General features: G+C 46.9%; 18 protein-coding genes across 38 annotated transcripts in view; 6 read left to right on the top strand and 12 right to left on the bottom strand.

Annotated features, from left to right (window-relative positions):
* Positions 1-12,809: 12,809 nt before the first annotated feature.
* On the top strand, positions 12,810-16,534 carry chp2 (calcineurin-like EF-hand protein 2). 2 transcript variants are annotated; one of them, XM_055028174.1, is made up of 7 exons: positions 12,810-12,938; positions 14,212-14,284; positions 14,377-14,451; positions 14,522-14,646; positions 14,721-14,782; positions 15,281-15,403; positions 16,140-16,534. In XM_055028174.1, the coding sequence occupies exons 1-7, from the start codon at positions 12,872-12,874 to the stop codon at positions 16,191-16,193; spliced, it is 579 nt and encodes a 192-aa protein (XP_054884149.1). In that variant the 5' UTR covers positions 12,810-12,871; the 3' UTR covers positions 16,194-16,534. The 2 variants fall into 2 exon arrangements, with proteins under 2 accessions (XP_054884149.1, XP_054884151.1); XM_055028176.1 differs by lacking the exon at positions 14,377-14,451.
* Positions 16,535-16,615: 81 nt separating this feature from the next.
* LOC129358910 (zinc finger protein OZF-like) lies at positions 16,616-21,049 on the bottom strand. Of its 2 annotated transcripts, XR_008605849.1 has the most exons (3): positions 20,759-21,049; positions 17,596-19,148; positions 16,616-17,543 (listed from the first exon to the last, which is right to left on the bottom strand). XR_008605849.1 is itself a non-coding variant. In XM_055028157.1 (2 exons), exons 1-2 carry the CDS (start codon positions 20,844-20,846, stop codon positions 17,668-17,670), a joined length of 1,569 nt encoding a protein of 522 aa, XP_054884132.1. In that variant the 5' UTR covers positions 20,847-21,049; the 3' UTR covers positions 16,616-17,667. The 2 variants fall into 2 exon arrangements, 1 of the variants encoding a protein (XP_054884132.1); XM_055028157.1 differs by having other exon boundaries at positions 16,616-19,148.
* A 9,685-nt stretch (positions 21,050-30,734) lies between these two features.
* LOC129358920 (cytochrome c oxidase subunit 7A2, mitochondrial) lies at positions 30,735-35,165 on the bottom strand. Of its 2 annotated transcripts, none has more exons than XM_055028178.1 (4): positions 35,030-35,165; positions 33,289-33,414; positions 32,336-32,420; positions 30,735-31,008 (listed from the first exon to the last, which is right to left on the bottom strand). In XM_055028178.1, exons 1-4 carry the CDS (start codon positions 35,042-35,044, stop codon positions 30,950-30,952), a joined length of 285 nt encoding a protein of 94 aa, XP_054884153.1. In that variant the 5' UTR covers positions 35,045-35,165; the 3' UTR covers positions 30,735-30,949. The 2 variants fall into 2 exon arrangements, with proteins under 2 accessions (XP_054884153.1, XP_054884154.1); XM_055028179.1 differs by having other exon boundaries at positions 33,289-33,375; positions 35,030-35,162.
* rnaset2l (ribonuclease T2, like) lies at positions 33,332-39,925 on the top strand. Its single transcript, XM_055028173.1, has 10 exons — positions 33,332-33,459; positions 36,058-36,195; positions 36,481-36,726; positions 37,052-37,119; positions 37,204-37,261; positions 37,349-37,416; positions 37,937-38,050; positions 38,200-38,248; positions 38,462-38,536; positions 39,351-39,925. Exons 3-10 carry the CDS (start codon positions 36,532-36,534, stop codon positions 39,534-39,536), a joined length of 813 nt encoding a protein of 270 aa, XP_054884148.1. The 5' UTR covers positions 33,332-33,459; positions 36,058-36,195; positions 36,481-36,531; the 3' UTR covers positions 39,537-39,925.
* Positions 39,926-40,852: 927 nt separating this feature from the next.
* On the bottom strand, positions 40,853-58,019 carry supt5h (SPT5 homolog, DSIF elongation factor subunit). Of its 2 annotated transcripts, none has more exons than XM_055028155.1 (29): positions 57,872-58,019; positions 57,590-57,746; positions 56,544-56,703; positions 56,385-56,450; positions 54,292-54,303; positions 54,142-54,211; positions 53,451-53,519; positions 52,640-52,705; positions 52,529-52,559; positions 52,318-52,386; positions 51,971-52,222; positions 49,666-49,755; positions 49,485-49,555; positions 49,312-49,417; positions 49,126-49,216; positions 48,734-48,870; positions 48,496-48,651; positions 47,978-48,271; positions 47,778-47,903; positions 47,372-47,456; positions 46,825-46,938; positions 46,643-46,745; positions 44,876-45,003; positions 44,154-44,259; positions 43,919-44,077; positions 43,686-43,854; positions 43,409-43,606; positions 41,442-41,537; positions 40,853-41,340 (listed from the first exon to the last, which is right to left on the bottom strand). In XM_055028155.1, exons 2-29 carry the CDS (start codon positions 57,674-57,676, stop codon positions 41,200-41,202), a joined length of 3,252 nt encoding a protein of 1,083 aa, XP_054884130.1. In that variant the 5' UTR covers positions 57,677-57,746; positions 57,872-58,019; the 3' UTR covers positions 40,853-41,199. The 2 variants fall into 2 exon arrangements, with proteins under 2 accessions (XP_054884130.1, XP_054884131.1); XM_055028156.1 differs by having other exon boundaries at positions 57,590-57,688.
* A 428-nt stretch (positions 58,020-58,447) lies between these two features.
* Positions 58,448-59,478, top strand: triap1 (TP53 regulated inhibitor of apoptosis 1). Its single transcript, XM_055028180.1, has one exon. The coding sequence runs from the start codon at positions 58,666-58,668 to the stop codon at positions 58,888-58,890; it is 225 nt and encodes a 74-aa protein (XP_054884155.1). The 5' UTR covers positions 58,448-58,665; the 3' UTR covers positions 58,891-59,478.
* A 4,822-nt stretch (positions 59,479-64,300) lies between these two features.
* il15l (interleukin 15, like) lies at positions 64,301-74,392 on the bottom strand. Its single transcript, XM_055028177.1, has 4 exons — positions 73,656-74,392; positions 70,784-70,825; positions 66,723-66,860; positions 64,301-64,829 (listed from the first exon to the last, which is right to left on the bottom strand). The coding sequence occupies exons 1-4, from the start codon at positions 73,794-73,796 to the stop codon at positions 64,722-64,724; spliced, it is 429 nt and encodes a 142-aa protein (XP_054884152.1). The 5' UTR covers positions 73,797-74,392; the 3' UTR covers positions 64,301-64,721.
* A 5,106-nt stretch (positions 74,393-79,498) lies between these two features.
* On the bottom strand, positions 79,499-91,964 carry LOC129358908 (proline-rich protein 36-like). 2 transcript variants are annotated; one of them, XM_055028153.1, is made up of 7 exons: positions 91,433-91,964; positions 91,212-91,337; positions 91,020-91,139; positions 89,438-90,950; positions 85,752-85,923; positions 85,284-85,670; positions 79,499-82,499 (listed from the first exon to the last, which is right to left on the bottom strand). In XM_055028153.1, exons 3-7 carry the CDS (start codon positions 91,038-91,040, stop codon positions 80,321-80,323), a joined length of 4,272 nt encoding a protein of 1,423 aa, XP_054884128.1. In that variant the 5' UTR covers positions 91,041-91,139; positions 91,212-91,337; positions 91,433-91,964; the 3' UTR covers positions 79,499-80,320. The 2 variants fall into 2 exon arrangements, with proteins under 2 accessions (XP_054884128.1, XP_054884129.1); XM_055028154.1 differs by having other exon boundaries at positions 91,212-91,334.
* Positions 91,364-130,278, bottom strand: plekhg2 (pleckstrin homology domain containing, family G (with RhoGef domain) member 2). Its single transcript, XM_055028133.1, has 16 exons — positions 129,976-130,278; positions 129,815-129,892; positions 116,579-117,078; positions 111,447-111,547; positions 102,006-102,072; positions 100,989-101,035; positions 98,138-98,288; positions 95,674-95,805; positions 94,994-95,176; positions 94,820-94,912; positions 94,665-94,751; positions 93,189-93,222; positions 92,954-93,046; positions 92,767-92,868; positions 92,356-92,394; positions 91,364-91,443 (listed from the first exon to the last, which is right to left on the bottom strand). The coding sequence occupies exons 1-16, from the start codon at positions 130,085-130,087 to the stop codon at positions 91,364-91,366; spliced, it is 1,899 nt and encodes a 632-aa protein (XP_054884108.1). The 5' UTR covers positions 130,088-130,278.
* A 37,421-nt stretch (positions 130,279-167,699) lies between these two features.
* gpr171 (G protein-coupled receptor 171) lies at positions 167,700-172,927 on the bottom strand. 8 transcript variants are annotated; one of them, XM_055028167.1, is made up of 6 exons: positions 172,742-172,927; positions 170,456-170,505; positions 170,206-170,373; positions 169,362-169,574; positions 169,165-169,293; positions 167,700-168,499 (listed from the first exon to the last, which is right to left on the bottom strand). In XM_055028167.1, exons 3-6 carry the CDS (start codon positions 170,371-170,373, stop codon positions 167,975-167,977), a joined length of 1,035 nt encoding a protein of 344 aa, XP_054884142.1. In that variant the 5' UTR covers positions 170,456-170,505; positions 172,742-172,927; the 3' UTR covers positions 167,700-167,974. The 8 variants fall into 8 exon arrangements, with proteins under 8 accessions (XP_054884142.1, XP_054884141.1, XP_054884143.1 ...); XM_055028166.1 differs by having other exon boundaries at positions 170,456-170,508; positions 172,817-172,927; XM_055028168.1 differs by having other exon boundaries at positions 172,817-172,927.
* Positions 172,928-176,036: 3,109 nt separating this feature from the next.
* Positions 176,037-194,008, bottom strand: LOC129358913 (P2Y purinoceptor 14-like). 5 transcript variants are annotated; one of them, XR_008605850.1, is made up of 5 exons: positions 193,533-193,947; positions 183,856-184,021; positions 183,528-183,784; positions 176,725-178,120; positions 176,037-176,351 (listed from the first exon to the last, which is right to left on the bottom strand). XR_008605850.1 is itself a non-coding variant. In XM_055028159.1 (5 exons), the coding sequence occupies exons 3-5, from the start codon at positions 183,940-183,942 to the stop codon at positions 177,406-177,408; spliced, it is 1,059 nt and encodes a 352-aa protein (XP_054884134.1). In that variant the 5' UTR covers positions 183,943-184,021; positions 193,533-193,683; positions 193,956-194,008; the 3' UTR covers positions 176,037-177,405. The 5 variants fall into 5 exon arrangements, 4 of the variants coding, with proteins under 4 accessions (XP_054884134.1, XP_054884135.1, XP_054884137.1 ...); XM_055028159.1 differs by adding an exon at positions 193,956-194,008 and having other exon boundaries at positions 176,037-178,120; positions 193,533-193,683; XM_055028160.1 differs by adding an exon at positions 193,956-194,000 and having other exon boundaries at positions 176,037-178,120; positions 193,533-193,655.
* A 1,932-nt stretch (positions 194,009-195,940) lies between these two features.
* Positions 195,941-201,351, bottom strand: LOC129358912 (P2Y purinoceptor 14-like). Its single transcript, XM_055028158.1, has 2 exons — positions 201,273-201,351; positions 195,941-198,347 (listed from the first exon to the last, which is right to left on the bottom strand). The coding sequence occupies exon 2, from the start codon at positions 198,343-198,345 to the stop codon at positions 197,227-197,229; it is 1,119 nt and encodes a 372-aa protein (XP_054884133.1). The 5' UTR covers positions 198,346-198,347; positions 201,273-201,351; the 3' UTR covers positions 195,941-197,226.
* Positions 201,352-203,982: 2,631 nt separating this feature from the next.
* LOC129358914 (P2Y purinoceptor 14-like) lies at positions 203,983-209,691 on the bottom strand. The gene is made up of 2 exons (XM_055028164.1): positions 209,647-209,691; positions 203,983-205,963 (listed from the first exon to the last, which is right to left on the bottom strand). Exon 2 carries the CDS (start codon positions 205,959-205,961, stop codon positions 204,903-204,905), a length of 1,059 nt encoding a protein of 352 aa, XP_054884139.1. The 5' UTR covers positions 205,962-205,963; positions 209,647-209,691; the 3' UTR covers positions 203,983-204,902.
* Positions 209,692-218,722: 9,031 nt separating this feature from the next.
* Positions 218,723-229,110, top strand: shkbp1 (SH3KBP1 binding protein 1). Its single transcript, XM_055028887.1, has 17 exons — positions 218,723-218,900; positions 219,902-219,955; positions 220,039-220,084; positions 220,156-220,288; positions 221,011-221,091; positions 222,249-222,419; positions 222,485-222,575; positions 222,655-222,845; positions 223,852-223,967; positions 224,052-224,139; positions 224,259-224,375; positions 225,237-225,407; positions 225,479-225,634; positions 225,724-225,820; positions 226,310-226,494; positions 226,580-226,682; positions 227,745-229,110. The coding sequence occupies exons 1-17, from the start codon at positions 218,845-218,847 to the stop codon at positions 228,430-228,432; spliced, it is 2,544 nt and encodes an 847-aa protein (XP_054884862.1). The 5' UTR covers positions 218,723-218,844; the 3' UTR covers positions 228,433-229,110.
* Positions 229,111-229,883: 773 nt separating this feature from the next.
* On the bottom strand, positions 229,884-234,169 carry LOC129359423 (estrogen-related receptor gamma-like). 2 transcript variants are annotated; one of them, XM_055029044.1, is made up of 8 exons: positions 234,060-234,169; positions 233,257-233,455; positions 232,988-233,126; positions 232,447-232,563; positions 231,788-231,895; positions 231,546-231,707; positions 231,166-231,438; positions 229,884-230,222 (listed from the first exon to the last, which is right to left on the bottom strand). In XM_055029044.1, exons 1-8 carry the CDS (start codon positions 234,098-234,100, stop codon positions 229,984-229,986), a joined length of 1,278 nt encoding a protein of 425 aa, XP_054885019.1. In that variant the 5' UTR covers positions 234,101-234,169; the 3' UTR covers positions 229,884-229,983. The 2 variants fall into 2 exon arrangements, with proteins under 2 accessions (XP_054885019.1, XP_054885020.1); XM_055029045.1 differs by having other exon boundaries at positions 232,988-233,123.
* A 4,126-nt stretch (positions 234,170-238,295) lies between these two features.
* Positions 238,296-272,159, bottom strand: LOC129358988 (latent-transforming growth factor beta-binding protein 4). The gene is given in 34 exon segments (XM_055028296.1): positions 238,296-240,121; positions 240,265-240,417; positions 240,513-240,802; positions 240,876-241,044; positions 241,274-241,369; positions 241,705-241,787; positions 241,789-241,855; positions 242,137-242,277; positions 242,351-242,479; positions 242,558-242,629; positions 242,708-242,901; positions 242,957-243,020; positions 243,209-243,409; positions 243,515-243,637; positions 243,996-244,121; positions 244,227-244,352; positions 245,300-245,419; positions 245,492-245,605; positions 245,686-245,805; positions 249,031-249,144; positions 249,954-250,085; positions 250,568-251,353; positions 251,632-251,796; positions 251,873-252,049; positions 253,158-253,280; positions 253,653-253,712; positions 253,816-253,918; positions 254,065-254,313; positions 254,911-254,981; positions 255,091-255,327; positions 267,250-267,446; positions 269,137-269,680; positions 269,931-270,001; positions 271,868-272,159. Coding segments are annotated over 34 exon segments (5,748 nt in total). The 5' UTR covers positions 272,056-272,159; the 3' UTR covers positions 238,296-239,978.
* A 759-nt stretch (positions 272,160-272,918) lies between these two features.
* ilkap (integrin-linked kinase-associated serine/threonine phosphatase) lies at positions 272,919-277,555 on the top strand. 2 transcript variants are annotated; one of them, XM_055027751.1, is made up of 10 exons: positions 272,919-273,215; positions 274,292-274,387; positions 274,510-274,627; positions 274,731-274,837; positions 274,905-274,998; positions 275,080-275,167; positions 275,257-275,390; positions 275,886-276,005; positions 277,154-277,235; positions 277,328-277,555. In XM_055027751.1, the coding sequence occupies exons 1-10, from the start codon at positions 273,173-273,175 to the stop codon at positions 277,466-277,468; spliced, it is 1,023 nt and encodes a 340-aa protein (XP_054883726.1). In that variant the 5' UTR covers positions 272,919-273,172; the 3' UTR covers positions 277,469-277,555. The 2 variants fall into 2 exon arrangements, with proteins under 2 accessions (XP_054883726.1, XP_054883727.1); XM_055027752.1 differs by having other exon boundaries at positions 273,191-273,215; positions 274,292-274,410.
* Positions 277,556-277,998: 443 nt separating this feature from the next.
* The window catches only part of zgc:162872 (BAR_ACAPs and ArfGap_ACAP domain-containing protein), an 8,712-nt gene continuing 6,707 nt past the window's right edge, over positions 277,999-280,003 (top strand). For 2 of the 3 annotated variants that reach the window (XR_008605820.1, XM_055027748.1), the window contains exons 1-9: positions 277,999-278,350; positions 278,483-278,540; positions 278,652-278,771; positions 279,047-279,100; positions 279,172-279,230; positions 279,371-279,554; positions 279,629-279,673; positions 279,750-279,845; positions 279,917-279,991. Coding sequence is in view for 2 of the 3 variants with exons in the window: in XM_055027748.1 (XP_054883723.1) it covers positions 278,298-278,350; positions 278,483-278,540; positions 278,652-278,771; positions 279,047-279,100; positions 279,172-279,230; positions 279,371-279,554; positions 279,629-279,673; positions 279,750-279,845; positions 279,917-279,991 (744 nt within the window). In the remaining variant the exon portion in view is untranslated. The remainder of the gene's footprint in view (positions 278,351-278,482; positions 278,541-278,651; positions 278,772-279,046; positions 279,101-279,171; positions 279,231-279,370; positions 279,555-279,628; positions 279,674-279,749; positions 279,846-279,916; positions 279,992-280,003) is intronic. The other variant, XM_055027749.1, reaches the window with a different exon arrangement.

Raw genomic sequence — 280,003 nt, 5'->3', positions numbered from 1 at the left:
ATTCGTCATGTACCACTTACATTTTTTGTAGTTCTGTCCGTTACCTGATCCAGTATTGGTGTTCAAGGCTGACCAGGGAATCATGAGGCCAACTGAAGAATCAGGGCACACACACCTGAAGGCCCCCTTTTGAAGCCTGCTTTTGTTCACACAATTGTATCTCACGGTTGGTAGAGCGTCTGCTCCTGTTGAGTTCTGCTGGGCCTTCTGGAACTGCATGCATGTGATCAGCATAGTATGGCATCCTTAATCCACGTCGGTGTTCTGTGACGCTGCCTCGGCCCATCCATGTTCTTAATGCTGCCTCAGCTAGGCGTGGTCCAACCTACTGAGTGAGCTGTGTTGGCAACTCTATTTTTTCAGAGGTGCTTGGTGGAGCCTCGTTCTCTGGGCTCTGGACTGGTCCCGCAGGATGTGACGATGGAACCCGCAGGATGTGAACTTCTTACAGTGGCTGGTGTGAACCCAGGTCGACCCCTCCGTGACCTTAAGAGTGGTGTGTGTCGTCAAAAGCACTTGAAACGGTTCCAGCCAGCTGTGGGAACGCCGGTTCTTCCTCCTGAAATTTTTAGTAAACAAAAAATCTCCAGGCTGGACATTATGTAATGGTTTGCTCGCTGGCCCAAGTCGTCCTCCTTGGGCCTGTCGTCTTTAATTGATCTGTTAGAGAAATTCAGTAGTTAATCGTGTTGTCATTACATGTTATTAAAATAAATCCAGGTTTCATCGGTGGTCCCATTCCGGTGTTTGAGAAATCCTGCAAACAAGATTATGTTTTTATCTTCTTCGCATGCGCATATTAGTTCAATGTTTATTAAACACAGAACATGTAGACAAACATTACATGTAAACAAACATTACATGTAAACAAACATTCACTCCAACATGAAACAGACACAAACAAACGTTGGACGCCATCAGAAGTCAGTCAGTCAGATTTGCATTACAGTCAAATACTTACAGTCAGTGCTCATTTTATATACATATTTTCTTAAATTGAAATGGCCAAATTTACATGAAGCTTCAAATAGAGAAAAGTACTTTTAACAACATATATCAATGTTTAAATTCAACTCTAATGTACAGGATCCTGTTTTAAAATTCAGCTTTGTGTACACATACAGAAGAGATCTCAATATAATTTAGAATTACAGCACATAATTTATCATGTTTCTGCTGAAGCACTTAATTAATTAAAAAAACAGTTTTGTTATAACTAATAGTCCCTGGACAACTAAAGGTATTTTAATCTGTCTAAGTTCAAATTTATCACAGCTGTATGTTATAGGAATTACCTCTGGTCAATTGAAGCGTACAAAATCAGATTAGAATACCACGATGTCTGGAGATGCCATAACAGCCCCTTCTGCACTTGCCACTGCGCGCAAACTTTGTAGCAATGCAGCTGCTACAGGATCTAATTTGGAAAATAGGTGACCAATTTCAATTTATCACCATGTTTATGGAGCAAAACAAAAACCCTCTTCTCATCTAACCATCTCTATAAAACATTCAGGAAAGATCGGGAAAAATCCCAGAGTTTGAGGTGTCTGCAGGTGTTTTTTCAGCGCTTTGAATGACGTCAAACCAACTTCAATTCACATTTTACTTCAATCCTATGTAAAATGTGTGAGCTCATTAATAATCCAAATCCCTTGTCATGACATACTTCTCTAAGAGGTTTCTCAATCTCAGCATAACCCGGTATGAAATGCCTACAATAGCCACAGAGTCCTAAAAAGGACATCAGTTGTTTCTTCGTTTGAGGGAGAGGTATGTTCACAATCGCTTCAATGCGGTTGCTGGAGATAGCTCTGCCTTCGGAGGAAATCACATGACCCAGAAAAGACACAGAAGGCTGCACAAACTGCAATTTGCTTCTTTTAACTTTATGACCATTTTCTGCTAGGAAATGAAGTAATTTCATGCTTTCAGAAACACACAGATTTTGATTGGGAGCCGCCAATAATAAATCATCAACATACTGCAAAAGAGCTGTCTGTGGTGCGAGTGTCAAATGTGAAAGATTGTCATTTAATGCTTGGTGAAAAATGGTTGGACTCTCACAGTAGCCCTGACAAAGTCTTGTAAATGTGTAAAGTTTATCATTAAACTGAAAAGTGAACCAGAACCGGCTTTCTGGGTGAATGAGAACACTGAAAAAAGCATTTGCTAAATCAATGACTGTGAAAAACATGCTGCCTGTTGGAATTTGTGATAAAATAGTGTATGGATTTGGAACAATAGCTGCTCTGGCAATGACAGACCTGTTAACTTCTCTAAGATCTTGAACAAACCTCCACTCAACAGGTTGATCAGGAGCACTGAGTTTCTTCACAGCTTCTGGTTTGAAAGGGTATTGTTTTTGATTGGGATAGTAACAATTTGATTTGGGCATTATGTGAATTGGTTTTTCATTTTTTATTATTATTTTTTTATTATTAAGCCCACATCATATTTGTAAGAAGCAAATCATGGTGATGGCAAAAAATAAATACTTTCTGAGTGACATATACAATCAGTTGTTTCATGTGTTGCTTTTGCTAGAGGGCCAAAAGTTTTCCACCCGTCTCCTGGATGTTTTGCCAAAGAGACATAAGGAAATAAATTTAAAAAAAAAATCAGTCAGTGTGAAGAAGCTCAGTTGCTCAGGTGACAATCAGCAAAAAAAAAAGCAGGTCTCAGCGGACCAGCATATTTGAGTTGCATGCAGCAAAGATGGGCGTGTCAGAAGGGAGGAGTCACTCAGCTCATCAGCTGGATCTATCTACATCACAGTGGAAGTGGGAGGGACTCTTTCACGAGCCATTTGCAAAATGGCCTCAGATTGTCGGTCTGTAATCAACCATTTAAAAATGTAGAGCAGACTTGGTGTTTTGAACAAATTAAATCAGTTGGAGTTTGTTATGGACACGTAGCCCCGTGTCTGAACATTTAATAGACAGAAATAGTGAGCATGGGGAGGACTTGGTGTATTTCAGTTGTATATTTTACATATGTGTTGTGTGTGTTGGTACTTGCGATTTGCTGAACCAGAGGTTGCTCCAACGGCACCAGGTCTAGTTAGCTGGAATACCCTCCACGATGTCCTGTAAATCCACCTCTTAAAGGAAAACTTGACCCATCTGGGGAAGCCTCTATGGTTGACATCAAATCTTCCTCCTCGGCCTCTGTGCAACCTCCTGGTTGTTTCTGAATTGTCTCTGGAAGCAGTCTCTGGCCCAATGTCCTTGTTGTCCATGGATTAAACAAACATCAGGCAGTGTGTTGCTTTGTGACTGCCCATACTGTCCTTGCTGTGGCTGTGGATGTTCAGGGCAGCCTGATGAAGCATGGTGAGTTGGCAGAATTGTGTAGTTGGGTCTCTTCAACCTCACGGTCCATACATGGGACACTGAAGATCAGTCGAAGCACCTGGTGAAGACTTAGGCTGGTGTTGTAGAGTTTCTCAGCAACTGGAGTAAAAACAGTCTTTTCTTCCTCCCCCTCCAGGGGAGGCATAATGTCTTCCTCCTCAGTCTTCGGGCCGTAGGGATAATGGTCATCAATGTCCAAAAAAAGGTCTTTCCTCAGTGAGGCTGATGGTTGGTAAGGAGGAAGAGCTGGATAGAGTCTAGCGATGCCAGGTGAACCCGTTGGTGCCGCTGGATGCAAGCTCATCGCAGCAGGTTGACATGTTGGGAAGAGAGAAAAACAATCATTAGCTTTCTCATTTTTCTGCTCTTGTTTGTTTTGTGATTCCTGTTTCCAAACTCTAAGTGTGTCCGTGTGTGCATACATTATTTGTAAATGGTCAAGTGAGATTTTTTTTTTGTTTCAGCAGCTGTTGTTTCTGTAGCACTAATTTTTCTTCCAATTCCATCAAATGCTCGGGTTCAAATGACCCATATTTAGGAAATCCAAATTTAAGATGCCATTGTGGCAAATACTGAACACATGATTCCCCATGTTTTCTAATCATCTCTTCTACAATCGGCCCAAGAGGAACATAATTACTAAATCCATCACTAGGCTCTTTAGAAGAGAAAAGTCCCATTCTCTAATTTTTCTTTTTTTCTTTGAACTTTATTAGAGAATAAAATCAACATTCAGACTCAGTTTAACCTCCTGATTCGCTGGCTGAGTCCAAACTGTAGAGGTCAAAGGGCGTCCAGACAGTGGACCGCCTCCACCAGGAGGGCACACAGAGAAGCAGCTCATTCAGAGAGTGCTGCACCAAGCAAGCTCACAGAAATTTAGTGGAAGGAAAAAGTCAGACAGGACATTATTCCAGTAGAGAGCAGTAGAGACAAAAAGAGAGGAAGATGAGGGATACCAGAACCAACGATGAAGATGAAGCAAACTGGACTTCCTGAATCTCAACAGAGCCTCAACAGAGAGAGAAACGTTTCATTTCTTGATCTGTAATATTCTGATGTTCTGTTGGGTTTTGATTCTCTGTGATCCAGAACCATCAGAACTTCCTGAAGTGAAGTTCTGAAATGTTCGCTCAGATGCTGGAGCATAAATATCATTTTGTTTGTGTTGCTCTGAAACAGGAAGCTGCTCTGGATGTTTTCATCTCGTCACTCTTCATGTTCTTGTTTGTCTCACTTCGTCCAGTTAAAGAGTTATGACACTTCCTGATCGGCTCTGTCCCAGCGCTGACCTCTGACCTCACGTCCTGTTGTGGGACAGGTTGTGAGTCCGAAAGCAAAAGGAAGATGTTTGAACAGCCTGAAACCTGAATGATGGATTATTAACTCCGCGCGGCGCTGAGCTCCTGATGCAGCCGATTTTATTCACGTCTGCATGTAATTTCCTCTTCAATGTTCTGCAGGAAGCAGAATGAAAGCAGGAAGCCATTTTAACTTTCAGTCAAAAATGAAAGAAAAATAAGGATTTATTTTTACTGTGATATTCAGTGGTAAATGTTACAGTTTCAAACTAAATATTTAGTTTGATTTATTAACCCTGGCTGTCACTACTTAGCTTCAAAATACATATTTAATTGGAAGATAAAATTTAGATAAACATCCCAGCTAAATATTCAGAATGTAGGCTAAATATTTAGCTGAAACTAGTTCTGGTTCAGCAGTTAGCGTAGCAGTTCAGCGGTTAGCATGGCAGTTCAGAGGTTAACGTGGCAGTTCAGCGGTTAGTGGTTAGCATGGCAGTTCAGCAGTTAGCAGTTAGTGGTTAGCGTGGCAGTTCAGCAGTTAGTGTGGCGGTTCAGTGGTTAGCAGTTAGCGTGGCAGTTCAGCGGTTAGCGTGGCGGTTCAGCGGTTAGCGTGGCAGTTCAGCAGTTAGTGGTTAGCGTGGCAGTTCAGCGGTTAGCGTGGTGGTTCAGTGGTTAGTGGTTAGCGTGGCAGTTCAGCGGTTAGCGTGGCGGTTCAGTGGTTAGTGGTTAGCGTGGCAGTTCAGCGGTTAGCGTGGCGGTTCAGCGGTTAGCGTGGCGGTTCAGCGGTTAGCGTGGCGGTTCAGCGGTTAGCGTGGCGGTTCAGCAGTTAGCGTGGCGGTTCAGCGGTTAGTGTGGCTACCTGGTAGCTAGAAGTATTGACTTGTCTCTCTTTAATTCAGGATCTTCCTTCCTGCTCAGCTGCACAGATGATTTCATAGAGAGACTTCAGCTGAAACTGATTGAAGGTGTGGTGAGTTTGCTGCAGAGCAGGAAGTGATGATTGGTTCTGGTCACAGCAGATTTCTCAGCAGGAAGTTAATGAGATCAGCTGCTGTGGTGGAACCAGAGCAGAGAAACAGATTCAGCCTGAATGTTCGATGCCTGCATCATCATCACCGGGAACCTGAGGAATGTTTGCTGGGCTCATGATCCTTTCTGCTGTTTCCATGAAGAGGAAAATCTCTGTTTGAGGAATGTGTTTGAGTTTTCCTCCTGCGTTCAGGTTGAGCTGCTGCCGTTCGCAGCTCTGCAGTGCAGCCTGCAGGAGAGTTCAGCTCCAACCAGCATGTCGCAGCACGCCTGAGCGGCTCTGAGCTATGCAGCCCTGCTGGTCTGAGCAGCAGCTGCACGGTACCGGTCCGTTGGTCCAGCACCGGGCCGCTGAGGTTCTGGAGAACGAAGCAGGTTCTCTCCTCTCTTCCAGGTTCAGGTTCGGATGCTTATTGATCAAACATCAGTTAGATGAAAAATCAAACTGATTCGGCTCTAATCTGTGCAGCAGCAAAGGATTCTGGGATCGATCCACTCAGATTTTCACCGCACAGGTGAGCGCCCACAGCTGACAGGAGGAGCGCTTTGGGGGCGGAGCCAGTGAAAGTGAGGCGCTGCGGCCTCGGGCGTCATGACTTCACGACTCTGGCAGCCAGCCGGGCAGGTGGGCGGAGGGGGCGGAGCCAACAGGTGGTTTGGCTCCAGGCTCTGAGCTGAAACTGATTAACAGAAACACTGTTTCACTGATGCTGCAACACTGACTGCAGCAGCTGCACCTGCAGTGATGGTTCTGCAGCAGCTGCACCGAGTTTGGCTGAAAAACGGAATAAAGAACAAAATGTAGTTTTTTGCTGCAGATGAAGCAGAATCAGCTTCAACCTGCAAATGTTGCATTTAGTCCACAGAATAATTTCAACTCCATCAAATATTTAGAACGACATCAAGATGCTGAACTGCAGAACCTCAGCAACCTGAAACCTGCAGCTGCTGCAGGAAACAGAGGAAAACTCCATGTTACCACCAGCTCCCAGGAACGCCGCCCCGGGAACGCCACCGCCCAGTGTACGCCGCCGCCCCGGGAACGCTGTCGGCCCGGTCCCGCTGGCCCGGTCCCGGTCCAACACTCAACCTGGCCGTTTGAGTCGAGACTTTCAGCGCCGACTTGAGAGTTTGACAAACATCCGGTTCTGCTGCTGCCTGTTGGACCCGGTCCAGTTAAAGTAAACTGCAGCAGGTCTGATCTTTGCGCGGCTCCAGGCGGTTTCGGTTTTTATTGTCTCACCTTGTTTACGTTGGATTATTGGGGATTATTGATCCTTCTGCTCTGAAATCAAACTTGATTTACTGACACATTTCACAACAAGCTGTTCATTAGAAACGTTTCAAAAATATTATTTTGAGAAGGGAATTCTGGGCCGGGTCGGTTCCATCCCGTCAGCCTGGAGGTCGGGTTCTGATGGCCCCAAAAGAACCACATACAGCAAGCGACCGGGCCTGAGGCGGACCGGGTCCATAAAACACACAGAGACCGGTGGGGTGAACTATTACTGACCCTGCAGAACCTTCAGAACCTGCTGAGTTGCTCCAGTTTCTACCTTGGGGTTTTATTTCAAATTTTCAAACTTTATTCTGGTGTCTGAATAAAACGGAATTTATTTCTGGAGCAATAATCAGCGAACCGATCCGTTTGATGGGTCCAATCCGTTTTCCAGAGTTAGCGGGTTCACTGCGGCGCTCCATCAGAAACTGGAAGCAGAAGAAGAAAAGAGCAGGAATTTCCCTGAGACTCAAACTTTGGTTTCCCAGAAACTATTTTTAAAAACTGAGATCGAAGCAGAAACAGTGAAACATCTGCAGCAAACAATGGAAAAGCTTCCCGGGGTCACCGGGGTCACCGGGGTCATCCTGAGCTCCTTCTGTCGTTATGCTGTTACTCTCCAATCAAGCAAAGATTTTCATTTGAGCCGCTTTCATAAAATGATCTCCAGAGGTCATCAGAGGTCAACCACCTGCTATTAACTTTTTACTTTTCATCAACATCAGAAACATTCCTGGTTCAGTTCTCCCTGTCAGATCCTGGTTCTGGTTCTAGTTCTGGTTCTGCTGGAGGGTTCTTCCCTCTGCCAGGAAGTCGCTGTTTGTTTTGGATTTCGTCATTAGATCTGATCTTCAAACTAAACGCTTCAGAGAAAATCAAACGTCAGGAAAACAAACAGCAACTTTCAGTTTGACGCATCTTCATCATCCTCCTCTTCATCATAACAGTCAGCATTTATGGCCTCCGGGTCCGAGCGACTCCGACCCAAACAGTTCACCGGGTTAGCGAGGTTAGCTGGGTTAGCGAGGTTAGCGGGGTTAGCACGATTCCCTGGGTTAGCGAGGTTAGCGGGGTTAGCACGGTTCCCTGGGTTAGCGAGGTTAGCCGGGTTAGCTGGGTACGCTGGGTTAGCGAGGTTAGCCGGGTTAGCTGGGTTAGCGGGGTTCGCTGGGTTAGCGGGGTTAGCCGGGTTAGCTGGGTACGCTGGGTTAGCGAGGTTAGCGCGGTTCGCTGGGTTAGCGAGGTTAGCCGGGTTAGCTGGGTTAGCGGGGTTCGCTGGGTTAGCTGGGTACGCTGGGTTAGCGAGGTTAGCCGGGTTAGCTGGGTTAGCGGGGTTCGCTGGGTTAGCTGGGTACGCTGGGTACGCTGGGTTAGCGAGGTTAGCCGGGTTAGATGGGTTAGCGAGGTTCGCTGGGTACGCTGGGTTAGAGAGGTTAGCGGGGTTAGCAAGGTTAGTGAGGTTAGATGAGCAGAAAGTTTTCCTGCTCGTCTTTTATTTTATTTAGCAGGATTATAACTACAACATTATCAGTTTGGTCAAACTGACCAGCTCACCTGAACAACTTTCTGTTCATAACCATAGGAACAGCCTCCTGCACAGCTGCTCTGGGATTTGGGGTCAAAGGTCAGGTGTTGGAGGACAGAACATGTTGCTTTATAGCAGCAAACAGACCAAGTCCATAACGGATTTACTGAACAGAACCGGGTCATAAAAGAAGTAAACCTGCAGGGGGAACTTGGTCGACAGGATCCAAATGGACCAGAACTGGGACTGGACTTTTACTAGGACCTTTCAGTCTGTTTGGGTCCTTTAGTTTGGACCTCGGTCAGTGGACCTTCCTGGACAACGAGTGGCTGATTCTCCATCCATGAGCAGGAAGAGGAGGAAGGACTGAAGGTCGGTCCGCTGAGCTCACGGTGAAACCGGGTCTGAGCAGAAAATCCCCGAGGCCAGGAAAACGGAAACTCCTGAACAGGAAGGGCAGAGCGTCATCGGGGCTTTCAGCAGCGCAGATTAGAGCTGATGTGGATCTGCAGCGGTTACACAAGCATTGCTTTAAATAGTTTCAGAGAAAACGCCGCATGCAGATTTCTGTGGAAGATCAGTGACTCCACCAGGAAACGCTCGGCTTTCTGCGCCGTAAACACTGATAACATGACAGAACAAACTCCAACACTTTCTCTTTTGCTTCTTTTGTCAGTGTTAGCAACTGTGTTCAGGTTTCACATCATTCTGCAGATTTAAAGGACACTGGAGTCCCACAGGGCCGAGTTCTGAGGTTCCTTCTCTTCCTAATAAACTGCAGACTTTCTGTTTATCTTAATGATTTAGTACAATGATGTAAATTTAACCGTCAGCCTCGCATCATAACTGCTAATGTGTCTCTGTGAGTTTAGCTTGTTCAAGGCAACTTCCTGCTGAGTCGTCCTGAGTGTCGACTTCCCGTCAGGAATCACACAGGAGTGAAGGACGCCTGAGGTTTCCTCATTTGTTACAAACCTAAAAGCTGCACGGATTTCAGATTCTACATGTTTGACTGCAAAGACGTAAACTTTAGATTCTGATCTTGTCAAAGAGAAAAATCTCCACAACTGCAGAGAGCAGCGGCTGCGTCACGTTGGAGGAGCTGCAGCGGCTGCGTCACGTTGGAGGAGCTGCAGCGGCTGCGTCACGTTGGAGGAGCTGCAGCGGCTGCATCACGTTGGAGGAGCTGCAGCGGCTGCGTCACGTTGGAGGAGCTGCAGCGGCTGCGTCACGTTGGAGGAGCTGCAGCGGCTGCGTCACGTTGGAGGAGCTGCAGCGGCTGCGTCTCGTTGGAGGAGCTGCAGCGGCTGCGTCTCGTTGGAGGAGCTGCAGCGGCTGCGTCACGTTGGAGGAGCTGCAGCAGCTTCCTCTGCGTTCTCATTTTCAGTGAGTTTTTCAACAGTTGCTAAATTGTCTTTGTGTTGTTTGGCCTCCGCCTGTCGCTGAGCAACCTTTAAATTTATCGTTGCGTTTAAAGTTTGATCCAAACTGACTGAAGATGTTGAGCTGTGAGTTAATCAGCTTTTACCTGCAGCTGTGATGTCACTGCTGAACACCTGCTGCTCCGACTGAACAGGAAGCAGAGGGGCGGGGCTTCGTCGTGGACAGGAAACCGTCTGTGGCGATGAGCCAGACGTTAAACTTCCTTCAGTCTCCTAGCATGCAGTGCAGCCGAGCCGCCTGCGCAGCCTGGAGGTGTTTGCAGCAGCTGAAATGCTAACAAGCTAGCACCCAGCTAACCAGGTGTAATACCTTGTGGTGCTTCTGTAGGGCAGACAGCGCCGCCCTAGAGGCAGATTCTCGTTCCCCCAGAAGAAACTTTTCTTCTTCTCTCATTTCCTGAAGGTTTTCCACCTTTCATCCAAAAAGCTCCTTCACTTTCCCTGATGCTGGTTTATTTTAGGCCAGTTGAACCTTGAACTGTTTCCTGTTTGCCATCTCAGCGAAGTGACTTCCTGTTGATAAACTGAGTTTCTGCTTCCTGCTCAATCATCCAGATTATCAGCAGAAAAAAGTTCTGCTCCTGGTTCCAACATGAATTTCCCTGCTGGAGTTTTGGGTCTCAGCCTGGAGTCAGTGGGATCTTCCTCCTCCTCTTCCTCCTCGCCTGACCTCCAGCTGTCGCCTGTAATCTGCAGGATTGATAATCTGATGAAGATCTGATGAAGATCTGATGAAGATCTTCCTCCTGCTGGAATCACCCCTCAGATCATTATCAATCGTTTCTGTTTCAGTGTGAATGAAAGCAGGTCGACCCGGTTCAGGTCGGGTCACAAGGCTGCTTCCTGCTGGAGCTCCGCCAAAACACACACACACACACACACACACACACACACACACACACACACACACACACACACACACACACACACACACACACACACACACACACACACACACACATCTTTATGCACTGTCACTGTGTCAGTTATTAATCCATCAGTCTCTCAGGGGGGGGCGGGGCTTTCTGTCTGCAGACCGACTCCTCCCTGACCTCTGACCTTCAGGTTGGACGCTCACTGCAACACAGGAAAATAAACCGTCCAATCAGCATCAGCCGTCATCTGACATAAAGATGACGGCTTTTACCTGCAGCTGTGATGTCACTGACCGATCAGGGTCAGCCATGATCGGCTGACCCTCAGTTTCCTCATTTAGTTTGATTTGTGACCTTTGACCTTCAGGTAGGTCTCTTAGAGGTCGTTTCTCTCTGATTTGTTCTGTTTGTGTATGAAATGAAACATTTTTCTGGAGCTTTCTGTCCGTTAGGGTGAGCAGGGTTCTGTGGTTTGGCTGGGTTTTCCTGATGGGGGTGCTGCAGGTCGGTGTGCTGCAGGTCAGTGTGCTGCAGGTCAGTGTGCTGCAGGTCGGTGTGCTGCAGGTCAGTGTGCTGCAGGTCAGTGTGCTGCAGGTCAGTGTGCTGCAGGTCAGTGTGCTGCAGGTCGGTGTGCTGCAGGTCGGTGTGCTGCAGGTCGGGGTGGTGCAGGTCGGTGTGCTGCAGGTCGGTGTGCTGCAGGTCAGTGTGCTGCAGGTCAGTGTGCTGCAGGTCAGTGTGCTGCAGGTCAGTGTGCTGCAGGGGGGGTGGTGCAGGTCGGTGTGCTGCAGGTCAGTGTGCTGCAGGTCGGTGTGCTGCAGGTCGGTGTGCTGCAGGTCAGTGTGCTGCAGGTCGGTGTGCTGCAGGTCGGTGTGCTGCAGGTCAGTGTGCTGCAGGTGGGGGCGGAGCCGTCGCTTCGCCACGCGTCGCGTTTCTTCCACCTGTCGGCTCTCGTCCCGCCCACGTGTCGCCTGCCGCCTCCACATTCCTGGCCTTTGTTCTCAGGCCTGGAAAGAACCGCAGAGCCTGAAAGTGACGAGGAAAAGGTTCCAGTAAATTAGAAACCCGATCAGCACGGCGACCGTTACATTGCACAACCCTCCGCCGCTGATCAGGTTCTGAATGAATCTCTGCAGTTTGGGGAAAGATTCATAATCCAGGCGAATAAACAAAGTTTTCCAAATAAACAGATGTTGTTAAATCTAAGATTTCCATTTGAGAATCAAGAGAGAAAATCCTCAAAGTTTCAATCTGGAGGAAGTTCTGCATGAAGAACCCGATCCAGCTGACAGAACCTGGACCCAGAGGACCGACTCACCCAGCCCAGAGGTGGTTCATGCTGCGGGCCGTTTCCTTCCAACCATCAGAAATATTTACATTTTTAAAATTCACAAAACAGAAATAAAATTGGAGTCCGCAGTCTGGGCCGGTTCTGGTTCGACAATAATTACTAATAAAAATTCAGAGTTTTCATTTGATTATATAAACGGTTCAGAACAACAATCGGACCGGCCGGTACTCCTGGTACCGGGAGGCTCTGATCTCTGGGGAAACGGCGCCACCTGGTGTCCAGCTGAGGCTCAGGCCGACTCTTCATGGGGATTCTGATCAGTTATTGATCCCAATAGCTGAACATATGGAGGGTCAGAACAAAAAATACCAGGTTCTGGTCCTGGTTCTGGTGTGGGTCCAGGTCCTACTGAGGATCTCTGGAGAACCAGAACTTCAGAGACGGATCTGGGTCGGTTCTGGTGGATGTTTGCCTACATTATGCTGCCAGGCTGGTTCTGCTGGTTCTGGCTTCGGGCCAGAACCAGCCCAGTGGTCATAAAATGAAATTTTCCTACGCAACATAAAGTCGTTTCTCTGATGAGGATTTTCCTTCAGTCCATGAAGTTCTGCTTCCTGTGCTTCATTGTGTCTGATGTTCACGTTTGAAGATCTGCAGCGTCAGCGTTCCTGATCAGCAAGAACAGCAGGCGGGTGGATTTATCTGCTGAGATGTGATTGGCTGAGCTGCTGGTCAGATCAGCAGTAGCACAGCAGGCAGCCGCAGGCAGCAAGATGGGCTCCAGTCGCTCCAGCCTGAGCCTCGTCCCGGACGGCCAGCAGCTCCTGCAGGAAACCGGATGTGAGCCTCGGCGTTCTGGACGGTTCTGGATGGTTCTGTTCGGTTCGGTTCTGGATGGTTCTGTTCGGTTCGGTTCTGGACGGTTCTGTTCGGTTCGGTTCTGGATGGTTCTGTTCGGTCTTTATCAGGCAGGATGTTTTCATTCAACATTTCTTCATGATAGAAAATGATCAGAATCTGAACTTTAAGGTCTGAACTGATTCTGTTTCACTGCAGAAACAATGAATCTTAAAATAGCATTTAAATAAGAAAAAACTCATTTCAGCTCATTTTCAGCGAGATAAAGTCGTTTGTTTTAATTTAGTTCTAAAATATGGATTTTAACATGTAGCAGATTAAACCTGACAAAATGTGAAATTATCTGCCAGAATGAAATTAGTTTTGTTTTCTTTAATGTACTGAGAATAACCGCTTGGTGTGTGTGTGTGTGTGTGTGTGTGTGTGTGTGTGTGTGTGTGTGTGTGTGTGTGTGTGTGTGTGTGTGTGTGTGTGTGTGTGTGTGTGTGTGTGTGTGTGTCTCATCGGGTCGTTTATCTGCGTCTCCTCCTCTGCTCTCCTCCCTGATAGAGAAGCTGGACAGGAAGATAAAACGTCTTCATGCTGCAGAACCTCAGAAAACAAATTATTTTAGATTATTTTAAAATATTTTAAATCATTTCAAATCATTTCAGGTTTAGAGTTTAAAGATTATTTTAGATTATTTCAGGTTTAGAGTTTAAAGATCGACATTTATGAGGAACATAACTGAATATTTCAGGAAGTTTGTAATAAACTGATGACATCTGGACCAGAAGCTGTATGGCAAGTCCATTTATCATATATTGGTACAATCAGAGCCATAATGGCAGCAGCTGAGTGAAGAGCGCCCCCAGGCGTCCATACAGTGTCATTACTATAATTTATTCATCAATATTCAGATTATTTATTGATTTATTGATTGTATTTTTATGTCAAACTGAAGCAAAGGAGAAACACAAACTGAACGGGTTCTCCTGAACTTGGGCCGGAACCAGAACAGTTCAGAACCGTCAGAGTCCAGCTGAACCCGAATGGGGCCCAAATTCAACTGGGACTAACTGAACCCAGAACCAGCAAAGGAAACTGGTTCCAGTCTATTATTTGTCAATAACTGATCAATTAATTCATCCAATTATTCATCTGGTGCAGACCAGAACCAGAACCTGGACTTCCTGCTCCAGTTGGCCTTCATTCATTTGGTTCTGGAGTTCCTGAGTTTCCAGAACCAGATTAAACCCGACTGTTTTCCCTCCAGTCTCTGCAGCCCACCTCCTGCGTCTCCATGAGCGGTTCCGCTTCCTGGACAAACACGGCAGGGGTCACCTCAGGTGGGTCTCAGGTCGGTTCTGTTTGGGTCTCAGGTCGGTTCTGTTTGGGTCGGTTCTGTTTGGGTCTCAGGTCGGTTCTGTTTGGGTCTCAGGTCCGAGGACTTGGAGGCGGAGCTGTCTTTGAATCCCATCGGAGACCGGATCGTCGGAGCGTTTTTCCAGCCGGGGTACAGAACCGGACCTTTGCTGAGCCTGAACAGGAAGTCAGCAGCATTCAGCCTTCCTTCCTCTCTGCAGACAGGAAGCGGTGGACTTCCCCTCGTTTGTCCGGGTTCTGGCTCACTTCCGTCCCATGGAGAAGAACCGGACCTGTGCCGCCGTGCAGCCGGAGCGGGCCAACAGCCGGAACCGGAAACTCAAATGTCAGTCTGGGTTTGTCATTTTCTCTGAAGCTTCCTGGAAATGCTGTCCTGATTCAGGAAATGTCCCTCCTCAGTTGCCTTCCAGCTGTACGACCGGGACCGAGACGGGAAGATCTCCAGAACCGAGCTGCTGCAGGTCCATTCAGAAACCTCGTCTTTCATTTTAAAATATTTATTAAATCCGTTCGTTATGTGATGATCGGGACAGATTGATCTCCCCTCTGGCCTGGTAAGGAGGAGGGGCTTAGTGCTGCCAATCACTCTCATGTACTTGCGGCTAAATTTCCTAATAGAGGAGAAAGAACTTACTGTTACAGGAAAACTGCTTATTGGTGCTCATGCTAACTAGCCTAGCATTCATGACAGACTGCTGTCTGAAAAGGTGATTGACAGCGCTAAGCCCCGCCTCCTGACTCTGATTGGTGGTTCTAGTTTGTTCTGGGAGAAGCCAGAGGAGCTCGATTTCTTTCAGATGATCTGCCTCATACCAAACGACAGTGAAAATATTTCTATAAAAGTGCAGAATTGAAAGAGAACGTTCTACCTTCACCAGCTGCTGGTCGTTTCCGGCTGCAGCGTCTCTGTCGTCGGGACAGAATGGTGGTTCCGGTTCTGACCCGGCTTCATCCAGCAGGTGCTGAGGGAGATGCTGGGGCTGCAGGTGACGGAGGAGCAGCTGCAGAGCATCGCGGAGCGCGGCATCCAGGAGGCCGACCTGGACCGGGACGACGCCATCTGCTTCGACGAGTTCAGGAAGGTGGGTCCGGCTCGGCTGCAGAACCCTGACGGTCCATCAGGAGGGATGTGACGGGTTCTCAGCTCGCATCAATTCAACCCAAACATACAGAACAAAATCTGATTTATGGAACAAAACCTCAACGGTCCTGATGAGGTGAGACATGCATCCCAATTCAGCACCAGAAAAGCCAGATTAGAGACACATTGATCAATTAATGACTTAAATTGATCTGATCGGTGTTCTTATGATGTATTGATAAGCAGCTGACCGATCATATAAACCTGATTGCAGATGCCAGATGGGCGACAGCTGGCAATGCACAAGAAACGGCAAAACAATCGGCGAACATGATATGAATGATGCAAACTGCAAAACACACAAACAAATGCGAAGCAAAATGCTGCAAATACAACAGGAGGGAAAAACTGCAAACTCACAAAGAGCAAGTCCTCCAGACCACCAGGGGGCGTCTGGACTCTGTCATGCTGCTGCTGCCTTTATGCAACATTGTAAGAGCTTCCATGTTTTCTTTCTTCCTCCCACTGTGTTCTGGCCTTACTGTGGCTTGGTTCCAGATCATCTGTTGGACGACGCCCCCTGGTGGCTTGGAGGATGTCTGTTCACTGGGGCCTGTTTGCAGATACTAAATAAAACGTATCAGAGTAAATACAAGTTTAAAAAAAGAGTATTTATTCTTCAGATCTTAAATAAGCTGATGACCCTTGACCTTTGGTTTTAAATGTTCTGTTTCCAGTCGCTGGAGAAAGTGAACATCGATCAGAAGATGAGCGTTCGCTTCCTGGAGTAAAGATTTCATTCACCTGGGACCAGGTGGGGCGACTCGTTCCCAACCTGTTGCTGTTCCATCCTGGACCCGTTTCCTCCAGAACGCCCCACACGACTTCCGGACAGAACCCAGTCAAATTTTACTCCTTGTTAATGATTGAAGCCAAGAGGATGAAGGTGTCAAAACATCTTGTAAAGCTGGTACCACCAGCAGCTGCAGCAGAACTTCCTGTTTGACTCTCAGACGTTTGATGGATTGACGGCCTCGACGAGTTCATGAAGCCCGTCCCTGAAACTGCTGAAGTCAACATGTCGATACCTGCTGTTTTGGCTTTTATTAAAAAATGAATGTTTGGCTTCCAACGGTTTGTGGTGAAGCTCTTCACTCGTTCATCACTCCCTCATCACTCGTTCATCACTCCCTCTTCACTCCCTCATCACTCGTTCATCACTCCCTCTTCACTCGTTCATCACTCCCTCATCACTCCCTCATCACTCGTTCATCACTCGTTCATCACTCGTTCATCACTCCCTCATCACTCGTTCATCACTCCCTCATCACTCGTTCATCACTCGCTCTTACCTGAGCAGGTGCAGCTCGTTACCAGGGCAATGCAGAAGCAGGGACTGAAAACAGACCAGTTTCTACCAGCAACAAAGACAATCAACCAGAGGTTAAAGGCCCCCGGGGGCCCCGAATATTTGGACCTGTAAATACTTGGAGGACTTGGTCTCTGGACCTTCCTGCTGCCATGATGGTTCTGCTGGTAATTATGGCTCCTTCTCAACTGGATCAAACTTTATTTGATCGTTTCCAAAGTCAAAACCCAGAACTCCTTTACAGAACAGATTTATTCACTCAGAATATTTCAGCTCCTTTACCATCGGACTCAGAAAACAGAATAATAATAATTAGTTTTCCTTTACATGGTTTCTCATATATTCTTTTAGTTTTCCTAAACTAAGACTTTGGCAAAACCGTTTCATGCACCAGAGATTCATTCAAGAGCAAAGATACAAACCTTCCAACACACATCATCACATTCATAGTTTGAGCTTTTAGTTCTGCAGAAAAACCTGACGGTTGAGACTCCAGAGGGTTTTAGAAATGAACATGTTGAAATAAAAGGACATGAAGTTCCCACAAACTCTGTGGGAACTTCTTCACGTTGGCTCAACAGCTGGACGGTAACATGAGAATATGAAATGTTCCTCTGCAGCTGGATGGTAAAGAATCGAGTTGTAGGACTGGAGTGAGGCTCTGCTGATGAACCATCACTTGATTCAGCTGTGAGAATCCAGGGAGGGAACAGGAACCCGCAGGAGGCCGGACCTGGAGGACGGACCTGGAGGACGGACCTGGAGGACGGACCTGGAGGCCGGACCTGGAGGACGGACCTGGAGGACGGACCTGGAGGACGGACCTGGAGGACGGACCGTTCCCTCGCCAGGAGAACCTCTGGCTGTCAGCCGGGTGATTCCCCACCAGCAGAGCTTTACTTCTGCCTGGTGTGGATCTTCATGTGAATATTTAAAGTCGACTTCTGTCGGAATCTCTGGCCACAGACGTCACAGAAGAAAGGTTTCTCTCCCGTGTGGATCCTCAGGTGGTCGTTTAAACTCGTCTTCAGGCTGAACCTTTGTTCACAGAACTCACAGCAGAAGGATTTCTCTCCTGTGTGGATCCTCATGTGTCGGTTCAGGTTTGACTTCCTGCCAAACCTTTGGCCACAGAAGCCGCAGCAGTACGGTTTCTGTCCGGTGTGGATCCTCTGGTGGATGTTCAGGTTGGACTTGCGGTCAAACCTCTGTCCGCAGACGTCGCAGCAGAACGCCTGCTGCCCTGCATGGACTCTCATGTGAATGTTTAGATGCGTCTTTCGCTCAAATTTCTGCTCACAGACCTCACAGGGATACGTTTCCTGTCCTGTGTGAATCGTCATGTGTCGGTTCAAAGTGGATTTCTGTCTGAACCTTTGTCCACAGAGGTCACAGCGAAAGGCTTTCTGTCCGGTGTGGATCTGGATGTGTCTGTTTAAAGTGGTCTTCAGGCTGAAGGTCTGCCCGCAGACGTCGCAGCTAAACGGTTTCTGCCCCGTGTGGATCCTCTGGTGGTCATTTAAAGTCTTCTTCAGGCTGAAGCTCTGCCCACAAACATCACAACTGAACGGTTTCTCCCCCGTGTGGATTCTCTGGTGATCGTTCAGCGTCCTCTTCAGGCTGAACCTCTGTCCGCAGACATCACAGCAGAACGGTTTCTCCCCAGAGTGGTTCCTCACGTGAACGTTCAGACATTTCTTCAGGCTGAACCTCTGTCCGCAGACGGGACAGCCGAACGGTCTCTCCCCCGTGTGGCTCCTGATGTGCTCGTTCAGGTAATGTTTCTTTTTAAAGGTTTTTCCACAGTCACCACAGATGAAACACTTCACTGTGACGGCGCTTCCACTCCGGGACTCTGGAGCGCCGCTCTCCTTCCACTCTTTGCTCATGTCTGTGGTTTCAGAAGCAACGTGTGACGGGAGGTTCGGCTGGGAGTCAGGATGCGCCACAGCGTCATCCTCTTCATCGCTGACCTCAGTCTCTGAAGAAATGGAGGAGTCGGCATGAATCCTGCCTTCATCAGCTGCTCCACCATCCTCTTCATCCGCCTCTGCCTTCATCTGCTCCGCTGAGCTGCTGCTGCTGGGAACGTCTCCGTGCTGCAGCTGGTGAAGCCGTGACGACAGAACATCGTCTTCCTCGTCCTCACTCTTAACGATGACTTTGATGACTGGAAACCTGGTGGCGTCATCCAGGTGGTCTTCCTCCGCACCGATCCGGCGCTCCTCCTCTTCCTCCTTTATGTGGACGGGCAGCGGGTCCGGGTCCGGTTCCTCCGGGTCCGGTTCCTCCGGGCCCGGTTCCTCCGGGCCCGGTTCCTCCGGGTCTGGACTCTGTTCTTCTTTAACCAGCAGCTTCTGAACGTCTTCAGGGAACACTGGAACACAGGAGACACGCCGTCAAACACCTGCTTGTCATCAGGCCGTTGCAGTTTGGATGCAGACTGAATGAATCGATGAATAAATGAATCGATGCATAAAGCAGGTCCGTTTACACCAGAACCAGAGCAGACGATACGTCATCAGAACCACCTCCACTCTGCACAGCTCACATTTTACTGAAATGTTATTATGATTAAGCCTGATTTCTTTTTGTGTCCTTGGCGCCACACAGAGCGGCATGTTTGTGGGCGGAGCTTCTGCGCTGCCTGTAATAATAACAAAGATCTATTGCAGCCTGGTTTCTGAACTCTGATGGTATTTAAAGGGTTTTAAATAGTTGAAACACAAAATGCATCGACATGTACAGTAGAAATCATCTCAGCACTACAGCAGCTAACATCTAGTCACCTTCACCTGCACTGCGGCTTCAGCCAATCAGGAGCAGGGATAATAAGTGGTGCTCTTGGATTGGCTGCTTTGTAAACACCTTGCTAATAGGTTTTTCAGAATACGCAGATTTTCCACTAATCATTTGGAGATGAGGCAGGAGGTCGACCTGAAGCTTTTTGTTCAATTGGATATAATTTCAGGCATTATGGAGTCAAAGTTATTCTGACAATTCAATCGTATGGCAGGCAGTTTCTACATAAACTCTCTGCTACCATAATTACATTCCAGATACCTAAAAATATGTTTTGACGAGACAAAGTCAAAACATCCTGAATGGTAATTTAAAATATATGAATTTATATTCTATATTAAGTCATCAGGCTGATTCTCTGAATTTGGTACATTTTTTGCTCTCAGTGATGAGTTTAACTCCATAACATAATTAAACTAATTCTTCCAGTTCCTTTGAGGTCACCTGTTCTTTGACTAAAATAACTGTAAATATATTTTATTTGATTCTGATAATTAGGCTGATAAATAGAAAATGACAACTTGATGTAAAGTGTTAAAAGGTTGAGCTGCAGATACAAATAATCAATTAGAGGTAAGAAACTTTCCCAACAATTAAACGTCTGCTGTGGGAGCAGGAAGAGCCTGCAGTGACGTCACTTCCAGGAAATTGGACTGAACCATAATTTATAAAACGGAGGGAGGATTTTGTGTTACTGCAGGAACATGGTTAAAAAATGCAGTTTTATAAAGAATTCTTGTGTTTTTCTGTCATATTTTTATTTCGGTTAAAGTAGATGTAAAAATGTTTATATTAGTAGAAATAACTTGCAGTTTCTGGCTATTTTCATTGGTTTTATATTCAGTGAGCAGTTAACAGCCAGACCTCTACGCTTCAACACAGAAAAGTTTTCAAAACATAATTTTTTAAATACATTTACATGTTACATTACCAAGACACGTGGATGTTTCAATTTCTGGATTTACTCAAAAAATGTGGTTTGCATGATATGGTTTGCAAAAATGCACCGAATTCCGAGAAGAAGCCATGAGATCATTTCATGTCTCTGGACTGGAAGCTGTTCAAACACCACTGCTTCTGCCACTCACAACATGGCGGCCGCGCTGACGTGCCAATCCATCAGAGCTGTTCTCTCGGTGCGTAAAGCTGCAGCTAAACACCCAGAGCTGACAGAAGCATACAGACCTAATCTGTGGAGCCGGTCCAGCGGATTATAATCCAAGTCCTGCTGCTCCGCTGCGTCCAGTCGCTGTTGGACCTGCTGTCTCCACATCTCTGCTAGCTTTTCTCTCTCCAAACTTTCCTTTAACAGTTACTGAGCGGTTCCAGCGGAGCCTCAAACCGTTTCTCTTCTTCCCAGAGTTCACCAACTGCTGTTTCCACCTTACAGCTTCATTAACTCTCCCGCTGCGGCTCCGCGGACAAAAACCCGACAAAACACGAAGGACGGCGCTCCTTCTTCTCCATCTTCTTCGTCTTCGGCAGCTTCTTTGTGTTTAATGGTGGAGCAGAACGCCGCCTCGAGGCGCACACCGCCACCTGCTGGAGCGGAGTGTAAAGGACAGGGTCCGCCTAAAATATTTAACCAACCAACTAAATAATTGGTCTTTGCTGCTTTGTGGCAGTTTGCGCTTCCATGAAAACTCTGCGCTTGACTATTTTAAGTTCTGTTTTCATTTTGTGAAGAGGTTTTATTCGTATTAAATGATGTTCCTTTATGTGTCATATAAATGTAATGTTTTTTGAATCACAGTCAAGGTGTTTTTCTGTGCAGCTGGAAACGGTGTACAAACTAATGAACCAAGATGTGTCTACTGAAGTAAGTTTCCAGGGTTGCTGAACTTCCCCAGACAGTTATTTGGGAACTGGCTGTTTTTCCCGTGGCCTTCCCTGCATGGAGACAGAGTGTTTAGTTTTCACCTCCCATAGACATTACAGTGAATGAGCATACAAGGTTTCGTATGTTTTCCTTTGTTTCTTTTGTTTGGTCTTAGAAGATTGAGTCTCCGCCTCGGTAGTAAAGAGAGATGAATAAAGTAACTATGCAGCTCTGGGTTCCTCAGAGCGGATTCTAATTTGTGCCTAATGCAGTATATTTCTTGCTCTCCATCTGCAGATGTATTAAAGATTGTTTTTGCTCCCTAACTTTTGTCTGGATCTCAGTCTCTGAATTGTGCACTTCACAATTTGGGTGCGTTGGCCGGGAACCTTCGCTGGTTCATCCAAGTCGGTGGACCTCAGGAGAGGGCTGATCACCAAACCTTCAAACTGCTTTTCCTCCAAACCGCTGGCAGGTCTGTCTGAGAAAAAGAGGACTCTTCTGGTGCTCCACCGGGTTGGATCAGCCACGACAGGATAAAAACAGAGCTGAGAGGGGCTGCAAAACATCTTAAGGTTTGTAGGTCTATTTATTTAGACCGAGTCCTGTAGGTCTGTCGATTCAGACTGAGTTCCCCTAGGTCTATTAATTTAGACTGAGTTGTAGGTCTATCAAATTAGACTGAGAATTGAAGTCAACGTTTCAAATAAACGTTTTAAATTGTAAGAGGTTTGTAAAATTAGAGAATGGGACTTTTCTCTTCTAAAGAGCCTAGTGATGGATTTAGTTATGTTCCTCTTGGGCCGATTGTAGAAGAGATGATTAGAAAACATGGGGAATCATGTGTTCAGTATTTGCCATGGCATCTTAAATTTGGATTTCCTAAATATGGGTCATTTGAACCCGAGCATTTGATGGAATTGGAAGAAAAATTAGTGCTACAGAAACAACAGCTGCTGAAACAAAAAAAAAATCTCACTTGACCATTTACAAATAATGTATGCACACACGGACACACTTAGAGTTTGGAAACAGGAATCACAAAACAAACAAGAGCAGAAAAATGAGAAAGCTAATGATTGTTTTTCTCTCTTCCCAACATGTCAACCTGCTGCGATGAGCTTGCTTCCAGCGGCACCAACAGGTCCACCTGGCATCGCTAGACGCTATCCAGCTCTTCCTCCTTACCAACCATCAGCCTCACTGAGGAAAGACTTTTTTTTGGACATTGATGACCATTATCCCTACGGCCCGAAGACTGAGGAGGAAGACACTATGCTCCCCTGGAGGGGAAGAAGAAAAGAGTTTTTACTGCAGTTGCTGAGAAACTCTACAACACCAGCCTAAGCTTTCACCAGGTGCTTCGACTGATCTTCAGTGTCCCATGTATGGACCGTGAGGTTGAAGAGACCCAACTACACAATTCTGCCAACTCACCATGCTTCATCAGGCTGCCCTGAACATCCACAGCCACAGCAAGGACAGTATGGACAGTCACAAAGCAACACACTGCCTGATGTTTGTTAATCCATGGACAACAAGGACATTGGGCCAGAGACTGCTTCCAGAGACAATTCAGAAACAACCAGGAGGTTGCACAGAGGCCGAGGAGGAAGATTTGATGTCAACCATAGAGGCTTCCCCAGATGGGTCAAGTTTTTCCTTTAAGAGGTGGATTTACAGGACATCGTGGAGGGTATTCCAGCTAACTAGACCTGGTGCCGTTGGAGCAACCTCTGGTTCAGCAAATCGCAAGTACCAACACACAACACATATGTAAAATATACAACTGAAATACACCAAGTCCTCCCCATGCTCACTATTTCTGTCTATTAAATGTTCAGACACGGGGCTACGTGTCCATAACAAACTCCAACTGATTTAATTTGTTCAAAACACCAAGTCTGCTACATTTTTAAATGGTTGATTACAGACCGACAATCTGAGGCCATTTTGCAAATGGCTCGTGAAAGAGTCCCTCCCACTTCCACTGTGATGTAGATAGATCCAGCTGATGAGCTGAGTGACTCCTCCCTTCTGACACGCCCATCTTTGCTGCATGCAACTCAAATATGCTGGTCCGCTGAGACCTGCTTTTTTTTTTGCTGATTGTCACCTGAGCAACTGAGCTTCTTCACACTGACTGATTTTTTTTAAAATTTATTTCCTTATGTCTCTTTGGCAAAACATCCAGGAGACGGATGGAAAACTTTTGGCCCTCTAGCAAAAGCAACACATGAAACAACTGATTGTATATGTCACTCAGAAAGTATTTATTTTTTGCCATCACCATGATTTGCTTCTTACAAATATGATGTGGGCTTAATAATAAAAAAATAATAATAAAAAATGAAAAACCAATTCACATAATGCCCAAATCAAATTACTATCCCAATCAAAAACAATACCCTTTCAAACCAGAAGCTGTGAAGAAACTCAGTGCTCCTGATCAACCTGTTGAGTGGAGGTTCAAGATCTTAGAGAGTTAACAGGTCTGTCATTGCCAGAGCAGCTATTCTTCCAAATCCATCCATACACTATTTTATCACAAATTCCAACAGGCAGCATGTTTTTCACAGTCATTGATTTAGCAAATGCTTTTTCAGTGTTCCAATTCACCCAGAAAGCCGGTTCTGGTTCACTTTTCAGTTTAATGATAAACTTTACACATTTACAAGACTTTGTCAGGGCTACTGTGAGAGTCCAACCATTTTTCACCAAGCATTAATGACAATCTTTCACATTTGACACTCGCACCACAGACAGCTCTTTTGCAGTATGTTGATGATTTATTATTGGCGGCTCCCAATCAAAATGTGTGTTTCTGAAAGCATGAAATTACTTCATTTCCTAGCAGAAAATGGTCATAAAGTTAAAAGAAGCAAATTGCAGTTTGTGCAGCCTTCTGTGTCTTTTTCTGGTTGTCCTCCGAAGGCAGAGCTATCTCCAGCAACCGCATTGAAGCGATTGTGAACATACCTCTCCCTCAAACGAAGAAACAACTGATGTCCTTTTTAGGACTCTGTGGCTATTGTAGGCATTTCATACCGGGTTATGCTGAGATTGAGAAACCTCTGAGAGAAGTATGTCATGACAAGGGATTTGGATTATTAATGAGCTCACACATTACATAGGATTGAAGTAAAATGTGAATTGAAGTTGGTTTGACGTCATTCAAAGCGCTGAAAAAACACCTGCAGACACTCAAACTCTGGGATTTTTCCCGATCTTTCCTGAATGTTTTATAGAGATGGTTAGATGAGAAGAGGGTTTTTTGTTTTGCTCCATAAACATGGTGATAAATTGAAATTGGTCACCTATTTTCCAAATTAGATCCTGTAGCAGCTGCATTGCTACAAAGTTTGCGCGCAGTGGCAAGTGCAGAAGGGGCTGTTATGGCATCTCCAGACATCGTGGTATTCTAATCTGATTTTGTACGCTTCAATTGACCAGAGGTAATTCCTATAACATACAGCTGTGATAAATTTGAACTTAGACAGATTAAAATACCTTTAGTTGTCCAGGGACTATTAGTTATAACAAAACTGTTTTTTTAATTAATGAAGTACTTCAGCAGAAACATGATAAATTATGTGCTGTAATTCTAAATTATATATTGATCTCTTCTGTATGTGTACACAAAGCTGAATTTTAAAACAGGATCCTGTACATTAGAGTTGAATTTAAACATTGATATATGTTGTTAAAAGTACTTTTCTCTATTTGAAGCTTCATGTAAATTTGGCCATTTCAATTTAAGAAAATATGTATATAAATGAGCACTGACTGTAAGTATTTGACTGTAATGCAAATCTGACTGACTGACTTCTGATGGCGTCCAACGTTGTTTGTGTCTGTTTCATGTTGGAGTGAATGTTTATTACATGTAATGTTTGTTTACATGTAATGTTGTTTACATGTAATGTTTGTTACATGTACTGTTTGTTTACATGTAATGTTGTTTACATGTACTGTTGTCTACATGTTCTGTGTTTAATAAACACTGAACTAATATGCGCATGCGAAGAAGATAAAAACATAATCTTGTTTGCAGGATTTCTCAAACCACCGGAATGGGACCGCCGATGAAACCTGGAATTATTTAATAACATGTAATGACAACATGATTAACTACTGAATTTCTCTAACAGATCAATTAAAGACGACAGGCCCAAGGAGGACGACTTGGGCCAGCGAGCAACCATTACATAATGTCCAGCCTGGAGATTTTTTGTTTACTAAAAATTTCAGGAGGAAGAACCGGCGTTCCCACAGGCTGGAACCGTTTCAAGTGCTTTTGACGACACACACCACTCTTAAGGTCACGGAGGGTCGACCTGGGTTCACACCAGCCACTGTAAGAAGTTCACATCCTGCGGGTTCCATCGTCACATCCTGCGGGACCAGTCCAGAGCCCAGAGAACGAGGCTCCACCAAGCCTCTGAAAAAATAGAGTTGCCAACACAGCTCACTCAGTAGGTTGGACCACGCCTAGCTGAGGCAGCATTAAGAACATGGGGCCGAGGCAGCGTCGCAGAACACCGACGTGGATTAAGGATGCCATACTATGCTGATCACATGCATGCAGTTCCAGAAGGCCCAGCAGAACTCAACAGGAGCAGACGCTACCAACCGTGAGATACAATTGTGTGAACAAAAGCAGGCTTCAAAAGGGGCCTTCAGGTGTGTGTGCCCTTTGATTCTTCAGTTGGCCTCATGATTCCCTGGTCAGCCTTGAACACCAATACTGGATCAGGTAACGGACAGAACTACAAAAAATGTAAGTGGTACATGACGAATGAGGTTAGGATCACGTCTGCACTCGTAGCAGATGAGAAACATCTGGACGCCGAAATGGGGAACAACTCCCTACGCCAGACAACATATGAAACTTTTTACGATGGGTAAAACGACGCAAAGACTACACATCACGGTAAACACAGCGAAAGGTTCAATCATACCACCCTCATCTTTGCCCATATTATCTAACTGTTGGAGGTTTTATCTATACTCATTCATCAGGAAAGGACCCACAATTTCTTTTGTTCTTTGTGAGGGGGGATGTTACTGTTGTCTCACCGTATTCTCCCACAGGTATTACTGTTTTACAAACTCACGGCTGATGACTGGTTCAGATGCCCGGTTGGATAATGATCCTGTGCAGTCGTCCGTTTCTGATTCTGTCTCAAATGCTTTGTTGACTACAACTGTGGCCCAGTTCCATGGGCCTCCTAACTCGCCTGATGTTGAGGTTGAATTTGTTTTCTCTAGCGACCAAGATTTTCTCATTATCCCAAGTACAAGTAAATTGACACTTTCTTTTGATTATCTTTAATGTGAAATTTTTGCTTCCAGGTTTTTGCTTTGCTTAATGTCACAAGAGGTCAAAATACTTGCTGAAACACTCCTATGATGTTCATATTTGCAACCATTACTTGATGGCGAAGGTGACCTGATGTTTTGTGTTTCTCAACCTGTTTTGTTGCATTACTCCATTATTATTACAATTTAAACTCATTTTATATTAAATTCATTTTATCATTTTATCAGTTGCTTCATTTTACCATTCAAGACATTTGATCATTTATGGATTTCATTCACTTGATTGTTTTTTGCTCCCAGAAAAAAAAAAAAAAAAAGGGTGAAATTGTGAAGAGGTTTTATTCGTATTAAATGATGTTCCTTTATGTGTCATATAAATGTAATGTTTTTTGAATCACAGTCAAGGTGTTTTTCTGTGCAGCTGGAAACGGTGTACAAACTAATGAACCAAGATGTGTCTACTGCAGTAAGTTTCCAGGGTTGCTGAACTTCCCCAGACAGTTATTTGGGAACTGGCTGTTTTTCCCGTGGCCTTCCTTGCATGGAGACAGAGTGTTTAGTTTTCACCTCCCGTAAACATTACAGTGAATGAGCATACAAGGTTTCGTATTGTTTCTTTTGTTTGGTCTTCGAAGATTGAGTCTCCGCCTCGGTAGTAAAGAGAGATGAATAAAGTAACTATGCAGCTCTGGGTTCCTCAGAGCGGATCCTAATTTGTGCCTAATGCAGTGGATTTCTTGCTCTCCGTCTGCAGACGTATTAAAGATTGTTTTTGCTCCCTAACTTTTGTCTGGATCTCAGTCTCTGAATTGTGCACTTCACAATTTCTTCTTCTATTCTCACCTTTTTTCATTCTACACTTTTTCTTACATTCAATTTTGTTTGCTGAACTTTACATGTGACGGTTTCCTTCTGTTTGGTTCCAACATGTGCAGATATCTTCCCTCAGTTCTGCTGAGCAGTGAGACGAAGTGGTAGGAAATGACCGAAAGCTGCTCTGGTCCAACATCTCCTGAAGCCCAGTGCGACAATGAACAACTGGAGAAACTGAAAGCTTTATTTTAGCGACTCTTCCCCAACACATCAGAATACAATCAAGTTATTCATTCAGATGAGAGGAAGGTCTTCTTCTCTTCAGCTCTCCAAGCTGCAGGAGTCACCAACTCCAGTCCTCCAGGGAAAACGTTTAGATGCAGCTCTGCTCCAACACGTCTGCATTCCCAGCATTCACTCAGCTCTGCAACAAGCTGGTAACCAGCAGACTACTTGATCCAGGCGTGTTGGAGACGAGATGCATCTAAAAGCTGCAGGATGCAGACATGATGAACCAGAGCTCAACTCACCACAAGGTGGCGCTCCATCAGTTCTGCCTCCAGACTAAGTGGGAATACAAGCAGAGAAATCGGCTCTGAAACACAAAGCCCAGCAGAAGCCTCTTGCTGAGGTCATGACCCCAAACTGAGGGATGTCATGACCTCTGGGCCCGTCCTCTGTGTTGGACCTGTTGGAGTGTCCTCAGTTTTAAAACATCTGAGCCAAAACGGGAGCAAAACCTCCTGATTCATTGACTCATTTATCTGCATCCAAACAAATTCAGGCGACATGACAATCTGGACTTTGCCTTTCAGCTAACAGGATCCTGCTGGACTCAGTTCTGCAGGGTTCTGAACAGGATCCTGGTCCAAAAAGCTCCATGATGTTTCCCATCAGAGGTGGACAGGATGAAGGAAAACTGCACTCATTTTGAGAAGAAGCCTGGTTGTTTCAGGACCAGAGGGGGGAAAGTGACTCCATGGCAGAAATCATTTCATGGACGTAACTTCCTGTGGACAGGTGTGGACACGTCTCCACCAAGTCTGGCCTGACGGGGACAGACGCCGTCTGGACCTTTCTTTATGTTTGGACAGTCACTCTGTAGTAGCTGCACGATGTTCAAATCATTAACAGCCAGTTGATGCTTTTTAATATCCAGTGGATTGAACGTCACTGCGGTTTACGCCGAGTCAGGAATATTGTGGTGGGGAGACGACGCAATCAAGCAAAGAATCTGAAATATATATATATAACAAGCTGGAAAAGTGTTATCTGAAGCTTGTAAGTGTAACAGTCATCATTGTGTTGACTTGTCTTTATCACTTTGGGGTCATGCATGAAGGGGGAAGCAGCTCCCCCTGCTGGTGGTTGTAAACGCACACACCTGGTGGCAGTTCATGTTCTGCTTGGTTTTACTGAAGCAGAATCAGTTCAGAGGAAGAAGCTTCAGTCATGCAGCCTGTGATTGAGTCACCACTAGGGGGAGCCCTTCAAACACTCAACGCAACTGTTCCGTCTGTATTTGGACTCAGTTCTGCAGACTTGTGAAAACAGGCCCAGAAGCAGGATTACATTAGTAACCCGGACCGGATCCTGATCCGGTTCCTTCAGACCGCAGTCTGGCTCAGCACCATCATGAAGATCCAGACTTCTGGCTTCACCTGGTCCGGAAGCTGATGGTCAATGCAGTCCGAGACGCTGAAACGTTACACCTCACCCTGACCCTGACCCTTGACACCAGGGGTCGCCAAAGTAGTCCTGGAGGGCCGGTTGCATCCTGCATGTTTCTGTTCTCTCCCTGGTGGTACCAACAACCTTTTCAGCAGGTCCATGTTCTTCTTAGGCCTCTAACGATCCATCATTGGATCCAGGTGCGTTAAACCAGGTAGAGACTAAAACATGCAGGATGGCGGCCCTCAGGGACCCACTGTGGCCCCTGGGTTCAAGGCATCACACAATTATTGTTCATGCTGCCTGTCGATCTGATCAACAACATTAAGATCATCAATCCTCTCTGACCTCATGTGGAGCAGGCAGCTGCTGCTCCAGAACCCGTCCCCTGGGAGTCCATCAGGACTCCAGAACCCGCCTCCTGGAGTCCATCAGGGTGGGCGGCGGCTGGTGCAGGAAACGCAGGGGGGCGTGGCCAGCAGCAGAGAACAGGAAGTGGGCAGAGTGATGAACAGCTGTCAGGGTGCGGCTCAGAGATGAGCTGGAGGAAATGATGCTGAAATTTGAGCCAATGAGGAGCTCAGACCCCTGCTCTCTGGCCGAGGAAACCCCGTCAGCAGGTTGAATTTCCCCTGGACTGCAGCTGCAAGTTGTTCTTTAAGCAAAAGAACTAGAACTGCATCTTTTTCAAAAATCCCCAGATTGTATCAAATTTCCTCTGATGTGAGACTCTGAGTTTTCTACAAAGTGTAAAATTTCAGGAACAAGAAAGTTTGAGGCCGGATGCTGCACTGGATTTTATAAACCGGCTCTGAGCAACAACTCACTTTTTATCCTTTTATTTTTGTTCTTATGATATTCTACTGTCTGTCATTAACCAACATTGACTCTGTTGTTTGACCAGAAACTGATTTAAAATGTAATGGAAAAGAAAATGAGCATTTAGGGAGAAAGATGATTTATGGTCAGGATGTAGAAATGAATAAAAAGTTGGAAAGTTTCATTCAGGGTGACTATCATCTAAAGATGTGACGCAAACCAAAATCTGCTACAAAGACCTTCAACAATAGATTCAGCTTCCAGCATGCTGTGTTCACACTGAGCTGCATCTGGTTGTGATTCTCCAAGTCAGTTCATTCAAACAGCAGCAAAGGAACTTCAGAAAGAAATCCTTTGAGTTTGTTATGAACAGATTCCATCTGTTAATGAATTATAGATCAAATAATTATACATATTAAACTTTCTACGGTTTGCAGTTTTTGACTTTCTGCATTCACTCCTCCTGACCAGCAGGGGGCAGCAGCTGTGTCTGCCACATGCAGACCCAGCATGCATGTGGCCACAGTGGAGAGCAAAAACTCGACACTAACAGGAAGAGTCCTTCCTTTTACAGGAAGTTTATAATCCTAACTGGACTTCCTGTCACATGACCCTTTTGGAACAAAGTCCATTTCTGATGCTTTAAAGGTCTCCAAACGTTTACAGCCTTAGCTTCTGGGCTAATGCTACAAAATATGTAAAGAAACAACTTTTACATCATTTCTCACTTTTATTAACGACTGACATATCTTTGATGTTAGTCGACCATGTTAAGGGTTTCTGAGGCTTTTAGAGCAAAGAACCTTAATAAATTTGTAGGAGTTTGAAATTTGAGTTTTTCCTCTGGTTGGTTAAATGTTTCAGCATCAGAGAGGAAGGCTGGCTTCAGTGTATCATTGCTGCGTTGCTGCGTTGCTGCGATGCTCATCATCTCATTCCTTCTTCCTTGGCATGGAGGCAACCAGCAGCCAGTAGAGGGCGTAGCAGGTTCCTGCAGAGACCAGACATGAGTAGAAGAAGAATCTGGCTGCTTCCTGATCCTCGGCGAGTTTAAAACCGACATAAATAAAATTAGAAACATGGAGAAAACAAGACTTTAAATATGAGTCTCCATCTTTCTTTCTCTTTAAATTATTGGAGATCTGCAGCAGGTGGTTGTCATAGCAGGACAGCGACCCCTGCTGGAGGACAGCGACCCCTGCTGGAGGACAGCGACCCCTGCTGGAGGACAGCGACCCCTGCTGGACAGCGACCCCTGCTGGACAGCGACCCCTGCTGGAGGACAGCGACCCCTGCTGGACAGCGACCCCTGCAGTACAGCGACCCCTGCAGTACAGCGACCCCTGCAGGACAGCGACCCTTGCTGCAGGACAGCGACCCCTGCTGGAGGACAGCGACCCCTGCAGGACAGCGACCCCTGCTGGACAGCGACCCTGCAGGACAGCGACCCCTGCTGGACAGCGACCCTTGCTGGACAGCGACCCCTGCTGAACAGCGACCCTGCTGGACAGCGACCCTGCTGGACAGCGACCCCTGCTGGACAGCGACCCTGCAGGACAGCGACCCCTGCAGGACAGCGACCCTGCAGGACAGCGACCCTGCTGGACAGCGACCCTGCAGGACAGCGACCCCTGCTGAACAGCGACCCTGCTGGACAGCGACCCCTGCTGGACAGCGACCCCTGCAGGACAGCGACCCTTGCTGGACAGCGACCCTGCAGGACAGCGACCCTGCAGGACAGCGACCCTGCAGGACAGCGACCCCTGCAGGACAGCGACCCTGCTGGACAGCGACTCTGCAGGACAGCGACCCCTGCTGGAGGACAGCGACTCTGCAGGACAGCGACCCCTGCTGGACAGCGACCCCTGCTGGACAGCGACCCTGCTGGAGGACAGCGACCCCTGCTGGACAGTGACCCCTGCTGGACAGCGACCCCTGCTGGACAGCGACCCCTGCTGGACAGCGACCCCTGCTGGAGGACAGCGACCCCTGCTGGACAGCGACCCCTGCTGGACAGCGACCCCTGCAGGACAGCGACCCTGCTGGACAGTGACCCCTGCTGGCCAGGAGGCCTGCAGCTTTCTGAGCCGCTCCGACCCGACCAGGTGGCCTTCAGCCTGGTTCTGGTCAAACCCGATAAGGTCCAGATGCGGCTCGTGTTCATGAACACATTCCATCTTCTGCTGCCAATGATTAGTTTAGGAATCGATTGATCAGAAAACCAAACCATCACCTCCAACTATTAACGTTTAACTTTTGGTGAATAGAATCTTATTTTCTAAATCTGTGCTGAGTCTGTTGAAGCGAGCGCCTCTTACCTGTGACAGTCAGCAACATGGTGGCCCGGTACAGCAGAACGTCGCTGGTTCCTCCCTTGATATGGACCGGCAGCCCGTTGTCTTCCTGTTACCATGGAAACCACAGGGCCATCAGGTGGCGCTTCGAGGAAGTTGCTTCATTTCTGACATGTTTTTAGCTGAGGGATTCAAACCTACGCCTCAGTTTGCTACAGAACAGAATCAGAGAGGACGTCCTGTCTGAGACGAGCTTCAGCCAATCAGAGAGGACGTCCTGTCTGAGACGAGCTTCAGCCAATCAGAGAGGACGTCCTGTCTGAGACGAGCTTCAGCCAATCAGAGAGGACTTCCTGTCTGAGACGAGCTTCAGCCAATCAGAGAGGACGTCCTGTCTGAGACGAGCTTCAGCCAATCAGAGAGGACGACAGACTGCGACACAATTGGTCAAAAGTTTAAAATTCAGAGTTTAGATTTCATTTAGTGCTATCAACGCATTAATGATAATAATATAGAGGAATCAAACTGCATGTCGACCCGACAGCGCCTCCTGGAGGTCACTGAGGTCACTGAGGTCACTGAGGTCACTGAGGTCACTGAGGTCACTGAGGTCACGGCGCCGGAAGGATCTGAGTGACTGATGTTGGACTCTCTGCTGATCGTTTCTCAATAAAACTGTTTTTGAACTTTGCAGAGTTACTCGTGGTGATTGATCCCAATAATCGACTGAACTTTTGTTGCTGCATCAGCAAAACCTTCATGTGACCTCCATGGCAACCACTACACCTGATCACCAGGGTAACTGGTAGTTTAGGAGCCTCTTCGGTAAAAAACTGGAGCTTATTAAAAACTCCAGGTGGAATATTCTGAACCGCTGCTGGTTTCTCTGGACCCGATCCGGTCAAACCGATCCAGATCAGGAAGTGCTGTTCTGAAGGTTCTGTTGCCGGGTCTTCGGGTCCGGCCCGGACTCTCACCTGGAAGAGTTTCTGCGCCTCAGGAACTTTGTTCTTCAGGTTCCTGCTGGAGCTGCTGAAGGCCCGGACGGCCGCCACCGGAACGTTCTGGACACAGAAACGGACCGGGCTTAATCTGCTGAGCTTCTGAAGACATGAAGGAAAACACCAGAAAAACTCCAGAAACTCCAGGTTCAGCCGCACTAATCAGCTTTTCCTAAGCATGCAAAGTGTTCTGCAGGTTCTGATAGCTGATCAATAATTATGATCTGTGACCTGCAGAGTGGAAAACCAGGACCAATCAGAGCCGATCAATACATGCTGATCAATTGGTTTCTGGTTTCTGTCTCTAGTTTTTAGAAAATTAAGATATTTTTCTTTTTGTTTTTTGTTAATTTTTCCTCCTTTGAATCGTTTGTTTTAATCCAGATGATTTAATCTGGAGTAATCCAAGTTCTGGTTCTGGTTCTGGTTCTGGTTCTATTGGATCATTTCTTCATGTCCTGTTTAAACATTATTTCCAGATCAGATCTAATCTGGATGAACTTTTCTAGAACTGAACATAATGGGTTAAATAAACAAACTAATGGTGCTGCAGTGGCCTAATCAAAGTCCTATCCTAGAGAGAGCCAGGCTTTGACTAGGCCAAGCTGGAGCAAAACCTATACTGTCTCTTTAAGAACCTGGACGTCTCTCTGTGCACAGGAAGGTCAGACTGGACAGCTGGGGGCGGGACTTCCTGCACCAGAGCCAATCCTGTCACAGTAATACGACGCCAGAACCAATCAGAGAGCAGAACTCGACCAAACAAACAAAACAGAACACAGTTCAACTGGAGGTCATCAGCTGACCAGAACCAGAGCCAGACCTACTGGGTCTGATGGGGTTAAAGGTCATTAAGGTGGAGAAATTCAGAAAAAGATCTTTAGAAATAAATTTACTTTTTTTTCTCCAAAAAATCTGAATCAAAGATTTCAGATTAAACTTTTTACTTCAAAGGATTTATGATGAACTTCAATCCAGAGACAAAATGTTAACCTGAAGGTTCTGGACCGGGTCAGAGCTGCAGAACCAGAACCGGGGCAGAAAAATCAGAAAACAAGTTTTCCAGAAAAATCTGAACAAAAATTCAGACATGAAAAAAAATCACTGAGGCTGCAGCGTCATGCTGCGGGCCGGGTCCGACTGGGTGGCGCCGCCCTGGAGGCGGAGCTTAAAGCAGGTCATGTCCAGCATGTGTGGGGTCTGCAGAGCTGCTGGTAAGCTTTTCCGTGACCTTTGACCTGCAGCAGGGTGCATGGTCATAAGTGATGGGTCCCTGAAGTCCGGACCGGTTCTGGTTCCGTCCACATCGTGACAAAGACGGAGGACGAATGAGGCAGGCTAATTCCTGGAGTCGTCCTGCTGCCGTTTAAATGTTTATGAATTTGAACAAATAAACATGAAATATTTTATCATCAGGCAGAAAATAAAAAACCCAGGAACCCAGAAAAAGGCAGCAGGGATGTTTCCCCGACCGACTGACTGTGTGTGTGTGTGTGTGTGTTGTGTGTGTGTGTGTGTGTGTGTGTGTGTCGCTGCCGTCATGGCGGACGTGCGGCGCTGCACTCGGCCCAGCAGGTGAGCAGCAGGTGTGTGTCTGAGGTCGAACCTGCAGCCGACACTCCGGGTCGGATCATATCTCTGACCTTCAGCGGGTCAAAGTTCACCTCAAACTGATCACAACACAGAAAAACAGAAGAAGAAGAAGAGCCGCGCTCACCAGAAGGCGATTCATGTCGAGCTGCTGCCTCCGTTTCCTTCAAGGACACACACTCACACACACACACACACTTCCTGGCTGGCAGTTTCTGAGCGACTGCCAAACTACGATCAGCTGCAGGAGGGAGAGAGAGACACACACACACACACACACACACACACACACACACACACACACACACACACACACACACACACACACACACACACACACACACTCTGTCCCTGCTGGACATATTTACTGCCCTGCCTGAAGCTCAGCTGACACCAACATGGCTGCCACAGAGAGAGAGAACTGGTTCTGGTTCTGTTCTGGTTCTGGTTCTGTTCTGGTTCTGTTCTGGTTCTGTTCTGGTTCTGTTTGACCCACCAGCTCTTTGCTTCCTTCACATTAAATCTCTGTTTAATGATTGAAGTCGTTACTTCAGGAAAGTTTCAATATTGATAAATTGATCAGACTGATCGGTTAGCGTTTGTCTGCTGCTGCTCTGATTGGTTGGTTTGATTACTGGTTGGAATGATCAGTGTGTGTTTCTATTGATCGGTTTGACCAGCTGCTGTTTGAATGAACTTTAGACAGAAAAGGAAATGATGCAAGAAACAATAAAATAATGACAAGATATTTAGAAAGTCAGTAAATATTGCTTTGCATCTGCAGCTCAGTGAAGTTTAGAGTCCAGTCAGCCCAACATCAGCCGGAGCCGATTCCGAGATTTAAAATCCATAAAACCATTAAAACCACCAGCAGCACCAGACAAGAGTCGCTGCTGCTAGTCTGCAGGGAAGGAAAACACAGCATGGACCTTCTGACAGCAGGTTCTGTTGGTTCTGATGGTTCTGATGGTTCTGATGGTTCTGATAGTTCTGCTGGTTCTGCAGGCCTGGCCCGGATCAGCCTGTTGGTTCTGTTGGTCCTGATGGTTCTGCAGGCCCGGCCCGGATCAGCCTGTTGGTTCTGCTGGTTCTGCAGGCCCGGCCCGGATCAGCCTGTGGGTTCTGATGGTTCTGTTGGTTCTGATGGTTCTGCAGGCCCGGCCCGGATCAGCCTGTGGGTTCTGGTTTCGGGGGAAGTGTGAATGGAAAGTGTGTTTATAGTCTGTGACTTCGGCCCCCTGCTGAGCCGAATCGTCTCACTTCTTCATTTCCAGCCGACGGATTCGCAGGTCGGTGAGTTCTTCAGATTCTTCACATTTTCTACCAGATCCAGTCGAGAAACTAGGAAACATGAAGTTTTTGTCTTCATTTATTCCAACAGATTTGGACTCAAAATGTTTTATTTAAGCCAGAAGTTTGTTTCTGCCGATTTTATGAAGCAGATTTTAATGAAACAAGATGATCTGCTTTGGATCAAACCGTTAAAAATGGAGAATCTTTTCACTTCCTGTCAGATAATCAACCGAATCTAAACTTGTTCTCCTGTTTCTGCTGCTGGCTCTCTGGCGCCCCCCACAGGATCCCTCCTGTTCAGACCCGGAACCTGAAGCTGCGGCTGAGTTTTTCCAGATGTCTCGCTCAGTGCTGCCCCTGCTGGTCAGTGTGAGTCCGGCGCTCTTCCTGCTGCTGCCTCGCGGCTCCGTGACGCAACAGGAACTGTGGGAGGACTACAAATATGGCCGCCGCGGCGCCGAACCGCTGCAGCCCAACTGCAGCTGGAGATGCATGCTGTTCACCCTGCAGTGGCCGGGGGGCTTCTGCCAGGTGCGTGACGTCATCATCATCACTGTAATCTGAGGTCATTTCGGTTCCCAAACACATAATCAGAAATAAAGAAGGAAAGCAGGAAGGACAAATCAAAGGAAGAAAAACAAACTGATCTGAGGATGAATTAGCGACTGAGTTCAGATTCTCGCTGAGAAAAGATGAAACATTCAGAATGTCAGAACGATTTCCCATTTATGTCACATTAATTCTACTGAGAAAAGCTTTCATCTGTGAGGTCAGACACTGATGTGGGACAAGAAGGTTGACTACAGGCAGTTTTAAATGAGGACATGAACATGAGATTTCTGTTTGTTTCCATCAGTCTTTGTACAAAGAGACTCAGTGCATGATTCCTGAGAACATCAGCAGCTGGACCATCCACGGCCTCTGGTACCAACCGATTCATTTCCTGTCTGTTGCTTTATGAATGAATGGGTTTAAAACGAAGCTGATGCTCCTTTTGCTCTGTTCCAGGCCTCTTCACGCCCAGTCCTGCTGCACCTGCTGGCCCATCTTCCACTCTGACCTCCAGGTGATTCCTAGATGGGACCCATTTCCTCCAAACAACGTCTTCCTGCAGAGGGCGATGTTTCTGTAAAACCTCTGATTTATGTTCCAGGAAGTGGAGGAGGAGCTGACGGAGTTCTGGCCTTCGCTCCTGAAAACCAAATCGTGCTTCCGTTTCTGGTACGCTGCACATTTCTGTAGTTCCACTTCCTGTCTGAAGGAGGCGGAGTTTCTGTAGTTCCTCTCTCTTCCTGTAGAGGGCGTGTCAGGAGCTTTACCCATTAATTATTCCTCTAAAATTTTTAATTGTTTATTGTTCAGATTTTGACTTTCTGATGTAAATACAGGAAATAAATGTATTTTATTTTAATTCAGTTTATTTTCGAAATGCTGATCCTGAAAAAAACAGATTTTCATTCATAACCGCAGCACAAACCAGATTTTATGTTTTGCCTCATTTTTTTGTTTTTACGCTTGAAATGAAGTTTTTCCTCTTTGTTTCATGAAATATTAGTGAATATTTCCTGTTATTTTCATCATTTGTATTGATCCAAGGTTTGATATTTGTATCTAATTCCTGTGAAGTCATGTAATAACGTCTCAGTTTTTCTCAGTATGTCACCATCAGTCCTGTTTTGCTGCGGAACGTTTTGTGTGAACGTCACGGGCATTAAAGGCTGTGATCTGATTTGTGTGGCAGGAAGGAGGAGTGGCTGAAACACGGCTCTTGCGCTGCGTGTGTTGAAGGATTCAACTCTCCTCTGAAATATTTCCAGATCTGCCTGAAGCTTCGCCATCAGTTTGACCTCTACAGGTGAGGGCTGCTGCAGCGCCCCTAGTGGCCACCGTGCAGATTTCACTCATTTCAGCAATAAAATATGATCGTTCATAAATGTTTCTGACATTTTCTCTGAAATGATGAAGTTAGAAATGAGACGGTAGACTCTGTGTTTGGTGCTGCAGGATGCTGGCGGCAGCAGGAATCACTCCGTCCTGTGATCGACTCTACAAGGTCCAACCATTTCAGAACATTTTAAAATCTAAATGTTTTTCTCCTTTGGGGCTGATTTTATGTTTTGCCTCCAAGATGAAAAACGTTTGACAGAAATGTTTTATTTTCTCTGTCTGGAATGAATCTGCTGTTTGTTTTGGTTTCTACTGTCTGCAGCTGTAGTTTTTCTGGGTTTGTGTTGGTTCTGGTTCTGACTGTCCCTCTCTGGTCCAGGTTGCAGAGCTGCAGCAGGTCCTGCTGCCGCAGGTCGGAGACAGAAGTGAGATCCAGTGCATCAGAGACCAGCAGGTGATTCAGTGTCAGAGGAAAACTGCTGAATCGTCACAAATATTCAAACACAATCAGAAGATTCTCATTCAGTCGGAAACAATTCAATAATTCACACAAAATCAGCAGAACCTCGGATTTTTTCATGCACATTTGTGCGTTTATTGTTGATTTTCCGCAGAAATGATCAAAAACTTGTTTTTTAGTGATGCTGTCTCAACCAGCAGGAGCAGCACTCCTCCCCTCCGCCGCTGAATCGCATTGATCATCGATCAATATGAAAAAACTGCGGCCCTCCAGGAGGTGGCGGCCCTCCAGGAGGTGGCGGCCCTCCAGGAGGCTGCGGCCCTCCAGGAGGCTGCGGCCCTCCAGGAGGCTGCGGCCCTCCAGGAGGCTGCGGCCCTCCAGGAGGTTGCGGCCCTCCAGGGGGTGGCGGCCCTCCAGGAGGTTGCGGCCCTCCAGGAGGTGGCGGCCCTCCAGGAGGCTGCGGCCCTCCAGGAGGTTGCGGCCCTCCAGGAGGCTGCGGCCCTCCAGGAGGCTGCGGCCCTCCAGGAGGCTGCGGCCCTCCAGGAGGCTGCGGCCCTCCAGGAGGTGGCGGCCCTCCAGGAGGCTGCGGCCCTCCACGAGGCTGCGGCCCTCCAGGAGGTGGCGGCCCTCCAGGGGGTGGCGGCCCTCCAGGAGGTTGCGGCCCTCCAGGAGGTGGCGGCCCTCCAGGAGGCTGCGGCCCTCCAGGAGGTGGCGGCCCTCCAGGAGGTGGCGGCCCTCCAGGACTGGAGTTTGACACCCTGGTTTAGTGTGGATGAACAGAATCTGAATGTCTCTTCTTGTCCTGCAGGACAGGCAGGTTCTGTTCCAGGTGAAGGTCCAGCTGACCCGGAACCTGACTGTTGGCTGTGGTCACCATGGCGACGGCGGGCCGGGCCCCGGACCCGGGCCCTCTCCGGGCCACCCCTGCCCTCCAGACGCTCCGCTCTACTACTTCCCCATCAACCACCAGGAGCCGTGGCGGCCTTGTGGCTGACCCGGCCCGACCCGACCCGAGATGTTCTGGAACTCTGCCGTCTCTCCAGTTCGGACTCGGAACCGCTCAGATCCATATTTGTTTTTCTGAGCAGCATCAACATGATCAAACTGTTAAATCCAATAAAAGGCTCCAACAGTCTGGTCCAGTTTGTTCTGGCAGAACCTCACAGAACACGCTTCGGTTCTGATCCGACGGCTCACATCCAAAACCTATAAACCCCAAATTCTGATGATTCTCCCTCCTGGTGAGAAAATGTGGAACAAACAGGCTCCCTGTAGGGGGCGCCAGCCTCAGCCACTTTGTGCTGTCCAGTCCGGTCCAGTCTGTCCGGTCCGGTCCAGTCTGTCCGGTCCTGTCCAGTCCGGTCCAGTCTGTCCGGTCTGGTTCAGTCTGTCCGGTCCGGTCCAGTCTGTCCGGTCCGGTCCATTCTGTCCGGTCTGGTCCAGTCTGTCCGGTCCGGTCCATTCTGTCCGGTCCGGTCCAGTCTGTCTGGTCTGTCCGGTCACTTCCTTCATGATCCTCCTAATGACTTTGTCACTTTCAGCTATGATGAAAATGCTGGACATAAAAACAGCAAAAATCAAATTTTAAATTGGCCTCCGTCTCTTTAAGAAGCACAGCGATGCTCCTCCATGATGCCATTTACAAACATTGTTTCCATCCAACGACACCGTTAATTTGACTTTAGCTCGTTAGTTTAAGTTTGAACCGTTTGCTAGTTTAGTCTCAGTTTTAGTCTTTAGTGAAAGACTGAAATAAAAATTATAGAATATTTGCAACAATTTTCCAGAATCAGAAAATTTAATTTATAGCCAAAGATCAAAAGAGCTTCATGTTTACTAACTTTGACAAGGTTGGTAAACATGAAGCTCTGAGATTTTCACAGAAAATGTAACGTTTGTTTTTAGTAATGATAATAATAATAATAATCATCTCTTTCCACTGACAGACTAAAACTATCCTAAGTTCTAGTTCAGTTTTAGCGCCATCTGCTGGTGAAACATCCTGTGTTTATTGCAGCTACACTTGGTTCTTTACTTCCAGGTTGAATTATTGGATGAAACCTGAAAAAAGGGGTGTGAATACTTTCCCCTGCTGTCCATCAGAACCGCCCGACCCGCTTCCTTCAGAACCACGTTTCCCTCCGGAACGTCGACTGCCTTCAACCCGTTAAACTAAACGCTCCGAGATCAAAGATCAGACGTCGACATAGTTATGGTGCGTTAACTTTATCTGGTTGATTTCAGAGTAAAACATTAAAACCTGAACAGTAAACGGTTCATTTCCAGAGATCCAATCAGAGACTTCAGACGTCGACATGTCAAGATTTATTAATAAACTGAATATCTGACCTGTGAACTTTTTCACATAAATGTAAATCCCTTCTGACCTGGGAACACCTGGACACTGACGGCAAGTTCCCCAGGTGGGAACTAGAGGAGCAGACCCGCTTCTGTGGTTCTCCGGCATGAAGCTGCGGATCTCATGGAAAACCTGGAAAACCTGGAGATCCTGGATCAGGAAGCAGAGGAAGCCGGGCCGGTTCACAGTTTATTGATGCGACACGTTTGGTAGGGAGCCAGAAATCAAAGACCGTACAGATCATGAAAGCACTAAAAGCTGAACAGAACGAGAGCGGAGCGTCCGCGGCCGGCGGCCATCAGTGCTCCAGGCGGCCCAGGAACCGCAGGTTGAGAATCTTCAGCTGGTCGTCCAGCTCCATGCGGACGATGCCGTCGTCTCCGTCGATGCTCAACAGGATCCCTGTGGCCTCGCGGTCCTCCCCCAGAATCACCTTCACCTGGAGAACAGGACGGAGTCAGCTCCACCGCCCGTAACCATGGCACCGGCAGAGGACGAGCGAGGCCCCGGTCCGGTCCGGTCCGGTCCAGGTGGACTCACCTTGTTGTTCTTGGTCGGAGTGACGGGTTCCAGATGGTCGCTGCTGACGCTCACCACCTTCTCAGAGTCCTGCATGAAGACGGAGCACATCCCGCCCTGCAGACACGAGGTTCAGTCAGCAACCGGGCCGACGGCGCCGGGCCGACGGCCCAATACTCCAAAGTAAACAGTCCCATTTTCCCTCCTCGTGTTTGAACTTTAATGAAAATTAAAGACTGGTGCATAAGTCTTCCTTCTTAAAGTGACAGCGTCCCGATGTGGATCAGACAGAACCTCATCAGCCCGCCATAAACGGACCAGAACTCGACATTCCAGTATGAAAACTCCTAAAACGTCATTTTCACAAGCAGAAACTTTCATTCAAGCATAAAATCATTTACTTTTCAAACCCTCATAACGCTGAAATGCAGCATTAACACAAAAACCAGAAGTCTTCCAGGACACTAGGGGGCGCCTGCAACAGGTACAATTATTACATATGCTGCTGTGCTACAAATAATGTGAAAGATGTGAAGAATAACAGACTTATTTCTTCCTCACAGTTTCCTCTGGACTTCCTGTCTGTATTGATCGATGCCCCCTGGTGGTCTGGAGGATTTCTGTGTGCAGCGTTTTATATTTAAAGCTGTTTGTCTTTTGCAGCAGTTTGTCTGTTTTCTTAAAGCGACGGCGGCCCGCGTCCTTAAAGCGACGGCGGCCCGCGTCCTTAAAGCGACGGCGGCCCGCGTCCTTAAAGCGACGGCGGCGCGCGTCCTTAAAGCGACGGCGGCGCGCGTCCTTAAAGCGACGGCGGCGCGCGTCCTTAAAGCGACGGCGGCGCGCGTCCTTAAAGCGACGGCGGCCCGCGTCCTTAAAGCGACGGCGGCGCGCGTCCTTAAAGCGACGCGTTCTTAAAGCGACGCGTTCTTAAAGCGACGGCGGCGCGCGTCCTTAAAGCGACGGCGGCGCGCGTCCTTAAAGCGACGGCGGCGCGCGTCCTTAAAGCGACGGCGGCGCGCGTCCTTAAAGCGACGGCGGCGGCGCGTGTCCTTAAAACGACGGCGGCGCGCGTCCTTAAAGCGACGGCGGCGCGCGTTCTTAAAGAAACGGCGGCCCGCGTCCTTAAAGCGACGGCGGTGCGCGTCCTTAAAGCGACGGCGGCGCGCGTCGCGCGCGTCCTTAAAGCGACGGCGGCGCGCGTTCTTAAAGAAACGGCGGCCCGCGTCCTTAAAGCGACGGCGGCGCGCGTCCTTAAAGCGACGGCGGCGCGCGTTCTTAAAGCGACGGCGGCCCGCGTCCTTAAAGCGACGGCGGCGCGCGTCCTTAAAGCGACGGCGGCGCGCGTCCTTAAAGCGACGGCGGCGCGCGTCCTTAAAGCGACGGCGGCGCGCGTCCTTAAAGCGACGGCGGCGCGCGTCCTTAAAGCGACGGCGGCGCGCGTTCTTAAAGCGACGGCGGCGCGCGTCCTTAAAGCGACGGCAGCGCGCGTTCTTAAAGCGACGCGTTCTTAAAGCGACGGCGGCGCGCGTCCTTAAAGCGACGGCGGCGCGCGTCCTTAAAGCGACGGCGGCCCGCGTCCTTAAAGCGACGGCGGCGCGCGTCCTTAAAGCGACGGCGGCGCGCGTCCTTAAAGCGACGGCGGCGCGCGTCCTTAAAGCGACGGCGGCGCGCGTCCTTAAAGCGACGGCGGCCCGCGTCCTTAAAGCGACGGCGGCGCGCGTCCTTAAAGCGACGGCGGCGCGCGTCCTTAAAGCGACGCGTTCTTAAAGCGACGCGTTCTTAAAGCGACGGCGGCGCGCGTCCTTAAAGCGACGGCGGCGCGCGTCCTTAAAGCACTGCCTCTGCTCTGACAGTGCTTCTGTTGCGCTTGCATCATTTATGCGTTGTCGGTGAGTTTTCACCATCGGCCATGATTATTGTTTTGTTGTCATTTAGTCTGTAACGAGATGTTTGGGCTCCTGGTCCCCGTCGGGTCCAGTCGGGCTCACCGTGACGCTCCGGATCACTCCGACTTGTCCCATCAGGTCCATGAAGGAGTCTTTGACCCGGACCAGGATGTCAGTGGTCACCCAGTCGCCGCTGCCTTGCTCGATGTTGGATCCGGGGGTGTGGGGGTTGTATCCTCCAGGAGAGGGCGCTCCGGGCGTCATGGGACTGTAGCCCACCGGGCTGGGGCTCGGGCTGGCCTGTAGGGGGCGATAAGAACACAAAGGGTCTTTGGCTGGGTTCTGGCGGACCCGAACCCCGCTGAGAGCGCGTTCCCACCTGGTAGGCCATGGGGGACGGGGTGGGGTGGTAGCTGGCCGGGGAGTGCGTGTTCTGGAAGCCGACAGGAGACGGCGCCACCTGGTGGTAGCTCTGGGGACTGGGGCTGGGCTGGTAGGAGCCCTGCGGTGACGGCGCCGCGTACGGCGAGTACTGCTCCGGGTTGTACCTGAACACAACGCGGACGTTACAGGACGCCCGGGCGCCACCTGCTGGCCGGGACGGGTACTCACATGGCCGGCGTTCCCGGGGTCTGGGGGTTGTACTGGGGGTTAACCTGAGGGGAGGGGACCTCTGGGTAGCCCGGCGTCTGGGGGTTGGGGGTCCCGCTGTAACCCTGCGGCGACGGCGACGGCTCGTCGTCGAAGCCGAAGTCGTACTCTTCGTCGTTCCTGCAGGTGAGAGAAAAACACGCAGGGCGGATGACGACGGAGCGGTTCTGGTTCTGCCGGTCCGGGTCGGGGTTACCTGGAAGGTGTGTTGGGGTTGCTGGGATCCCAGGCGCCGCTCTGACCAGGAGTCCTGCTCCCATCATGCAGCGGGGTCTGGGAGCCGTAGTGAGGCGTACGGCTTCCTGTAGGAAACAGAACCGGAGACGGGTCAGAGCTGGATCAGAACCGGGCTAAAATATTCTTGTCACCTTAATAAATTTTCCTGGACGAAGTTTTTGTGATAGTTGATAATGTTGTTTTGAGGCCATAATGGAAGGACAATTTCTCAAATATCACATTTAAATTCCCATGAACATTTAACATTTAAATAAAACAGAAACAAATAAAATTAATTATCTCCCAGCAGAAACCAAAACTGAAAACTGAAAAGATTCAAATGGAAATGAAGCGTAAATGCATCATGTGATTGAGTTATTGAGGTTCCCCTGCGCCGCCCTCACAGGGATCCGTCTCCTTTAAGAGCCGCAGTTTGTTCCCACAAACTGAGGTTGAAGGGTCAGGAAGACGTTCATTAACGGGTCAGGAAGACGTTCCTGAGCAAAGCTAATTTTAACATGCTGCTAATGTCCAAACAGCTAAATAAATGGCAACCGGCATGGTTACCCACTTCTGTAGTGTGCCGTGTTTACAATCAAATATTCCCTCTGTGACGCAGCTCCAGAACCAGAACCAAATGTTTCTGGAACAGCAGAATGAACTCTGACCCCAGCAGCCTGTGGGTTTCTGCCTCCGTCTCACCGTCGTGCATGGGCGTCTGGGAGCCATAGATGGGGGTCCTGGAGCCGGCGCCGTACATGGGGGTCTGGGAGCCGAACATGGGGGTGCGTCCGTGGGCCGAGGTCGACCCGGTGTGCCTCTTCGCTCCCCTGGATGGAGGGAAGACGGAGAAATGAGCTGCGGCTCCAACACAAACACAGGGAACGGCAACAAACCGCAACAAGCTGCCCTGGACCGCCGACAACTGAAACAGGAAGTAAAATCCTGGGAATATCAACGTAAGAGCAGCAGAAATAATCTAAGACAATCAGCAAAAACAGAAAAGAAACGAGGTTATTAATGTTTCCCTGCACAGATACACCAGATATTATCAACTCCAAAAATCACAGAAATTCATGCCTAAAACAGATCAGAGGCTTTTTTACATCATAAAGATCTGAGTTCAGTAAAGACTTTCTGCAAAAATGGTCAACATTTTCAATGTGCTGCCAACTCCCACCTGGAGGTGGCAGTATTTCCTCAATCCTGCATGTTTTTAAAGAACAAAAATGCATCTCCAATCAGTCTGCTACTTTTTCTTTTTTCTTCTGTATGTAGATTTTGGACGAGGTTTAAGGAGAAAGGATTGCAAATATTTCTGAAGCATCTCCACAAAAATCAATAGTTTGGATCCAAAAATATAATAAAAATAATCAATAAATCCTGGAGGAACTGAAAATAAATAAAGGCTGAATTTCACGGAGCTGGAACTATAATAAATATTTTAATAAGATAATCATGTTGGTTTGGATCAAATCCTGACTGTTCATCCATTTAGTTCATCAGAACCAGTAAAACCTTAAAGTTCAGAACCGAACAGAACCAAAGTTCTACAGCTTCAGGTTCACAGACAACCAAACCCAAATTATTACTGGAACCACACAGGTTCAGAACCGGGTCAGAACAGGAGATAAATGATGCTGAGCATGACCTCCAGAGGGAGTACAGAACCAGAACCAGGGGTTCAGCAGGGCTGCATGGTGGGACGGGTTCTAAATGACGGCCAGAACTTTTCAACCCGTTTCCACTGGATTCATTTTGATATGAATCCATGAAACTGATATTGCTTCAGAAACTGAAACATCACAATAAATGTTAAAGCAGAACTGAAATTTCCCAGTGAAACACAAAACAGCCCATTAAGCCTACAGAACTGGTTTTAGTGTTTGTGGTTTTGGGGGCGGAGTTACCGTCCCTGTGGCTCCGCCCACTGCGCAGAAAAACCCAGTTGCATTTCTCAGGTGAAAAATATTTAAAGATACAGAAACCTATGTATATATTATAGACCTACCTAGCACCAATAGCTAGCACATATGGCTAGCTACTGGTGCTAGCTAGCAGGTATTAGCTAACAGGTGGTAGCTAGCACATATAGCTAGGATTTAAAATATCTTTTGGTATTTCATTCAAATACCAAAATATTGGTACTGGAATAAATATCAATATTTATTCTTGGTATATGACATAGTTGTGATGTGTATCTGTTTCTTTATACAATATTCCAGAAGAGACGTGGACCTGATGCAGAGCCCTGTTGTGCTCCGTTGCATTTAAAAAGTTCAGATTCTAATTGTGCTGAAACATGAAACTCTAGTCGTATTTTCTACAACTGAATCTCTGAGTCGGGATGATGGAACCACCAGGTTCAGCTCATCGGGCCGCATGTGGAGCCACCAGCTCTAAAGCCACCGGACCTCTACCTGAACAGAACCGGGTCAGAACCCCTGCAGCCGATCCGTGCGTACGTACATGGTGGTCAGCCGCTGGCGGTCCACAGAGATGGTCTGGCAGGTGGAGTGCAGCTCCACGCGGGCCGTGGACTCCGTCGCGTCCTTCACCACGCCGATGTATCCTGAGAAACCGAGTCCAGACCCGTCAGAACCACAGAGACACAGAGCAGTCCCGACGGCGCACAAAGCCCTTTGTCTGACCTTTGTAAGGGCCCTGGGAGATCCGCACCGTCTGGCCAATCAGCTCGTTGTCTCTACGTCCCCGGCCACGCCCAAACCCTCCGCCGCCACCACCGCCGCCCCTCTGCTGAGCGCCTGGAGGACGGAGGACAGAGAGGACGGAGTTGAAGCCATGTTTCATGTTGACTGCAGGCTGATAATCAGAATAATCGCCTCAACAATAATTAATAAAACCATCAAAATATTCCCACGCAGAGAACATCTGTCTTGTTTACATTTACAGAAACATGCAGTCAGGTGAAACAAGTTTAAATGCCCCAATAAAAAGACAAGCAAGTTTTATTCCTCTCCGTTTAAAGTTAAATCAGAAGCAAACTTCCCCGGTTTCAGTGAAATTATTTAATTTTAACAAAATGCCTCAATAAGGAGAGAAAGAATCTGAATTCATTTATTCCTGTTTACGTCCAGAAGGGTTCTGGTCTGATTTCATACTAAACAAGAATCCTTGTTTGTACTGAGTGTATGTAAACTTGTGGTCTCCAAAGCGTTTCATTGCGGCTGCACCCACCTCCGCCGCCGTGGTGCATGGGGCTGCTGATCCGGGGGCTCATCGGGGCGAACCCCCCCACCGTGAAGTTGGTCACGTCTCTGGGCTGAACGCAGAAAAATTACATAAAAAAAACACAGAAGAAGAAGAGAAACGTTTCAGAGGCTGATTCAGAGCAGCTGCATGTAAACGAGCAGAGGAAGAAACGAAAAGCAGCTGGAGGCTTTCAAACATCGGCTGATCGCCGCACACTGGTTCCCAGTCCAATGAGAGACCCAGCTGCTGGTTCCCAGTCCAATGAGAGACCCAGCTGCTGGTTCCCAGTCCAATGAGAGACCCAGCTGCTGGTTCCCAGTCCAATGAGAGACCCAGCTGCTGGTTCCCAGTCCAATGAGAGACCCAGCTGCTGGTTCTGGACCCCGCCTACCTTGGAGCCTCCGGCCAGAACCAGGTGTCTAGTCTTACAGACGAACATCCCTCCGTTCTCCACCAGCTTCTTGCAGTGCAGGAAGGCGAAGCCGCGGAAAAGATGGCGGATCTCCCCTTCACGCCCCTGGAACCACCAACCAGAACCACAATCAGAATCACAATCAGAACCAGAACCAATCTTCCTAAAGGTTTCCTCACCGAGTGCGGCCCGTCGATGACCTTCACGATGTCCTTGACGTGGATGTTGTTCTGCTCGGAGTCCAGCGCCACGGCGAAGCGGTTGTCCTTCCTGCGGTTCACCGCCTGGTGGCGCACCGTCAGAACCTTCCCGTGCATGTTCAGAACCTGGAACGTCTCCCTCTCCAGCCGGACGATGACGCCCACCGTCTGCGGGTCCAGCTGCACCAGCTCGCCCCATTCATGCTGCCCTCCGACGTCCACGCCCGACGCAGTCTCCGAGCAAAGCTGCAGGTCTCTGGGCAGCACCTTCAGCTGCAGGGGGAGAGAGGAGTCAGGGTGGGCGGAGTCAGGGAGGACAGGGGGCGGAGTCAGGAAGGTCAGGGGGCGGAGTCAGGGAGGACAGGGGGCGGAGTCAGGAAGGCCAGGGGGCGGAGTCAGGGAGGACAGGGGCGGAGTCAGGGAGGACAGGGGGCGGAGTCAGGGAGGACAGGGGGCGGAGTCAGGGAGGACAGGTGGGCGGAGTCAGATGGTCTCACCTCGTGCATGGTGAGGTCCGAGAAGAGGATGACGAAGTTCTCCTCCACCCTGACAATGAGGCCGGTGTCGCCCTCATAGCGCCCGGCGATGACCTTCACGTGGTCGCCCATGCGGAAGTACTTCCTGAGCTCGTGGGCGGGGAACTCCAGCGGGTCCTGCTCGGGAGATGGAGACGGGGTGAGCGGAGGAAGAGGAGGCGGCGCCTCGGCTACCTGCAGGCCGGTCAGGAGGAAGCACCTTCAGGTCTTCGTGTTTGGGCATGATGGTGATCTTGTTGCCGTCGACGCTCAGGATCTTTCCCTGCAGGTTGATCAACTCTCCTTCACACACCTCCACGTTGTCCCCCGCCTGCAGGTTGTGTTCACGCTCCTTACCTGCACACCCCCCCCCCCCCCCCCCACACACCCACACACACACACACACACACACACACACCCCCACACACACACACACACACACACACACACACACACACACACCATTAACATGTCTACCGATGGAAGGTAGGAAGTAAGGAATTAAAGACAGAGACCCTGGTGGGCCACAGAGGTACTGCAGTTAGATTTCTGATTAGACGGTTGTGTCAACAGGGTGGCGGTTCGTCCAATGAGAGAGTGATGATGTCATACCCGACTCGGTGACCACTTCCAGGTCGATCCCCTCTGGCTGGTCTTCAAACTTCTCCAGCTCTGATAGCGTGGGCTTCACTCCGTCTGTGATCTGACACAAACACAGCAGAACCTGCTGTTGTACGAGCTGCTACCGGGACCCAACGCACTTCGGGTCGGTACCAGAACCAGACGGCGCAGACTCACCACGGCGGACATGGCGAAGCTTTTGAACAGGAAGCCTTTGCGGCTGTAGCGGTTCCCCTCAAAGATCATGAAGTCTCCATCATGGCTGACCTCCCCACCCAGAGACCTGCGGCAGAGTTCATCAGTCAGACCGGACCCGATCACCAGAACCACAACCAGAACCGGGAGCATACCTGATCTTCTCAGCATCAAACAGGCGCTGCGCAGGCCTCTTGAACTTCTTCCTCTTGGCAAACCAGTCCTTCTACAAACCACACAGTCAGAACGCAGCTCCGCATGAGGAGACCGACCAGAACCAGAACCAGAACCAGAACAAGAACCAGAACCAGAACCAGAACCAGAACCAGAACCCACCAGACTCATCTTGGCCTTGATCCGGTCCAGGTCGATGCGGGGAATCATCTTCAGGGAGATGGTGTTCTGACTGGGCTCCACGTAGTCCACCTGGACACACAGGTCACCATGACGACAACAACACCTGAAGCCCACCGCAGCTCCTCTACCTGCTCTAAAGGTCAAAGGTCCCCGACACTTTCACTGCCGCCTAAAGGTCAAAGGTCCCAGACACTTTCACTGCCGCCTAAAGGTCAAAGGTCCCCGACACTTTCACTGCTGCCTAAAGGTCAAAGGTCCCCGACACTTTCACTGCCGCCTAAAGGTCAAAGGTCCCCGACACTTTCACTGCCGCCTAAAGGTCAAAGGTCCCTGACTAGGCCTGTCATGAAAACAGATTTTGCTGGGCGATATATTGTCTCAAAAATTATTGCGATAAACGATAATATTGTTTGAAGACCTTTTTACATTGATTTAATGGAAATTATGTAACAATACATGCGATTTCCTGCCAAAGATAGAAACACTTTGCTTTCAAAAGACACTTAACACTGGGACTGGTACACAAAATAAATAAAACAACCAAAAACAAAAATAAAATTGATTCTTAGTCTAAATGTACTTGAATAAAAACTAAACAACATGAAGCCAAACTGGAAATAAACACTGCATTCAACCAAAAGAGTGCAGATTATGAAGTCTGTATAGTTTATTGCCCTTCAGTAATCATTAGATTTAAATAGAGAAGAATCCGACTGAATGATGCAAAAGTTCAAACTACAGGATTTTTTACCCCAAACGACAATCTTAGAACGTTCTTCGTTCTAAGATTGTCACTTGTGTGTTATGGTAGATCGTCGTGTGTTACGGTAGATCGTCGTGTGTTACGGTAGATCGTCGTGTGTTACGGTAGATCGTTGTGTGTTACGGTAGATCGTCGTGTGTTACGGTAGATCGTCGTGTGTTACGGTAGATCGTCGTGTGTTACGGTAGATCGTCGTGTGTTACGGTAGATCGTCGTGTGTTACGGTAGATCGTCGTGTGTTACGGTAGATCGTCGTGTGTTACGGTAGATCGTCGTGTGTTACGGTAGATCGTCGTGTGTTACGGTAGATCGTCGTGTGTTACGGTAGATCGTCGTGTGTTACGGTAGATCGTCGTGTGTTACGGTAGATCGTCGTGTGTTACGGTAGATCGTAGTGTGTTACGGTAGATCGTCGTGTGTTACGGTAGATCGTCGTGTGTTACGGTAGATCGTCGTGTGTTACGGTAGATCGTCGTGTGTTACGGTAGATCGTCGTGTGTTACGGTAGATCGTCGTGTGTTACGGTAGATCGTCGTGTGTTACTGTAGATCGTCGTGTGTTACGGTAGATCGTCGTGTGTTACGGTAGATCGTCGTGTGTTACGGTAGATCGTTGCTCCGATCTAAATCAAGGATTTATCCAGACTGGGAGAGTGACGCAGCCTGTTGAATGTGACCGGTAGCCAATCAGAAAGCGCGGATCCTCCTTCTGCTTTCTGAGGGAAACACGGAGGGAATCCCGAACAGGTGACACAATGCAACCCGAAGTCCAGCAGACATCGGAAACAACATGAATGTTTATTCAACAATTAGTGCAAAGAAAATGTAAATAACTAGGGGAGGAGTTGGAGCGAAATTTCTACCAGAAAACCCGGAAACTTTTCAGCTGTTCTTCGTTAACGTGACATAAATAGGTTATAATGATTTTCATTCAGTCAGACTGACACTAGCCACATGCATTGCAGGTAGATTGTAGTCAGGAATTGATTAATTCCTGGTTTCAAAATTAGTGAACTGGACTTATTATGTTGTGTCAATTGTTGGACACAACACGGTTCGATCGAACCGTTATAGCGAGGATTTCTGTCGGCTAATGTGTTTTGATAAAGGGCGACAATCCGCGGCATCAGATGGTGCAGCGCGCGCTGGGCATTACACTAAGGAAATAAGGAAGTAAGGGAGGGTCAGTGGAGTTGAGCCTCTTTTCATTCAGTGTCATCAACAGTAATAGAAAAAGGCAGGAAGAAACGACATAGCCGATAATTGAAATGAGGTCGATAGTTTTAATTTATCGTTCGATTAATTGACTTATCGTTTATCGCGACAGGCCTATCCCTGACACTTCCACTACCGCCTAAAGGTCAATGACCAACAGAACTTCCTGCAGATGTTCAGCTCCAAAGCTGGAGACTGAAAGGAAGAAAACATTTAGCTGCCAGACCTCCAGGTGGTTCTACCCATCGGCCGTTACCCGGGCGATGGGGTTACCTGGGCGATGGGGTTACCTGGGCGATGGGGTTACCTGGGCGATGTCGTCCTTGTACAGGCCTCTCTTGAGCCGGACCCAGCTCTTGGGCTTCAGGTTGGTGACCTCCTTGACGACCTTCAGGACGTCGGTCATCTCCTTGATCGGAACCATCTGCTGGTTCCACAGGCCCATGCGCAGGTTGCCGATGCCCTCAATGGCGGCCTTCACGTGCGTCTGCTTGTACGACTCCACGTAGATGTAACCTTTGACGTGGTCGGGCGCCACCACCGACTTGATCTGGAGAGGCTGCGGGCAAGGCGGCGCGAGGAGCAGTCAGCCGTTGGTCGGTTTGTACCCCCTCCACCAATCAGAGCTCAGCCTGAGGTCAGGCGGCTTCTTACCGTGTCAGTGAACTGGTAGGCGATGAACTTCCTCATCAGAGCAATGGCGGTCGCCCTCTCCTCGCCGATCTGCACACAGGAAGTTTGAACGATGAGAGAGAGACCGAGAGCGTGTGTGTGTGTGTGTGTGTGTGTGTGTGTGTGTGTGTGTGTGTGTGTGTGTGTGTGTGTGTGTGTGTGTGTGTGTGTGTGTGTGTGTGTGTTTCCGCACCTTACATTTCACGGTCCACAGGTTTGGGTCCCTGCAATATAAAACCAGATGAAAGGCTCATGATGTCATCGAGGGTCTTGACGCCGATTGGTCGAATGAGTGTTTACATACTTGACTCCAGGAAGCAGCTGCTGCTGGGTGATGTCATCAGAAAGCTCCTCTGGACCTCCAGCGTAACTAAACCACAGAAGAAGAAACTGCATGTTGTTCTCCTCCTGCATCATGGCTTCATTATCGCATCATTACGCCTTCGCTGCGCCAGTCTCTTTACGTTATCGTTGCTTCATCAGACTCGTATTGCAAAATCATTGATTGATTAGGACTTTCTCAAACTTCCCAACTTTAGTCTAGTAGTTTCGCATCATTACAACTTTACTATCGCATTATTACAAATTTATAGTTTTAGTCCCATCACTGCGTTATTGTCATGTCAGTCTGTTACTACAGAATTATTGTTGCATCTTTATGCCTGTGGCATTACTATGACTTTGTTCTTGTACAGTTTTGTATTCTGAAATACAAAACTGTACAATATGAGAAACATTTCATTTTCTCTTTGACAAGCTTCGAGGGGAACCTTTTAGTAAGTCTCTGATTTTCAGGTACGTTCCAGTAGCATCAGCTACTTCTGTGTATTCAGGGTTGTCTTCAAATTGAACAATGCCAGCTGCAAATTTGCTCCGATGAGGAACAGCTATTACGTCTCTATTGTCTCAGGATTGTGACTTTATTGTCGGCCCCATTCTGTCCCAGTTTTTTTCTTTTGAGGCAGTCAGAATATTTGTCAGTGTGGGAAGCTGCAGGCAGAGACCCCGAAGAACCTGCAGATGTTTTCAGACTCACACTGGGAATCCCTGAAGAGAAGCTGATTTGAACCAGAACTCGGTGAATGAAGAGCAGAAGGTTTCAGTCCAGTACTCACTGCTCTCCCACGGAGGACTTGGCGTATTTCCTCATGTAGTATTCCCCCAGCGCCTCCTCCCTGGAGTCCCTGAAACACAAACAGTGTGTCAGCCGCGGCTCTGAGGAAAGTTCACACACACTGCTGTTCACACACACTGCTGTTCACACACACTGCTGTTCACACACACTGCTGTTCACACACTGCTGTTCACACACACTGCTGTTCACACACACTGCTGTTCACACACTGCTGTTCACACACTGCTGTTCACACACATGCTGTTCACACACTGCTGTTCACACACACTGCTGTTCACACACACTGCTGTTCACACACACTGCTGTTCACACACACTGCTGTTCACACACACTGCTGTTCACACACTGCTGTTCACACACTGCTCTCCTGCAGCGAAACGAAACGTTGCACAAACAGAACAAGCCTTCTGGGAAAAGTATTCACTGCTAAACTCAACTGCCTTCCAGTCGTGGTTTTTCTGCTGATTTTGAATTTTTCTAGATTAATTTAATGCATTTTAAGCCAATCAGAACAATTTTCTTTAAATTATTAATTTTATCTGCATGTTCGGCTTTTAAATGTAGTTTAATGGCAGTTAATTCTTGACAGAGCTGATTACTTTCCCCTAATCAAATGAAATGATCCTTTTGTGTACTTATTGAAGATCATTTTATCTCTTCACAGGTTCTACCTCCAGAGGTTCTGCAGCCGCCTGGATCCGGAGTGGTCTTCATCCAGAACCACGTGGTCCAGGTTGGAAGCTGGTGGAAGAGGAGAACGTTTCATTTTTTATTAGAACCAAAACATGGAGTCAATAATGTCTGAGATGAGAGAAACTGACCTTCAGCCTCTTCTGCTCAGGATCCGCCAGCGAGGAAGAGGAGGAAGAACAGAGACGAGTCAGCAAACAGGAAGTGATCAGCAGAAACAGTGATGGAGGCAGGAAGCACGACACGAGAAGCACGATGAGAGGAAACCCCATTAATGATGAGTTTATGAAGCTGAGTCGCCCGGATCAGAACCTCAGGCTGCAGGACCAGGCCTGAAGAACCGGCATGGAGGTTCAGCCGACCAGAACCAGGCTTCTGCTGAACCGACCGTAAAGAAACCGACAGGCAGAGGAGCTGCAGGGGCTCCAGAGGACCCGGTTCCACCTGCTGCTCTGAACCGCAGCACGACGAGACGAGGAGCTGCAGAAGTTACAGCAGCGAGAAATCTGGAGATATCAGCTTCTCTCAGCCTCAGCATTAGGAACATCATGTTCATATTTTCTCTGTTGGATGTTCATGATGCAGCAGACATGTGTGCATGAAATAAAGAGATCATCGTGTTTATCAGAACCTGACTGATGGTCATAATGTTGTGGCTGATTGCTGTACGTTGCTCATTAAAGTCAAACAGCAGAAATGGTTAAAATGTCTTCAGGTCCGATGGACGAGTTAGTCTGAAAGAGAAGCAGCTGGTCCTCCAAGACTAAAAACCATAGAAGAAGAGCTGCTCTCACACAGGTGCAGCCTGATTTTTCCCTGAGTGTGTAATGACAGGCGCAGCTGTGCTGGGATGAGGTGATGGGGGGCGGAGGGTTAATAAAAGGATGACAGTAATGATCCATTCACTTCTAATGGGAGTCAGTGACAACAAGAGCAACAGCTTTACCGTTGGCTGGAGTCAGCAATGGCCGCCGCAGGACAGAGAGAGGTCAGTTAGAGGTCAGGAGACACTGAGCACACACACACACAGAGCCACACACACACAGAGCCACACACACACACAGAGCCACACACACACACACACACGCAGCCACACACACACAGAGCCACACACACACACACACACACACACACACACACACACACACACACACAGAGCCACACACACACAGAGCCACACACACACATTCCCACAGAGCAACATTGCTGTAGACATTTGACCCCCATGTTGCTCCAGTAAAGAAAACTTTCCTTATAAAATCCATTTTTTAGCCCTGGATCGTTTTGTTTTGCGCTCCGAGTCTCTAACAGAGCACAGACGTTTATGTTATTGTGGATTTCTTAATATTCTGTTTGGTTGTGTTTCTCTATCATGTATGGTTTCTCTATTCCCCGTTACGTTTTGGACTCTTTATCACAGTATGTACCATCTTAACTGGATCAGTTACAGCACTGGGTCGTCTGCAGCATCAAGACATTGTACATTTTATTTTGAAGAGTCATTTCCTGTTGTGTGTATAAACATCAGACAAGGCAAAGCGCTAAACTACATGCTAACAACACACTGTATTCCAGACGTGTATTTATTGTGTGTTGGTATGAAGTCCTGGCTGCTGTTGTGCTAGCAGTAGCATCGTGCTTCCTGCTAGTGTTAGCACTGTATGCTAGAGGTTAGCACCTGGAGAACCGTATTTTGAGTTGTTAGAGGAACAGTTTGGTCTTGAGGAATAAATGATCCACATGCATTCAGTGGTGTTACTGTTGCTAGCATTAGCTAACAAAGCGACGTTGAGGCTTTGTTTACACTGTGACGGCGCTCTGCAACATGTCAGACTGGACAGACGACTTTCAACCAATTTCTGCTCAACTAGACAATAAAATGTCTGCTATCAAACTACAGAAATGGCCTAAAGGTGCAGAGAGCAACACTGTGCGACCTACAGGGTCACGACCTGCAGGGGGAGGGGCTTAAAGAGACGGCACCAAAGTGAACGTTTCTCAGAAGCAGATCAGATCAGAAAAAGGGAATGATGCGCTGCGCTAAGCAGGAATCAGACCAAAACATTACAGTTCTACTTTATCCAAACCGCAGTTGGATTATTTCCATAAGAAACGGGTTTAAAACCAAGATGAGTTCACTTAACGCTGATTTCATCATCAGCTTGTCTGAGGGGCAGAGCAGCTTCTGCGTGGTTTCCAGCCTTCGCTGTGTTTTTTCTCTCACCTTTCTCCAGAATGTCCTCTCCTCCCTCAGACCACCGATCCTCATCCTCATCTTCATCGTCCACATCTGCACAAACACACGGAGGAACAGGTGTGTGTTAAAGCTCCGCCCACTCTCCAACAATACAACAGCGGAGGAAGAAGAGTCGCCTCCTCGCACCGGCTTCATCCAGGATGAACCCTCCGTGTTTTGGCTTCTTCCTCGGCCGGTCGTCGTCTTCCTCATCCTCCTCTTCATCATACTCCTCCTCATCGTCATCCAGGTCCTCCCCCTCCTCATCAGCCACTTTATCGCTGCCTACAGGGCTGGCTGGCTCCTCCTGCAGGAAACGAACCCGGCCTCAGTGAGCGCAACGTGAAGATCTCAGACAAAACAAACTTTAACACCATCAGAGGAACCGCCACAGGAAATAAACTATTTATTTACAGACTGCAGAAAAATTAAAAGAGAAAACGATAACAATAATAAAGCTGCCATATTTAAAATCTAAATATGCCATATTCTCTTTTCTATTACTTCATTCAACACTGAACTATTAATTATTTTTGAAAACTTCTGAAAATTATTTTTGGACTTTAAAACGTTGACTGCAGATAAAACTGAGATTGGTTCAAGTACAATAATAAGCAGGTAGTAATTTCTCACCTTTAAGTTTGTTTCTTTCTCAAAAGATGTTACTCCTACTTCTAGGAGCACCAAGCTTTTGACTTTTACTATTGAGCACTATTACTTTCTAAATAACTTTACTGAATAAAGAACCACGTTTACACAGCAGACAAAGGGAGTTTATGTTGAAGTGAGACCTCTTGTTAATACACCAGGTCTGTTGTCAAAAATAAACCATATAAATTGTGACCTGAAGCACTTTTCCACACAGACTCTTAACGTTTTATTTGAAAATTGGATTTGGAAAAATTTTTGCAATTATGGTATTAATTGTGATTTTAGTCGTTAAAACACCACAATTTGTACTTTTGTCTGACTAAATCTCTGTAGAGCAGTAAGCCTCATGTTATGATCAGTATAAACATGTGAAGTAATTATTGCTCCTACTGGACCCGTTCTGGTGAACCAGTGTCTGCATAGGAAGGTTTACAGCGACCTGCTATCTGGGGACGTGTTTAGAGTTGTGGACCTTTGAGACTGACGGGCTTTTGGGTGAATCTGTGAGTTTTCCACCCCTCTCTCCATCACAAGCAGCTCACCTCGTTCTCATCCACCTCCTCGGCCTCCCCATCGCTGCTCCGCTCGCTCTGGTTGTCAGAAAAGTCGCTGTCCTCGCTGTCGGACATCCTGTTGCACCTCTGGATCAGTTACAGGACAGAAAGCACCAATAAACATCCAAACCGGGCCGAACTCCCGCTGAAAAACACAAGACTCGAGCTGAAGCTAAGCTAACAAAGCATGCTAATGTAGTTAGCATGACAAAAACAAGCCCCGTATGAACAGCTAGCCTCCATTTTCTCCCCTTTATCTCTTCTTCTCACCTTTTTCTATCCTCTGCTTCCGAGTTTATTCCGCTAAAAGATGAATAATGGAAATTATCGAGAATTTTAATCTCTTGACGAGTGAGGTTTTACGTGAGAGCCGCGAGACTTCAGAAAGCTCTACAATTATCGCGAGTTTTGGATTGATGATAGTTAAACAAATACAGAGGTTTCACTCTGCTATTTTTTAATATGTACCAAAGAAACGATTATGAAAATGTTTAAACCAACAATTTATTTCAGAGGTCTTAAACTTGAGGCTACATGGTCACGGTGGTTCCTTTTCTAAATCCACTTAAGAATATTTTTATAGATATAAACGCACTAAAAATGTTAGCATTTCTTCCATGTTCCTGTTATAAATGCTTAATTTTGTTTCTGCAAGGATGAACGTCTCATTGTTATCTGACCTAAAAAAGAAATTAATATATGAGGAAAAAATAACAAACAGATGGGAACGCTTCATTCGTTAAAGTGAAATATCTGCCGCAATAACAACGAGAAAATTCAAAAAATGTATGAATTAAAAAAATAAAAGTTCTGTATCATAAATACCACAACAACGCTACTAGGAAACCTAAGAAAAGCATTTCTCGATCCGAGTGGTCTCTCTCCACACAAATCTCTGTTACGTCGCGACGTGCCCACGCTAGGTTACGTTTGTGTGAACGCAGCCAATCGTGATCCGCTTTCAGAGACAGTCGGTGTGGCTGTTGGAGGATCCTGGAGGAACAGTAAATCCCGGCCCCGGTTTAATCTCCTCTCTGCGGCGTTTTCTGCCCGGATTCCCGGACATGAACAGCGTCGGGGAGGCTTGTACGGAGCTGAAGCGGGAGTACGACCAGTGCTTCAACCGCTGGTTCGCGGAGCACTTCCTGAAGGGGGACCGGAGCGGGGACCCGTGCACCGAGACCTTCCGGAAGTACCAGCGCTGCGTGCAGAAGGCCATCAAGGAGAAGGACATCCCGATCGACGGGGTGGAGTTCATGGGGCCCAACAAGGACAAACCCGAGAGCTGATGGAGCGGAGGGACGGGTTCTGGTCCGGTTCTGCTCCGGAACCATGAGGCCCGCAGCTGCCTGGACCAGCGGGTCCACACACACACACACACACACACGCACGCACGCACACACACGCACACACACACACACACACACACACACACACACACACACACGGACTGGACTGAACTCTGACCTCAGCTGGTTGGACTGCAGTTGACTGAGTCCAGATCTATGACTGAGCTGGACCGGGTCACGTTCCGGTCACGTCTCAGACCTGACCTACTTCCGGTTGACTTTCTGCTTTCAAACTGATGTTTTTGTGCTTCTGCTCATCATTTCACCTCCAACTCCAACCGAAGCGCTGATCGGTTCAGATCCACGCGTGTTGCCGGTTCTGTGGCTGTTTGCAGGTGAATCGCTTCAGATGAATCTGTTCAGATGAATCACTTTTTACCTGAACGTGCAGCGGGATGACGCTGCGGTCTCCATGGCGACACGTTTCCATCCGAGCAACATTTTTGTCATATTCAGATCTTATTTGAAGATTTGTTTTTGTTGTTGCAAAATATATAGTCTATGAATAAAGTTCCTCTTTAACCTTTATGTTTTTGAAGTTTTTTTAACTTTAAAATATTCTGAAGTTTGCTTTAAGTTTCACTCAAAGTTAATTGATTTGGCTCAGAATAAACTCTGAGGCTCAAACAGAGAAACAATTTATTCTGTTTCTCCATTTTGAGTTCAGAGCTTCAGCTGTTTCTCTGCCTGGGAGTAAAATGTGAAAAATGTGAAAATCATCATTTCAAATGAATTTCATTCTAATCAGCCAGTGGATCTTGGTTAAGTTTTCCCTGAGCGCTGTCTTGCAGACCTGCAGCGCCCAGTGGGGTCTCATCTATAACACTGACTGGTCACATTGTTCTGTGTGTTTATTCTAAGTTCTTAGGTTCTTCTATGATCCCACATGTTCAAGCTGTCTGGGCTACATGTTCAAGGCTGGGAGTTGTTTCCCACAGCTGCATCAGAACCAGACCGTTTCTCATGCTTTGGATCCTTTATCTTTGTATAAAACTCATGCTTTACATCCAGACTGGCTGGATTATTGATCATCTTATCAGCTCTCTGCATGGTGCACAATTCATGAATAAACCTGATTGAGTGATTTTACCTGAACAGAGCTTGAAAAATGTTTTTTCCACGACACTATGAATATCTATTTAAATCATTCATAACACTATCAATCAATCAATCATTTGCTATTTAGTTCCATAGCGCTGTACATCATAAACACAGTCATGCATCATAGAATAAACAATACATTGTTAGATATTATGTTGCAAATAAAACTATGACCAAAACCTCAACACAGATGTTACATTTTATTCAACTGAAAGTTTACAAAACACTCAAGTAATTAGCGCTTTAGAATTTATCTCAGAAATCTTGAGCTAAGTGCACTAATGGTTTTCAAAGTTAGCATAAACTAAATGCTGAGCAAAAAAGGGTCATTTACCCATTAGCACATTAGCAGATTAACACATTAGCATATTAACACATTAGCAGATTAGCATAACTACAAAACTGCTAACCACAGGTTTGGAAAAAGAACCAGAATGAAGAAAATTAACCCAAATAAAACAAAGCTTTTCTCGGTTTCCTCAGATCGTCAGTGGAAATCCTGAAGGTTTCTGGTGTCTGAATTTACCAAATATGGATTCAAAAGAGCAGAACTTGAAGCTGCGATCAGCATCTGTTGACCATGTGGAGCAGGTGGAGCTGCTGCTTCTCAGTCAGTTTATGGTTGTTGTTATGTCACAGGGGTCCTCAAACTGTCTCCTGTGAGGGCCACATAACTCGTCCCTTCTCTGATGGGGGGCCGGGGTCAGTTTGTAACAGAAAAAGTGTGATGATTGTAAGAGTGCTAAACATAAAAATGTATTGTTTTTCAGAAAGCACAATCAAATAACCTTTTCTGGATTCTTCAGAGAACAAAAGTAAGGAAATAACACTATTTATGAAATAAATAATAACCAAATAACACTCTGGGTTCTCCACATAAAAAAGTCCATGGAACATAAACTTTCTGTTGTGCTGGTCACAATCTTAAAAGGTCCAAGTTCAGTTTAGTTGTGGCTCATATGAGCACTCTGATAGCACTCACTACACCTGGTCACAGGGAGGAGGAAGAAAACTACAGCGGTCTGGAGAAGGCTCTCGAAGTTCCTGTGTTCCTTCCTTATAACCTTTTTGTAGGTTCCAATAGCTTGTAGACATTGCTGTTTGCAGCTCATCAACTTCCCTGTGAAACGATTGTAATAAAAAAGAGCAGCTGTGCGGTGTCCTGCACGTCCGTGCTCTCATCCAGTGCTACCGAAAAAAAATCAAACTCTTTCGCCTTCTGCTGCAGCTGTGTGTACATTACCGCCGATTTCTTCAATGCGTCTGGTGATTGTACTGGCTGATAGACTCACGGCATTAAAGACGTCTTTCTTTTCGGGACACACTTCCTCCGCTACAGCTCTCATGCATTTCTTGACAAATTCTCCGTCAGTGAAAGGTTTACCGCTGCTTGCTATCAGTTGAGCAACCCGAAAGCTGGCCCGAACAGATGACTGGTTCAGCTGAACTTGGCGTACAAATGTATTCTGCTGAGCTAACAATCCACTTTTTAGCTTTGAGAGTTTGTCTGCTCGCATTTGGCCTTGCAAGCTGTCATACTTGTCTTTATGATGGGATTCATAGTGTCTCTGCAGATTGTATTCTTTGAATACCACCACCGCCTCTTGACAGATGAGACAGACAAGCTTTTCTTTGCATTGGACAAAAAATAATCGTTTGTCCATTGCAGGTTAAATGCCCTGCATTCTGAATCAGTTTTTTCTTACCTAATCTTTTCGCCATTATTCCGTTCGCTCTTTGAGAGAGGCGGGTTTAAGATTTTTTTGATGGGGGTTGCCATATAGGCAACATCCATCCACCCTTCTGGGGTCTGTTATATGTTACGCATATATGTCGTTATATGTATAACTGATATATGTCAATTATATGCATGTATAAAATAGTTACTAACCAATTGTTAATCATAAATAAAGTTCATAACTAAGGAACATTTTACTGCAAAAGTCCAACTTATCAAATAAAAATGTACATATATGAAAATACTCTGGTATTTTTCAGGGGGCCGGACCAAATGTAGAGGCGGGCCACATCCGGCCCGCGGGCCGTAGTTTGGGGACCACTGCTGTAGATGAAACAATGTTTCACAGAATAATCATCCCGGTGTAAATAAAGGATCTGAGCGCTGGATCGTAGAGAATGTTAATGTGTTTTATGAGCTAATAAAGTTTTAAACGGCTTCATGTTGCCAGGATGAAAACATGAAAAGTTTTCCTTCAACTGCAGAAACCAGAAGCTCATAAACTCTGAAGGTTGCTCCATAGATTTGTGATCCAACTAATTACTGGCTGTTAGTCATAGCCGTTAGTTCGGAATGAAAACAATAAAAACTGGATTTTGTTGCGAGGACAACGTTGTAACATAACCACTATGTTTGTTTTTCTCAGTGACTATATTAAATGTTAAAAATTCCAAGCTGTCTAGTGGAACAGTTGAGGAGTTCATTATTTAAAAGAAAAATGTCGAAGTTCCGCTGTTAAAAACCTGATGTTGGGTAAATCATGTTGGGGCCAGGTGTGTGGGAATTAGTGATAAAAAGGGGGCGTGTCCGCCGGAAGACGCGGCGCAATCAGTAAGAAAGACGCTCATGTGTCGATCTGTGCAGCGGGAGTTTTGGCCTTATTGTCTGTTTAAATCAAAGAAAAGTAACGAAAAAGATTTAAAAAAAAATCGATTAAGGTTCGTCCAGCGCCGCAGATCGCGCCCGAAAGCCTGGACCGGAGCCTGGACCGGAGCCTGGACCGGAGCCTGGACCGGAGCCTGGACCGGAGTTTGCACCGAGGAAACGCCGCCCGGTGCAGAAGGAGACGCCAGGAAGCCACCGGGGGGAAAAGGGACGCTCCCGGTGAGATCTGGACTTTATTATCTTTTGGGGGTTTTTGGGTGGTACCACTCTTCTTTTTCTCATCTTTTTTGGTTTTTTTTTTTTTTTTTTTTTGACGTTTTGGATTTTTTTCTTTCGGGATTGAAGACGGGGATTAATACGGAGCGACGCTTCCAGGACGTTGTTAGATTTGGAGTTATGGGACTCTTTTATGGACAAAAATGTAAAAAAGGAACAGGACTATTGGGACTTTCTATTTTGTAAGTGTGGTTGATGAATCAGCCCGAACAAGGCGAATCAGACCCTTCATTATTTTGGGTGGGTTTTGATGTTGATTTAGGTTTATTAACTATTCAAATTTTGGGTTTCTGAATAAATAATTTCTGGTAAAAACCTATTAATGTCGTACTGAGTGGTTGAACATTTGTTGTATTTCAAATTAACCTGGTAACACTTGTACTCTATTTACCTGGGACAAGATCCCCCTTGTGTTTTTTGTGAGTTCCGCTTTATTCAAGCCAAATGTTACAACGTGAGATACCAGAAACATTTAGAGTGGAGCCTTGATGGAGGATCCAGCCTGGATGAGCAGGGAAGAACAAATCCTGATTGTATATTTGGCTCTGTTGTCGGCAGAGTGATACTTTGGATTGTAATGATGTGACTACAGGGTTAGGGATCACCTACACAGGGATGATGGGATGCCTTCCAGAGTAGTTATTTGGTTCCTAGTTGGGTATTTCAGAGTTTCAGATTCTTTAGAGGTAATTATTTGTAGTAACAGGGAGTGAATAAAGTTTCAGTATTTTGGCCTGAGACCTGGTCACCGACCCAGAAAAGGGGCTCTGCCCTTTTCCGACTCAAGGTCATGAACTCAGATGTGCTGATTTTTATCCCAGACGCTCCAGACTTTCTCCGAGTCGCTCCAATGAAAGCTGGACTGATGGACACATCATCTGCAAAAGGCAGACAGTTCTGACCCTGAAGTCACTGAACAGATTCAGTGACTGCAGTCAACCATGAGCGAGTCTCACTGGAAACACGCAATGTGTTCTGGCACCGGCCCTGAGGTACTGGGTCAAGGGGCCCGGTCCCCCAGGGCCCACCAAGGGACATAAAACACATGCAGGCTGGTTAGTCTACATAGTCATGCTTTGTTTAACACGTGGAAAACCAGAGGAACCGGTGCAGTGGAGGCAGCTGGCAGGTTTTCTTGTAGGATATTAAATATTGACCCAGGGGTGCAGGGTACTGCTGGGGATGTAGGGTGTGTTACGGGTTACATCCAGGAGTATTTACCGGTCTGGGAACCTGGTACTGCTGGAAACCTGGACCTTCAGATCCAGAGACCTTTAGATGAGTCCCAGGTTCAACACACTTCAATCAAACATCTGAAAACGTCCTGATCACACAGAACAGCAGCAGACGTCTTGCCAAGCAATCTTTATTAGAAACAGCATTTCTACTCAAACAAAGGTTCTGTGTCCCGTTAACGTCCCAGCTGTGGAGGAAACAGGAAACTGTCGGCCTGTCCAACATTCCCACCCACCTCAGGAACCATGCAGCCCCCGGCAGAAGAGTCGGGTCGCTCCGGATCAACAACATGGTGGGGCGGAGCAACCAGAGCTTCTAGCATCCATCCAACCTCCATCCAACCTCCATCCAACCTCCACCTGTGATTCTGCTCCAGCTAAGAGTCAAAATCAGAGGACCTTCGCCTTTCTGTCTGGAGAGATGCTGAGCTTCTTCCAGCCAGAACATCCATGGCTCCAAGCTTCAGGTTCCCGCTCCGTCCAGAGCAAAACGGACCTCCAGGCTTCATTCTGCAGACGCTCCTGGTCGCATCTCCTCAGCAGTTTCCAAAATTAATCATTTCAAGAATGTTTAGAAGAACTGAGAGGAAATCTTCAGGGCTCTTCTCCGGGTGGAGTTCACACTGACGGCAATCCGACTCCGACTGGGGAAGGAAAACAGAGACGGGAACGTTTCACTGAACAGAGAAGCAAAAAGAAAAACAAGAAAGGAGCCAGAAAAACAATCCTAAACTTACATAACAGCAAAATATTCCAACCCGAATGATGGTGAAAATTGAAGTAAAATTGAAAAAAATGTGACTGAGTTACATATCAGCTATTCGTTCATCCTCCTGCTGTATCCGGAACCAGCCGGTTCAATAAACCCAGTGAATTTCCGACCAACCGAACTGTGATTATTTACGGTGCCTGACAGGCAAAACGGGCAGCAAATGCAACACAAAAATGCTGCAATCAGGAAGAAAATGGAGCAAACTGAAAACAGACGTCCTCCAGACGCTCAGTGTGCTTCATAGTTCGCATCGATCAGGTCTGCAGTCGCCTCTGAACATAAAGCAACAATCTGAGCGACTCGCCGTCCTGTCATTCCACACTCCGACCAGCAGGTGGAACCACTCAGCCAGCAGTAGTTCAGGATGTTTCCATAGTTACAGATGAGGGCAAGAGAGAGTATTCATCATCCTAAACAAATGGAACAGAAAACCTTCTTTTCTTAAATTAATTGATAATAATGAATTAATGAACAGATTTTAAAAACTTTCAGGTCTTATTTTTATGTTAGTTTGTTTCATGATGTTTAGGAGGGAATCTGTGAATATTTGCTGTTTTAATGAACATGTGGAAACATTTTGTCCTGGTGACCAAAGTTTGTTTTCCAGCATCAAGCTGTGAGAACACAGAGGCGGTCCAGCTGGGCCCGGTTCTGTCCAGGAATCTGAACCGGTTCCTCCTCTACCAGTGAAGTCTGGAGGACGTCCTGCTCTGAGTCTGCAGAGATCAGAGAGACAGGTGGACCGGACCGGATTGGACTGGACCGGATCAGACTGAACCAGCCCGCACTGAACCGGACCAGATCAGATTGGATTGGAACAAACCGGACCGAACTGGACCGAATCGGACTGGACCGAGCCAGACGCAAGGAGCCGCTTTCAGCAACGACAAATACAGAAAAGTCGCAACACTGGAACAAAATGCAGCAGGTGCAAAGAAGCTGCAGCATCACCTGCAGCATCACCTGCAGCATCACCACAGCCCTCTGCTCTGCTCTTTTTCCTGCTTCGTTGTGCCGCAGACGCCAGAGGCTGACTTCTTGAGCCCCTTTTTGGTGGAGCTGGATGATGAGATCCTGGCGCTGCTCTCGGTCTGAGACCCGACCTGAACCCAAACACAACGTCCTCCCAGACTGTCAGCAGAACCAGGGCCGCGGTTCCACCAGGAGCTGGTTGGGTCGCCGGTTCTGTTGGGAGCTTCGGGTCTCCGGGGCTTTCAGGCTCAGTTCTCAGGTTTCTTCTTTCTGCATCGATGATCCGAGTTTCTCCTGGAGGAGATCGTGAGTTGCGTCGCCCACTCGGGACTGGTGGGGTCATTCTTCACGTTGACCCAAAGCCTCCCTGGTGGTGCTAAACTAACCCAACCATCCGGATCGGACCGAACTGGACCGGATCATACTGGACCGAGCCAGACGCAGGAAGCGTCTGGCTGCAACCAGAGAGCAGAAACCTTCATGCTTTTACTAGACCGTCTCATCAACAGGGGAAACGACTGATCAAATGCTGAATCATCTGCTGCGTCTCATGCACAGTAGGACCCAAAGTGTCTCCCCCTGCAGGCCGAGCCAGGTCACTGTTGGTCTGTAAAGCTTCACAAGCCAAACATTCATGTGCAGAAAATCAAACGGAGGAATCTGGAGCGTCCAGAGAGTCTGGATGTCCGTGTGATGGACACGAGTCTCACTCATTGTTAGCAGTAATAGTAGCAATAGTAGTAGTACTCACAGTAATAGTAATAGTAGTATTGTTGTTGTTCCTGCTGCTCACCTCATTAAATTTCTTAGCCAGGTTCCAGATGGACTGGCTGAGGTTCTGCTGGGTGCGGTTGAGGCCGCTGGCCTTCATCTCCTCACAGAGGACACTCAGCTCATCGGTGAAGCAGCTCAAGGTGGCGCCGGGACATTTCTGCTGGGACAGAACAAGACTCAGCAAACACAGAAACCACAGGCCTCAGTCAGCTGCAGCAGGTTTCTATTGTATCTGCAGGTGGGATTTTAAATACGAGGTCGGATTTGAGCTGCATGCGCATCGCCAGTTTAAAAATTTGGAAGAAGAATGGAGACATTTTCAAAAGGCTGTTTTACTGGGAAGGAGGCAAGACGACGTCCTTCCTATTGGAGCGAATCTACTCTGAAGGAACCAACGTGAAGGTCGTCTGCCAGGCTGCAGGCCTGATGCTTCCTCACTGCAGCTGCATGAACACAAACACTGAACCTGTAAAGTCCTGACTGGACTAAAGTCTGACCCTTCAGCAGAACCTGGAACATGTGGACCCATGTTGGAACATGTGGACTCATGTTGGAACATGTGGACTCATGTTGGAACATGTGGACCCATGTTGGAACATGCGGACCCATGTTGGAACATGTGGACTCATGTTGGAACATGCGGACTCATGTTGGAACATGCGGACTCATGTTGGAACATGTGGACCCATGTTGGAACATGCGGACTCATGTTGGAACATGCGGACCCATGTTGGAACATGTGGACTCATGTTGGAACATGTGGACTCATGTTGGAACATGTGGACCCATGTTGGAACATGTGGACCCATGTTGGAACATGTGGACTCATGTTGGAACATGTGGACTCATGTTGGAACATGTGGACCCATGTTGGAACATGTGGACCCATGTTGGAACATGTGGACCCATGTTGGAACATGTGGACTCATGTTGGAACATGTGGACTCATGTTGGAACATGTGGACTCATGTTGGAACATGTGGACCCATGTTGGAACATGTGGACCCATGTTGGAACATGTGGACCCATGTTGGAACATGTGGACTCATGTTGGAACATGTGGACTCATGTTGGAACATGTGGACCCATGTTGGAACATGTGGACTCATGTTGGAACATGTGGACTCATGTTGGAACATGTGGACCCATGTTGGAACATGCGGACTCATGTTGGAACATGCGGACTCATGTTGGAACATGCGGACCCATGTTGGAACATGCGGACTCATGTTGGAACATGTGGACTCATGTTGGAACATGTGGACTCATGTTGGAACATGTGGACCCATGTTGGAACATGTGGACCCATGTTGGAACATGTGGACTCATGTTGGAACATGCGGACTCATGTTGGAACATGTGGACTCATGTTGGAACATGTGGACTCATGTTGGAACATGTGGACTCATGTTGGAACATGCGGACTCATGTTGGAACATGTGGACTCATGTTGGAACATGCGGACTCATGTTGGAACATGCGGACTCATGTTGGAACATGTGGACCCATGTTGGAACATGTGGACTCATGTTGGAACATGCGGACTCATGTTGGAACATGTGGACTCATGTTGGAACATGTGGACCCATGTTGGAACATGTGGACTCATGTTGGAACATGTGGACTCATGTTGGAACATGTGGACTCATGTTGGAACATGGGGACTCATGTTGGAACATGTGGACTCATGTTGGAACATGCGGACTCATGTTGGAACATGCGGACTCATGTTGGAACATGTGGACTCATGTTGGAACATGTGGACCCATGTTGGAACATGTGGACCCATGTTGGAACATGCGGACTCATGTTGGAACATGTGGACTCATGTTGGAACATGTGGACTCATGTTGGAACATGTGGACCCATGTTGGAACATGCGGACTCATGTTGGAACATGCGGACTCATGTTGGAACATGTGGACTCATGTTGGAACATGTGGACCCATGTTGGAACATGCGGACTCATGTTGGAACATGCGGACTCATGTTGGAACATGTGGACTCATGTTGGAACATGTGGACTCATGTTGGAACATGTGGACTCATGTTGGAACATGTGGACCCATGTTGGAACATGCGGACCCATGTTGGAACATGCGGACTCATGTTGGAACATGCGGACTTATGTTGGAACATGTGGACCCATGTTGGAACATGCGGACTCATGTTGGAACATGCGGACTCATGTTGGAACATGCGGACTCATGTTGGAACATGTGGACTCATGTTGGAACATGTGGACTCATGTTGGAACATGTGGACTCATGTTGGAACATGTGGACTCATGTTGGAACATGTGGACCCATGTTGGAACATGCGGACTCATGTTGGAACATGCGGACTCATGTTGGAACATGTGGACTCATGTTGGAACATGTGGACCCATGTTGGAACATGCGGACTCATGTTGGAACATGTGGACTCATGTTGGAACATGTGGACTCATGTTGGAACATGCGGACTCATGTTGGAACATGTGGACTCATGTTGGAACATGTGGACTCATGTTGGAACATGTGGACCCATGTTGGAACATGCGGACTCATGTTGGAACATGCGGACTCATGTTGGAACATGTGGACTCATGTTGGAACATGTGGACTCATGTTGGAACATGTGGACTCATGTTGGAACATGTGGACCCATGTTGGAACATGCGGACTCATGTTGGAACATGTGGACCCATGTTGGAACATGTGGACTCATGTTGGAACATGTGGACCCATGTTGGAACATGTGGACCCATGTTGGAACATGCGGACTCATGTTGGAACATGCGGACTCATGTTGGAACATGCGGACTCATGTTGGAACATGTGGACCCATGTTGGAACATGCGGACTCATGTTGGAACATGTGGACTCATGTTGGAACATGTGGACTCATGTTGGAACATGTGGACTCATGTTGGAACATGTGGACTCATGTTGGAACATGTGCATCTCCAGCTTCACATGGTTTTTGAACAGACTCCAGGTCCTCACCAACATTCACATGTCAGATGGTAAAAGTCAAAATCTCTGAAGACCAAACAAGTTGAACCAAAGATGGCCGACGAGGAAGAAGCGATGGCAGCAGCTTGTGCACAACTTCTAATGGAGGCAAAAACGAGTAGAGATTGGACCCTGGGTGTGACCTGGTGACCTTATGACCCCTGCTGGGTCAGCCGGGCACTGGATGGGTTTATCAGGATGGGAAGCAGAAGGTCTGTCTGATAAATCCTTCCTGTCTGGAGCAGCTTTGTGGTTCTGATCGGAGCTGAAGCAGAACCCTCCACTTCCCTGAACTCTGTCTGCAGCCTGAGATGAAACTGTTGCTGCATTAATCCTCCATTTAGAGGCAGCAGAGCGTAAAGCCTGAAGCTGTGATCAGTGGCTGATCCACATGTTGAGGAATGAAGACGTGGAGCCTGCAGCCAGTGAACCGCCCCGCCGTGTTCATTGTTCTGTGCCGATAAGCTTCGCCTCTTCTGCTGCCGCCAAAGTCAATCTCAGCTTCTGCACTTTCCAGAGTCAGGAGGTGAAACTTGTTTATGTTCAGAGCTCAGACGTTCTGGGAGACTTCCTGCTCTGAGTGGACCGGAGAGAGCCAGGCTGCTGCTTTCATTACACTGAGACACAAGTTTAGGAAACTGAAGGAGCAAATGGCCTGGATCATGAAACTGTTCATGCACATCATGAACCGTCAGCCATGTTGGATTCTCACAGTGATAGGATGAAGCTTCGCCCACTAAACGCTGCAGGTCTTTCTGGAAACTTCAATGATCTAAGCTGGAAAGTCTCTGAGATTAAAATCTGTTTCAACACCAACAATTAGAAACGACTACAAACAAGTAAAGTCATCGAAACCCAATGAAATCCAGATCAGAAATAAGAGAAGTAACAACACACAGAAACAGGAATAAATACAACTTAATGTTAAAGCATTTAGAAAAATGATTGAAAAGTGATGAAGAGTGGCTTTAGATAGACCGTCTCTTCAACTTGAGGTTTTCTGCAGCTGGTTCCAATTTAAGGGGGAAGAAGCAGAGATCTGCATCGTGACCCAGCAGGAGGTCCAGGCTGCAGAGCAACTCACCTTGTAGTCGTCAACTGAAGGCGTGTAAAGACTCAAGTCCATCTGTGGAGAAACCAAACATCTGCATTTTATATTTACAATTCAATAAATGCAAAATGAACTATTTGAAAAACCATAGAAACGTGATTTCTGTCTCAGAGATGCTCTGGTTCTGGAGTTGTTCCAGATTGTTCCTGACATAACCGGGTCAGAACCGATTCCTTGACCTGCTGAAAAGTGTCTGAGCCACAAAGAGCAACAGTTGGATGTGTTGATATTCACAGGAACCGGAGCAGCGCCGCATAAAATGGCCGATAAAAACCAAATCTGCTAGATTACAGAAACTCTGCGCTCTGATCAGACGCGTTGGGCTTTGAGATATTTAGGAACGTTTGGCTGCTCAGAGGAAAATATGAAGAAATGACTGAAATATTTTGGAGGACAAAGATAAACATGAGCAACAGATCATGTTTAGTTTCACAGAGCGAGGCTCAAAACATCGGACCAGCTTCACTTCACAAATCAGAAACACGTTGCTGTTCTGGAATAAATCTGGTTCCAGTGTTTCTGTTTGCTGGACTTTCCTTCTCCAGCTTCGGTCAAAGGTCCAGACCTGATCCTAGAGACCCGAGCTGCGGCCCGGGTCAGGAGGTCCCGAGCCGGGTCAGGAGGTCCCGAGCCGGGTCAGGAGGACCCGGGCCGGGTCAGGAGGACCCGAGCCGGGTCAGGAGGACCCGGGCCGGGTCAGGAGGACCCGAGCCGGGTCAGGAGGACCCGGGCCGGGTCAGGAGGACCCGAGCCGGGTCAGGAGGACCCGGCCCGCGGGCCAGCGTCAACAATCAGAAACATTTGGCCTGGAGATGAGCAATGATGAGCACTGCTAGCTAAAAACCAGCTGTGCTAAACCTGCAGCTCCAATCAGACGTTCCTTCTCCTCCACATCGACCAAGAATTCAATACTGAAGCATTTAATTCGTCCAGATTGTTCCTCAACATGCATCGAAGACCCAACATGTCCTCTTTCGCCCTCTACAGAGTCAAACCTGTTAGCATATACAAATTAGCAAGAAGTGATTCTTTGGAGACAACTTTTCAGTCTCATTGTTGAGTTTTGCTAACGGTTGCTAAATTAGCCTAACTGGCTGCAGTCAGAAAGCAGCAGGAGATTCAAACCCGAACAGATCCAAACTACAAAAATGAGCACTTTAGAATTCATTTGGAAAAATCACTTTCAGGGAAGCTGAGAGCGAAATGTTGTCAAAGTTAGAAGAAAATGGCTAATGCTAATTAGCAAATTAGCATTTGTTGATTGATCACTGGAGATGGAAATGTTTGATCACCTTGATTGGACCACATTGCTTAGGTCTCCTCTTAAGGTCACCTTTGCTGACCTTTGACCCCAGTCCACCAGTTTCTAGGTGTGCTGTCACAGCGCCTTCTTGTGGAGAATCTTCAGTCCTGCCAAACGTTTCACGTTGACTGAAGGCTGTGATCCAGGATCAGTTCATTCATAGAAAGTTTAAACTTCAACATGAGAGTCCGGATCGGTACCGGGTCAGGCAGCAGAACCCGAAGGATTTCTGACCCGCCAGAGGAGCGATGCCTCAGCATCAGAACGACTGATTGCTGCCATGTTCCCTCAGGCCGTCCTCTGTTTCTTAGATTGCAGTTGAAACTTGTCTCTGAATGCGACTCATCAACACCAACCAGCAGCTCAGATCCTGTTACAGATAAAACTGAACTGAAACAGGTCCAAACCCGTCCAGTCTGGGCGGGTTTGGTGATGATTATTCAAATTTGTGCCTGAAGTCTGTTTGCTCCGGTTCATCAAACAACATCAGAGCATGGAGACGCAGCAATACTTCACAATTACCACAAAACACTGAAAACGCTGCACAACACATCAAGTTTCATCAGTATGAGCACAAAGTGGGCACATGCATTCAGGGCTCTTCGCCCGGGGAGACATCATCTGACGGGCAGCACAATAGCTTGTAAAAATATGATGTCATTTGTGGACAAAAGACGTTTTGCATATTGAGTTGACAGCAGTGAGCCGCGTTCTGAGTTTTGCCTCCACTTGTTTCAGACGTAGCAAACAGACGGAGGAAACCTTCAGATGTCTTTACAAAATAAACATTCATGGCTTCATCTTGGGACTCGAACACGCAGCATGTTGGAGCAGATCTGCTCTTTGTTTCTTTGCTGAAAGTTTTTTCTCCTGGTTGCGGTTTTGTGTGTTTGGCAGCAGCTTCATGGATGAAGCTTCTCTTCCATCCATCAGGCTTATCCCCTACTCCAACGTCTCTCTGCTCAGCTTTCTGACCAACAGATTTGACCAGGTTTCCGTTGCTAATATCTCCAGACGCTGAAACAGGAAAGACGCAGCTGAACGTGGGAAAATGTCTGGCTAAAGGTGAGGTGATGCGACACGTCTCTGAAGACACGAGTTACAAATTGAACATGTGCTGCTGAGACCCAGTTCAGCTCAAACACATCGGACCGAACCCAGCTGCAGGGTTTCAAGCAGCCACTAGAGGGCAGACCAGGCGGACATTAGTTGAAGCGCCACGATGGTCTCGGCCCAAATGGGCCGTTCTTCTCGGTTCTGAACAAGTTTTTTCTGGATTTTGTTTCATTTTGCAGTTTTTTCTGAGTTCATGCTTTTCCTGAGCTGGGTGGATGTGGATAGATCCATTTGTTGAAGAATGACCCGGTTCGGTCCGGTTCGCTTCAGCAGCACAGAGACCAGATGGAGGTGATCTTTGCTCCGCTCTGCTGTCACTCATTTACCCGAGTGCAGCGTCTAAAGATGAGCAGCTGATAAATCACAGACCCAAGATAAACCATCCCATAAATCTGCAGAACTCTGCGGCCCGGTTCTGAGCCTCACCTGCGTTGGCAGCATGTTGTTGAGTGACTCAACCTTCTTGATCCGGTCCAGAGAGCAGAGGTCCCTCCTGCGGGTTCGGTTCGGTGCCGCCAGCAGACACACAGACCACAGAAACACCAGAACTGGACCGCCGCTCAGCATGGCAGAACCATCATCTGATGCTGCTGCAGCCTCAGCTCCGCATCCTGGGCCGGAGCCGGGCCCGGCCAGGACCAGAACCCCGCGGGACCAGAACCCCGTGGGACCGGGCTGAAACGCTCCCACTGGTTGCCCGGTTCAATCCCAGGACAGCTGGCAGGCGTCCAGTCAGGGGAACCTCAAACGGGTCGATCTCACTCACTCCAGAACCTTCAGCTCATCCCTCCAGGAAACCCAGGTTCTGTTCCAGGCTTCAACGGAACATCCAGAAAGTCTGCATGTCCAGATGTCTGTCCTCTGCAGGTCTCTGTCTGTCCTCTGCAGGTCTCTGTCTGTCCTCTGCAGGTCTCTGTCTGTCCTCTGCAGGTCTCTGTCTGTCCTCTGCAGGTCTCTGTCTGTCCTCTGCAGGTCTCTGTCTGTCCTCTGCAGGTCTCTGTCTGTCCTCTGCAGGTCTCTGTCTGTCCTCTGCAGGTCTCTGTCTGTCCTCTGCAGGTCTCTGTCTGTCCTCTGCAGGTCTCTGTCTTCCTGCGTTCCCAGTTTAAAAGGTGAATGTTTGGAGCTTCAGTCGTTTCTCTGCCACTTTTCTTCTCTCGCTTTGTAGCTTTTATTTTCTCACTCCTCCCACTCTTTCATTTCTCCTCCTCTTCCTCCTCCTCTTCCTCCTCCTCTTCCTCCTCCTCTTCTAACATTAATAGTCCCTTATATAATTTCCCATCAATTTTGTCCAACAGTTTCCTTTGAAAGGATGTTTTTTTCTCCACTCTGTGATCAACAGATTTTTTTTTTCAGTCTGACTGGAAACACATTCAAATAATTAGTTGTTTGTCATAAACTAAGCAAAGACCAAACAGTGATGATTGGCCCACATGGTTCTGTTTGGGTGACATGTGGGGCTGACCCTGTTGACCCTGTTGACCTGTTGACCCTGTTGACCTGTTGACCCGTTGACCCTGTTGACCCTGTTGACCTGTTGACCCTGTTGACCTGTTGACCAGTTGACCCATTGACCCTGTTGACCCATTGACCCATTGACCCTGTTGACCTGTTGACCCTGTTGACCTGTTGACCTGTTGACCTGTTGACCCTGTTGACCCGTTGACCCTGTTGACCCTGTTGACCCGTTGACCTGTTGACCCTGTTGACCCTGTTGACCTGTTGACCCTGTTGACCCGTTGACCCTGTTGACCCGTTGACCCTGTTGACCTGTTGACCCGTTGACCCTGTTGACCCTGTTGACCTGTTGACCCTGTTGACCCTGTTGACCTGTTGACCGTGTTGACCCGTTGACCCTGTTGACCCGTTGACCCTGTTGACCCGTTGACCCTGTTGACCCTGTTGACCTGTTGACCCTGTTGACCTGTTGACCCTGTTGACCCTGTTGACCCTGTTGACCTGTTGACCCTGTTGACCTGTTGACCCTGTTGACCCTGTTGACCTGTTGACCCTGTTGACCCTGTTGACCTGTTGACCCTGTTGACCTGTTGACCCTGTTGACCCTGTTGACCTGTTGACCCTGTTGACCCTGTTGACCCGTTGACCCTGTTGACCTGTTGACCCGTTGACCCTGTTGACCTGTTGACCCGTTGACCCTGTTGACCCTGTTGACCTGTTGACCCTGTTGACCCTGTTGACCCGTTGACCCTGTTGACCTGTTGACCCTGTTGACCTGTTGACCCTGTTGACCTGTTGACCCGTTGACCCTGTTGACCTGTTGACCTGTTGACCCTGTTGACCTGTTGACCCGTTGACCCTGTTGACCTGTTGACCCGTTGACCCTGTTGACCCTGTTGACCCTGTTGACCCGTTGACCCTGTTGACCTGTTGACCCTGTTGACCTGTTGACCCGTTGACCCTGTTGACCCTGTTGACCTGTTGACCTGTTGACCCTGTTGACCTGTTGACCCGTTGACCCTGTTGACCTGTTGACCCGTTGACCCTGTTGACCCTGTTGACCCTGTTGACCCTGTTGACCTGTTGACCCTGTTGACCTGTTGACCTGTTGACCCTGTTGACCTGTTGACCCGTTGACCCTGTTGACCTGTTGACCTGTTGACCCTGTTGACCCGTTGACCCTGTTGACCCTGTTGACCCTGTTGACCCTGTTGACCTGTTGACCCTGTTGACCTGTTGACCCGTTGACCCTGTTGACCCTGTTGACCTGTTGACCTGTTGACCTGTTGACCCGTTGACCCTGTTGACCCTGTTGACCTGTTGACCCTGTTGACCTGTTGACCCGTTGACCTGTTGACCCTTTGCCATAAAGGAGGTTGGACGTGAGGAGAACTGAACAGAGCTTGTTTGGCCAGTTTCTTCATGGTTTCTCCGGTTGGAGCTGAACCAGGTGAACGTAGGCTGTGGGTCATAGAGGAGCAGAACCGACCCGAACCTGTTGGGCTCATAGAGGAGGGATTTACAGAACCGACCCGAACCTCCTGACGAATTGATCAAATGATCGGATGCTGGCCAGTTTCCATGATGGTGCACCGTCTCCATAGTTACCAACGGTCACACACGTATCATCATGTCTCTCTAATCATTATAATAATCATGATTATAATAATAATCATGATTATAATAATAATCATGATTATTATAATAATCATGATTATAATAATAATCATGATTATTATTATAATCATGATTATAATAATAATCATGATTATTATAATAATCATGATTATTATTATAATCATTATTATTATAATGATTATATAATCATTATTATAATAATAATCATTATTATTATAATAATCATGATTATTATTATAATCATTATTATAATAATGATTATTATAATCATGATTATAATAATAATCATGATTATAATTATTATAAAGGAAATGAACGTTTATCTTCTTACCTTGACAGTCAATGTTGTTGCTATGATGTCATTATGGGACCCAACAGAACCAGGTGGCCCAGAGCAACAGGAACAACTGTTAGCAGATGAAGCTCGTTAGCGGCTAAATTAGCAACCATTAGCTTAGCGACAAAATAATACGAGGCCGTCATCAACATGCAGAGTTCAGTCTCTGGTCCAGTGATGATGATGATGATGATGGCTCCTGGTCTTTTTGACACGTTTTCATCATAATCACGTCCACAGGTTAAAGGTCACAGAACGGGGTCAAACTCAGTAACATGGACCTGCTGGAGATGCTTCTGTAACCAAGGAATAGAATTCACTCGGGTTCAGACGGCAGTTTACTATCAACCAGTTATTTATTACACATTACTGGACTGAAACACGTTCAGTCAGATTACATCAAACACATCAACAGAACAACATTCACTCCCAAACATGAGTGAAGAACCAACAGAGGAAAACCTTATAAATGTGAAACACAATAGGACACAATTTATATCTCAGGGAGAAAACCTTTATGGTATAAATGAAGCTGGCAAGCAAAACAAAAAAAGATGTTCATATAGAGCTCTATATTTGGGTGTGTGAAAGCAAGGATGGATGGCAGAGATGGTCTTGACTGGGATGGAGACCCAGAATGAAGATGGCAGTCGGCTTAGCATCTTCTCTCTCCTCCACTGGAGCACGAACACCATCCTGATGTTCCTCCCACCAATATCAGCCACAATACTAGCAGGAAAACAGATATGAGGCATAAAGAAGTCAGGAGATGTGCAGAGACTGGCAGAGACTGACAGAGACTGACAGAGACTGACAGAGACTGACAGAGACTGACAGAGACTGGCAGAGACTGGCAGGTACTGGCACAGACTGACAGAGACTGGCAGAGACTGGCAGGTACTGATAGAGACTTGAGTGTTAACCTCCAATGGTACTCAGAGCCCCACTGAACTTGTGTCGGTGTTTATTTTTGTAAGCGATTCAAGCAAGCCTGAGATTATTTGTGATATATTTCCTCACAGGGTTTCCTCTCGTGGAGCTGAGGAGAAGCACTTCCCGAGATCTTCTAGTCCAACTCAAGAACCGCTGAGACTGGCCGAAACCCGCTCTCTTCCTGCCCGCCCTCCTACGACTAATCCATCAGCCACCCACCATCGGATCCGGACCGGACCCCTCCTCCACTCAGTCACCCCCCTTCCCAGCTGAGACCTCTAACCCCACCAGTAAGCCCGTCCTGAACCCTGTTGGTGATCCGTATTCTTTCACTAACCACTTCTCTCCCTGTATTTAGTGCAGTGACGACCCAAGGACCCCCAGACACATCCCAGACTCTCATTTTTCCTTCCAATAAACTTTATTCATTTACCTTGTTTGTGCGCCTGCATGTGGGTCAGGCGTGTTGCTTCAACCATGACAATTTATGATGCTGATATTAATTTATGATGCTGATATTAATTTATGCTGCAAAAGCCACTCAGCAGTTAGCAGTGGACCACATCATTTTTAGATGCATATTTAAGTAAAATGTCAAGGTGATATTTTTTAACCATCTTCTCTGAGAAAGCAGAAATAAATTTATTGCTTTAAAAATAATTTGCAATTAAAAGTTTGTTTAAATGTAATTTCAGATGAACTTGTCTATGACTGTCATCTTAGCTAACAGCTGCTGCAATTTAGCTTCAGCTAGTTACTGAGACCTGACCAGAACCCGACCAGAACCCGACCCAGACCCATTCTGACTGTTGGTTCTTCATGTTGAGTTTGGGGTTCTGCCTGCTGTTGGCCTGGGCAGGGTTTCTGAGATTGGACCGGCAGAAGCTGCTTCTACTGGCTTGAGTTTAGCAATGTAGCATTAGCTTCCGCTATGCTATGTTAGTACAATATTAGCTTAAATGTAAAATTTACTTGTGCTCAGTCATCTGTTAGGTAAAATTTCAGTTTAATAAAGTGAAACATCTGTGTTGAAGTTTTGGTTTTCAACTATAAGGAATTCCTCAAATAGACATTTATATTCATGCTCTTATTTTGAAGTCTGTTTATGCAGCAGTTCCTTTACTCATGTTCTCCACCCAGATGCAGTGTAGCCAATGTTTTTCTGTACCCAGAATGCATCTGGGTACAGTGGATTTGGCAAAGTCAGCAACAGAGCTAGCAGTTAGCAAAACTCAGCAACTGCAGGTGAAGTTGACCCTGCTTAGGTGCCATGTTAGTGTGCAACACATTTGACACATGGTGGATGTCAGTATGGTTGGAGATAGCACTTTACCTCTAGCTTCCCTAAATACTGTGTTGGGATAGCCCTTTAGCATTAGCTTCTGCTAAATGTGGAAGCATGTGGTATTTAGCGGAGCATTAGCTTCCACTAGCTACCGTGTTGGTATAGCCCTTTAGAATCAGTGGAATTAATGTTTATGCCAATAGTTTTAGGGCTAGCGCAGCTAGTTTTTTAGCTAGCAGGGCCCAACACTTACAATGATGGCTCCTACTCACACACCCAGACCCGTTTATACAACAACGGGTCTGAGTATAACCACAATGACCAGATCACAGGAGCTTAAATCTGTGAAATGTATTAATGACCAGCAGCTGCAGGTCAAAGACTGCCAGACGTCCAGTAAAACTGAAACTGCTGCCTGTTATCAGAGCTCCATGGTTCAGTGTCCTCTTACAGGCACAACGCCTCTCAGGATTATCAGCTGGACACTTTAGATCTTTACGGCCAGCAGTTTGCATTCGCGTGTTGCAGGAAATGCAGGCTTTATGTGGAATTTATCTCATGCATCTGTTAAGACTTGCAGACAAAACATCACATTTCACTCAAACCTCTGGGACACCAAGATGGAGATACTAGTTTTTATTTCTTTCTGTCACAAAGATCCCAGTTGGTCTCCAGCAGCCTGGTGGACATCGAGCCTCCGGACCAGAACAAACCCAACATGCATTAGACCTGATGTAACCGATATGATGACAGTATTTGTTCACACAGCTGGAAGATGTATGAGAACATCTGAACGAGCTGCAGTGCTGAGAGCAACACGAAACCATAAACAGAAACAAGTTTGGTCTGAAGTCCTCTGAGAACCTGCAGACTCGTCATTTAAAAAGAACTCTGTGCAAAAATACCAAGAGGACTTTCAGGAGATTAAGTGCCAAAAGGAGGAGACTAACTTCATAAATAAAAACAGGAATAAAAGAAATTAAAAAAGTTACAGGTTGTTACAGAATAAAATAATGCAAAACTTCCAGGAGTCGTCCTTTCAGAGGTCCTCCTGCTCTCCAACATGAGCCAAAGAACATTAAAACTCTCGTTTTAGGGAGCCTTTCTTTCAGAAATTCAACTTTCAACCTGTCCATGACATCCCAGGTCTTCATGTCCAGCGTTAAATTGTGTGGATTTCTTTGGACCCCAAAAGCTTTGTGATCCATGTGCGAGTAAACCTCTTCAGATTCAAAATGGTCTTTTCAGTTCGCAACCAACTGAAACGCACTGATGTGGAAATCTGAACCACATGTCCTCCTGTTTAGGTCAGGTCCAGATTAGGACCAGATCCAGAGGGTCTTGACCAGCAACTAAAGATGTTGTCCTTACAGTTTTTCCCCAAGCCATCGTTCTCCATCCTGCTAGTTCTCAGAAACGGATCCATGGCCGACGTTCTTCCCGTCATGGCCTGTTGCACCCCTGAGGAACGGGGGAGAATCCGTTGACGCTCAACCTTCTCGCCATCTGGTCCTGGCTCCCCGGAGGACCGGCTCCGCCCTGCAGGGTTTGAGTCAGGCTAACCTGGGCGGTGCTGTACGAGGTTATTCGGCCGCTTCCAGCGATCTGGAGGTTCACTGTGGTGGCATAACTGGGCTTCTGGCTCCCCTGTTTGGGCAACGGGGACAGTATGCTGCGTGATGGGGAGAGCGTTGAGGATGGAGGGGGAGAGGCAGTGACCTGAGCTTGCCTCTGGACCGGGAGGCCGTGGAGCTGCTGTGACTCCGGTGGAGGGGAGGTCAACCCAGACGGGGAGAAGATCAGGCATGACGAGGAGGAAACGGTTTGCAGGTGAGAGGGCCGGGTGACGTAAGCACAAATCAGCCGAGTGCGACAGCTTCCCTCCTCCAGTTGTGGGTTGGCCCAGTCAGTCTGGCCGTCTGTTGGACACGGCGAAGGGATGAGATGTCCTGGAGACATGGACACAGTGGGACTCACACTTGTTTCTGGACTGTCTTCTCCGTTGTATTTGCTTGACAACTCTCGGACATCTGGCCAAGGGACGCTGGTGAAATGTTGCCCACTAATAGCACCCTTACCAGAGGTTAACCTGGTTGGGGAGACGGGGCACTGCAGACCGGCTCGAGGGCTCAGGCAGGTCGGGGAGCTGCTGTGGGAGGTCCACCCGCTGCTTGGACTAATCGGACAGGACTCCTGCTGTTCAAAGGATCCTCGGATGGATCCAGTGAAGCCGAGGGATCTTTGGCCGAAGTCCGCCCAGGAACGACGCTGTGCGCTCCGGGCTGGACTTGAAGGTCTGTCTGAAAGGGTGGAGGAAAGGGTCCTGCGGACGATTTGGGAAGGAAGAGGGGAGGAAGGACTCCTGTACGTTTGAGATCCTGAAGTGGACGAAAACAAGGAAGGCGAAGCTGAATGGCGAAGGTTCCTGGGTTGAGGTGCTGCTACATTATTTGTCCAAACTGGGACCCCAATAGGAGGAGGGGAGAGTATCCGGGGGCTCACGCACGCAGAGGAATCACCACAACTGGAGCCATCAGAGGAAGCCCTTGGTAGGTCCAAACGGAGGTCCAGGTGATTGTGGGAACCGCCGACCCGTGAACTCCGGGGGTTTGGGGGCTTGTTCGCCATGGGGGAGGAGTAGTTATGCTGTGGTGGGGAGTAGAGGCGAACAAATGATGCTGGAGTTGGGGAGGGAGTTGGAGATTGAACTCGTGAGCTGGGTTCAGACGCAGAAAATGGCCGCGCTACACGGTTGTGAGATCCGAACCACAGAGGATACTGACTCTGGAGGGGTTCGGTACGGCCATCAGCCCCGAAGCAGCCTCCATTACTGACAGCGTCCCCTACATACCCAGCAGAGTTGTTGTTGTTGCTGTTCTTCTTGCCAAGTTGTGGTGAAGCACTTTTGGAGTGAAGGAAGGAAGGCCGTGGTGAAGGGGAGGAGCAGCGAGGCTGACGAAGGCCTGCTGACGGAGAGGGAGGGCAGTGAGGAACCGAAGGTGGAGACAGACATGAGGACCGGACCGAGGACGGGGGACATCTGGGATGTTGGTACCCCTCCTTAGTGCACCCTAGGTGGGTATAAGCCGGCGCCGGGCCGAGCTGAGCTGCAGGAGGGTTCGGTGAAGGTGTGCGCCGTCGCAGATCCGGAGTGGAGGAAGGACTCGGATTCATCAGCTTTATGGTCGGCGCTTGTTGTCCTTTCTTAGACATACTCTGACTGATGGACTGGCTGATGTGTGAGGCAGCTAGAGATCTGGAAAACGCTGAGGAGGAACAAGTTGGAGAATGGAGGGGAGGCGTTGGAGAGGAAGCTGTTCCTCTTGATGATGAAGCGTTTCCACACACAGGAAGAGATGGAGTTGGGCTTCTGACAGAGGAAACGGCAGAGAGACTGGGGGACAAACAGGACAGAGCTGAGGAGAAGACTGCAGGAGATGCTGGAGTAGGGGAGGACCCTGGGATGTGCCTGAAGGGCGAGGAGCAGGGAGGGGCTCGGACTGCGGAGGCGCTGGCAGATCTTAGAGGAGAAGGGGAGCGATGGAGGACGCTGACGTTGAAGACTGAGGGGACGGTGCTTGTTGTCCTGAGGGGCGATTCAGACAGCGGCTCGTCTGGCTTCCTGAAAACAACAACAACGACATAAAGTTAAGAGGGAAACTGAGACCAGACACTGAGCAGAACACAGAACGTTCTGCAGTCTGTGAACTGCAGCTGAACCTCCCAGTTTGGGCTGTGATTACAGAATCACCTCCAGCCTGGATGAACCACTGATGAGTCACAACATAACTGACCCATAGCTGAACCCTTGGAACGCAGCGTGTGATATTCTGGTTCAGCTACATTCCAGCAGCAGAGGAGGAGATGAAACTGAACGGAGCAGTGAACAAACATTCACTTTCAGCCTCCAATCCTGGAATTTCTGCCCCCAGGAATCAACCAAGCTGTAGGTTGAAGGTTTGAGAGGTTTTGTCCTTGTTCTTTCTCAATGTTTCCATTAATTGTTCAGTAAACTAAAAACTTAATCTGTGCAGCTTGAGGCATTTCTCCTTCTCCTCGGTGGGAATGAAAAGTCAGAATTGGCAGGACTGAAGATATTATATGTTCCACATGTGGAGATAAATCACTTCAGCCTGTTCCTCTGCTTCCAGCCGACTTCAAGGAGAAAGGCCGCTGACTGCCGCGCTCCGGGACGAAGCCCTCACCAACATCAGTCACACATTTGATCTGAAGGAACCCAGGAAAACAAACTGACTGTAAAAGGCATTAATGAAGAAAAGGTTGAGTTAGTGCAGGGGTGGCCAACCAGACAAAGACCAAGAGCCACATTTTTTACCAAGTTAGTGCAAAGAGCCGCATCATATGCATGAGGACACATGAACATTAACCCATCCCTTCCTCATACTCTCATAGCCAGATTTATTATTTTCACACACTATTTTAACACTGCAAAGACCACAGGCCAGACATTTTCAACAATGAACACTGTGCACTTTCTCATGCAAACAAACTGTTTAACCAAACAATAATAGAACAATTTACAATTCATTTTTCCTTTTATTGTTACGGAGCCCCCTAGGGGACACAGGGTTTTTTTTCTTTTGCGTGACCTCGCATGGGGACACAAAAGAAAAAAATCCCCATGTCCCTTCAGGGGCTCCGTATATCATGTGCATTACATGTGTTATTTAATGAAGTGGCGCTGAAGGTTTGAAGCCTTCAAATGCAACAAGGACACCTGACATAGAAGGCAGAATGGCTTTCCACTACGTTCAACAAAAATGATCAATTCTCCCACTCTGTCAAAAACGTCCTGTGTTCATCTTCATGTTTTCGTTTTCCTGCCATTTTGAGTGCGAAAGGTTTACTCAAACGATTTTACTCTCACTGAAAAGCTGCTCACATGCGCATTTGACAGAAACACCGTATTGAACTCAAGCGAAGCGAAACTTGGATATTATAGCGACCCTACAGTATGTGCTAAATGTTACTGGATGTTACGCTGTTTAGAGATTTAAATTAGAGTGTATGATTTCTCATTGTCCGCGAATGCATCAGGATGGATGAGAGCGAGGGGAGAGAGCGTTCAGCAGAACGACTTTCTCTCAGTGAAGCTGCAAGAGAAACAAAGACTGTTTTTTGTTTGTGTTGTTTTGCCGTGGTTACGGCCAACAGTAATGGCGCGCTGCTGCTGTCAATAAATGACATTTGACTACTTCTGGTCATCACTGCACGTCTGGCAGAATGAGACTGTATGAACACAAGAGCCGCATGGAACCGGTCATGGAACCGGTCATGGAACCGCATGGAACCGCATGGAACCGGTCATGGAACCGGTCATGGAACCGCATGGAACCGGTCATGGAACCGCATGGAACCGGTCATGGAACCGCATGGAACCGGTCATGGAACCGGTCATGGAACCGGTCATGGAACCGGTCATGGAACCGGTCATGGAACCGGTCATGGAGCCGCATGGAGCCGGTCATGGAACCGGTCATGGAACCGGTCATGGAGCCGCATGCGGCTCGCGAGCCGCGGGTTGGCCATCCCTGAGTTAGTGTCTTGCTGTGAGGAGGCGCATGTTGGTGAGGTTCATATTATCGGGTTTCAAGCCAACCTTTGACCTCAACAGGGAACAGACCGATTGATCCAATCAGGAAGTCGTCTGGAGTGTCTGCTTCATCTCGCTCCAACTGGCAGAGAGGAGAAACGTCTGGAAGCAGATCTGATGTTTCTGACTCAAACAACGATGAGCCCCACGTCTGAGTCGCCTTCTGCTCAGCCGGGCCTGCGTTCGTCCATCACTGTCTGTTTGGGTCATCCTCAGAACCAGAACCAGCCCAGACTGCAGGGAACCATCAACAGGCTGGCTTCCCTCCATCCGGGTCTGGTACAGGTCAAGGGTCACAAAACGGGAAGCTATGGCCTCTGCAGACCCCACACATGCTGGACATGAACTGTTTGGTGTTTCCCCTCCAGGGCGGCGCTACAGAGGCAGTTTCTACCTGACAGGATGCCAAGGTGAGCAGCAGGCAGGCTGACTGTGTTCATGAAACCAAAAAGAACAAAAGTTCTTTTTCATATTTTTGTGTTTTGATTTTTGCGACAGAGCAGAACAGAACCAAAATCAAATTCCTTGTTATTATGCAGAAAGTTGGCGGCTGGTTCTGGTTAGTGGATCAGAACAGAGACTGGGCCCGATGTCTCCATGAGGAGAACAACTCTGGACCGCCTGGTTGCTCCACTGATTGATTTCTGATGTTCAGACCAGAATATCAGATGAAATGCATCAGATTAAATGTTTGAGCTTCTGCACCAACATTTTTCTCCTTCGTTTGGGTTTTATGTGTCCAACTCAAAGTGTTGGACGCTCAGTTTGATTTCCAGCTCTGACGTCACGTACCTGTGCTCCCACGGTACCGCTGAGGCCCGGTGGACCCCGGCCAAACACGGACTGGGCGGAGCTTCGTCTTTCTGAGGACCAGCGGCGATCTTAAGGTCCACCGGGTCGACCGGGTCCGGCCGCTCAGTGGATCCGGCCGGTCCTGACCCGTCCTCCCTCTGCGTCTCTTCTGGGGACGGTTCTTCACTCGGGCCCGGTTCCTCGGTGGTTCTGGACTCTCTTGGGATCGACTCAGAACGACCCGCCTCGTCGGCCTCGTGGCGTCCAGCCGCCGCGTCTCGGTCGGGTCCGCTTCCCCCGGCGACCGCCGGCGGAGCGCAGACGTCTGCAGACGTCTGCCGTCCTCCAGCTGCGTCCACACGGCGCCCTTCGTCCCGGTCCGGCCCGCTGGTGGAGGAACGGTAAACCTGAGCGGGTCCGACCTTGATCTGGAGAACTGGACCTTGAGGTCAGCTCTCAGGGACTCACCCGCCTGCTTCCTGCGGCTCCTCAGGCTGCGGCCCGGTTCTGGAGGACACGGCCTGGTTCTGATCACCTTCTCCTGGTGTCCTGGAGCAGGTGAAGCCTCTGGGTCCGAGCAGAAAGTTCTGCTGGTCCACGGTCCGGGTCACACTGGGCCACGCCTCTTCCTGCTGCAGCACTAGAGACAGAAACGGGTTGAGAAACATTAACCTGCTGAGCAGAACCGAAAACACCCGGTTCTAAAAGGTCCAGTTCTAAAAGGTCCAGTTCTTAAAGGTCCGGTTCTTAAAGGTTCTAAAAGGTCCGGTTCTAAAAGGTCCGGTTCTTAAAGGTCCGGTTCTTAAAGGTTCTAAAAGGTCCGGTTCTTAAAGGTCCGGTTCTTAAAGGTCCAGTTCTTAAAGGTCCTTAAAGGTCCGGTTCTTAAAGGTCCAGTTCTTAAAGGTTCTAAAAGGTCCGGTTCTTAAAGGTCCGGTTCTTAAAGGTCCGGTTCTTAAAGGTCCAGTTCTTAAAGGTTCTAAAAGGTCCGGTTCTTAAAGGTTCTTAAAGGTCCAGTTCTTAAAGGTCCGGTTCTTAAAGGTCCTTAAAGGTCCAGTTCTTAAAGGTCCGGTTCTTAAAGGTCCTTAAAGGTCCGGTTCTTAAAGGTCCAGTTCTTAAAGGTTCTAAAAGGTCCGGTTCTTAAAGGTCCAGTTCTAAAAGGTCCAGTTCTTAAAGGTCCGGTTCTTAAAGGTCCAGTTCTTAAAGGTCCGGTTCTTAAAGGTCCTTAAAGGTCCGGTTCTTAAAGGTCCAGTTCTTAAAGGTTCTAAAAGGTCCGGTTCTTAAAGGTCCAGTTCTAAAAGGTCCGGTTCTTAAAGGTCCAGTTCTTAAAGGTCCGGTTCTTAAAGGTCCGGTTCTTAAAGGTCCAGTTCTTAAAGGTTCTAAAAGGTCCGGTTCTTAAAGGTCCAGTTCTAAAAGGTCCAGTTCTTAAAGGTCCGGTTCTTAAAGGTCCTTAAAGGTCCGGTTCTTAAAGGTCCAGTTCTTAAAGGTTCTAAAAGGTCCGGTTCTTAAAGGTCCAGTTCTAAAAGGTCCGGTTCTTAAAGGTCCAGTTCTTAAAGGTCCGGTTCTTAAAGGTCCTTAAAGGTCCGGTTCTTAAAGGTCCAGTTCTTAAAGGTTCTAAAAGGTCCGGTTCTTAAAGGTCCAGTTCTAAAAGGTCCAGTTCTAAAAGGTCCAGTTCTAAAAGGTCCGGTTCTTAAAGGTCCAGTTCTTAAAGGTCCGGTTCTTAAAGTTCCTTAAAGGTCCGGTTCTTAAAGGTTCTAAAAGGTCCGGTTCTTAAAGGTCCAGTTCTTAAAGGTCCGGTTCTTAAAGGTCCAGTTCTAAAAGGTCCGGTTCTTAAAGGTCCAGTTCTAAAAGGTCCGGTTCTTAAAGGTCCAGTTCTAAAAGGTCCGGTTCTTAAAGGTCCAGTTCTAAAAGGTCCAGTTCTAAAAGGTCCAGTTCTAAAAGGTCCGGTTCTTAAAGGTCCGGTTCTTAAAGGTCCGGTTCTTAAAGGTTCTTAAAGGTCCAGTTCTTAAAGGTCCAGTTCTAAAAGGTCCGGTTCTTAAAGGTCCAGTTCTTAAAGGTCCGGTTCTTAAAGGTTCTTAAAGGTCCAGTTCTTAAAGGTCCAGTTCTAAAAGGTCCGGTTCTTAAAGGTCCAGTTCTAAAAGGTCCGGTTCTTAAAGGTCCAGTTCTTAAAGGTCCGGTTCTTAAAGGTCCGGTTCTTAAAGGTCCGGTTCTTAAAGGTTCTTAAAGGTCCAGTTCTTAAAGGTCCGGTTCTTAAAGGTTCGGTTCTTAAAGGTCCAGTTCTTAAAGGTCAGGTTCTTAAAGGTCCGGTTCTTAAAGGTTCTTAAAGGTCCAGTTCTTAAAGGTCCGGTTCTTAAAGGTCCAGTTCTTAAAGGTCCGGTTCTTAAAGGTCCGGTTCTTAAAGGTTCTTAAAGGTCCAGTTCTTAAAGGTCCAGTTCTTAAAGGTCCAGTTCTTAAAGGTCCGGTTCTTAAAGGTCCAGTTCTAAAAGGTCCAGTTCTAAAAGGTCCAGTTCTAAAAGGTCCTTAAAGGTCCAGTTCTAAAAGGTCCGGTTCTTAAAGGTCCAGTTCTTAAAGGTCCGGTTCTTAAAGGTCCAGTTCTAAAAGGTCCAGTTCTAAAAGGTCCAGTTCTAAAAGGTCCTTAAAGGTCCAGTTCTAAAAGGTCCGGTTCTTAAAGGTCCAGTTCTTAAAGGTCCGGTTCTTAAAGGTCCGGTTCTTAAAGGTTCTTAAAGGTCCAGTTCTTAAAGGTCCAGTTCTTAAAGGTCCAGTTCTTAAAGGTCCGGTTCTTAAAGGTCCAGTTCTAAAAGGTCCAGTTCTAAAAGGTCCAGTTCTAAAAGGTCCTTAAAGGTCCAGTTCTAAAAGGTCCGGTTCTTAAAGGTCCTTAAAGGTCCAGTTCTAAAAGGTCCAGTTCTAAAAGGTCCTTAAAGGTCCAGTTCTTAAAGGTTCTAAAAGGTCCGGTTCTTAAAGGTCCAGTTCTTAAAGGTTCTTAAAGGTCCAGTTCTTAAAGGTCCAGTTCTTAAAGGTCCGGTTCTTAAAGGTCCAGTTCTTAAAGGTCCAGTTCTTAAAGGTCCAGTTCTTAAAGGTCCAGTTCTTAAAGGTCCAGTTCTTAAAGGTCCAGTTCTTAAAGGTTCTTAAAGGTCCAGTTCTTAAAGGTCCGGTTCTTAAAGGTCCGGTTCTTAAAGGTTCTTAAAGGTCCAGTTCTTAAAGGTCCGGTTCTTAAAGGTCCAGTTCTTAAAGGTCCAGTTCTTAAAGGTCCAGTTCTTAAAGGTCCAGTTCTTAAAGGTCCGGTTCTTAAAGGTCCAGTTCTTAAAGGTCCGGTTCTTAAAGGTCCGGTTCTAAAAGGTCCGGTTCTTAAAGGTCCAGTTCTTAAAGGTCCAGTTCTTAAAGGTCCAGTTCTTAAAGGTCCAGTTCTTAAAGGTCCAGTTCTTAAAGGTCCAGTTCTTAAAGGTCCAGTTCTTAAAGGTCCAGTTCTTAAAGGTCCAGTTCTTAAAGGTCCAGTTCTTAAAGGTCCAGTTCTTAAAGGTCCAGTTCTTAAAGGTCCAGTTCTTAAAGGTCCGGTTCTTAAAGGTCCAGTTCTTAAAGGTCCGGTTCTTAAAGGTCCGGTTCTAAAAGGTCCGGTTCTTAAAGGTCCAGTTCTTAAAGGTCCAGTTCTTAAAGGTCCAGTTCTTAAAGGTCCAGTTCTTAAAGGTCCGGTTCTTAAAGGTCCAGTTCTTAAAGGTCCAGTTCTTAAAGGTCCAGTTCTTAAAGGTCCAGTTCTTAAAGGTCCGGTTCTTAAAGGTCCGGTTCTTAAAGGTCCGGTTCTTAAAGGTTCTAAAAGGTCCGGTTGTAGTGGATTCAAAACGGGACCAAGAAGAATCATCTCAGAACTTCCCTGTGATCCATTCAGAACTGGAACTGTTCAAATACTCAACAAACTGCAGGAAACTAGAGATCTGGATGACCTCTGACCTCTGACCCGAACCTGCAGAGCCACATAAAGCCGGTTCCAAAGTGGCATCGATTACTGCAGCAGGGTCGACCCAACCCTCCAGAACTCTCAGGTCCTGGTTCTGGTCTGCTAGCTAAAGAAGACCTGGATCCGGTTCTGGTTCTGGATCAGAAGTTACTGATGAATGATTCTTCCTGCTCTCGTGTTCACAGAACCCGACTGAAAATGGACCAACCGTCTGTCCTGGGTTCTGGCCTTCCCTCCTGGATCATAGCTTGGTTCTGGTTCTGGATGGGCCCGTTGCAGGCGTGGGTCTCTGTTTTGGTTTCAGAACCAGTCTGGGCTTCGGTCTCTTTTTCGTGCTGTGATGGACTTTTGTCCCGGTTCTGAGCAGAAAGTTCTGACAGCCTCGGTGAGACCCATGCTTGGGTTCTGATGATGCTGACCCGTTTGTGCAGCAGCGGTACCTTCATGGCGCTGGCTTTGGCGCTGTACATGCGGGCCAGGGTTTGGACCTTGCTGAGAATACGCTCAGAGTTCTCCATCAGAACCGGGTCCACCACCGGGTTCGTCTCAAACAGGCCGATACCGGTGACGTCGGACCCCATCCCCTCAAACAGGGCCCGGTTGGCGCTGACGATCTTGGAGTGGCGGGACCACCGACCCACTTTGCTCTGACTGGGGAACCGCTCCGGGCTCTCCGTCAGGTTTGGGTCCCTGGTTTTGGTTGTGGACCAGGTGGACTGGGTTCTGGCCTGTGTGGTTGTTTGGCCCGGTTCCTGGTGCGGCCCGTGTATGGAGGGTTCTGCCTGGCCCGGTTGGGGCTCGATGGTTCTTCCTTTGTCTTTTTTCTCAGGATGCTCAGGAAGAGCCAAGCTTTCTTCTTCTGTGGTCTCCACAGCCACATTCTTTCCCTCCTCCGGTTCCTCTGGAGAACCTCTGCAGACCTCCTGGGTCTCCGGTTCAGGACATGCTCCGGGCTCCGGGTTCTGACTTGGTCGGGACGGGCGGCCCGGACTCTCCGGTTCCCCCTCCGGAAACCTCAGCGGCTCCTCTACGTCGGCTGGAAGGGAGGAAGAACCGGATCTGGATTCCTCGGTTGCCTTCACGTTGTCTAGCGTGGGCTGCGCGCTCGCCGCCTCCACCTGGCGTCCGCTCTCGGTAAAACGCGACACAGAGTCTTTCACCAAGCCGGAGGGGATCTGGGAGAAACTGCTTCTTCTTCTTGTGGTGGCTCCCTCTGGCTGCTCCTCTTCGTCCTCAGCTTCCTCCTCCTCGGCCTCGGCGGCCTCGTAGTAGCTCCTGATCTTCTCGATGATCTTCTTGTCCTTGTTGGTGAGGGTGGAGCTTCTTTTGGGAGCCTGGTACCTCTGGATGGGACCAGGCTGGATGGGACCAGGCTGGATGGGACCTGGACTCTGCGGTTCCGTCTCCATGAGGCGGTCGGTGTTTTCTTCTATGGGGGGCTGCAGATCTGATGATGACGATTTCTCTGGGGTTTGGTCGTCTTCACCATCACTTCCTGGTCCTGTCTCAGCTGCTTCCTCCCCTTTGACCCCAGCCGCCTCACCAGAACCATCTGGACCTTTGTCAGCTGGATCTCGGTCGGTGATGCTGTTCTTCAGGTCTTCCTCTTCCTGGTCTGGCTCAACCAGGAGTCTCTGCTCTGGACTGGAGGCGACGGGAGGCAGCGGACCGGTCGGGTCAGCCGGAGACCGGACCTCACCGGGAGGATCCTGGTTCTGGTTCTGGAACATCAGGTAGACACGAGTGATTACCTCTGATGGGCCGAAGGAGAAACATGGAGCGGATCTAACCGTGGTGGAGAGTCCCTCCATGACTCGGCTCTGGTTGATGAACTCCAGGATCTCCTCGGTGATGGACAGCGTGGGCGGAGCTCTGAGGCCGGTAAGCTCCGCCTCCTCCTCATCTTCCTCCTGCAACAGAAAGACATTCAGTGAGTCCAAGCGTCCATCCATCCCTCTCTGTCTCCCGTTCTCCGTCCCTACCTCCTCCAGATCTCTCTGTTCTCTCCGTTCCGTCTCCACCTCTATAACGGATGAAGCCAGGGTGCTGCTGCTGTCTGCAGAGCCCAGACTGTCGGCGGGGCAGAGTTCTCCCTCGCTGCCCGCCTGCTGCAACACAACATCCACCTTTAACCTCATCGCTTCAGGAAACACAAGAACTTTGTTGAGCGACTGGACTGGATGCCTCCAAGCTCACATCTCACCTTCAGAGCTGCTGGGCGTCCAGAAGCATCAGGTTGAGCAGGAAGACACAGAAATGGAGACGTTAGCAACACGTTGCTGTTCAGCAACCACAGAAACACAGAGGCAACACCAAGCGCTAATCAGGAACGACCCAAACCTAAGCCTGGAGTGGCCTAGTCAAAGTCTGGATGGAAATACGGTTGAGATGCTGCAGGCTGACCTTCCTCTATGGCTGATCTATGGAGACTGAAGAGTTCCAAATTGATAACTTAAAAAATGTGGAATCTTTTATATTTGCCTCAGTTAAATGTCTTGATTTGGTTCAAAAACTAGATATAATTATTTTGTAATTAAATAAATCACTTCATGTTCCTGTGCTGACGTCATCATGAACAAATTGACCTTTGACTTCAGCCAAAGGCCAAGTGGGCTCGGTTACCGGACCGGACTGCAGCTCTTCTGCTGCTCAAACATTTTAAATTTAAACCCATCGAAGCTTACAGAAACCTTGTGTCAAACGATTAACATGAAATTGAGATAAGACTCTTATATAAATAGAGTCTGTCACTCTATTTCTATAAGTGACATGCTGCAGCTTTAAAGTGATCAGGAATCTGCAGCTCTTCTGCTGCAGTACAACGCGATTCAACATTTAGACAAACATCCACAGCTGGACCAAGGTCTGCTGCCAGCCGGCCGGCCTCAGAGGTAACATTCATAAACGCCGACTCGGCCGCCCACTCAGCGAAGGAAAACACTGAGAGCATCAGCAGACGGTTCAGAACCGGGTCACTACGGTCCATATGGTCCCATCTCCGGCCCCCCAGCTCAGTCACTCTTCTGACCGGACCTCCATCTGATTCAGGACCAGCAGGACCTCCAGAGGACAGAAGCTGCAGAGAAGAACCGGTGACCGGCTCTGGACGGATCGGGAAGGACTCACCACCAGGCCGGAACGCCGCCTCGATGTCTTTAGCAGGAGCTGGAAGAGAAACGAAGATCAGCGTCATCATCAGGTCACCAACAGGGTTTATAAACACACATTCGTGTTTTCATCACTTGTGGGGACTTTCATTTGTCTTCCATTAATTTCTGCAGTCTAACCCTAACCTTAACCTTAACCTTAACCCTAACCTTAACCCTAACCTTAGTCTTTACCCTGACCATCACAGACCGAACCACTAACCCAAAAACAACAATTTCCCTCCTGGGGACCAATAAAATGTCCCCACAAGGAGCCAGAAACCCACATTGTAGACAGAAATAGGTTCCCATAAGGACATGAAAACCTGACATGCACACAGACAGATGGGTGTGTGGGTTGTGTGGGCCTTGAGCTGCGTCTGCAGGCTACCTGACTGCCTCCGGGTGCGGCGGTACGGCAGCGTCCCCTCCAGCAGCAGAGGCAGACCCTTCCTGGATTTCTCTGGTGTGTACAGCAGCAGCTCTGGTGGTTCTGTAGAGAGAAACAAGAGCTGCAGTTCGGTCCGGTCTGTCAGAAACTCACCTGAACCTGAACCTCCAGAGCAGAGGATCCCTACCTGACTGACGCCGGCCTCGATGGAAACCGTGAAGGTCGTCCAGACGCGGCGAGGCGCACGACTTCTTCAGGCTCTCCTGATCAAACTGCGGAGCTGAAACAGAAAGTGATGTCATTACACACTCAAGCTCTCAAAGCAGCCAATCACAGAGGTCATTCAGAGGAAATGGAAGGGCCAGGTCAGAGGTCAGGATGAGGCTGTACTGCTGTAGAAACGTGTGTGTGAGAGAACTCACATTGGCAGAAGTTGTCTCCAAGGACCTGCCGGGCCTGCAGGGAGGGACCGCACAGAAAAACTTCAATAAAACCAGATACAACCAGCAGCATCATTCCTGTTTTCATCTGAATCCAAACATTTTCTTTAGTTGTTGGTGGGAACCAACAGCTCAGCTGAAACTCTCCAGATAAACGTTCCTGCAGCGCTTCAGTCACTCCACAGAAACATGAAGCCAAGAGGAAACAGATGAGACAAACCAGGAACCTGAAGCTAACTCTCTGAAAGTCTGTTTATCCTGTCAGGGACAAACAGATCAGCTGCAGCTGGACCATCCACAGCAACTGGAACCGGGAAGCAGCCAGTTATCCATCCACACTGAACTTCTTGTTACATTCTGGCGCCCTCCAGTGTCAGAGCTGTAAAATGCAGCTTCAGATTTCTTTAACGTTAAACGATGGAAGCTTGTTTCAGTTTCAAACTTCTCTTCCACTCAGTGCCGGCTGCTTTACTGGGACCTTCGTTATTTTTTGTGGTTGTAGAAACGTCGACTCATATTTACTTCATGTCAGTTTAATCTACATGAAAGTATTTTCATTCACATCATAACTTTCCATGCTCTAAAGCAGAACATGAAGCAGGGTTGGTAAAGTGACAGTCAAAAATTAGCAGCCACTACATTTAGCCTGTCGTATGAGAGAAAAGCGACATGTAGCCTGCTAAGCTTACAAAGCATTTCCTGCTAAATATTTAGCCAGAAAACTAAATATTTCATTGGTAAACAAAAATGTTTACATGATAAATAATTTTCCAAATAAGTAGCTTGGTAGCTAAATATTTAGTTAGCATGCTACATATTTGCTAATTGAAATGTTTGAATTTGTGACATTTACAAGTCTGTGTAAAAAAATAAAACCCATTAGCTTCTGTTGTAACAGGCTAAACATGTCAAAATCTTGATGTTAACTTTTTACAGTGTAACTTTACCAAAGGCTTTCAGGAAATCTAAATATCTTTTCACACCTGCAGTGTGTCTCACCAACCAGCAGGTGGCACCAAACATCAACTCTAAACAGAAGTTCAACCAGCTTCACTGTTTTACATGAAATGTTTGTTTGTGTTTATTTCCTGTCAAAACAAATCAGCGTAGATTCTTCATCTGAGATGTTTTAGAAGAAAGAAAAATTAAACATCTGTTGGATTATTTCAGCTGAAACTAAAAACTAAAAGAAACTGAACTAAAACTAAACTGAAACTAAAAGAAGAAAGTTAGGGCAAGCAGTTATCGCATATACTCAAACCAGTCAGTGATCAGCAGTTTAACTAAGAGATTAAAGCTCCTGAAAATAATACAGTTAATGTGGAGGTGGAGGTGAGGAGTTCCAGATAAAATCCAGATGTTGCAGAGTTAGCTGTAGCATCCAGCTGCTGGGCGGTCCCTCAGTGTCCCTGGGACAGGATGGATGTTCAGAGGACAGAGACGTTCCCCGTCGCTCACCTTCTGCGGCAGCGAAGCCGGGTGGTTCTCCACTATCAGCCTCTTCAGGTAGTGCACCCAAAGCCGCTTCTCCTCCTGGTTCTTGGTCTGCGGGAAGGCGAGCGAGAGTGAGACGGCGCCGGCGTTGAAGCTGGACGAGACGTCGAGGGTCTCACCTGGACCACGTGCTGCTGCTTGGGGATGGTCTGGTCCGACACCCGGAAGCTCAGCGGGTCCTTCAGAGTCTCCACCAGCTGCAGATTGCAGCACTGCAGGGGACGGAGGACAGTGAGGGGGACAGGCAGACGGGGGACAGACAGACAGACAGGCAGACAGGGTGTGTCCCTTACGAAGATGTGTGTGCTGTAGACGAACTGCTCCAGCCTCTTCTTGGCGATCAGCAGCATTTTGTCGAACAGGAAGAAGGCACGCTCCTTCTTCACCCTCTGGACCTTAAAGGAACCTTCCAGAACCAGATCTCCGAATCCGGTCAGGTCCGGTCCGCTCCAGTTCAGCAGCAGGGACTCGATTTCCTGACGGAGGTTAAAGGTTAACCAGCAGGTGTTTGGTCTCCAGGTGGGACATTTTGTTCATCCTTCTCTTTCTGCTTCCTGACGAGGATTTTGAACGAACGTAAAAACTTTTTGTGGAAATGATTTCATTTCCATCAACCGTTTCTAACGTGACTCTTCAAAATCCCGGCTGGAACTCGGCTGCAGTGAGACAGGACAGGAAGAGCATCGCATCATTTCCTGTGCAGAGGGAATGTGCTCCCACGCAGTGAGGCAACCAGCTGGTTTTGCTCCTCCTGCCTTATTTACTGCCAGCATTTATGAAAATTAGTGCTTTTATTGCAGCAATGCGTTAATTGCCATGAACTAATGCAGCATAATAACCTGTCCAGATTTATACTTTATTTCCTGAACGCTGCAGAATTTTCTGGTGAATATTTCTTCCACATTTCATCAGCAAGTTTTACAGTTTCTGTCCCAGACTGGGATTCAAACCCTCAACCTCCCCGGTGGCCCACCTGCAGCCGCACGGCGTGCTCCTGCTTCCTCTTCATGTCGTTGATGTACCATGCCACCGCCGTCATGGTGACGATGGCGTCCTCCACCACCTCGTAGCCCGCGTCGTTCTTGTCCACGTGTTTGGAGAGTTCCTGGAACGAGAAACATCGTTTCTGCAACGTTTTGTTGCTTCCAGGACCTGAAATGATTTGATTTTTCCTCAAACAGAAACTTTGAAGCTGATAATTAAACGTCTAACAGGAATAAATGCATAAAGATCAGAAGGATGTTAGTTTAACACCTGCAGCAACTCGGCCGATTCTGGATCAGCAAAGAATGAAAGAGAATCACTGCAGACGGAGCAACGGGGCAATGCAGCAGCAACAGGTTGCTAATTCAGAGCAATGTTTCTCTCCGTTTTGTGACCTGGCCGGCTCAGCGGTGGGTTTGGACTGGAACTGGTTTCCTGGGAACAGCAGCGTGTGTCTGCTGGAGTCATGAGGACGGACCTGAAATGTTTCTTTACAGCTCATCGTTGGACAGAGACACGGAAAACATCTTTCTGGTTTTATCTTGACACTTCAGACTAAACCGGAGGATTTTGTGGAAACAGCCCAGAATGCGGCGATGGTTGTTCAACGTTGAATTGCGGTCAGAAAGGTGGATTTTTGGATGAGGGCAACGTCTGATGGTGGATCAACCTTCAAACAATCATCCAATGAATGTTGAAGAGATTCATTGGTTCAATGTTGGTTTGTGGTTGAAACCTAAGGATTGAAATGCCGACGTCTGATCAACGTCTGATCAACGTCTGATCATGTTAGATCATTTTGAACGACATGATCATTTACAATAATCATCTACCAATAAAATTGTGTGCTTATCACCAGTGAAGAAACTTTTAATGCTATGTTATGATGCATGAATCCACATCGATTCCTTAACTTTTATTCAATATAAAATCAACAAAAATCTGCATGTAGATCCACATTCAGATGATGGTTGAATCAACATTGATATCATGTCAGTTATGGTTGAATCGTTGGTTCAACATGAGAGTCATCGACCACTTTCCATGTCGTTTCACTGCCAGGCTTCAACGAGGATTCAATGTTTCTGCCATGATGTCCTATCTGGGAACTTACTTCCTGTTTCCTTTCAAATATTTATTGTGCTGCTTCAAACTGAAATAAACAGTTTTAACTTCAGATATTTAAGCCAAAATAAGTTCCAGTTTCAGCCAATCTAAAATCAGACCCTGGTGGGACTCGAACCCACAACCTTTGACTGTCTTCACTGGTGTTGGACTAGGAGCTGATCTGAGAACCACAGAGTCTTCAGCCCACTGATAAACACACCTGATCCCACAAGTTGGTCAGGAATTTAACCGATAACCAGATTAGCCCTGGATTCTTAGCAGCTCCTCTTAAAGCTGTTAGCAAAGCAACAACAGTGGCTCATTTACTTTAACTGAGCCTGACATCAGCTACAGTAAACAAACCTGAATTTCTCCCATCTTTATTTAACTTTGGCTACATGCTTTTTACTTAGCTCAGATTAGCTACATTTTCACTAGCCTAGCATAATTTTTCCTAGTTTATAATGTTTTTATTTGGTTTCTATTAGCTTGTCTTGGTTCAGCTTAGCTTATCTTACCCAGTTTATCTTGATTTAAGTTAACGTAGCTGACCTTAGCTTGTATTGGTTTCCATTTATTTTAAATGTTTACCTTAGCTTAGCTTGTGTTAGCTTATACTATAACAATTAGATTATTTTCTTTAATTCAGTTTGATGAAGTTTCTCAGAGTTTATTTAGTTTAGCTGATTTCTGCTGACAGTGCAGCTGGTATTTATCGCAGGTTGGCCTCAGCATGGCTGACGGTGGTGGGAGTTTGTCCTGTAAACGGTGTGTTGCTGGTTCAAACCGACTTCATTTCAACTCTTTCACAGTTTCTAACAAAGTGGTGAAACATAGTTTTAGCTCCTGAATGCAGTAGCAGGTGTATTTAAGGTATAACCTGATTGTTGATTGAATCAAGCTTATTTTTTAAAACGGGACATTACATATCAAATAACATTTACATGTAAATATATGAGATTATAGGCAGATCCTGTCGGCAGCTCAAAAGTAATTTTTTGAAATTTGTTCAGGCTGTATGTCTTTGCTGCTCCTACCTGCCAGTTACTGAATACCACATTAAAAGTTGCTGTGTATATTTTGGATATTTCTTTAAGAAAAGCCAGGCAGCTAAGCTAACATAATGCTGGTAGTTTTGTTTAATTATAAATTGGCGGAATTTGATACAGCAAGGAAATTTATGAAAATGTTTTAAAGAATTTGCTAAAACCGTCTTCCTCTTGTCACTCATCATTTAAACAGAATCTCTAGACTGAATAGAAAAATCATTTCTGAATCAAATCACAGATCCAGGTCATTCTGAAAACGGTTCCCTGTAACCTCAGAGACTTTAGGGTGCGTCTGACCTGCAGCAACAGGTGGTACTTCAGGATCCTCTGCACGGGTTTGAGCAGGTACGTCTCCAAGGGCAGCGAGTGGTTCAGGGTCGCCTGCCGCTCCTGGAAGAACCGGACCAGACTGCCGTTCTTCATGCAGTCCCTGAGGACCGCCACCGAGCTGCGGGGACACAATGGACACGGTGAGAACGTTCGTCCATGCAGACAGAACGGCCTCCAGCTGGACCCACAGACTCAGAGGAAGTCTCTGGTGAAGGCTCCATTCAACATGGAGGAAAGCCGAGCAGATCCGGGTCGAGTCCAGATGATGAAGGCCCGTTCTGGAGCATCCAGCACAGCAGGAAGCCGAGGAATCCTCGACAGCAGAGAGGAAGAGGAGAGGAGGAGGTCAGGGCGCCGATGGGGAACCGGACACGATGCTTGTCCTCCACATGAACGTTAATCAGAGGAAGGAACTGAGGCGGTAATGTCTTCCACAGACGTTCAGCAAAACGATTCAGCAGACAAAGTTCAGCCGCAGCATCATCAAACCAACATGAAAAAACTAAAAATATTCAGAATGAGTTGAAAACTTTTGATGCTAATCAGCAAATGCTGCAAACATTTTAACATCTGTGATGTGGAAACATTTTGGTTTTGCAGGAATCATGATGCTTCTGGATTATTTCTACATAAACTATTAGCTAGTCAGCAGATTTAGAAGAACATCGATTCTTTGAAATGACTCCTGCCTGACCTGAAGCTCATAAAGAGATCCGGCAGAACCGGGCCATGCAGGTGGTGACATGGCTTAAACCTGCTGACATCCGCAGGAAGCGTCAAACCTCGGCTGTTTCTACTTCCTGGAAACTCTCCTTCTACTGCTCTAATTTATTCAGCGAGCTCTTAAATAAACAGCAACTTTTTGGTGGCTTGGTCAGTTTAGTCCTGCTTTCCTGCTGTTTTAGTTTGATGGTGCTTCAGTTTTAAAGCAGTACAGAGCGGTTCAGACCTGTACGACGCTAACGCTAACGTTTCTGGAAGCCAGTCAGAAGGTAAATGATGGCTCTGTGACTGGGGGAATGTTGTAAATGGTTTCCAGCAGAAGCCAGGCCTTAAACCCAGTAACCCTCTCCGTTCCTCCACGGCTCATCGGCGTCCAAGTGGAGCTCAGCAGGATGGATGGGTTCAGCATGTGCCGGCTCTCCTTCCCCTGAGGTCTGCTCCATGTTCCAGCTGAATTCCTCTCTGCTGTCAGGCCTGCAGATGCTCCTGGAGATGTTCTGCAGTTTGGATCAGCTCCATGTTGAAGAACAACCCAACGAATCCTAAAGAACAACCCAACGAATCCTTAAGAACAACCCAACGATTCCTAAAGAACAACCCAACGAATCCTTAAGAACAACCCAACGATTCCTAAAGAACAACCCAACGAATCCTTAAGAACAACCCAACGAATCCTTAAGAACAACCCAACGATTCCTAAAGAACAACCCAACGATTCCTAAAGAACAACCCAACAAATCCTAAAGAACAACCCAACGATTCCTAAAGAACAACCCAACGATTCCTAAAGAACAACCCAACGATTCCTAAAGAACAACCCAACGATTCCTAAAGAACAACCCAACGAATCCTTAAGAACAACCCAACGATTCCTAAAGAACAACCCAACGATTCCTAAAGAACAACCCAACGATTCCTTAAGAACAACCCAACGAATCCTTAAGAACAACCCAACGAATCCTTAAGAACAACCCAACGATTCCTAAAGAACAACCCAACGATTCCTAAAAAACAACCCAACGATTCCTAAAGAACAACCCAACGATTCCTAAAGAACAACCCAACGATTCCTAAAGAACAACCCAACGATTCCTAAAGAACAACCCAACGATTCCTAAAGAACAACCCAACAAATCCTAAAGAACAACCCAACGATTCCTAAAGAACAACCCAACGATTCCTAAAGAACAACCCAACGATTCCTAAAGAACAACCCAAAGATTCCTAAAGAACAACCCAACGAATCCTAAAGAACAACCCAACGAATCCTAAAGAACAACCCAACGATTCCTTAAGAACAACCCAACAAATCCTAAAGAACAACCCAACGATTCCTTAAGAACAACCCAACAAATCCTAAAGAACAACCCAACGATTCCTTAAGAACAACCCAACGATTCCTTAAGAACAACCCAACGATTCCTTAAGAACAACCCAACGATTCCTTAAGAACAACCCAACGGTTTTTAGATTTTTTTAGTTTACACCTGTTGTGTTTCTGCTACGTCTGTACATCTGAAGCACAGCCACATCCGCGAATAGCAGAGAAGGAAGCAGTTTCTCTCGTCCCATTGGTGATCATTTCTGCTTCTAAACCATCTGATTGGATGCTGGGAAAGACTATTGTCATCTTCAAGTTTGCTAAAAGGAGTTAGCCTATCAGAATCTATGCTAGCCTAAAATAACATCTCAATGCTAAAATGTATTAGCTAACGCTAAAGTGAGCGTCCACATTTGTAAAGAAGCTCCATGAATAATCAGATTTTGCTCCAACTTGATGAACCTGAAGATTAAAAACCATAAATATCTCTGATGTTCAACTCCTATGGTTACTTATTCAACAATTTTTCAGCCAAAAAGGATTTTTTTGAACTGAAAATGTTGCTTATTTTGTCAATATGTTTTTTTTGATTAGGAATTGATTAATTATTTCATTATTTCTGTTCATCCTCTGGAGAACAGAAGTTCCTTTAAAAACAAGGATAAAGAAATTATCATGTAAATCAACAAAAATTCACTGAGAAATAACAAAAGCAGAAGATTTTCCGAAAAAACATTAATATTAAAATTATGCTGAAATAAAAAGTGAACTCACTTTGGGTAGTTCATGCAGTACAGCGTGTAAATGTCAAAGGCTTCACTCTGAAAACCAGGAGAGAAGAAGAGGTCAGAGCGGGAGAACCACAGGGCTCCAGGCTCGGCCCACTCTCATTTTAACATCACTATAACATTTAAAAGCTTCAGTGTAACAAAATTATTTCAGAACAATTTTCAGTTTTAACAGCAAGTTCATGAAATTAATTTACATATTTCTATATGTAACCATGTTTGGCCTCTTATTTTTAGACGATAGCACCTTTATTTCCAACAGTATAATCAGTAACTTAAACAGGATCAAGTCACTGCAGGCAAATGAAATAAACCAAACATACAAATAAAAGAAAACAACAATGAGGCCAAGGAGTAACATCATCACATCTCTGACTGAGGAAGACGCCATCAGCTCTGGAGGGATGATGTCACATTCAGGAAGTTTATCTGAGCCGAGTTTTCAGTCCGATGTTCAGTCAGCAGACGCCTTAAAATAACCCAGACACTTCAGGTTTTAATCTAATGTCCTCAGCTGCAGACAGGAAATTCAGTTCAGCTTTAATCCAAGGAAACTGCCTGAAAATCTGAATTTAAGTTTTAAAATAATCACAACTCTAAAGTTTATGTTCCTCCTTTGACTTTAATCACAGAGCAGAGAATAAAATCCTCATCAATGAGCCCGTTTCACTCTAAATTATCTGAAATGTTGTCATATTTGAGCAGTGGGTCTTGAACCCACAACCTCCTGCCCCGGAGTGAGGTCGGATTTGACCTGGGATTAGGGTTAGTGTTGATGGATGATGTTTCTAACTGAACAAGTATTCATCTGGTGGGATTATTTTCTACCTGATCTACTTGAAGACAAATTATGTTTAATTCCATGTATTTAGTGACTTGTGTCCAGATTAGAGCTTTAATTTGACATGTCTCCATTCATGCAACATCTCAGCCCGCAGGCTGTCCAGAACCTTTCACTGCTTATTATCCGTTCTGAACCGGGTCGGGTCAGAACGGGACTCACCCGCTCTACGAAGCACTCTGCGATGGCCGCCGCGTCAGGACTGCGCTCCAAATCCTCCAGCAGGTCACTGAGGACGGACAGAGAGACAGACAGGCAGACAGAGACGGAGAGACAGGCAGAGAGACGGACAGAGAGACAGACAGGCAGACAGAGACGGAGAGACAGGCAGAGAGATGGACAGAGAGACAGACAGGCAGACAGAGACGGAGAGACAGGCAGAGAGATGGACAGACAGGCAGACAGAGACGGAGAGACAGGCAGAGAGATGGACAGAGAGACAGACAGGCAGACAGAGACGGAGAGACAGACAGAGAGACGGACAGTAAATTCTGTGTTTAATAGTCATGAAATATTTCAGTGAAAGTTGGAGACATTTTGTACATCAGTTTTCCGTTTTGCGCCCCGGAGTTTTTCCTGCCGCCATCTTCAGCTCCCTGTCGTCGAGTTCTTTACAACAATTCACATTTAAAAGAATGAAAACGCCTCAGTTTTCACATACATACAAGTTTCCAAGCTAGATGTATGTGTGCTCTGTGTGCTGTTCCTCTGTTATTGATCATTTCACACACAAACAGCTGTTAAGTCATACAATGCTGACTAGAAAAAAAATTCCCCACATCGTTTTAGCGCCTCCTATGGGTTGCATGCGGTGCATAGCCACTTTTTGCGCCACTGTACAACCTGTATAGCTTGGAATGATCATCACCTTTTATTTTCTTCCTTATTAAAATAAATATTGTGCAAGTCTGGCCCTTGTATTGGACCGTTTCTGTTCCAGGCCTCATATATTTAGTTTTGACACCCAGTTCTGACTTTTAACATGAAGCTATGCAGCTTTCAGACCCCAGGGATGGAAACAGCCCAAAGCAGTGAAGTAAAAGTAGGTCAGAGGTCAGTCTGGTTTATTTGGAGCCTCAGAAAACATCTGACAGTCAATATTATTCACTGTTGTGCATTTTGGTCCTGGAGAGAACAGGCTAACAGGGTTGCTGTGTTTCCTCTGGAGAGTTAACGTGACGCTGAACGGACCTGGAACAGCCGGCAGACCTTCAGCCTGAGATCTGTTCCCACAGTCCGTCCTCAGCGTCATCCCCGCAACCTGCCAAGTCCAAGCATATTCCCCTCCTCTATCTGGGAGCTCCGACTCTCCTGTTTCTTCTGTGGCCTTCATATATCTGCTACATTCTCTTTATGAAACACAGATGTGTGTAAGAGCCACTACTACAGCTGAAATTCTCTGTCATTAGTCCCAGAACCAGTCCGATGGAAACCAGCCAAGCAGCTCTTTCTGAGGCTGAACGTTTGGGTTTAAACCCTGCGCAGCAGCTGGTCTTGGTTTTAAACATCATCTTTAATGTTTAAAGAGCTTAAATATGACAATAATCATCCTTAATAGACTTTGCTTGGATTTGATATTTTGGATTTTACACAGTATTGCATCATATTTGTCCTTAGATGTCTGTTTTTAGTCAAACGGTTACCAGTTTATACATCACATTGCATTAGGAGTCAGAGGCAGCACATATGGGAGTAATCTTGTGGGAATGTTTGTTTGAGCATTAGGAGCAAAGTTCTTGGTGGCAAAAATTGAGTAAAAACCGAAAAATGTACATAACAAATGAGCCAAACCTCAAATTCTGCCAGTCTGGAAAGCCAGGGAGCGCCTCAAGGTAGTGTACTCAGATCAATCCTCTTTATCACAGGATCCCACTGCCTCAGATTATCTCCCATCATGGTCTCAAATTTCAACCATATGCTGATGATACTGTAGTGATCACAAAAACCCTAAATTCCTGCTTCAATGAAAAATATAGGATTTGTGGAATCCTATAGTTGTTGGTGAAACAATGGATCAGAAACCGAACGGGTTCTGAGGAAGTAAACAGCCTTACTTTGACTGTTCTGTTCTGCCTGGAGATTCAGATTATTCCAAACGTCGACCCAGTACGCTTCTGCTGAAGGTTTGACCTTTAAGCAGCTGAGAAAATACTCTGAACATTTTCTTCTTCTCTGAAAACTTAACTGACTGGTCTACAGAAATTTGAAGTTTACATTTAATTTGTTTCAATTTTTTTTTAACTCAATTAAACCTTTAGGAAGTGGCTTTATTATTAGCATAATAACTTATCCTGATTTTCTGGAAAGTCAAAAATTCTTTCTTTTCCTGAACTGGACTGATTATTTCACATTGCCACATCAATCCACTAATAACTAAATCATTCTGGATCTTGCTGGGTGTCGCCGCTGGTAGCTAACCAAAAAGTTAGCTAACCAAAAAGTTAGCTATGCTAACGCTACAGTACTAATCAAGAATGATAGTTCTGCTAACGATAAGTCAACACAGTACATAGCGGAAGCTAATGCTAAAGCGTTAAATTTAACCATGTTGCTACCCACTATGTGTCATGATAAAACAACAGTTTATCGCCCTCAGGAGGATCAAATTTGTCATTAAAGATCTATCTGGAAATTAGCATGTTACAGATTATCTGGAAAATTGATTTAGGGAAAACTAAGTGTGCTAAACATTTTCAAAGTTAGCAAAATCAGCAGATGAAAAATTAGCTCTATTGTTAGCGGTTTAGATAAATTGCTGCCTGGGCTTATTCTAGTTCTGGTCAGTTTCTGATTTGCAGTCCATCTTTCCTCCCAGATTCCTCTTGTTACTTAGAAATTATACTGCCTATAAATGGCACTAAAACCAAATCAAGCAACAGATTACAAAAAAAATCGTTGTTAGAAATTTGGACCATGAATCAAGCCTTATAAAAGCGGATGAGGTTCTTCTACCAGAGATATTCTATCCTCATCAGGCCCAGACTAGATGAACACCAACAGATGGAGCGCCACCCAGTTTGGCTCTAGACTGGAAAATGAACCCACAGTTCTACCAGTCTTGAGAAACCAGTCAGACCAGCCGGTCCATATGGATCAGAGGAAGTTTGGTATTAAAGCTGCAGAACTTGGAGTTCCATCTGTTCCCAAACTAATGATAGCCTCAGGTGGCTGAGCGATGCAGATGTGACTGCATGGTCACAATCTGCAGATCCAGGGAATGTTCTCATGGATTACAGCATTCCCATTTGTCCCTTTAAACATCCTTCACTGCTGATCCAGTTGATTAAATGCCTGTAAATGCAGTTCTGGTGTTTGACTTTTTAATTACCTATTATAAAGATTTTGTGGTTTATGTGCTAAATATGAGTCTTCACCCCTGCAAAGGAGCCTTCAGCAATCCAGGAGAAATTAAACTGAACGGCAAGTCAAAACATTCCAGAGAAACTGCTGGTTTCTCGCGTCCGCCTGGAGTTTTCCCTCTGAAGGTTTGAAGCGAGAACTCCTTCACTGGCTGCAGAACCTGACACGGTTAGACGACACATGTTTCTGAAACGAGGTCAGGCAGGAAAAAGCACTAGCAAAGCTTGGCATGCTCCGCCTGCATCAACTCCACATTAAGTGTTCATAAAATTTATGTGCAGCCATATACTTCATAATGTTGTAATTTTTCTGAAACCCTGAGAGACTTTGGATGGCAACCAGTCAGTGAAGAAAGCAAAGTGAGTTATGGTCAAACGTATTGTTGAGCTGCTCTGAACGCAGCCAGCGTTATTTTAAAGAGACAGGACGGTGAAAACCTCTCAGACTCCCAGAGGAATCAGCTTCCTTTTTATTCCTACACAGCTAATGATGGATCACTCACTCTCTGGGAAACTTTGGGAGATTTGGGCAGAAAGCAGTTATTTTTTAGGCTTAAAGGTTTATTTCACTGAGTTGTTGTCAAGATCAACAAACACAGGCTGGCCCTGTCGCCACTGCAAATTATACCGACCTCTACCAGATCATTAGAGTGGGGCATTACACAGATAAATTAAACCGAATGATGCCGTTCAGATCCATCTCTTTTTCTAGAAACACTTCAGTTCCTGTCAGATGATGTGTTAGTTTCATCCTCCAAAACCAACTAAACTGGATTTCAGCAGCATAAAGATATGAAGTGCTGACATCCTTCAGTACGTCACAGTAACCAAGAAATCGCTCAACACCAAATGTTTCCCTTAGTTTTCACTATTTGATGATGCAGCCGAGCTCACATGCTATTTGTTGAATTTAGGCTGAGGTAAAGCAAGATTAATTAAGTTATAAAAAAATACAAAAAACTGCCACATTTACCTATCGTATGCTTGGCTACCGTAAAACAAATGTTATTAAGCTATTAAGCAAGCCAAACTAATGTAATTTCAGCTGTTCTAAGCTAGGCTAGGTTAGCTAAGCGAAGGTAAGTACAACATTTATTGAGCAAAATAAAGCAGATAAAGCCACAGTGAAATAAACAGTTTGAAGTTAAACTAAAATCTTCAAACTGACATTGAAAATAAGCTAAAAGATAAACTGTCCTGAGAAAAACTAAAGAAGGTCTAACCCAAGGTATAAGAAAAGCTTCTCAGCAAAGATGATAAGCTAACAAGCTAGAGCTAAAGTTAGCACAGTAAAAACAAGATGCATTTAACAAATTTACACAGTTTGTAGCTATTAAAAGTAAAAACTATCATGAAGCGAACTCCTTATAACAAGGTATAGAAATTCATACTGAACAAAAACACTGCAGGAGACTCAGCTCAGCGTCAATAACGACACACAATCCAATCTGAGGGCGGCCATTATTATTAGAGCGAAGGAATCGAACCCGTTTAATGACTCTTCATCAATAATCTGAATGGACTGAAAGTGAAGCTTTGAGTCGGACCAGAACCGAACGGGTCACACGACGAACAGCAGAAGACAGAAAGATGAGGGAGGCTGGGCATTGTCAGGAGAAGACGCCTCCTCTTCCTCCTCCTCCCCCTCCCCCCCTCTTCCTCCTCCTCCTCCTCCCCCTCCTTTTCCTCCTCCTCCCCCTCCTCCTCCTCTTCCTCCTCCTCCTCCTCCCCCTCCTTTTCCTCCTCCTCCCCCTCCTCCTCTTCTCCTCCTCCTCCTCCCCCTCCTCCTTCTCTCTCCCTCCTCCTCCTCCTCCTCTTCCTCCTCCTCCTCCTCTCCCTCCTCCTCCTCCTCCTCCTCTCCTCCTCCTCCTCCTCCCCCCCAGGCGTCAGGCCTCGTCCTGCGGCCGATGGACCTCGTCTCATTACTGGCTTGCGGTGAGGCTGAGGGAAGTTCTGCTGTTTCCTTTTAATGCAGAGACCACAGAGGAAGAGGAGGAGGATGAAGAGCAGAGGGATGCAAATGAGCTGAGAGTGAAAACGAAGCAGCAGAGAGAGAAACTATGTATCTGATTCCACCGGGTCAGCGAGGTCCAAACCGTCCGAACCGGGACAGCGCTCAGATCGCTGTAAGGGAAGCCAGAAGGGCCCAATTCCTCTGGAACAAACGGATCTGTGAGCGCAGCCCGGTGGAACCATCAGAACCATCAGAACCAACGGAACCATCAGAACCAACGGAACCAATGGAACCATCAGAACCAACGGAACCATCAGAACCAATGGAACCATCAGAACCATCAGAACCAACGGAACCATCAGAACCAACGGAACCATCAGAACCAATGGAACCATCAGAACCATCAGAACCAATGGAACCATCAGAACCAACAGAACCAACGGAACCATCAGAACCAACAGAACCAAAGGAACCATCAGAACCAATGGAACCATCAGAACCATCAGAACCAATGGAACCATCAGAACCATCAGAACCAACGGAACCATCAGAACCAACGGAACCATCAGAACCAATGGAACCATCAGAACCAACGGAACCATCAGAACCAACGGAACCATCAGAACCAAAGGAACCATCAGAACCAACAGAACCATCAGAACCAACGGAACCATCAGAACCAAAGGAACCATCAGAACCATCAGAACCAAAGGAACCATCAGAACCAACGGAACCATCAGAACCAAAGGAACCATCAGAACCAACGGAACCATCAGAACCAACGGAACCATCAGAACCAACGGAACCATCAGAACCAAAGGAACCATCAGAACCATCAGAACCAACGGAACCATCAGAACCAACGGAACCATCAGAACCATCAGAACCAACGGAACCATCAGAACCAATGGAACCATCAGAACCAACGGAACCATCAGAACCAACAGAACCATCAGAACCAAAGAACCAACGGAACCATCAGAACCAACGGAACCATCAGAACCAAAGGAACCATCAGAACCAACGGAACCATCAGAACCAACGGAACCATCAGAACCAAAGGAACCATCAGAACCATCAGAACCAACGGAACCATCAGAACCAACGGAACCATCAGAACCATCAGAACCAAAGGAACCATCAGAACCAAAGGAACCATCAGAACCAACGGAACCATCAGAACCAAAGGAACCATCAGAACCAACGGAACCATCAGAACCAACGGAACCATCAGAACCAACGGAACCATCAGAACCAACGGAACCATCAGAACCAACAGAACCAACGGAACCATCAGAACCAACGGAACCATCAGAACCAACGGAACCATCAGAACCAAAGGAACCATCAGAACCAACGGAACCATCAGAACCAAAGGAACCATCAGAACCATCAGAACCAACAGAACCAAAGGAACCATCAGAACCAATGGAACCATCAGAACCAAAGGAACCATCAGAACCAATGGAACCATCAGAACCAAAGGAACCATCAGAACCAAAGGAACCAATGGAACCAACAGAACCAAAGGAACCATCAGAACCAAAGGAACCAACAGAACCAAAGGAACCAACAGAACCAACGGAACCATCAGAACCAACGGAACCATCAGAACCAACGGAACCATCAGAACCATCAGAACCAACGGAACCATCAGAACCAACGGAACCATCAGAACCAACAGAACCAACGGAACCATCAGAACCAACGGAACCATCAGAACCAAAGGAACCATCAGAACCAACGGAACCATCAGAACCAAAGGAACCATCAGAACCATCAGAACCAACAGAACCAAAGGAACCATCAGAACCAATGGAACCATCAGAACCAAAGGAACCATCAGAACCAATGGAACCATCAGAACCAAAGGAACCATCAGAACCAACGGAACCATCAGAACCAAAGGAACCAATGGAACCAACAGAACCAAAGGAACCAACAGAACCAACGGAACCATCAGAACCAACGGAACCAACAGAACCAACGGAACCATCAGAACCAACGGAACCATCAGAACCAAAGGAACCATCACAACCAACAGAACCCACAGAACCAACGGAACCATCAGAACCAACAGAACCATCAGAACCAAAGGAACCATCAGAACCAAAGGAACCAACAGAACCAAAGGAACCAACAGAACCAAAGGAACCAACAGAACCAACGGAACCATCAGAACCAACGGAACCAACAGAACCAAAGGAACCAACAGAACCAACGGAACCATCAGAACCAACGGAACCAACAGAACCAAAGGAACCATCAGAACCAAAGGAACCAATGGAACCATCAGAACCAAAGGAACCATCAGAACCAACGGAACCATCAGAACCAACGGAACCATCAGAACCAACAGAACCAACAGAACCAAAGGAACCATCAGAACCAACGGAACCACCAGAACCAAAGGAACCATCAGAACCAACGGAACCATCAGAACCAACGGAACCGAAGAAACCTGGTCCAAGTCCGGATCTGAACCTGGTTCTCCTTCCAAACATCAGAGCAGTGTGTTCTGGTCCGGTCTAATCATCTGTCCAGATGAGTCAGACAGGGGAACCGGTCCAATTAGAACCAGAGGTGTAGAAACTTTGACTACACCCCTAACCCGGCTGGACGCTTTCATCACCTTCCCGTTCCTCAGGACTGTTAGCCGCTATGTAAACAGAGCCACCTCTGTGACTGCTGACCTCTGACCCCTAACAACCCCCGGCCCATGGGAGTCAGTGAAACATGTTGCTGGCAGCATCATGCTGTGGGACAGTTGATTGGAAGATGGATAAAACCTGTAGAAAAGCTGAGACAGAAGTCAAGGTTCACTTTCCAGCCTGAACATTCAGCCGGCGATATTATGGGATGGCCCAGTCAAAGTCCATCCTGAGGTCACTGCAGATCCCAGGATCTCTGTCTGCTGGAGGAGAGGCTCTCACACAGCTAAACTCTCCAAACATTTTCCCGGTTTTCCCTCCAAGCGTCCAAACTCTTCCAGTGTCTCATCAGACCAGAGGACAAAACGGACAAACTGGTCTCTGGGCTCGATTATAATCTGTAATCTGGTGGTTTTTGGGTGCTGGCTTCTTCCTGGCTGAGCCTTTCTGCCCATATCTGAACAGGAAAAATGTCAGTGGATTTGTGCCAGATCTGTTTTCATGAGGTTTTGTTTGCAGGTGATTTTCACCTTTCGATACCATCAACATGAAATCACAGAATGAAAACAATGTTTATTAAAAATGACATTTAAACTTTATATTAATGAATTTATACACACGACTAAAACAAGTTTGGAAAAAAGAGCTTTTTACTTCCTGTTTGCTATTTTTACATTTTTACTGTTAGTGTCAGCAATATTAATACTGCTGACACTAATGCATAAAAATAAAATGTCGGCACTTCTGGCTTTCCGTACAGAGCCGAGTGCTGTCATGTTTGAGCTATGCTGGATGAGGTAGCCTTTCTGGCTCTGTTATGTCTGCCCATCTGGTACAGTGTGTGTGTGTGTGTGTTGTGATGGTTGTTATAAACATATTAACTTTATAACTGCTGCAGCTCAGAGTCAAATAAGGAGCCTTTCTCTGTTTCTCAGACAATATTTCCCATGAGAACCGGCGGCAGGAAGCAGAATGGAATGAAAACTGTGTGTGTGTGTGTGTGTGTGTGTGTGTGTCTGTTTGTATATGCCATTATTGCTGTGTGAGAGTGTGTGTTTGAGTTGACACAAAGAAAGTGTGAAAGCAGGGAAAGCAGGGAGGAGGAGGTGTGTGACATTTTTTACCAGCTTCCTTCTCAGGCTCTCTCTCTCGCACTCGTGCGCACGCACAAGCATACAAACACACACACACGCACACACATGCACACACACACACACACACACACGCACACACACACACGCACACACAGAGTGTGGCAAGTTCACAATGATATATCATACCAAATTATTTCATCATCATTACCAGCTTATTCCCACACTTATGCTCTCATAGTTTCAGTTTTCTTTAAAAATGAGCAGAGAAATATGGAAATCTCTCCAGAATCTAAAGAAGGGAAAGTTGCAATTCTTAAAGTTACAGTCAAAGATCAACAGCAATAATTTGAGTTAGTTAGTCTGTCATAAGATGAATGAGATTCATTTTTTCAGTCATATTTTCACCACCTTATCAAGTGTCAGATTAGAACTAAACAATTCATAGCTAAATATTCACTTTGCTAATATTTAGCTTCAAACTAAATTTCTCATTTTAGAGAGTTAGCTAGATAGTTGGCTTACTAACAGTGAGGAAGATGACCCACCTGTTGAACTCGTAGATATCCTCGATGTTGCAGAACAGAGAGCTGACCTGCTCTGGTTTCAGCGGCAGAGCGCCGCAGTCGATGATGCAGCCCAGGTAATCCTGCAGAGACACACAGTCACACCTTCATCATCTTCATCACATAATCACACCATCTTCCTCTCTGCTGGAGCAGAAGCAGCTCAGACAAAGCTCACGGTTCTTTTTCAGGTCGAGTTCCTCTGAGTCGCAGCAACAAGTCAGAGCAACAGGAAACCAGAGGAAGATTTACAGAAAAAGAATCAGACAGGAAAAAGAAATGGAGCAAAGATGGAGGACAGGATCAGACCCAAATCAGGAGGCGAGAAACCAGAGACCTAAAGAACCGAAGAACCAGACAAGTGGAGACCTGGAGAACCAGAGCACCAAAGGACTGAAGAACTTAAAACTAAATGATTAAAGAATCTATGCTCGGTTCATCGGTTCCCAAACCGGTTGGGAGTCCAAAGAACCAGACTCCCTGTGGAGGTTTTTATGCATCCGTCAGAAAACTTTAAGACTGGAAAGTAAAATATTTTCTGATGACATTTGTTTTTATTACAGGAATAAAACTTGAGATGATGTCACTTCCTGTTTGCAATGAATCAGTAGAGATTAGTAAAACTCAGCGTAGCTCTGACCAGCTTGTCTAACTGGGGTTACTAATGGAACTGGAAGGAAACCCCTCTGCTGTTCCTCAGAAGTAGAGCATAAAGAACGACTCGTACTAAAACACCATGAAAGCCTCCAGAGTCCTTCAAAGGTTGTCAGTTCAAATCCCAGAAGAAAAATAACAATAAACAGGAGATTTAAGCTAAAGCTGTTGGTTTTTGCTTCTGCAGGATTGTTGGAAAGAAATTTAGTTTGTTGGAAAACATGAAGCGTTTCCAAGATTCCTTCCTAAATTGGAAAACAAGAACAGAGGGTGTGTGTGTGTACTTGTATCTATTGCATAAAGGGAACCACTTTCACCACTCTCACCCACAAACTGAGGACATTGTGGGAAACGAGGACCTTTCCTGGTGCTCACTTTTTTGCAGTTCTGCTGGGCTCTACCAGTTCAGTTCAGGTTAGAAACAGACTAGTACTGGCTAAGGTTAGGGGAAATGTCTTGGTCATGGATAAGACATGAATTCAATTTCTAAACTGAATGGAAGTTTAGTTTGAAGGAAATGTAAGGATGTGTGTGGTGTGTGTGATTAGAACCTAAAAACAATGTAAATAGAGTAAGCAAATAATATAAAAGTTATATTTTATGTATTGATGTTTGTGTCACTTTAATCAGCAATCAGCTGGTAAGCCTGACCTGTAATTGATTGGTAGAGCCTCCATCTTATGTGACAGTAATTTGACAGGAAGGGGACAAGGGAACCGAGGTTGGGAATTGAACTCAGCCCCATTGAGGTCTCTATCATGTATTGGCTCTAAATACAGTGTTTTTAAAGTGAAATTCAGCCTAATTTCCCCAATTTGACTCTTCTCTCATCTTTTCACTGCATTTGTGACTTTGCGTTGCTGACCGCAGTACAAGACTGCATAACATTCTGCTAACCCTCTGCAGAGCTTTAGGTCAAAACAGGTAATTTGATTAATCTGAATTGTGTAATATTAAAAAGTTAATCTTTTCTGAATCAGGTTGACGCTGATAGCAATAGTTTTAATAAAACATTTCCATATAAACTCCAGAAGTGTTCCTCCTTTCGTTTCCTCACGGTTTTTCTGTTTTTACGGGTCGCTCTGGTTTTTATTTGCTCCCGCTCCTCGGATTAGGAGCACCTCTCCACGTCTTCCCTCCCTTCCCCCTTCCTCTGTCTGGCTGAATGACTCCCCCTCCGCTTCCTGTCCCATTTGGCTGCAGGTCAGCGAGCGATCCCCTCTGTGTCAGTCAACAGTTTGTCCGCTGAGGAGCTGAACCAGGTGGTGTGACCCGCTGGCAGCTGCGCTGCGCAGCAACCTGAACGTCTTCAAAAGAAAAACCAGTCTGTAGGGAAAGAGGAGCTGCTTTCACCCGGCCGTTCTTTCCTTGCTTTGCATTCTGCTTTGTTACTAAACACGCACACTCAGAAACACACAGGCCCATTATGGTTGTTGGTTCAGATTCCAAGTGGGCCTGACATCATGTAGCCTCAATCAAAACCAGACCTCAGACTGCAGAGAGCAGCAGGAGACACTGCCCCGTGCAGGACCAAAACGCAAACATGCACCTATCATCTAGCAGGAATCTTCCAGGAATCCTCCAGGAATCTCCAGGAATCTTCCAGGAATCCTCTAGCAATGCTGGAACTATAACTTGCTTTGCTGAAACCCAGCGGTGTTCACAGAGGAAAACCTTCTGCTCATAATCTAATTCTGCTCAGCCTTGACTTCATCTGCAGTTCTTAATCTGTGATGCAAGATTTAACTAAATCAAAACACAATTTTACACCTACGCAGTCGGTTACCATGGAGAAATGATGAATTATGTTCACTTTCCAGACAGAGGATAGAAAGCTCCTTAATAAATATGACAGTAAGCTGGTGAGTTTAACATGAAATTCTCCTCATGAAACAAAATATGGGATTCGTCTTCAGCCAGCGGTTGTTGAATGTGTTAAAAAAAAAAGGAAAATATTTTTTTACAGCCAGCAGTGACAGCACAGGTTTGACAATGAAGCCTTTTACATGCTCAGCTCCAAGCTGCATTTTGGTCTGACTTTAACAGTACGACAAATCTAAAGTAACCTACATTTGTACAAGCTAAGCTAGGGTAAGCTAACTCAAGCTATAATAAAAAAAAAGCAAGGCTAAGGAAAGCTACAGTAATGTGAGCTAAAATAGTTACGGCAAGCTCAGATAACATGCATCAAATAGACTAAAGTCAAATAAAAAAAAATCCAAGCTAAGCTAAGATGAGCTAAAATAAGTGCAGCTTGAGAGAGCCAGCTTTACTCACCAATTATGCTACAAAAAACTAAAATTAGCAAAGCTGGAACCAGTTTAAATGAATTGAAATAGGCTAAGCTAAAGCAAGGTGACCTAGGCTAAGGGAAGCTAAGCTAATATTAGTTAGCTTAGCTTCTAATGTAAGCTAACTTAAGTTAGCTTACCTTCCAAGGTAAGTTAGCTAAAATAAGGTTAAATACAATAAACTTATATGAATTCGGTTCAATTCAATTCCAAAAAAAAATGTCGTCGTCACTCCTGTTATCCAAGTATCTGATCTCCGTCAGTCAGCTGGGTACAGAGATGTTGGAATAGTGGATAATGATGGAAGGGACAGACTGAACTTCTTGTTTTTCTCTCTGCTCTGCATCCATGAAGCCTCCTTTCAACTCCTCTGGGGGCTTGGGGTCAAAGTTTAGGTATGTTTTGAGCTTTGGGGATGCCAAATAGCTTCTCCCAGCTGTACAAACAATACCTTGTTACCACGATTACACATCATAACAGCTGTCCGACAGTGAAAAAGTAAGAACAAGAATCTTTCCAGCTGCGCAGCGTCCAGAACCAGAACAGCAACAATTCAACCATGGAGGAAAAAGTCTGGCTGCTTGAAGGGAAAACAGAAGTTTGAACATGGCGCCTTAAATATCCTAACGATCAGTAAACACACAGACTCCACCGAAAACAGGAAGGTGTGAATGAAAGTGAGCTGGGATGAAAGCTGGAGAGATAAACAGCAGCAGCAGGAGAAGCTGACGACAGCCGTCATGGCTCAGGATGAAAGCTGCTGTAAATTCACTTCAAAAGCCTGGTTCACACACACACACACACACACACACACACACACACACACACACACACACACACACACACACACACACACACACACACACACATAGACACACACACACACACACATAGACACACACACACACAAGCTCACGCACGCACACACGCGCGCACACACAAACACACACACACACACACACGTACGCGCACAGCTGGTGCACCTGGACCAACGACGGATGAAATGTCTTCAATCATCCAAAAAATTCAACAAAACATTTGAAACACTCCTCAGGTAAAGTCAAAGTCTAAGTCATGCAGCAGAAACACAGTGAAGCCTGGAAAAGCGTCACAACGCGCTGAAATAGAAATATTAAAATCTAAGCGCAAACGGGGCCAACCCGCTAACGCTGAGCTAACAGACATGCTAACGAGGATTTAGTAACGAGCCTAATTAATGAAGGTAGAGGACTCACATTTTCCTGTCTGTTCCTGACGATTGTTTCCATAAAAAGAGAGAGGTTCAACAGCGCCATCTGTCGTGGAACACAGGAACAGCAGCCGTTTTCTCATCCAATTGCTCGTCGACAGCCGGAGGAGTCGAGCAAATTAACAACTGGCCTATTCTTCAATATGATCTGTTTTGGAATAACTTAGCTAATACATTTCTAAACATAGCAAGGACATTTGTTTCAAGGCTGGTAAGAAATGTGAAAGCTAAAGTGATGTCCTGACGCAGCACAACTCTGTGAATTCCCCACCCTTAATACCAGCAGTGAAGCACTATTCCACCCAGCAGAGCAGCATGAGCTGCAGACGGTCAGGAGAGTCACTGATCTTCTGTTTTATCTCCTCCTCTACATCCTGTAGGTGGAGCTAAACCAACCGCTAATACATTTCAGAGAACCAGCAAGCAGAAAGAGTAGAAGAAGAAAACCATGTTGACCATAAAGAGAAAGCTAAAGATGAATGCTGTGAACATGGAGGTGAAGTGATGAATGTCATCAGAGGCCAACGAAGCGAATACAGATAAAATGAACCCAAAACAATTTTCCTGCTGTATTACTTTTTATTTACACCTAATTTATACTATATGTTTTCACAATGATAATGAATCAATCATCTTTGAATTTTCTTTCAGGCTCATTTCAAATCTTTCACTCCAGATAGAAACTCGATTCTTTCAGCATTCCTTCGGAAATTATATTTTCCTTTTTAAAAAACTTTTTCTTTCTGTTTCACTAAAACTCTTGAGGACAAAAACATTTCTTCCATCCTGAAAACGTGATATATTCCCTACTGCTTCATCAGCAGGTAGAACAGAAGCCGCAGCAGATCCTTAAAATGAGACATTTTGTCCAACAGGAGACTCTTTTCCCCAGCATGGACAACGATTGGAGCGGCTCTCACCTCCACGATGCTCTTTAAATCTCTGACGTAGGTCTGCTCCGTCTCCACGATCTCCAGAATGACTCTGTCCAGCCTGGACAGCTGCCGGGGCGTGGCCCCCCCTGGCAGCGCCGCCGCCGGATTGGCTGCGTGGCCTGCCGCAGCCATCTTGGAGACCCCGCCTCCGACTGGCAGGGGCGCTCCAGTGGGCGGAGTTAGGAGCGGCGTGAGGTCCAAGCTGATGTCGGAGCCGTTCCGTTTGGCCGTGGAGGACGAGGCGTTGTAAGTCGGCACGGCGCCGTACGGCAGAGAGGAAGAGGAGGAGGAAGAGGAGCAGGAGGCATCCTGCAGCGAAACGGAGGAGGTGGAGGAGGACAGGGACAGGGAGACGGGGCGCTCGCCGTCCGAACACACGGTGTTGACGGAGGTGCAGGAGGACGAAGACGCTCCTCGCTCGCCGGCCGACATCATCCTACCCACAATCCCACTCAGGGACGAGACTGAGGAGGGACGCTTGGCGGCTGCAGAGACAAACGTCAGTCCGTCAGAACAGAAAACAGTTTTTACTGTCAAAAACGAAACGGAACTTTATTTCAGCAAGCAAATAAAACAATCCAGTGTTTCTGCTCCAGATTATGATTTCATAAGTTTTTAATCGAACTTAATTTTCCTGCAGGTGGAATAAACCACAGTATCGTCTGCATCAGGAGAAACCTGCACATGAAGCCAAATACTGAACCTTGGTGCACACCTTTGAAAATTCAGATGAAGTTCACATTATTAGCAGCTCATCGAAAAACAGGACTGTTAGTATCACAGCAGGACGTTTATGAGGAAACTAAACCCTGAGGACCACGATTTTAAATTGTAAGACATTATTGCTCAATCATAAAAGTTCACTTTATAATTAAATCATCTACAAAACGACTTCTTTAGTTTTTGGCTGAAGACCAGGAATAAAGATCTGCTGCTAGCGCTACTTAGCTTTGGTTATTTTTACCCAGAATGCCCTGCTCTGTACTCCACTTCCTGCTTTTGGAGCGCTCTCTGATCTGCTTGATGTTCACATTCAAACTGAATCAGACAGAGGTTTGGAGGACCTGAGGTCAGAGGTCAGACCTCACCAATCCAACCGAACTTTGACGAGACTGACGGACCGGAGTCGGGTTAAAGCGGACCGGAGTCGGGTTAAAGCGGACCGGAGTCGGGTTAAAGCGGACCGGAGTCGGGTTAAAGCGGACCGGAGTCGGGTTAAACTGGACCGGAGTCACGTTAAAGCGGACCGGAGTCACGTTAAATCGGACCGGAGTCACGTTAGAGCGGACCGGAGTCAGGTTAGAGCGGACCGGAGTCGGGTTAAAGCGGACCGGAGTCACGTTAAATCGGACCGGAGTCACGTTAAAGCGGACCGGAGTCGGGTTAGAGCGGACCGGAGTCGGGTTAAAGCGGACCGGAGTCGGGTTAAAGCGGACCGGAGTCACGTTAAATCGGACCGGAGTCAGGTTAGAGCGGACCGGAGTCGGGTTAAAGTGGACCGGAGTCACGTTAAAGCGGACCGGAGTCACGTTAAATCGGACCGGAGTCACGTTAAATCGGACCGGAGTCACGTTAAATCGGACCGGAGTCACGTTAAAGCGGACCGGAGTCACGTTAAAGCGGACCGGAGTCAGGTTAGAACGGACCGGAGTCACGTTAAATCGGACCGGAGTCACGTTAAAGCGGACCGGAGTCACGTTAAAGCGGACCGGAGTCACGTTAAATCGGACCGGAGTCAGGTTAGAGCGGACCGGAGTCGGGTTAAAGTGGACCGGAGTCACGTTAAAGCGGACCGGAGTCGCGTTAAATCGGACCGGAGTCACGTTAAATCGGACCGGAGTCACGTTAAATCGGACCGGAGTCACGTTAAATCGGACCGGAGTCACGTTAAATCGGACCGGAGTCACGTTAAATCGGACCGGAGTCACGTTAAATCGGACCGGAGTCACGTTAAATCGGACCGGAGTCACGTTAGAGCGGACCGGAGTCAGGTTAGAGCGGACCGGAGTCGGGTTAGAGCGGATCGGAGTCGGGTTAAAGCGGACCGGAGTCACGTTAAATCGGACCGGAGTCACGTTAAAGCGGACCGGAGTCACGTTAAATCGGACCGGAGTCGGGTTAGAGCGGACCGGAGTCGGGTTAAAGCAGACCGGAGTCACGTTAAATCGGACCGGAGTCACGTTAAAGCGGACCGGAGTCGGGTTAGAGCGGACCGGAGTCGGGTTAAAGCAGACCGGAGTCACGTTAAATCGGACCGGAGTCACGTTAAATCGGACCGGAGTCACGTTAGAGCGGACCGGAGTCGGGTTAGAGCGGACCGGAGTCGCGTTAAAGCGGACCGGAGTCACGTTAAAGCGGACCGGAGTCACGTTAAACCGGACCGGAGTCGGGTTAGAGCGGACCGGAGTCACGTTAAATCGGACCGGAGTCACGTTAAATCGGACCGGAGTCACGTTAGAGTGGACCGGAGTCACGTTAGAGCGGACCGGAGTCAGGTTAGAGCGGACCGGAGTCACGTTAAATCGGACCGGAGTCACGTTAAAGCGGACCGGAGTCACGTTAAATCGGACCGGAGTCACGTTAAATCGGACCGGAGTCACGTTAAATCGGACCGGAGTCACGTTAGAGCGGACCGGAGTCACGTTAGAGCGGACCGGAGTCAGGTTAGAGCGGACCGGAGTCACGTTAAATCGGACCGGAGTCACGTTAAAGCGGACCGGAGTCACGTTAAAGCGGACCGGAGTCACGTTAAATCGGACCGGAGTCAGGTTAGAGCGGACCGGAGTCGGGTTAAAGTGGACCGGAGTCACGTTAAAGCGGACCGGAGTCGCGTTAAATCGGACCGGAGTCACGTTAAATCGGACCGAAGTCACGTTAAATCGGACCGGAGTCACGTTAAATCGGACCGGAGTCACGTTAAATCGGACCGGAGTCACGTTAGAGCGGACCGGAGTCAGGTTAGAGCGGACCGGAGTCGGGTTAGAGCGGACCGGAGTCACGTTAAATCGGACCGGAGTCACGTTAAATCGGACCGGAGTCACGTTAGAGTGGACCGGAGTCACGTTAGAGCGGACCGGAGTCGGGTTAGAGCGGACCGGAGTCACGTTAAAGCGGACCGGAGTCAGGTTAGAGCGGACCGGAGTCGGGTTAAAGCGGACCGGAGTCGGGTTAAAGCGGACCGGAGTCGGGTTAAAGCGGACCGGAGTCGGGTTAAAGCGGACCGGAGTCGGGTTAAAGCGGACCGGAGTCACTTTAAAGCGGACCGGAGTCACGTTAAATCGGACAGGAGTCGGGTTAGAGCGGACCGGAGTCGGGTTAAAGTGGACCGGAGTCACGTTAAAGCGGACCGGAGTCACGTTAAATCGGACCGGAGTCACGTTAAATCGGACCGGAGTCACGTTAGAGCGGACCGGAGTCACGTTAGAGCGGACCGGAGTCAGGTTAGAGCGGACCGGAGTCACGTTAAAGCGGACCGGAGTCACGTTAAATCGGACCGGAGTCACGTTAAAGCGGACCGGAGTCAGGTTAGAGCGGACAGGTGTCGGGTTAAAGCGGACCGGAGTCGGGTTAAAGCGGACCGGAGTCGGGTTAAAGCGGACCGGAGTCGGGTTAAAGCGGACCGGAGTCACGTTAAAGCGGACCGGAGTCACGTTAAATCGGACCGGGGTCAGGTTAGAGCGGACCGGAGTCGGGTTAAAGTGGACCAGAGTCACGTTAAAGCGGACCGGAGTCGCGTTAAATCGGACCGGAGTCACGTTAAATCGGACCGGAGTCACGTTAAATCGGACCGAAGTCACGTTAGAGCGGACCGGAGTCGGGTTAGTGCGCACTGGAGTCGGGTTAAAGCGGACCGGAGTCGGGTTAAAGCGGACCGGAGTCACGTTAAAGCGGACCGGAGTCACGTTAAATCGGACCGGAGTCACGTTAAATCGGACCGGAGTCACGTTAAATCGGACCGGAGTCACATTAAAGCGGACCGGAGTCAGGTTAGAGCTGACCGGAGTCGGGTTAAAGTGGATCGGAGTCACGTTAAAGCGGACCGGAGTCACGTTAAATCGGACCGGAGTCGGGTTAAAGCGGACCGGAGTCGGGTTAAAGCGGACCGGAGTCACGTTAAAGCGGACCGGAGTCACGTTAAATCGGACCGGAGTCACGTTAAATCGGACCGGAGTCAGTTTAAATCGGACCGGAGTCGGGTTAAAGCGGACCGGAGTCGGGTTACATCGGACCGGAGTCACGTTAAATCGGACCGGAGTCAGTTTAAATCGGACCGGAGTCACATTAAATCGGACCGGAGTCAGGTTAAAGCGACCTGGAGTCGGGTTAAAGCGGACCGGAGTCACGTTAAATCGGACCGGAGGCGGGTTAAAGCGGACCGGAGTCGGGTTAAAGCGGACCGGAGTCACGTTAAATCGGACCGGAGTCAGGTTAAAGCGGACTGGAGTCAGGTTAAATCGGACCGGAGTCGGGTTAAAGTGGAATGGATCTGAACTTAACATCTGCTGTTTCCAAACAACAACCTGAAAACAACTGATGTCATTATAAAACTTCCTGCTTACCTGGCTGTAACCTAGGCAACCTGAGGAGAGACAGGAGGAAACAGGCAGCAACAACCTGCCATCTGTCAATGCAAACAGGAAGTGACCTGCCATCTGTCACTGCAAACAGGAAGTGACCTGCCATCTGTCACTGCAAACAGGAAGTCTAAGCAGCGGAGCGTCAGTTCCGGCTGATTCGGGTCTTCCTCTTTTCATTGTTTTTGTTGTTGCTGTCCCCCCTCCTCATGCTGACGCCACCCCAGATGACCTCTGACCCCCATCAGGTCGACCTCCAGGTGAAACTAAACGTCTGGGAGCCGAAGCGCTGAGTTTTCTGTTTCAGAACCAGTGGTTCTGTCGGCTGCCGGGTCAGACCAAACCTTTTCTGGACTTTTTCAGTCTAGAAAATCCCAACAGAGCTGGTCGGGATTTATTAAACTAAAACAAAACCAATAAAAATGAAATAATAATAATAATAATCTGAGTATCAGTTAAAATAATCAAATATCCACTTTATTAACCCGAAAGGGAAACGGCTGAGCAGGAAGGATCTCCTCTAGCAGTCTGTGTTACAGAGGTCTCTGAAAACGCCTCTCACTGAAGACATTCTTCATTTTGTGAAGAATCCCTCTGCTTCCGAGACAACAACACCAGAACCAGAACCAGAACCTGAACCTGATTCTCCTTCTGGTTACTACAAAATATTGCAATAAATTTTAAATCCATATCGGCACCGCTAGCTTCAGAATCAGAACCAGAACCAGAGGAAATATGACTGAAAAACATTTCCATCTGGAATAAAATCAAACATTTATTGATAGTAGTAGAAATATAATAATTTTGTTGGTTTTTTAACCCATTAAATAAAATTGATCAAGGCAATGAAACCAAATTCTTAAGATCAGAAAATGTTCATGATGAATGATGAACAGCAGCAGGTGCGCTGCGCCTGGCCGCCTCTCAGGAAGATGGCCGCCCGTCTGTCGCTCTGGTGAAATCTCTGATGAGCAGAACGCAGGAGGTTCTGACCCAAACCGTCGGATCGTGTCAGCCTGAATCAGGACTGACACAGAAACATTTTGGTTTTCACTGCTGCATGTTTCCTGTGCAGGAAGCAGAAACTCCTGCAGCAGCAGCAGAAACTCCTGCAGCAGCAGCAGCAGAAACTCCTGCAGCAGCAGCAGCAGCAGAAACTCCTGCAGCAGCAGCAGCAGCAGAAACTCCTGCAGCAGCAGCAGCAGCAGAAACTCCTGCAGCAGCAGCAGCAGAAACTCCTGCAGCAGCAGCAGCAGAAACTCCTGCAGCAGCAGCAGCAGAAACTCCTGCAGCAGCAGCAGCAGGTCTTCAGGCGCCGACAGCCTGCAGCTGCACAGACACAAGAACTGAAGAGTAAACGCAGCGGATGCGACGCAGCCAGAGGACGACTGGGTGTGTTAATCTGAGGTAAACGTGTCGGGTCGACCGCAGTGAGACGGTGCTTAAAGCAAACCTGCAGACCGACTCAGAGTTGCTGCCGATCTGCGGCTGTTAGCACCAAACGTTAAAACAAAGGAGGCATCACACCTCCTTCCACTTTCTGTCTCTTATCTGCTCAGGTTTGCAGACCACCATGACTTCACTTCCTGTGAGACGCAACGCTGACTGTACTGATCTCACCGCACCTGCAGAGCTGTAATGAGAAACATTATTACACGTTTTCAGTGTTTTCTTTATAAGTCTGACTCTAAACACAAACTGGTTCCATCGATGGCTCTGGATGCAGCACATCTCACACTTTCACTGCAACTTCTACATGTCTTCCTTACCCTACAAGCTGGAATGACCGAACTGCATGAAGTCCAGCAGTTTGTCTCTGCTGATGAGGAACAGGGACAATATCTACCGCTTTCAGGAGACCAAGTCTCTCCCCAACCACAAGAACCACAAGAAGAATGTCCAGCCGCACAGCAGGAACAACACACACCGATTTCATTCCCCAACATTCAAACGGGAAATCTCACAAAACCTTTGGAGAGCAAAGGCGAGTTCAGACTAAACAAACATGGCCGACTGGGATAAGAAGAAACCGTTTGCTCAGTTTGATGGTTTATCTGAGTCCAGCACAGAGAAGATCTCAGAGTCAGTCAGCTGCCGTCGGTTTCATAAAGCGTATCTGAAATATTTATCTTGGGAATCTGAAGCAGCTAGCCGATGGATGTTAGCTTCTGCAGAGGCGCTACGAAGGTTTCCACTGAGCGTGTCAGTGAAGAATAGGCTTTAATGTCTGCCCTGATAAAGCAGGTAAAAGCAGATTCATGTCACCGTTTGTTGGCCGTTCACTGCGGTGTCTGATCCCTGGGGAAACTTGGGGTCACCAACCATCACAGGGACCGACAGGACAGACGATCAGGAATCGGGAGCAAACCCCACCGAGGTTCAGAGCCACAGCCTGAAATCTGCCAGGAGCAACGACGGCACCGGCGGCAGACAAAACTGTCCAGTCACACTCAAGAACTTCAGCAAGCAAGTCGTTTGATGTGGAGGAACGTCCAGTTTGAGCTGGAAGGTTTTACTCACCGTCTGCAGGATGTGTGTGTTATCGTGTGTGTTTCAGTAGCTCCATCAGCTGACTCCGATCACCGTTAAAGACTCTGAAGTCTGTCAGTTCCTCTCAGCAACATCTGCTGCTCGGCACGTTTGACTTCCTGTTGTGGATTTGAAGGCGCTCGCCGCCTTGAAACGCTTTCTGCTGTTGGCCTCAGGGCAGGACGCTTGGTGGATTGAGCTGCACCCAGTTTCAGGGTGGAGGTGTCAGGAGACGCAGGATGTTCAGTTTTAAAGCCCAGGATGTGGTGAAACGTCTGTCTTGTTTTGTTTCCACCTTCTCAGAAACTGGCAAGGCTGCAGCAGGTCGTGATGCTCAGCTGCTCAGGTTTTCCACCTGGACGCTCGGCCAATCATAGCTGGGGATACCAACAACCCCCGCCCCAATAATCCGCAGGAAAGGATGGAGCCAGCAGGAACCAGGCGGCCGTCACAGGTTTGATTCCCGGTCTGGCGGTCTTTGCTGCACTTCTCATTAGCCACTTTCCTGTCAATTCACTATCAAATAAAGGCCACTACAGTTAACAAAACCTTAAAAAGAAACTCAACAAGATGCAGCTAATGAGACAGAGTTATATGCTAACTGGCTGGACTCAAACCCACAACCTCTGACTGATTCCTCCAGTTTCATCAGCAGTTTAGAACCAAACACCTGAAGAAAACTTCCAGCTAACAAACAGCGCCAGCTTCGTTTAAATCTATGAAGCTCAGCCTTTACATTAGCATTTTACTATATTTTGCCTTAGCTTAGCTTATATTTTCTTCACTGAACTTCTTACCACCATTTAGCCAAACTTATCTCAGACTTTATTTAGTAATTTGTTGATTTTTCATTATAATTGCCTTAAATCAGCTTAGCTAATATTAGGGTTGCTAGTGTTTTCTATGTTTAACTTATCTTGACTTAGCTTAGCTTATTCTTGATTTGGTTATTGTGTGAAGTAGCTTATTTTATATTAGCTTGTGTTCTCTGTGCTCATTAACTTATCCTGTCTCAACTTAGACAAACTTATTTTACCTTAGCCTTTCGATTACTAGCTAAACTTATTTGCCTTCCTTGCTTTAGCCTAGCCTAGCTTGCCTGATTTTATTGTAGCAGTCTATCAGCCTGACTGACAGCAGCAGCAGAATCCAAACGCCGTTTTAATCCTTTTAGTACTGTTTTAATCTGGCGTCGTACACTGCATCTAATCTGTGGTGCTTTTGGTTTTAAGCTAGCGAGTTTCCACATCTCTGAAGGGAAACAGCCGAACAGACGAGCTCTGAGCGGGAGAATCCCCGATAAGCAGACAACACAAACTGACTGCTAACATAAATCTGTGGGTGATGAAGAGTTCTCATCATCGGAAAGGATTTTCAATTTAAACAGCAGCAGAGACAAAAAGCACCAAACTAAAGACGAAGCTTCTTCATGTAACCAACTGTACGAACCGACAGTCTCTCGTGATAAAAATGAAACTTTTCAGCTCTGATTCGTGTTTTCCCAGAGATTTGACATCGGACATCATTTTCTGGATAACAAACATTTTGATGTGAACCACAGGAATCAGACTTCCTGTTAAAAAGACTTTCTGTCTCTATAGGCTTCAGTCAGAAATAAACTGGAAGGAAAGTTTGATTCCTGCAGCGGAAAATGATTAAAACCTCTGAAACAAGATGGCAGCCGTCCGTAATGTGAGCTGAAGTCGGAGTGACAGACCTGCAGGGAGTCTTCGAGTCCCAAAAACACAGAAGGGCCTGCGGGCAGCGAGCTGTGGATGCCGTATGAGGTGGAATTTCCCTTTAAATACACACTTTGAGGAGCAGAGATTCCTGTGAGTGATTACAGTAATCACAGAGCCGCTCCTGGCTGTCTGCAGCCGTTTGACTGAAACGTTTCAGAAGACGCGTCTGATGGAGAACGTTTCCCTCCAGCCTGACAGGCGTCGTCTTCACCAGTTAAAACTTTTATTTCTGCTTCTGAAAACCACAAACTCTGAATTACAGCGACAACAAACACCATCAACAGCCAATATATTGATTTATGCGTTTTACCTCCTCTGACGTTATAATAAACGTCATATTTCAGCTCTTCTGCCTGTTTGCTTAAAATGAAACTAAAGATTTATTTGTTGCATCCAAATACAGAAAATGGTGAATTTGCTGAACGTTACAATATGACAGGTGAGTTTGTGGACGAATCATGTTGGATGTTTAATGAAGAGATGAAGAATACAACTAACAGGGAGCCAGAGCAGAACAAAAATAGGAAAATACGACAGGATGAGACGGGAGGAACCAGCAGGAGAAGAGATTAAAAACGGAGACGTGAACAAAACAGCTGAGCTGATTGGCTACCGGGTCGCAGGTGGGAGGACAAAGAGAAAATGGCACAGGGGGCGAGAGAGAGCACACAGGAGACAAAGAAATGAAGAATAACGAGAAACATAATTAAACCAGAGTAACAAGGAACAAACAAACCGAGAGACACGAAGAAGAACTGCACTAAAATAAGACTGGCCTAAACAAAGTAAACACAGAATACTCAAACAAGAAATACTGAAAACAACCAAAGATGCTGACATCGACATTTTCTCTGACGGTAAACTAAAACCTGGTTCAGCTGGGCAGAACGCTGGAACTGAACCCGCAACCCGCTGAACCTCAGCCACTTCTTCACCATCAAACGGCGACTTACTGCCCCAAGTCGACCAGCAGGATTTCAACCAGCAACCTCTGCCGTCGCACAGCCACGCTGAAGCTTTCAGGTAAATGAACTTTGACCTCAGGCACTTTCAGACCGACTGAAGGTTTTCTATCTGATGAAGATAAAAACAAGACAACAAGAACTGCTGAACCAAACGCTGGAATGAACCGAGGCGAGCCAGGAAACACTAGAAAATACTAGAACGAAATATTAAAACAAAAATATTAAAACAAAAAACATAATCAATGTGTCTGCGTGTGTGTGTGCGTGTAGGTGTGTGTGTGTGTGTGTGTGCCTGGGTGTGTGTGTGTGTGTTCGTGTCTGCGTGTATGTGTGCGTGTGTGTGTGTAGGTGTGTGTGTGCGTGTAGGTGTGTGTGTGCGTGTAGGTGTGTGTGTGTGCCTAGGTGTGTGTGTGTGTGTGCCTGGGTGTGTGTGTGTTCGTGTCTGCGTGTATGTGTGCGTGTGTGGGTGTGTGTGTGTGTGCGTGTGTGTGTGTGTGTGTGTGTAGGTGTGTGTGTCTGCGTGTGTGTGTGTGCGTGTGTGTGCGCGCGCGTGTAGGTGTGTGTGTGCGTGTAGGTGTGTGTGTGCGTGCGTGTGTGCGTGTAGGTGTGTGTGTGTGTGTGTGCGTGGGTGTGTGTGTGTGTGTGTGTGTGTGTGTGTGTGTGTGCGCGTGTGTCTGTGTGTGTGTGCGTGCGTGGGTGTGTGTGTGTGTGTGCGTGCGTGTGTGCGTGGGTGTGTGTGCGTGTGTCTGTGTGTGTGCGTGCGTGTGTGCGTGGTGTGTGTGTGTGTGTGTGCGTGCGTGTGTGTCTGTGTGTGTGTGCGTGTGTGCGTGTAGGTGTGTGTGCGTGTGCGTGTGGGTGTGTGTGTGTGTGTGTGTGCGTGGGTGTGTGTGTGTGCGTGGGTGTGTGCGTGTGTGTGTGTGTGTGCGTGGGTGTGTGTGTGTGCGTGGGTGTGTGCGTGTGTGTGTGTGTGTGCGTGGGTGTGTGTGTGTGTGTGTGTGTGCGTGGGTGTGTGTGTGTGCGTGGGTGTGTGCGTGTGTGTGTGCGTGGGTGTGTGTGTGTGTGTGTGCGTGTAGGTGTGTGTGTGTGCGTGTAGGTGTGTGTGTGTGTGTGTGCGTGGGTGTGTGTGTGTGTGTGTGTGCGTGGGTGTGTGTGTGTGTGTGTGCGTTTCTCCAGATAAACTCTCCACACACACAAAGACAGGAAGTTGCTCCTCTCACATTATCATTTATGAGCCAAAGTGCTGAAGTCCAGGCAAACCCTCGTGACCTTTGACCCCACACAAGCACCAAGGTTCCTTCTGTTCACTTTCATTCCTGAAGCGATAAGCAAACTCCCCTCAAAGGCTTGTGAAGATGGATGACCTTTGAACTTTACATTCCTGGTTCTGATCTGTTCCCGGCGTCTCGACAGCAAAAACGTTGGTTCTGACCTTAAACCGCGTCGGCTGCATCAGCCGATGAACCGATCGGCGTATCGTCTCAGCTGATCCGCTGGACTCCAGCAGATCAACCCAACAGAACATCCCACTGCTGCAGCTGAGGTCAGAGGTCAACAGACAAGAAGAGGTCCAGACCAGAACCAGGATCGACCCAAAGCAAACCAAGAGTTTCTCCTCTGAAGGGGAACAATGATCCACAGAAACCTGCAGACTGGAGGGACTGGAATGGCCTCGTCAAAGTTTGAGCCCAGCAGAGATGATGTGAAATGAGGTCAGTGGGGTCGTTTTTACTCCAGTTTGATGATCTGATCATTCTGACCCATTACTCCGGTTCAGTTCTGTTCGCTTCTGTTCAGTTCTGCTCTATTTTCTGCTCTTTCTGTCTTTTGGTTATAATCAGAGTTCTGCTCATGGTGATCCGGTCTGAGCGTTTGTCACCGGAGAAACATTGTTCTGAACTTTATCACCACACACACACACACACACACACACACACACACACACACACACACACACACACACACACACACACACACACACAAGAAAACACACACACAGTTGTGTTTGTGAACGTTGCCCCCATGTTAATTGCAGACTAAGGTCAGAAATGTAGCTGCTTTCGAGATGTGTGAATGGTAACTATGGAAGTCAATATAACAGCATGGTGCTGTGTGTAATTACACCTCATTACTCTGTGTGTGTGTGTGTGTGTGTGTGTGTGTGTGTGTGTGTGTGTGTGTGCGTGTGTGTGTGTGTGTGTGCGTGTGTGTGTGTACGTGTGTGCGTGTGTGTGTGCGCGTGTGTGTGTGCGTGTGTGTGCGTGCGTGTGTGTGTGCTTGTGTGTGTGTGCGTGTGTGTGCGTGTGTGTGTGTACGTGTGTGTGTGTGTGTGTGCGCGTGTGTGTGTGCTTGTGTGTGTGTGTGTGTGTGTGTGCGTGTGTGTGTGTGTGTGTGTGCTTGTGTGTGTGTGCGTGTGTGTGTGTGTGTGTGTGTGTGCTTGTGTGTGTGTGTGTGCGTGTGTGTTGGTTCTGGTGACAGGAAGTCACAGCTAACACTGAAACAGATCCAGACTGAAATAAATCCACTGACAGCGAGTCGGGCAGCAGCAGCTTCATGGGAAAAACCACTCAGCCGTGTTTCAGTCCGATATGTGAAGCAGCATCAGGAACCATTTGGCAGCAACAGCGGCTGCGTCAGGAACGATGCTGTGACGGTTCGGGCCTCTGGCTGATCACCGATCTTTGAAAAGCCTGATAGGATCATTCTGACCTTGTGTCAGTTTGGCAGTGGGGTGAAAGTCTGAAAGCGCAGTGGCTGCTCTTCAGATACGACCAGACGATGAGGTCGGCTTCACATGTAGAAATAGGACAGCTAACGTTATCTCGCTAGCGTTGCTAACATCACCAGCTGACCTTTTTCTGTGCATCATTTCCAAGTGACAATAAAAGTTTGAAGTACAACCTGTACGCTTTCTAATGGATGTTGTTTTTCAGACATATTTTAGAATCATGATCAAGCATTTGGCAGACATCTTCTCCTGCTCCCAGACAACCAGAGCTAGCTGCTGTGGAGAATTGATGTGTGAGGCTGAAGAAGAGTCACGAATTCCACTTATTAATACCACAATACATCTGGTCCATAGTTCATGCTCTCCTCAAGGAGGCTGGCAGAACAAAATGGCTTCTTATTCTCTTTGTTAGCCTCCATCTAAGCTCACCCTTAAAGGGTGTTTCCTAACATGTCATTTCTTTAGCTTTAGCTTTGCAACTAGCTAAAAGAGGTAGAAGGCAAACCCAGAATGATTTATTCACTTCCTATTGGTTTGAATGAAGACGGAGTGAGGACATCCGACTTCCTAACAGAGCTCCCAGCTGACTGGACGAAACATCAAGACGATGTTTGGAGTCACACAGGAACATTGTAACTGGTAAGCATGGTGGGACTGGACTGGACCCAGTCCCAGTCCCAGTTTACCTGAGTTACTGGGCGATCTGTGACTGCCGCGCCGCGACCCCTCAGGCATGGTGTGAGGATTTGGAAGGAAGCAAAAACCTGGAGAGAAGCAGGACAGAAACGGCGTTAGAGCCAGTGGACAGCATCTTCATCATTCTTCATTGCAAACAGGAAGTAGAAACCCTGAAAACGCCGCTGGTTCCACCGCCGTGGATCCTGGCGCTCTTCCTCTGTGTGAAAAATGTGAGCACAGATGTAACGTTTGGCTGGAAGACAAGAATCCACTGTCTTCATATTACCAAGCGTGTGTGTGTGTGTGAGAGGGTGTGTGTGTGTGTGAGGGTCTGTGTGTGTGTGTGAGGGTCTGTGTGTGTGTGTGTGAGGGTCTGTGTGTGTGTGTGTGTGTGAGGGTCTGTGTGTGTGTGAGGGTCTGTGTGTGTGTGTGAGGGTCTGTGTGTGTGTGTGAGGGTCTGTGTGTGTGTGTGTGTGTGTGTGTGAGGGTCTGTGTGTGTGTGAGGGTCTGTGTGTGTGTGAGGTGTGTGTGTGTGTGTGTGTGTGTGTGAGGGTCTGTGTGTGTGAGGGTGTGTGTGTGAGTGTGTGTGAGGGTCTGTGTGTGTGTGTGAGAGAGTGTGTGTGTGTGTGTGAAGGTGTGTGTGTGTGTGTATGTGTGTGTGTGAGGGTCTGTGTGTGTGTGAGGGTCTGTGTGTGTGTGTGTGTGAGGGTGTGTGTGAGGGTGTGTGTGTGTGAGTGTGTGTGTGTGTGTATGTGTGTGTGTGAGGGTCTGTGTGTGTGTGAGGGTGTGTGTGTGTGTGTGTGTGTGTGTGTGTGTGTGTGTGTGTCTGATCCAGCTTTGAATCTTCTGTATCTTTTGAAGCAGAGTAAACTTTAACCGGTCTGATAAAGGAGGTGAGGCCACCCAGGAAAGGCCAAGACCAGATTGTAGGGGAAGAATTTAAAGCATTTGGCATTCAAAGTCCAGGCCGGGTTTCAGGGTTCGGACCGGACCCAGACTTTATGAAAGAGTTCAGTGAAGTTCCCACAGCCTGGTCTGTCTGAATCTGAACATTCAGATCCAGTTTGACTCTGGTTGTTAGTCATGGTCCCGGCTCTGGACCCAGATCTCTCTGTGGACAGTTGGGTCCCGCTAACGCTAATGCCGGCTAACCCTGCTAACGGCAGCTAACTGCCGGCTAACCCCCGCTAACGCTAATGCCGGCTAACCCTGCTAACGGCAGCTAACTGCCGGCTAACCCCCGCTAACGTTACTGCCGGCTAACACACTACCGCCGGTTAATCCCTGCTAACGCTACTGCCGGCTAACGCCGGCTTACCCCCGCTAACGTTACCATTGGCTAACCCCCGCTAACGCTAACGCTGGCTAACGCCGGCTTACCCCCGCTAACGTTACCACCGGTTAACCCCTGCTAACGCTAACGCCGGCTAACCCCTGCTAACGCTACTACCGGCTAACGCCGGCTTACCCCCGCTAACGTTACCACCGGTTAACCCCTGCTAACGCTAACGCCGGCTAACCCCTGCTAACGCTACTGCCGGCTAACGCCGGCTTACCCCCGCTAACGTTACCACCGGTTAACCCCTGCTAACGCTAACGCCGGCTAACCCCTGCTAACGCTACTGCCGGCTAACGCCGGCTTACCCCCGCTAACGTTACCACCAACCCAGTGGGAGGAGCCAACCGACACTTCCTGTTTCTGCGCTGCAGTTCTGAGGAGAGTTCTGATGCGGTCGGTCCCGCCTGCAGTTCTCTTTTCTCCCAGGTTTCTTCCAGCTTCCTTGGTTTTCCGACAATGACCCAGCAGGACCGGAACCAGGACCAGGACCAGAATCAGAACCAGAATCATGACCAGAACTAGGACCAGGACCAGAGCCAGGGCCAGGACCAGAACCAGAACCTCCTCTGTTCAATCTGGTGGTTTTTTTCATGGCAGCTGCTGGCAGTTTGTCATGTGACTTTCTTTGACCAATCAGCCGTGAAGCTGCAGAGGCCACGCCCAGCGTCTCCATGGCAACGGTTGCCTCCTCAAACTGGACTCAAACATGCAGGACGGAAACTGAGACTGATCTTAGCAACGCTGCTGATTATTATGGGATGGAGCGGGTTCTGTGAAGCGGGTCATCAGAACCAGAACACAGAGCTGGGGAACAAACAAATCCGAGTTTAACTGGCGAATTAAAATGAGTAAAAAAGCACAAAGAACCAGATGAAATGTTAAAATAATGGACAACAACCCCACTGTGACGGCAGATAATGGCTCATTGTTTATCAGCAGCAACAAAAAGCAGAGATGACGTCAGGAGAGGCCCAGTTGGCCCGGTTCTGGGAGAGCACAACGTGAGGAGGCATCTGTGACCCAGTAACACACTGAAGCATGCTGGGATATCCACCACCGCCATCCATGTTTGGTTCGAGAAAAGACAGGAGGTTTAACAACGCAGAACGAACATAAAGAAACAAAAAACACCAGAAATAAACACTAAACTTGAAGGAATTAGCCTGTATGGTAACAGCCACCGTTAGCACCGCTAGCTACGCTAAAGTGCTAAGCGTTTAGAAGTTAGAAAAAAAAGGACTAAACAAAAAGAAGGCTCTGCTATAGCATGATCACAGCTTACATTGATATTATTGCTTGTATTTTTACTTATAGCACAAGCAAAAAAGGAGCTGCTAACCAATAAACATCAGCTCTGCTAACGCTAAACCAACATTCTATTTAGCGGAAGCTAATGGTAAAGCACTAAATTGAAGTTGGGCAGTTTGTCGCCCTCATGAGGTTAAATCTGTCATTACCTGATTCAGGACCTGATTCTGGGTCTTCAGCTCTGTAGCAGCTGATCTTTGCTACTGAAGCATGAAGGACATCAGGAGATCTAAAACTGTGAATAACTGTCACTTACTGCAATGCATCATGGGTGGAGAACCTGAGGAGGAACTGCTGCGTAAACAGAATTCAAAATAAGAGCATGAAGAAAAGGTCTGAGGAACTCTTACAGTTGATAACCAAAACCTCAACACAGATGCTGAACTTCATTTTACTGAAATTTTACTAAACATTAAAACCAGAAAATTTGAGTTTTAGAATTTATCTGGAAAACTTAATTGAGAGCTAAATGTTTTTAAAGCTAGCAAAATGTTGGCTATCAGCAGGTTAGTGGAAGTGCTCACTGTTACACAGAAAATAAGAAAGTAAAGCAAAAGGAATGAACCCGTATGGCAACACATTGTTGTCAACAATACAGAACTCAGACATGATCCACACAGCAACATGTTGATTGGTCCCGTAAAGCTTCTTGGTGCTGATAGAATCGGACCTCAGGTTCCGGGTTATCCAGTTTATGTTCCTTCAGGGTTTTAAAGTAAGACATGCTGCACTGAGCTCGGTCCGGAATCCAATAAAACCCCTGATCCACATCACATCCTCCTGTTCCCCCGCCTGCTATCATCTGAATCTGATCAGAACCAGAACCAACACTGACTGGGTTTGGTCTCATGGTTCTAAAATTCTGTTCAGGTTCCTGAACTGAAAAACATCAAACATGAGATGCTAACATGTAGCTTCGTCCCGTCTCTGAATCAGAACCAATTGATGAAGTTGTGCATTTATTTCATCTGCCCTGAGGAGCGCGTGTGATGAATGGCCCAGAACCAGAACCACAGAGGCCCAGAACCAGAACCACAGAGGCCCAGAACCAGAACCACAGAGGCCAGAACCAGAACCACAGAGGCCCAGAACCAGAACCACAGAGACATGCTGCTCATGTCTTTGATCCAGAACCCAGCAGGACTTCCTGTTTGACCCATTTCAGAACCACTGAGGTGAAGAACTGAAGGGGAGAAGCTGCTCTTGTTTGGAGTCGCAGGTCGGTTCTGTGGTCTGGGTTCAGAACCGGGCCGAAAGAAAGTATTCCTCCAGCCTAAACACGAGGCTGGCGCTCCGACACCATCCTCCTGACAGACGTGGGCCGGCCGCTGTGTGTGGTCCAGAACCAGAACTGGGTTTCTGCTGGTGCTGAGCGTACTGATGCGACCCAGAACCTGGAACTTTCTGTGACGGATCGGACCTGAAATCTGAAGCCAGGTTCTGCAGGAGGCGTTTCAGGGGTTCAAACTCCAACCCTAACCCATCCGTCACTCTCTGACCCGAACAGGAAGAACCGTCACAAATACCAACATTCTCCACAGCAGAAGAATGAAAAATATAACACGCTATTTAGCTAAAGCTTATGCTAATGCTGAAGCGCTACACCAAAACACTATTTAGCTAAAGCTAATGCTGAAGTGCTAACCAGCATTTAGCGGAACTAAACTTGAAGGAATTAGCCTCTATAGTAACAGGCTATACAGGCTGTGAGTACCATGAGTACCATGCTAGCTTGAGCATGGTACTCAAGCTAGCTCTTATACATTTTACCTACATGCTATTTAGCAGAAGCTAATCATGGAGGATCTCTAACTTTCTCCACACAGGATGGGATTTGAACCAAAGACCTTGTTGCTGTGAAGCAACAATGCTAACTATATCAGAGCTTATAAACCCAACAGAACTACAAATCCCAGTGAGCTCCATGATGAATGCATTTATTATTCCATTGAGTAAAATGAACTAAAGGAGAGATTTTTTTAGAAACATCTTATCCACTTTCTCAATAAGAAACCCGGTTCTGCTGGGACCTCGATCAGAACCGGAACCGTTCCTTCTGAAACATGTCAGACAGAAAGATCTAGAAAACCAGCCGAGAAAATGAAGGGCATTTCCACAGAGAGGGTCAAAACAATAAGATACAAAAATAGATCAGCCTTCAGTCTGCTCTGTTTGCTTTAGCTCTATTGTCCTGTGATGAATTCTGGGAAACGGAGTCGTCTCAACGGACAGTCGGACATCAAGATGAGTCAGACACACACAGCTGTTTCCAGAACACACACATCACAGCGTCAGACTTTCTGCTTCACTCTCACAAGTTAAAGCCTGTTTTCTCCGTCATTCTGGCCATAAAGTCGCAGTTTGGTGATGATGTAACATTTCTGTCGCTGCAGGGACTGAAACATAAATCTGTGTCAGTCTGACTTCGCATTACCTTCACCAGGTTATGATCCAAGAGCTTCTTTTCATTTTTCCTGAAGAATTGACTCTTTCGGGACTCAAACCCACAACCTTTGACTGTCTGTTAGAGCTAGAAGTGCAACGCGCCGTCCGCTGCACCACAGAGAAATGTTTCCATGTGAAAACAGTTTGTTCCTTCAGATGATCATTCAGAGAACTGACTGTAAAAAAATGACACGTTATCATATTTATTTCTGACTCAAGCTTCACGTCCATTTTAGATTTTATTAAAGTGGCTTTGACCTGTTTGGGATTCAAACCATCAACCTCTACAGGTCAAGCTCTCCTATCGGAGTTTAAAGCAGACATTGGTCTAATTTTAAACCAGCTTTTGTCAGTTGCTGTGGAGCGAAGCAGCATGTTTGCAGCGTGTTTGCAGCGTGTTTGCAGCGTGTTTGCAGCATGTTTGTAGCGTGTTTGCAGCGTGTTTGTTTGCAGCGTGTTTGCAGCGTGTTTGCAGCATGTTTGCAGCGTGTTTGCAGCGTGTTTGCAGCGTGTTTGTTTGCAGCGTGTTTGCAGCATGTTTGCAGCGTGTTTGTTTGCAGCGTGTTTGTTTGCAGCGTGTTTGTTTGCAGCGTGTTTGCAGCGTGTTTGTTTGCAGCGTGTTTGTTTGCAGCGTGTTTGCAGCATGTTTGCAGCGTGTTTGTTTGCAGCGTGTTTGCAGCGTGTTTGCAGCGTGTTTGTTTGCAGCGTGTTTGTTTGCAGCATGTTTGCAGCGTGTTTGTTTGCAGCATGTTTGCAGCATGTTTGCAGCGTGTTTGCAGCGTGTTTGTTTGCAGCGTGTTTGCAGCGTGTTTGTTTGCAGCGTGTTTGCAGCGTGTTTGTTTGCAGCATGTTTGCAGCATGTTTGCAGCGTGTTTGCAGCGTGTTTGTTTGCAGCGTGTTTGCAGCGTGTTTGTTTGCAGCGTGTTTGCAGCGTGTTTGTTTGCAGCATGTTTGTTTGCAGCGTGTTTGCAGCGTGTTTGTTGCAGCGTGTTTGTTTGCAGCGTGTTTGCAGCGTGTTTGTTTGCAGCATGTTTGCAGCGTGTTTGTTTGCAGCGTGTTTGCAGCGTGTTTGTTTGCAGCATGTTTGCAGCATGTTTGCAGCGTGTTTGCAGCGTGTTTGCAGCGTGTTTGTTTGCAGCGTGTTTGCAGCATGTTTGCAGCATGTTTGCAGCGTGTTTGCAGCGTGTTTGTTTGCAGCATGTTTGCAGCGTGTTTCCAGCGTGTTTGTTTGCAGCGTGTCTGCAGCGTGTTTGTTTGCAGCATGTTTGCAGCGTGTTTCCAGCGTGTTTGTTTGCAGCGTGTCTGCAGCGTGTTTGCAGCGTGTTTGTTTGCAGCGTGTTTGTTTGCAGCGTGTTTGTTTGCAGCATGTTTGTTTGCAGCGTGTTTGTTTGCAGTGTGTTTGCAGCATGTTTCTCTGCGTTTTCTCTGCGTTTGTGCTGCCATGTTGTGTATGTTATTTATGTTGTTTACCGAGCCGCTCTCGGCCAGAATGGCTGTGGTATCCAGCTGTCGCCGGACTCACACACACTCACACACTGTGCGTCACAGCAGAGCCCGTGTCTAACCTCAGAAGATGCTAAATTGTTGGACTAATTATTATAAACGGCAAACAGTGGTAACCCAGGAAACTACCCTCCCACATCCCATAATTACAGGCTAAATATTAAAAGAGCTTCCAAATAGTTGAGATGGTTGGGGTGTGTTTGGTTCTGCTTGGCTCCTGGAGTCTGGGTCGGACCGGACCGCTCAGAACAACCGGAAACACTGCAGCAGCTTCAGCTGCAGATATCCAGATTTACTGGAACGCCCGAGGACAACTGGAGCTGGGATTCGAACATGCAACCTGGGAATTGCATCTTCAGGCCACAAGTCCAACAGGTTTCCACCGAGCTACAAAAAACTTGCAAATGTCAGAATTTGGGTTCTGAATTTCTGAAAATCAACAAGATGGCAGTGAAATAACAAGTATCCAAGTCAGAGGAGAATGAAACCGATGCTAATCAACCTGAAGTCCAGCTGCAGTCGCTCAACACGCTCAAACGGCTTCAAGTGCAGATAAAAGAGTCAGGTTTCACTGATGTCTAAATATGGAGCAGGAATAGAGCAGGAATCATCATGTCACCGTTTGCAGCTCCAACATCTGGCTGTGATTGAGTTTGGAGCGTAACGTCTGGATCTCTGCTCAGAGTCGCCCAACAGCAGGAGAAGCAGCTTCCTGTTTCTCATGAAGATTCTCCTCAGGCTCCTCATCCTTCCCCGTCGGAGCCTCTGGTCAGAGTTGCTCTCCTGATTCCTGGAGCGGCTGGTTGCTTCCAGTGAAGTCAGAGATCAGGAGGTGATAAGGAGGATTTGGCCTTTTAAGGAGAAGAGAACCAAACTCCTCGTTAGTTTCTGATGTGATCATTGATTTTCCACTTTGTGTTTGATGCAGGTGGAAGCGTCCAGCAGAGACAGAGATGGACAATCATCCAGGCTCCTCATTGGTTGGAGCTCAGGAAGCAGAATCAGAATAAAATCAGCTTCTATCGCCGGAGGCTGCAGGCCTTTGGTTAGGAGACGACGAAAACACCGATTCCCTCTGCACATGGAAACACCAGGAGGGGTCAGAGGTCACAGACACTCGGCATTCTGGGACCTGATGATGCATTTACTGACCTCATGGTTGAAACTCGGGACGTTTCTTCTGAGTAAATCCAGAAAGGGAAGGAGAACCTGAACACACCGACGCATCTGCATCCTGACACGATGCGTTCACTGACCTTCGGCACACAGAGTTCTGTGACTGCATGAAGGAACAGCAGCTGTTTTTATGATCAGTTCTCATGATTCACTAGCAGAACGATCTTTAGATTGTTTCTTACTGGGTCTTAGAAAACGTCTCAGGGTCGATTCCCAACAACAGCAAAAACACTCAAACATCAACAGAGTTAGAAATCTTTCCAAATGTGTTCAGGCAATAAAAGTTGCCTCCTGTTGCCCTCGAGCAGGACTGGGCAACTCCAGGCCTGGAAGGTTTCCTGCAACTTTTAGATGCGCCTCCACTTCAACACACCTGAGTGAAATAATGAGGCCGTTAGCAGGACCGGAGAACCGGGCCGGAGAACCGGGCCGGAGAACCGAACTGGAGAACCGAACTGGAGAACCGGGCCGGAGAACCGAACTGGAGAACCGGGCTGGAGAACCGAACTGGACTGAGGAGGTGATTCAGCTGTTTAGTTGGACCAGAGACGTCTAGGAGTTGCAGTAGACCTGGTTTGCCCAACCTGCCCTATAAGCTCTGTGACACGTTGGACTGACAGCAGCAGCAAGACATTCAAAGGTTGAGGGTTCGAGTCCCTCCAGAGTCGATGTTTATGGCTCCAGTCAAAAACTTCTTTAAAAATTATGTTCAAATTGAACAAAATTCCAAAAGTGACAAACTAAATTCATATCCTTCCCCCGTCAGAAGAAACACATGACAACATTTATGAAAGGACATGCAGATAAAAACATGTTTGTTTAAAGTAAAGACGAGGATCCAGAGTTGAATTATGGCTCAAGTCCTGAATGTTTGTTTTTGTCAAAAGGTCCAGAATCACAGAATCAGGCTCCATTAAAACATTAAAATGTACTTTATACAGCAGAAACAGACGCAACACTAAAAAGCTTTAGAAAGTAGACGCCGCTAGGTTACATTAGCCTAGCTGATTTTAGCCTAGGTAAGCTAAATTCACCATATATTAGCTTAACTTGGTTATGTTTATCTGACTGTAGTTTAGTTCACCTTAACTTTACTTAGCAAACTTTATTTCAATCTAAATTAATTTAGTTTAGCTAATGTTAGACTATTTTAGCTAAAAGTAGCTGATTTTAATTCATCTTAGTTTACGTTACAGTAGCCACCTTATTTTAGCTTCCTAGTTTAACTTACTTAGCTTATGTTAGCTTAGTTTAGCTTATGTTAGATTAGTTTAGCTTATGTTAGCTTAGTTTAGCTTATGTTAGATTAGTTTAGCTTATGTTAGCTTAATTTAGCGTAACTTCTCCTGTCGTGTTTTTGTTTCAATAAATCCCACTTCAGTCGTTTTCTGCATGCAGGAGCATTTTTATTATTTTGACCAAACGCAGGAAGAGGAAGACTTTGGCTCTTCGTCTCATCGTGTTTTCTGTCTCAGTCCGGCTGACATTCCTGGATTCTTCGTGTGTGGGAACTTTTGTTTTTAAAAGAAATGTTTGAAAGATGAGCCGGAGAGGCCAAACAGGACACACACACACACACACACGCGCAGTCACACACACACACACACACACACACACACACACACACACACACACACACACACACACACACACACGCGCAGTCACACACACACACACACACACACACACACACACACACACGCGCAGTCACACACACACACACACACACACACACACACACACACACACACACACACACACACACACACACACACACACACACACACACACACACACACACACAGAGGAGTGAAAACTTCCTGACAGAAACAGCCTTAATGTGGATTTGAGGCCCGACGGAGGAAAACGTCACAGATTCACCTGAAACTCTTCAGTTGGGCTTTAAACAGCAGAAGGCGCTCAGCGCGCCCCCTGCGGGCGTTGAGACGCATTACAAGCAAAGAACCGTATAAAATCTGAAATGATCAGTTTTTAACCTGCAAAAGTTTCTTTCAGGAGGATGACCGGAAGTCAGAATGCTTCATCATCATCATCATCATCATCATTCAGAACAAACTTCTCATTATTTCATGTCATATTTAAATCAGGGCCATATTTAATAAATAATACTCTGGACTCAGTGGGGAAAGTTCCCTGAGTGGGAAGCAGCGGATAAAACCAGGTTCGGATGGGACCTCACCTCGGAGCCGGACCGGACCGGACCGGAGACATGGACCGCCCTGCTGCTCGGTTCTCCCGGGTTCCTGCGGATCCACAGGTCGCTCCAGAAAAACGCGATCCCGAACCAGTCCCAGCACCAGACCGACCAGTCAACCGGGCCAGCTGTTACCCAGCAAAGGCAAACAAAGAATCCATCCGAAACCAGTCCAGCTCACGAAACCACAGACCGGCAGGAGTTCGGTGAACCGGCGGAGGAACGGAACCAGAACCAGCGAGCTGGAGATGAGGAGCTGCGAGCAGAGGGGGGGCGGGGAGGGGGGGGGGGGGGGGGAGTGTGGACCCGTCAGCTGCGGGGGGAGGTCCAAACTCTGGCTGGGAGAAACGAGAGACGGTTCTGACAAACTTCCAGCAAGAACTCCTCAAGAATCTGCAGCTTTTACAAGTTCACAAAAACTGGAGCAGAAAAAAGTGATGAAGGAGAAAAGAGAAGAAGCTGCATGGATCCACCGGATCCACCGGATCCACCGGATCCACCGGATCCATGGATCCACCGGTCTGGTCCGAACCTGCTGCTGTACAACCCCCCCCACACACACGCACACACACACGCAAAAACACACACACACACACACAACACACAACACGCACACACACACACACACACACACACACACACACACACACACACACACACACACCACACACACACACACACACACACACAACCCCCCCCCCACACACACACACATACTGACACACACACTCACACACACAACCCCCCCCACACACACACACACACCCCCCACACACACACGCACACACACACACACACACACACACACACACACACACACACGCACACACACACACACACACACACACACACACACACACACACACACACACACACACACACGGATGGAGAAAGTGTGAAACAGTGCGGGTCAACGGAGCGACTGGCACCATCCGCTCTGTGTTTTTCCAAACTCAGACATTCCTCAGCTCACTTTCCTCCCAACAATTACCCTCCAGACAGTCGCTGTGTTTGTGTTGCCTCTCCAGAGGTCAGAGGTCATCAAGAAACAAAAGGGAAACCATGGCAGCTTTACATTCTGGACACAAAGTCTTGCAGCGTCTATAAACCTCTGTGGATCGGCTGAGTGACACTCAGAGACGTTTGTCTTTCAGGTCCAAACCTCAGACTGAACACAGGAACCGGGTCCTTTGCCGTCATCTTTTATTAAACACACAGCTTCAATCAGTCTCCCAGCAACCAGCACAGCCAAACATAGGTGCAGTTTGGAGGTGTGTGCTCCCACCTGCAGTCCATTTCTGTTCCTTGAAGAACAAACCATTAACACTCACTGTCACACACTGACAGTGGCGAGCTGCCGGACTGTAGCCACAGCTGTCCTGGTCCAGGCCGACAGAGCAGAGGTTGCCATGAAGAGCGCCCCCTTGCCCTCAGACCAACTCCAGCAGGCATGACGAGTTAGTGCCTTGCTCAAGGACATAACTACAGAAACAGACAGGGACTGAAACCATCACCACAAAGTCCTGCTAATGCTTAACGCTAAACTAGCACAGCACTTAGTGGAAGCTAATGCTAAAGCGCTATAGTGCTAGTTCAGGTCAAAGTACATCTTGACAGACGACAGCATGTTCTATAACGAACGTAGATATTGAGTTTATATCTTATCTACTGTTTACTATGCAAGAACAGGAAATGGAACCTCTGCCCAAACAGCCTTCAGAATAAGAGCATCAATATAAAATTCTAACTACTTGAAAAATTTATAAAAGCCAAATAACCAAAACTTTTATGTTGACCAAACAGCAAAGTAAGCTAATGCTTCAGAGTTTATCAGAACATGAACAACGGAGAAGCTAACAGTGCTAAATGTTTTCAACATTAGCAAAAGAGCTAAATGAGTTCCTCTTTTAGCGCATTAGTGTGACCACAATAAGTGACTGACAAAGAACGTTTTCTGCTGAGTTTATTTGTTAGGATTAAATTTAGGCTTAACAAAAAGAAATAATGAAAGCAGATTTTCCCTGGATGGATCTTTCTGCTGTCATCTCTCACTGCTCAGCTGATAATTCACTGAGTTTATGGTCATTATTATTGTGGGAGAAGACTGGTCACGTTTGCTGCATCACGTCTGTTTTCTTCTCCTCCAGCCTGGACGGGCTGATCCAACTGGATCAGAACCTCAGTCAGAACCTCAGTCTGGACCAGCAGAGCAGCAGCTTCACCAGCAGGTTTCCCGGCTGATATTCCATCTCCGACGGCCGACCACATTTCCACTGCTAATGACACGGCGGCGGCCATGTTGGCTCAGCCAGCGTCTCATTACTGGATATCTGAGAAACGGCGGCGGCTCGGCGGACCGGAGCGTCTCCGACTCCGGTCCTGTGGGAAAACGTCAGCTGGTGTCTTCCCTGCAGACGGCTGCTAGAAATCAACATTCAGTGTTTAATGGAGACTCTGACAGCATCAAAGTTCACGTTTCAGATCCCAAAGCAGCAGAACCAGTCTGGGCTCCCAGCAGCAAACGGCTCCAGTTCTACACGAATGGTTGATAATGAGCAGCAGAGTCAAGTTCACCATGTCATCCGTTCATTTATGTCACAATTTCAACCTAAATATTTAATTTGGCTTCAAACTAAGTATCTTTTTGCTAATTAAATTTTTAGCTTTAGCATTAGCTTCTGCTAATTGCTGTATTTGGATGGTGCTTCATCATTAGCAGAGCTAAATTCATCATTAGCGTTTTAGCGCTAGCATCAAGTAGCTAGCAGCATTTTTCTTCTCAGCCTTTTATAGATTTTCAGCGCCACCTACAGCTTCTCTCCATGGTTACTGCATCATTCTTCATTATAACATTCAAGCTGCTTTATGTTGCTTCTTTCTGGAGGCCTGGGATGGAAGTGGAACCAGTTTCTGGTTTGGGTCGGGCCGCTTCATTCTCAGCGTTTCTGTGGTTTTCAGTTTTAATGAGTTTAAACGTTTAGATGGTGCAAACAGCTGATTGGTCGAACATCTGCAGCTCACCTGCATACACAGCTGAGGAGCCCGTCTTTACGGAGCGCTTGGCTCGGATCGGTCGGCATAAAGCTGCAGATTTTCTTCATTAAATCTGAATTCTGCGTGCGTCGTTTTACGGTCTTTAATTAGGCCGCCGAGCCGAGCTTCAGGCCCTGCTGCTTATTACAGACTGAGCTCCAGTCTGGCCTAATCTGTCCACATCTCTGCCAATAAGCACTTACAGCTGTGGTATGTGGTGTGTGTGTGTGTGTGTGTGTGTGTGTGTGTGTGTGTCTGTGTGTGTGTGTGAGTGTGTGTCTGTGTCTGTGTGTGTGTGTGTGTGTGTCTGTGTGTGTGTCTGTGTGTCTGTGTGTGTGTGTGTCTGTGTGTGTGTCTCCATCAGGACCTCCAGGGTGAGGACTCTCAGTCCAGTCCTTCTTCTGGGTTCGCAGCTCATCGGAGCTCCTTGCAGCCAGAGTTCAGGTCCGGTTCTGGTTCCTTGCAGGTCGGCTCTAGTGTGTGTGTGTGTGTGTGTGTGTGTGTGTGTGTGTGTGTGTGTGTGTTGGTTTTGTTATGGTTTCTGGACCTGAACCAGAGCAGCGAGCCTCAGAACCACAAACATCACGCCGGCCAGGAGAGAGAGGCTGGAGGAGGAGGACGGAGCAGGAAGACCCAGAAAACCAGAGAAACTGGAAAAAAGAGAAAAAACTGAAAACACAAAACAAAATGAGAAATTTGGAACCATAGTCACTGGACAATCAGAACCTTGGAGAACAGAACCAAAGCTCGTAATCATCAGTTTTTAAAGAGATTCTCTGAATAAATAAATGTTCAGAGCGACCGGCATCCTGGTTTTATCGTCTCCAGGAAGTGAGCCGCTTCACTTCCTGTCGTCTCTCCGTTCCTCCTCTCGTCCCAGAGGGCGTCATGTCGACGACCAGGAAGTCAGCAGGAAGTGACCCCGGCCTCCAGGTGACTGCCGCAGGAAGAAACCTCAACAAGAACATTTACAGAAAATGGACCAGAACAGGAACCAGAACCAGAACCGCTTCCGTCTGACACTGAATCATCTCTGGAGCATGGTGGTGGCAGCATCATGGTTCAGATCAAAGCCATATTTCTGAACCAACATTTTCTTTAACAATAGTTGAGAAATTCTGCCGCGGGGTTTTGTGGAGAGCCTGGAAGTGCTCAGTATCCGACCCGAGTTTGGACGACACAGAACAATCCTGAAATTTCATCCTGTTGATTCATTTACTGATTTACAGGACAGCAGCTCATCAGTGCATATTTCATCTATTTAATTCTGGATTAGTCATTATTAGTCCTCATATATTTAATAATTCAGAGACATCACACTTAATGCTCAAGATTTCAACAATCTATCAAATTGACACATTTGTCCTTTAAATTTCCCGACGGCTTAAAGCAAAGGAGACACAGCAGATTTACTAAAACGGGTCAAGAACCCGACATTTATGACAAAACGCTTCTGATTTTCTTTAGTCTTCTTCCATCATCCAGCAGCTGAAGCTCAATCAGGCTGGATGATGATGATGATGAAGATGAAGAGTACGATCACAGCAAACAAATGAACCAATGAGAGCTCGGCTGCAGGAGTCACATCCTGATCCTCTGGAGGATCCATCCACAGCAGCAACTGGGTTTGGTAAGTGAGGAGACGTCAGATCTGCTGATGATTTTGATGTTGGAAAGTTTCTGAACATTTAAACTGAGAGACATGAGAAAGTGAAACTTCCTGGTGTTTGATCAGCAGCAGATCAGCAGCAGATCCAGCAGATCCAGCAGATCAGCAGCAGATCAGCAGATCCAGCAGATCCAGCAGCAGATCCAGCAGATCCAGCAGATCAGCAGCAGATCCAGCAGATCCAGCAGCAGATCAGCAGCAGATCAGCAGCAGATCCAGCAGATCCAGCAGATCCAGCAGATCAGCAGCAGATCAGCAGCAGATCCAGCAGATCCAGCAGATCAGCAGCAGATCAGCAGCAGATCAGCAGATCCTGCAGATCCAGCAGCAGATCAGCAGATCAGCAGCAGATCCAGCAGATCAGCAGCAGATCAGCAGCAGATCAGCAGCAGATCCAGCAGATCCAGCAGATCCAGCAGATCAGCAGCAGATCAGCAGCAGATCCAGCAGATCCAGCAGATCAGCAGCAGATCAGCAGCAGATCAGCAGATCCTGCAGATCCAGCAGCAGATCAGCAGATCAGCAGCAGATCCAGCAGATCAGCAGATCAGCAGCAGATCGGTAGACTCTGAACGACGTGTTGAGTGTGAGGGTCGGCATTCCTTCCAGACATGTCAGCACAGTTCCTGCTTCCTGGCAGAGCTCTCATAGCGCAGGCATGCTAACTGCAGCAGGATGACTTCATGGATCCGGTTCTGTTGAGTCAGCCCAACCAGAGTAACGTCTGCATCCACAGAAACCTGAACCAGGAGAGCTGAGAGAGTCTTTATGATGCAAACGGGTCGGTTTGGGATCAGAGGGTCGGCCTCAGCTCCGTTCGGTTCAACAGGAAATGAAGAGGATAAATCAGCGTCTGGGCTGAAGGAAGGTCTCACTGTGTGGCGTTGAGGCCTGTCAGGCGTCTTCGTCGGTTCTCCCTGCTCACATCCTCACACTCCAGTACAGCCAGACTTTCCCCATCAGCACTAAACGCAACAGATTCAGAAAGTCAAACTTATTTATAAAGCAGCTTTCAAAGACTCATCAGCTGCATCACATTTCAGCTGCACATGTTTATGAAAGCGAACAAAAAACCACTGAAGCACCGCTAACATTAGCGACGCTAGCGCTAAGGATTTAATTATAAACATTTGTTCCCCTGAAGCCAAATCGCTAAACCAACACGGTAGTTAGCATAAGCTAATGCTAAAGTGCTAAAACCTCATCCATCTCTTCCTCTCTGCAGTATCTCTCTCTGAGTTGAGGATCATTACATCATCAACTGAACTGGGAGCTCCAGTCGTTTCTCCTCCCACTGATGAAAAGCCCGAGATCTGAAGGTGGAGGAGGAGTTGCCTCATCCCAGATTGCTAAAAATAACTTCATGATGTTATCATCACAAACCGTCAGAAATGTCTCACTATTCTAAAAACAGAATGTCCAGGAAACATCTGAGACTTTGGGTTAGAGGCAATGATGAGGAGTGAGACATTGGTGATAATGTGATGAGGAGTGAGACATTGGTGATAATGTGATGAGGAGTGAGACGCTGGTGTCGGGGTGATAATGTGATGAGGAGTGAGATGTTGGTGATAATGTGATGAGGAGTGAGATGTTGGTGATAATGTGATGAGGAGTGAGACATTGGTGATAATGTGATGAGGAGTGAGACATTGGTGATAATGTGATGAGGAGTGAGACATTGGTGATAATGTGATGAGGGGTGAGACGCTGGTGTCGGGGTGATAATGTGATAAGTGATAAAGTGAAGCAGCTCAGCAGTTCTGTTCTGTTGCTGCGTGTTTGTGATGTGATGCGACATCTGTTCCCACGGCACCAAATGACCTCGAGCCGCGACTCTCTGCCTATAAATGGCTCGTCTGGTGGCGTTTTGGTGACCCGTCAGGCCGTAAAAGGACAGGCAGGGAAACGGACTGAAGGAGGTGGAGAAAGGACAGAAATATCCAGGAAGTTGGAGTCGGTGCAGGAAAAGCCTTTGAAATGTATCAATAACTTTCATGGTGGTTTGTGTTGGACTTTATGGTTCTGGAGGAATTCTGGTTCCCTCTTTGTTCTGCTGCAGCTCCAGTTCACTGAGGTCAGCAAACATTTGTTTCTGCTCAGCTTTCTGAACACAGGATTTCAAGCAGGCGAAGGTTTTGACTAGGATGCTTTGTGTTTCTCAGCCATTCTGAGCAGAAACGCTGATCCAGATTCAGCTTCTATAGAAATACATGCAGTGATGACTGCAGACAATCAATGATGGGAGAGTAGTAGGAAAAAGTAGCACAGCTCACAACTTTACATGGACTAGTTTAGTCGACACTGACAATGTTTTTATGTTGACTTTACTTAGCTCAGCATTTCTAGGTTAACTTGACTTAAGCTAGCAAACATTAGCAATTGCAGCTGAGCTTAGCAGTGATGAGTCTGTTTTTTGCTAACCTTAGTGAACAATTGCATTCATCACTAACCTGTGATTGGTTGGTTGATGCGATTCTATTGATCAGCACTCGTCTTTATCAATAAATCCAACCCAATAATTCATACTTTTATCCTCCATCAGCTGTGAATACAGAACAGACCAGGAATCTTTGTTGTCATCATCAAACTGCAGTGAAATCTGCGGCAACTCCCATCTTCATTACCAACTCTGAAATAATAGAGTATTAAAACATTCTTGCAGAAATAAAACAACTTCAAAGAAAAAAAATAGGAAACTCAGAAAAATTGGAAGACAAGAATCAGGAGACGATCAGCAGGAGAAAATGGGAACTTGGTTCTGATTTATTCATCTCAGGAACAAAACACAGAAAACCTGAGGAGTTTTAGTTTGAATGTTGAACCCAGAGCTGCTTCCCGACCCGGACCGGCGACTCGGACCGGGCCGCAGTCTGTCAGGATGCATCCGTCTGCGTCCTCACATACCGCCGCGCCGCCGCCGCCACGCCGCCGCCACGCCTCACGCGCTGTCAGCCTCCAGGCCGACCCGGCAGAGAGTTTGGCATTCTGCAGCGGGGAGTCGGGCCAAACAGGCCAAACGGGCCAAACGGGTCAAACGGGTCAAATGGGTCAAACGGGCCAAACGGGTCAAACAGGTCAAACAGGTCAACAGCGGCGCTGGTTCACCTGCAGCTGTTGGGCCAAAACTCTGTTAGCCAGAGCCTGAAATGAATCAAAGGCAAAATGTCATCAGTCCTCCTATGATCATTCATTCATTCATTCATTCATTCATTTCATTCATTTATTCATTCATTCATTTATTCATGGATGGATTAAAAGTTGCTCTTTCTTTGTGTCATTTCAGGAAAATTCATAGAAAGATGAGATTTGTTCAGGCAGCATCTGCAGCCGAACATGGAAACGAGCCTTGAGGAGGAAATCACTTTTCATGAACAGGAAGCAGATTTTGGTTCCAGTGAAACAAAAAAGTTTGAATGTTTTCAATCTTCAGTGAAAAGCTCGTCATTAAACAAACGGTTCAGACCCAGAGGACTAAAACACAAATGACAAGCTTTAATAAATAACTCCACTTAATAAAATTCCTCATACATATTCATTTACCGTAGACTCTCAATACAAATTATGCATTATGTCAATTATAACTTCAGTTTCTTCATTTTAAAATGTTTTCTGGTTTTTCGTGTCCTGATCCTTCAACAGGCAGAAATTATGAATGAAGCATCATAACTTAAACTAAGTGCTCAAAGTGCCTGGGTTTTTATAGAAAAATATTCAGATTTTATTTTGTGACAGTAAAAACATACTTTCTTTGTTTTACCACCAGCTGCTCTGCTCTCGGCTCCCACACACTGAGCTGTCAGCCACTCGCAGCCTCTGCCCCTTTCCTCTGTTTCAGGTTCTTTCATTATGAGTTAGAGAGGTAAATATGATTCACATATTTTCTATGTTCAATTAACAAACTTAGGTCCATCAAAGCAATGCAGGCAGTTTGTCTCCATTCAGTCAAACTACAGTCGGATTTTTAATGAGTTTTTTCTTCTTTTTGAGCCGTGAAAGGAAATAAAAGGTTTTCATGTCTTTTACTTACTGGATTGTTCTTCCTTGTCCATCCGGATGTTATTCTTGGATAAATGCTGGATTTATTTGGTTCTTTGTTTCTTTTGCCCGTTCATATCCAAGGTTCCTTTATTGATTTTTAAATCTACGTTTTTCCAGGATTCTTGGTCTCCTGACTCCCAACGTCTCCAGGATTTCCGTCACATCTTGGTTCTGGACCGGTCCAGCTGTGATGTTTCATCTGGAGCTGTTTGCTTTAAAGTTCATGTGCGTTTCAAATGCATGTTGAAATCACAGCGCCCTCTCGTGGCCTGGCAGGGTAACTGCAGCGGGTTGAAGGAGTTCTGTTGATCTCATCTTCTGCAACATTCTGGTTTCCATCTAAAGCTCCAATAGATTAAATAAATAAACTCAGAGCAAAGGACAGTTTCCATCTTTTCTGTCGTTGCAGAGATTGAGGAGATTCTCAGAGGATCATCATCATCAGATCTTCCTCCAGCCGCCATCAACCAGTCAAAATCATTTCTAAAAATCATTTCTCTGGATTTAAAGCAACATTTCCAGCGGTTTGACCTTTGCTCTGGTTGTCTCCATGTTTCTGCTGTGGTTCTGCGGAGCGTTCTGGGTTTTCCACTGTAATCCAATTGACCAGTTTAATCAGATTTTCTTGTTTGGAGCGTATTGCAGCTCAGATGAGATTCTTGCAGACAGAATCTGAGTTTGGATCTCCAGTCATTTCCAGACTGGAGATCCAATCAGGCGTAAAGATGACCTGGAATCTGAACATGTTGACACATTTCAAACACAAACTATGATTTTATTCTGATTTCATTTATGTTTGGATGATGAGGAAGTGAAAGGACGAAGGTCTCTGGTTCTGGTTCTGACTGAGACGTCATCAGTTCATCCAGGTTGGATAGAAACATCTATGAATCTTCCACAGATTCTCAGTCACATTTAGGCCAGGACTTTGACTAGGCCATCCCACAGTAGGTTCAGGGTGGTTGTCCTGTTGGACGGTGAACCGGTCTCAGTGCTTCTGTCAGGATTGTTCTGGATTTAACGCCATCAACCATGACCTTTGACCTGCTTCTCTGTCCCCCAGCATGACACTTCCACCACTAAACTCATCAACTTCTGTCCTGTCAGCAGTGAACTGAGATTAACAGTGATGGTAAAGAACCAATATTGTCTATTAATCAGAACTAAAAGGATAAATGATACATGATGCTGCCCTCTGCTGCCCTCTGCTGCCCTCTACTGCCCTCTGCTGCCCTCTACTGCCCTCTGCTGCCCTCTACTGCCCTCTGCTGCCCTCTACTGCCCTCTGCTGCCCTCTGCTGCCCTCTACTGCCCTCTGCTGCCCTCTACTGCCCTCTGCTGCCCTCTGCTGCCCTCTACTGCCCTCTGCTGCCCTCTACTGCCCTCTGCTGCCCTCTGCTGCCCTCTACTGCCCTCTACTGCCCTCTGCTGCCCTCTACTGCCCTCTGCTGCCCTCTACTGCCCTCTACTGCCCTCTGCTGCCCACTGCTGCCCTCTACTGCCCTCTGCCCTCTACTGCCCTCTGCTGCCCTCTACTGCCCTCTGCTGCCCACTGCTGCCCTCTGCTGCCCTCTACTGCCCTCTGCTGCCCTCTACTGCCCTCTACTGCCCACTGCTGCCCTCTGCTGCCCTCTACTGCCCTCTACTGCCCTCTGCTGCCCTCTACTGCCCTCTACTGCCCTCTGCTGCCCTCTACTGCCCTCTACTGCCCTCTGCTGCCCTCTACTGCCCTCTACTGCCCCTACTGCCACTGCCCCTATGCTGCCCACTGCTGCACTCTACTGCCCTCTGCTGCCCTCTACTGCCCTCTACTGCCCTCTGCTGCCCTCTACTGCCCTCTGCTGCCCTCTACTGCCCTATACTGCCCTCTGCTGCCCACTGCTGCACTCTACTGCCCTCTGCTGCCCTCTACTGCCCTCTGCTGCCCTCTACTGCCCTATACTGCCCTCTACTGCCCTCTGCTGCCCTCTACTGCCCTATACTGCCCACTGCTGCCTCTGCTGCCCTCTACTGCCCTCTACTGCCCTCTGCTGCCCTCTACTGCCCTCTACTGCCCACTGCTGCCCTCTGCTGCCCTCTACTGCCCTCTACTGCCCTCTGCTGCCCTCTACTGCCCTCTACTGCCCTCTGCTGCCCTCTACTGCCCTCTGCTGCCCTCTACTGCCCACTGCTGCCCTCTGCTGCCCTCTACTGCCCTCTACTGCCCTCTGCTGCCCTCTACTGCCCTCTACTGCCCTCTGCTGCCCTCTACTGCCCACTGCTGCCCTCTGCTCCCCTCTGCTGCCCTCTACTGCCCTCTGCTGCCCTCTGCTGCCATCTACTGCCCACTGCTGCCCTCTGCTGCCCTCTGCTGCCCACTGCTGCCCTCTGCTCCCCTCTGCTGCCCTCTACTGCCCTCTGCTGCCCTCTGCTGCCCTCTGCTGCCCTCTACTGCCCTCTGCTGCCCACTGCTGCCCTCTACTGCCCTCTGCTGCCCACTGCTGCCCTCTACTGCCTCTACTGCCCTCTGCTGCCCTCTGCTGCCCTCTACTGCCCTCTGCTGCCCTCTACTGCCCTCTGCTGCCCACTGCTGCCCTCTACTGCCCTCTGCTGCCCACTGCTGCCCTCTGCTGCCCTCTACTGCCCTCTACTGCCCTCTGCTGCCCACTGCTGCCCTCTACTGCCCTCTGCTGCCCTCTACTGCCCTCTGCTGCCCTCTACTGCCCTCTGCTGCCCACTGCTGCCCTCTGCTCCCCTCTACTGCCCTCTGCTGCCCACTGCTGCCCTCTGCTGCCCTCTGCTGCCCACTACTGCCCTCTGCTGCCCTCTGCTGCCCTCTACTGCCCTCTGCTGCCCTCTACTGCCCTCTACTGCCCTCTGCTGCCCACTGCTGCCCTCTGCTGCCCTCTACTGCCCACTGCTGCCCTCTGCTGCCCTCTACTGCCCTCTGCTGCCCTCTACTGCCCACTGCTGCCCTCTGCTCCCCTCTGCTACCCTCTACTGCCCTCTGCTGCCCTCTGCTGCCCTCTACTGCCCTCTGCTCCCCTCTGCTGCCCTCTACTGCCCTCTGCTGCCCTCTGCTGCCCTCTACTGCCCACTGCTGCCCTCTGCTGCCCTCTACTGCCCTCTGCTGCCCTCTACTGCCCACTGCTGCCCTCTGCTCCCCTCTGCTGCCCTCTACTGCCCTCTGCTGCCCTCTGCTGCCCACTACTGCCCACTGCTGCCCTCTGCTGCCCTCTACTGCCCTCTGCTGCCCTCTGCTGCCCACTGCTGCCCTCTGCTGCCCTCTGCTGCCCTCTACTGCCCTCTGCTGCCCTCTGCTGCCCTCTGCTGCCCTCTACTGCCCTCTGCTGCCCTCTGCTGCCCTCTACTGCCCTCTGCTGCCCACTGCTGCCCTCTGCTGCCCTCTGCTGCCCTCTACTGCCCTCTGCTGCCCACTGCTGCCCTCTGCTGCCCTCTACTGCCCTCTGCTGCCCACTGCTGCCCTCTGCTGCCCTCTACTGCCCTCTGCTGCCCTCTACTGCCCACTGCTGCCCTCTGCTCCCCTCTGCTGCCCTCTACTGCCCTCTGCTGCCCTCTGCTGCCCTCTACTGCCCTCTGCTCCCCTCTGCTGCCCTCTACTGCCCTCTGCTGCCCTCTGCTGCCCTCTGCTGCCCTCTACTGCCCACTGCTGCCCTCTGCTGCCCTCTACTGCCCTCTGCTGCCCTCTACTGCCCACTGCTGCCCTCTGCTGCCCTCTGCTGCCCTCTACTGCCCTCTGCTGCCCTCTGCTGCCCACTACTGCCCACTGCTGCCCTCTGCTGCCCTCTACTGCCCTCTGCTGCCCTCTGCTGCCCACTGCTGCCCTCTGCTGCCCTCTGCTGCCCTCTACTGCCCTCTGCTGCCCTCTGCTGCCCTCTGCTGCCCTCTACTGCCCTCTGCTGCCCTCTGCTGCCCTCTACTGCCCTCTGCTGCCCACTGCTGCCCTCTGCTGCCCTCTGCTGCCCTCTACTGCCCTCTGCTGCCCACTGCTGCCCTCTGCTGCCCTCTACTGCCTCTGCTGCCCACTGCTGCCCTCTACTGCCCTCTGCTGCCCACTGCTGCCCTCTGCTGCCCTCTACTGCCCTCTACTGCCCTCTACTGCCCTCTACTGCCCTCTACTGCCCTCTGCTGCCCTCTACTGCCCTCTGCTGCCCTCTGCTGCCCACTGCTGCCCTCTACTGCCCTCTGCTGCCCTCTACTGCCCTCTGCTGCCCACTGCTGCCCTCTACTGCCCTCTACTGCCCACTGCTGCCCTCTGCTGCCCTCTACTGCCCTCTGCTGCCCACTGCTGCCCTCTGCTGCCCACTGCTGCCCTCTACTGCCCTCTGCTGCCCTCTACTGCCCTCTGCTGCCCTCTACTGCCCGCTGCTGCCCACTGCTGCCCTCTACTGCCCTCTGCTGCCCTCTACTGCCCTCTGCTGCCCACTGCTGCCCTCTACTGCCCTCTACTGCCCTCTGCTGCCCACTGCTGCCCTCTACTGCCCTCTGCTGCCCTCTACTGCCCTCTACTGCCCTCTGCTGCCCTCTGCTGCCCTCTACTGCCCTCTGCTGCCCTCTACTGCCCACTGCTGCCCTCTGCTCCCCTCTGCTACCCTCTACTGCCCTCTGCTGCCCTCTGCTGCCCACTACTGCCCTCTGCTCCCCTCTGCTGCCCTCTACTGCCCTCTGCTGCCCTCTGCTGCCCTCTGCTGCCCTCTACCCACTGCTGCCCTCTGCTGCCCTCTACTGCCCTCTGCTGCCCTCTACTGCCCTCTGCTGCCCTCTGCTCCCCTCTGCTGCCCTCTACTGCCCTCTGCTGCCCTCTGCTGCCCACTACTGCCCACTGCTGCCCTCTGCTGCCCTCTACTGCCCTCTGCTGCCCTCTGCTGCCCACTGCTGCCCTCTGCTGCCCTCTGCTGCCCTCTACTGCCCTCTGCTGCCCTCTGCTGCCCTCTGCTGCCCTCTACTGCCCTCTGCTGCCCTCTGCTGCCCTCTACTGCCCTCTGCTGCCCACTGCTGCCCTCTGCTGCCCTCTGCTGCCCTCTACTGCCCTCTGCTGCCCACTGCTGCCCTCTGCTGCCCTCTACTGCCCTCTGCTGCCCACTGCTGCCCTCTACTGCCCTCTGCTGCCCACTGCTGCCCTCTGCTGCCCTCTACTGCCCTCTACTGCCCTCTACTGCCCTCTATTGCCCTCTACTGCCCTCTGCTGCCCTCTACTGCCCTCTGCTGCCCTCTGCTGCCCACTGCTGCCCTCTACTGCCCTCTGCTGCCCTCTACTGCCCTCTGCTGCCCACTGCTGCCCTCTACTGCCCTCTACTGCCCACTGCTGCCCTCTGCTGCCCTCTACTGCCCTCTGCTGCCCACTGCTGCCCTCTGCTGCCCTCTGCTGCCCTCTACTGCCCTCTGCTGCCCTCTACTGCCCGCTGCTGCCCACTGCTGCCCTCTACTGCCCTCTGCTGCCCTCTACTGCCCTCTGCTGCCCACTGCTGCCCTCTACTGCCCTCTACTGCCCTCTGCTGCCCACTGCTGCCCTCTACTGCCCTCTGCTGCCTTCTACTGCCCTCTGCTGCCCACTGCTGCCCTCTACTGCCCTCTGCTGCCCTCTACTGCCCTCTACTGCCCTCTGCTGCCCACTGCTGCCCTCTACTGCCCTCTGCTGCCCTCTACTGCCCTCTGCTGCCCTCTACTGCCCTCTCCTGCCCTCTACTGCCACTGCTGCCCTCTGCTGCCCTCTACTGCCCTCTGCTGCCCACTGCTGCCCTCTACTGCCCTCTGCTGCCCTCTGCTGCCCTCTACTGCCCTCTGCTGCCCACTGCTGCCCTCTACTGCCCTCTGCTGCCCACTGCTGCCTTCTACTGCCCTCTGCTGCCTTCTACTGCCCTCTACTGCCCTCTGCTGCCCTCTGCTGCCCTGTGCTGCCCTCTACTGCCCTCTGCTGCCCTCTGCTGCCCTCTATTGCCCTCTACTGCCCTCTGCTGCCCTCTACTGCCCTCTGCTGCCCACTGCTGCCCTCTACTGCCCTCTGCTGCCCTCTGCTGCCCTCTACTGCCCTCTGCTGCCCTCTGCTGCCCTCTACTGCCCTCTGCTGCCCTCTACTGCCCTCTGCTGCCCTCTGCTGCCCTCTACTGCCCTCTGCTGCCCTCTGCTGCCCTCTACTGCCCTCTGCTGCCCTCTACTGCCCTCTGCTGCCCTCTGCTGCCCTCTGCTGCCCTCTACTGCCCTCTGCTGCCTTCGACTGCCCACTGCTGCCCTCTGCTGCCCTCTACTGCCCTCTGCTGCCCTCTGCTGCCTCTGCTGCCCTCTACTGCCCTCTGCTGCCCTCTGCTGCCCTCTACTGCCCTCTGCTGCCCTCTGCTGCCCTCTGCTGCCCTCTACTGCCCTCTGCTGCCCTCTGCTGCCTTCTACTGCCCTCTGCTGCCCTCTACTGCCCTCTGCTGCCCTCTGCTGCCTTCTACTGCCCTCTCCTGCCCTCTACTGCCCTCTGCTGCCCTCTACTGCCCTCTGCTGCCCTCTGCTGCCCTCTACTGCCCTCTGCTGCCCTCTGCTGCCTTCTACTGCCCTCTGCTGCCCTCTGCTGCCCTCTACTGCCCTCTGCTGCCCTCTGCTGCCCTCTACTGCCCTCTGCTGCCCTCTACTGCCCTCTGCTGCCCTCTGCTGCCCTCTACTGCCCTCTGCTGCCCTCTACTGCCCTCTGCTGCCCTCTGCTGCCTTCTACTGCCCTCTGCTGCCCTCTGCTGCCCACTGCTGCCCTCTGCTGCCCTCTGCTGCCCTCTACTGCCCTCTGCTGCCTTCTACTGCCCTCTGCTGCTCTCTACTGCCCTCTGCTGCCCTCTACTGCGCTCTACTGCTCTCTACTGCCCTCTACTGCCCACTGCTGCCCTCTGCTGCCCTCTACTGCCCTCTGCTGCCCTCTACTGCCCTCTGCTGCCCTCTACTGCCCTCTGCTGCCCTCTACTGCCCTCTACTGCCCTCTGCTGCCCTCTGCTGCCCTCTACTGCCCTCTGCTGCCCTCTGCTGCCCTCTACTGCCCTCTACTGCTCTCTACTGCCCTCTACTGCCCACTGCTGCCCTCTGCTGCCCTCTACTGCCCTCTGCTGCCCTCTACTGCCCTCTGCTGCCCTCTGCTGCCCTCTACTGCCCTCTACTGCCCTCTGCTGCCCTCTGCTGCCCTCTGCTGCCCTCTACTGCCCTCTGCTGCCCTCTGCTGCCTTCTACTGCCCTCTGCTGCCCTCTACTGCCCTCTGCTGCCCTCTGCTGCCTTCTACTGCCCTCTCCTGCCCTCTACTGCCCTCTGCTGCCCTCTACTGCCCTCTGCTGCCCTCTGCTGCCCTCTACTGCCCTCTGCTGCCCTCTGCTGCCTTCTACTGCCCTCTGCTGCCCTCTGCTGCCCTCTGCTGCCCTCTGCTGCCCTCTACTGCCCTCTGCTGCCCTCTACTGCCCTCTGCTGCCCTCTGCTGCCCTCTACTGCCCTCTGCTGCCCTCTGCTGCCCTCTACTGCCCTCTGCTGCCCTCTACTGCCCTCTGCTGCCCTCTGCTGCCTTCTACTGCCCTCTGCTGCCCTCTGCTGCCCACTGCTGCCCTCTGCTGCCCTCTGCTGCCCTCTACTGCCCTCTGCTGCCCTCTGCTGCCCTCTACTGCCCTCTGCTGCCTTCTACTGCCCTCTGCTGCTCTTTACTGCTCTCTGCCCTCTGCTGCCCTGCTGCCTCTACTGCCCTCTCTGCTGCCCTCTACTGCCCTCTGCTGCCCTCTGCTGCCCTACTGCTGCCTCTACTGCCTCTACTGCCCTCTGCCCTGCCCTCTACTGCCCTCTCTATGCCTCTCTGCTGCCTCTACTGCCCTCTGCCCTCTACTGCCCTCTATGCTCCCTCTACTGCCCTCTGCTGCCCTCTACTGCCCTCTGCTGCCCTCTACTGCTGCCCTCTACTGCCCTCTGCTGCCTCTGCTGCCCTCTGCCCTCTGCTGCCTTCTACTGCCCTCTGCTGCTCTCTACTGCCCTCTGCTGCCCTCTACTGCCCTCTGCTGCCTTCTACTGCCCACTGCTGCCCTCTGCTGCCCTCTACTGCCCTCTGCTGCCCTCTACTGCGCTCTGCTGCCCTCTACTGCCCTCTGCTGCCCTCTGCTGCCCTCTACTGCCCACTGCTGCCCTCTGCTGCCCTCTACTGCCCTCTGCTGCCCTCTACTGCCCTCTGCTGCCCTCTACTGCCCTCTGCTGCCCTCTGCTGCCCTCTACTGCCCACTGCTGCCCTCTGCTGCCCTCTACTGCCCTCTGCTGCCCTCTACTGCCCTCTGCTGCCCTCTACTGCTCTCTACTGCCCTCTACTGCCCACTGCTGCCCTCTGCTGCCCTCTACTGCCCTCTGCTGCCCTCTACTGCCCTCTGCTGCCCTCTGCTGCCCTCTACTGCCCTCTACTGCCCTCTGCTGCCCTCTGCTGCCCTCTGCTGCCCTCTACTGCCCTCTACTGCCCTCTGCTGCCCTCTGCTGCCCTCTGCTGCCCTCTACTGCCCTCTACTGCCCTCTGCTGCCCTCTGCTGCCCTCTACTGCCCTCTGCTGCCCTCTACTGCCCTCTGCTGCCCTCTGCTGCCTTCTACTGCCCTCTCCTGCCCTCTACTGCCCTCTGCTGCCCTCTACTGCCCTCTGCTGCCCTCTGCTGCCCTCTACTGCCCTCTGCTGCCCTCTGCTGCCTCTCTACTGCCCTCTGCTGCCCTCTGCTGCCCTCTGCTGCCCTCTACTGCCCTCTGCTGCCCTCTACTGCCCTCTGCTGCCCTCTGCTGCCCTCTACTGCCCTCTGCTGCCCTCTGCTGCCCTCTACTGCCCTCTGCTGCCCTCTACTGCCCTTGCTGCCCTCTGCTGCCTTCTACTGCCCTCTGCTGCCCTCTGCTGCCCACTGCTGCCCTCTACTGCCCTCTGCTGCCTCTACTGCCCTCTGCTGCCCTCTGCTGCCCTCTACTGCCCTCTGCTGCCTTCTACTGCCCTCTGCTGCTCTCTACTGCCCTCTGCTGCCCTCTACTGCCCTCTACTGCTCTCTACTGCCCTCTACTGCCCCACTGCTGCCCTCTGCTGCCCTCTACTGCCCTCTGCTGCCCTCTACTGCCCTCTGCTGCCCTCTGCTGCCCTCTGCTGCCCTCTACTGCTCTCTACTGCTCTCTACTGCCCTCTACTGCCCTCTGCTGCCCTCTGCTGCCCTCTACTGCCCTCTGCTGCCCTCTACTGCCCTCTGCTGCCCTCTACTGCCCTCTACTGCCCTCTGCTGCCCTCTGCTGCCCTCTACTGCCCTCTGCTGCCTTCGACTGCCCACTGCTGCCCTCTGCTGCCCTCTGCTGCCCTCTGCTGCCCTCTACTGCTCTCTACTGCTCTCTACTGCCCTCTACTGCCCTCTGCTGCCCTCTGCTGCTCTCTGCTGCTCTCTGCTGCTCTCTACTGCCCTCTGCTGCCCTCTACTGCTCTCTACTGCCCTCTGCTGCTCTCTGCTGCTCTCTACTGCCCTCTACTGCTCTCTACTGCCCTCTACTGCCCTCTGCTGCCCTCTGCTGCCCTCTGCTGCCCTCTACTGCCCTCTGCTGCCCTCTGCTGCCTTCTACTGCCCTCTCCTGCCCTCTACTGCCCTCTGCTGCCCTCTACTGCCCTCTGCTGCCCTCTGCTGCCCTCTACTGCCTCTGCTGCCCTCTGCTGCCTTCTACTGCCCTCTGCTGCCCTCTGCTGCCCTCTGCTGCCCTCTACTGCCCTCTGCTGCCCTCTACTGCCCTCTGCTGCCCTCTGCTGCCCTCTACTGCCCTCTGCTGCCCTCTGCTGCTCTCTACTGCCCTCTGCTGCCCTCTACTGCCCTCTACTGCTCTCTACTGCCCTCTACTGCCCTCTGCTGCCCTCTACTGCCCTCTGCTGCCCTCTACTGCCCTCTACTGCCCTCTGCTGCCCTCTGCTGCCCTCTACTGCCCTCTGCTGCCTTCGACTGCCCACTGCTCCCCTCTGCTGCCCTCTGCTGCCCTCTGCTGCCCTCTACTGCCCTCTGCTGCCTTCGACTGCCCACTGCTGCCCTCTGCTGCCCTCTACTGCCCTCTGCTGCCCTCTGCTGCCCTCTACTGCCCTCTACTGCCCTCTACTGCCCTCTACTGCCCACTGCTTCCCTCTGCTGCCCTCTACTGCCCTCTGCTGCCCTCTACTGCCCTCTGCTGCCCTCTGCTGCCCTCTACTGCCCTCTGCTGCCCTCTGCTGCCCTCTGCTGCCTCTACTGCCCTCTGCTGCCCTCTGATGCCCTCTACTGCCCTCTGCTGCCCTCTACTGCCCTCTGCTGCCTTCTACTGCCCTCTGCTGCCCTCTACTGCCCTCTGCTGCCCTCTACTGCCCTCTGCTGCCCTCTGCTTCCCTCTACTGCCCTCTGCTGCCTCTGCTGCCTTCTACTGCCCTCTACTGCCCTCTGCTGCCCTCTACTGCCCTCTACTGCCCTCTGCTGCCCTCTGCTGCCCTCTACTGCCCTCTGCTGCCCTCTGCTGCCCTCTGCTGCCCTCTGCTGCCCTCTACTGCCCTCTGCTGCCCTCTGCTGCCCTCTACTGCCCTCTGCTGCCCTCTGCTGCCCTCTACTGCCCCTGCTGCCCTCTGCTGCCCTCTACTGCCCTCTGCTGCCCTCTGCTGCCCTCTGCTGCCCTCTACTGCCCTCTGCTGCCTTCTACTGCCCTCTGCTGCTCTCTACTGCCCTCTGCTGCCTTCTACTGCCCTCTGCTGCTCTCTACTGCCCTCTGCTGCCCTCTACTGCCCTCTACTGCTCTCTACTGCCCTCTACTGCCCACTGCTGCCCTCTGCTGCCCTCTACTGCCCTCTGCCCTCTATTGCCCTCTGCTGCCCTCTGCTGCCCTCTGCTGCCCTCTACTGCTCTCTACTGCTCTCTACTGCCCTCTACTGCCCTCTGCTGCCCTCTGCTGCCCTCTACTGCCCTCTGCTGCCCTCTACTGCCCTCTGCTGCCCTCTACTGCCCTCTACTGCCCTCTGCTGCCCTCTACTGCCCTCTGCTGCCTTCGACTGCCCTCTGCTCCCCTCTGCTCCCCTCTGCTGCCCTCTGCTGCCCTCTACTGCCCTCTGCTGCCCTCTGTTGCCCTCTACTGCCCTCTACTGCCCTCTACTGCCCTCTACTGCCCACTGCTGCCCTCTGCTGCCCTCTACTGCCCTCTGCTGCCCTCTACTGCCCTCTGCTGCCCTCTGCTGCCCTCTACTGCCCTCTGCTGCCCTCTGCTGCCCTCTGCTGCCCTCTACTGCCCTCTGCTGCCCTCTGCTGCCCTCTACTGCCCTCTGCTGCCCTCTACTGCCCTCTGCTGCCTTCTACTGCCCTCTGCTGCCCTCTACTGCCCTCTGCTGCCCTCTACTGCCCTCTGCTGCCCTCTGCTGCCCTCTACTGCCCTCTGCTGCCCTCTGCTGCCTTCTACTGCCCTCTACTGCCCTCTGCTGCCCTCTACTGCCCTCTACTGCCCTCTGCTGCCCTCTGCTGCCCTCTACTGCCCTCTGCTGCCCTCTGCTGCCCTCTGCTGCCCTCTGCTGCCCTCTACTGCCCTCTGCTGCCCTCTGCTGCCCTCTACTGCCCTCTGCTGCCTTCTACTGCCCTCTGCTGCTCTCTACTGCCCTCTGCTGCCTTCTACTGCCCTCTGCTGCTCTCTACTGCCCTCTGCTGCCTTCTACTGCCCTCTGCTGCCCACTGCTGCCCTCTGCTGCCCTCTGCTGCCCTCTACTGCTCTCTACTGCTCTCTACTGCCCTCTGCTGCCCTCTACTGCCCTCTGCTGCTCTCTACCTCCCTCTGCTGCCCTCTGCTGCCCTCTACTGCCCTCTACTGCCTCTGCTGCCCTCTGCTGCCCTCTACTGCCCACTGCTGCCCACTGCTGCCCTCTGCTGCCCTCTGCTGCCCTCCGCTGCCCTCTGCTGCCCTCTACTGCCCTCTACTGCCCTCTGCTGCCCACTGCTGCCCTCTACTGCCCTCTACTGCCCTCTACTGCCCTCTGCTGCCCACTGCTGCCCTCTACTGCCCACTGCTGCCCACTGCTGCCCTCTGCTGCCCTCTGCTGCCCTCCGCTGCCCTCTGCTGCCCTCTACTGCCCTCTACTGCCCTCTGCTGCCCTCTGCTGCCCACTGCTGCCCTCTACTGCCCACTGCTGCCCACTGCTGCCCTCTGCTGCCCTCTGCTGCCCTCCGCTGCCCTCTGCTGCCCTCTACTGCCCTCTACTGCCCTCTGCTGCCCTCTACTGCCCTCTACTGCCCTCTGCTGCCCTCTACTGCCCTCTACTGCCCTCTGCTGCCCTCTGCTGCCCTCTACTGCCCTCTGCTTCCCTCTGCTGTCCTCTGCTGCCCACTGCTGCCCTCTACTGCCCTCTGCTTCCCTCTGCTGCCCTCTACTGCCCCCTGCTGCCCTCTACTGCCCTCTGCTGCCCTCTACTGCCCTCTTCTGCCCTCTGCTGCCCTCTACTGCCTTCTACTGCCCTCTGCAGCCCTCTACTGCCCTCTGCTGCCCTCTAGTGCCCTCTGCTGCCCTCTGCTGCCCTCTACTGCCCTCTACTGCCCTCTGCTGCCCTCTGCTGCCCTCTACTGCCCTCTGCTTCCCTCTTCTGCCCTCTACTGCCCCCTGCTGCCCTCTACTGCCCTCTGCTGCCCTCTACTGCCCTCTTCTGCCCTCTGCTGCCCTCTACTGCCTTCTACTGCCCTCTGCAGCCCTCTACTGCCCTCTGCTGCCCTCTAGTGCCCTCTACTGCCCTCTGCTGCCCTCTACTGCCCTCTGCTTCCCTCTGCTGCCCTCTACTGCCTTCTACTGCCCCCTGCTGCCCACTGCTGCCCTCTACTGCCCCTGCTGCCCACTGCTGCCCTCTACTGCCCTCTGCTGCCCTCTGCTGCCCTCTACTGCCCTCTTCTGCCCTCTGCTGCCCTCTACTGCCCTCTGCTGCCCTCTGCTGCCTTCTACTGCCCTCTCCTGCCCTCTACTGCCCTCTGCTGCCCTCTACTGCCCTCTGCTGCCCTCTGCTGCCCTCTACTGCCCTCTGCTGCCCTCTGCTGCCTTCTACTGCCCTCTGCTGCCCTCTGCTGCCCTCTGCTGCCCTCTACTGCCCTCTGCTGCCCTCTACTGCCCTCTGCTGCCCTCTGCTGCCCTCTACTGCCCTCTGCTGCCCTCTGCTGCCCTCTACTGCCCTCTGCTGCCCTCTACTGCCCTCTGCTGCCCTCTGCTGCCTTCTACTGCCCTCTGCTGCCCTCTGCTGCCCACTGCTGCCCTCTGCTGCCCTCTGCTGCCCTCTACTGCCCTCTGCTGCCCTCTGCTGCCCTCTACTGCCCTCTGCTGCCTTCTACTGCCCTCTGCTGCTCTCTACTGCCCTCTGCTGCCCTCTACTGCCCTCTACTGCTCTCTACTGCCCTCTACTGCCCACTGCTGCCCTCTGCTGCCCTCTACTGCCCTCTGCTGCCCTCTACTGCCCTCTGCTGCCCTCTGCTGCCCTCTGCTGCCCTCTACTGCTCTCTACTGCTCTCTACTGCCCTCTACTGCCCTCTGCTGCCCTCTGCTGCCCTCTACTGCCCTCTGCTGCCCTCTACTGCCCTCTGCTGCCCTCTACTGCCCTCTACTGCCCTCTGCTGCCCTCTGCTGCCCTCTACTGCCCTCTGCTGCCTTCGACTGCCCACTGCTGCCCTCTGCTGCCCTCTGCTGCCCTCTACTGCTCTCTACTGCTCTCTACTGCCCTCTACTGCCCTCTGCTGCCCTCTGCTGCCCTCTACTGCCCTCTACTGCCCTCTGCTGCCCTCTGCTGCCCTCTACTGCCCTCTGCTGCCCTCTGCTGCCCTCTGCTGCCCTCTGCTGCCCTCTACTGCCCTCTGCTGCCCTCTGCTGCCCTCTACTGCCCTCTGCTGCCCTCTGCTGCCCTCTACTGCCCTCTGCTGCCCTCTGCTGCCCTCTACTGCCCTCTGCTGCCCTCTGCTGCCCTCTGCTGCCCTCTACTGCCCTCTGCTGCCTTCTACTGCCCTCTGCTGCTCTCTACTGCCCTCTGCTGCCTTCTACTGCCCTCTGCTGCTCTCTACTGCCCTCTGCTGCCCTCTACTGCCCTCTACTGCCCTCTGCTGCCTTCTACTGCCCACTGCTGCCCTCTACTGCCCTCTGCTGCCCTCTGCTGCCCTCTACTGCCCTCTACTGCTCTCTACTGCCCTCTACTGCCCTCTGCTGCCCTCTGCTGCCCTCTACTGCCCTCTGCTGCCCTCTACTGCCCTCTGCTGCCCTCTGCTGCCTTCTACTGCCCTCTCCTGCCCTCTACTGCCCTCTGCTGCCCTCTACTGCCCTCTGCTGCCCTCTGCTGCCCTCTACTGCCCTCTGCTGCCCTCTGCTGCCTTCTACTGCCCTCTGCTGCCCTCTGCTGCCCTCTGCTGCCCTCTACTGCCCTCTGCTGCCCTCTACTGCCCTCTGCTGCCCTCTGCTGCCCTCTACTGCCCTCTGCTGCCCTCTGCTGCCCTCTACTGCCCTCTGCTGCCCTCTACTGCCCTCTGCTGCCCTCTGCTGCCTTCTACTGCCCTCTGCTGCCCTCTGCTGCCCACTGCTGCCCTCTGCTGCCCTCTGCTGCCCTCTACTGCCCTCTGCTGCCCTCTGCTGCCCTCTACTGCCCTCTGCTGCCTTCTACTGCCCTCTGCTGCTCTCTACTGCCTCTGCTGCCCTCTACTGCCCTCTACTGCTCTCTACTGCCCTCTACTGCCCACTGCTGCCCTCTGCTGCCCTCTACTGCCCTCTGCTGCCCTCTACTGCCCTCTGCTGCCCTCTGCTGCCCTCTGCTGCCCTCTACTGCTCTCTACTGCTCTCTACTGCCCTCTACTGCCCTCTGCTGCCCTCTGCTGCCCTCTACTGCCCTCTGCTGCCCTCTACTGCCTCTGCTGCCCTCTACTGCCCTCTACTGCCCTCTGCTGCCCTCTGCTGCCCTCTACTGCCCTCTGCTGCCTTCGACTGCCCTCTGCTGCCCTCTGCTGCCCTCTGCTGCCCTCTGCTGCCCTCTACTCTCTACTGCTCTCTACTGCCCTCTACTGCCCTCTGCTGCCCTCTGCTGCCCTCTACTGCCCTCTGCTGCCCTCTACTGCCCTCTGCTGCCCTCTACTGCCCTCTACTGCCCTCTGCTGCCCTCTGCTGCCCTCTACTGCCCTCTGCTGCCTTCGACTGCCCACTGCTGCCCTCTGCTGCCCTCTGCTGCCCTCTGCTGCCCTCTACTGCCCTCTGCTGCCTTCGACTGCCCACTGCTGCCCTCTGCTGCCCTCTACTGCCCTCTGCTGCCCTCTGCTGCCCTCTACTGCCCTCTACTGCTCTCTACTGCCCTCTACTGCCCACTGCTTCCCTCTGCTGCCCTCTACTGCCCTCTGCTGCCCTCTACTGCCTCTGCTGCCCTCTGCTGCCCTCTACTGCCCTCTGCTGCCCTCTGCTGCCCTCTGCTGCCCTCTACTGCCCTCTGCTGCCCTCTGATGCCCTCTACTGCCCTCTGCTGCCCTCTACTGCCCTCTGCTGCCTTCTACTGCCCTCTGCTGCCCTCTACTGCCCTCTGCTGCCCTCTACTGCCCTCTGCTGCCCTCTGCTGCCCTCTACTGCCCTCTGCTGCCCTCTGCTGCCTTCTACTGCCCTCTACTGCCCTCTGCTGCCCTCTACTGCCCTCTACTGCCCTCTGCTGCCCTCTGCTGCCCTCTACTGCCCTCTGCTGCCCTCTGCTGCCCTCTGCTGCCCTCTGCTGCCCTCTACTGCCCTCTGCTGCCCTCTGCTGCCCTCTACTGCCCTCTGCTGCCCTCTGCTGCCCTCTACTGCCCTCTGCTGCCCTCTGCTGCCCTCTACTGCCCTCTGCTGCCCTCTGCTGCCCTCTGCTGCCCTCTACTGCCCTCTGCTGCCTTCTACTGCCCTCTGCTGCTCTCTACTGCCCTCTGCTGCCTTCTACTGCCCTCTGCTGCTCTCTACTGCCCTCTGCTGCCCTCTACTGCCCTCTACTGCTCTCTACTGCCCTCTACTGCCCTCTGCTGCCCTCTGCTGCCCTCTACTGCCCTCTGCTGCCCTCTATTGCCCTCTGCTGCCCTCTGCTGCCCTCTGCTGCCCTCTACTGCTCTCTACTGCTCTCTACTGCCCTCTACTGCCCTCTGCTGCCCTCTGCTGCCCTCTACTGCCCTCTGCTGCCCTCTACTGCCCTCTGCTGCCCTCTACTGCCCTCTACTGCCCTCTGCTGCCCTCTACTGCCCTCTGCTGCCTTCGACTGCCCACTGCTGCCCTCTGCTCCCTCTGCTGCCCTCTGCTGCCCTCTACTGCCCTCTGCTGCCCTCTGCTGCCCTCTACTGCCCTCTACTGCTCTCTACTGCCCTCTACTGCCCTCTGCTTCCCTCTGCTGCCCTCTACTGCCCTCTGCTGCCCTCTACTGCCCTCTGCTGCCCTCTGCTGCCCTCTACTGCCCTCTGCTGCCCTCTGCTGCCCTCTGCTGCCTCTGCTGCCCTCTACTGCCCTCTGCTGCCCTCTGCTGCCCTCTACTGCCCTCTGCTGCCCTCTACTGCCCTCTGCTGCCTTCTACTGCCCTCTGCTGCCCTCTACTGCCCTCTGCTGCCCTCTACTGCCCTCTGCTGCCCTCTGCTTCCCTCTACTGCCCTCTGCTGCCCTCTGCTGCCTTCTACTGCCCTCTACTGCCCTCTGCTGCCCTCTACTGCCCTCTACTGCCCTCTGCTGCCCTCTGCTGCCCTCTACTGCCCTCTGCTGCCCTCTGCTGCCCTCTGCTGCCCTCTGCTGCCCTCTACTGCCCTCTGCTGCCCTCTGCTGCCCTCTACTGCCCTCTGCTGCCTTCTACTGCCCTCTGCTGCTCTCTACTGCCCTCTGCTGCCTTCTACTGCCCTCTGCTGCTCTCTACTGCCCTCTGCTGCCTTCTACTGCCCTCTGCTGCCCACTGCTGCCCTCTGCTGCCCTCTGCTGCCCTCTACTGCTCTCTACTGCTCTCTACTGCCCTCTGCTGCCCTCTACTGCCCTCTGCTGCTCTCTACCTCCCTCTGCTGCCCTCTGCTGCCCTCTACTGCCCTCTACTGCCCTCTGCTGCCCACTGCTGCCCTCTACTGCCCCCTGCTGCCCACTGCTGCCCTCTGCTGCCTCTGCTGCCCTCTGCTGCCCTCTGCTGCCCTCTACTGCCCTCTACTGCCCTCTGCTGCCCACTGCTGCCCTCTACTGCCCTCTACTGCCCTCTACTGCCCTCTGCTGCCCACTGCTGCCCTCTACTGCCCACTGCTGCCCACTGCTGCCCTCTGCTGCCCTCTGCTGCCCTCTGCTGCCCTCTGCTGCCCTCTACTGCCCTCTACTGCCCTCTGCTGCCCACTGCTGCCCACTGCTGCCCTCTACTGCCCTCTACTGCCCTCTGCTGCCCACTGCTGCCCTCTACTGCCCACTGCTGCCCACTGCTGCCCTCTGCTGCCCTCTGCTGCCCTCCGCTGCCCTCTGCTGCCCTCTACTGCCCTCTACTGCCCTCTGCTGCCCTCTACTGCCCTCTACTGCCCTCTGCTGCCCTCTACTGCCTCTACTGCCCTCTGCTGCCCTCTGCTGCCCTCTACTGCCCTCTGCTTCCCTCTGCTGTCCTCTGCTGCCCACTGCTGCCCTCTACTGCCCTCTGCTTCCCTCTGCTGCCCTCTACTGCCCCCTGCTGCCCTCTACTGCCCTCTGCTGCCCTCTACTGCCCTCTTCTGCCCTCTGCTGCCCTCTACTGCCTTCTACTGCCCTCTGCAGCCCTCTACTGCCCTCTGCTGCCCTCTAGTGCCCTCTGCTGCCCTCTGCTGCCCTCTACTGCCCTCTGCTGCCCTCTGCTGCCCTCTACTGCCCTCTGCTTCCCTCTTCTGTCCTCTACTGCCCACTGCTGCCCTCTACTGCCCTCTGCTGCCCTCTACTGCCCTCTTCTGCCCTCTGCTGCCCTCTACTGCCTTCTACTGCCCTCTAGTGCCCTCTACTGCCCTCTGCTGCCCTCTACTGCCCTCTGCTGCCCTCTACTGCCTTCTACTGCCCTCTACTGCCCTCTACTGCCCCCTGCTGCCCTCTACTGCCCTCTGCTGCCCTCTACTGCCCTCTTCTGCCCTCTGCTGCCCTCTACTGCCCTCTGCTGCCCTCTACTGCCCTCTACTGCCCTCTGCTGCCCTCTACTGCCCTCTGCTTCCCTCTGCTGCCCTCTACTGCCTTCTACTGCCCCCTGCTGCCCACTGCTGCCCTCTACTGCCCCCTGCTGCCCACTGCTGCCCTCTACTGCCCTCTGCTGCCCTCTGCTGCCCTCTACTGCCCTCTTCTGCCCTCTGCTGCCCTCTACTGCCTTCTACTGCCCTCTGCAGCCCTCTACTGCCCTCTGCTGCCCTCTAGTGCCCTCTGCTGCCCTCTGCTGCCCTCTACTGCCCTCTACTGCCCTCTGCTGCCCTCTGCTGCCCTCTACTGCCCTCTGCTGCCCTCTACTGCCCTCTGCTTCCCTCTGCTGCCCTCTACTGCCCCCTGCTGCCCACTGCTGCCCTCTACTGCCCTCTGCTGCCCTCTACTGCCCTCTGCTGCCCTCTAGTGCCCTCTACTGCCCTCTGCTGCCCTCTGCTGCCCTCTACTGCCCTCTACTGCCCTCTGCTGCCCTCTACTGCCCTCTACTGCCCTTTGCTGCCCTCTGCTGCCCTCTACTGCCTTCTACTGCCCTTTGCTGCCCTCTGCTGCCCTCTACTGCCTTCTACTGCCCTTTGCTGCCCTCTGCTGCCCTCTGCTGCCCTCTGCTGCCCTCTGCTGCTTTTTGCACAACACGACAGATTCTGGACAACAAACTGTCAGATTTCCTTTTTAACGCCTGAAAGCAGACGAGTTTTTGTTGTCCATCATTTTGTTCAAACCAATCATCAGTTGTTGAAATAATAATTATGATATTTACTCGCATTAATGTAGTTCAATATTCAACAAGCCGTCACACATCAAGCGGATGAATGGATGAAACTGTTTCTTCTCAGTGACAGAAACCGCTGAGTGCAGGAAGTTATGAACGATTCACTGAAATTATGAACGATTCACTGAACTGTCTCATAATCTCCTGAACTGTTCACCACCTGGTGTGAATCACGTCTTTGGGTTGTGATGAATCTGGAAGCATCACGTAACTTTCCTCCAAATTCATTCTCACTGTATCACACTGAGAATAAAGTCGTACAGAGCCAGCTCCATGGGCAGTGCAAGAAACACAATATGAATACAGTACCATCTTTATTACCAGTTAGGTCCTGGTAATATTCCAGTTCAGCCATCTTACACCTGCTGAGTAGATAAAAGTCTGTTTTCTTTGTTTTGTAAGTTTTGGCAAAGGAAGTGAGACTCGAACTCAAGACGAGTCTGAATCCGATCTGCGGCTCTAACCACTGCGCCACACAAATGTTGGTCTTTGTTCTTGAATTCACGTAAACATCCAGTGTCTGGAGCATCTGCTGCAGCATCTGCAATGTTGTTCATCGTCTTTGCAGAGCTGTGATTAGACAGCAGTATTCTCCTCTGCATGAACTTGTGGCAGCATCACTTCCTCCATGACCTGCTCCTCTGCACCAACGGCCTGGTTTCTGCTGCGGCGAAGGAGCCGCCTGACTGTTTCTCTGAACGCAGCGTCCAGGTGGAAGAAGAGAAGCGGGTCGAGGCAGACGTGGAGCAGGCTCAGGAACAGCGTGGACTCCTTCCCCAGAAACAGCTGCCTCTTGGTCTGGCAGTCCTTGATGACCTCGGCCTGGGCCAGAGTGTACGGCGTCCGCACCACATGGTAGGGAACGAAGCTGAGGGTGTGGCCCAGCGCCATGGCCGTCACACTCAGCACCACCTTCCTGGCGTCCAGCCACAGTTTGGGGTTGCTGTGACTGTGCAGGAGTCTTTTGAGGGCCAAGGCGCTGGAGATGAGCACGGCTGCAGAGGCGTTGAGGAACAGCGCCGTGTTGAGAAACACGGTCAGCGTGTGCCAGTGGAGGCTGATTCTCTCCTTCAAAGATGAACAGCTGAGGTACTTTGTCATCTGAACAGAGAAGCAGAGAAGCAGAAAGTTAGAGGCCATGAAAATCTAAAGGCTCTTTGTGTCCATTCACATCAGCCCTGATTAGTCTGTTTAACTGAACTCTGGTTCACTTGTCTATTAAGTCTGGTTCTTTTTGGGAGGTGTGAATGCAAACTAACACTCCAATGTGAAACAAAAAAGCGAATTCTGGTCCATGTACAAACTTAAATCTTGGGTCAGTTGAAGTGAACTTTGGTTCTTCTGACACCAAGACTGACACCAAGACTGACACCAAGCCCTCCAAGGCCAAGACCAGGAAAACTATCCCATGACTGGTGGAGAGCGTTTGGGTTTAACGCTGTCCGCCAAGTGAGACTCCAGTTGGTGGTGGAGATGCTCTCCTGAATATGCCGGTCCACTGCATTGCTAAAGCAACTATAACTAACTAGAACTTCCTCAGTCCAAACCGTTTTATTGAGCTGCAGTTCCTCTCCCATTGAAAACACCTGGTGTTTCACCTCTCCTATTTGTTTGGTCTGTTGTTATAAGACCAAAGTCAGACTCAGAAAACTTTGCTAGTGTTGCAGGCGACAAGGTCTCAAACAATTTAAACTTAAAACAGACTTCTCTGCAGAAGAAAGACCTCATTTCTATCATCCCACTGGTATCAGCAGAACTTGTGGTACCTTGTTGTCCTTTGTGGGAAGCACCATGTTGGGCACCATGATGAGCAGCAGCAAGATCCAGACCACCATCGACAACAGCCAGGCGAAGCTGGACTCCTGCAGCCGCAGAGAGCGCGCCGTGTGGCGGTCCTGCAACAAAACAGAGTCATGATGCCAGTCACAGACACAGATGGTCCTCACTGAATGTCCTGCTCTACCTTCAGGTAGCGGTCTACGATGATGAAGGCGAGGAAGGCAATGGATGCGTAAAGGCTGATGTATATGATGACGCCGCTGGCCTGGCAGTGGAACACCATGAGCTTCCATGATGCTACCCCAAGGTCCTTAAAGATCTTAAATGGGAGGGCAAAGAGCAGCAGGATGTCGGCCACAAGCAGGTTGACCAGGTAGACGTAGGTGCTTTGCTTCTGCTGAGACACAAGCAAGACATCCAGAATGTCAAACATCAAATTAAGTCACATCAGACCAGAGAGAAAGCCAGGGACCTGTGAAACACTCAGCTACTGCATTCCTCCATAAGCAACCATCGCTTACGTCCAGGTACTCCACTCCGGGGACGTCCACGGTGCTCAAAGCGGACGTCCGCCGGACACAAAGGTACGTCTTTACGATGGCGTACCGTGTCGCACAGTAAACTGCTCTGCGTGAAACAGTGTTCACATCTAACTCTTTCTGTGTGACAGCGAACTGATAAGGTGAGCAAACGGTCACAGGACCGTTCAGCTGGACTACCACTAGAGTGACAATAAGAAACAGAGAAAATGACCTCCATGTGGGAGGTCCAAGACCAGAACCACTACTGACCCTGAAGAAAACCTAGCTGGTCCCACATTTACCAGAAAACATCTTGATGATCATCAAGATGATCATCAACGTTCTGAGGACCTTCCAGGAAGACTTTGGTCTCAGAACCAAAACACAAAATGATCCGTTGTGATTGATAAAATCTGTCAAACTGGTTCCAGTTGGTAATCAGTGTTTAAAGAGACACAGCAGGAATATCACTGAGCGAAATGGAAATCTTGAGATCTGCTGTCCCACCTGAGACCTGCGGCTTTGGATGAATCCCCAGACGGACAGCAGGCTGCCAGGCAGGCCCACGCTGAGGATGAGGATGTAGAGGACGATGAAGGGAGTCATCTGGTCGTTGACGATGCAGTTTTTCTCTGCAGGTCCTCCTGTAGGGGTGATGTTGAGGTGGAGCTCCATCTAGAACACACAGGTTCCTGTTTGCTTCAACACACAAAGAGGAAGAGGAAGCAAAAGTCTTGTGGGTTTGTTGGCTGCTTACATTCGTGATCGTAGGATGATCTTCTGCTCAGATACATGCAGCTTCACTTTCTGCTGGAAGAGAAACATTTACACATTTACAGATGATGAAGATTTAATGATGCCACATCAACGTCCGCTGACTGAATGAAAGCAGCTGGATAACATAGATCTGGGTATAAATCCAGCCTGATGTTGGTTCTGCTGGATCATGGATTGGATCTACAGCAGTGGTTCTGTTGAGGTGACTGATTACGAAGGCGATGAAACTGGTTTCGCTAACAGGAACATTGCAGCCTTCAGATGATGCAAGGACTTCCTGGAACCTGGTTGGTCACGGTTTCCGATGGTTAATGATGTCATCGGCAGTAATGGCCGCCGCCTCTAACAGTTTGTTCCTGAGTGATGGAGGCGTTCTGCTGCCAATGCTCCTCATGGTCATGATCCTCCTGATGGAGATCCATCCTGACATGTTCAGAGCTGCTGACTGAAGAGTTGATCTGAAACAACCTGATGAACTCTGTTCACAGCAGAATCAGCAGCTTGATCATCTCAACCCTCAGGATCCTCCTCAGCTCCACGTTTCCACTTCCTGAAGGTGCATCAGGTCAACATGCTGCAGCTCAATGTTGACCCTGTTCACAGTGTCTGGAGAAAGTCTTCACAACCTGACATGTCTGACCTTTTTTACCTTGACCTTTGCAAATCAATCATTGTCACCAAAACAGTCAATTAGTGCTAATAATGAGTCACCTGAGAGCAGGGCAAGTTGTGCTAACCACAAGTATTTAGCTAGAACTGATGCTAAAGTGCTATGCTAACATGGTATTTAAATTATAAATGAAGGACTGAAACCTTGAGGCATCAGGTTTATTTGCTTTGCATGTTTATGATATTGTGTTTATATTGTCCGTCTAATTTTGTCTGTGTTACTTGTTTGATATAAAGATATTCGGTCAAATAAAAGTTTATTAGTTAAAGAATTTTCAACAGTTGAAAATCAAAACTTCAAACTTTATTCCACTGAAAATTTACAAAACAGCCAAGAAAATTAGAATCGATTTTGAAAAGTTAATTTAAGGGAAACTAAGAGGAGTGGTTTGCTCACCACTGCTGGATCAAGGCTGGACCAGAGTTTGCCCAAAGGCACATGGGAAGACACTGCCTGGTGAAACAAAATGAAGTTCATGTCTGGAGTATCTATTTATCTTACACAACACGTTCTGGTTCTGACTGGTTCATCATGATTGATTGTAAAAGGCAATGAAAAGATAAAACTCTTCATGGTCACTGATGAACATGTGAAAACCAAGCAGATTTCAGATTTCTGCGGCGGGAAGAGGAACCAGAGAGCCGACAGTCTGACAGGATGCAGATGAGCCTCTGTGGTTTCAGACGAGCTTTTCGGCACGTCGAGGTGAAACAGAGCGTCTCCTCCTTACGTTCTGAAAACCCTGAAACACAACAATCATCCACTTTCCACCAGTGACGCGTTCCAGACAGCCGTGGGTTAAAGGTCACCAGCAGCAGAAGGCAGCTGCAAAACACTCATCCTGTCCGATTTCTCATCCCGTCCCACTCGCTCAGACGGACACGCATGACCTTTCAGTGACAGGAAGCGTCGGCTGCTGAGTGTCAGACGGGGAAACTTTGCTAAAAACAAGCGGATGATCTGAGGTGACGAATCAGAAACAGGTTGAGACTCATCAGATCAAAATGACAGTTTTTCTCAGACTGGAAGGAAGAGCAGCAAGTTTTCTGAATCTGAAACTCTCCAGATTAAAAACTCCCTAAAAGAGACGAAATGAGCTTCACAGCTGCAGAGTCTTCAGGTTTAAACCAGCAGCAGTTTTGCTTCAGCCACAGAGCAACACTAAAACTGATCCACAATGACCAAAAACAGAGAAATGAGGACAAAATGGCTGCTGCAGGCGCTTATCTTCATCTCTCTGCACGCTGCTCTGCATGTTCCTTCATCTGGACGTTTTCATGTCTCTGTCTGTACAAACACATCTTCACACATTTCCTAATTTATGCTCAGTTTCCCAGTAACTCATCCTTGACTCCCAGTCAGTGAGCTGAAGTCCAGTTTGATGAAGCATCACCGTTAAACAGTGAACTCCTGACCCGGTTCAGGGATCCGATTGGTTGAATGTTTCTTCTTCCTGGACCTTCCAGGTTCTTCTGCCGTGTTTTTCAGTCAAGGTCCAAAACATTTGCATTTATTTTCATGTGTTAATTAACCTTGAGAAACATGTTAAAATAATCATCAGTGAGACATCTCTCAGAACAAACTGCCCTCCATTACCGTTTTACACTGCAGCCTCGTTTTAACATCCGATCTGTTTCTGATCACAGCGGAGCCAAGTTGGACCTTCTTTACCTGCTGATCCGTACCGTCTCTGGCTCGCAGACCGCGCCTTGGGCCCCTGGGAACGTGGCCCGGTTCTGCTGGGCTCCGCAGGGTTCGGTGCACTGCTGCAGATTGAGCAGATGCTGGAAGGTTTCCTGTATGAGAGAGAGCTGCTGGCGTCAGTGTGACCGCCCACACACACACACACTCACACATACATAGAGACACACACACACACACACACACACACACACACACACACACACACACACACACATAGAGACACACTGTGAGGTTTTTCCTGATGATGAATATTTAGTTTCAGGTTGATTTTGTTGCTTGAATGCGGTGTTTGGAGGATGATGACGTCATATTTATCAGAAAGTGAATAATATGCGTTTCAATGAATGAGCAGGAAATGTGTTGTCCTGTTGTTCCGCTCGTCGCCGCTAGGGGTCCTCGCTGCTTTTCGCTCTTCATCAATAATTCTCTGTTCTTGGATTATTCTGGATTTTCTCATCTTGTTTCATGGCCTGAAATGATGAATGAATGAATCTGAAGTACATCTGACAGAATGTGATCAAAGTTTAACTTTTTTATTAACAATCTAAGAGATAAAAACACAAAAACTTAGACTTTTGAATGAAATCCCAGCAGTTTCCTGATGAACAGACTAAGTATAGATCAATAAAACAAATTGCACACAGATATTTCCAGAAATTAACCCTCTTAGTTACAGAAATCATAGGTTGAAAAAAGCTTTTTATGTTTTCTCAAGTTATCTTTATTTGAGATGAACAATAATCTGATAATCTGACATTTACTTGATGCAGGAGCAGCAGGAAACATTAAAGGTATAAATACTTTTCCCAGCGTTGCGTTCGCTCCTGATTAGTGAACCAATCAGACTTTGACTCATTGTCAAGAACTCTTCACATTTAAAGGAGCCAGGGCAATTAAAACTCTGGATTATTGGGAGATTATTGGGAGATTATTAAAGAGATCAGGAGGTTTGAACTGTTTCAACTGGAGCTTCTTCTCAGGAACTGAAACTCTCTGCAGGAACTAAACAGAACCACATCTGAAGGTTGTAACTGAAGTTCTGGTCCAGTTCCTGTTCAGGACAGAAAATCAGTTTTTGTTGAAGCCACAGATTTTCATGGAAAAACTAGAGAGCTGGAAAAGAACCAGCTGGTTCTGTTTCTCAGCAGAACCTCAGGAAAACGAAGAGCTTAGTAATTCCCAAAGAGATGTTTGCAGATGATCATCTTGTTATGAAAAACTGTTATTTCAGTGGAGAAGCAGCAGCTGTTGGATTCTGGCTCCACCTCCAGAGTCCAACACGTCCTGCAAAGTCCACTCCTTGTTCCTCCAGTCATGATCAGGACGCAGACGGACCAATAAGTCAACAGCTTCTCTCTGTGGCTCAGCTGTTGTGTTTCTGCACATAATTCACATCAACTCGAAGCTACGGTGGCCCTGAGGTGCAAAACACTACAACATTAAGGAAAGCACTACAACATTAACAAAAACACAACATTAAGAAAAACACAACAACATTAATGAAAACACGACAACATTAACGAAAACACAACAACATTAACAAAAACACAACAACATTAAGAAAACACGACAACATTAACGAAAACACAACAACATTAACAAAAACACAACAACATTAATGAAAACACGACAACATTAACGAAAACACAACAACATTAACAAAAACACAACAACATTAAGAAAAACACAACAACATTAACAAAACACAACAACATTAAGAAAAACACAACAACATTAACAAAAACACGACAACATTAACAAAAACACGACAACATTAACAAAAACACAACAACATTAATGAAAACACGACAACATTAACGAAAACACAACAACATTAACAAAAACACTACAACATTAACAAAAACACAACAACATTAACGAAAACACTACAACATTAACAAAAACGACAACATTAACAAAACACGACAACATTAACAAAAACACTACAACATTAAGGAAAACACAACGGAAGAGGTAGGTCCCAGTGGGAGACCTAAGAAGTCGCTGATTGGACGACAGGTCGTTTTACTTTTGAACCGGAAGTTATGCTGGCTTTAACTTGATTGCTGAAAACAAGAATGTTCTCAGTGATCCAAACCTTAGTACTGTTATTCGTAAATATTTTGAGTCAGGACATACTTACGAGGTGATACTGGACATGCTCCAGACCAACCACGAAGTGTCGGTTAGCATGCGTTCAGTAAAGACTCATCTGAAAGTAGCAGGGCTGCATTGAAGAGGCAACTACTCTCCACTTCGTGAAGTGAGACGTGTCATTATGTCCGAGCTTAGAGGACCAGGGCAATTATTTGGCTATCGGACCATGTGGCAAGTTCTCAAACTAAAACACAACCTGCGTGTCAAACGTGATGTTGTAATGAGACTGCTGAGGCAGCTGAATCCTCAAGGCATCGCTCTGAGAACTCGCAGGTTTACAAGACGCACGTATCCCTCCACGGGGCCCAATTACATATAGCGACAAAACTGAAGCCATTCGGCTTGGCCATCTCAGGGTGCATTGATGGTTTTCGAGAAGGATAATGTGATATAAGACAGCTGTGGAAAGATAGTTTAAATCCCAAGGCCACTTACCTTTGAGAAATGAAGAGAACATTTTCCTGGTAAATTAATTGGTTCCCATGTTTTGGAAGGGACACATTATTTCAGGTGGCTAAAATATATGGTTCCCCCTCATATCTCTGGCAAATAAAGAGGAAATGTTTTCAAATAATTTGTTGTTGATGAAGAGATGAATAAGCACAGTTGAAGACTTGTTGGTAAATAGTCCCCATGTTTTGAAGGGGCAACAGATTATTTTAGTCACCTAAAATATATGGCTTTCCCCTCATAACTCTGGCAAACAAGGAGCAAATTCTACCAAAATCACAGGATTTATTGTTGATGATGAGAGGAATAAACAGAGAAAAAAATCTTGCTGGTAAATTAAGTTGTTCCCATATTATGGAGGGGGACCAGATTATAATTTCCTCCATTCTTTCCTACCCTTACCGAACCTTGGGGAATAAAGAACAACTGTTTCCAAATTCTCAAAAATCTTTACATACACACTACGTGTTGGGAAAACTGTGTTTGGTGCCTGACTTATTTCTGCCAGGCTTACGTGAGAAACGTTGGAAAAAGAGCGATTCTCTTGGCGTATAAAATAACAAAAAACAGCATCAGAAGATCTTGTTTATTTATTTATTATACAATTTTTTAAACAACAGCTGCCAATTAAACTCAATGTTACAACCTTCACATGATTATATGAGTTGTTTTACCGAGAAATCGATCAGAAGCGACGTGAAAATGGTCAGATCCGCCTCATTCGTCTCTCTGGCTGTAATGATCGCTCCCGACACAGGGGAACCCAATTTAGCACCTACCCGAACTTTCATTTCTACCTTTTGTTTTAACCCCTTTCTCCCAAGAGAATACTTTGGTCGCTCCTCATTTTTCTATTCAAGGAAGGTGCTGAGGCAGGATGGGACAGTCTGTTGTGCTAGAAGTAAAGCAAAGAAAAAATGTCGCACATCACATTCATGCAAACAGACGATATGTATTACGAACTGAAGTAAAGCTGCCACAAGTATAAATTAAGTGCGAGTTCGCTTCCAAAAAGGCGGCTAGCCTGATCGCAGTGCAGCAGAACCAGAACGACACCAATTATCCTAAAAAAGTAGTGCCTAAAGCTGTAACGTACCTTACGATATATAGCTAATACAATTCTGCTGTATTATAGCGACTTTGTGTACTTTTAATTGCATTTATAATGAACAACTAGATGACAGTGGACACGGTCTGGAGACCACTAGCGTTAGCAAGTTACTACATCCATAAGAAATATGAATCTTCCTTTATACTTTTTAACTTACTTGAACATTGTGGAGTATCCTCCATACAAGTTTCTTGAAGCCTCTTGCCACAATTACTGCAAAAATTTGGTGACGGCTCAACCACCTCCTTTCCACAGTTCGGGCAATACATGGCGAAGTGACTGTATTCCCGCTTCCTTAGGTTTTCAATCAAACGAAGCACTCCAGCATAACTTCCGGTTCAAAAGTAAAACGACCTGTCGTCCAATCAGCGACTTCTTAGGTCTCCCACTGGGACCTACCTCTTCCGTTGTGTTTTCCTTAATGTTGTAGTGCTTTCGTTAATGTTGTTGTGTTTTTGTTAATGTTGTTGTGTTTTTTGTTAATGTTGTTGTGTTTTCGTTAATGTTGTTGTGTTTTTGTTAATGTTGTTGTGTTTTGCACCTCAGGGCCACCGTACGAAGCTAAGCTAACTAGCCTCCACTTGTCTCTGTGTTCACATCGTAGAACGACACTGCTGTCTGAGCTGCTAACTGTGCTAACTATGCTAATGATGCTAACTGTGCTAAATGTGCTAACGGAGCAAACTATGCTAACTGTGCTATCGGTGCTAACTGTGCTAACGGTGCTAACTGTGCTATTGGTGCTAACTGTTCTAACTGTGCTAACTGTGCTATCGGTGCTAACGGTGCTACTGGTGCTAACTGTTCTAATGTTCTAAAGTCCAGGATGGTGTGACGTCTACAAGACGCTGGTTTGCTTGGTGAGCGAGACGACTGACAACCTCCTGAGGTTCCTGAAGGAGCTCATCCATCCGTCGCTGCTCCGCCTGTCGGTGGTGTCCACCTGCGTCGGAGTGTCCGTGTCGTTGAAGACCCGCCTCATGCTCATCTGGGCCCGGAACGCCTTGCAGAAGATGAAGTAGATGAGAGGGTCCAAGCAGACGTTGAGGACCGACACCAGGACGGTCAGCTCCTTCAGGTAGAAGAACCAGCCGCTCCAGGAGCAGACCAGCGTCTTCATGAAGGCGTAGGGAAGGCGGATGAGGTGGTACGGGACAAAGCAGATGCAGAAGACCGTGACCAGAACCAGCATGTTCCGCTGGGACTTGGCGAGCTTCTTGGAGTTGCTGGAAATGGACTGATTGTTCTGCGCCTGCGCCAGCCGGCGGGACGTGCTGTAGTAGAACCAGATGAGGCTGATGAGGACGGCCAGGAAGATGGCGGCGGAGCAGGCGTGGATGACCTTGTAGAGCAGGCTGAGCTGGTCGCTGTGCAGGACGTCACAGCTGACCAGACCGGGCAGATTGTCCCGATGGTTGTGGGTGAGGAGGGACAGGATCACGTAGGTGCTGGTCATGGTCAGGAGGAAACCCCACGTCACCATGGAGATGATGTAAGCGGCTCGGGCCTTTTGGATGAAGTGGTTTCCCAGAGGATGGACGATCTTCATGTACCTGCAGGGAAAAGAGCCGTCACAAAGGAAAAGCTGCAGTTTGGGTGAAAAGCAGGCTGACATGCAGGACGTGACGTTTCCCTCAGCAGGCGATTCAACTGATTGCAGTTAAATGTTGTCTCTGTTTAATGCCGGCACAGAACTTCCTGTTACAGAGAAAAACCAGCTGACAGTTTCATCAGAACAGAAAGTCTGGAGACCGACTCGCCTTCATGTGTCAAAGGTTTGGTTTGAGTTAATTATCCTTAACAATCTGGTTTAAACTACATTTTATCTACAGAAAGTATTCAAAGTGGTTTAACATGAAACCAGCAGATGAAGCAGCAAGAAACATTAAAATGAGACAAAGAAAAGAAAAGAGGTAAGAATTACATCAGTGACAAAAAGAACTAAACTAAGAGTAATTTATATAAAACCCCATTTTTAAGGTTCTTTAGTTTGGAGCAAATGAATTACACTTGTGTTGTAATTCCACTAGGGGGCAGCAGAGTACATGCTGTCTGGACTCGTGGAGCTGCGGTACCGACTAGACGCTCCAGGCAGAACCGTCATTATCGCTCACTTTAGGAAACCTTTACAGCAGCTGGAGGAGGATCAGAGCCACAACCTGTTCAGGTGACAGTCGGAGAAGGCAGATATAAAGCGTCAAAGTTTAACCACAACATCACTGAACGTCCAAAACCGAAACCTCATTACCCAGATCTCCAGGTCCAGCCTGCCAGACCAGACAAACACAGCGACTCACAGCTCCAACAATACAACTCAGTCAAACCAGCAGCTGCCAGTAAAATAAAAGACAGAAACGTTTCAGACTCTGAAACTAAAATATTCCCTAAAGGTTCAAGCAGAAAAAGCTTCAAGATGGAGACAGAAAAGAAAGAAAGTGAAATATGAGCTGAATGTGTCCACAGAAACGCCGCAGGGTTCAGAGCTGGACAGATAAAAATGAGCAGAAACAGATTATTATATTCTAACTCCTGGGATTCAGGAACAGCAGATTCACAGCTGGTGCATTGAGTCTGAGCCGACATCACTTCACACTCTGGACACTAAACTCTCAGGTTCATGGATGAAATGTGAACAAGTCGCCTTGCAGGAGCAACTTCATGTTCCTGGACGGTTCAAACACAAGCAGGACTGAGAATGAGAGGAGAAGAAAAACCTCCAGGAAACTAGAACTAAAAACTCCAATTGATCCGATTTATTCAGTTATTAGTTTAATAGTTTTCTATGGAAACCCAGCAGAGCAAGGAGCTGCTGGCCTGCAGTGCTCAGTCCTCCTGGACCCACCGACCGATGCATCCTCTCATGCTCTCTGCTGGGTCTGGTCCAGCAGAACCAGAACCGGGCTCAGAGCATTTCACTGAGCCCGGTTCTGGTTACTACAGACCAAAACCATTTCAGCTGCCCTGAGTTAGCATGAAGCTCTGTCTGTTCGCTCAACCACATCCTGGAACCGTCTGAGCCGTCAGTGAGTGAATCTCATGTTCTCATGATGGGTCCATTTCAGATGATCTCATTCATCTGATCTGCCGAGAAATGAGACTCTGATCACACAGGTTCATGCAAACAGTGCAAATTTAGCACCAGATGCTCTGATTAGCACCAGAAACAGGAAGTGAACAGGTCAAACCGGCCGTCAGGCTCAGACGTGTCCCGACTCTATTTTAATATTTTCTTGTTGTTTACATGGCAGCGAGCTTGTTGCCCCGGCAACAATCAGATATGGAATGAAAACAAGGAAGTGGATCAGATGGAGCTGTGGGTCTGTTAGCTTCACTGCATGATTCAGTCTGTCAGACCAATGCAGACGATGGCCGGGTCCATTTCAACCAGCCGGGTCCATTTCAACCAGCCGGGTCCATTTCAACCAACCGGGTCCATTTCAACCAGCCGGGTCCATTTCAACCAGCCGGGTCCATTTCAACCAACCGGGTCCATTTCAACCAATCGGGTCCATTTCAACCAGCCGGGTCCATTTCAACCAGCCGGGTCCATTTTAACCAACCGGGTCCATTTCAACCAACCGGGTCCATTTCAACCAACCGGGTCTATTTCAACCAACCGGGTCCATTTCAACCAACCGGGTCCATTTCAACCAACCGGGTCCATTTTAACCAACCGGGTCCATTTCAACCAACCGGGTCCATTTTAACCAACCGGGTCCATTTCAACCAGCCGGGTCCATTTCAACCAACCGGGTCCATTTCAACCAACCGGGTCCATTTCAACCAGCCGGGTCCATTTCAACCAACCGGGTCCATTTCAACCAGCCGGGTCCATTTCAACCAACCGGGTCCATTTCAACCAGCCGGGTCCATTTTAACCAACCGGGTCCATTTTAACCAACCGGGTCCATTTTAACCAACCGGGTCCATTTCAACCAGCCGGGTCCATTTTAACCAATCGGGTCCATTTTAACCAATTGGGTCCATTTCAACCAACCGGGTCCATTTCAACCAGCCGGGTCCATTTCAACCAACCGGGTCCATTTCAACCAACCGGGTCCATTTCAACCAATCGGGTCCATTTGAACCAATCGGGTCCATTTCAACCAACCGGGTCCATTTCAACCAATCGGGTCCATTTTAACCAACCGGGTCCATTTTAACCAATCAGGTCCATTTCAACCAGCCGGGTCCATTTTAACCAATTGGGTCCATTTCAACCAACCGGGTCCATTTCAACCAGCCGGGTCCATTTCAACCAACCGGGTCCATTTCAACCAACCGGGTCCATTTCAACCAATCGGGTCCATTTTAACCAACCGGGTCCATTTTAACCAACCGGGTCCATTTGAACCAATCGGGTCCATTTGAACCAATCGGGTCCATTTTAACCAACAGGGTCCATTTTAACCAGAGGAACAACCTGCCCACATTTTCCTGGGATCCAGATGTTTAAGTCACAGAACCGTTCCAGGTTCTGTCTGCAAAGCGTCTTCATCAGCGGCTCATTGGAGCGTCAGCGTGACGGGATCCACTCTGTGTCACTTCAGGACCAAGCTCCGCCCCTTTTTCCATCTAAAGCTTCATAGAAAATATAAAACTTTTCACTGTACGATTATGTAAGCAGCAATTAACTTTACATCTTAACATTAAAAAATACTAAAACACATTTTCTGCCTGACGTTGATTCAACAGGCCGAAACGTTGAGATCATGAAATGTTATAATCCAGACCATAGTAATCAATACTGCAGTTATTGATCATCTACAGTCGCTCTAATGTAACTTGATTTAAAGGATCTCAGTGTTTCAACAGTTTTGCAGTTTTCTGGATGTTTGTTCCAGATTAGTAGAGTTAATTTATTGCTAAGTTATCAGTTAGATCAAACGTCATGTCATCCATTATCAGCTGAATCCTCCGTCTGTCAGACAGAAGAGGCAGGGAGCTTTTCAGGTTTGGCAGCATCCTCCACTGATGCTTTTCCTTTCTGTAGGCTGGCTGCTGGCCACTGCGCCGACAGCAGACGAGTGTTTCTGGTGTGAACTCAACCAACTGGGAGCTTCCACAGCTGCTTTTCGTCCCAAACCGCTGGCCTTAAAGGGACGGATCGAATTAGAGAAACTACATCTGCTAAGATGTAAATTCCATCATTTCCTTCGGTCCACGAATGAAGAACCTCAAACCACCATGTCATCCATGGATGATGCAGAGGCAGCAACAAGGCGTGATGAGGACGGCGACCATCAACAATCTGTTCTAGTCAAAGTTTCCTTTGGGTTGATGGAGGACTTCATGCATTTATTCTTTATTCTCTTTATTGTGAGAATAAAAGGCTCTTTCATTTGCAGCTCAGAGTTTGGTGTCAGCATTTCTGCTCAGAGTCAAATATCAGACACTTGATGCACAAACTCCTTTATTTAGATGCAGCTGAGAGAAGCGTCTCTAAATGACAGGAAGTGGTTCGCCGCCGCTGAGACGTTTCCCTCAGCCGGCAGTGAAACCGGCAGCGACGGGTCGGGCGAACGCAGCCCGTGTTCCGGTTCTGGTTCTGGTTCCGGTTCTGGTTCCGGTTCCGGTTGCTGCTCTTTGCTTATCGGACCAGAGACCCGATGAATTCAGGCTCTCTGCTCTAATTCAGATTCACATACAGAAACTTTCCCACCAACACGGCTGGTTCGTGTCGCCGATGGCAACTGAACCAGATGCTTCCTGAAAGGTCAGAGGTCAGAGGTCAGATGGTCTGGAAGCAAAATTCACTCTGACTGGTTTATATCTCACTGTATAGAATTTATTTTTGTTTTGGTTGTTAATAATAAGATATTGTTCCTCATCATCCTAGATTTTATTATTGTTTTTGTTTATTATTGTATAATTTGAACTTTTATGGATTTTATCAACTCATTTGAGTTTTCTTGTCAGGTTCTGTGTTTTTCTGTGTTTTATTCTGTTTCTGTGTCCTGAGTTCTCCTCGTTGTCCTGTCTTCCCCTTGATTGTTCCCAGGTGTGTCTTATTCCCCTGATTACCCTCAGTGTATTTAGTCCCTCCTGTGTCCTCTGTTCCTCGTCGGGTTCTTGTCAGTTTGTCGTTGTCGTACTTTTGCCTTTGTCTGCCGTTGTGTGTTTAGCCGCCTGTATGACCAGTTGCTACCGGCGTTGAGCCCTGGCTTCCGCTCAGCCGTGCTGCCTGGCCGCGGACTCTGTTGACGTGTTTTTGTGGATTATTTTCATTAAATTACTCACCATTCACCTACCTGGGTCTCCAGCGTCTGCCTCACCATCTCTACTTCACCACTACATGACATTTCTACTGATTCATACATCCAGTGTTTCCTTTCTAATCTTTATCTTCACATCATGTTATGACGATATTCCCTCAACTAAATCAAACTTGTTGCTTTGATTATTTCATGTTGGAGAAATCCTTTCATCTCCATGGCAACCATTCTGCTGCAAAATGCCTGGGAGGACTTAGCCCCGCCCCCCGCCACAGCTCCTCCTCTGAGCTGATAAACGCAACATTTTCATGACAGCAGCAGGTAACACATTAATGCAGCTAATTTAAGCCAAGACTCTGCAGGGATTCCAGCTTCCTGCTGCTTTTCCCTGGAGATTTTCTTCCACTTAAAATAAAAATAAATATGGTAAAACATGTTGCGTCATTATGGGCTTCAAACTGCTGAGTAAAAGTTCCAGATTCTGCAGCAAGATGGAAACTAACAGAGTGAAGTTCTGAAAGGAAAAGCAGAAGAAAATGATCAAAAGGTGTTTCAGTGGAAAACCCCGAGGAACTTCAGCTTATCAGCCGTTCAGACGGATCTATTTTAAATCTATTTCTGCATTTCTAGAAATAGAAATAACTTAGGCAGATAAAATGCAGATTAATGAATGTTTGTGTTGCTTTGAGTTGGAATGACCTGAAACCATCTGGATGCTTTCAGTGGGTTGATAGCTCAGGCCTACCTGTTGGCAGCGATGTAGCCCATGAACAGGATGCTGGCGTACATGTTGAGGTAAAAGGCCGAGGCGCCGAAGTTGCAGTAGACCTGTCGGATGAGGGTGGAGTTGGTGGAGAAGTTCATGATGCGCAGCGGGAGGCAGAGGCTGATGAGGAAGTCGGACGCCGCCAGGTTCTTCAGGAAGACGGTGACGCTGCTGGACTGGCGCTGCGACACGCAGAAATAAACCCGCAGCGTGAATCCGTTCAGGAACAAACCCACCTGAGGACGACAGGAACCGGGTCACACTGCAGCGACGACGACCAACCATGAAGCTCCAACCAAACACTCACCAGAAAAACCAGGCTGTAGATCACCATGAAGAAGGTGTTGGCCGATTGGTGAACTGGTTCACATTCGGTGGAGTTGCTGCTGTTCATCGTCTCTGGTTCTGGTTCTGGTTCGGGTTCGGGAGTTTGGACCGATTCCTTCACAGTGACTCACCAAACGAAGCCTGAGCTGGATTTATCAGAACCAGAGGACAGAGCAGGATGAGGTGCAAACGGTCACCAGTTATCTCTGTGAACTGAAAGAACAACTGGACACAAACTGGACCTTCCTGCTTTCTAAGTGTTTTCAGTTTTTAGTTGTTCTTAAATGAGCTGCAGTGCAGATCGAAGAGATGCTCACATTATTCTGGCTTCCTTGGTTTCATGTCGCTGATGTAGCTAAACAGTTTTATCCTTCGCTTTTAGTTGAGTATGGTTTAGTTTAGATTTATGTTGGTTTAGTTTAGATTTATTGTTGGTTTAGTTTAGATTTATGTTGGTTTAGTTTAGATTTATGTTGGTTTAGTTTAGATTTATTGTTGGTTTAGTTTAGATTTATCGTTGGTTTAGTTTAGATTTATTGTTGGTTTAGTTCAGATTTATCGTTGGTTTAGTTTAGATTTATCGTTGGTTTAGTTTAGATTTATTGTTGGTTTAGTTTAGATTTATGTTGGTTTAGTTCAGATTTATTGTTGGTTTAGTTTAGATTTATGTTGGTTTAGTTTAGATTTATTGTTGGTTTAGTTCAGATTTATTGTTGGTTTAGTTTAGATTTATTGTTGGTTTAGTTTAGATTTATTGTTGGTTTAGTTTAGATTTATGTTGGTTTAGTTCAGATTTATTGTTGGTTTAGTTCAGATTTATCGTTGGTTTAGTTTAGATTTATGTTGGTTTAGTTTAGATTTATTGTTGGTTTAGTTTAGATTTATCGTTGGTTTAGTTTAGATTTATTGTTGGTTTAGTTCAGATTTATTGTTGGTTTAGTTTAGATTTATGTTGGTTTAGTTTAGATTTATTGTTGGTTTAGTTCAGATTTATTGTTGGTTTAGTTTAGATTTATTGTTGGTTTAGTTTAGATTTATTGTTGGTTTAGTTCAGATTTATTGTTGGTTTAGTTTAGATTTATCATTGGTTTAGTTCAGATTTATCGTTGTTTTAGTTCAGATTTATCGTTGTTTTAGTTTAGATTTATCGTTGGTTTAGTTTAGATTTATGTTGGTTTAGTTTAGATTTATTGTTGGTTTAGTTCAGATTTATTGTTGGTTTAGTTTAGATTTATTGTTGGTTTAGTTTAGATTTATTGTTGGTTTAGTTTAGATTTATTGTTGGTTTAGTTCAGATTTATGTTGGTTTAGTTCAGATTTATCGTTGGTTTAGTTCAGATTTATGTTGGTTTAGTTCAGATTTATGTTGGTTTAGTTTAGATTTATTGTTGGTTTAGTTTAGATTTATCGTTGGTTTAGTTTAGATTTATTGTTGGTTTAGTTTAGATTTATCGTTGGTTTAGTTTAGATTTATTGTTGGTTTAGTTCAGATTTATTGTTGGTTTAGTTCAGATTTATTGTTGGTTTAGTTTAGATTTATGTTGGTTTAGTTTAGATTTATTGTTGGTTTAGTTCAGATTTATGTTGGTTTAGTTTAGATTTATGTTGGTTTAGTTCAGATTTATTGTTGGTTTAGTTTAGATTTATTGTTGGTTTAGTTCAGATTTATTGTTGGTTTAGTTTAGATTTATTGTTGGTTTAGTTCAGATTTATCGTTGGTTTAGTTTAGATTTATCGTTGGTTTAGTTTAGATTTATCGTTGGTTTAGTTTAGATTTATGTTGGTTTAGTTTAGATTTATTGTTGGTTTAGTTCAGATTTATGTTGGTTTAGTTTAGATTTATGTTGGTTTAGTTTAGATTTATTGTTGGTTTAGTTTAGATTTATTGTTGGTTTAGTTCAGATTTATTGTTGGTTTAGTTTAGATTTATTGTTGGTTTAGTTTATATTTATTGTTGGTTTAGTTTAGATTTATGTTGGTTTAGTTCAGATTTATTGTTGGTTTAGTTCAGATTTATGTTGGTTTAGTTTAGATTTATTGTTAGTTTAGTTCAGATTTATTGTTGGTTTAGTTCAGATTTATGTTGGTTTAGTTTAGATTTATTGTTAGTTTAGTTCAGATTTATTGTTGGTTTAGTTCAGATTTATTGTTGGTTTAGTTTAGATTTATCGTTGGTTTAGTTCAGATTTATTGTTGGTTTAGTTTAGATTTATTGTTGGTTTAGTTCAGATTTATGTTGGTTTAGTTTAGATTTATTGTTGGTTTAGTTTAGATTTATGTTGGTTTAGTTTAGATTTATCGTTGGTTTAGTTTAGATTTATGTTGGTTTAGTTTAGATTTATTGTTGGTTTAGTTTAGATTTATTGTTGGTTTAGTTTAGATTTATGTTGGTTTAGTTTAGATTTATGTTGGTTTAGTTTAGATTTATGTTGGTTTAGTTTAGATTTATGTTGGTTTAGTTCAGATTTATGTTGGTTTAGTTTAGATTTATGTTGGTTTAGTTTAGATTTATGTTGGTTTAGTTTAGATTTATGTTGGTTTAGTTCAGATTTATGTTGGTTTAGTTTAGATTTATGTTGGTTTAGTTCAGATTTATGTTGGTTTAGTTCAGATTTATTGTTGGTTTAGTTTAGATTTATTGTTGGTTTAGTTCAGATTTATGTTGGTTTAGTTTAGATTTATGTTGGTTTAGTTCAGATTTATGTTGGTTTAGTTCAGATTTATTGTTGGTTTAGTTTAGATTTATGTTGGTTTAGTTTAGATTTATTGTTGGTTTAGTTCAGATTTATTGTTGGTTTAGTTTAGATTTATGTTGGTTTAGTTTAGATTTATTGTTGGTTTAGTTCAGATTTATGTTGGTTTAGTTTAGATTTATTGTTGGTTTAGTTTAGATTTATCGTTGGTTTAGTTCAGATTTATCGTTGGTTTAGTTCAGATTTATGTTGGTTTAGTTTAGATTTATTGTTGGTTTAGTTCAGATTTATGTTGGTTTAGTTTAGATTTATTGTTGGTTTAGTTCAGATTTATGTTGGTTTAGTTCAGATTTATTGTTGGTTTAGTTTAGATTTATTGTTGGTTTAGTTTAGATTTATGTTGGTTTAGTTTAGATTTATTGTTGGTTTAGTTCAGATTTATTGTTGGTTTAGTTCAGATTTATTGTTGGTTTAGTTTAGATTTATTGTTGGTTTAGTTCAGATTTATGTTGGTTTAGTTCAGATTTATCGTTGGTTTAGTTCAGATTTATCGTTGGTTTAGTTTAGATTTATGTTGGTTTAGTTCAGATTTATCGTTGGTTTAGTTCAGATTTATGTTGGTTTAGTTCAGATTTATGTTGGTTTAGTTCAGATTTATCGTTGGTTTAGTTTAGATTTATCGTTGGTTTAGTTTAGATTTATGTTGGTTTAGTTTAGATTTATCGTTGGTTTAGTTTAGATTTATCGTTGGTTTAGTTTAGATTTATCGTTGGTTTAGTTCAGATTTATGTTGGTTTAGTTCAGATTTATGTTGGTTTAGTTTAGATTTATTGTTGGTTTAGTTCAGATTTATGTTGGTTTAGTTTAGATTTATTGTTGGTTTAGTTTAGATTTATCGTTGGTTTAGTTTAGATTTATGTTGGTTTAGTTTAGATTTATCGTTGGTTTAGTTCAGATTTATGTTGGTTTAGTTCAGATTTATTGTTGGTTTAGTTTAGATTTATGTTGGTTTAGTTTAGATTTATTGTTGGTTTAGTTTAGATTTATCGTTGGTTTAGTTTAGATTTATTGTTGGTTTAGTTTAGATTTATGTTGGTTTAGTTTAGATTTATTGTTGGTTTAGTTTAGATTTATTGTTGGTTTAGTTTAGATTTATGTTGGTTTAGTTTAGATTTATCGTTGGTTTAGTTTAGATTTATTGTTGGTTTAGTTCAGATTTATCGTTGGTTTAGTTCAGATTTATTGTGGGTTTAGTTCAGATTTATTGTGGGTTTAGTTCAAATTTATGTTGGTTTAGTTCAGATTTATTGTTAGTTTAGTTCAGATTTATTGTTGGTTTAGTTCAGATTTATTGTTGGTTTAGTTTAGATTTATTGTTGGTTTAGTTTAGATTTATCGTTGGTTTAGTTTAGATTTATGTTGGTTTAGTTTAGATTTATTGTTGGTTTAGTTCAGATTTATGTTGGTTTAGTTTAGATTTATTGTTGGTTTAGTTCAGATTTATTGTTGGTTTAGTTCAGATTTATCGTTGGTTTAGTTTAGATTTATGTTGGTTTAGTTTAGATTTATTGTTGGTTTAGTTTAGATTTATGTTGGTTTAGTTTAGATTTATCGTTGGTTTAGTTCAGATTTATGTTGGTTTAGTTCAGATTTATTGTTGGTTTAGTTTAGATTTATTGTTGGTTTAGTTTAGATTTATCGTTGGTTTAGTTTAGATTTATGTTGGTTTAGTTTAGATTTATTGTTGGTTTAGTTCAGATTTATGTTGGTTTAGTTTAGATTTATTGTTGGTTTAGTTCAGATTTATTGTTGGTTTAGTTCAGATTTATGTTGGTTTAGTTCAGATTTATCGTTGGTTTAGTTCAGATTTATGTTGGTTTAGTTTAGATTTATTGTTGGTTTAGTTCAGATTTATGTTGGTTTAGTTCAGATTTATGTTGGTTTAGTTTAGATTTATTGTTGGTTTAGTTCAGATTTATCGTTGGTTTAGTTCAGATTTATGTTGGTTTAGTTCAGATTTATGTTGGTTTAGTTCAGATTTATCGTTGGTTTAGTTCAGATTTATGTTGGTTTAGTTTAGATTTATCGTTGGTTTAGTTGAGATTTATCGTTGGTTTAGTTCAGATTTATGTTGGTTTAGTTCAGATTTATCGTTGGTTTAGTTCAGATTTATGTTGGTTTAGTTCAGATTTATTGTTGGTTTAGTTCAGATTTATGTTGGTTTAGTTTAGATTTATTGTTGGTTTAGTTCAGATTTATGTTGGTTTAGTTTAGATTTATTGTTGGTTTAGTTCAGATTTATGTTGGTTTAGTTTAGATTTATGTTGGTTTAGTTTAGATTTATGTTGGTTTAGTTTAGATTTATCGTTGGTTTAGTTTAGATTTATTGTTGGTTTAGTTCAGATTTATGTTGGTTTAGTTCAGATTTATTGTTGGTTTAGTTTAGATTTATGTTGGTTTAGTTTAGATTTATTGTTGGTTTAGTTTAGATTTATCGTTGGTTTAGTTTAGATTTATCGTTGGTTTAGTTTAGATTTATTGTTGGTTTAGTTTAGATTTATGTTGGTTTAGTTTAGATTTATGTTGGTTTAGTTTAGATTTATCATTGGTTTAGTTCAGATTTATCGTTGTTTTAGTTCAGATTTATCGTTGTTTTAGTTTAGATTTATGTTGGTTTAGTTTAGATTTATTGTTGGTTTAGTTTAGATTTATGTTGGTTTAGTTTAGATTTATTGTTGGTTTAGTTTAGATTTATTGTTGGTTTAGTTTAGATTTATCGTTGGTTTAGTTTAGATTTATGTTGGTTTAGTTTAGATTTATTGTTGGTTTAGTTTAGATTTATTGTTGGTTTAGTTCAGATTTATTGTTGGTTTAGTTTAGATTTATGTTGGTTTAGTTTAGATTTATCGTTGGTTTAGTTTAGATTTATCGTTGGTTTAGTTTAGATTTATGTTGGTTTAGTTTAGATTTATGTTGGTTTAGTTCAGATTTATTGTTGGTTTAGTTCAGATTTATGTTGGTTTAGTTTAGATTTATTGTTGGTTTAGTTCAGATTTATGTTGGTTTAGTTCAGATTTATCGTTGGTTTAGTTTAGATTTATGTTGGTTTAGTTTAGATTTATGTTGGTTTAGTTCAGATTTATGTTGGTTTAGTTCAGATTTATTGTTGGTTTAGTTCAGATTTATTGTTGGTTTAGTTCAGATTTATTGTTGGTTTAGTTCAGATTTATGTTGGTTTAGTTCAGATTTATGTTGGTTTAGTTCAGATTTATGTTGGTTTAGTTTAGATTTATTGTTGGTTTAGTTCAGATTTATGTTGGTTTAGTTTAGATTTATTGTTGGTTTAGTTCAGATTTATTGTTGGTTTAGTTTAGATTTATGTTGGTTTAGTTCAGATTTATCGTTGGTTTAGTTCAGATTTATCGTTGGTTTAGTTCAGATTTATCGTTGGTTTAGTTTAGATTTATGTTGGTTTAGTTTAGATTTATTGTTGGTTTAGTTCAGATTTATGTTGGTTTAGTTTAGATTTATGTTGGTTTAGTTTAGATTTATTGTTGGTTTAGTTTAGATTTATTGTTGGTTTAGTTTAGATTTATGTTGGTTTAGTTCAGATTTATTGTTGGTTTAGTTCAGATTTATGTTGGTTTAGTTCAGATTTATCGTTGGTTTAGTTCAGATTTATCGTTGGTTTAGTTTAGATTTATGTTGGTTTAGTTCAGATTTATTGTTGGTTTAGTTTAGATTTATGTTGGTTTAGTTCAGATTTATTGTTGGTTTAGTTCAGATTTATTGTTGGTTTAGTTTAGATTTATTGTTGGTTTAGTTTAGATTTATTGTTGGTTTAGTTTAGATTTATTGTTGGTTTAGTTTAGATTTATGTTGGTTTAGTTCAGATTTATTGTTGGTTTAGTTCAGATTTATGTTGGTTTAGTTTAGATTTATTGTTGGTTTAGTTTAGATTTATGTTGGTTTAGTTTAGATTTATGTTGGTTTAGTTTAGATTTATGTTGGTTTAGTTTAGATTTATTGTTGGTTTAGTTCAGCTAAGCTCGTGTTCATGTCGGCGTGTGCAAATTTATTTCAGCTTAAATGTTCACATACTAGCTAACCTTGACTCATTGTTAGCTAATGTTAGCTTGTCTTTGCTATGTTTGGCTTCAGTTGGATGTTTTATGTTTATCTTATTTCATCTTAGCTTTTTCTGATTTATCTTAGATTGCCTTTGCTTTAGTTAAAGTAAATTAAAATGAATTTAATTCTTTGCTCTACAGAATTAATCCTCATCTCTCACCGAGCTTTACTTGATAAAAGCTTTAGCTCATGTTTTATCAGTCACAGCCTGCTGTACCATCACTTAGCTTAGCATATTTACCATGACTTAAATTAATGATGTTTAGCCTGTTATTAAACAGTTAAATCAAAGTCTTATTTTCTAAGACTTCAGATATTTTAATTTAATTGTTTTTAGCTTTTTAAAGCCTAGCTTGGTGTATTACAACTTAGGTTAACATATCTAAGTTAAATTGACTTAAATTAATGACTATTAGCCTCCCTTGGCTCAGTTTAACTGAACTCAGATTATATTTGTTAATTTAGGTCATATTTGCTCATAATTTAGCATAATAAAGTTCAATATTTTATGTCAGATTTTCTTTATTGTTGGTTGAATGTCTGAAATAATCTGTTAAGTTAACCAGCTTTACTGTATTGATGAACATCATGTCTAATCAAATATGTAAGGAATCTATTCCAGTATTTACAGTAATTGCTCTCATCAGAGGTTTTATCTTTGCATCAGTCGGTTCATGTGTGAAATAGGTCATCATATTTAATAAGAACTGAAACGTTCTGGGTTCAGAACCCGTCTCAGGTCGGTTCTGAAGCAGCTTATCGAAACATCAAACATCTGCAGAAAGCCACAAAGAAAAGGCAACGATAACAGTCATGAGAAAACGCTGCTCACATGCTGGGGCAGATTTCTGCTCACTTTATTAAAATGTTGAAGGAAATTTCTGCTTATGTGTCAGAAATGCATAAAAAAAACTCAACTGAGAGCAACAAGCTGTTTGTTCACAAATACAAATTACTAAACTGTAATTATAACTGATTGCTTTTAGGTTGGTCAGTTAATCTACTTTAATCTCCCAGATTAAATCCAACAGAAGCTGTTAGAGGTTCTGATGTTTTAGCAGTGAGGGGCCCGTGGGTCAGGTTCTGCCCCGGGCCTCATGCAGCCTTGGACCGGCCCTGCAGCTTCATCAGCGCGAGGAGCAGCTTTCATAGGAAAGACATTAAACCCTGCTTTCAAAATGAAATTGTGTGCTCTTGGTTTATGGCTGAAAAAAACCTTCATATTCATTTAGTCAAACCAGAAGAGCAACTGAAGCCGTGAAATGTTATTTGAACGTCTGAGGAATAATCCAGATTATTTCTGCTAATCTGTGTAACATCACAAATTGCTCCCCCTCCTCCCCTTCTCTGATATATTACCTAGTTAATGGATTATTGGATTAGATGTGATCAGTTAATGACTGCAGCAGATTAAATCTGTGCAGCAGCAGAAACTAAGAGTCTCAATGTTTATTGTCGGCTTTTGATTTGGTGGATTTACAGATTAATGCTGCTTCCTGTTTTCACATGATATCAAGAAGTAAACAGCAATGTTAGCGTGATGAACTAATCCCTTCACAAATGGCCTTGCTTCCCATTAGACCGTTTTTTACTGCGGAGGATCGACTCACAGCCCAGGGCGTCATTCCATGGAGGGGCGGCTTGTGTTCTCACACAAAAACATTATTTTTTTTCTCACGTTTTTGGACGCTCGTCCAATGAGAAGCTGGCAACAGATGAACGTGTGAACGCTCATGATACTGAAGTTGGTGTCTGACTGACTGGCCCCCATTCAGTCCCACATTTAAAGGGCAAGCACAGCGTCGCACTAACAGCATGCTAACAGCATGCTAACAGCTGCTGATTGTCTCTAAAACAGCGGAGAAACAAACTGATCATTAACTGATCACATCAGTTAATGATCACAGCAACAAAACAAAATAAAGTTCAGAGAAATGAGGAGCAGCTCATTTATTGACATGAAAAAAGTCTTTGATGCTGTTGACCGCAGGATTTTATTAGTCAAATTGAGTCATTTTTATGTCCCAGAGGAGGAAAAAATACCATGTAAAAAACTAACTAACTAACTAACTAACTAACTAACTAACTAACTAACTAACTAACTAACTAACTAACTAACTAACTAACTAACTAACTAACTAACATGGAGTCAGGCTGCTGACTCTGCAAAACGCCGTTTTGGGTTCAAACGTTTCGTTCCTTTTCCTGTCATGTTTTTCCAGCTGGTTTATTTTTAAACTCTTTTGCTGAAACGCCTTTTATAAAAAATATAAATGTTTGATCATCATATTGATGCAAAATGTGGGAGGATTTCTGGTTTTGTGGACATTTAGGAGGATCTGGTTGTTTTATTGGTTCAGAATCTGAACCAATTGAAATCAGCAGAAATCTGGAATATTTCAACTGAATTGATTATGTTTAATATTTAATGCTGATCAGACCTGATGAGTCTGGACTGAACTGGAACCTTCAAAACATCCAAACTTTTTTCTCACTGACTTTTAATCAGGCTGAAGTTTTCCTGCTTCACGTCTGAAAGCATTAAATTATTTCTGCCATAAATTATTAAATTATGGCAGAAAAATGAGACGGACGTTTTTTATTTTAGAGAATTTGATTTAATTTTTTTTAATAGACAGATTTAAATCCTGGATTAACTGTGACCCAAACGAACCCAAACAGGAAGAGTGAAATCAGACCGAACCATTCAGTGGTTCGGTTCTGTGAATGCGGCGGACCGGACGGTCCAGGAATCAGAACCAAACCCAAAACAGATCAGCTTTAAAACGTGCAGAGAAATGGAAAAAAACGAGTCCAAAAAGCAGAACCGAACCTCGTGATCCAGTTAGAAAGCTGCTCTCACTTCTCCATCAGCCGCTTTGAAGGTCGAACCATCAAAGTATCGATCCATAAACTCCGAACCTCCGATATTCTGTCCTCTGGCGGCTGTTCGTCCCTGTGGGGCAGAACGCTGCGGTTTTCACCTGCAGGTCAGAGAAACTCCAAGCAGCTGATCTACAGACAATCTCAACTTTTCTCTTGCAGAAACCGCGGAACCGCATCAGACACAAAACCCGAACCGAAGGAAGCAGCTGCTGCCCAGCTGCCAGGTGAGAAACCGCCGCAGCTTTTCAGCGCAAAACGTTTGGATCAGTTTCCTCTGGAAACATGAAGGATCTGAAGCGCATCGCCTGATGACCTCTGACCTTCCGCAGAGTCAAAGCTGGAAATGATCAGAATTACCTGCTGGACTCACCTGTGTGCGTCTGTCAGCCTCCAGATTACTGCTCTGACTTCCTCCCTCTGTGAGCTGCGCGCTGCTGCTGCAGCTGCTGCAGCTGCTGGGGGAGGAGGAAGAGAAAAACGGAAACCTGCTGCACTGCTGCTCATTTGCAAAACAAAAAACTCAGTTTTCCTGGTCAGCTGCTTTCCATAGAAAACCTGTTTACAGCAGGAAGAAGCAACAGGCTTCATCCTGCTGCAGCAGCTGCTGCAGCGAAACGAGCGGAGCTGCTGCAGCTGGTTCTCTGGTTTCCTTCAGCAGACAAACTGCTTCACCTGAAGGTCTGCAAACGACCCAGTGGGTCAAACATAAAGACTCCTTCATGTTGACGATGCAAACTCCTCAAATAAAGTTTTCCCATCATTTCTACCCAGAACCATCAGCAGATCAAATCTCCATCAGGATGAGTTTAGGTAACTTCAGGTGGAGTCCCACAGGGCTCTGTTCTCGCCCCGTTGTTTTCTCCTCCTGCTGCTGTTTGGAGCCGTTTGCTTCCATCAGCATCGTCTCACCTGTTGACCTGCTGACCTGCTGACCGGCAGCTGCTTTGTTTCCAGAAACAGGAAGTATCGCTGAGTTTGGAGCACAGATGGCAGAAAACAAACGTCTGGATGTTGAACGTTCTCACAGTTTGGTGCCTCTGGTAAGGCACAGATCTGTTCTGCTTTTCCATCTTTTATTTTATAAAAAACTTTTCAAAGCTGTTTCTGATTTTTCCGTTTCTACTGCGACATCATTTATCAAACTGCATAAAACATGGAAACACGTCGGTCCGTTTTCCAGACTGGACTGTTAAAACAAACTGGTGGCTCATCTGAGCCCGGTTCTGGTTCTGCTGTTAACACGAGTTTTTCCTCTCCACTGTCGCTACTTGCTAACTTTAATAATAAACTTGATGCATTGATTCTCTGCTGAATCCTCTGATTCCTGACAGGAAAATCCTGGACTTCTGGGTGTTCTGCTTAAATCTGGGCCTGATCTGAACCGGACCCGATCCTGAAGCCGTCTTTGGGCCGGTTGATTCAAACTCTGGTTCTGTGTTGCTTCAGGTAACACTTTGACCTATTTTACTCAGAAACTTTAAGTTTGCAGTTGATAAAATACAGAGTCTGATGCTTTAATGCTTCAGGATATTTGAGCCAAACTGCTGACCGGACTGTGGGAACGCTGCGGTTCTAGGTTGGTTCTGTCTGAGGTTCTGCTGACCCTGCAGGGGTCCAGGCATGAGAGGTTCTGTGGAGATGTTTACATTACTAAAAATACTGGAGCAGCCACTTGAGGGCAGTTACCAAAGCAAGCAACAGTCACATGCAGACACCATGTATAAAGAGGCTGGGATTTGAACCCACAACCCAGCAGGGCCTCCAGTTTAAAGTAGCTTCTTCGTAACGTTTTTAAGGGATTGTTTGTCAGAAAAGCGGCTGAGGTTTGTTTTCTCTGCTTATCGGTTGGATCTGAGCAGCCGGTTTGTGACGCAACATTCCTGCTACCAGGAAGTCTGCAGGAATTTTCCCTGCAGAGGGAAAACCCAGCAGGAAGAGGAGCAACAGTTCTGGTTCAGAGCAGGAGTCCAACCAGAACCGGACCGACCCGATTCATGTCCATTACAATCTGAACAAACATTAACATGGTTTTTACTTCATTTCTGCTCAAAATTAAAATAACTTTAAAATTCATTAAAGCCAATAAACAGAAGCAGTAAAATCATCCTGGTACCAAGAGATAAAACAAAATCACACACTAATAATGTTTCACACACTAATAATGTTTCACACACTAATAATGTTTCACACACTAATAATGTTTCACACACTAATAATGTTTCACACACTGATGAAATGTCTGTTTATGGGAGGGAAACATTTCTGCATGCAGGTTTATGTTGTTACACACTTTAAACACTAGATGGCGCCAAAGCAAATAAAAACTGCAGGTTTTTGCAGCCATTCAGACTTTAATTCAGCAAAATAATCTTGATAAAATCAATTACTGACACTCCAATATTTTTCTTAGATAAATACAAATATATTTTTGTAAATTCTTTACTTTTCCAGGAGTTTGTAATAAGCCATCCATAACTTCCTGTTTTAAATGGATATAAATAAATGTATGATATAAAACTGAGGCCTATTTCTTAATGTTTGTGTTTAAAGCAGAAAAAAACAAGAAAATCTGCAGCTAAAACAGAAAACTGTTGACCTTTATCATACAGAAAACATCTGCTTGTCTGAATAGTTTTATGTAGAGCAGTCAGAGCAGTGATTTAAAGTTTAGAGCCACAGAAACTTGAACCTTTGTGATGCTGTTTCTTGTCCTTCTGGGTGGCCTACTGGAGGACAGGACATCAAGTTTCCACCTGCTGGAGGAAACGTGCAGGTTGAGGTGAAGACAGGAGGACGCTGCAGCATCTCCAACAACCAGACAACAAAATATCCACGTTTCAATCACCTGGTTCTTAAAGTGCTGACATGGTGGTTTTCCTCCTTTCCTCAGAGACTCTTCTGGTCTGGATCTCCTGCATGTCAAAACGTTTTCAAGTTTACGATTTTTCCCTCAAAACAGCTCAAAAATCATTGAGCCACCAATCTTTGCTCTCGTCCTTCTTCTGCAGGTTGTTGACTTTAGAAGAGGCCAAAGTGGAATATTTGCCTCTATCTTCTTTATAGACAACATCTCTATGATGACATCAACACTTCATTGCACCAATCGAGCTTCTGTCTACATCTTTGTCTCCAAATCGTCTCATGGTGAAAATCTGAATATTTTTGGCTTTCTTAGTGTCAGCGTCTTCAAACCGTCCGTCATGACAGGCCTCAGTCCGTCTTCATGACCTTCGCTTTGATCGCACAGCTCTCCTTCCAACCCTGATCTCCAAACTCTTTCTTCCCTCTTCCCACCATGTTCGTTCTTCACCTCATTGGCCTTCAGCCCTCTGTGAACCATCCGCCTGCCCTAAAACCTCAACCTCATCTTACTGCCCTTGCCAGTCCAGTAACACCCACAGTCTGCCATCATTGACCTCTTCATGCAGATTTGACCCCTAACTGTCTCCATTCTCCAGATCAACAATAACACATGGGAACTATGTGACATGTTCTGTTCCTTTCTGTTAAAGCCAAAAATGGAAAAAGACAGAAAGAAGGCTCTGAAATTAGGCAGTTTTTTATTATTGGACTCATACAGTCATGAAACTCCTTGCGTCTCCTGTGTCTCCTGTGTCTCCTGCGTCTCCTGCTGCACAGACTCAAGGATCTGCTGTGCTCTGGTTGCCTCCTCTTCCAGGATCTACTCTGTCCTTGTCTTCTCTTTCAGTGTCTCCTCTTGCTTTGCATCCATTCCTCCATCCCCCCTCTACATGTTGCTCAGACTCTTGATTGGTTGACAGACGCTTCCTCCTCTTTTTACTGGACAGTTTTCTTATAAGTGACTTTCTGAACCTTTGGCACATTAGGAAGTAGATCAGGGGGTCGAGGCAGACATTCGTCGCTGACAGGAATAGAGTCCCCTCTTTGATCTGGTGCAGCAGGATGCTGTTACCTTTGCTAAAGCTTGATGATGACATCTGGCTCATGGTGTAAGGCACGCGGCAGATGTGGTACGGCACAAAGCAGACTGTGAACACTGCCAGAATGCTGAAGATGTTGCGGTTGGAGTTCTGGTAGATGCCCCTGCTGTCGCGCCGCATGCAGCGATACGTCTTGTAGATCTGGTGAGCTATGAAGGTGTAGGAGAAGCCGACGATAAGCAGCGTTACCCAGAATAGAGACATGTTAATAAGGACAGATACTCTGTGCCACTGGGCACCAAGGGGCGTCTTCAGCTGCATGCATTTTGTGAAGTTATGGCCTTTGGCAGGCCAGGTTGCCAGCATGGTGTTGGGTGCAGAGTATAAGAAGAGGAGGCCCCAGGTGAGGACCACCAGAACCCGGGCAAAGGTGGTACTCTGCATTAGAGCAGACACTCCACTACATTTCATCTTGAAGGAGGAGGTGCGTGTGGAGGAAATCTTGGCATAGCGCTCCAGGCTGATGTAGCCTATGGACAGCATTCCTGCATACATGGACATGTAGAAGAGCACGGCATTGAATCGGCAGTTGAAAATCCAAAGGTGGCAGCTGTTGAAGCCCATCTTCACCGCCACCCTGATGGGGAAGGAGAGCAGCATGAGCAGGTCGGCCACCACCATGTTCTTCAGGTAGACCACCAGGCCAGAGTCTGCTGGGACTCTGAAGAAGATCCAGGCGGCCACAGCATTTAGCACCACACCCACAACGAAGAGGACGATGTAGAGAGACGGCAGGACCTGGTTGGTGAAGACAGTGCTGCTGCCGGTGCTGTTGGTGGAGCTGTTACAGAAGTCCATACCTGGAAAAAATCATTAACACATGATACAAACATGCTTAATGAAACTTCAAAACAATTTTTGTTCAAACCTTTTACAGGATTGATAGGTTAGAGTGACCGAGCTACATTTTTAAATAATTGCTCGATCATAATGTTACGTTCCCAGGATCTGCCGAGACTAAAACCTCAACAATAATAGCAGTAAAGGTCAGGAAGTTGTTCTTTAACTCTGGCTTTCTGCTTCAGGTTTTTTGTGCATTCATCTGACTCTGGTTTATTCATAATTCTGCAGAAGGAATCTTTGAATGATAGATTCCCCAGATGAGACATTGTCTCTGACTGAGGGAGGAGACATGCAGCCAACGCTTGGCTCCAGTCCAGAGCTGAGAAGAGAAGCGCAGCGTTATGCTGTCCTAGCTGAGCCAATCACAGCTCGTTCCAGAGCAGAGGACGCGATGTGTGCTAGCTGCACTCACGCTGAAAGTTGCTAGCTTAGCAGTGAATTGCTCCCTGGTTCTCCACAGTGGCATAGTGACTCTACGTAAAGCTAAACTTTCCTCGTTGGAGTTTCCCTCATGCAGACTTTCTGACAGGCGTGTGGAATAAAGTTAAGTCCAGTTCCATCTGTTGTCGCTGTCATCAGCTGCCAGTTTGACGTCAGACATCAAAACCAGTCAGTGGGAAAACAAATGATCATCAAACTGGTTCCATGCATGACATGCAAATCTCCAATTCCAGTTAATGTACTGAAATGCCACAGATGCTGCTTTGTTTGCCAGTTAAAATCTTCCCAGCTGTTTCAGTAGAAGTGATCTTTGTGCACAGAGGGACTCATTTGTTAGGCAAATCTGCCTCTGTGTGTCCAGCTCTGTGTGTCCAGCTGGGACGGTGTGTTGATGATGAGCTGATGCTCTGTGGGCTTAAACAGTTTGTTCTGATCCAACTTCCTTCTAGAAACAAAATACAAACTCTGCATGTGTTGGTGCAGAATAGAAGAAGTTCTCCTGATTGGTTTGGCTGAGGAAACCATCCTGGACCATGACCAGAACCATGTGGTCCATGTGGTTCTGGTCCAGTCTGATAAACTGGACCAGGTGTCCAGGAAGACGCCGTCTGATGATTCCCAGATTTTCCTCGACCATGTTAACATGGAGGATAGCCTGCATTCAGGTGAGGTCTCTGTGACCAGCAGCATGTTGGAGGAAGAGCCGCTCCGTCAGTTTCCTCTTGACAAGGTTTGCCCTGGTCTGAGGGGCCTTTCTAGATAACGATGGATCATAAACGACACAGAGCGACACGACGCGACGCAACGACGCGACGCAACGACGCGACGCAACGACGCACCGACGCAACGCAACGACGCAACGACGCAACGCAACGACGCACCGACGCGACGCAACGACGCGACGCAACGACGCGACGCAACGACGCGACGCAACGACGCGACGCAACGACGCGACGCAACGACGCACCGACGCGACGCAACGACGCGACGCAACGACGCAACGCCTCGACGCAACGACGCGACGCAACGACGCGACGCAACGACGCGACGCAACGACGCGACGCGACACGACACGACGACGCAACGACTTCTTAGTGGGGAACCATCTTGTTTTTCATCACACACCTGGAGTTTTGCTTTGATTTTTCATGGATATTTGAGAAATCGTTAAATCTCCATGGCAACCATTCAGCTGCATAACACCAGGATGGGCCGAGCTCCGCCTTCAAGGCGCAGCTCCTCCCCCCTCAACTCCTTCAGTCTAGCCAGTAGCAATTAGCAACCAGCAGGTGGAGCTGCAGAGCAGTTAACATGTTGATAGAGGAGTCATGTTTTCATGACTTCCTGAGACTTCAGAAACCAGAGGCGGAGCCAGACTTTGTTCCAAGGGGGGCCAAAGGGTGAGCAAGGCTTTATCAGAGGGTCCATATACAAATGGATCGTTCCATGGAACAAAAGGAAAAAATATGTTTCCTTTCGTTCAAAATTAATTAATATAACTAGTTAGGTTATAATTCAAAGCTTTCATATGACATAGCCTACTTACATTTCAGTCATTATAAAACTTAATGGTTTTTCTCATATTCTTCACACATTTCAAGCAAGAGCTGGGAGAAATAAAACATTAGAGGGCAGCATGTCACTAAAACATGTTAAAAGAATCTGTCTAAAACACGATCTATTAGCACTAGCATGGCTAATATAATAAACCAGGCACTATGCAGCGGTACACAACCATTTTGTTTCTTTTTAGAAATGTATGACAAGAGCCGCCTCTCATTAGGAAGGTAACAGCGGTTACTGCTGAGCGGTAAAATGTTGGAAATACCTGCAAAACTCCTGACGGTGTAACTCTAAAGCCGTTGATGTGTTTTGGATCAAGCAGGAACCAACATGTCAGTTTAACCAATGAACAGCGTCGGGCATCGGGCTGCCTTCAGGGACAGTCGGAAATTACAGTTTTCCTGGCAAATCTTTGCCGATCTCATAAGTATTATATTTTAAAATGACCATTTCCAGTGGGGTGGCACTAGGGGGGGCAAGGGCTCTGTTGGGGGTGGCAAGTGCCACCCCGGCACCCCCTCTGGCTCCGCCACTGCCAGAAACTTCAAACTTTCAAATTGATTTTAAATCCATGTTTCAGAACCATCAGAATTGCAGAACAGCCATATCCCCCTGACCTCTGACCCCGACTCCCAAACGGTGTTGCATGACTGAGTAGCTTTGTCGTCTTGAGGAGTCATCCTTCATTTGATCTGTTTTTGTGCAGCATTCTGAGTCTGATGCAACAACATCTACAACAGAATAAACTGTTTTACACAGCAAATAAAATTAATCTGATATTTATTAGTGTTTAAAATACTAGAATATAACTTTCAAAATGTCATCAGGCGACTTCACTGAACTATTTGTTAGTTTACCAAACATGCTTCCCGTCTTACCTGAGTAACTAAACGGACCCGGTTGTCTCAGTAACGATGGGAGGGAACTGGACCTTCCTCCCTGCCGTTGTCTCTCTGGTTCTGCTCGGCTCTGACCCGAGCAGAACCAGACGCAGCTTGTTGCCGTCAGTGTGACCACAAACCACACCTTCCTGAAACAAACGCTCTCTCATGTCAGCCGAAAACAGACCTGAGATCAGCTCCAGGAAACCGGACCCGGTCAACAAACCTCTAAAAACATCAAAGCTACAAATAAAATCTGATGCAAAACTGAATAAACGCAACAGAAACCAGGATGAAGGTTAATGCAACAGAACTGATGGCTGGAAGCAAAAGATCCAGCAACACGACCAGAACCAGCTGCACTGGTCCAGTTTCACATCAAACTTCAGCAATAATCTGGGTTATTTATCCTATTTAGAAATAAACTAAATATTTATTAATATTTCATATCTTCAGAAAACTTTTCATTCATTTGTAAATGTTTGAGTTTTTAGCTAAACTGAAACCTTAAAGTAAAGTTTCAGTTTCAGGCCAAACATTTTACTAAGAAACCGGCTCAAGTGATTCTGACTTCAGATCCTGATGGTTCCCTCCGGTCCTGTCCGGTCCGGTTCTGGAGGAGTTCTCCAGAACACCGGGTTGAGCTCCAGCTGGTTCTGATCACAGCAGCTGATCCACATCCTGTCTGTCTGCAAACCCGTCCTGCATCAGAACAATGAATGATACATTTTGCTGCTTCACTCTAGAAAACAGCCACCTTTTCAAACAACCAACTGGTTTGAGTTCTTTAAAGGAGAAAGCGGGTCAGAATCTGGGTCAGTTCTGCTCTGTTACTTCTCCAAGTCCATTTCAGGACAATCTGTGTTCATCCTGCTGATGGTGAGACGGTTGAGTCTGTGGCTTCAGAGCAGAAGGTGCGAACAAAACACCAGGAAGTGGTTTGGTGATGGTTCTGTCTGTTTGCTTCGGGTTGTGATGTGCAGAAAGTTGAGTATCAGGATCAATCAGAAGCTGATAATCAAATGCATTGATCAGACAGATGGGAAAACCTTCACAATGTTTATATTATAACTAAATATCTAGTTGGCAAAATAAATGTTTAGTTAGAACATATTTTCAGCATTCACTCTGGTATCTGTCATATGGTGGAGGTGGTGAGACAAAGACTCAGAGACACAGGTAGACAGTAAAAAGGTTTTAATGATCACCAATGTCTGAACACACAGTCAGCAAACCAGTCCGTGGCCAAGCAGCCCAGCTGGGCGGAAACCACAGATCACACTGGTAACAACTGGTCAACCAGGCGGACACACGACAAAACAACGACAAGAAACGACGAGAAACGACGAGAAACGACGAGAAACGACGAGAAACGACAAGAAACGACGAGAAACGACAAGAAACGACGAGAAACGACGAGAAACGATGAGAAACGACAAGAAACGACGAGAAACGACGAGAAACGACGAGAAACGACGAGAAACGACGAGAAACGACGAGAAACGACGAGAAACGACAAGAAACGACGAGAAACGACAAGAAACGACGAGAAACGACGAGAAACGACGAGAAACGATGAGAAACGACAAGAAACGACGAGAAACGACGAGAAACGACGAGAAACGACGAGAAACGAAAGAAACGACAAGAAACGACGAGAAACGACAAGAAACGACGAGAAACGATGAGAAACGACAAGAAACGACGAGAAACGATGAAAACAACAAAACAACAACAAGAAACGACGAGAAACGACGAGAAACGACGAGAAACGACGAGAAACGACGAGAAACGACGAGAAACGACAAGAAACGACGAGAAACGACGAGAAACGACAACAAGAAACGACGAGAAACGACGAGAAACGATGAGAAACGACGAGAAACGACGAGAAACAACAAAACAACAACGAGAAACGACGAGAAACGACGAGAAACGACGAGAAACGATGAAAAACAACAAAACAACAACAAGAAACGACGAGAAACGACGAGAAACGATGAAAAACAACAAAAACAACAAGAAACGACGAGAAACGACAAGAAACGACGAGAAACGACGAGAAACGACGAGAAACGATGAAAAACAACAAAACAACAACAAGAAACGACGAGAAACGACGAGAAACGATGAGAAACGACGAGAAACAACGAGAAACGAAAGAAACGACAAGAAACGACGAGAAACGACGAGAAACAACGAGAAACGACGAGAAACAACGAGAAACAACGAGAAACGACGAGAAACAACGAGAAACGAAAGAAACGACAAGAAACGACGAGAAACGACGAGAAACGATGAGAAACGATGAGAAACGACAAGAAACAACAAGAAACGACGAGAAACGACGAGAAACGATGAGAAACGACGAGAAACGACGAGAAACGATGAGAAACGACGAGAAACGACGAGAAACGACGAGAAACGACGAGAAACGATGAAAAACAACAAAACAACAACAAAACAACAACAAGAAACGACGAGAAACGACGAGAAACGATGAGAAACGACGAGAAACGACGAGAAACGATGAGAAACGACGAGAAACGACGAGAAACGACGAGAAACGACGAGAAATGGCAAGAAACAAAGGACACAGGAGGGATTAAATACACTGAGGGGAATCAGGGGAACAAGACACACCTGGGAACAATCAAGGGGAAGACAGGACAACGAAGACACAGAAAACTCAAACACATGGAAAAACATGGAACATGACAACTAGGGCGCTTCTTATTTCTACATTAAATCATCATTTTCTCATCTGGGTTCCGGCGTTTCCCTCACCACCTCATATCCACCAGTTCCTGACGCTAACCGCTAATCATCTAAACATATCGAACTGGATAAAAAGCAAAACATTCCTCCAGTGAAATTAAAAACAGATTTCGACATATTTCCATGAAATGAGCCAAATCAAAACAGTCCAACACAAGTTAATGCTTTATTGAACATAAAACTCACCGATAAATAAAACTCATGTTTGCTATTCTTGTGAACTAAGCAGAAGCACAACTGGTCTGAGTTTTTCAGAACCTGCTGATCTACAAGGATTTGAACCCACAACCATCTCTCAGATTAAGAGAGATTGTTCTGAAAACGGAGAAACTATCTAGTGAGTAGCAGGACATCGGAGGAAGAGTTTCTGGTCCAGAAAGTCTCAGGTTGAGCTGGTTGGGTCGGTCTTTGGTGTGAACATGAAGGCCTGGATCTGTTTGCTTTGGATCAACGGCTCAGGCTGCTGAGTGTCGCCTTTGACCTTCATCAGTCCTCAATCGCCACAATGGACCCATCTTCTGATCTATAATGGACCAAAGCTCAGATCATCTCAGACTTTGCTACGTTTGCAAGGTCCACACAGCACTAGAGTCCATCATTGTTGCTTCTGCACAGGCCCAGTTTTACGCACCTTGAAGCTTAATGGACGCTAATAACTGGACCTGGTAATCTGGAAGATTATCAGTTGATTCAGTGTGAAAGATCTAAGATACCAGCCCATAAGGACTGGTTCTGGTCTCCATATCATCCAGTTTGGATCGTCACCAAGGATCTCCTCACTGCTCAGCACCTTCTTTCTTTTGCTCCCACCTTTTCTCTCTTTGCTCCTCATTTCTTTGTCCTCTTCTCCTAGATGTTGCTGAGACTCTGAGCGGTTGTAAGCGACTTCCTCTTTGCTCTCACTGACAGTTTCCTCAGCAGAGACTTTCTGAAAGTCCCACACATCAGGAAATAGATCACAGGGTCGAGACAGACATTCATCGCCGACAAGAAGAGCGTTCCCTCCTTAATCTGGAAAAGCCAGAATTTGACATCTGAGCTGAAGCCTGAATGGCTGAACTGGCTCAGAGTGAACGGCACGCGGCAGATGTGGTACGGCACAAAGCAGATGAAGAACACCACCAGGATGCTGAAGATGCTGCGGTTGGACTTGCGGCAGATGTCGGTGGTGTCGCGGCGCGTGCGGCGGTACGTCTTGCACACCTGGTGAGCGATTGAGGTGTAGCAGAAAGTCACAGTAACAAGCGTCACCCAGAACAAGGACACGCTGATATGGCTTGAGACTTTGTGCCACTCCTGGCCCAGTGGCGTCTTCATTTCCACACATCCTGGTTCGTGTTTCTTGTGAAGATTGCTTGTCAGAATGACATTGGGGCCAGAACACAGGAACAGGAGGCTCCATGTGAGGACCGCCAGAACCCGGGCAAAGGTGGGCCTCTGGATATGCTGCAGCACAGACACAACACTGAATCTGGAGGAAGGGATGGTGGAGGAGGAAGGGGACAAGCAAACAACCTTGACGTAGCGCTCAAGGCTGATGAAGCCGATGAAGAGGATTCCAACATACATAGAGAAGTAGAAGAGTACATCAGTGTAGCGACACCTGATCACATGGAGGTCCGAACTCTCATAGCCCAAGTAACCAGCCACCCTGAAGGGGAAGGAGAGCAGCATGAGCAGGTCGGCCACCGCCATGTTCTTCAGGTAGACCACCAGGCCAGAGTCTGCTGGGACTCTGAAGAAGATCCAGGCGGCCACAGCATTTAGACACAGGCCCAGAACGAAGACGGCGATGTAGAAAGGGGGAAGGACCTGCTTGGTGAAGATGCTGTGATGGTTGGACTGGTTGGTGAAGATGCTGTGATGGTTGGACTGGTTGGTGAAGTCAGACGAATTGAGGATCTCCATTCCTGGCAACGAGAGACAAGATGGTTTCAATGAATGCTAACTGGTCAGTAGCTGGTTAATGGTCTGTAGTTGTACAGAGTGTATCACGTCCAGGGGACCCCAAACTGCTTCACATTCATTCACTCATTCACGCGCTGATGATAACAAGTTACTGGACCGTAGCCTCAGCTGCCCTGAGGCAAAATAAAACATCAGAACTGGAATTTCTATCTTTTATGAAATACAAAATGCTTCTGCTAATTTACATTTATATCCATAGTAATAACTCATCTCCAAGTGAAATCAAGAGCTGTTCATTCATCCCAGTGATAAATAGAGTCACATGTCAGCAGCTGAATCAGCTGATCTTTAACTCAACAGGTCAGACGTTTTAAGTCTGAGCCTCATGTTTCTTTACATTTGACCAAATGTTTTCGCTCAGCAGTGATGCAGGTTCAGCATCTTTTCCGTCCTCAATGTTTCCTCCAGTTTTCACATTTTACCTGTTTGAAAACTTGCTTCAGCTGTTTGGATCTTTAGTAACATTTTGTCTGGTCTTACTGTTTATGCACATCAGCTTACAGTCTTGCTATTCTAATGTTTCTGCCACTTTATTACATCTCAGCAGTTTTTCTGCTGTTGTGTTAAAATCGGTTTTTGTGGCACATTAATCTGTAACAGTGAAGCTTTTATTAGCTGAAGCTGCAGCTGGTTGATTCTTTCTGCTCTCAACAGTCAGAATCCTCCATATTGTCAGATCAGTCCAAACTGAGCTCAGCGATGTCAGCACAGCTCTGCACATTCCTTACTGTTGAACTCCAGTGATGACTGAACGTCTTGCTATTTGGGAAACTTGGAGATTGTTTTGCTTTTATTATATTTCAGAAAGTTATCAGCAGTTGACTTCAAATATTTTATTAGTTTTCAGCAAACAGACTCAGCTTACAGTATTTTTGCAGAAAATTCATTTTTTCTAGTTTTGTTTTCCTAAAGCCAGACAGACGTTTGTCTGATTGACTGAGTTGAAGAAATGAGCGTCGCCCCCTGCAGGCTGTCAGCTCCAACAGGAGTTTGTCCAGTTAATCATCTCAGTGGTTCTGGATGCTGGATCTCGGTCTGGGCTGGTTAAATCAGTCGCACTGTGACACGGTGTTCAGATCATCCTCCAGATGTAAACAGCTAAATTTGTGCAGCAGCTTCCTCCTGATCTTCTCCTTTTAAGTCCAGCAGCCTTCAGCTCTGTTTGCTCTGCACCACGTGTGCAAATAACGAGCATCTTGACTCCTGGTTGCTGCTTCCTGTTCCGATTGATCCTGATCCAACGGCGCTCCTTCATCCACCGCTGTGAAAACAGGACGGAGGCCTTCCTGTCCTCGCTCGCTTATTTTAGGGTGAAATCCTGACTTCTGTTTGTCTGAAGATTATTTTTTTACTGTTTGAAAAAACATGACAGCATCAACTGCTTCACGTCAATAATAAGACTAAAGACTGCAGCAACGTTTCTCGGTATTTTTCATGAGCAAACGTCTCGTCTCTTCACTGCAGCTCAGAGTTTCACACTCGACTCGATCAGCAGAAACAGAGCAAAGATAAGAAGCATAAAAATAAACTTCATGAATGCGTCATGCTCATACATTTGGTCTCATTCTGGTGATGAATATAAAATCCACTTTAAGATCCAAGTTGCTTTTTTTCAGCAAAAATCCAAACAGGAAGTTGTAACTAACATCCATGTAAACGAAGCTGAGACTGAAAATGAGGTCAGAAACTGATTTCTTTACATGGATTGTGGACGTTTTACAGCAGCTTCATAACCACAAACACAAATCCAGCAGAAATGTGTCGACTCCCAGACTGCTGCTGCTGAACGGGTTTGACATCATGTGGACCGGCCGGCAAGTCGGCGGCGTTCATGTAAACCAGCCTTCGCTTCACAGGCCGCGACGCTTTGAGACGTTCAGAAGGATCCAGCTTCACAAACAGATGAATTCATGCAGAGTTTCAACCTGGACGTCATTATTGAAACGAATACGTGATCACAGCCTTTTCTACATGATGAATGAACTGAGAACAAAACATTTCTGGATGAATCTCACAAGCTGCAGAACCGTCTGCAAGCTAAAAGCAGCGAATCGCTTTGTGAATGAAGAGTCGGGCACGGTGGTGGCAGAGTGATGGTCTGGGCTGCTTCTGGTGACGCTAAGCTGAAGCTCACTTTGCTTCACATACTTGTTTTAGAATTTACCATAAAAATGTAAAAAATATAAGAATGAAAAATAAATACAATTTGCAGTGATTAGAAAAATTAAATGTAAATAAATATAAAACAAAGGGTTTTGAAATAGTTAAAATAAAAAATAAGATGTAATTAATAAAAAAAGAATTTATCATTTTATGTAAATATCAGATAAATTTTGATCGGCAGCAACCTGAACGTTTCATGATCTCATGTTCTGATGGACGGGTTGACAGAAAAACCAGAACCAGAACCAGAACCTGCGTCTGAAACTGAAACTCGGGCCTGAAGGAGCTGAAGTTTGTTTTTCTGTCTGTCCTTCGCTTCATTCATTTCAGCACAGACCTGTGGTTCCATCAACTTCCCAAATCATTAATGCACATTTAGCCAGAAAGCAAAGCGCGCTCAGTTCCAGTGAAGCAGCTGAGCGTCGCCTCAACGTTTCTGTCACAATTTAAACTTTCAAATCTTTCTCATGAAAATAGCAAAACGTTGTAAACATGTCACATTCTCCCTGTCCACAGCTGTGCTGCTCTTCCAAAACCACGTGTTTGTGTTTCTGAAAAGTGTGGCCAGGTCATCCCTTCTGGAGTTTCCTGTTTCCAATGCATTGTGGGAAGACACAGCATGTGTGATTTTCCTGTGGTTTGGCCTCATGAGCCTCATGCAAACCAGAGTCATCCTCACCAGCCTTCATCATGCGTTTTATCCAGATGAGCCTGACTGCTGTCAGGCGCTCAGGTAACTGCCAGGCAGCTCCTGCCCCTTCTGTTCTGCCCCCTGGTGGACATGTGGGGCTAACTGCGCCTGAACGCCGCTCGGCTCTGGCTGCAGAGAAACGGTGACTCGAAAAGCGTCGCTGTGCTTGAAAGGCCAGAAAAGGAGAAGTGATCAGGTTTCCTGGAAACCAACAGGAAAACTCTGACTGTGTAATTATAGCTTCAAGTTCCACTGACGAAAAACTGAAACCGCAGCTTAGCATCACAGAGCAGCTCATCGTTCTCATGGTGTGAAAAACAAACCCACCAGGACCACGACTGGTCAGGACTCACATCAGGATGCAGAGAAGGCTTTCATTCATTCATTCATTCATTCATTCATTCATTCATTCATTCGTTCATTCATTCATTCATTCATTTAATCTGGTCACATTTAAGAGAAAAGTCACATTTGGAGCTGTCTCTGGAATCAGCCTGACGATGTGATAAAACATGAATGCATGAAAAAACATTCAGCAGCAGATGAATCAGAGAAACACAGAAAGTCCTGAACTTTTCTACACATTCAGTCTGATGAAATATTCCAACCTGCTCTCTGAATCCGCATTAATTCAGCTTCCAGGTTTGATCTGATCTCTGCTGCGTCAGTTTTTCACCCATCCGGGTCGCTGGACCCACCGGCGGAGACGACGCGAGTCGAGGCGTTAAAGTGTCAGACGTGTGCTGTGATGTTCTGCATGTGAGCGCTCACCTGCAGCAGAGCCAGCCGTGCAGATGTTCCTGTTCCTGCAGTCTGAGCTCCTCCTGCTCAACTCAGTCATATGAGGGCAGATGAGCTGCGCTGGAGAGAAACTTCCTCTGTTGCTGTGTGACGTTGCATCCTCTGCTCATCCTCACGCCTTCTCACCACTAAACTCTGCTTCCCACATTACTGCTGCAGCCATGAATTCACACCTGAAGGGCAGTTCAGACCAAACGGAGGCTTTGGGCCGTCGGAGGAAGAGCGAACGAGGAGATCAGGAGTTTCTCAGTTGAATTCATGTTTAAAACATGAGGAGGAACCAAATGTGTCACTCTGGGTTCGGCTTAAATCCAACAGCAATCAGACATGAAACAGAAAACCGAGTAAGACGACGTGTGACGATCTGCTGCACTGACTGATCCTCTTCAGCATCAGGCTGTTGTGCAATTCACTGAATTTAGGCCAATATTTTAAATTAAATTATATTTTAGGACAGAAGGAGGAAGCTGCAGATTCACCAGTCTGCTGCCCTTCAGCCTACAGGAAGAATGGCAGCGTTTACTGGGAGAACTGGGAGAACTGGCAGACCCAGCCTGCTCTGCTGGGTCTGCCAGGTCTGTTCGTCCATCTGCTGGAGCAGCAGGATCCACCCACTAATCAGTGGAGAAGATTCCCATGAGGTCGACCCAACAGAACCACTCCAGGACCTCATCATGAGCTCCAGAAGAACCACAACCAAAGTGGGGGTCAGAGGTCATTCATGCGTCCGAAGTGGATCTGATGGGAGGTGTAAGACCCGGAGCAGAACCACCAGTGCAGCACGGTGGTGGTGGAGTGGTGATCTGGGCTGGAACTGCAGGACATCCTGAACTTTTCTGGGTTGTGCTGCAGAACGATGATCCAAAGAACAGCAGCAGATTCACATCGATGCCCCAAAAAGCCCAAAACACAAAGGAGCCGTTGGAGCGGCCTAGTCAAAGTCTGAAAATAAAGCTGGGGCTTGACATCAAAGCTGGAAAAACCTGTGAAGTTTCTGAGTTGGTCCTGAAAGAACAGCTTGGTGTGAAAACATTTCACATAAAACTCATGGATAGAATGAAGTCAGGAGTTTGTTCTCCTCTTATGTTCATTCAGGATATCTTTATCTGATTTTGATATTTGATGATCAGAAACACTGAAATGGGAGTAAAGCACCGTTAGAAACGGGTCAGAACGTGTCTAAGAACAGATTCAATCAAACTTCCCTCAATTCAAGCCAAACCAGCAACAAACTAGGGTTTGATCGGGTTCCTAAATGGACTTCCTGTCTGTACTGATGAAGTGGGGGCTTGTCCGGGATCGGCAGCTCCTTCTGACCTGCTTCCCACACATCCAGTTGTTCATTTATTTATCTTAATCAGGTCTAAAAACTGCACATGTTACTTCATTGTCTTTATTTTGTCAAAGACTAGATGACACAGTTTTCTCTAATAAAAACTTCATTAGTTCTCTAATTAACTAATGAAGAGAAAATCTGAATGTTGTGAAGGTTGTGAAGGTTGTAAATAACCTGAACGACCTGAATGACCTGAAGCTGTGAAGGTTTTCCTAAAGTGAATAGGAAGTATTGTTTGCTCGTCTCTAAGCAGATAACAGGACTAGATTCAGATTCTGATTTCTGCTCTTTCGTTTCCTCTTTCACCCTTTAAACACCAAAATATCTACCGTCTCATTTCCATAAGCTCAGGTTAAATTACATAAGTGTTCACTAAAGAAAACATTTTAAATATTAGGATCAATATACAACAAAGCAAACCATAGAAGGACATTATTGTTTCATTTTGTTCTCAAGGTAATTTCTTTATTCATTTGGTATTTTTAGCTTAATTACATTTAGTTTGTTGATCTACTGAATGATGCATTTTATTCTGTTTTTAAATCTAACTTTCCTTCGTTTCCTCGTTGTTGGTGACTGGATGCGTCTCATGGTGCCGCCTGACTTGCTGCTGTTTGTTTGGTGGTTTGGTTTGGGCACAGCGGGAAAAACCCGACGTGTTTCTATCCAGCTGAAATACCAGAGTTAGGAACAACAAAGACAATAAACCACAACGAGAGACGGGAGAGTCCAGTCTGGTTCATAGATGCTTGTTGATGTGATAAAGGAAGATGACGTTAAAATTACCAATCAAATAATTCAACATTACTACAACTGGAGAAAAAAACAACTAATACAGTAATAACGATGTTAGCTATTAGAAATGGAGGCTGTCTGCCTCCGAGCAGGCCAGCAAAGGTCAGAGGGCGCATCACAGTGAACCCAGAACAGAACCGAACCGGAGGTCCAATCAGCCCAGGTCATTGAAAACCTTTTGATACTCTGAGCTTCCTTGTCTCTTGTCATGGAAGACCTGGAGAAACGTGACGCTCTCTGGGAATCTGCTCTTGTTTTGATTCATTCACTTATTGTTGTGTTTTCTTTCATGATGTTATTGAAAAAAAAGAAAGTCCTGTGAATGTGTGTTTGTGTGTGTTTGTGTGTGTTTGTGTGTGTTTGTGTGTGTTTATGTGTGTTTATGTGTGTTTATGTGTGTTTATGTGTGTTTATGTGTGTTTGTGTGTTTGTGTGTTTGTGTGTGTTTGTGTGTGTTTGTGTGTGTTTATGTGTGTTTGTGTGTGTTTATGTGTGTTTATGTGTGTTTGTGTGTTTGTGTGTGTTTATGTGTGTTTATGTGTGTTTGTGTGTGTTTGTGTGTGTTTGTGTGTTTGTGTGTTTGTGTGTGTGTTTGTGTGTGTTTATGTGTGTTTATGTGTGTTTATGTGTTTGTGTGTGTTTATGTGTGTTTGTGTGTGTTTGTGTGTGTTTGTGTGTTTGTGTGTGTGTTTGTGTGTGTTTGTGTGTGTTTATGTGTGTTTATGTGTGTTTATGTGTGTTTATGTGTGTTTATGTGTTTGTGTGTGTTTATGTGTGTTTATGTGTGTTTGTGTGTGTTTGTGTGTGTTTGTGTGTTTGTGTGTTTGTGTGTGTGTTTGTGTGTGTTTATGTGTGTTTATGTGTGTTTATGTGTTTGTGTGTGTTTATGTGTGTTTGTGTGTGTTTGTGTGTGTTTGTGTGTTTGTGTGTGTGTTTGTGTGTGTTTGTGTGTGTTTATGTGTGTTTATGTGTGTTTGTGTGTGTTTGTGTGTGTTTGTGTGTTTGTGTGTGTTTGTGTGTTTGTGTGTGTTTATGTGTGTTTATGTGTTTGTGTGTGTTTATGTGTGTTTATGTGTGTTTATGTGTGTGTTTGTGTGTTTGTGTGTTTATGTGTGTTTATGTGTTTGTGTGTGTTTATGTGTGTTTGTGTGTGTTTGTGTGTGTTTGTGTGTGTTTGTGTGTGTTTATGTGTGTTTGTGTGTGTTTGTGTGTGTTTGTGTGTGTTTGTGTGTGTTTGTGTGTTTGTGTGTGTTTATGTGTGTTTGTGTGTGTTTGTGTGTGTTTGTGTGTGTTTGTGTGTGTTTGTGTGTTTGTGTGTGTTTATGTGTGTTTGTGTGTGTTTGTGTGTGTTTGTGTGTGTTTGTGTGTGTTTATGTGTGTATGTGTGTGTTTGTGTGTTTATGTGTGTTTGTGTGTTTGTGTGTGTTTATGTGTGTTTGTGTGTGTTTGTGTTTGTGTGTGTTTGTGTGTGTTTATGTGTGTTTGTGTGTGTTTGTGTGTGTTTGTGTGTGTTTGTGTGTGTTTGTGTGTGTTTGTGTGTGTGTTTGTGTGTGTTTATGTGTGTTTGTGTGTGTTTGTGTGTGTTTATGTGTGTATGTGTGTGTTTATGTGTGTTTGTGTGTGTTTTTGTGTGTTTGTGTGTGTGTTTGTGTGTTTGTGTGTGTTTGTGTGTTTGTGTGTGTTTATGTGTGTTTATGTGTGTTTGTGTGTGTTTATGTGTGTTTGTGTGTGTTTGTGTGTTTGTGTGTGTTTGTGTGTGTTTGTGTGTGTTTATGTGTGTTTGTGTGTTTGTGTGTGTTTGTGTGTGTTTATGTGTGTTTGTGTGTGTTTGTGTGTTTGTGTGTGTTTGTGTGTGTTTGTGTGTGTTTGTGTGTGTTTGTGTGTGTGTGTGTGTGTTTGTGTGTGTTTGTGTGTTTGTGTGTTTTGTGTGTTTATGTGTGTTTGTGTGTGTTTGTGTGTGTTTATGTGTGTTTATGTGTGTTTGTGTGTGTTTGTGTGTGTTTATGTGTGTATGTGTGTGTTTATGTGTGTTTGTGTGTGTTTTTGTGTGTTTATGTGTGTTTGTGTGTGTTTGTGTGTGTTTGTGTGTGTGTTTGTGTGTTTGTGTGTGTTTGTGTGTTTGTGTGTGTTTATGTGTGTTTATGTGTTTGTGTGTTTATGTGTGTTTATGTGTGTTTATGTGTGTTTATGTGTGTATGTGTGTGTTTGTGTGTGTTTATGTGTGTTTATGTGTGTTTATGTGTGTGTTTGTGTGTTTGTGTGTGTTTATGTGTGTTTATGTGTTTGTGTGTGTTTATGTGTGTTTGTGTGTGTTTGTGTGTGTTTGTGTGTGTTTGTGTGTGTTTATGTGTGTTTGTGTGTGTTTGTGTGTGTTTGTGTGTGTTTGTGTGTGTTTGTGTGTTTGTGTGTGTTTATGTGTGTTTGTGTGTGTTTGTGTGTGTTTGTGTGTTTGTGTGTGTTTGTGTGTTTGTGTGTGTTTATGTGTGTTTGTGTGTGGTGTGTGTTTGTGTGTGTTTGTGTGTGTTTGTTTATGTGTATGTGTTGTGTGTTTGTGTGTTTATGTGTGTTGTGTGTGTTTGTGTGTTGTGTGTGTGTGTGTTTGTGTGTTTGTGTGTGTTTGTGTGTGTTTATGTGTGTGTGTGTGTGTGTGTGTTTGTGTGTGTTGTGTGTGTTGTGTGTGTGTTGTGTGTGTTGTGTTTGTGTGTGTGTTGTGTGTGTGTGTGTGTGTGTGTGTGTGTTTATGTGTGTTTGTGTGTGTGTGTGTTGTGTGTGTGTGTGTGTGTGTGTTGTGTGTTTGTGTGTTTGTGTGTGTGTGGTTTGTGTGTGTGTGTGTTGTGTGTGTGTTGTTGTGTGTGTGTGTTGTGTGTGTTTGTGTGTGTTGTGTGTTGTTGTGTGTGTGTGTGTTTGTGTGTTTGTGTGTGTTTGTGTGTGTTTGTGTGTGTTTGTGTGTGTTTGTGTTTGTGTGTGTTTGTGTGTTTGTGTGTGTTTATGTGTTTATGTGTGTTTGTGTGTGTTTGTGTGTGTTTATGTGTGTTTATGTGTGTTTGTGTGTGTTTGTGTGTGTTTGTGTATGTGTGTGTTTATGTGTGTTTGTGTGTTTTTGTGTGTTTATGTGTGTTGTGTGTGTTTGTGTGTGTTTGTGTGTGTGTTTGTGTGTTTGTGTGTGTTTGTGTGTTTGTGTGTGTTTATGTGTGTTTATGTGTGTTTGTGTGTTTATGTGTGTTTGTGTGTGTTTGTGTGTTTGTGTGTGTTTGTGTGTGTTTGTGTGTGTTTATGTGTGTTTGTGTGTGTTTGTGTGTTTGTGTGTTTGTGTGTTTGTTGTGTTTTTGTGTGTTTGTGTTTGTGTGTGTTTGTGTGTGTTTGTGTTTGTGTGTGTTTGTGTGTGTTTCTGTGTTTTGTGTGTGTTTGTGTGTGTTTCTGTGTTTGTGTGTTTGTGTGTGTTTGTGTGTGTTTGTGTGTTGTGTGTTTGTGTGTGTTTTGTGTGTTTGTGTGTGTTTGTGTGTGTTTGTGTGTGTTTGTGTGTTTGTGTGTTTGTGTGTTTTATGTGTTTTGTGTGTGTTTATGTGTGTTTGTGTGTGTTTATGTGTGTTTATGTGTGTTTGTGTGTGTTTGTGTGTGTTTGTGTGTGTTTGTGTGTTTGTGTGTGTTTGTGTGTTTGTGTGTTTGTGTGTGTTTATGTGTGTTTATGTGTTTTGTGTGTGTTTATGTGTGTTTATGTGTGTTTATGTGTGTGTTTGTGTGTGTTTATGTGTGTTTATGTGTTTGTGTGTGTTTATGTGTGTTGTGTGTTTATGTGTTTATGTGTGTGTTTGTGTGTTTGTGTGTGTTTATGTGTGTTTATGTGTTTGTGTGTGTTTATGTGTGTTTGTGTGTGTTTGTGTGTGTTTGTGTGTGTTTGTGTGTGTTTATGTGTGTTTGTGTGTTTGTGTGTTTGTGTGTGTTTGTGTGTGTTTGTGTGTTTGTGTGTGTTTATGTGTGTTTGTGTGTGTTTGTGTGTGTTTATGTGTGTTTGTGTGTGTTTATGTGTGTTTATGTGTGTTTATGTGTGTTTGTGTGTGTTTGTGTGTGTTTGTGTGTGTTTATGTGTGTTTGTGTGTGTTTATGTGTGTTTATGTGTGTTTGTGTGTTTGTGTGTTTATGTGTGTTTGTGTGTGTTTGTGTGTGTTTGTGTGTGTTTGTGTGTGTTTATGTGTGTTTGTGTGTTTGTGTGTGTTTATGTGTGTTTATGTGTGTGTGTGTTTGTGTGTGTTTATGTGTGTTTATGTGTGTTTATGTGTTTGTGTGTGTTGTGTGTTTGTGTGTGTTTGTGTGTGTTTATGTGTGTTTATGTGTGTTTGTGTGTGTTTGTGTGTGTTTATGTGTGTTTATGTGTGTTTGTGTGTGTTTGTGTGTGTTTGTGTGTGTTTATGTGTGTTTGTGTGTGTTTATGTGTGTTTGTGTGTGTTTGTGTGTGTTTATGTGTGTTTATGTGTGTTTGTGTGTGTTTGTGTGTGTTTATGTGTGTTTATGTGTGTTTATGTGTGTTTGTGTGTTTGTGTGTGTTTGTGTGTGTTGTGTGTGTTTATGTGTGTTTATGTGTGTTTGTGTGTGTTTGTGTGTGTTTATGTGTGTTTGTGTGTGTTTATGTGTGTTTGTGTGTGTTTGTGTGTGTTTATGTGTGTTTATGTGTGTTTGTGTGTGTTTGTGTGTGTTTATGTGTGTTTGTGTGTGTTTATGTGTGTTTGTGTGTGTTTATGTGTGTTGTGTGTGTTTGTGTGTTTATGTGTGTTTGTGTGTGTTTATGTGTGTTTGTGTGTTGTGTGTGTTATGTGTGTTTGTGTGTGTTTATGTGTCTTTGTGTGTGTTTGTGTGTGTTTATGTGTGTTTGTGTGTGTTTGTGTGTTTATGTGTGTTTGTGTGTGTTTATGTGTGTTTATGTGTGTTTGTGTGTGTTTATGTGTGTTTGTGTGTGTTTGTGTGTGTTTGTGTGTGTTTGTGTGTGTTTGTGTGTGTTTATGTGTGTTTGTGTGTGTTTGTGTGTGTTTGTGTGTGTTTATGTGTGTTTATGTGTGTTTATGTGTGTTTGTGTGTGTTTGTGTGTGTTTATGTGTGTTTGTGTGTTTGTGTGTGTTTATGTGTGTTTATGTGTGTTTGTGTGTGTTTGTGTGTGTTTGTGTGTTTGTGTGTGTTTGTGTGTGTTTGTGTGTTTATGTGTGTTTGTGTGTGTTTATGTGTTTGTGTGTGTTTGTGTGTGTTTGTGTGTGTTTATGTGTGTTTGTGTGTTTGTGTGTGTTTGTGTGTGTTTATGTGTGTTTATGTGTGTTTATGTGTGTTTGTGTGTGTTTGTGTGTGTTTATGTGTGTTGTGTGTTTGTGTGTGTTTGTGTGTGTTTGTGTGTTTATGTGTGTTTGTGTGTTTGTGTGTGTTTATGTGTGTTTGTGTGTGTTTGTGTGTGTTTGTGTGTGTTTGTGTGTGTTTATGTGTGTTTATGTGTGTTTGTGTGTTTGTGTGTTTGTGTGTGTTTATGTGTGTTTGTGTGTGTTTATGTGTGTTTGTGTGTGTTTGTGTGTGTTTATGTGTGTTTGTGTGTTTGTGTGTGTTTGTGTGTGTTTATGTGTGTTTGTGTGTGTTTATGTGTGTTTATGTGTGTTTGTGTGTGTGAGGTGAAACAATAATCTGAAAAAACACAGATTTAATTAACTGGTTAATAAAACTTTCTTGGAAAATATGTAAGTGAAAGAGGCTGTATTGAGTCAATATTTTGGTTTTTTGGAGTGTGTGGCGGAATTACAGAAATGAGTTCCAGATACGGATGAATAGTGAGACCATCTCTTTGTGTAATTGGACTTGGTGAAACCCATTTCAAACATTGTTCTCTGAGTGATGTGGGACCTGCGAACTGTTTCAGACCGGATCAGCTGTGAGTTGGTTGCTGGTGGCGGAGAACATGTCAGAGTCTGCAGAGACGACACATCAGTTCCCATTTGCTGCTGTTATGGAAATTCATTTATACAATCTGGATATGAGTTTACCTCTTGCATAAGAAACTTTCATTCATTCAGCTAATAGTTTTGGTGTTTCCAATAAATAGTTTATGTTTTGAATTTGATGATGTGTTTAAGTCGTTGGTAGAGGAGAAACTGTCCTTCCAAACTCCAGTTCTCTGAACCAAATCACTGAAAGATATACATTGATCATTGTGAAAATATGATGGATTTCAGTGATTTTTTTTTCTGCCTGTGATGAATACCAGTTCGATTTATATAATCTGTGCCAGATTGGAGTGTATCTGCAAGGATTTAATGATGTTTTAGAGATTTTTATAACTTTCCACCAGGCTGTCAGGGTTGATTTTATTGTGGGTCTGTGAAAGAAATTAATTTTGTATTGATTGCGTAAAGAAAGGTAATTGTGATAGTGATGTATTTTTCCTTTGGTTTTGTTCTATGTTTAACCTGGAGGTGTTTTCCAGGCTGGGTGTTTGTGGACACTGCAGCCGGATAATGGGAGGAAGAGGAACCCAGCAGGGAGGAGGAAGATGTCCGACACGCCAGAAGGAAGTGGAGCATCTCCGCTCATATCTGCTGAAACAACACAAGATCTGAAACCGACACCTGCTCACATGCAACACATGGCTGTAATTTTCACTGATTTATTCATTACAGATACCCAGACATTTACTTTTTTCCTTATTCATCATAAAACGTCATCATCCCAAAGGAGTCAGCTGGACTTGTTTCCTGTTTGATTAAAACTTGTTTCTGGACATACCAGAAACATTTCCATTCTGAGGTTGAATAAAAACAAGTTATAAACAAGTTATAATTTTGCTGTAATAAAAGAAATATATATAATTTAAGTGCCCTCTGGTCAGAGTCCGGAACCATGGAAAATCCGGTCCGGAGTTTCGCCCGGTCCGTTTGTCCGCAGCTCATTTCCGGCTTTAGCTCCCCCGTTCAGCGCGAAGCAGGAAGTGCTTTGTTGAGCTACTTTCTGCTCAGAAAATGGATTAAATTCGTATTTTTCTGGATTTATCCGAGTCACTGGGTCTCTGGAGAATGTCTTCCCCGGTGAAGAGTGGGGATATTATCCACCTGAATGTCGGTGGGAAGAGGTGAGGAGCACCGGAAGTTCAGGGCTAACTCGGTTAGCTGGAGAGATGAGACTATGCTAATGTAGCGGGTTCCACTGTCGGACAGCTTGACATCCTTTCATGATTAATTCTCTCTTTATCTAAAATAGAACGTTTTAAAAAACATAAAAGGAAACAGTCAGGGTTTATATAAAGAATTGTTTGATTCACACCTTTTTTATTACCCCAAGTTTCCATTCTGAGTTTGAATAAAAACAAATTAAGTTATAATTCAAAATTGGTTGGGTTTTATTTTGTGTCCGAAAATGGACGCATGCAGATGGAACATAAAGCTCATATTTCACTTTATGCTAAAAACTACAAATGCCTTAGATCTGCACAGAAATGAGTCTTATTTCCTTGTCCGATAATGGAACTTTAAGAAATTTTCCCTGTCAGATCTGCTGTTGACACGAGGAACTGGAGGTTTAGTTTATGTTGACAACATGAAGCAGTTTCCTCTTCCTGTCTGCATGAAAACTTTCCAAAGTTGGTGGGAAAATGAAGATTTGTTAATATTACAGTATTTGGTTGACTGCAGGACGTTTTGCTGACGTCAACCTTGTGAAAAATGGATCTTACTTTGAGTAGCAGAAACTTACTGAGTATGGAGGGAAAGGAGGAGAGAGGGAACTCAGTTCAACTCAGTGCTAAAACTTAAACCCCGTGTCGGAAAGCTTCCGCTAATGCGCTAACAGACGAGCTAATTCTTTCATTTAAATACCACATGGAATATTGCTTTAGCATTACGTGCATTCAGTACCATTTTAATTTAGAATTATCTTATGCTAAATTCTGGTTTAGCGCTTCAGCGCTTGCTTATGCTAATTTGAGCTAGTGTTTTAGCAATAGTGGAGTCACTCTCAGTGATCAGGGTTAGCATAACTAGCGGTGCTCAGAACCTGATGTTTCAGGTGATTTAAATTTAACTAATGAATTAAATCCGTGAAGAATAAAGTGATGGGTTCTGTAACATTTTACAGGTTCAGTACCTCCAGGCAGACGCTCACCTGGGTTCCTGATTCCTTCTTCTCCAGGTGAGTCAGCCTGACTTTATTTATCTCCGTTCAGCCTAAGGCCAGCTTCCTGAACTCTTCTTCTTCCTCTTCCTGTTCTCCAGCCTGCTGAGCGGCCGCATCTCCACCCTGAAAGATGACGAAGGAGCCGTGAGTGTTCCTGGACTCGTTTTCTGGTTGAGTCGTCTTCCTCTTCGTCACGCTGCCGTTTCTCTCCTCAGATCTTCATCGACCGCGACCCGTCACTGTTCGCTCCCATTCTCAACTTCCTGCGCAGCAAAGAGCTGTACCCGCGCTCCATCAACGTGCACATGCTCATGCACGAGGCCGAGTTCTACGGGATCACGCCATTGGGTGAGAGCCGCTCTGACGTTTCGCTGAAGTATTCACTCCCTTCACTGCAGCAGGTGTTCTGCTGACAGGAACCGTCACACACTCAGATCAGGTTGATGTCTAAAAACGGCCCCACAGCATGATGCTGCCTCCACCGTGCTCAGGTCAGCATGAGGAAACGTTGCGTTCGGGCGTCACGTTTGGTCCTGAGGCTTCTGGTTCTGTACAGTGTTCTCCAGCTAAACATAGATCTTATGTTTTAGATTTGTGTTCTGGTTCTGCTTGGAAACAAGAGAACCGCTCAGTTCAGTCCAAACTTACTTCATTTGTCCTAAAGGGAAGTTAAATGGCACCATACCTTGTTAGGTGTTGCTGCTAATCCGCCTCCTTTGCTTTTGCTGCTCCTCTTTAAATCAGTCTGGTTGGCAGGATGAGTGGAGATGTTGGAGTCGGGGATCAGATCCTGCTCCGCTGAACGGCCTGATGAATATGAAACCGTTTTGCCCGTCATGATGGAAGAAACCCATTGAAATTCTCTCTCTGCATCCAGGAAGCCTCCTTCCAACTATCTGGGGTCAAAGTTCAGCTAATATTTGAACTGCTAATCAGCTGTAAACCTGGTTGCCATGGTGATGCAACACCGCTAAAAAAACCAGCAAAAATCCTTCCAGAGGAAAAACCGACCCGCTGCCACCAGGGCGCTGCTCTGGATGATCTTTAACTCGTTTTTTAATCTGTTTCAGTGCGAAAGCTGCAGCTGTGTGACGAGTTGGACCGGTCCTCCTGCGGAAACGTTCTGTTCAACGGATACCTGCCTCCTGCAGGTACAGCCGGACCACCAGCAGGCCGGTTCTGGTCCAGACCCGCTCTGATCCAGATCCAGACCCGCTCTGATCCAGAACCGCTCTGATCCAGAACCGCTCTGATCCAGACCCGCTCTGATCCAGAACCGCTCTGATCCAGAACCGCTCTGATCCAGACCCGCTCTGGTCCAGAACCGCTCTGGTCCAGACCCGCTCTGGTCCAGATCCAGACCCGCTCTGGTCCAAATCCAGACCCGCTCTGGTCCAGACCCACTCTGATCCAGATCCAGACCCGCTCTGGTCCAGAACCGCTCTGGTCCAGAACCGCTCTGGTCCAGATCCAGAACCGCTCTGGTCCAGACCCACTCTGATCCAGATCCAGACCCGCTCTGGTCCAGATCCAGACCCGCTCTGGTCCAGACCCACTCTGATCCAGATCCAGACCCGCTCTGGTCCAGAACCGCTCTGGTCCAGAACCGCTCTGGTCCAGACCCGCTCTGGTCCAGACCCGCTCTGATCCAGATCCAGACCCGCTCTGGTCCAGACCCGCTCTGGTCCAGACCCGCTCTGGTCCAGACCCGCTCTGGTCCAGACCCACTCTGATCCAGATCCAGACCCGCTCTGGTCCAGATCCAGAACCGCTCTGGTCCAGACCCACTCTGATCCAGATCCAGACCCGCTCTGGTCCAGAACCGCTCTGGTCCAGAACCGCTCTGGTCCAGACCCGCTCTGGTCCAGACCCACTCTGGTCCAGATCCAGACCCGCTCTGGTCCAGAACCGCTCTGGTCCAGACCCGCTCTGGTCCAGATCCAGACCCGCTCTGGTCCAGACCCGCTCTGATCCAGAACCGCTCTGATCCAGATCCAGACCCGCTCTGATCCAGACCCGCTCTGATCCAGAACCGCTCTGGTCCAGACCCGCTCTGGTCCAGACCCACTCTGGTCCAGACCCACTCTGGTCCAGACCCACTCTGGTCCAGACCCACTCTGGTCCAGAACCGCTGTGATCCAGAACCGCTCTGGTCCAGACCCGCTCTGGTCCAGATCCAGACCCGCTCTGGTCCAGAACCGCTCTGGTCCAGACCCACTCTGGTCCAGACCCGCTCTGGTCCAGACCCACTCTGGTCCAGACCCGCTCTGATCCAGAACCGCTCTGATCTGTGCCCTTGTCTCCCCAGTGTACCCAGCGAAGCGTCGGAACCGCCACAGCGTGGCCGGGTCCCAGTTCATGGCGGGCCGGGTCGGGCCGGCGGAGCGGGCGCCGGTCCGACGCAGCAACACGATGCCACCCAACCTGGGGAACGCCGGGCTTCTGGGCCGGACCGGCGCCGAGGACAGGACGTTTGCAGGTAGCGGGTCGGGCCGCCGCCACGGCTCTACAGGAAGTGATGTTGCTAACTCTGCGGTTCTGCAGGAGGATCGTCGGATCCCGGCATGGTCCGGATCATCTGCGGCCATCACAACTGGATCGCCGTGGCGTACGCTCAGTTTGTCGTCTGCTACAGGTAAGCGGCTCATGCTGCGCTCTGATTGGCCGGTTGGCGGGCGGAACCAGGAAGTGAAGGTTGTCCTTCCTGCCATCAGGATGAAGGAATCCACCGGCTGGCAGCAGGTCTTCACCTCGCCGCGCCTCGACTGCGTGATCGACAGAGTCGCCCTCAACGCCAAGGTGATGGGCGGGTCGCTAGGAGACAACGACAAGATGGTGGCCGTCGCCTCGGTGACGGAGATCATCCTCTGGTCCATCTGTCCCGACGGCAACGGGAACGAAATCGGTACTGGAAGTAAAAAACATTTCTATTGATCTTTGTTTCCAGTTTACATTTCTATGATGCTTAGAATTAAAAATAATGTCTTAACGGGTTTTATAATGTTTTTTATTAATATAGCATTTTAAAAAAATTGTTTTGTTTTTGTTTCTTCAGTTTTATTTTTTCTTTGAAAATTTTTTCAATTTTTATTTTATTTTTTAATCATTTTACTTTGTATTTCAGCTCTACTTTTGCTATTTAACTTTTTTAACATTTATTTTAGTTTTCAGTGGGTTTGCCTTATAAAATATACATTTTTATCTGAAGTATTTTTTAAATTTCTTTTGATATATTTTCAGTTTTCATTCTTTGCTCTTATTTTGTAGATTGCATGTTTTTCTCTTTTTAATAAGAATTTTTAGAAATAATTTTTATATCGCCTCAAAATTATTTTTTAAATATTGACTCTAAAGTCTAATTTGATCAGAATCAAACAAACAAAAGCCTTCTTGTAGTTTTAATTACCGATTTATGTGAAAAGTTTTGAAGTTTCTTCCTCAAAACTTCTCACCATATGAGGCACATATCACCTTCAGTGTATGATATCTACAAGAAAGTCAAACGAATCTTTAGGAAAATTCCTCGTCTGTCCATGGAAATGAGGGATTTATGTCTTCCTGAACTGCTGAGTATCGACGAGGAGAATAAGACCAGGATCTGTTTGCTCCTCTGTCGTATGGCGATGGAGATCTTTGTCTGTCTGATCTGTAGTACGTCTCTGAAACATGGAGTCTGTGAAACATGGAGTTTCAGAGATTCCATGTTTTTTCTTCTTCCTGCCTGAGAGCAGGTCTGTTCTGATTGGACGATGAGAATCATTGAAATGGTTTCTTTCTTGCTGCCTAACTGGGATGAGGCTTGTTGATGATAATCAGGCCTGAGCAGAACCGGGACAGATCTGAGCAGAACCGGGACAGATCTGAGCAGAAGCTCAGAACCGGCCTGTAAATGCGTGTGCTGCCCCCTGCAGGCGTCTTCAGCCTCAACGTTCCGGCCGAGGCGCTCTTCTTCGTTGGTAACCAGCTGATCGCCACCAGCCACACTGGGAAGGTCGGCGTCTGGAACGCCGTCACCAAGCACTGGCAGGTGGGTGGAGTCGGGTTCCGGACGGTTTCAGGTCCGATGTGGGTTGCTAGGCGATAAGCCCCGCCCCCTCCCGTCTCTCTGCAGAACCAGGATGTGGTTCCCATTAGCAGCTACGACACGGCCGGGTCCTTCCTCATCCTGGGCTGCAACAACGGATCCATCTACTACATCGGTGAGGCTGGCGGGTCCGAGTCCATCGCCATGGCAACGTGGTCCGAGTCCATCGCCATGGCAACGTGGTCCGAGTCCATCGCCATGGCAACAGGTAGCTGACGCTTCTGTCTCCGTCAGACGTCCAGAAGTTTCCTCTGAGGATGAAGGACAACGACCTGCTGGTGACGGAGCTCTACAGGGACCCGACGGAGGACGCCATCACCGCCCTCAGCGTCTACCTGACCCCCAAAACCAGTAAGGCTCACAGCACTCATACTGGGAGGACTGGGCAGGACACACAGCCACCGAATGGAGCAATACAACATCCACGGCTACATAAAGAATAAAAGCATCACATCAGGCCTTTGGATTTAAAAACATCAAATAAAAAGGAAATGTTAATATATGTGAACCTTTCAGCTGTTAAACATCAAATAATAAACGCATAAAAATATAAAAAATATACAGTTAGATGGGATCAGAGTTTCTCCCTGCGATAAAATTTAAGGTTTGTAATGTAAAAGAAGTGTGAAGAATAATTTAATGAATTAAATAAAAAGGAAAACATATAAAACTGATAAAACATTTTATAACCAAAATAAAAAGCTGTAAAGAAAAAGGTAATGAAATATAAAACAAAGTTGTTATAAATGATTAATTGGATCAATCGAAAATATTTAAAGAAAATAAATTAATTTATTTGTTAAACTCTAATATGAATCAAAATATTATTGTTTTTGAAATAAACTTAAAAATGACTTCATTTATTTATCCATCTCTGATAAAAGCCAGAATTCAACAGCGGCATTAAAAACTAGAATCACTTATTAAAGGAGAGAAAGTTTAATTAAAAATATTTAAATATTTGTAATTATTTTTTTACATTAAATTTTATCCAAAAGAACAAAAATTATATTAAATAAGCAGACGGATTAGACACAAAATTTTAATCTTTAAAGATTTGAAATGGCTCCAGTTTTATTGGAGGCCACAGGGGGCAGCAGCGGGTCAGGTGGAGGAAACACTGCCACCTGCAGGTCAACATCAGCATCACATCAACACTTGTCACTGTTTTGTAACGAATCTCCAGTAGAATCAGAACCGTGGTGTTTTCAGGTGACAGCGGGAACTGGATCGAGATCGCGTACGGAACCAGTTCTGGTACAGTCCGGGTCATCGTCCAGCATCCGGAGACGGTCGGTTCCGGTCCGCAGCTCTTCCAGACCTTCTCTGTCCACCGCAGTCCCGTCACCAAGATTATGCTGTCTGAGAAACACCTCATCTCAGGTACCAAGCCCGGTTCTGAAGGGTCCAGGCGCCGGCACCAGGTTCTGACGGTTCCCCCCTGTGTTTTCCAGTCTGTGCGGACAACAACCACGTTCGGACCTGGACTGTGACCCGGTTCCGAGGGATGATCTCCACTCAGCCCGGGTCCACTCCACTCACCTCCTTCAAGATCCTGAGTCTGGACGATGTGGACGGACACGGAGGCTGCAGCGCCGGAACCGAGATCGGTCAGCGGGTTCTACTGGGTTCTGTTTGGTTCTAACTGGTTTGGTTTGGTTTTGTAGGGTTGTGCTGAGCTAGGTCTGTGTGGTTCCAGGTCCGTACGGGGAGCGGGACGACCAGCAGGTGTTCATCCAGAGAGTCGTTCCGGACACGGATAAGCTCTACGTCCGGCTGTCGTCAAACGGGAAGAGGTGAGGGACGTTTCCTAATCATCAAACCAATCATAGGCGGCCAAGAGGCGATTGGCCGGCAGCTGGGGGTTTCATCATGGCGACGCTTTCATCTGATATCAGCTGTTAGATCCGGACCAAATCTGGATTGAAGTATAAATGAAGAAAAAAATATCAAACATTAAGGAAATTTCACCTCAAAGTTTTATTTGGTGTTAAATGTTTAAAGACTGACTGAAGCTGATGTGTCTCACTGATCAATTTAGTTCAGATTGTCAAAGAATTATGGAAGAAACAAGTTTTTATTAAACACAAACTTCTGAAAAAAATAGTGAAGCATGTGAAGATGCTGCTAGACAGAATATTAATTCATTTGGATAAAAAAAGAGTTTTTTAAAGAGTGCAGATCAGATGAAGCAATTTTTCTGCTTCAGTTAATGAAGCCCATCCACTTCCACCACCTCCAGAGTGAGCGGTCTCTGGGTTTGTTGACAGCAGCTGTCTTTCCAGGGTGTGTGAGGTGCGTTCAGTGGACGGGACGTCCATCACGGCCTTCATGGTCCACGAGTGCGAGGGCTCGAGTCGCATCGGCTCGCGCCCTCGCCGCTACCTGTTCAGCGGCCACGGCAACGGCAGCATCCAGATGTGGGACCTGACCACGGCCATGGAGATCGCCGGGAAGGTCGATATCAGAGGTCAGTGGCGCCCCGAGCAAGTGACCAATCAGAGTGAGCGCTCTGATTGGTCAGAGGGGATGACGAGGTGTTTTTGTTGCGGCAGCTCTGGGTGGGCCGACGGAGGAGGAGCTGCTGGAGCTCCTGGATCAGTGTGACCTGGCTCTGACCCGGACGCCTGACAGCACGCCCAGAGCCTCCACCTGCAGGTAGGGAGACAAAGACACACACCTACCTCTACATACGTGTTGAGTGTTGGCGCGGTGGAGCCATTAACTAAATGAAACCTGGAGATGTATTCATTTAGTGCTATGTTCCACACCAAAGGGAAAAATTGTAGAAAAACCGTTGAAGAACAACTCAAAACTCTTCCTTTTTCTTGCTCTCGTTGTTGGCTGTGGTACATGCAGACCTGTTGCCATAGCAACTGACTGACAACAGCTCAACTAATGTATCAGGATTCAACACCAAAAGACACCTGAAATATTTCTCACACAAACGGAACATTCAGTCCATTGCAGTTTTATGTTTTCAGGCCTGATGTTTATTTTGTGGTAGATTAGCCACTGCGGCTATTAGCCAAGCTAACACGGTCGTGGTCTGCCATTTGGTGTGTGGGTCATCTTTTGTTATTTTTTCACTGAACTGAAATTCCACTTCATGTCTGCATGTTATTTTTGCCAAAGTCAAGCTAGCATAACTGAACTACTCCTTCTCCCTCGCTATTTTTTTCTGAATTAAAACTTTTTCCTGACTTTATTTAGTTGTAGTGTGGACAATTAGTAGCAAAGCGCTGCATCCCTGGCGTACATATTATGTTTTGTTGATGATATTAGTCGTCATCGGCATTCAGCTCTTTACACTCCAGCAGGAAGATAGGGGGCGCATGTCTGTTCACATTGAGCATTTTCCTTGACTTGGGCACATTTCAGTGCATTTATGCCTAAACCAGACATTTCCTAAACCATTACTAGTTTATTTCATACCTGAATCTTAACCAGAACTGAACACATACCAAATATCTAAATCTGACCAGTAGAGCTAAGAAAAAAGCCTCACTTCCATAAATGACCTGAATTCACTGGTGACAGCTGTGAAAAATGTCCTCAATATGTGCTAGAAACAAGTACACACGCACACACACACACGCACACACAGGTGCTTGTCACACCACTCAGGACCCTTCCTTGGTTCCTTCCTTCGTTTCGGGGTTTCACAAACCTTTTAAAGTCAGTCAGGAAGCTTACTGATGTCACTTCCTGTCTCTGCAGCCTCCAATCTCAGCTCAGCAACAGTTTCCGAGCCGACCGTTTCCGCGGTTCGCCCGGAGTGTCGGGGTCGTCCGCCTCGCTGAGCGGCAGCCTCCCTCGACAGACTCCGCCCGCGGCTCCCCTCAGCAGAGCTCCCAGAGACGCCGCCCCGTCTGCCAGCTTCCAGGGCCTTTATGGCCCCGCCCACCATCAGAGCCCGAGCCCCCAGGCGCCCCGGTACCATCCGGAGCGGGACCGGGAGGGAGTCCGGCGCGGCAGCTTCGTGGAGCGCTGCCAGGAACTGGCCAAGGGCCCCGAGGCGGCGGCCAGCTCGGCCTTCGGCGCGCCGCCGTGGTCGGAGGGCATGAGGCGCAGCGTGGCGGTCTGCAGCGAGCTGGAGGCCAGGTTCAACCTGCGGACCCCCACCAGCTTCACTGTGTCCCCCGGAACCCGCTACACTCCAGGGACGCCGTCCTCCATGTCTGCCTCCCCTCTGTCCTCCTCCTCGCACCGCAGGGCCACGCCCACAAGCCCCGCCTCCTCCATGCCCAGTCCAAGCCGCCCCTTGACCCCCGCATCTCCTCGCCGTGGTGCTGCAGCGTCGCCCGCTGAGGCGGCAGCGACACCAGAAAGTCCGGCGAGTCCAGAGGGAACCGGAGCGACGGCGCCGTCGAGCCCCAAACCACACATGAACGAGACCAGCTTCTGATTGGCCGACCAGACCTGCTTCTGATTGGCCGACCAGACCTGCTTCTGATTGGCCGACCAAATTGAGACGTTCAGATTCCTGGATGAACTACGTTTCTCCAACAGGTGGCACTACAGAGGAATGAACGCTGCAGCTGGAATTCTCCAGAACCAAACCCGGTCCAGAGATCAGGATGAAGGTTTTTGCGTCACTGCATTAATTAATTTCACTCAGAACCTGAGGGAAAAGACGGACTGGACCGGATCGGACTGGACCGGACCGGACTGGACTCGGCTGATGGTGTTTGTGACATTTCTAACTTTTATATCTGACAGTTTTCTGCTCCGGTTTCTACAGATTTATTTTTATAATTTCTACCTGGAGTTTGATTTAAAGCCTGCAGGGGGCAGCAGGGCGTCCTGTCGGATTCTCTGCCACCATCAGTTCCCAGCAAAAGAAAAAAATGCTCTGTTTAAGCTCTGAAGTATTTATTCAAAAGGTTTCTATGATGCTGAAGCTGATGTTTATTTGGTGTCTCTGCAGTTCAGCAGAAAGTTTATGTGAAGAAAGACACTTTGTATGTAAAAACTACTTCAGTACAACATAAATATACTTTTCTGTATTTCTGCCACTTCCCTCTCTGGCACTTTTATCCAAATAATTTCAGTTCAGCAGCTGATTAAATAACCAATGGAGTCACTGGTTTGGCGCAGTGGATCGCTGCCGAAGTCTTTTTTATGTTTTTTTAATAGTTCAGTCTAAAATCATAAACTGTTTAAAAACAGAAGGAAAGAAAGAAAGAACATGGAGAAGGGAGACCTAACAGACCGGCATTTGTGGAAGTGTTTATTAATTTAGCTCAGACAGTGAGGGAGCAAAATGATCCAGCCTTCATTAGATTCATCTAATGAACTTTATGCTCACAAACAACACCCTGAACTTTTCACACAAAAAAATCAATTTTTTGTGTGTAACTAAATTGGGTACATATCCGATCGTTTCCCAGCATCTACAGTCTGAATCGTCACGTCGCTTTTTATCCGACTTCCACTTCGCTGAGGGAGACGTGTCTTAATTCTGCTCCTGAACACAAAGCAGGAAAAGTTCCTTCGTCTGGTTCTGATCGAGTCTCTGTGCTGTTTAGAATCTCTCTATGGACGGCGGCGGCCATCTTTCCAGCTGTGAACAGATTGCTACGTTCTTTCTTTAATGAGGTTAGAAACTTCAGAAAACCGTCCGGAACCAGAACCATTGATCCGAACCAGCTCAGTGATCTGAACCAGTTCAGTGACCTCTAAATTAAACTAAACGTTTGTTGTTTAGTTTAATTTACTAAACAACAATTGTGTAGTGCACTCTCTCCTTTCATATTAAAACATAAATTCACGTTAAGCCTTTGAACGCATCACTTCTGTGACGTTTGGACCTTTTTGGTTCTGAAACGGTTCGATGAAACACAAAACAGATTTTGTTGTAAAAGTTTAGATTTATTTCTCCTGATAAAAATGGAAGCAGCTCATGAAAACTTTCCACAGGAAACATGAAGCGGGTCGGTTTGTGAGCAGAAGCCGCTCAGCTCTTGGCGTCCAGCATCTCCAGCAACAGGTTGGGGACGGGGAAGCGGCGCTGGCGGTGCAGCCGCCGGAAGTCCTCCACAGCGCGGGCGGCGCTCTGCCGCAGCAGCGGGAGGCTCATCAGCAGGCGGCCCGCCCGCTGCGGCGCCCCGCGGGAACATTCGTAGTCCTGCAGCGCCTCCTGCAGGCCGTCCTGCAGCCGCTGCAGCGAGTCCGCAGAGTCCGGCGGTTCGGTATCTGAAGAACCGGAACCAGAGGTCAGTTACTGCACAAACACAACAGACAGCCAGCTGATCACAATCATCAGTTATTGATTCATGGTGACACCACCGCCTCCTGCTGGTCAGGGAGTGTCACTGCAATCTGATCATAACGCAACTTTTCTATGAAAAAATCCCCGTTTATAGTGGAAACACTGAAATGTGGCCATTTCTTTATCAAGTCAAAGTTTATTTATGACATTGAGCCAAACCGATGAACATCAGTTTTAATCTGTTGTGCTAAAAGCAACATAAAATAAAGGTTTCCTCTGCGGCCATGTTGGATCTGCAGCCATGTTGGATCTGCGGCCATGTTGGATCTGCAGCCATGTTGGATCTGCGGCCATGTTGGATCTGCGGCCATGTTGGCTCTGCGGCCATGTTGGATCTGCGGCCATGTTGGCTCTGCGGCCATGTTGGATCACAGTAACGTTCCCTGACTTTCAAAGTGGGAAGAATCTGCAGATCCGGGAAATGCTGAGTCACTGGTTGCTATGGTGACTCAGCGGGAGGAATGCTGTTAAAGTCCAGTTTGCTTTGATTGGTGGTTCTGCTGGTTTCACTGGGATCCAGTTAAAACATTTTGTTCTGTGATTTTGTTTGAAAAAGTTTCCTGCTTCCAGGCAGGATTAATTCTGTTTATACCCAACAGAACCAGAACCACTAGCAGGTTGCAGTTCTGGTTCTGATGTGGGTCCGACCCGCTCTAATAATCTGCAGGTGTTTTTTCAACCTGCAGGTGGCAGCAGAGAGGCTGGTTTTTGTCCCTTTTCCTGCACTGTAGCTGTTCAGTGTTTGCAGGTTGGATCAGGCAGGTCACCATGGTGACATGTTACATCAGTAAAAGTATTTCGGGTCGTTAGGAATCCAGACTCAGATCAGCTGTGATGGCAGCGTTATGCCGCCTAAAACGCTTGTACCTGAGTTGGTGAGCGCCATGGCCTTCAGGGTCACCGCCTCCTCTGGGCTCATCTTCATCGCCCGGTACCTGCCCACCAGGTGGCGCACTTCCTGGTATACACCAGCCAGCCCGGCGGCCTGGCACTGAGCCTCGTCCAGGCGCAGGTTCCCTGCAAACACAAGCTCCTCCCCCAGCCTGCCCTGCGAGCGCCAGGCCACGCCCACCAGCAGCGCCTCCATCCAGCCGCTCTGCAGCAGCGACATCTGGTCCACCAATGAGAGCTCAGAGAAACCTGGGGGGAGCAGCGCGGCGTCAGACGGATCGGTTTGAGAACTGAATCTCTACTGGGATCCGTCTTGGTTGCTTCAGGAATGTGAAAGTGTTTCAGACCCTGTTTACCTGGGATCTGCTTGGCCCAGCCAATCAGAACCAGCAGCTCCCGGTTCAGAAGGTCACAGAGGGTCAGGAGGGTCCGCAGGCTGCCGTCGTCGGTCGAGTCGTCCTGATTGGCTGCCAGCGGGGCGGGCTCTGTCAGCAGCAAATGGGAGATCAGCTTGTTCCCTGAAACAGACGGATGGGACGGTCAGACTGGGAACTCTGGGCGGACTGGGAGCCTTCAGAGGGAACGTTGGGGAACTCACTGGAGCCGAGCGGCAGGCTGAACGGAGCTTTACCGCAGGAAACCCCGCATGTCTCCACCCGCCTCCGATACTTCTGCCTGCCTCCTCTGACCCGGTCCAAACGGACCCCTGAACCCACAAACAGCGTTTCAGAACTTTGATGCGACGTTGGTTCTGATGGAGCCGCTCACTGAACTGGAGCGGGATCACGTCATGAGGCATTTTGTCTCATTATTAATGTCTGAGTTTTCCTTCCAGATCAAATTTCCCATTAAAGTTTCATAAAAGCTGCTAATTTAACAGGATGTAAACTTTGACCTTAAAGCCTGAAGTTAGATTCAATCGTACAACAATTGTTTTGTTCTGTCACTTAGATGTTAAATTAATCAGAGGATATACATTTGATGCTAATTAGCATGGTGCTAATTAGCTATGCCAGGCACTAAAGGAATATGTTTGCTTTAATGATGCTGCTTTGGGCCTTTGAATCAAACTGGTTTCTGTTTCAGCAGACTGCTGGAAATCGGCTGAAGAAACATTTAGAAAATGAATTTTATTGCACAACATTTAACTTTATCAGTGAGATTAAATGCGATCTGCTCAACGTATTTATCTATGAAGCAGGTGTAGTTCACACGCCGACCACCAGATGGTACCAAAGCCCTTGTGAACCGCCTTACCTTCCCGCATCATCCCGGCCTGCAGACACTTGTGGAAGCGGCAGGCCTGGCAGGCCTTCCTCCTCCTCTTGGTGATCTCGCACTCCTTCATCACCGGGCAGCTGTACTCCATGTTGCCTTGGAACCAGAAAACAAAACGCCATTCAGAAATGAAAAGACGCTGCAGCGGTTCTGCCGCTGCTGCGGTTCTGCCGCTGCAGCGGTTCTGTTGGCAGGGATCCAATGGGCCAGTGAAAATCTCCACTGATGTTTCAGTTTGTATTTATTGAGGAAGGTGACTGGCCCCCCGGGGCCCCCTGGAGGACGGCCCTGCTGTTTGGATCGAACCGTGTCGGTTTGGATCAGACGGAGCCGTCAAGCAGGTTTCTGCTCTGTCAGCGATTGACTTTATAAAATATGATCTTTATCATTGTTATATCACTTAGTTATTTTTCCATCGTTTTTTGCTATAAATAAACTGATTAACACTCAAAATGATCTTAAAAATGAATAATTGAAAATAATTATGGGCTAACTTGCTGATGAGGATGATGAAGGTCACCTTGGATGGTCCTCTTGAAGAAGGCCTTGCAGGCCTCGCAGGACGCCACCCCGTAATGAAAACCAGAAGCAAAGTCTCCGCACACCAGACAGAGCCGTTTGGGCCCCAAGGGGCCCACAGGGGCCCGGCACTCCACCTGCTGGAGGACAACAGGTAGACGCTGCAGTCTCATTTCATTTGTAAATGTGAAAACAAATAATCCCTGAATCTAATCTGGATTACGGAGTTTCAGCAGAACCGGAAAATGTTTTAGTCCTGATGGTTCCTACCTTCACCGAGAAAGAGTCCGACTGGAACTCCACAGCGCCGCCTGCAGGGCTGCCACTGGAACTGCACCCTGCTGGAGAGTCAGGAGTCTGGTCCCCAGAGGAGGAAGAGGAGGAAGAGGAGGCTGGGCTGGAGAAGAGGAAGAGCGGCGAAGAGGGACAGAGGGGGGGGGACTGGGAGGAAGAGGAGGAGCGAAGGGGGCTGAGAGGACGGAGAAAATAAAAACTTTATATGTATTTGATGTAAAGAAAAGAGAAAAATGATTCAATAAATGTTCAGATGCTGCAGGAGGGCGAGGGACCCATCAGGGACCCAGCAGAGGGACCCATCAGAGGGACCCATCAGGGACGATTCTTAAAATACATTTATACACACAGTTATTTTTAAACGACAACAAATGTAAAAGTAAAACTTATGAACCTCTCTTTGCAGTTTATTAATATTTACAAACATTAATGTTTATATTTCAAACGTTTGAGCTGAAATAAATAAATAAATAAATAAATAATTAAGTTTTGATGTTTTTGCAATAAGTTGCAAACATTTTTATAGTTTTACAATCATATGATTGTTTCTGTCCAGACGTCTTAATATCAAGACGTTTTAAATCTTTTATCGCTCTGAAATATTTTCGTCCATTTTTATATTTAATGGCTGCCTGCAGGCCTCAAAGTCGTCGTCATGGTAACGGTCAACATGTGTTTCTGTCATGAAAAGTTCAGTAAATTTTCACTTTTCTTGTCTCTGGGTTGTTTAAGCCGTTAAAGCTGCAGATCTCCAGTTTCCAGAAGTTCATTGAACTCACCACGGTGAACCGACGAAGCGTCCAAAGTCCTTCAGCTCCATCCTGACCCGGTCGGGTCTGCGGCCCCATGTGGAGCCGCCCAGGGCCCGACCCTTTTATCCGGAGGCGGCAGGGGGCGGGGCCTGCCGCCTCAGCCAATCAGATCCCAGCAGACTTCTTGTTCATCTCCTCCGATTGGGACAGTGACAGATGTAGGCCGCAGAGGTCAGAGTTCATCCTCTGCATAACATCCAGACATTAATCACTGAAGGAAAAATGAGCCGGAGGAAAATTCAGACAATAAACAATAAAAAAGATTTACATCATTTTAGTAAACACTCCACAAACAGTTTGAATATTAATACACAATAATTATTCAGAAAACAAGGTTTCATTTTACAGTAAGATGTTATCATTTATATTTAAAACCGAAAAACTGACGATATCTGATCAACATGATCAATATGATCAACATGATCAATGTGATCAATATGATCAATATGATCAACATGATCAATGTGATCAATATGATCAATATGATCAACATGATCAATGTGATCAATATGATCAATATGATCAACATGATCAACATCATCAATGTGATCAATATGATCAATATGATCAACATGATCAATATGATCAACATGATCAATGTGATCAACATGATCAATATGATCAACATGATCAATATGATCAATATGATCAATATGATCAATATGATCAATATGATCCATATGATCAATATGATCAACATGATCAACATGATCAATATGATCAACATGATCAATGTGATCAACATGATCAACATGATCAACATCATCAATATGATCAATATGATCAATATGATCAACATGATCAATGTGATCAACATGATCAATATGATCAACATGATCAATGTGATCAATATGATCAACATGATCAATATGATCAATATGATCAATATGATCAATATGATCAACATGATCAACATGATCAATATGATCAATATGATCAACGTGATCAATGTGATCAATATGATCAACATGATCAATGTGATCAACGTGATCAATATGATCAACATGATCAATATGATCAACATGATCAATATGATCAACATGATCAACACGATCAATATGATCAATGTGATCAAATGATCAACATGATCAATATGATCAATGTGATCAACATGATCAATATGATCAATATGATCTATGTGATCAACATGATCAATATGATCAATATGATCAATATGATCAATATGATCAACATGATCAATGTGATCAATATGATCAATATGATCAACATGATCAATATGATCAATATGATCAATATGATCAATATGATCAACATGATCAACATGATCAATATGATCAACATGATCAATGTGATCAATATGATCAACATGATCAATATGATCAATATGATCAACATGATCAACGTGATCAACGTGATCAATATGATCAACATGATCAACGTGATCAACGTGATCAATATGATCAACATGATCAATATGATCAATATGATCAATATGATCAATATGATCAACATGATCAACATGATCAATGTGATCAATATGATCAACGTGATCAATGTGATCAATATGATCAGCTGCTCTTTGCACAAAATCTCTACATTTTTCTTCTTTTTTTGTTTCATTGTTTGTTTGGTTCTGCTGGATTTTAGCTCAGTGTTTTTCTGCTGCTCTCGGTTTGTTTGCTCCAGTTTTGTTGATGTTTTTAATTTGATTAATTTACGTTCAGTTCGGTTGATGATGCAGCTAATGTTAGCATTGCTGCTAACTCAGGATTGTTGCTAATGCCATCGATGAGGTCACGTCTTGTCGCCATAACAGTGTCCAGGAAAACAAATCCGTAGCTAAAATGTCAGAGTTCAATATCTGGACTTGATCAGAACTACGTCTTTTTGGACTCCAGCTTGACCTTTGACTTCAGGTGATTTTAGGAGTTTGTTAGATTGTGTTGATGTTTGTTAGAAAAACCACATTTGGACTTTTAGGGTCTAAACTCTAAATTTCTGTCATTTTTCTGTCCAGTAGTTCATCAACTTTGACCTTGAAAGTAAAAACTGGTAAACTGTGGCGGCAGGTCCAATCTCAGACCTTCAAGAACTGCCGGAGTTCCCAGTGAAACCAGTGAAACCAGTGAAACCAGGAGCTCCAGGTTCTCTGCTTTGAGCTGCAGCTGCTGAGGCTGCAGTTCCTGCAGCAGGTGAGAAACAAACAGTCGTTTTAATCTTACAGTCAGACGCTCTGGGATCAGCCTCACCTACATCTGCTGTTTCATAAGAGCTGCATAACTGGACCGCCTGTCTGTCCGTCCGTCCGACCCGGACACGGAGCCGCCCGACCCGCGGGTCAAAGTTCCTCTGAATACGTACAGAACCGCAAGCAAAACTATCAGAGAATATCAACAGATGCGAGTGGCAGCTCTTCATAGTGTCATTAATTAGTCATTCAGCCGTTCATTTGAATTAATATCAATCATTTCTGATGTTGATTTGATTCTTTTTCATCTGAAGACGGCGACAAAATCACCAATGACGAGCAAACACACATCCAGAATCCTGAAACTATAAATCTAATCAACCAAACCAGCAGTAAACAGAAAACCAGGGAATAAAAGGTTTGGTGTCTAAATGAATGAATGAATGAATGAATGAATGAATGAATGAATGAATGAACTCATTGTAGCCCAAGTCTCCATTTGGTGAAATCATCGTTTTCTTATTCGTCCGGCTTTAACAGCATCGCTGCTCAGAAACACAACCAGTTTTTCCTCCATGTTTGATCTTTAACTGAACCATCAGAACCTGCAGGTTTGGACTGGAAAGGACTGATTGTCTCAGCAGCCAATCAGTGAGCAGCAGGCTAACCTGAGCAAACATATCCTGGACTCTGAGACCCGGCTCACCCGACCCGCTCATCCTCATCTTCATCAGTCAGATCTGGGTCAGAGTGGCTCTGAGTCAGCCCTGTGACCCACATCGCTGCAGGGCTTAAGGTCCACTCTGGAACATTTCTCTGCCCTGGTCCAAACATTTCGCAGCCCGGACCCGGTTCCAGCTGCACTCAGTTCGGAACCAGAATGTAAATAACGTTTGGTGAAAACCCAGTTTTCTCCGAAGGGTGTCTGGGAGTAGAGCCGCTGCTTCTTGGAGGGACGATGTCTCTCGGCCGGCCTGGGAACGCCGAGCGGTTCCCTGGAAGAGCAGGAACAAGCGGCTGGGAGAGGGAAGTCTGGGCCTCCCTTCCTAACCTTCATCCTGGGTGACGGCTACGTCTTCGGTGCATGCGGGTCGCTTTGGAGGCGTAAATCATTCACACAGAGGAACGAATGGAGTCGCATTTCATTAGCAACATGAACAACCAGGCAGAAAAATACAGTTGAGCATCAAGACCTGCTGGGTGAACGTAGGAAGTACAGTTATAAAAAAATAAAGTCAACTGATTTATTGATTTAATTGATGTATGGAAGGTCTGGTCATTTCAGCTAAAACTTATTCTGATAGCTTGAGAAATCCAAGATAACATGATGCTTAAAAACCAGCTCAAGAAGTTTCAGTTTGAAGCTGATATTACTGATGGACCAGTTTGAAACCTGGCTTCAAACTGGTTTGAGTTTGTTCGGTCCATTAAAAGCCTCTGGGTTTCTAAGAACCAGTTCACCCAAACCGCCCGTTCTGACAGTGTCGCTGCTGGTTGAGTCCAGTGACAGTCTGTTTTCATCCAAGCAGTGGCTCTGGATGGGACGTTGCTGAGATTTACGCGGCGCTGCTTGTTCTGGGAAATGAAAGCTGATATTCCGCTGGCTCATTGGTTCGGCCGTGCAGCACCTGGACCTCGCTAATCCTCTTAAAACTGGCCGGTGTGAGCGCGGGATTGGCCTATAATTCAAAGTGGTTTAGAGACATAGATCTGCATAAACAGAGTGAGCATTAAGGTTATGGATCCAGGTGGAAGATTAGAACCAGGCTGCACGAGAGAATCACCTGCAGTGACTCAACAACTAGGCTGCAGCTAACAGGCTAACGCTATCGTAGCAAGTTTCATCTGTTCTTATGGCTGCAGGTTTATAAAAATGGTTTTTAACTGGAGAGAAAAATAATGCATCATGACAAATCAATGCTGACATTCTTGCAACTCTCTCCTCCAAGAGGTTCTTGTCTTTATACAACCTTCAACTATTTTTAATCTGTCCTGCTGCTGAAGATCAAATATAATAAAACTATCAAATATAATAAAAACTGATTAGCCTCATGGTAGCTACTATCTTTTATTACGTTTTAACAGAGGTTGATGCAAACATCTCAGACCTTCAGTAATTTATTTATAGTCACTTTAAAATATTGAAAGTTTGATTTATTCCTAAACACGTCAAGAAAACAACCAAAAACCACAACAACACACCTAAGAGTTATTGTGGTCAAATGTATTTGCAGTCCTCATCATAGAAACAATAATACAAAAAATTTGATCAAACTTTAAAATAAAACCATTTATAAACCAAACATATGTTTTCAGTGAGGAAGCTGGTCTTTGGCAGACAGTGCATGTTTCACTTAAACCTTCATGTGCTGAAGAGAAAAAATAAAGCTTATGACATTTGACCTAGTATAATATCACATACTGAAAAGTTTTATACACACATTTCATTTTCATTTCAAACTTCTGCTGTGGAACAAATACTGCAGGCACATCAACATAAAACCAACTGAACATAGAAATGGAACTACATCACTCACACTGTTTTCCACTGAAAATGTTGAATATTTGGTAGAATATCAGTTCATATTTAGATCTGTACAAATTTAATGAAAAATGTTAGTTGAAAAAAATCATTTAAAATGAAATGAAGTTGAAATAAGAATATATACAATAAAATGGTTATGTTTGGACTAGTAACTATGGAAACCAAGAGCATTGCTAAAACAAATTAGCTAACATGCTAAACAGTAATAACAGCCAGAACTATTTACAATTCAACAACTTAAATGAGCTTATTAAAATAAAATGAGCAGATTTGATTTTTAAGTTTTCCTCTTTGAAACGTCACCATGGTGACAGAGTTCAGTCACAACTTCCTGCTTTTAGCCTGAAAATGTATTTCCACTGAGCAGGTAACTAAAAACGTTTCAGAGAAAAATAGTCTTAGTGGAATAATAAAGGAGTGAACATATTAGGATTTTTGATTTTTTAGATTAAATAACTTGCTAACTGATTAGCGCTGGTGCTAAAAACTAATTATATTCACAATGACACTTTTAATCAATTTCAAAGGTTTTACAGTAACATGTTTGAGCTTATTAGCATCTGCGCTAACTTCAGCCAACGAGCTAATAAACAAACAAACGGCTCATTTCAATAGTTTGTGGTTGATCTCTAAATGTTTCTCCTAAGTATTTCAGCTACTGTAGCTTTAATTTTAGACCTTAAGATTTCCTAAGGAACTCATTAATGTTAATACTTCCTGGTTTTCTCTGTTAGCTCGTAAGCTAACTGCTAGAAACTAACAAAATGTTTTCAGGTACTCATTTTTTACCCTTGAATGACTTTGGTGTATTGAAACACAAAAACAAAAACCTTAGAAACAATTAAATATTAGCAACATTACCAACATTAAAATATTTAATCAAAAACTAGAAGATATTTTGTTTAAACTTTAACATCTGAATGAATCTTTTTTAAGCTTAGAGTTTTTATGAAACATCTGAAGCTCTGAATTCTATTATTGTGATAATTGTTTGTTTCTTGTGTCAACTTCTCTGGCTAACAATATTAAATTTGTTCCATTCTGTAAAGGAATTGACAGATGATTTAAATGTAAACTTTATAAAAACTCCTGCTTTTAGCAGGTTATCTCATGTAATTCATACATTTTCCACAACAGAATGGCAGTCCAGTGAGCCGCTGGCAGATCGGCCGGGTTGCAGGACCCACCGGGTCTAAGCAGCGATGCAGTGGTTGCGTCTGCGCGACATGACGTATCCTCTCCTGCAGACGCATCGAAAAGAGCCTTCTGTGTTGATGCAGCGAGCGTTGACGCATGGGAACGGCAGCGCGGCAACATCTTCGCACTCGTTAATGTCTGGAAAACGGACAGGAAGTTACAGACGGCCGGCGCGGGGCAGCGAGGGGCATCGAGGGGCAGGGAGGGGCAGGACAGGGCAGGGAGGGGAGGGGCAGTTAGGGGAGTGGCAGGGCAGGACAGGGAGGGGCGGCGCTACGTACCGATGCAGCTCATGGAGGTCAGGTCCAGCTCGAAGCCCATGTAGCAGTCGCAGGTGTATCCCTCAGCAACGCGGATGCACTGGCCGTTCTCACAGCCGTGCAGAATCCCACAATCCTCGGCGGCACTCAGGCTGGCGTGCGTCTCGTAGCGTCCTGGAAGAACGACACAACGCATTCACACCTGACCTCCAGGCTGCGTTTCCAGATCAGTTGTCATGTTTTCAGGAGTTTTTCCACCTCAGACTTACTCTCATACACCCTGCGTGGCCCGCCGCCTCCACCTCCCTCTCTGTCAGTGAACGGAGGAAGCCCCGCCCCCGGCCTCCGCCCCCTGAAGTCTCCGCCCTCCTCCCGGTCATCGTACGGCGGTCCGGGCCGTGGCGCCAGGCTGAGCGGCGGTGGGTCGGATCTGGACGGAGGTAGCGGCCGCGCGGCGAAGGCGATGTCGGACCGGGGGTCCGGAGGGAGCCGGAAGGTGGGCGTCCTGGGCACGGAGCCGTCCGGGGAGCCATAGTCTCCCTCTGGGTAGAAACCGGGGCTGATGGGAACATCGGAGCGTCAGAAAACACGAGGAGCAGCCGGACGTCGGGGGCCGGCGCCGCTGGCCTCACCTGAACTCGGAGCCGCCGTAGGTGTCGTCCGGCGGGCCGAAGGAAATGGGCGGCCTGGCCCTGAAGCCGGACCTACTGCCCCCTGCTGGCGAGTAGTCGTCATAGTTTGGACTGAAATCTCTGCCGGGAAGCGGCACTGCAGGAAAGAACTCCGGACTGAAAGGGGCAGCTGGAAAACCAGGAGACCATCAAGAACCGCAAAACTTCCTTATGAAAAAAGCTTCAGTTCAACTTTGAAAACAAAAGTTCTTTATATTAATTAAAACTGTCTCCATGTTGAGACCTGAGCAGATCGATCTCCTCCAATCCGCCCTGGTTTGCTACTGCTGTCTGGAGGAAAAACCAATCAGCTGGAGGCAGATGCTGCACAGCCTGATGAGGTCATCATCTCATCTTACCTCCTCGCCCCGGCCCGGTTTCTGGTCCGGCGGAGTCTGGGAAGCTTCCCGGGAACGCCGCTGCAGAGTACGAGCTGCACAGAGAGGCGTAGTCCTCTGCAGACAGACAGACGGCTGTGAGCACCGCCCCGCAGCAGGCGGGCCGCCCCGCAGCAGGCGGGCCGCCCCGCAGCAGGCGGGCCGCCCCGCAGCAGGCGGGCCGCCCCGCAGCAGGCGGGCCGCCCCGCAGCAGGCGGGCCGCCCCGCAGCAGGCGGGCCGCCCCGCAGCAGGCGGGCCGCCCCGCAGCAGGCGGGCCGCCCCGCAGCAGGCGGGCCGCCCCGCAGCAGGCGGGCCGCCCCGCAGCAGGCGGGCCGCCCCGCAGCAGGCGGGCCGCCCCGCAGCAGGCGGGCCGCCCCGCAGCAGGCGGGCCGCCCCGCAGCGCGATGCTTACCTGAGTCGGTGGCGGGGCAGAGGGCGCAGCCCATCCCCCAGCCCTCGCCGTAGAAGCAGCAGCAGTCGACGAAGGTGACCTGCCCCCAGCAGAGGACTCTGGCACAGCAGGTCGGCGCTGACGTGCTGCCAGCAGACGGACAGGTTCTCATCTGGACGCAACACAAACATGATGAACAGTTTGGGTTTAAACAGAAACAGTTGCTGGGAGAAATAAAAGGTGAACATGGAAAACGTTACGGATTTAAACAGAAATAAATCCAAGCAGCAGCAGGAGATTCAGCTTCTCTGCTCCATCAGGACCTGAGGCCTGAAAACTGGAGTTTTATTCTCCCTCCGCTGCAACCTGAGCGCCGCATGTTGGACGAAACTCATCGCTGATCACCGATACGGACTGATTTGATGAAGATGAGGATGAGGGAGGAAGGCGTACCCATGGTGAGGTGCGAGGCGTTGACGCAGGCCCTCTGCGTGTCGTCCAGCACCAGCGGCGGCGGGCAGCTGCAGTAGAACGACCCCTCCATGTTCACACACACGCCGTCCACGCAGCTCTCCTCCTCACACTCGTCGTAATCTGCGGACGGGAAACGGGTCAACGGGCGGAGGTCGGGCGCGGCCGCCGACCCGCCGACCCCGCCTGTCTGTACCGATGCACTCCAGCAGGGCGGAGTTGTAGACGAAGCCGCTGGAGCAGTAGCACCTGTAGCCCGGGATGTTGTTCACACACACGCCGTTCTTACACACCTCGGGGTGGAAGCGCTTACACTCGTCCACGTCTGGAGACACACAACAGGGGGCTGAGAGGCCGCCGTGGCTACGCCAACCAGAGGGTGAGACACGGCGGGTCACAGTACCTGAGTAGCTGAAGGCGACCGATCCCGCCGTCACGTAGCCCCTCCCACTGGGACACAGGGACAGGAAGTCAGCTGCAACACAAACGGCAGCTGTAAGAACGCAGCAACGCAACTGGGGCAATGCAGCCAGGTGCGTCTTGTAGGTCCCACCTGTGTCTGCGGCGGGGCAGGGGTGGGCGTGGCAGCCCCTCCCCCAGCCCTCCCCCTCGGTGCAGCAGCACTCCTGCTGGCTGGTGTTGGACGCCAGCAGGCTGCAGCCGCCTGCCGCCAGGTTGTAGTAGCAATCCCTCAGTTCACCGGGCCGCGCCGGAGGCAGGCGCTGCAGAACCGCAGAAACGTCCTGGAACCCAGAGGAGGAGGAGGAGGAGGAGGAGGAGGAGGAGGAGGAGAGAGGAGGAGGAGGAAGAGGAGGAGGAGGAGGAGGAGGAGGAGGAGTGTGTGGACTCAGGGTGGGACCTGGACTCTGGAGAGGCAGAGAAAACGCTGAGCTTTAACAGATGTGAACACTAAATAAATTGAACCTCCAGTAAAATAACTGAATTATGAACAAAATGTGACAAAAAGTTGAAGAGAGATTTTATGAATAAACCAAAGCAGCCAAGAGGAAATATAGAGCAAACTCCTCATCATCATCATGGTCTTCATCCCGACCTGAAACAGACGATGGTTCTGCGGGCCGCGAGGACGGCGGCGCAGAGGCTGGAACCGACACGGACGACCCGACGCACGAGCCGTCGGCGGCGACCTGCTGACCCGCCTGGCAGGCGGCGAGGCAGCGGAACGAGCCGATGGTGTTCTCACACCGCCGCGACGGGCAAACGGAGCCGCCGCTGGACACGCATTCGTCCACGTCTGGGGACACAAAGAGACACGGACGGCTGAGTGAGGACGCAGACGCCCAGACGGCGCGGCGCCCGGACGGCGCGGCGCCCGGACGGCGTCCTGCCGCAGGCTCACCGAGGCAGGCGGTCTGCTCCGGGTTGGCGCTGAAGCCCGAGTCACACCGACACCGGAAGGAGCCGTCGGTGTTCACACAGCGGCCGTCCGAACACACACCTGGCCTCACACACTCGTCCACATCTGGAGGGAATTGAAATTTAAAAACATGAAAATCTGAAACCATTAATCAGTAACTGAAATAATCAACCAATTTATCAACCAGTTTGCTGAAAACAGCAGAATCAAGTCAAAACTGCAAGGATACAAAATTCAACTTTTTGGCTTCACTGGTTCAAATTCTGATAGCAGCTATTAATCATCAACCAATTATCAATGAGTCTATCATAAAACCCCAATGATGATATTTATGCTCAATCTGAGCTTGTTTGTTTTATCAGGTGACATCATCACCTTGATTGATAAACTTCAATCGACTGAAAAAACAAATGAAAAGAGACGTTTAAGTGACATCTGGAAACCAGAGCTCTGAGTGGCTCACCGAGGCAGGCCGTCCTGTTCTCACTCAGCGTGAATCCAGGTGAGCACACACAGGTGTATGATCCAGGTGTGTTCACACACTCGCCTCTGGAGAAGCAGAAGTCCCCCTCCAAACACTCGTTAACGTCTGGAGACACAAACCTCATCAGAAACCTCATCAGAAACCTCATCAGAAACCTCATCAGAAACTTCGTTTAGCAGGTAAAAACCAGCCGCACTGCGCTGCTCTCACCTGTGCACCGCCTGCCGAGACCGGAGCTCCGGTATCCGGGGCGACAGTCGCACCTGAACGAGCCCACGCTGTTCACACACACCTGCTCTGCGTCACACGCTCCGGCACTATCACACTCATCCACGTCTGCAGGACAGAGCTAGCTTAGTGAGCACTTCTTTCTGCTAGTGTGCTAACAGAGGAGCTAATTTCACTAATTTTTTTAAACTAATATTTATTTGTGGTCTGGATGTTCCATCAGTTCCTGGTCAGTAAGAGCGAAACTCTTACTGGTGGAAACCAACTGAAGGTTTTCATGATGATGATGAATCTGTCCAGTTTCATTTCATTTCAGACATTTATTCGTCCAGGACTCTTGGGCCGTGGAATAAAAACCTTCTCAGTCAGAACCAGGAGCTGATGCAACCAAACACACATTCCATGTAAAACCAGACAAGATGTCTGCAGGAGAAACATCCTGGGATGTTTGCAGTAAGTTGGATGAAAACCTGAGTATCATCTGCAAACAGGTCGACTCTTAGGGCCCAAAATGACCAAGATGAGAACAACCATGAAACCAGAACCAAAGTGGGCCAAGTCCTGGTCTGTGTGGTACACCAGAACTAAAATAAAGAATCAAAGCTGAACGTGAGGTCAGTAAGATAAACATCAAGTCCAGAATGTCGTGACAATCAGATCCATGATGCAATGCTTCCTTCCTCTAAACACCACAAGCAACGTCAGGTGATGCGCCACCTGGTGGAGTGGTTAGGTACTACACATATCAGCAGCTGAAAACAGAACTGTTGAGTAAAAATAACCGAATATCTTCTATATTATTATGTGACATTTTGTTTTAACTCTCAAAATATAAATAAGAAAAATGATAAACTGATCAATTTTATGATAAATGCTGATATTTCCAATAATGTGGAGGATCCATCATATTTCTGTGGATCTTCAGTTTTTACCTGATAACAGAACCTCGGTGTGTGTGTGTGTGTGTGTGCGTGTGTGTGTGTGTGTGTGTGTGTGTGTGGGGGGGTGTGTGTGTGTGTGTGTGTGTGTGTGTGTGTGTGTGTGTGTGAACACACCTGTGCACAGCCTGTTGGTCAGTGTGTATCCTGGACGACACGACACACACCTGTACGACCCCACAGAGTTCACACACATCTGCCCCGGACACTGAGACGGCTCCGCACACTCGTCCACGTCTGAACACACAGCGGACCCGATCACCGACCCGAACGTTCTGACGAGCGGCGCCACGACCAAACCACGCCTACCTGTACAGGTGTTGTTCTGGAGCCTGTAACCATGGTGACAGACGCAGCGAAAGCTGCCGGGCGCGTTCTCGCAGAGGCCGCCGGAGCACGGGGACCGCCGGCACTCATCGATGTCTGCGAACACGACGGAGAATCGGAGCTGGACGGGTCCAATCTCGACCCGGCGTCTCAGGTGAGAGGCAGGTGAGCGTTACCTGTGCAGATCCCGTTGAGCAGCCCGAATCCCGGCTGGCAGGGCGAGCAGCGGTACGAACCCGGCAGGTTGAGGCACTCCTGACCCGGACACTGCAGCGGGTCCACACACTCATCCACGTCTGGAGCACACACACACACACAGATAACACACACACACACAGATAACACACACACACACACAGATAACACACACACACACACACACAGATAACACACACACACACACACACAGATAACACACACACACACACACAGATAACACACACACACACACACACACACACAGATAACACACACACCACACAGATAACACACACACACACACACACAGATAACACACACACACACACACACAGATAAACACACACACACACACACAACACACACACACACAGATAACACACACACACACCACACACACACACACACACACACACAGATAACACACACACACACACACACAAAACACACACACACAGATACACCACACACACACACACAGATAACACACACACACACACACACACACACAGATAACACACACACACACCACACACATAACACACACACACAACACACAGATAACACACACACACAGATAAACACACAGAAACACACACACACACACAGATAACACACACACACACACACACACACACACACACACACACACACACACAGATAACACACACAACACACACACAACACACACACACACACAGATAACACCACACACACACAGATAACACACAGATAACACACACACAATAACACACACACACACACACACACACAGATAACACACACACACACACACACACAGATAACACACACACACACACACACACAGATAACACACACACACACACAGATAACACACACCACACACACACACAGATAACACACACACACACACACACACAGATACACACACACAGACACACACACACACAGATAACACACACACACACACACACAGATAACACACACACACACACACACACACACAGATAACACACACACACAACACACACACAGATAACACACACACACACACGCAAACACACACACACACAGATAACACACACACACACAGATAACACACACACAGATAACCACACACACACACAGATAACACACACACACACACACAGATAACACACACACACACACACAGATAACACACACACACACACACACAGATAACACACACACACACACACACAGAAACACACACAACACACACACAGATAACACACACACACACAGATAACACACACACACACACAGATAACACACACACACACACACACACAGATAACACACACACACACACAGATAACACAACACACACACACAGATAACACACACACACAGAGAAACACACACACACACACGATAACACACACACACACACAGATAACACACACACACACACACAGATAACACACACACACACACACACACACAGATAACACACACACACACACACAGATAACACACACACACACAGATAACACACACACACACACAGATAACACACACACACACACACACACACACACACACAGATAACACACACAACACACACACACACACACACAGATAACACACACACACACATATAACACACACACACACACACAGATAACACACACACACACACACACACACACACACACACAGATAACACACCACACAAACACACACACACAGATAACACACACACACACACACAGATAACACACACACACACACAGATAAACACACACACACACACAGATAACACACACACACACACACACACAGATAACACACACACACACACGCAAACACACACCACAGATAACACACACACACACAGATAACACACACACACACAGATAACACACACACACACACAGATAACACACACACAGATAACACACACACACACACAGATAACACACACACACACACAGATAACCACACACACACACAGATAACACACACACACACCACACACACAGATAACACACACACACACACAGATAACACACACACACAGATAACACACACACAGATAACACACACACACAGATAACACACACAGATAACACACACACACACACACACACAGATAACACACACACACACACATATACACACACACACACACACACACAGATAACACACACACACACACACAGATAACACACACACACACACAGATAACACACACACACACACAGATAACACACACACACACACACAGATAACACACACACACACACACACAGATAACACACACACACACACAGATAACACACACACACACACACAGATAACACACACACACACACAGATAACACACACACACACACACACACACAGATAACACACACACACACACACACACAGATAACACACACACACACACACACAGATAACACACACACACACACACACACACACAGATAACACACACACACACACACACACAGATAACACACACACACACACACACACACACACACACACACAGATAACACACACACACACACAAACACACACACACACAGATAACACACACACAGATAACACACACACACACACACACACACATAACACACACACACACACAGATAACACACACACACAGATAACACACACACCACAGATAACACACACACACACACAGATAACACACACACACACACAGATAACACACACACACAGATAACACACACACACACACACAGATAACACACACACACACACACAGATACACACACACACACACACACACAGACACACACACACAGATAACACACACACACACACACACACACAGATAACACACACACACACACACACACACACAGATAACACACACACAACACACACACACACACACAGATAACACACACACACACAGATAACACACACACACACACACACAGATAACACACACACACACAAACACACACACACACAGATAACACACACACACACACAGATAACACACACACACACACACACACACACACACAAACACACACACACACACAGATAACACACACACACACACACACAGATACACACACACACACACACACACACACAGATAACACACACACACACACACACACAGATAACACACACACAGATAACACACACACACACACACACACACACACAGATAACACACACACACACACACACACACACACAGATAACACACACACACACACACAGATAACACACACACACACACACACACACACACAGATAACACACACACACCTCTCAGATTCCGTTCATAAGGTTTATTTTTAGGAATTTTTTCCTCGTTAAGTTTTTACCTTCACAGGTGTTCCCAGTGAGCCTGTAACCATGGTAACAGAGACACCTGAAGCTCCCTGGGGAGTTTTCACAGCTTCCGTTCCTGCAGGGATTCTGCTGACATTCGTCCACATCTGGGATTCAACACGAGGAAATACATTTGTTTCAACTATTTATTTCTATGTTTAATCTTTTACATTTTGTTGACATTTTTTCCACTTAACTTTCAACATAGTAAATGTTTTTGGCATTTATTGCTATAAAAGTTTGTTAAACCAGAAAGAAAATTATTAAAAGTTCAAAAATATGTTTTAAATTTTAGGTTTGTCCTTTCAGCTTCAGATTTTGTTGTAATTTTAACTTTTTCTTCAGTTTCAAAAAAAGTTTTTTTGAACAAATTTAGCTCCGTACAGTTAGTCATAATTCTTCTTCCTCTGAATCTAATAAAAAAAACACATCAAAAAGTAGATTTCATTTTTATTCACTGAATCTTTTTTTGGTTTAAAATTTCAAATATTTTGTTTCAATCTCAATATTTTTTTACATCCAACAATACAAAGCTTTTAAACAATTTTATGGCCTCAATTTAGCTCCGTAGCTTTTAATGAATCACTAACTACTGAACTATGACTTGTTATTTCTAGAGCTTTTAATTTTTTTAATTTGGTGGAAGATATACTTTTGATAGCTTTCTGTTTTCAGATTTAGTCATATTTGCTATAATTCTGACTGAATTATTCTTTAAATTTAATATTTTGCAATGTTTTTTTTCTCCATTCAAATTTGTAGCAAAATTATGTGAATGAATTATGATTCAGGATGAAAAATGGCAGCTGAATATTTTTAAAATGATAAAAAATGTCATCAATAAACAGTTTGATGTTCAGATGAAATGAAACATTTTGATAAAGAAACATTTCGTCCTTCCAGTGGATTTTCTCACCGGAGCAGCGGCTCCGCTGAGCGTTGGGCTGGAATCCCTCATCACACTCACAGGTGTGTTTCCCACCTGGCAGATCCAGGCAGCGCCCGCGCTCACACACACCTGGTCTGACCTGACACACACCACGGACAGCTGCACACACCAACACTTTGTATTATTATATTAAAAATGGTCTCAAAACAATATTATCAACAGTTATAATTAATTACTGGTGCAGTAAAATTTGTTATTGTCTAAACATGATGCTGCCAGTAATATGTTTTGTTTTTATTTAAAAAATGAGGAAATAATTGATTTTTAATCTGAAATTATAAAATATTTCCGGGCATTAAAATCTTTTAAATTTTAAACAAAAAAACAAAACCTAAACTCAGAACCTGGTTTTGGGTTTGAAGTTCAGAAACGTTTCAGATTGTAGAGCAGAAATTCATCAGAATCATATTTGATCTGATGGATCTATTTCAGATCAAATATGATTCTGTCTATCTATCAAATATGATTCTGTCTATCTATATTTGGACGTTTTAACAGAAACTGATCTGGTTCCTTTACCAACACACAGCCAGAACCGGACCAGAACCGCCTGGCCCAGTTCTGGCTCTGGCTCTACTCACGCTGGACTCTGGCGGGCCGGCTGGTTGGGCTTGCAGCTGGCCGTCTCTCCGGACCAGGTGGTTCTGGTCCGGGTCTGGACCCTCGCTCTGAGGTCTGGGACGGGGCCGGGATTGGCTGAGAGTCTCCTGGAACCAGCGCCGGGTCGGGTCGCGATCCAGAGGACGGGAACGCCAGCGGCGGCTGCAGCCTCGCTAGAGCCGGGTCCAGTCGGCCATTTTGGACCACTGGTCGGCCATGTTGGACCTCGGGTCGGCCATGTTGGACCTCGGGTCGGCCATGTTGGACCTCGGGTCGGCCATGTTGGACCTCCGGTCGGCCATGTTTGACCTCCGGTCGGCCATGTTGGACCTCGGGTCGGCCATGTTGGACCTCGGGTCGGCCATGTTTGACCTCCGGTCGGCCATGTTGGACCTCGGGTCGGCCATGTTGGACCTCTGGTCGGCCATGTTGGACCTCCGGTCGGCCATGTTGGACCTCCGGTCGGCCATGTTGGATCTCGGGTCGGCCATGTTGGATCTCGGGTCGGCCATGTTGGACCTCGGGTCGGCCATGTTGGACCTCGGGTCGGCCATGTTGGACCTCCGGTCGGCCATGTTGGACCTCCGGTCGGCCATGTTGGACCTCCGGTCGGGCCTGAGCAGGCCGGGTTGCTGAGCCAGCAGGGGGCGTTGGTCTGGAACCGGCAGTTAGACCAGGCTGAGCAGGGACCTGGATCTGGGACTGGACTGCACCGGTTCTGGTGCCAGACGGTGACCCGGATGAACTGGGTCTCTGCTGACCCGGATCTGCAGGACAGAAGGAGGTCCGGACCGTTAATGATTGATCATCGGCATCAGAAGTTCTGGAGGTCCGATTGTCGGATCAGTGAACGTGTTCCCCAAACCGGTTATCAATTAAGAGCAACAATCAGTTTTTAGGGAGAATTTTGCAACTGAAGTATTTTTGCTCAAACTGAATTTAATTTTCCCAAAAGTAAAAATAACTAAATCTGATTTCTTGGTTCAAAACGCCACAGAGAAACACTTCAACATGTGCAGAACCGACCCAGATAACGGATGCTCACCTGAGGCGTCCTGCGCTGTTAGCAGGGCGTCTCGGCCCGGCAGGGCGTCTCGGCCCGGCAGGGCGTCTCGGGCCGTCGGGTCGCCGTTCACTCTTTGGCTGATCTGCAGAGTCGAAGCCGAGTAATGGTACCCCGGGCCGGCCGGACAGATCTCCTTAAAGGCCACTGGGAGCAAACAGAGCCAACAAACAGAAAGTCTGACGAAAAGCTCCACAGAACCACCGGAACCGAACCGACCCACCTGAACCAAAGAAGGGGCAGCGCACGCAGTCGGGCCCCCAGGCCTTCCCGACCCGGCTGCAGCAGCAGATCTGCTTGGTGATGTTCCGGACGATGGGCAGGGAGCAGGTATACGGACCCCGACTGGAGCCCAGGACCCGGTAGCACTGGCCCTTCTCCTCTGAAATCACGCTCTGCGCTGAGAAGGACACACAGACAGAGACACGTCACCGAGCCCATTCCGGTCCAAATGGGCCGAGACGCCAGAGCGCCGCATGCAGAACCAGAACATGCTGATCTCTGGCCAGAACCTGGCAGATACAAGAGAATAAAGGCAGATACAAGACCAGAACCGGGCCGAGCAAGACCAGAACCGGGCTGAGACACGACAATGGATGGGAAGTTCTGTTTACTCAGCAGTTCCATTTCCTCTCCCATGTTATTCTGTACCCAGAATGCATTGCTGTAGTTGTACAGGAAGCAGTTAAAATCCATGTCCTGCTTCGGTTAACAAAACTCAACAAATATAAACTAAAACCAAAAATCTGTTCCAGAAAAATCAAAACTTGCTGCAGCGAAACCAGGCAGGCTGACCTGCAGTAGCGGATTTGTGCCTGTTGAGGGCGATATGCAGCGCATGCTGGTTATCAACATGACTGAAGTTAGCGCTTTAGCATTAGCTTACTAAGCACTTTGTTGGTATAACTTCTTAACTAGTGCTAAATTTAATGAGCTAACATTTATGATTAGCACTTCCTGGCTAATGCAGAAAACATGCCAGTTAGTGCGGCATGTTTATTACTTTCTCCTACTGCTCTCTTATCTGTCACAGAGGCGTCACCTGGCTTGGTGTCGCTGTGCTAAGCTAACCCAGGCTCTGTCACGAGATTTCACTGCTTCCTGGATCTCAGCTGAATCCCTTCTGGATCCGTTTCTGGGCCCCAAACAAGATGGGCGCTCAGGAACTGGAGCAAAAAGATTTGGATTTCAAGCAACACAAGGAAAATGAAAGTTTTTAGAAGTGAAAACAGAGACGATGCCATCAGCCAGACCAGCATCCTGGAGCTCCTCCTGGAGAATGCCGGTCAGAATGACGCAACTGCAGCCGGGATTCACTGAAAGCACCTGAACGCCTCACCTTCCACCCGATGGGAGGCGAGGCGTTCAGGAGGATTCTGGAAGTCCCGAGTTGTGTTATTCCTCTGGGGAAGCCCACAGTGGAGAGAGGGAGTGTGTGTGTGTGTGTGTGTGTGTGTGTGTGTGTGTGTGTGTGTGTGTGTGTGTGTGTGTGTGTGTGTGTTACTTACAGATGCAGATTCCATGTGTGGCGTCAAGGATGAACCCCAACCGACACACACAGCTATAGCTCCCCCTGGTGTTCACACAGATGCCGTTCTCACACAGCCCCGGCTGCAAGCACTCATTCACATCTACACACACCAACACACACAACAACACACACACCAACACGTGTGAGTGACGCATTTCTCTTCCACGACTCCGACACTCAGAGACGGGAACTGAAAACCAGGCCTGGTTTCTGCAGGAACGTTTCTGCAGACTAAAATCTCCTGATTAGTAAAACTGGAGGAGATGTGATTGAGAGGAATCCCAGGAAAACAACTTGAATAGAAAAAATATAGAAATATTTTCCATGTTTCTATAAAAAAACATCTGAAAACAAAAGGAAAGTAAAACCTTCTGCTCATACTGGAGGATTAGCGCCCCCTTCTGGATAAATTCATCTTAGGAGCCTTCCACCTGCCACTGACCTCTGACCTCTCTGTATGTGTTTAACTCACCGACACACTCCGTTCTATTGGTTCGCTCGAAGCCAGCAGGACAGCTGCTGTTGCTTTGACCTGCGAACAAATAAAAGATTCATTCAGAATCGTTTCTGAATGATGAGTCAGCATTTATCTAACTGCTGAGCGTTTAGTACTCTGCGGTTTGCCGTGTTTCTACCTGGAGCTTCGGGACAGAGGCTGCAGTCGGTGAGACCCCAGGCCTTCCCGATTCCTCTGCAGCACACCTCTCTGCTCCTCAGACCAGGAAGTGGAGAGCTGCACTGCAAGCACACAAACACAGCGAACATCGATCACAGCGCAGGGACCGTCTGCTCCAGGAGGATGGAAACTGGCGGAATATCACCACGACTTCCTAACGTTCACCGTCTGTCAAACAGGAAGCGGTTTGTTACCTGGCTGCTCTCACCTGTCCGTCTTTCACCTCTCTGAAGCAATACTTGAAGCCAGACTGCTGGGTGTAGGTACCGCCGCCCCTCAGAGTCTGGGCCTGGATTCTAGCGCCACCTGCTGGAACCGGAGCCGGAGCGCCAGCCAAACCCGAGGAGGAGGAGGTGGGGAAAGAGGAGGAGGTGGAGGAAGAGGAGGAGGAAGAGGAGGAGGAGGAGGAAGAGGAGGAGGAGGAGAGGCTCCGCAGGGCCGGACTGGACCCGGACACCTGGAGCGACACGGAGGCAAGAAATCTGTGCTTCTGTTCAAATTACACAGAAATTAAATAAATAAAATGAACAAAGATAATGGAGATTAAACAAAACAAAAAAACTAAATTATTAAAAATATATACAATAAATATTGTCAATTAATATTAATGAATCATAAAAACTGTTAGAACAATTTTTAAAGACCCTTAGAATAAAATATTAAATAACTTACATTTCTTTTTATATAAAGTTAATAATACGGGAAATTTTACATTTTTACAACACAGTGCAAACTGAAAAAATACAGGAATTACCAAATTAAAATATTATTTTAAAAAAATAAATAAAACAAAATAATGTAAAAAGTATTCAAATAAGAAATTTAAAAAACAAAAGTGGAATGGATGAAATATTAGTAAGAATTAAGTAAAAATAGAATCAAATTACACAATTTAAAATAAATTTGAAAAAATTTGGAAAAAAGACATAATTGAAAGTCAAATGAAAATCCTAAAATAAATCAAAATTCAATGAAATTCATAAAAAATCCGAAACCAAAACATTTTTGTTTTTTTGAGCAAATCGAGCAGGAAGTTGATTCTGACTGATTTTACCTGCATCACCTGGTGGATCTTCACGCTGGCCTCTGGGGGGTGCTGAACTCTGACCTTTACCATGCGGGGGTCTTTGCGTTTGGTGAAAGAAACATGAAACTCACAGACAAACCAAATGTTTCTCTGGAAACATCCAAACGTCTCAGAAACATCCGAACGGCGGAAGGTGCGGCGGCTCACCTGCGGACGGCGGCGCCGCCCGAGTCTGGCCGAGCGGCAGCAGGAACTCCGACCGCATCAGCCCCTGATTGGCCGCCGCGGAGGAGGGCGGCGGCGGCTGGACGATCTCATTGGTGGAGGCGGCGCCGGGGGGCGGGGCGGGGATCTGGCAGAACTTCCCGGTGAAGTTGGCGGGGCAGAGGCAGCGGTCCGTCTGCAGGCACACGCCGCCGTTCTTACACAGCAGCGGGCAGAGAACTGCGGGGCAGAGGTTCCGCTCAGTTCCAGTCCGTTTGGGTCGGAACCAACACAGGCTCAATGATCACATCACAGCCAACACTGAACTGCATCATTAGGATTTAACATTCAATTACTGGTAATATTTGAAACCTCTAAGCTTTTAAATTTGTTCAAATCCTGGAAGCTAACCAGAGATTAGCATTAGCCGGAAACATTAGCATCAGCGGGAAACTGAATTAGTTTGTTCCTGTTCAATGAAAAGAAACTAAAAAAAATGTAGACCATCTAATTATTCTTAGTTTGTCACATATACACTAAAAGCAACAGAAAGACAAAACATTTATAATTATATTCAAGAATTTCTCCAAAAATATGAAATTATTTTTACTATTAAAATTTAAATGCAAAAAATTTTGGAATTTTTTTGTAAATGTTGCTAAATATTACATTTAATTTCTAACAAACTTTAAACATAAAAAAACAAATAAGTAATTATTAAATAAGAATTTAATAATTAGTGGTCTTAATTTAAACCTACAAAGAAATATAAAAAAAATATATGAAATAATTTAAATATCAGATCTTAATAATCAAATATGGGCAAAATGATAAAGTTCAATTTTCTAAGCAAAATTTTTTATAAACTTCCAAAAACTCCTCCAAACAATAAAATGTTAAGTAAGACTTTTTTTTTTCAATTATTTGAAAAAAAATTCTGTAAAAAAAGGTTTAATTATAACAGAGTGGTTTTGCTTTGTTGGAATTCCCAGTATGTAATCACCAACATTCCCAGTTCATCCATATCGCAGCACTAACAGGTGAAAGGTGAGGATGGCGCCAACAGAACCAGCCGCCACTTCCTGCTTCCTGTTTGAGCCAACGCCACAGGAAGTGGCTGCATTGTTGCGCCGAGAGCCTCTGGAGTCCAAATCGACGCCAATCAGACGGAAACTCATGGAAACCTCTGGATGTTTATGGTGCTTCATGAACTCAGAGAGTGTGTGTGTGTGTGTGTAGGGGTGTGTGTGTGCATGCGTGTGTGTGTGTTTGCTACGCTCAGGTTAGCTGTTGCGGAGCGAATTTGTCCTGCTGTAAACACGGTTATCGAACTGTACCACAGATGGAGCGCATCAACGCTCTGAGCCTGGAGCGAGTTTCAGGCCCAAATCCAGAAAACAGCCGAGCTCGGGGTAAACAAAGGCGCACTGTGACATCATGAACACAGAAAAATCACAGAAACACAAACAATCTGTTGGGCTCTGCGTAGGAGGAGAAAACTCTGGAGTTTAAAACCTCCAGCAAGAAATCAGATAAAGGGCAACATGGGGGGTTTTTCTTTGAAAAGACAAATTTAGTTTATCTTCTGTAAAAACAATAAAAGGGGTAAAACATCCAGGGGGCAAATACTTGGAAAGGCACTTAATGACCCCACAAAGATCCTGGCTCAGCATACAGCTATCAAAATGTTACACAAAACATGAAGTGAAACATGTTCCAACATTATTGCAAAGAACATGTTTCAGAGATTCATATTTAAAACAATAAACCATTTCAGAACTGTGACTCTAAGCAGACCAATAGAAGCAACAATAAATCGCACGATAAACTGAAACAAACAATAATTTCCATTAAAATTTATTTTTGTTTTTCTCTTTCTACCAAAAACTGGATGATAAAAATCTTCAGTTCGCTGCTTTGGTCTCAACTAAACTCTTTAAAGGATAATTTTTTTCCAGATACTTTATAATTCATTTTATTTATTGTTTATGGTTTATTTTGGATACTTAAATCATATTCTGGTTCCAGTGCTAAATGCCCATTAAGATCCAAAGTTTTTAAAGTTCATTGATCTTTTCAAATGATTTCTTGGATTGTTAGGCCATTATTACCATTATATTACTGGAAAATGGTCTCAAAGCAACAAAATGATCATTATCACCATAATGACAATTTATCATCCAGAGAAACGTGCTATTATGAGGCCCGGTTTCAGGTTATTTCAGTCATTAACAGAAGAGAACCAACAGCTTTGTCAAAAGTGTCAAAGTGTTTCCATTGCAGTTTCAAAATGTTGATGAACCACTTCAAGTTCAAGCAAAGACTTTAATAAAAAAAACACTATTTTTTCAAAATTGGCATTTCCATTAAGCAAATTTATCTTCACAATTTCCTGGTCAATGGAGATGCATCTAGAGAGGAAAACTGCTTGGATATGTTACAGTTTATATATGGTTTCAACTCAGGTCTTCCCTCTCATGTTATGGTGACTTTCTGGCTGCATGGGAAGGCCTGACCTGAAGCTTTTATTTGGAAAATGTCGTGTAAGCAACAGTAAATCATGCAGAGGGAGTCAGAAGAACTGCGACCGTTGAACTCATTACTGCACCACTGTAATGTTGGCTACAGTTTATACAAACATAGAAAAACAAGACACTCCTTCAAACATTTCTGCTCTTCATGTTAAATCACTAAAAACTGAGCAGAGAACAGCTGTGAGGTTAAGGGAGTTGACCTCTGACCCCATGATGTCATCACCCCCACCCTTTTACCTCCCAGCGCGTGTGTTTGTGTTCATTACATCACTGTAAGTTCAAACATTCACACATCACCAGCAAAACATCCTGCACACATCGATCAGTGTGTGTGTGTGTGAGTGAGTGTGTGTGTGTGTGAGAGTGTACTTGCATATGCTCCATATGGAGAACCAGTTCCTCCACTTTCACCCACAAATTGAGGTCTCAGTGAAAAGTGAGGATATTTTCGCTGCAGTTCTACTTGTTAGGTTGAGAGATGCGGTGTGAATTAAGTTTTGGTTAAGATCAGGAATAGATGAGCAATGGTTAGACTCGGGAGTGATTTAGGTTTAGGCAGTAGTGGTCACCACTCACTAAACAAGTAACTGCGCTAACCGTAAAGCAGTAATCATATACATTGGCTCCACTAAGTACGATATCAACACAATATTTAACTTAGCTAATGCTAAAACTCAACACCAACACAGTATTTAACTAAAGCTAAGGCTCAAGCAGTAAATTCACATATGTTGTGTTTTTGTTGAACACCTCTGGCAGTTTATTTATGTAAGTGTTGTATTCCTCTGTGTACAACACATACTCATTTGCTTGTTTGTTGCAATTTGTTCAATCAATCAAGAAAATAAGTTTATTTATATTAAATATTTCAGCAGCAAGGCAGTTCAAATCTGTTGCATCATAAAAACATGAGAATAACAAATCATAAAAACATCATACAGTCTACAACTGAAAAACCAGTAACAAACACAATGAATGGAGATCATTACAAAGTCCTAATATGGTGCAAATATTAGGATTTTCTGTGTGTGTGTGTTCTGGTATTTACAGCACTGTGAAAACCATGAACACACCAACCACTGCAGGGACTCAACTCTGTAGCAAGAAAAATATCCTATGATTTCTGTTCAAATCAATAGATCAATAGATTTGATCAAGATTAAATATGCGTGAAAATGTTCAGGAAGTAAATAAAGGTTGCTTTCTATTGACAGAAATACTTATTTTCAGTTATTACAGCTAGGAACTGGAGGCCAGGGATGAAATCTGGGTGACGAACTCTGAGTTACATGAAGACAGTTCTATCACCTGAAGAACATTTCCAAGATCAAAAGACTAAAGTTCCAGCAAGATCTAGATAATTGACTTTAAAATGCTTCTGTTAGTTTGTAAATCACTGAACAGCTTAGCACCAAAATAAGTTAAAGACACTGAGTAAATCAAGACTAAAACCCGCCTGTTCAGAGCTGCTTCAACACATTTGATGTGTATTTGCTTGAAGAGTCAGATGATATATGACAACTTGTCATATATCATTTTATGACATTTGCTTGTTTTATAACTGATAACTGAACAATGTTTTTATGTTTTTCACTTTGAACTGCTGTGATCCTGTAATGTGTTATGCAAATAAACTTGACTTATTTTGTTTTGAGGGTTGTCAGCTAATGAAAAATGAAAGCCACATGTCAGCGCTGTTTCCTCTCCCTGTGACTCTTTTTCCATTAAACTGTGCAACATTGTGTACTCATTAAGTTAAAATCCTTTGAGTTGTAGAACGTAAAAGACATCTGGATCTTTCCAGCTTTTCATGTTCAACAAATCCAGCTTCAAAAACAAACACACACAATCAGAGCGAGTGAAAAACCATGTTCATCTGGTTAGTTTTCATATAATTTAAGAGGATCAACTGATCAGCTTCAGAGTGAAACCTCAAGAACAGCAGGTGTTTAGCAGTTCCTGCTCCAGGGCGTTAGGACGATGCTAGTGTGGAAAGACGGCAACAATGACCTGAGAGAAGCATCTGTTACTTTATTCTCCATCAGGGTGTGTTAGGTGACGTCCACCTGTGCTGTTTTTGGTAAACGTTCAGAGCCTGAACCTGAATTATCATGTCAGCAATAACAAAGCTGGGTTTGTTGAGTGAAGCTGTTCCAGCTCAGCCATGTGACCTGCAGATTGCTGTGTCTGAAGAAGAGCCAGTGAATATTTGGGCCTTCTGGACTGATCCCAGATCAAGAGATGTTAAATCATTGCTGTCGGCAGCAGCAGGTCTGACAGACGCTTTCTCCTGAAATATCAAAGTTTATGGGACCATTCTTCATCAGTTGGACTAATCTAATCTGATCTGATCTAAAGCTTTTAGTGGGTTTGTATGTTAAATCTGAAAGGAATTGATGAAGTTTTAACATTTTTATAGGTAAAACACAGAAAATTTATTTTTTCTTAGTTTAAAAATCGTCAGATGGAGAACAACAGCTTTTGGGCCATAGTCATTCTTAGAATGACTCGGCCATTCTAACCAAACAATGAATCAGCTTTGAGCTAAACTTGTTTTACAAAGTGGGGACTGCGGCTCCCTTGGGGACCACCAGGAGGCGCTAGGCGGGCCACAGAAAGATGGAGGGAGGATAACAAAAATAAATGCAACAGTAAAAAAAAAGGATCTCAAAAAATATTTTTTTCTTTATGGTTTTAAATTTGATTATGTTGTTAAAGGCCCGTCTGGAGACGCACAATGCTAACTGGTTTAGGCTAGAAATTATATTTTTCAGTGTTTATACTCAACCCTTGTGACTAGTTAAATAAACAAGAAAGAAAGAATAATCGTTTTTCTATAATAACATGTTTTTTAATTATTACAGCAAAATATAAGTTAAAATAATTTGTTGTTGAGTTAATTTTTCTGACTGGCTGCCAGTCAAATCAGTCAAGCTAGTTCAGGGAGCGCAAAGTGGAAATGTTTCTGACAAGAAAAAGAGCAAAAAACCTGCAGTGGAAGACGGCCGTCAACATCCAAGTAGTCACGGAAAATTTTAATCAGAAGGCAACTTTTATGCAACCGAGTAGAGAATTAAAAACACTAAAACTTCATGTTTGTTTACTTATTATTGTAGCATTGTAAGTGATGCATTGCTTTCAAAAAGCAATGCATCACTCCTGGGGACTTAATCGATCGACTGATAAATTAAAAAAAAAATTCCATGATTTCCATTTGCATGATTGATTGTTTTTCTCTCGCTTCTTTTCTACCAAAAACTGGAACACAACCATCTTCTGTCTGCTCTGGTCTCATCTAGACTTATTTTAAGGGCAATTAGTTTATTATACTTATTTGCTTTAGATGTGAATCAGCTTTCGCTATAATCTGGTTCCGCGCATCAACCAGTGACGTTTATGATCCAGTTGGATTTTGTCCCTTTTTAAATGAAGTTCAATAATCAACTGAAAGCTGAAGTCTTGATTGGTTTTAACACCATAAAGAAGATTTAAGGAGTTGTGAACATTTCCTCCTGGGGATCTGAACTGATTCTTGTATCATCAAATCATGAGATAAATAAATATAAGCCCCATAGATGAGCCATGCTAACATCTTTGCTGCCTGTGGCCAAGAATAAATTCGTTCAATAGGAAAACACGTCGTGATTTTATGACAAGATGCTTTGCATGTTCCATTATTTCTTGGTGCACAAAAACCTATGAAGATTAACGTATGTGATATTTCTGTGATGTGATCATTGTTCCATTTTTTAACAAAAGCATAGTCTGAGCCCCCTCTAGTGGATTTACAGGAGTTATCTGATTGGTGGTTTGAACACAACCTAAAGCTTTTCCGTTGCATCAGCGACCAGCCTGAATGCTGTCAGGTTTAGTCCCAGATCATGGGAACTTACAGACTCTGAAGCCGGGACCGTGAGCGCCGTCTCGCCTTCCTGCGGCTCTGCCGTCGGCGCTGTACAGCGTGGTCACGTTGCCCTGCTCACAGCGGTTGATGCAGCCATCCTGGTTGCAGAGCACCTTGCAGATGGTCGGTGTGAACATCACCTGAATCCTCTCCAGTCCTCTTCTGGCTCCCGTCTGTCCCTGCGTTGGCCTTGGAGAGGCCAGGAAGATGAAGAGGAGCGGGAAGCAGGCGAGTCGCAGCCACTGCATGTTCACAGTTGCAGGCAGAGTTTGTGAATTTGTTGCATGGCCAGAAAGCCTCAAAGCTCTGTGCTCTCCGACTCTGAACTCACTCTCCGTTTCTTGCTAGTTGGTGGAGTGAAAACAAGCGTTGGAGGAGAAAAAAAAGGGAGGAAGAAGAAAACGCCATCTCCCTGCCCCTCCCTCCCCGGTCAGTTTTCACTAAACCCTCCAGAGTGTGAGCAGGCAGAGAGAGAGCTGGAGATAATTGGAAGCAGTGTGCAGCACTGGGCTCAACTCCAAACTAAATGTTTAGCAGGGATCTGCTCCATTGGTCGGCGTGCGGAGCGCCAGCGGTTACTCCTCTTCCTCGCTCCTGAGGCCCCCTATCTCTGGTTTCGTAACGCACTGCCGAGCTTCAGAGGATGTCAGGCTGATGATGCAACCCGGTTTTGGGTTTCAGGGGTCGGGTTGCTCAGTGTCTTCATGTTGCTGCAGGCTGAGCAGGAACTGATGAGTTTACTCACTTGTTGTTGACATGTTGTTGTCTGCTGAACCTGATTTGTTGCTGTCATGTTTACGTGACGCATCTGGAGCTCGGATTCCTCCCAGTTTTCTCTGCAGCTCCTCTGAGGAGCTTCAGGCTCAGCAGCTGGGCTTTAAAGCTGGTCAACTTGTCCTAAAGCTCAAAGAACTAAAAACGTCTCCAGAAATTTCCTAGGAAGTTATGAAGTATGATCTGTTGGAGAAATGTTGAAGCCTTGGCTGAGAAACACATCAAGGGAAACATCATGTTTTTGTCCAACTGCTTTTCTATGAGGAAAGTCGAGTTACTGGTATTATTGGCATGTAAATTCATTTTAGAATGGTTTATTTTACCTCAGCTCATGCTAATTTATCTGACCATTTATTGGTTTGTTATTTTATTATCGCAAGCTTTGTTTTTCTTAATTTCTCTTTTTTATGCACCTATTTAAGATTAGCTCATTTGGATTTGTTGGAGTTTACTTCAGTTTAGTTGACCTTATTTTAACATTTATAGATCTGAGCTAAATGTTCATTTTGTTATTCTCATCTCCCTTCAGATTTTTCTCCCATTGAGTTTGATTTGTCCGGCTGAATTTCAACTGGGATAAGCAGCAGATAGAAAGAGGATTCATGAAAGATTGACGTTGTTTTATCTTTGCGGTCTGCCTGTGGTTTTGGCGACGGCAGCAGAGGAAGTGAACGAAGCCATTCAGTCTGTGTTGGTCACGCTTCCAAATACGGGAGAATTAAAGTCAGAGCAAGAGGAACGTTTCAGACATTTTGTGCCTGATAGAGATGTCATGGCTGTACTCTCCAAGGGTTTGTGTGAAGTAAACGCAATTTCCAGTGAGCTTCATCTAGCTAATGCTAACAAACGTTAGCTATTAGGTAAAATCGGATCCAATCGTTTAAAGCTTCAGCAGAAGTCTCCTGGAAGAAATCACTTCTCAAGATCCCAGGGTTACCAGGCGAGGTTCAGCTGAGACGCCTGATGTCTTGGTGAGTCCTTTAATTGGAAGGAGTCCAGAAAGTTTAGCTCAAACTGGAAAAGCAGCAGCTCCACTCTGAACTCAGAGTCTTAAGTCTGATTTAAAACACCAATCATCTAAATACCAGAGGAATACATCATACACCAGGGTTTCCATAAACCCCAATGTAGGAAGGAGGCCATTTGGTAAACACCAGTAGCAAACAGACATGCAGGCCGTCCGCCATCTTGCTACTGAGCTCTTCTTCTGTGTGTGTAGCGCCCCCTATTGATGTAGCATCCTTGGTTACCACAATGGCGGCTCTCAACAAAACACCCACTGTGGTTGCTGTAGCTTTGTCTTCAGGTGTTTGTCACGCTGAAGAACCGGGAATACCACAGCGACCGACTGGAACCGGACTGGAACCGGACTGGAACTGGACTGGAACCGGACAGGAACCAGACTGGAACCGGACTGGAACTGGACTAGACTTCGGTCTTCCAGAGGAAAAGCACAACATCAATTCAAAATCACATCCAGGAACCGAAACAGGCTCCAAACCTCTTTGGTGGAAAGTCCAATCAGAAACCTTCAAGGAATCGCCATCCGGAAAACCAGAGCAGTGAATCTTTTTTGTGTTTGTCTCGTCTTCATCTCAAATTATTGCAACACATGGAGTTCTACAGAAACCCGTTTTCAACTCATTCATTTAAATGTGATGTGTGCAACAGGGAGACATGCAGGACCTGCAGGAACAAGACTGAAGGTCCCTGCAATAAGGAACCAACGTCTGGCCCTGAACCCGGATTCACAAACAAACTTCCAGCCTCATTGCAGAACTCAATCGAACCTGGTCAAAGGTTGTACATCCCTCTGCAGTCTGGTTCCCCTAAAGGGTTTCATTCCCACCAGCCCAGTCCGGTCCACTTTAACCCGACTCCAGGCTGGTTGGACTCAGAGCCACAGCAGCTGGAGGCGGAGCAGATGTTCTGGTTCCAGTAGAACAGGGTCGACCGGACCGTCAGGGGGATTAATAACCTAAAAGTCAATCCTAAATATTTTCAACTACTTAATCTACTTCAACTCATTTACATTCTGATTCCTTGGATCAAAGGGAACAGCAGAGGCTGTGATGTGTGAGCTAAAATAATAATAATAATAATAATAATAATAATAATAATAATGCTCTCAGTGGGTTGACTTTCTCCCCTTGTGGTGTTTGTAGAGTTTCTGCTTTATGTCAGCCGTTGTTCAGTCAGAACATGAGATCATCGACAAACATGCAGAAACAACCAGGCTCTATTCAGGCAAACACCGTGGTCCTCTGCCCCACTGGGGCCCGACCGGGGGCCGACCGGGGCCCGACTGGGGCCAGACAGGGGCCAGACCGGGGCCAGACCGGGGCCAGACCGGGGCCCGACTGGGGCCAGACCGGGGCCAGACCAGGGCCCGACTGGGGCCAGACCGGGGCCAGACCGGGGCCAGACCAGGGCCAGACCGGGGCCAGACCGGGGCCAGACCGGGGTCCGACTGGGGCCAGACCGGGGCCCGACTGGGGCCAGACCGGGGCCAGACCGGAGCCAGACCAGGGCCAGACCGGGGCCTGACCGGGGCCAGACCGGGGCCCGACTGGGGCCAGACCGGGTCCAGACCGGGGCCCACCAGACTGGTGTCAGTCCCACAGGTTGATTCCTGCTATCAAGCCTTTGCTTGTTGGAATCCATCCATTTTCCAGTGCCTTCGCTGGATGTTGGCTCTGCTGGTGGGAGGCCAGCAAGCGAGTGCAAACCGCCTTAAACGGGCAACTTTCTCCTGCTCCGTTTGAAGCATCATGATGTTGTTAGGAATATACAGTGGGAACCATGAAGGAAAGAACTCAGGTTGTTCTAATGTGGGGATCATTGTTGTAGCAGGCGGACAGGTACCGACAGTAGAAAACACTCAATCTGTTTCCCTCCTGATGGTTGACCCGGTTCTACTGGAACCAGAACTTCTGCTTCACCTGCAGCTGCTGTGGCTGTGAGTCAAACCAGCCTGTTCCCCTCCTGGCCTGTGGGGGCGCTGCACCAACAACCACTGCAGGAAACAACACTAAAACCTCTGAAGACGCTGAGAGCAACTTCCACCGAACCCAAATCGAGGTTGGGAGGACTGGGGGTCAGAGGTCAATTAGTGTTCACGTCTCACCAACCTAACCGGACTTTGACTAGACAGTCGGACCGCAGTCAGGTTAACATGGACTGAACAGTTGGTGTTTTTTGCAGCCTTGGTGTTTGGACAGAGGTGGAGAAAGTCTTGGCACAACTAATAGCTGAAAGCTACAGCTCATCCTGTGTTCAACAGAAAACCATCATGTTAAATGATTTTATTTTTCTTTTTGCACCAATGTCCTTCACACGTGAATGAAACGTTTAGAGTTGATCCTGCGCCCCTGATGAAGAACGGTCTGAGGTAGTTTCTTCCAACAGCTGAACAATAACAGGAACTGTTTACTGGTCTAATCGCAGCGATCAGGCCTGAACCTGGTGCTGCTTTAACACCCGGCTTATCGGGGGTTTACAGCGAACACCAGCCGCCGGCTCCATTAGCACATCATGGATGGAAAACATTCCAGCAGCAGCTTAACGGCCGGCGCTGTGTTCACTTTATCTCACACAACCAACTTATCGGCCACAAAGTGATCCACGTTCTGTGGAATGCTACATATAAGACCCTGTTCATTTACTTAAACAACAACCCAACCGGCTGTCTGCAGGACAGGAAGGAAAAACACTCTGAGCTCCAACATCGGGAAACATCAGGCTAAAAATATAGGAAAATATCAAGCAAAATAACTATTTCTAGAATGCATGTAATTAAAGTATCATAATACTTATTTTATTTTGACATGGCTGTGTAGTTATTAAGAGGGTAAAATCAAGAAAGCCAAAAAATGATTGAAACAGATAAAATCTGTCATAAAAACATTTAAAATAAGAGCTTCACAACTAATTTGATATAATTTTCTATTTTAAATTGAACTGTTTAATATTTAACTCCTTAAAGAAGTTTAGCTTCTTAGAAACCTCATGCTAACGTGGCACTAATGCTAAACCAGCTAATACAAAAAATGAAATTTATTGTCATGTACGTTATATCAGCCATAAAAAGTTTAAACTAATAGTTTTACCATTAATTTCACAGAACAATATGTTTTAAATCGACCTGTTTTAACTTCCTAAAGAAGTTTAACTTCTGAGAAAATCCAAGCTAATGTGGCGCTAATGGCTAATGCTGCGCCAGCTAATATAAGAAAAGCTGTTTATTTTCACGCACTTATTCCATATCAATAGATGTCTTCATGTTTCTTCCAACATTGTGACAGAACCATCTGAGACCGAGACTCATTGCACCAGGAAACGTTTCCTGTTAGCCTGTTAGCCGTTGCCCGGGTTACAGCCCTGGCAGCCATCTTGGTCTGCTGCTGCTGTAGCTCATCTGCTTCAGAGCTGCGGCTGTTTGCATCGTAACGAGTGTTCCAACTGCGACGCGACTAATTTACAGCTTTTTCACATGTTAATTCACAATTTAACAGTTTAAATGCTGTTAAGCTTTAGCCACATTTAGCTTATGAAAAACCAACAGCATGTTTGTTTCGGATGTGGCTCCCTCACGCAGAACCTTTTGACACAGAAGAGCATTTTTAATTGTTTTTCCACAATTTGTTTTTTATAAAGCAAAAGTCTAATAATTATAATAAAAACGTTTTTTTTAAAAACTCAAAGGTCACCTGAGGCTTATAGTGAAGTGCGTCCTATAGGTGTAATTTTACAGTAGATATCTGAGCCATTCTCCTCTGACCTCTGACCTCCACAAAGACGTCCTCCTTCTTGGACCAGTCAGTAAACGACTGGCTGACTTATTACTTATCTTAACAATCATGGAGAATCAATTTATAGAAAGGAAAACGACGTGTGGAAGGAAAATTAATAATAATTTCAAAGCAGGAAACAGAAAAGTGATAAACTGACCTTTAGGATCAGCGAGGCGACCTCTCTGGTTCTGGAAGATCGTTAGTGAAGAGGAGGAAGAGGAGAATGAAGAGGTCAGTGTGTGCAGCTTCCTCTTCTCTCTTGTTATGTGCTTCATCAGCAGGGCGGCCATGTTGCCTCCTCTTCCTCCTCGTGACAAAGAGTTTCTCAGCAGAACAGACTGGGCCTCCCTCAGACTGACACACACACAGAAATATTTCCATCACAAACAGGAATCTGGATTTTAATATCAAATCCAGATTAAAACATTTTAATATTATCAAAATGTTCTGAATTTTTGGGTTGAATATTTCAAGCTTTTATTTTTTGCTTACAGAAAATGAAAATACAAAAATCCAGATCTCAAAAAATCAAAACATTCTGAAAAGTTAAGAGTATTCAAAGAAAGTTGAGTGGAAGGAAATAGTATGTACCATCAACAGGGACAGCAACAGTCATTCAATAATCTGTTGGAGCTACAAACATTTTATAACAAGCTTTTTTTTGGTACTTTTTCATTTTATCTAATCAATAATACACTAAACAATTTCAATTTTATTAACATTTTTGTAGAAAATGGATCTTTAAACTATCATAGGTGAGAAACATGAAGAAGTCCCAAAGTTTCTATATTTTGAGGAAAATGTTTTTGGTTCCAATTACGACAAAATGAAGATGAATGCATAAACTTTGTTAGTAAATCTACTTGTAGTACCTAATATTTTATGAGCAGAAGTTATTGATCTGTAAAACATGTAAAACATGAAAACGTGTCCAGCTGCATCAGCAGTTAGAGCCTCACAGCTTCATGCAACTGATCAAATTATCAATCATCTAATATTTACAAATCACATCACACAAAGCAGCTGTGCAGCCAAACTCAAATAATCCCTCCAAAATAAAGGTAGATGCAAAAGCAATTAAAACAACAAGCTAGAATAAATTGAGGATTCAATTTATGATGCAGTCGGTCTTTTAAAACAGTCCAGGATGCTGATGTATTTCTACAGTTTAACTCAGGCATCAGAAACTAACGGGCCAAATGTTGATCATTTACAAGAAAACCAGTTTTCAGCCAACAGCTCTTTAAGAATCCCTCTGCTGGAGTCAAATCCTTATTTTTATCTGAATTTCTTTGTTTTTTTACCAAACAAACTGAAATGCTGTTGTGATGTTTTCTGTGTTGGGGCAGCAAAAAGTGATTTGAATGACTCACAGCATGAAATTGGTCCATTCATCTGAAAATGGAAGGTTCTGGACTGAAATGGAACAGTCAAAGTCCAAGGAAAACCTCATAATAAGTTTCATAAATCCTGAATTACTTCCAAACGTTTCAGACGGACGTTTTGTCCACAGTTGGTACGTTGAAAGACAGAATCCCTCCAGATCTTCCCACACGCCGTCATGACCCAGGCTCTGACCTCTGACCTTCACCTCTGACCAGTCAGTCAGAGCATTGAGATTTGGTTCATTCATCTACATTTCGCACTCTGCTGCAGAGAAATCCCAGTCAGCTGGTCGACTTCATACAGACAAACAATCGGGTCTTTCTTCTCTTCTGCTTGACGGAAACTCAAAGTCGAGTGTTTCGGTCCAACCCTGCAGAACTACTGACCTTTGGTCCTTTCGGACCCTTTGGATCTGCAGCCAGACACCGCAGCTGTCTGTTTCAGTCCAGAGGAAAATAATGAGGTTTACTGTATAGAACAGGTGACAGTCTCCCCCTGCTGGCTGAACAGAAAACTGCACTGAGCTGTGAGACGAACTGAGACAGACGAGGGAACAAGTGGACAGGAAACAGGACAGTCACAGGTTTGAAAGGTAGGAAGACACTGAAGATAAAAGATGATGAGCAGAGGTCAGAGGTCACGAGGGTTTGACTTTTACCTCGGGATCTGCCTCTTCCTCTGCTCTGGCCTCCTCTCTGCTCCAGTCGGATCCTCTTTAACTTCCAGACTTGCTTGCAGCTCCAGGGACTCGGATCTCAGCGGGTTCCTGTTTCCTCTGTTAGTGTGAGGCGTCGACTCCAGAACATGTTCTGAACCCGAGCTTTTCCTGTCTGGATCTGGATCTGCCCTCATCAGACCTGTTCTTCCAGAAGACGTTGGGTTCAGAAACCTTCGGGTAACGTCTCCTGGTTCCCCCTTCATGCCTTCAGCTTGACCTGCTAGACGTCCAGACTCCAGAGGACCAGAGTCGTTACCGTTTGATGGCTTCTGAAATGAACCTGGAGGTTCAGGTTTGTGACGGGACCCGATTGGCCCAGCTGCTGTGGTTGTGGAGGCAGGACGGCTGGATGTCTCTGGAGGTCTTCCCACTGGAAGAGGAACTTTGGAAACTTGGCAACGGATCCCATAGGAAGCTTTCCTGCACAGACAGTTGTTGGGAAGTCCACAAGATGATCCGTTATGGCAGGGAGGAAAACATCTGGCTGCAGGAAAAGAGGACAGTTATAATCCAGACTCCAGCAAAAGTCAAGCAGGTGGAAGGATGACGGTTTGGGAATGTTTGCTACATAGAGACACCATATCATGACACTTGGCTATTGGAAATGAAATATGATTAACAGTCACAGAATCTCTTAACAGGGCAAGAAGGTTGGAACATGGAGCCAGAAAGGCAGAGCTGGGAATCCTGACTTTAAAATGAAATGAATCCCAAAGTAGAAAGCAAATGCTTACGCTTGGTGCACCTCCTGGTTTTAGGGGACACTGTCCAGCCGAGACAACATCGACCTCCACAAACACGAAGTCTGCAGAGAAAAGGATCATTTATGGTCTTAAAACACTTCAGTTATGAGCAGTTGGTGTGAATCATGCCTCAACCTTCAGGTCAGAGGCTAAAGCGAAACCTGAGTGTCTGCAGACTGACGGACCATCAGCTCAGAGACCGACAGCCAGAATGAGCACATGTCCAAACAGCGCCCCCTTTGGGCCGAGGAGAAAACTGGGCTAAAACTGGAATCACAACCCGACAAGCACAGTATGAGACACTGCATCCATCCGTCATCCATCCATCTGTTCATCCATCTGTTCATCCATCCATCTGTTCATCCATCTGTTCATCCATCCATCTGTTCATCCATCTGTTCATCCATCTGTTCATCCATCTGTTCATCCATCTGTTCATCCATCCGTCATCCATCTGTTCATCCATCTGTTCATCCATCCATCTGTTCATCCATCTGTTCATCCATCTTCATCCATCTGTTCATCCATCTGTTCATCCATCCATCTGTTCATCCATCTGTTCATCCATCTGTTCATCCATCTGTTCATCCATCCATCTGTTCATCCATCTGTTCATCCATCTGTTCATCCATCTGTTCATCCATCCATCTGTTCATCCATCTGTTCATCCATCTGTTCATCCATCCATCTGTTCATCCATCTGTTCATCCATCCATCTGTTCATCCATCCATCTGTTCATCCATCTGTTCATCCATCCATCTGTTCATCCATCTGTTCATCCATCTGTTCATCCATCCATCTGTTCATCCATCCATCTGTTCATCCATCCATCCTGCGTTGTTCTTCAGATCCTCTCTTGGGTTCTGCTGGTTCCGGCTCACAGGTTCTGGTTCCGGTTCTGTCCCTGAATGCGTGGCGTCCATGTTGTTGTTTCGGGTTCATGAGTTCGGATCCGGCCTCAGCAGAGGATTTAGTCATTACTCACGGTGTGCTGGTCGTATTGAAGCGGAGGAGGCCAGCTGCCTGGATCTGAACTGGACCCGGTGACCGCAGAACCACAGACAGTTTGACCTTCAGGCTCCCGGGTCGCGGTGGGAACGAGCTGTCCGGTTCTCTTCCGGGCGACTGGACTGGCAGGTCCATGAATGACCCGAGTGTGTGAAGCGGCGGACGGAGGAGATTCGGGCCTGATGTCTCTGGCCTGCAGCACAGAGAGCAGTGGCGCCTCCTGGTGGAGGAAGGACGCCAGGAAGCAAGAGCTCATCTGTTGTCTGACCACAGAAGGAGGAGATGTTTGTCCAGTTTGTCCAGTCTGTCTCCGCTCAGAGGAAGCAGCTGCGACTTTAACCTTTCAACGCCTGCAGAGCTTTACGCTGCCTCGGCTCCTTGTCTCTCGGGTTAGTTTCTGCTGCCCGTGTCTCTCCATTCAAACCTGAACTCAACTAAAAATAACAAAATTAACTCAAAAATATTTAAAATAAACACCAACAGACGAGTAGATCTGCTTGTTGAGCTTTTTCCAGGAAGCGAAGCCATAGCAGTGAGAGCTAAACAAATGAACAGCAGAATTTTCCTTTAATTTCTCTCCGCACCTGCAGCAGGTCAGATGATTAAGCTGCAGCAAAACAAAACGCATGAGCCATCCGCACTCTTCAGCTGTGAGTCTCAGATACAAACAGAAGAAACTGAAAACTCTTCAGCATCAGAATAAGTGAAAGACACAAGAAACATAAACATGATTCATAATTCATGTCCAAACATTGAACAAATAATCAGCTCAGAAATTAAAGGATTCATTGAGCATACTAAACAAGATTAAAGGTGTTCAGATAATAATTTGCTGTCCATCAGATGATGTTTTATATTTAATAAAGAAAAGTTACAGACTAAGTTTTATTTCAGTCCCGGTGTTCCTGCTGCTGCTCACCCGCTCAGAGCTGCTCTCCTCCGGGCTCCACCTGCCGGTTCTCCGGGGCTCTGGCTCCGGAACCCGGTCCGGACTCCCTGCGGGTCGGCCTGCAGCTGTTCGCCGGGTCGCGGGCCTCCGTCCTCCGGCTGCGGCGCGACGCTCCGGAGCATCCAGCCGGTCCACAGACACAGGAGCCCCAGCCGCATGATGAGGGCCCCAGACTGCGCTGAGAGCGGAGCCCGGCCTCAGTCACCTCCTGGTGATGCGTTCACGGCCACCGCTGCGGTGGGATAGTCTGCACAGACAGGGCGCAGCTCCAGGGCCGCAGCAAACTGAGCCAGGCACCAGGGCCGGACCCACATGTCAGCACCAGATTCTTGACCATTTCTAGCGACTACCAAAGCTAATGCTGTTAGCATCATTTGTAATTAGCTCAGGGGTTAACCCGAACCCGAACCCGAACCTGAATCCTTCAAAGGAGTGAAAGCCGAGAAATAAATCATTTATAACAGAGTAAATAAAGTGTGGAATTTCATTTTATTGGAAAGTAGAAACTAAATTTACAGAAAACAAGTTGACAAGTTTGATATTTTATATCAGAGTGGCAGCAGATCAATGTGTCACTAAATAATATAGACATTTATTTCCAGCTTTTAGTCTGTAATGTTCAATGTCATTTATGTATGTCTTTTATTCTGAAAGAAACTGTGATTAATTTGAACTGCAAAATGTTTATTTTTTTCTTTAAACTTTTAAAGACTTCTATAAAATGCGCAAAAATATTCATTTGTAAAGATATTTCTTTTTTAATTTTTGAAAGAAACTATAGTAATTATAAAATACTAACTTTTATTTTGTAAGAATCGTTGAACATTTTAATGTGAAGGTTTAGACTATTTTTACTTTATTTTTGAAAGACACTTATAAAGATGTAAATGTAAATATAAGCTTTTATTCTGAAAAAAGTACTTTTTTCAGTATGAAAAAAATGAAAAAGACCTTTTGCAGATCGGAAGCTTTTATTTTGAAATAACTTCAAGAACTCAACGAGCTTTTATTTGGAAAGAAATGACCGGAACTTGTATTAGCTCCAGCTAGCTTTATGCTAACCATTGAATTCGGTCCGCAGCCTGACTTCCTGCGCTAAAGCGGGACGAACCCGACGACCTGGTCACTATTGGACCGGCGGAACCGGTTTAAAGTATAAACGGGTTTGGACCCGAGCTGTTTGTGGACCGGGTCAGAACTCTTCCACACACAGCGGAACCCAACTGAAGGTTAGTTAGCCGAGCCTGTTAGCTGTTGGGCTGTTCCAGAAGAAGAATGGACCTGTTCGACGACCTACCAGAACCGACACAGACGTCCGGTGAGTCCACAGCGACCGGCTGAGATAAGGCACGGTTCGGTACCAGAACCAGACCGCGTTTAGCAGCCGGAACCAGCTTTTCATTGATGCATCTGGTGAAAGAAAACATCTGCAGTGGACTCAGAACCAGAACCTCTGGTTCTGCTGCAGAAATCTAATGATGAACTAACTGATCTACAGCGAATCCGGAACCAAACTGAGTCCAAACCAAAGCCAGTGATGGTTCTGCAGAACGGAAGTGTTAACGTGACTTTAGCTGAAGAAAATCAGATAAATCAGTTTGGGTAGCTGACATATCGTTATCGGTCCGATGTATCGAGATTGGTCCGATGTATCGAGATCGGTCCGATGTATTGATATCGGTCCGATGTATCGAGATCGGTCCGATGTATTGATATCGGGCTGATAAGTGAAGCTGGGTCAATAGTGATGTTTATTCCCATCATGTTGCTGCTTTTCTGGAGAGAGTTGGTCTGTTTGTTTGGTCACATGACCAACAGGGAGGTCTGTAAGCTGGTGGTCACATTATTTTGATGATGTTGAAAGGAATCAAAATATAATTAATATCGGCCATATATTGGATATCGATGTCAACTGAAGTTTTGGTATCGGTGCAACTCGAAAACCTGCATCATGTGGAGCCGAATGTGAGACTCTGCACTCCGACCCTGAGCCGCCAAGCCAAACTTTGAAACTGAGAAAACAATTCAACAGAAATATCCAGAATTGTCTTCAGTGAAAGAAAAGATTGAAAATTTGTTTTAAAGATGAAAAAGGTTTCAAGCAAAAAACTATTTTGAGATTGAAAAAGATATTAACAAAAAGATTTGAACCTGGTGGAAAATTGGAATGAAAATTTGAAAGAGACAAAAATGAATTGAAAAACAAATTTGAAGCCAAAAAGAAACAGAAAAAAAAATCCAATTCTAGTTTTTTCTGTAAAGAGATTCTATTGAGCTGCTCAGCTGTTGATGGTCAGACCAAAATAAGCTGAATTCAGCCAGTTGATGCTATGCTAATGTTAGCTTGGTGACCTGAATCACATTCTTGTCTTTAAACGTCTTCTTTGTCTCCAGTTGCTCCTCCAGCTCAGCATGAAGAGGACAGAAGGTTCAAACGGAGGCGAGACAATGAAGAGGAGGAGGAGGAGATCAAGAAAGTTTGTAGAGAAGGTTTTCAGCTGTTCCACCACAATGTTTGTTTTCTTCCTTTGCTCTCATGAAGCTGTCAGCCGCCGAGTGGAGGAGGCGAGGCAGCAGCCGACCCACTCCGTCCGTCCGTCTGTCCGCCGCAGGTCTGCCCCGGCTCAGAGGCTACGTGGCCGCACGGCGCGGCGAGCGCGACGAGATGCAGGACGCCCACGTACTGATGCCCGACATGAGCAGCTGTCTGTCCTCGCTGCCGGGACACGTGTAAGACCGCCTCCACTTCCAGTCTGACTGACTTCCTGTTTCCTGACCTGCTCTGGTTCAGGTGGACAGGATTTAGTCTCTGGGTGTTTCTGTGTCTCCGCAGCTCTCGTGTCTCGTATTTCGCCGTGTTTGATGGTCACGGCGGCGCTCGAGCGTCTCGCTTTGCTGCAGAAAACCTTCATCTCAACCTGGCCAGGAAATTCCCCTCAGGTGAGTCTCACTTCCTGCCCAGATGGAATCTTCTGACGAACGCTTCTTGATGGCGTCTCTGTTCCAGGAGACGCTGAGAATCTGGACAAGCTGCTGAAGAAGTGTCTCCTGGACGCGTTCCGGCAGACAGACGAGGACTTCCTGAAGAAAGCCTCCAGCCAGTAAGACTGGAGGCAAAACGCTTGGAGCTGAAGGAGCTCCAGGGGACGCTTGCTGAGACGCCATCTTGTTTCTGTGAGCAGGAAGCCGGCCTGGAAGGACGGCTCCACGGCCACCTGCGTCCTGGTGGTGGACGACACGGTGTACGCTGCCAACCTGGGGGACAGCAGGGTGAGCCGGGCTCGGCACAGCGCCCCGCAGGGGCCCCGCAGGGGCCCTGCAGGGGGCCCCGCTGAGCAGCAGCTGCTGTGTGTCTGCAGGCGGTGCTGTGTCGAACGGAGGCGGCGGCCGTCGACGGCCAGAGGAAGTCGGTCACTCTGGCGCTCAGTAAGGAACACAACCCGACCATCTACGAGGAGCGCATGAGGATCCAGAGGGCCGGAGGCACCGTCAGGTCAGCTGGCGCGCCGCAAAGGATTGTGGGAGGTTTACCGGAAGCATAGAGGTGATGGTAGCCGTGGGAACAATTTTTACAGCGTCATATAGGAAATATCAATAATATTTATTGTGTATAACAGTAATACTAATATCAGTATCAGCTCACTGTGTATCGGTGCATTAAAACCAATAAACGCGCCGCATCCAGCCATTTTCTCCAAATTCCCTACAGAACTGAGTCATACGGAGCTACATTAGGGCCGAATGGTTTGTCAAAAATATTATCATTTGAAACTAATAAAACACTTTGAAATAAAAGACATAGAATTGAAACTGATAAATTTTATACTGAAAAAATTTACCTGAGAAATGAAATAAAATTTTATTCTGGAAAAGAATTGTATTAAAAATATTATTTGAAAACCAAAAAAACGGATTTGAAACAGAAGAATGAGGGAGTACTGCAGAGACCCGTCCAGCGTAAACCGGCGTCTGTCTGTCCGTCCCACAGGGACGGCCGCGTCCTCGGCGTCCTGGAAGTGTCCCGGTCCATCGGAGACGGTCAGTACAAACGCTGCGGCGTGATTTCTACGCCGGACGTGAGGAGGTGCCAGCTCACAGCCAATGACAGGCAAGAACGCAGCCGCACACGCTCCCTGCTCCGAAACACCGACCGCCTGTTGGAGCAGGGAGGAGATCCTGGAGTCAGGATGATCCACTGAACGTCTTCCTTCTCTCTCTGCATCCATCTTTCAGCTCTGTAGGGTCAAAGTTCAGGGATTATTTGAGATGCTAATCAGCTGCTTACAGTTGTTGCCGTGGTTACTCAAACACAAATCATTTCAGCTGCTCAGCGTCTATAACAAGAAAGAATAGTTTTCCAAACTGGCAAATATTCAGCCAGGAAATGATGAACAAAAGTCAAAAAGAAGAAATCAGAGCCGAGCAGCTCCAACATGCTGCCACCAGGAGGCGATATTCTAGATCATTCTGGATTATATTCTAGTTCTCAAGTTAGAGGAAAAACAAAACGCTTCAAAATCGGGTGGAAAACTGTTGCAAGAGAAACCAGACTAAAACCAGGCAGTGATCAAACATGTTTGTGTTTGAACAGATAATCTCATTAACCCGTTTAATCCCACCGGCAACAATTGTTGCCAGACATTTTTCTAACGTCTAGAAGCTCTAAAGAAAATTTGTTTTGACTTTTGGCAGCCAATTAAAGTTTTAAAATAAGACAATAGTGCGTCTACTCTCAGCAACATCAGTTTGATGTATGTGGTGTGAAAGGTCACATGACCAGATCTCTTCCTGTGACGCTGGAGGTAAACGTCTGTCACTAACCTGAACAACAGGAAGTCATTTTCAACTTATGTTCTGTCAAGTGTCTTCTGCTTGAAATGAAATAAAATTTCATTTGAAGAAAATTGTGTTCATATTTTTATCATGAGACTGAATGTAACCATGGCAACAGCTGCTAGCATTATGCTAGGTGTGTGTAGCGTTGCTGTTCATTCTGTATGCCCTGCTGTTCCCACTCAGCTGAAGTTATCAGATGTTTTAGACCTGAAGGACATTGTGGGAATGAACCTTCACACAGTGTGTGACGACACCAGATCAGGCCACGCCTGAAACCACGTTAGCACACAGTGTAGATCTTGGTCTGGCAGAACATTTGTTCACACTAACATTTTCACCTGACTTTGATGAAATGACCAAATCTGTGTAAATATGAACAGATTAATGTCCTCCAACATTAATAAACCTGTTTTTCTGCAGGTTCATCCTTCTGGCCTGTGACGGTTTGTTCAAAGTGTTTTCAGCCGACGAAGCCGTCAAGTTTGTTCTCGGCGTCCTTCAGGTGTGATGACCAAGTCGAAGCTGTAAATCCGCCTGGATACGGCTCAGGTCTGACAGGAAGTGAGGTCACATAGCTCCCGTGTCTTCCTGCAGGAGGCGAGCGTGGAGCAGAAGGACGAGCTGACGGAGGAGGAGCTGCGCTTTGAGGCGGCCTGTCAGCAGCTGGCCAGCGAGGCGGTGAGGCGAGGCTGCGCCGACAACGTCACCGTCATCCTGGTCTCTGTCTGCCACTGAGCGCGCTCAGAACCAACAGCAGGAGCAGCATCCTGCCAGCTTCACTCTGCATGTCTCGTTTGTCTGAAAATAAAACCTTTTCCTTTATTTTGTGTCCTTTAGATTTTCTGATTGACTCAGATGATGCATTCAAGAAAAAACTTTATAAATCAGAGCTTATAAATGTATGTATAGAGAATTTATATATTCTGGAGCTTTGAAAATGAAAAAAGAAAATTATTTTGAGACTGAAAGATTTTAGGTTGTTAGGTGTGATATTGCAAAATTACATAGAAAATTGTTGCTTCAAAGACTTTTAAGGCTTCTCTAATCATTAAATCCTTTGTGATTTTCTTTTTCCCAAATTAAAATTTTAATGAATCAGGCAAGATTATAAAAATATTTTTGAAATTATATATTAGATTTCTGAATTACATTATGAACTTCAGTAATATTTAAACATGTTGAATGTTTATTTTGTCGTGCTATTGGCGCTCTGTGGCTGCAGTCCCACTCCCGGCCGCCGGGTGTCGCTTTCTGTTGAACCGACGCCAACTAAACCGGGTTGTTATCTGACAGTAAAACGGAGACAGCTGTCAGGGGAATAAAACAACAGAAAGCCCACATAGCTTCAGTTTCATCCGAACCGAACCGGTATGCGGATCGGACCGGGCTCTCACAAAGGCTCCGCGCAGGTTTGTGTCCACCGAGTGTCATTTTAAAGGCACGAATTGCCGGGAGTTAGCGGATTCTGCAACGGAGCTAACAGGCTAACTGCTAACTAACGGTTAGGATGTTGAATAAACTTTATTAAGACTCAGTGACGTTACCAGTGATCCTGTGTGACGTCATGGAATCTCTTTTAGACTTTGAGGAATGCATCAAGGACTCACCTGAGTTCAGGTAAGTTCTGTTTTTACTCAGAGATGATGAATAAATAAGAGATTAATTCAGCTGTTAATGATTATAAGCTGAAGAATCCCAGAACGTGATTCCATGTTACCCTGATGATGATGGTACGTTTTATGTCTTCAGGCTGACTCTGGATCAGTTTGAGGCGGATGTTTCCCTGCTGGAGACTCATCTGGATAAGGTAAGCTCTGGTTTTAATCTGGTTTTTCCTAATTTTTTAACTTTTCTAACGTTAAACCTTCACCTGCTGCTGGATGGACAGTCTCTCTGCTCACTCGCTCTGACCAATCAGGTGATGAAGCTCTGCGGGAAGATGGTGGAGGCGGGACAAGCGTACAACGCAGCCAATCAGCTGTTTCTGAGCGGCCTGGCTGAGCTCCTGTTGTATCAGAAGAAGGAGTCGGTGATGACGGTGAGAAGTAGTTTGAATAGTTGGGACGGTTTCCTGTGTCCGACTTCCTGTTTCCTGTGTCTGACTTCCTTTTTCCTGTGTCTGACTTCCTGTTTCCTATGTCTGACTTCCTGTTTCCTATGGCTGACTTCCTGTTTTCTGTGGCTGATTTCCTGTTTCCTTTGTCTGAATTTCTGTTTCCTGTGGCTGACTTCCTGTTCCCTGTGGCTGACTTCCTGTTCCCTGTGGCTGACTTCCTGTTTCCTGTGTCTGACTTCCTGTTTTCTGCTCCACAGAGCTGCCTGAACCAGTTCCAGCAGGGTCTGCAGGAGATGCTGAGCTTCCACACTGTGAGTCCTCCTGTTGTCTTCTTCTCTGGCAGCTGGAACTGTCTGGCTGACCTCTGACCTCTGCTCCTCAGATGCTGCTGGACCAGATGCAGAGAGCTATCATCCAGCAGCTCTCCAGCCTCAGCTCACAGTGAGTCGCTCCTCATCCACCAGGATCCTGATCCAGTCTTGATCCGGTCGTGGTCTTATGTCCACCCAACCTGAACCAGATCACATCCTGACACAGTCCTCATCGGATCCTGATCCGGTCCTGCTCTTTGTCCCTCCCAGGTTCCGGCCGCAGCTAGCCGACACCAGGAAGGAGTTTGTTCGGATCGGAGAGGATCTGGAGACGGCGGCGGCGAAGAACGCCCAGGTTTCTCGCCACAAGGCGGCCGATGCGGAGCAGGCGAGCCACCTGCTGCTCGCCACCCGGAAGTGCTACCAGCACTTTGCCCTGGATTACTGCCTACAGGTGCGACGCAGACCGGAGGGGGGAACCAAGTCGACATTTAGGTTCTCTTAACTCTGGTTCTGATTCTCTTCCAGCTCAACACCTTTAAAACCCAACAGAACATCGACGTCTTGAACTCTGTGAGTCGTTTCTGCAACGTTTTGGATAATAAACTTTATTCGTTTTGTGAGCTGCGTTAACGGTCTGGTTTCCCAGGTGTTCTCCTTCGTCCACGCCCAGTTCACCTTCTTTCACCAAGGCTTCGACCTGCTCAGAGACCTGGAGCCCAGCATGAAGAGCATGGGAGCTCAGGTTCTGACCTTTGACCTCTGACCTCTCTGGTGACCCCTGTTGGACGATCTGAACTGCTTTTTGTTCCTCAGCTGTCTCAGCTTTCTGTCGCCTGCGCCGCTAAGAGGAAGGAGCTGGAGAACCGACACCTGCTGGTGCAGCAGCGGGTAAAGAGCCGC

The sequence above is a fragment of the Poeciliopsis prolifica genome, unplaced genomic scaffold, assembly GCF_027474105.1.
Source record: "Poeciliopsis prolifica strain line A6 unplaced genomic scaffold, Auburn_PproV2 SCAFFOLD004, whole genome shotgun sequence".
Taxonomy (NCBI): Eukaryota; Metazoa; Chordata; class Actinopteri; order Cyprinodontiformes; family Poeciliidae; genus Poeciliopsis; species Poeciliopsis prolifica.
This window is presented reverse-complemented; position numbering and strand designations above follow the sequence as displayed.

Coding starts and splice junctions, on each gene's coding strand:
- chp2 (XM_055028174.1), top strand. CDS start 12,872: ATGGGCTCCAGTCGCTCCAGCCTGAGCCTCGTCCCGGACGGCCAGCAG. Junction 14,452..14,521: donor GGAGCGTTTTTCCAGCCGGG/GTACAGAACCGG, acceptor TCCTCTCTGCAG/ACAGGAAGCGGTGGACTTCC. Junction 14,647..14,720: donor CCGGAACCGGAAACTCAAAT/GTCAGTCTGGGT, acceptor GTCCCTCCTCAG/TTGCCTTCCAGCTGTACGAC.
- LOC129358910 (XM_055028157.1), bottom strand. CDS start 20,846: ATGTGGAGACAGCAGGTCCAACAGCGACTGGACGCAGCGGAGCAGCAG. Junction 19,149..20,758: donor GGACCGGCTCCACAGATTAG/GTCTGTATGCTT, acceptor CCTGTGTTCCAG/TGTTCCCTGAAGACGTTCAG.
- LOC129358920 (XM_055028178.1), bottom strand. Junction 32,421..33,288: donor AGGCGCAGAAACTCTTCCAG/GTGAGAGTCCGG, acceptor CCATGGTAACAG/GAAGACAACGGGCTGCCGGT. Junction 31,009..32,335: donor CATGTTGCTGACTGTCACAG/GTAAGAGGCGCT, acceptor TGGTCTCTGCAG/GAACCTGCTACGCCCTCTAC.
- rnaset2l (XM_055028173.1), top strand. CDS start 36,532: ATGTCTCGCTCAGTGCTGCCCCTGCTGGTCAGTGTGAGTCCGGCGCTC. Junction 37,120..37,203: donor TGGACCATCCACGGCCTCTG/GTACCAACCGAT, acceptor GCTCTGTTCCAG/GCCTCTTCACGCCCAGTCCT. Junction 38,537..39,350: donor AGTGCATCAGAGACCAGCAG/GTGATTCAGTGT, acceptor CTTGTCCTGCAG/GACAGGCAGGTTCTGTTCCA.
- supt5h (XM_055028155.1), bottom strand. CDS start 57,676: ATGTCCGACAGCGAGGACAGCGACTTTTCTGACAACCAGAGCGAGCGG. Junction 49,217..49,311: donor GCTTCGCCATGTCCGCCGTG/GTGAGTCTGCGC, acceptor TGTTTGTGTCAG/ATCACAGACGGAGTGAAGCC. Junction 41,341..41,441: donor CTCCGACCAAGAACAACAAG/GTGAGTCCACCT, acceptor CCTGTTCTCCAG/GTGAAGGTGATTCTGGGGGA.
- triap1 (XM_055028180.1), top strand. CDS start 58,666: ATGAACAGCGTCGGGGAGGCTTGTACGGAGCTGAAGCGGGAGTACGAC.
- il15l (XM_055028177.1), bottom strand. CDS start 73,796: ATGCTGAGCGGCGGTCCAGTTCTGGTGTTTCTGTGGTCTGTGTGTCTG. Junction 70,826..73,655: donor ACAACATGCTGCCAACGCAG/GTGAGGCTCAGA, acceptor GTTTCTCCACAG/ATGGACTTGAGTCTTTACAC. Junction 66,861..70,783: donor CTTCAGTTGACGACTACAAG/GTGAGTTGCTCT, acceptor CTGTCCCAGCAG/AAATGTCCCGGCGCCACCTT.
- LOC129358908 (XM_055028153.1), bottom strand. CDS start 91,040: ATGGAGGGACTCTCCACCACG. Junction 85,671..85,751: donor GAGCCGCAGGAAGCAGGCGG/GTGAGTCCCTGA, acceptor TTCCTCCACCAG/CGGGCCGGACCGGGACGAAG. Junction 82,500..85,283: donor GCGGTACCGTGGGAGCACAG/GTACGTGACGTC, acceptor TGTTGTTTTCAG/GAAGCCAGACGAGCCGCTGT.
- plekhg2 (XM_055028133.1), bottom strand. CDS start 130,087: ATGAAGACAGTGGATTCTTGTCTTCCAGCCAAACGTTACATCTGTGCT. Junction 95,806..98,137: donor AGTACCACCTGTTGCTGCAG/GTCAGACGCACC, acceptor TTCTCGTTCCAG/GAACTCTCCAAACACGTGGA. Junction 94,752..94,819: donor AGCAGCAGCACGTGGTCCAG/GTGAGACCCTCG, acceptor GCCTTCCCGCAG/ACCAAGAACCAGGAGGAGAA.
- gpr171 (XM_055028167.1), bottom strand. CDS start 170,373: ATGGAGCTCCACCTCAACATCACCCCTACAGGAGGACCTGCAGAGAAA. Junction 169,575..170,205: donor TCCAAAGCCGCAGGTCTCAG/GTGGGACAGCAG, acceptor CTTGTGTCTCAG/CAGAAGCAAAGCACCTACGT. Junction 169,294..169,361: donor TCGTAGACCGCTACCTGAAG/GTAGAGCAGGAC, acceptor GTTTTGTTGCAG/GACCGCCACACGGCGCGCTC.
- LOC129358913 (XM_055028159.1), bottom strand. CDS start 183,942: ATGAACAGCAGCAACTCCACCGAATGTGAACCAGTTCACCAATCGGCC. Junction 183,785..183,855: donor TCTACAGCCTGGTTTTTCTG/GTGAGTGTTTGG, acceptor TGTCGTCCTCAG/GTGGGTTTGTTCCTGAACGG. Junction 178,121..183,527: donor GGCTACATCGCTGCCAACAG/GTAGGCCTGAGC, acceptor TTTTCCCTGCAG/GTACATGAAGATCGTCCATC.
- LOC129358912 (XM_055028158.1), bottom strand. CDS start 198,345: ATGGACTTCTGTAACAGCTCCACCAACAGCACCGGCAGCAGCACTGTC.
- LOC129358914 (XM_055028164.1), bottom strand. CDS start 205,961: ATGGAGATCCTCAATTCGTCTGACTTCACCAACCAGTCCAACCATCAC.
- shkbp1 (XM_055028887.1), top strand. CDS start 218,845: ATGTCTTCCCCGGTGAAGAGTGGGGATATTATCCACCTGAATGTCGGT. Junction 224,376..225,236: donor CTACCTGACCCCCAAAACCA/GTAAGGCTCACA, acceptor TGGTGTTTTCAG/GTGACAGCGGGAACTGGATC. Junction 226,495..226,579: donor CGGGAAGGTCGATATCAGAG/GTCAGTGGCGCC, acceptor TTGTTGCGGCAG/CTCTGGGTGGGCCGACGGAG.
- LOC129359423 (XM_055029044.1), bottom strand. CDS start 234,100: ATGGAGCTGAAGGACTTTGGACGCTTCGTCGGTTCACCGTG. Junction 232,564..232,987: donor CTTCAAGAGGACCATCCAAG/GTGACCTTCATC, acceptor TCTGGTTCCAAG/GCAACATGGAGTACAGCTGC. Junction 231,896..232,446: donor GGCCGGGATGATGCGGGAAG/GTAAGGCGGTTC, acceptor TTGTGGGTTCAG/GGGTCCGTTTGGACCGGGTC.
- ilkap (XM_055027751.1), top strand. CDS start 273,173: ATGGACCTGTTCGACGACCTACCAGAACCGACACAGACGTCCG. Junction 273,216..274,291: donor AGAACCGACACAGACGTCCG/GTGAGTCCACAG, acceptor CTTTGTCTCCAG/TTGCTCCTCCAGCTCAGCAT. Junction 274,838..274,904: donor GGCCAGGAAATTCCCCTCAG/GTGAGTCTCACT, acceptor TCTCTGTTCCAG/GAGACGCTGAGAATCTGGAC.